Source organism: Schistosoma haematobium, chromosome 1 (genome assembly GCF_000699445.3).
Source record: "Schistosoma haematobium chromosome 1, whole genome shotgun sequence".
Classification (NCBI taxonomy): Eukaryota; Metazoa; Platyhelminthes; class Trematoda; order Strigeidida; family Schistosomatidae; genus Schistosoma; species Schistosoma haematobium.
This window is the reverse complement of record NC_067196.1, coordinates 71,111,231-71,399,588: the sequence shown is the minus strand read 5'-3', so window position 1 is coordinate 71,399,588 and position 288,358 is coordinate 71,111,231. Positions and strand designations below refer to the sequence as shown.

General features: G+C 32.1%; 5 protein-coding genes across 5 annotated transcripts in view; 1 reads left to right on the top strand and 4 right to left on the bottom strand.

Moving 5' to 3' along the window:
* Positions 1 to 72,539: 72,539 nt before the first annotated feature.
* MS3_00002030 (uncharacterized protein) lies at positions 72,540 to 87,643 on the bottom strand. The gene is made up of 5 exons (XM_051209585.1): positions 83,859 to 87,643; positions 82,575 to 82,685; positions 80,943 to 81,054; positions 75,300 to 75,601; positions 72,540 to 73,941 (listed from the first exon to the last, which is right to left on the bottom strand). Exons 4-5 carry the CDS (start codon positions 75,591 to 75,593, stop codon positions 73,696 to 73,698), a joined length of 540 nt encoding a protein of 179 aa, XP_051075042.1. The 5' UTR covers positions 75,594 to 75,601; positions 80,943 to 81,054; positions 82,575 to 82,685; positions 83,859 to 87,643; the 3' UTR covers positions 72,540 to 73,695.
* A 14,619-nt stretch (positions 87,644 to 102,262) lies between these two features.
* Positions 102,263 to 133,466, top strand: NME8 (Thioredoxin domain-containing protein 3). The gene is made up of 16 exons (XM_035732843.2): positions 102,263 to 102,533; positions 102,567 to 102,742; positions 102,775 to 102,891; positions 102,927 to 102,999; positions 103,044 to 103,123; positions 103,158 to 103,402; positions 109,585 to 109,659; positions 112,917 to 113,259; positions 114,515 to 114,909; positions 117,304 to 117,411; positions 118,196 to 118,317; positions 120,417 to 120,446; positions 123,039 to 123,071; positions 124,382 to 124,411; positions 127,159 to 127,200; positions 130,124 to 133,466. Exons 1-16 carry the CDS (start codon positions 102,443 to 102,445, stop codon positions 130,288 to 130,290), a joined length of 2,127 nt encoding a protein of 708 aa, XP_035585708.2. The 5' UTR covers positions 102,263 to 102,442; the 3' UTR covers positions 130,291 to 133,466.
* A 4,387-nt stretch (positions 133,467 to 137,853) lies between these two features.
* Positions 137,854 to 143,707, bottom strand: DCST2_2 (DC-STAMP domain containing 2; the record flags this gene model as incomplete). Its single annotated transcript, XM_035732842.2, has 4 exons — positions 137,854 to 138,424; positions 139,734 to 140,240; positions 142,376 to 143,282; positions 143,703 to 143,707. The coding sequence occupies 4 exons, from the start codon at positions 143,705 to 143,707 to the stop codon at positions 137,963 to 137,965; spliced, it is 1,881 nt and encodes a 626-aa protein (XP_035585707.2). The 3' UTR covers positions 137,854 to 137,962.
* A 4,877-nt stretch (positions 143,708 to 148,584) lies between these two features.
* On the bottom strand, positions 148,585 to 236,288 carry DCST2_1 (DC-STAMP domain containing 2). The gene is made up of 13 exons (XM_012938717.3): positions 236,154 to 236,288; positions 235,209 to 235,482; positions 223,113 to 223,187; positions 220,432 to 221,146; positions 213,770 to 213,902; positions 202,654 to 202,793; positions 196,538 to 196,948; positions 167,773 to 168,020; positions 164,922 to 165,526; positions 160,228 to 161,841; positions 155,263 to 156,956; positions 152,943 to 153,479; positions 148,585 to 149,229 (listed from the first exon to the last, which is right to left on the bottom strand). The coding sequence occupies exons 2-13, from the start codon at positions 235,478 to 235,480 to the stop codon at positions 148,693 to 148,695; spliced, it is 6,981 nt and encodes a 2,326-aa protein (XP_012794171.3). The 5' UTR covers positions 235,481 to 235,482; positions 236,154 to 236,288; the 3' UTR covers positions 148,585 to 148,692.
* Positions 236,289 to 284,048: 47,760 nt separating this feature from the next.
* MS3_00002025 (uncharacterized protein) overlaps positions 284,049 to 288,358 on the bottom strand; it is a gene marked incomplete at both ends in the record, with an annotated part of 7,998 nt that continues 3,688 nt past the window's right edge. Inside the window, one exon of the mRNA XM_035732841.2 lies at positions 284,049 to 284,159. Coding sequence (XP_035585706.1) covers positions 284,049 to 284,159 — 111 coding nt within the window. The remainder of the gene's footprint in view (positions 284,160 to 288,358) is intronic.

The following is a 288,358-nucleotide window of genomic DNA, read 5'->3' as shown; positions in this document are numbered from 1 at the left end:
TAGATGTAAATCTCGATACACTGACATTTGTGTACATTTTTTTTACTGAATGGATAATCTCGAATTGAACAAAAGTATGGAAAAACAAACAAACAAACAAAACAATCATGGTGATCTTATCAATGATATATACATGTATCTGTAATAGAGAAATAAATCATATATATATGTATATAATTGTTTACCTAGTGATAATAAATGATTTATATTTTTTATATTTAAATATATACTATTGATGTTTCGAATATGATAATGACAATAAACATAGTAGTATAAATCGTTCGTTTGTTTTTTTTTTTTCAGTGAAAAATACAGTCACCTGGATATTAAAAAAATTAAAGGATTTTGTTCAGATTAAAGTACTATGGATGTAGTTTAGTAATAATTAGAATAATTTACATGTAATAATTATTAATTACATTTTATAAAATAACAAATTAAGGATTAGGTTTTAAATATTTCAATGCCTCATTAAACCAATTTTTGTTATAAGTATAAGGAAATATATTATTGTAAGAAGATTACTTGAGAAACATGAATGTATTTAAATATTAGTACTTTTAAAAGTGTAGGTCTTCTGCAAATAAAAAGAAATTGTTGAATATGTATGTATGTAATAGGGTTTTGGAAAGGAATAATGAGCTAGTTAGTGTAATCATTATTTCGAATTGGCAAAAACAAGATTTAGTATATAATAAATTATGTACATTTAAAAGAATGTTTAACAACTAATTTAACTACACCATAATAGTTGACTAGATCAATTGGATAAAGTGAACTATAATTGAAATGGAATGTATTCAATTATAGAAAATGTTGATTGGTTACCTGAACTGATGTGTTTTGTTTACCTAGAAACAGATACAATAATTCATCAAATGCTATCATGTTAAACATATAAATTCATATGGATTTATCTGCTTTTACTTATGCCTATTATCCCTCATAGAGGAGCATAGGTCGCCCACTATGATATGAAGGTAAATGATTATTTACATTTTTATGAAATCAGAAAATAAATGGAATACGCACGTTATTGAGCTGAGTGATATTCTCGAAGTAAATGGAACTGAAAAGACTGAGAGTCAAGAAAGATAAAGTTGAGAAAGGCAAGTATATACAGAAGATAATGAGATCATAAATGTTGAGCTGATGATTAAATAAATAAAATTTAAATGCTTATTTGATTTAAGTTTAGTGTAAATTAGGAAATCAGACTACTTTATTTTGTTTATTAGTTTCAAACTTTTATATTTTACTCAGTGTTAATAATTAGGACTGAATCGACCAATATCTGTTAGTACGTGAGTTTTTCGGACAAGTTTATAGCTGCTATGTTTCAGTAACCTAGTGGATAAGGTTTTGATGTTCCAGGCAATGAGCACAAGTTTCCAACGTCAGCCTGAATGTCAGCAATAGAATTTAGATACATTTATCTAGTGTCTCAAATAATAAAAAATATGCATCGTCGATTCCACTGTTAGTTACTATCCAAGCAATTGTAAAATATATGTATATATATTTGGGAATTTTCTGGCCTACAGATTTTGATGATACTACATAAATCCAATGATCTTGAAGTTCAAACATTATGACAAATGATTCCCTGAATTTCAAAAATCAGTAATATAAAGTTTTGATGTATAACAGAGGAAGGAATTTTGTCATCAAATTACTTTGAGATATATAAAAATGTCATTTCATCGTATGCAATTCGAATTAATTATCATATAAAAATCAGACGTAAACTAATGTATAAATAGCTGTTCTTCGTGCAAGGATCTCCTCTAAATATTAGTGCTAGCTATTTCCAGAGAATGTTTTTCCATAGATTCATGAATACCTAATTTCATTCAAATTTCCCTAAATAAAGAAAATGTCACATGTTTAATAACATAAGAACGTCATGAATCCATGCATGAATGAAATACATCTATAGGTAATAACCAGTACTACAAACAATAAAGAAATATCTCGTACACTTTATATTATCGTGAAACAAAATCATATACAATATAGAGACACTCATATTAAGGATTAGATAATATATTGTATTTCAATTGGTAGAGACAGATATCTGCCTCAGTACAATGGAAGATGGTCGTGCTATTCCGTGAATTGGTTGAGGTTAGACATTAACACCATCGAATGCCGGCTAGCTCAGTGGTCTAGAGCTTAAGCGCGTGAGATCAAAGGCCCTGGGTTCAAATCCCGCGAGCAGGATTGTGGAGTCCCACACCAGGACGAAACGGCCGTTCAGTGCTTTCAGGTTTTCAATGGTGATCTAACATTAATCGACTCATGATCTTAATCAAACACTTAATAATCTCCACAACTCCATACTAATAATAAAATAAACGTCTTTTTTTGGATTTAAGAACATATTTTCCAAAGTTGTTTAAATTCTAACATTGACAAAAATTACTTATATGTTGAACAATAATAAGTATAGTTTATTTATTAAAATCTGATTAATTTGTCTGTTAAATTTTCGTTTATATTAACAGATGCTTATTATATTGGTTAATTAATTTATGTGTAAAATATTCTTAAAATGAATGAATGAATTAACATTTAATTATTATATGATCTATTTAACCGAATACATGTGTGTGTGTGTGTGGTCTTATGGCATAATGAAACTGTTTTTTTTTAATATTGTAACTTATCGAAAATGATTAAAAATGGTAACCATAAAACGTTAATTTCATACAAAGATTCATTGAATATCATGATTTGAATGATCTAGTTTGATCAATGTAGATCGACTAGACTACTCGATTGTTGTATATACTGATATTGTAATACACACTTTAAAACATTATCTATTGAAGAGTCTAATAAAGAAATGAATGAAAATTAATCCAGGATTGAAGTAATCAAACTAATATGATTTTATTGACTTATTGCGTTAATATGATCAATATTCAGATTTCTAAGATCATCGGCAATGGTTTCAGACTAAAATGATACTGAAAGGGGAATTGTGTAGATATTATTTTAAATACTTTGTAATAAGTTTATATTTAACTGACTTATTATTCATCTTATATTTGAACAACATTATATATTCTGAAGCGTTTTATTATGTTTATAAATTTTCTTTTAGACTACTGTTTTTATGTTCGATAATATTATTATCTGAAATATTTTCATGTTATTTATCTGTTCAATATACACCATTACCAGCAAATAAACGATAGAATGCCTAGTAAACGTTTACATTATTTTACGTTAACTGGATTAATCAAAACAAACCAAAGGAACAAGTCAATACGTTTTTGAATTGTAGAGTTGCTTTTATCAAAATCATTAGCCTAGATCTCCCTATAATCTTATAAGTTCAAGGAAAAATAGTTTTTGATTACATTTTGGATATTCAAAAGTTCAGTGTATACTGTTAGTTTATGAATTAGTTGATCTTTTCATTTAAGTAATTGACCAACGAGTATCAAAATGTGAATGCTGGTTTCGGCAAAAGTTAGTGTGAAAATATTTTAAAATTTGCCTCAGACACCAGTTCAATTAAACATAAAGTGGACATTAATTAACTTGATAGGTTTTTCATATTATTTAAAAAATTTAATATAATATTTAGAAAAAAACGGAAACGTCGTTTTTAGCACAGTGAGGTGTTGTCACCGAAACTAAAGATATATATATATATATATATTTATTTATTTATTTTATTTATTTATTTATTTATAGTAGACTACCATTGAAAACCTGGAAGCATTGGACAAACGTTTCGTCCCAGTATGGTGATTTTCAGCAGTGAGGAAAAGAACCCAGGACCCTAGGTCTCACCCTCGAACCACTGAGATGGCATTCAACAGTGTCAGTATCTAATTTCAACCAATCGATGATACTGAGTGATCATCTTCCATTATCTATGGTGGGTAACTTTCTACACTCAACGCGGTTGGATTTCGTTAATCACGGCTTCTCACTAGAACTCTAATAATTATCTCTCGAAGCTAGTCAATAGTGAGCACATGATAATTATCGATATAGAATTGTGGAAACTGTTGAGTTTTGATTGAGATTATTAATCGGTCAATGTTAAATAACAAAGTTACTTAACTAGGAAATATTAATAATGAATTCCCATCACACCGTTTAACGGTCATTTTTTTTCTCTTTTAAATCTAGATTAAAATGAACATATACAAATTTTTTTTCTTTCCTACTTTGTATGTGAATCTAGATCAAATTAAGTAAACAAAGATTATTTCGTGATACAGAATTTGATATTATAAAATTTGTAAATTAGTCATTATCATTTTATTAGGTTTACAATATAATATAGCAACAGTTAATTCTATACATACATTATATGAATAAAATAATTCCGATTATAAAACTGTTACTCTTGTTGTACATTCTTGAATATAGTACCAGTCAATAAGAACGTTCGTCTAAATTTGATTGAATAGTTTCACAGTATTTGGGTGCCAAGTTAATGTGAGACATCAAAGGGAAAGAATGTATTTGTAAAATCTCAGCGAAAAATTCGAAGTTCAAGCTTGGACCAGATTGCCGGGCGAAACGTTGGATTTACTTCAAATTCTTTCGCTGAGATTTTATAAATACATTCTTCCTCTTTAATAGTACCAGTCAATTTAAAATCGACACTAGATGAAGTAATAATATTAATATAGTGAATGATCTTATTTATTAGATATAATTTTTAAGAAATCTATTAGATCAGTTCAATTTAGAAGTTCATCTTTTCATCATGTAGTTGATAGTCTTAAAACAAATTCCTAGTTTAATTTTAAACGAACAAAACTTTTGATTTTAATCACACTAAAAGAAACCAGACGAATAATGATAATAAGACTTTATGAAAGTGTAGGATATGGCTAGGTGACAATATCTTTTGACTAGTATTATTTGCAATTGTTTTCTACTAAATGATAGCAGTATTAAGTAATTTTTGCCTTTGAATGGTTACATGATTCTGATCAAAACAGAAATCCGAAATTCGATACATCTAAAATTGTAATGTTTGTAAAGGCAATATTCTTCCCTTGATGACTTATCCGGAATAAACCAACAGTTCAAATCGATACTGAATATCACAGCTTTTACCATTACTAAAGTTGTGATAATCCGTAGGAAATGACGTATATTATCCACCTTATTTATTATATGATAAGAAGGAACGTAAATCTTAGGAACCACTGAACCCACTTTTAGAATCTCCTGATATACCACTGATTTAAATGAGTATCCAATTACTCAGTTATGGGCCACAAATTTTGCGCACAAGCTAATGATTCAGATATGCTACTGGAACAAAGTAGGTGGTGTTTGATTTAAACTTTAATAATTTAAGCGATTTTAAGAATAAGAAAACTTATATGAATTCAACAGTTTGCATTTATATCATTGATCTGCAGTGTGAAATACATTCAAAGGTTAGAAAACTCGACCAATCATGATGAACTCCCATTTTGAGTATTTTAGTCTACATAAGTCAAAATAATGACAAAGTAAGTTGAATTAAATCAATGTTTAATAACTGAATACAAACATGACTTACATTTAACACGGAAAAATATTTGAATCAGTCAATCAGTGAACTATATTGAAGAAATACATCCATGCAAAACTGAAATTTTTTTAGTTACCTTGTTTATAAAAAATGCATAATGAAATCTATATTTATCAGGTGGGCGGTCTAGACAAAAGAGCATGGCGCCATTCTATATTTTAGACAGTAACATACATGAGTCCTAAATTTGAATGATAGTCTGATAAAGTTACGAAGCAAAACTGAAATAAAGGGTTATACTGTATAAAAAAGTTCACACTGTGTTTTAAATTTTAATCAAAAATATAAATCATTTAGCAACTGTCTGCAACAGATAAACATTCAATTAAAATTAATAAGGGAAAAGTTTAGAAAAATTGAAATCAGTTAAATAAATAGATAAATTTAAAGACAAAAAGAAATCTGACTCAAAGATTTCAACTTTCTTTTTGTTTTTATGCAGATAAATAAATGACGTTAAGAAAGATATATAAGCATAGGAAAAATGTACATTTTGAAGCCATTAAATATGTATGTGTATCATATACTACTAATGCCTGTCGACATAAGTAGTATGTAACACCAATCAAAAGTGGAATACTTGTCGAAAGAAGATCGAAATGAAGAAAACGAAAAAAGCAAACATAAAGGAATTGAGAATTAGAAGAATTATGAAGGATGTAAAGGACAACTGATGGAAGATTTGCAAATGAAGTATTTACTGTATGATTTTCACATTTTACTAAAGAATTAAACAATAAATCGTTCACCATATACAAGACATACTGTGGTGCGTGCAACTTATATTGATATAAGTAGTATATAATGCGAGTCAGGAATGTAATGTCTGGCAGCAGAAGATGGGAAAGATCAAGAAAGGAAGAGTGGGAATAGAAAGCAATTAGTATGGAAATGCAAGAACAACGAAGTTCGAGACAATTATTGAACATTTTGCAAATTAAGTATTATAGTATGGTTTTTCTATTTTACCAAGTAACTCTATAATTTTGTGCTAAATACAATTCGGTTGTCCTCACCTGTGTTCTTCTTCACTACAATACTATTTTATGCTTCAGAAAACGGTTGTTTTACTGTGATATTCATAAATGACTTGATATACTCTGAAAGTTAATATTAAGCTAATTAAACAGTATGTAGTGTATGATTTACTATAATTACTGTTGAAGCTGTACAATCATCGTTACATTCAACAAGAAAAAGTTTATTAAAACCGGTTAAGAATAAAAAGTATCACCTTTCACTGTACATAAAAAATATTTTGTACAACTAAAGTTACAACTTTCAGTAGGTGGGTAATTTAACATGTGATTATGCAACATATGATAATTTTATTTGTTCCTGTCAAATAAAAAAGTGTACATTGGTTGAAATTTGTCTGAAGACTGTAAACATATGTTGTGCATAGATTTACTCTCATGTCAGATTTGAGGATTCAAAGTATAATGACTACTCTCTGGTAATAAATCTCACATATCGGTTGTTTTGAGTAACTAATTCGTCTAAAATAAATCCTGAACATTACAGTAGTCATTATGTTTATGTTTAACTTTCTCGTCGACTTTATTATCACTCATTGTGTAATTTAGAAACTAATTTGTTTTGTAATAGTTTATATCATATATTATCAGTAATTTGTTTTCCTTATTCAAGGAGAACAAATGAATTTAATTCTAATAGTTGAAATCATGAGTTAATTGAAGCTAGACCATCATGCAAAACCTGGAAGCACTAGATGGCCGTTTCTTCCTAGTATGGGACTCCTCAGCAGCACGCATCCACGGTCCCAACCCACGCGACATTCGAACCCAGGACCTACCATTCTCTCGCGCAAGCGCCTAACCATTGGACCACTGAGCTGGCCGGCATCCAACGGTGTTAATGTCTAACTCCAACCAATCCACCGTACACCATTGTCTTCAGTGAGCTAATATCTCACAACAAACCTGGTTAAACTCCACTGTTGCCGACCAAAAGATATCTATGAAAGTTCTTTGGAAGTGGATCATACATTTGAGAAAACATTAAACTAAAGAAGAAATGGAATTGTCTTACATTTTAAAGCTACATTCAGTAATTAGTTGGTGATATACGAAATGACATTTCGTTTGTTTGTTTTTTTCATGAAAATTCCTTTACCAAGTAACATGAATGAATTCTTTTTAAAATAACAAACAGTCTATTCCTAATCCTAAGCGTTATGTTTATATACAATACCTTATAGGATAAAACCGATGGTCATATACAACTTTCCATCATTAATTTAAAGCTTCTCTTTTATCTAGTGACTCATTCAATTGTGATATGAAGAAAATAAATGTCAAGTAAATAGGTTAGTTAAATATCATTTTATAAAATCTAAAATACATTTTATGCAGTTCCTAACCAAAAATTTTACATAAACCAACTATCAGTTTTAAAAAAAATAATTAGTCAACTTCAAAAGAATACGATTCCTTGTGGGGGGGGGGAAAGTAAACTTTAACATTAGAATAAGGCTAATTAGAAATACATTAGAATTTCATTTGAATATTAATTAATATTAGAATATGATATAGAAATAAATACCAACTAATCAACAATCTTTAACTTGTAGACTTTTATTCTTGATATACTTACATATAAAGAATTAGAAACTAAGTACAAATTGTATGATTATTTAACGACAATGACAAATTATGAGTAAAACAAAATTGTCTAATTAATAAAATACCAAATGAAAATATTTGACAAAACATTTGTATGTCAACTTTTAGATATCATTAGAATTAAATCGAAGAAACGATAAATATCATTTATAAACATCATTCATAGTAAATGATAGTTTCATATCTTTTATATCAAATTAATTATTCTAGTGACCTTTGAGTTTGTGTTTCTCTATGGTCTAGTATGTAAATATTTTGATGCTGTTGTGTGAGAGCAAATTGGTTGATAAACTGGGAAGATAATTGAGATTAACTGTGAATACATGAATCATACGGACTATATAGGTCATGAATCAACATTATTTTGAGATTAGGGATTACTGGAGACTCCTTGACAGTGGAAATATGAACAGTTGAAATCTAAATTGATGGTCTAAAATTTACAACAGAGTTGGATTTCCTGGGTTTATTACCTGGCAGGTTTGTGTATTGATGTGCCGAGATGTTCCATATACGAATAAAAAACTTGTTCTGTGGTCTATGGATTTAGATGGTTCGCAGCTGATACCAGTCATTGAAGTACATCAACTTCTCTTTTTATACGTTGAACTTTAAACGATGAGAGATATTCACTTTATGATTGAAAAATAAATAAACACAATTCAGGTTTGATAATTCATTTTTTGACGGTATCAGTCACTAACGCCATAATCTAATGTAAATTCTTATTAATATTTAATAGACTGCTACAACTGTTAAATCATTATAATTAAGATTATACTCAATTAATTAAGTTCTTTGTTTGAATGAGAATTAAACTCATTATTTTATTTGGGATCACGTACCGATTGATGTTAGACCACCATTGGAAACCTGGAAGAACTGGACGCCCGTTTCGTCCCATTATGGGACTCCTTATCAATGCGCATCCATGATCCTACTCTCAGGATTCGAACCCAGGACCTTCGGTCTCGCGAGCGATCCACTATCCCGCGAGTGGGATTGTGAATAGGCGCTGATAAGTAGTCCCACAATAGGACAAAACGGCCGTCTAGTACTTCCAGGTTTTCGATGGTGGTCTAACATCAATCGATTCATGATCTCAATCAAAAATTTAACAATCTCCACAACTCCAAATCGATCATTATTTTATTTTATGAGTATTTTACTTTGAAAAATCAATAAATTTAGCGTATTTCTCCTTAAATTGTTAATAGCTTATTTATATCTGGCTATTCCAAAATCTTTAAAATTGAACTGATTTTGATGAGTCAGTTTAACCACACCTTTTAACAGAATATCAAAGGTCACTTAAATTCAATGTCTAATATGCACTTTGTTAATAATAATTAACCTTTAAACAAAAGATTGGTAAAAAACCAAAATGAATGGGGTTAAGTCTGGGGTTCATGTGAATTTATTTAATTTAGAGAAGTCTGTCACACGAAATGACAGTTTTGAATTACTACTCATATGACATATTCAAGTTTTTTGAGTAATGAAAAAGTGTCAACTTATTCTTATTCACGCTACAACCAATAAAGTGACTGGTATACACTAAAACAAACTTGTTATATTGTTTTCTGTAAGTTCATATCGATTTACGGACTACTGAAAACAAAGGATATTAAAAAATCATTTCGTCTCACGTTAAGACAGTGTATGTACTGATGAATCAGCATAGGACCTTCAGTTCTATTCAACTAACCCGGAAACTTTAAATCTTAGTTTTTTATATTTTGAATAGACTGAATCAGAACACAAGATAGGTGATAGTGAATGAAATGCAGAACATGGTGGTTTAAGATGATGTCACAATGGGTTATATTAGTTTCTCAATATCTCGAAATACTACTATAAAATACATGTGCAATGTATTTATATACTAAATAACATATCGGGAACTTTAATAACATGTATAGATAAAAGTAACTAGTTGATATAAATCCAATATTTATGATTGTTGATTCCGATTACTTAAAGTTATCTGTTAAATGTGACAACACTTATGAAACATTCTTATCACGCAACGACTGAAATTAGAAATGCAAATCACTGGATCACAACTCAGTGGTTTAAAGGTTGAAAGCTTTCCGTAACACACGAAGGTCCTTTGTTCACCTTTCGGTAGACTCGTGGATGAATACTACCACACAAGTGTGAAATAGTTGTCCAATGCTTCTTGGTTTCAATAACTGCAGAAACAAAGTCATTCTATGAAGCAAAGCGGTAAATATTTCTCCATAAATATTGTTTTATAAAATCTGCATAGATTGAGATTAATTTTCACCATGATCTGAATTCATTTAGAGTCCGACCAAAGATTGAAGAACTTTCTGCCATAACTTGTCAATTGAATGCTACTTGTTATATCTGGTCGTCGCTAATTGTTGTGTCGGAAGCACTTATCAATTATACTCGAAACTAGGGACCTCTGCAATTCCCACAACGCGAAAGTAAGAACACAAAGACTGGTATAAGTGATGATTTATTAACCCCAAAACACGACGACGACGATTCTAGTAGAAAATACACTCATTTATATATTGATTGTACATCCGTTTTGATTAATAATTAGGATGAAATCATATATATGGAAAACACTTAAAGTCATATGCTGTCATCCTGAACATAGTTCATGTCAATTAAATACAGGAATATCGTATATTATACAGAATAAAATACCATACGAGAAAAGAAAAAAAAATACTACATTGAGTAATCATTACATTGAATCAAAACGGAAGTAATGTTGAACAAATCTCATGAGTATATCAATTGAATCTTGACTTTTCTTCTTATCATATCACTTTCGACCTTGAAAATCTGCAGCACTGTACTCTTAAAACCTCATAGTGAATCTAATTCAGTAACTTTAATTATCTCAGTGGCTACTATACTATCCAGTCAGTTCATTGCCAACTTTGGTTAACTTGTGATCTAGATCAATTTTCAATCTACGGTCATCTGTGGGTTTCTGTCCATGTCACTATTTCTATTTAGTTAACTGTACAGGTTTTCCAATTTAACTTAATTTAGTCTATTTGGAGTTAGTCAATAGCCAAAGACAACGAATATCAGATTATGATATAAATAAATTAGGCTCACATAATACATTGTTGGTTATTCACTGACAAATGTTACTCAATATGAGTTTATACAAAATCCAACTATTAATCAGTGTTAATAAAACTTAGAAAATCAAAGCATTCAGATCTACTTAAAATTGAGGAATCCAATTATGTAATTATTTCACTTGAAAATAAATTTCTATCCAACAATCACCTTGTAAGTAAAACATCTAGAAATGCTATTCCACCCAATTTTCCTTCCCGACCATCATTGTTAATTAAATCATCTTCATCTGAAGATTTCAGTAATTTCATTAGTTAAAATCATGAGTTAATTGAAGCTAGACCACCATGCAAAACGTGGAAGCACTGGGCGGCTATTCGTCCTAGTGTGGGACTCCTCAGAAGTGCGCATCCACGATCCCGCCCCCCGCGATATTCGAAATCAGGACCTATCGGTCTCGTGCGCGAGCGCTTAACCACTAAACCACTGAGCTGACCGGCATCCAACGGTGTCAATGTCTAACTTCAACTGATAGGTCCTGGGTTCGAGTCTCGTATGGGGCGGGATCGTGGATGCACACTGCTGAGCAGTCCCATGCTAGGACGAAACGCCCGTTCAGTGCTTCTAGGTTTTCCATAGTGGTCTAGCTTCAACTGACCCATGATTTCATCTTCACCTATTATATTTCAGTTCAAGTTAACTAGTCAGTTAATCCACTTATAAGTACCAACAGTGATAAATCATCACCAACGACGGATGTAGCAAGAAATTGTTTCTTTCAGATATATTAAAATGTTTTACTAATAAATAAAACATAAAAGTATTTAATAGTAAACTCAGAGAAAAGAAAAGAAACTAATAAAAGTTTCACTCATATATGTATATAACCCGAAATTTTTTATTTCCTAATGAATAATTAACATGTCATTAATGACAATCATTATTACCATTTAATGCTCATACACTCGATTGAACTAATGAATTTAAAACCATCAATGTTATGAGCAGTTGAGTTTACATTTAACACACTACAACATAAATTAAATTGTACATTTAATTATTTATTTGCTTATTCATTCAAATAATATAGAAGAAAATTTCATTTGAATCCATTGAATAACACTTCACTTTACTACTTATATATTATAATTATCAACAATAATATATAACAAAATGATTAGGATAGAATAATGTAATACCCCTTTTTGAATATTATCTCTTTTCAAATGTGTCTAAGTTTTACAATGAATAGAAATGAACCACTTAAACCTTAACATTTAATGATAAATTTGTTTTTTGTTTTTTTTCAAGTCTTAAAAACAAACAAAAAATAAAGTAGTTAAATTAAAGATATTTCAGAATAAACAAAATTTTCGAGGTAATCATATTATGAAGCAAATTTATAACTAAGTTCATGAGTTTTGTTACAGAGATAAAATGAATCTTAGAATTGATTTGCTTTACTTTAGAATAAAGTGAAATAATGAATATATATATATCTAATTCCAATACTGATAATGTTTATATCTGTAGTTATATACAAAAATTACGTTCATAGTATATAAATTGATAAGCCTACCATTGAACAAATTTAGTATTTTAAGAGTATACTGATCTCTGACGATTATACAATGTTTATACTGATTGATTATTGATTAGCAACAAGTGTTATGTTTTCCTTGTTCTCACTGGTCATTAAATTCGATTGACTAAGTTTCAATATTTCCACTAGTCTAAGTAACTCATTATTATGTGAACTGTTTTTATTGTAAATAATTAGAAGTTATTAGGAATCACTGTATTTCATGAAGGTTAGAACCTTCCATCAAGATACTTCTTAAAGAAAACTGATTCTGGCCAATATTCTTAAACGAGCCATCCTGGTTCACGCTCTCTTATGTTGTCGCTAAACTATTGGGGCTATTACCAACATCAAACATTATATACAATATGAAACCGCCCTAATTAGTGATTATAGTGAAACTTGATTGATAGAGTTTAATCAGCGCAAAACCTAAAATACAGGTGTGATGTTAGCTACTAGTCAATAGGAATGATAAATCAAACATAAGTATATGTGAAAATTATATTTGAAATATTCTCAGCGATTGAAATATAACTAATTCCAACGTTTCGTCCAGCTAACTTGTCTGGACTTCTTCAGAGTAATAATCCAGACAAGTTAGCTGGACGAAACGTTGGAATTAGTTATATTTCAATCGCTGAGAATATTTCAAATATAATTTTCACATATAATGACTTCTATATACTCGGCGCTCAATTACTGTCAAACTATTCGTTCTAATCTTGACGAATATTCGTATAAAACATAAGTGTAGTTGCCAACTAAATGGTTCGTTCGTAACGCCTCTGATTTCGATAGTGGTTAGAATAGATCCCAGTTTCATGATGACTGTTAGGAAAGTTACACTAGAACAGATTTTATATTTTTAAACGAAAAATTTAACAATTGATCTAAGTACTACTTATCCACCATTTAGAAACAAAATTAGGTAAGGTTTTCGAATTACTTGAAAATGAATTTAACGACTGGTTAATATCAGTTGAACAATCATTGAAACTGAATTGAACTAGATTTAATTCCAATCAATAACTGATATAGTACTATTATCATCCAGTGTTGTATGCGGATAAATGTTATTCTTCCAAAAGGGAAAATTCCCCAGATTATAACTTCCAGGACTTTCATCTCAAAGTTAGTTATTAGTTTAGGATTTTATTTAACTACTAAGGAAGTTCCGCTACTATCTGAAGCCAAGTAAAGAACTGTTTAAGCTTATTATGAATATATTAAACAGAGATAGATAAGTTATTTGGATAACAAACATTTAATTTTTGACGGTTTCAGATTTATTAGAAAGCAAACTTAGGCTACATTAGAACGTTAAGCGACAACAACAATGATAATAAGTGGTAACATCTTGTAGTTCTTCACTATTATGAAACGCAATTCAGTTAGAAACGTTGTACTTATAAAAACTCAAAAATCGACGGCTTCAAACATAAGACTCTGTAATGAAAGTTTCCATTCTGAGTAAATAGCTAGTCAGTAAGGAATGTGATTCATAGATGAACGAGGAGAATCCGACGCAGACATGAAGGTAAGGATTGCCAAAGCAAGAACAGTATTCCTACAGTTAAAGAATATATGGAACTCAAGACAACTTTCAACCAACTTCAAAGTCAGCATCTTCAACACCAACTTCAAGACAGTTCTACTGTACTGAGCTGAAACATGGAGAACTACTAAAACCATCATCAAAAAGCACAAGTATTTATAAATAATTGTTTGTTAATCAGATATCGTCAGCAACAGCCTACTATGGGGAGGAACAAACTGGGTTCCAGCTGAGGCGGAAATTAGGGAAAGACGTTGGAGTTTGTCGGTGGGACATATATTACGGTAATCATCAAACCGCGTCATAAGGCAAGCCACAACTTGGAATCCTGAAGGGAAACAGAAAAGAGGAACACTAAAGAACACTTCAATCCGGAAATCGAAAACAAATATGAAAACGATAAATAACAACTGGGAATAGCTGGAAAGGACTGCCCAGGACAAAGTTGGATGAAGAATGGCAGTGGGCAGCCTATGCTCCTCCATGATTAGTAATAGGTGTAAGTAAGTCAATAAGTGACATTTAGATATACTTTAAATGTTTAACAAGCGGATATTAAAAAGTTGTACTTAATCTAACATTTTTAGACTAATTATTTAAATATAATGACTATTTTTGTTTCATTACTAACCATTAAGGTTGTTATTTTCTTTATTCTAACCTACTAGACATCAATGATAACTTATTATTAACTCCAGTAAAGTTATAAATATTCCTAATTTGATTGGCCATTAAAGAGATTATTATAATTCGCAATAAATTTTTGTTAGTCGGTTTGTTCCATTCATTCTAATCATCTTAATTAAAGAAATAAATCATATAGCTAACGTATATAATTTAACCAAACTCATATTATAGCCTTACTTATACTGCCCCGTTTTAATTCATAATTCAATGTTCATAAGATGCTTCTCAAGTCAAACATTCATATTAGACTTTCAGTATTCATTATTCATTTTTTCTTGTACATAAAATCTCTTTAATTATTTATGCACCATAATAAAACAATAAATACTACTTAATAATTTATTAAAATTTATCTGAAAATTAACCAGATTTGATTGAGATCATGAATCGATCAATATTAGACCACCATAGAAAACCTGGATCGATTTATGATCCCAATCGAAATTCAACCTAAATCTCCACAACTCTATACTGAAAATTAATCACCATTAAAATTTTCCAGGATACTATATAACCATCATGATTGTATCTGTCAAGGATAAGGAAGGCAGGCCACTCACTCAAATTCAAGAACAGAGGAACAAATAGATAGAGTACTTCGAGGAACTATTAAATAGGCCGGCTCCAGTGAATCCACCGGACATCGAAGCAGCACACACAGTTCTTCCCATAGATGTCAATCCACCAACGACGGAAGAAATCAGAATGGCCATCAGACGAATCAAAAGCGGGAAAGCAACAGGACCCGACAATATACCAGCTAAAGAACTGAAGTCAGACATCGAAGTAACTACAAACATGCTTCACCTTTTATTGAAGAAGATTTGGGAGGAGGAACAAGTGCTGATGGACCGGAAAGAAGGACACCTCATCAAGATTCCAAAGAAAGGAGATCTGAGCAAATGTGAAAACTACATCACGTTACTGTCAGTACCAGGGAAAGTCTTTAACAGAGTGTTGCTGAACCGGATGAAAGACTCAATGGACATCCAGCTTCCAGATCAACAAGCTGGATTCCGTAAAACTCGATCGTGCGCAGACCAAATTGTGACATTACGGATCATCATTGAACAATCAGTTGAGTGGAACTGATTATGAAAAGGCGTTTGACCGTATAGATAGGAGAGGAATATGGAAATTTCTTCGACAATATGGAGTTCCTGAGAAGATTGTCAATATTATCCGGAACTCATACGACGGACTACAGTGTAAGGTCGTGCATGGAGGACAGCTGACAGATGCATTCCAAGTAAAGACCGGAGTCAGACAAGGCTATCTACTCTCTCCCTTCCTCTTCCTTCTGGTGGTCGACTGGATTATGAAGACCTCGACATCTGAGAGAAAACACGAAATACACTGAACAGCTCAGAATCAATTAGACGATTTGGACTTTGCAGATGACCTAGCCCTCCTATTTCATACACACGAACAAATGCAGATGAAGACAACTCGTGTAGCAGCAGCCTCTGCATCAGTAGACCTCAACATACACAAGGGCGAAAACCAAGGTCTTCAAATACAACGCGGAGAACACCAACCCAGTCAAACTTGCTGGCGAAACTCTGGAAGATGTAGAGTCCTTCACATACCTGGGAAGCATCATCAATGAACAAGGAGGTTCAGATCCAGACGTAAAGGCGAAGACTGGCAAAGCAAGGGTCGCACTCCTACAATTGAAGAACATATGGAACTCAAAACAACTTTCAACCAATATCAAATTGATAATCTTCAATACAAACGTCAAAACAGTCAGTTATACTAGGAAAAAAAGATCGAAATGGATAAGACATACATTACGGATATCACCAAACTGCATCACGAGGCAAGCCACAACTTGGAATCCTGAAGGGAAATAGAAAAGAGGAAGACCAAAGAACATAATGCGTCGGGAAATAGAAGCAAATATGAAAAAGATGAATAACAACTGGAAAGAACTTGAAAGGATTGCCCAGGTCAGGGTAGGATGCAGAATGTTTGTGGGCGCCCTATGCTCCTTCACGAGGAGTAACAAGCGTAATTAAGTAAATAAGTAACCATGATTGTATCTTGTATATAAATAAAAAAATGTCAAAAAGTTAGTCAGTTTCTCAATTTGTAAGTATAAAAAAAACGAAGGGTTTATTTAATAAATTAAACCATTTCCAAAGTAAAGAAAAACGATTCAACTTTATAAAACCTACAGTCAGAATAATGTCTATTCAGAAAACAAATCAATTGACCTTTAATTTGTTATAAAAAAGAAAAAAAGAAAGAAAAGAAATGGACATAATAATAATGTATAACATTATGAATGTCAATTCATGTAGAAATTAAATTCATCTTGAAAATCAGAAATTTTACATTGTGTTTTAGACATTTTCAATCACTTGTTTCATTGTAGAATACTATACAAAGTATTTTTACATGGTATATATGTATATAATCTATTTCTTGTTTAGCATGTAGAGGTAAGTAGTTCTTACAAAAAGTAGAATGATAATCTTGTATAGATTATACTCGATAGTCAATCATACAAAATTGAACATATATCTTATAAAATATGACACTTTGAAAAAAAATTAATTTTTGGACAGAGTAGACATTTTCTAATATATATATATATATATATATATATATATATATATATATATATATATATATATATATAATATCATATCTGGTGGGTTAATACTCTTTCACAGCAAGATACAAACATTTGATAAAGTGAATAACTACTAATAATCAATTCAATGTTTGTACTAACCGTTAAATAATGACAAATGTTTAATGTGTTAGATATTCTTGGAAAAAAATATGATAGTTTCTTCCATACTTATTTTTTTTCATGAATGAAGTTGATATTTGTTTAGTCTATATCACATTCGACGTAATCAAATAAATATGTATGTAACATGAGTACAAACCCCAATCATATACAATCTAGTATGCATTAGACAGTTAAATAAATCATTCGACAAAATAATAATTCAATAATGATAGTGAGTTTCCTTTTCTTTTTGTTTACATATTATTATGAAGTTAGTAAAATGAACACAATACAGTAAACAAATAAAGTTAAGATGTAATAGTTTGAAGGTTTCAAAATGAATTATTTTTTATTTTCTAATTATCTTGTGTATATTTTCAGTACAATTACACATACAATTGATCGCATAATTGTAACTGACCACAAAAAAATTGAACTTAATTTATTTCTTAATCCTGTTTCTATTGAATAACTAATCGAAAGTTTTTCTGAATACCACCGGAGTGCTTATCACAAAGAGTACAAACTTGACCTGAAAATAATTTTAGAAATAAAACTAATGTAACGTGATATCATGTCGAAAGAAAATTGTTATCATCGAAGTTTTCTTTTCTTTAATAAACTTTATTTAGTTAAATTGTTTAGTTGATAAAGTTTGATATCTCGACGAAAACCGGATTCTTTCTGAACAGCAACATAGATTTAGAACAGGTCATTCATGTCTCAGAAAATTATTAGTAGCCCTTGGAAGTTGGTATGGTCTTAAAGATCAAAACTTACTTATAGACGTAACTTACATCGACTTTAGCAAGGCTTTTAAAAAAGTTCCTCACAACCGACTGTCATATAAGTTAAGTAATATCGGGATCGGAGGCAATTAATGTTGATAAAGGACTACCTAGTTGGGCATCAAAAAAGAGTACGGGTGAACTCAAAGTTGTCTAGCTGAGGATCTGTGGTTAGCGGAATGCTTCAAGGTACAGTGTTGGAGCTAGTGTTTTCCTCTCGTATGTAAATGATTTTCCTAGTCTCTTATCGTAGTCGGTGTTGCTATTTGATGATGATGTCAAGATATGGAGAGCGATAAAAGGTAAATGTGATAGTTTAGAGCTTCAAAATGACCTTCAGAAATTATATGATCGGTTCAGAATTTGGCAGTTGCCGATAAATACTTCCAATTGCATTATAATTTATAATGGTCACCAAGGTACAGGTACATACACAGTAAATAACATTGATCTACCTGTTGTCTAGCCATACAATGACTTTGGAGTCTTCGTTAGTCAAGGCTCAAAAACTGCTGCCCATTGCCAAGCAACAACCACCAAACGTTTTAGAACCTTATGGTGAATACGTAGAGCCTTTAGTTATGTCTATGCTAAGGCTCTTTTGACTCTGTATACAGTACTCTTTCGTCATAAACTCGGGCACTGGATACAAGGGGTTGGTCCCTGCCTAAAAAGAGACAGTGAGCTGTTGAAGAAGGTTCAAAGGACCGCAAATAAGCTGATTCCCGGAATAGCAAAGCTCCTGTATGATCCTCGACTGTCTAAACTAAACCTATTTCCTTGTCATATAGAAGAACTAGAGGCAACTTCATCACAGTTTTCAAATTACTTAATGATCAATTCGCATGTGATATGCTCTCATTTTTCTTGTCTTCCAAAAGAGAGAATTTACGAGGACACTCCAAAAAAGTTCACAAGCCCACAACAAACTACTTGTCATTGAATTCACCGAATTCTATTGAAATTTTGAAACAGAGACACAGTACATTTAAGGAGTTGGTATTATTGAACAACAATCATTTTATAGACTCTTTATTTGATTCAATATATAACTAATTGCTAGATTCTACAATGAACTACCGAAATTCTGTCCTATATTTACTATAATTCTCTGTTAAATTACATAAATAAATGATAATAAACATACTCTATTATAAAGAATCATATTTAGTTTTATACTTGTCAAATGTATTTATCGAATTGAAATCAATCAACCTTTATTTCACATAGAAAAATATCAATTACTGGTCATCTATCTAGTTATTATCATTATGTTAAAAATTAATTAATTAATCAGGAAGAGTTAAATATTTGACTAAGAGTTAGTATAAACAACTCTAAACGCGTTAAATAAGGTCAATCTAACCTGAATAATAGAATACAGACGATAAAATATATTTTGTTCAATAAATTAGTGTTACTCTTAATAACAATAGTACTACTATTACTATTACTACTACTACCACTACTACTACTACTACTACTACTACTACTACTACTACTACTACTACTACTACTATGATGACCATTGTCATCAGGTCATTATGATAAATAAGGACAATTGACATGATTCAACTGAATATTCGATGAATTATTGTCCATTAATTTATACAAGAATAATAATAATAATAATCATAGAATTTACTAATCCTAATCTCTTTGATTATCATCATAAATAAATCTCAAGTATAGATTATCTCTTTAAATACAAAATAGGTGAGAGATAGATAATTCAAATAGTATTTTAATTAATTAATGTCGTATAAGTAGAAGAGAATTTTATGTTTTGATAATCTTCTTGCTTAGTGAAAATACATATCTATGATCACAATTGATTGATCACTGGGTGGTGATCAATGTCATGTGTGTCATGTGTGGTAACGTCTCTGACTGTGAAGCTGGGTGACACGGGATCGAATCCGCCAGGGGGCACCAGTTCCCTCAAGATTACAGGGACACCAGCTGACGAGTGCCAAGTAGCACGAAACCCGGGTCCAGGGTTTCCTGTCGACTACCTCCAACCACCATCTAATCTCAACATATCTATGATTTTTGACAATGATGTTCAAGATTATTATTCAATCGAAAATATCAAAAATAATGTGAATGAACATTAAATAAGATAAATTTCATTTTGTGTTGTCAATGACTGAAGGAATTTTAAAGATAAAAAGGATTTTGTACTAGAAAAATAATGAAGTTATATTAACTTATTCAAAAAATTGATTAATCAGAAGATCGGGTTAATCCCATGAATTGAGCAACAGTTTATTTTCATTATGAATTCGACCTTCATTAACACTAAATGTTTTAAGGTACAGCTATGAAACATCAAAACGTCTAATTTGATCGTCTCAAGTGTTAGTTTACATCTAGTATTTGTCTTCATTATTATATTCTGTGATGTAAACTAATTAGATTATTATTAACTTATTGCTAGTAATTTCATAAAATCAACTACAAAGTTTTTCTGTTCAGATCATAAACAATTCGTTATATAACTTATATTTTGCGTATATTGTAGCTCCTAAAATTAAATGTAATCACTCATCTGCATTGACTAGAGAACTGGTGAAAGTCAAACACCATGTTTTGTCATGGTTTGCAACCTGTAACTTAATCACTTATATAGTCATACGATAACAAATATGAAATATTTTGATCTGGTGGTTATCATAGGATCACTGAACAACTGAATCCATTGGTTCATAGTTTTAATTTCAATTAATCAAGTTTAATTTAAGTGACTATACAAAGCACTGTATAACAATCGTTTTAGATAACAAATAGACAGGAGGTAAACAACGAATAAAATCTTTATAGTTCCTTACTTGACAGAAGAAAAGAATATCTTGTATCCAATCCACTGTGTGATTATTAATATACGTTATAAAGTTTGGAATGAGAAGAAAAAACCTATTCGGAATTCGTACTACTTTGACAGACACAACGATATATAATGACTTTTTAGTTTCCAGAGTTCAACTGTCGTATTTTACGTCACAGCGTAACTAAAACTAAGGTAGGAAATTATAGAAATACTCTTCTCACCAGTTGTTTGTTTTTAGTAAATAAAGTCAACATGCATATAAAGCATCAATGTAAAATCCTTTCTTGGATCAACAAATAATTGATGCAGGTTGCTTTTTATGTAACATAATAATTACAGTAATCAAAGCTTAATTACCCAGTTTTGTAAAAGATAATTTGCATGTTTTATATTAGTTACGATTCAATTTTAGGACTATATCTAAAAGACAAGAGGTTTTTTCAGCAAAAGGAACAGCATTAACACATGAAATGAGGAGATTTGTTAAGAAATATGAAAATAATTTTTAGCTACAGGTGAAAATAATATATTTGCAATATCCTAATGAGTAGGAAAATTAAGTTTTTAAATTTTCCGACGTTTTGTGACTTGATGTAAGTCACTTCTTCAGAGAATAAATCAAAATAAAAGGAGAAGAATAGAAACAGTAACAACTATTTCTAATGAAAATATTGGTAAAATTGTCTAATAAATTGAAAATTAGATAAAAACTGATGTGGAAAGAGATGAGACTGCTGAAAGAAACTATTGTAATTTAGTTTACAATATAAAATAATGTGGTTGAGAAGATAGTGTATATTGTAACTGTAACAATGTGTTCACTAAGAATTCGCTATGAAGATAGAACCAAAACTTATGTACAGGCATTTAACCATTTAGAGTTTGAATTAAAGTGTTCAATAGATTAATAACAGCTTTGATTTATTTTAGTCAATTCAATATGCAAATAAATGTGAGAAATCTCAGAAATCCAATAGGAAATATAGTAAATTTTAACCGTCCAATAGATGATTTAGAAATCGTCGTGCGCGGTGGAACATATGAACTATTGTCAATAATTCTTGCAAGTTCAACTTACGAACTAAACCTATTGATAAAGTTGTTAATTTGAAGACCACATGTTAGGAATCTCCATTGCGTTTGGTATCTAACTTGATCATTGGTTCATATTCTCCGTGAAGTCCTGAGTTTAAAAATGAACTAATTTTCAAATATGGCGAAAATTAGATTTTGATTCAACAAACTGTTTGTGGTGTCGTTGATGTCATGAGTACATGTAGTGACTATCAACTTCGAAAAACTGGAGGGGGGGGTGTTAATTTATCTAAAGATTTCAAATTAGTTAGTAATAATATTTTCAGAAAAGTCACTTAAAAATGCAATAATAATTATCTACATTTTTATCTATTCATTATTTTCTCTCAGTATTATTCAATTAGACAATCAAAAGAATCCATTTTCATTTTAAATGGCTAATAAATGGCACCGAATTTCACATGAAACACAAAACAGTAATAATTCACTTATTAACGGAATAAAAAAAACAAGTATTTATTTATTTTTAGTAGCACAATAATAATGCTTCTATTTTAGGGGAATGAAGGTTAGAATTGAGAAAATATAATAGTCTTTTAGTTTTTCAGTGTGCTGGTGAGCAGCCTATGCTCCTCCACGAGGAGTAACAGGCGTAAGTCAGTAAGTGACATTTTTCAGTATCAGTGAATAATCTTAACAACAAAAGCTTTGGAATTTACGATTATAATAGAAAATAAACAACTGAAATATTTCAATAATTTTTCCTTTTCTATGTTAATACTTCCCTGATTTAAATATTTTTTTCATTTCAACTGCTGACATTGGTTCGTATTCCTTTTTTCCTTGTCAGTTATTTACGTACATAGTTGTACATTAGTTTAAAACATTGAAATAGAAACAAAGATAATATGGAACTAAAGTTAAAACACAGAAAATTACACCTACATCTTAAGGATAAAAATTCCGAATCTAGAAGAGCAACTGTCTTCATTGGAAAGTAAATTATAAAGTATCTTTGATAAATAGAATATGCGTATTTTTATTGGACAATTTCAGAAGGACAATTTTGTAAGTAAAATAAAGAATTAATAGAATCATCCTATTTATTCTACCTAGTAGAAATTATCTTTGAAGCCTAAGGTTAAAAATCAGTAAAAAGAAACTTCAAGTTACTGTGATATTCTAACTGATATTTAAATAGAGAATATAACAAGAGATATAAGATTTTGTTTTTGAAATTCGTGTTATTTTTAATATTGGAAACAGAAGTACTACATGAAAAAAAACCCAGCTTAATTTGACAAGGAAGATTTGTAGTTACACTATTTCAGTACACTTTTGTGCCATTTATATGCTTAACAAGTATACAGTAAGATTTATTAAAATAAAGCATACAATATCTAGCCACTTATAATCGTAATTTTTAAAATCTAATTACTGTTTTATCGAATACAAAGTCATAATCAACAGGCAGTAAGTAGCTGTTTTATCTTAGTTCCATACTCTTGTCAACTTTACCAAAGCGGTTTAAATTTTAACGATGTATTTTTATTTGTAAGTAAAGAAGCTTATAAGACAATATGTATGCGTACTGTTGAATTTAAACAATAAGATACCAACTCCTTAAGTCTGATTTACATTCTAAATTAAAATAATAGGGTCAAATAAAATGATTTATAAATTAATGGATAATGATATTTAGATCACACATTCCCATCCATTAAAAAATATGAAAGGATTGCAGGTCTTTTTGGGGTTGTAAAAAGTCAATGTTCTCAAATATTGTAACTTATCGAACAATATCGTCTAATACATTAAGTTACATTATCCTACTCAAATATTTGATCAATACTAACTACTTTTGTGTCCTTTATCATCATAGTCGATAAGATTTTCATTTATATTACTCGGCATATAATTGAGAAAATTCAGCCAACAAAGTTTTCCCAGAAGAGTAGATGAGAGAAAGTAATTGATTAATTATCTGTCAAGGTCCTTTTTTATCGGTATGGGGGTTGTGGAGATTGTTAAGTTTTTGGTTGAGATCATGAATTAATTGATGTTAGACCACCGTTGGAAACCTGGAAGCACTGGACGGCCGTTTCGTCCTAGTATGGGACTCCTCAGCAGTGCGCATCCACGATCCGCACCACGCGGGATTCGAACCCAGGACCTACTGGCTTCGCGCCTGAGCACTTAACCATTAGACCACAGGGCCGGCATCCAATGGTGTTAGTGTCTAACATCAACCAATCCACGAAATTGCGCGACCACCTTCCATTGTACTGAGGTAGATACCTGTCTCTACCCGACACGGATTAGCTCCACTGGTCGCGCAATTTCGTGGATTGGTTGATGTTAGACACTAACACCATTGGATGCCGGCCCTGTGGTCTAATGGTTAAGTGCTCAGGCGCGAAGCCAGTAGGTCCTGGGTTCGAATCCCGCGTGGTGCGGGATCGTGGATGCGCACTGCTGAGGAGTCCCATACTAGGACGAAACGGCCGTCCAGTGCTTCCAGGTTTCCAACGGTGGTCTAACATCAATTAATTCATGATCTCAACCAAAAAGGTCTTTTTTATCTAATTCTTAGAAAAGGCTGGAAAGGATTGTCCAGGACAGAGTTGGCTGGAGAATGCTGGTGGGTGGCCTATGCTCCTCGACATGGGGTAACAGGCGTAAGTAAGTACGTCGAAATTCCATTTAATCTGAACTATCATAATCTATTTTTTAATATGCGGTTAAGAAAGAAAACACATTATTCTTTCTTACTATACTTAAACATTAGATATGTACTGATCCTTTAGCCTTTTTCACCAGAGAAATGCATAATTTGAAAATTTAAATAACATTTAAATCGAATATCGAGTTTTGCCTAGATGACTTTGAATAATATAGAATCGCTAAGGCCTTAGTTCATACTACAGTAAGAAATTATGAATCAATTGACTTTGTTTACTACTTTATGACTGATTAATATAAAATATGCATATACCACTAAAAAGTTGAAGGTAAATGCCTTTGGAGGCTTTTGTGTCTTATCATGTAAACGTACACACTTCTACTTTGTATTTTATAAGTTGGTTTTTAAAAATCACTTTATCGTCTGACTTAAAGAATGGTCTATTATTTTACCCACTTATTTTTGTTATTCACCAGATTGTCTCCTTCACGATTCGTTGATAAAGCAGAATATTTATATAACTACGAGTGAGAACTATAATCAACAGGTAATCTCTTTATTATGCTAAAAACACAGCTTTATTGCTAAAATTTAATCGGCCAAATAAAATAAACCAACTTAATATATTCAAGGATTCTGTTACCTCAAAATATTTACGGTGAACAGTATATATGTTGTCTTGTGATATCTTTTTAGTAAACGTCCTTTGTTTCGATAAGTAATGTAAGTAACACACTATCTTACTAAACCCCTGAATTTGTGTAAACGAATTAAAACATGGCTGAATCTTAAAAAAATTTATTTCATTGATTTCATAGATTAATTCTCAACTAAATTGCACTGAAGTTAGAAACTAAGATCTCTTAACTAAGGTATGATAAACGGTCTTCAAGTAAATGTAACCATACTAATTTACGCATATTCATACTACAAAACACACTGGTTATTCAGAAATGCTGTATCATTTTTGTTATATACAAAACAAAAATCTACATCGATGAAATTGTATAAAAAATTATTGTGATGTAAGTAACTCAGCAGTAATACATTTATCTTAAATACTTAATAATAAGAATTTTATTTTACAATCAATTATGAACTTCTTAAGATTTACAATCATACTGTACCCATAAATTTCATTGAAATAAACATAACTCATTACTTCATTACTACAAGAGATTTCCTATTATTTCACTACAAGATATAACTAAAAGCTTAACAAAAAAACTAGTCAACAAAATTTATCAAAATATCTTGTAACTGATGCAAAATGTTTTTCATTACATCCAAGTAATACAAATTAATACAAAATTAATATTTTACAACTAGTTAAACACCAACCAATTCTTAAGTTTTATCACTCTACGCATAAATACTGCCATGTCGGTTATTATGTTTAGCCCATATACCTTTGTGGTGCTCGGTATTCGATATATCCCTTAAGCTTCGTATACAATTCGTCTTGATAACCGTCCTATTTAACCCCAACGGTATATTATTCAGAAGGCGAATACGAAGCGTTGATTACGTTTATTTCGAGACCACACACACAGATGTCCAAAATTACAGATGCATTAAACGAGCATTAAGAGTTGTGTCGAACGGCAAACAGGCAAGCGAGCGACTGAGCGAATGTAAGTAATCGAGTACAATCAAGCGAGCGAGAAAGCAGAGTCAGCCATATGAATAACGTGGACATATATATAGCATGTGAAATTAATGAGTAATCGAATCAAATAAGCGGTTAGTAGTGAGACTAGCAGAGTGAATAAATGCGTAGGCGTAAGCAATATTCAAGCATGCGTATTTCATACAAGCACAAAATAATAATAAGGGTACAATAAATTGTTATAGTGCGGATGGCTTTGTCCGCTAAATAAGTTAGCAAAAGGGCTTAACTGAGTTAAATGAGAATAAACCCATTTGCACGTGAGTCGCTATACCTTATTCTAGCTTTCGGATAGCCCATTCTATTTATTCTACTTGAGTTACATTCTGACCTTGTTATTTATTCGCTTATCAATCTTGACTGTTTTTATATGAGCGCTTAAACGTGTGTACATTTCTTATCCCATTACTCATCACATGTCTGTAATTTACTTTTGTGTAACTATAAATATAGATTAACGCTTGGTTCAAGGGGAGTTGGCTTACCCACCATCTCCAACGCGCGTCGTTTCTCTTCTCTCTTTTCCATTCGCTTCATATACAAAGTATATGTATTCAAAAGTCCATTCTCGTTATTCGACTTATTTAATTCGGTTATTGACTAACGCGATTTAAGTCGATGATTATATTCGAGGATAGGCGATAACAAACATTCACCACGATCTAATTAGAGTCAGATCTCGGGCCACTAAAGTGGAGAGCCCTTTCGACAGCATCGTCCGATTTAAATGACGACAAAATAAAGGGCCCCACAATACAATCACATTGATTGATACATCAACTTAAGAAAATATTATTGTGAAACTAATTTATACAGTTTATAAATGTTTACTATAGACAAATTATGATTATTTATTTCTTTATAAGGAAAAACGAGTGAAACATAAACCAGAATAAATAAGTAATGATAGTACTTATAAGTAAACTGAATCATAATGAAAATAGGTTTTCTTTGTTTGTTTGCTTTTCTTTTTTAAAATTAAAGTAAACATGAATCATCATCAGCGTCAAACATTAAACAGAACATGTTCATAATGAATAAAAATATAAAGTAGTACTAAACTGTACTGTAATACTGTGTAGACTGGATGTTGTTTTAAAAAAACAAAATTTATATTTCAGGATTCATTAGACTAATCATTCTCTTTAATTAGTTTACTGATTTATCACCATTGTGATTATCATGAAAAATTTATTAAAAATTGTATTATTTCAGAAGTTCATTGATAATTCAAAGAACTGTTGGTTCAATAGTTTGTTTAATAAGCTAATAGATTTAAAATTTCATTGAGATATCGATTTGTTTCAGTTAAAATAAAAACCATGATCTGGCACCGTACAAATAATGATCCTATATAATTATTCTGGACTTGAAATCAGGATTAAATTCAAATAAATCACTTACTTACATCAGTTACTCCTCGTGAAGGAGCATAGGCCAACCCCAGCACTCTCCATCCAACTCTATCCTGGGCAATCCTTTCCAGTTCTTTCCAGTTGTTATTCAGCCTTTTCGTATCTACTTCTGTTTCCCGACGTAATGTATTCTATGGCCTTCCTCCTTTCCGCATCCCTTCAGCATTCAAAGCTAGGGTTGCCTCATGATACAGTTTGGTGATTTCCATAATGTATGTATGAATCACGCCCATATATTATTTAATTTCTGACTAACAAATCAGGTCTGTATGTGGACATCAACAAGGAGATAATTATTACTTACTTACTTACTTACACCTGTTACCCCTCGTCGAAGAGCTTAGGACTCCAACCACTATGCTGTACCTAACTCTGTCCTGCTCAATCCTTTCCAGTTGTTTTCATATGCTATTCATTCTTCTGATGTCTGCTTCCAATTCTCGACGCAGTGTGTTCTTTGGCCTTCCTCTTTTCTGTTTACCTTCAGTATTCCAAGTTGTGGCTTGCCTCATGATGCAGTCTGATGATTACCGTAATGTATGTCCCACCCACAAACTCCGACGTCTTACAGTAATTTCCACCTCAGCTGGAACCCAGTTTGTTCTTTCCCATAGCAGGCTGCTTTTGATAGTATCCGATCAATGGAAATTCAGTATCATACGTACACAATTATTTACAAATACTTGTACTTTTTGAGCCAATTTGTTTAAAGCAATTAATGTATGAAGTTTAAAAGATACTTTTGTAATGCATACATTTAAAATATTGAACATACTATTAGTTTTTACAGCTTAATAACGAATTATGAAATGTAAGTAATCTCATTGGGAAATTTTATTTGGGATCATAGAGCTGTAAAAGAGACCAGAGTAAAATGTTCCATTTTGTATTTCATTTTCCAAATAGAATGTGATTTCTTAAAATATAATGTATTTCATGAAAAGTACCTATTTAAATAATGTAAGATGACACTACTGCATATGGTACAGGAAGTATGAGATAAAGCACTCTTCTTTTACGATAAGTCAACTGACAGGGAAATAAAGTTACTTATTGAATGATGACAAGTACATCATAAGTACGAGAGCTTACTAGTTGTAAAACTAGATTCGGTTATAAATGCAATCACGATAATTAGTTTTTTTCTTAAAGAATTGTGTGTTTTTGCATAACATCTCATAATACATATAGTCATTAGTATTTCTTGCTGAAATATTGCTTCCATCATTTCGTTAATTTTTGAGATGTTTCGTCAAAGGACCTTTTAAAAAAGGTTTTAATGACTGGATGTAATGATGTTTTTGTAACAATTAGATTAATCTTTATTCTATTCTTCAAAATGTTTTAGAAGGGACTTCTTAACAACATTTCCAGTCACATAATATAGTATTTAATATTTTGTGTACGCCTTAATTTATTATGACGTTATTATTATAGATTTAGGCTTCGTTTCATTCTCTCTTCATTTGTTTTAACTCAAATACAGTGACTTATAAATTATTCACAGTTAATTTGTGTTTCTTTGATAAGTATTACTTACAAAATACAAACACATACTATCGAAAACTTCCTTCGATTATACTGAGTTGAGAATAACTACCCGTATAAAATGTGAATGGTTCTTTTAACATTTGTGATATTAAGTGAAATTTGAATCATAATTCACAGATCATTAACAACTATCCACAACAGTCATTCAACTGGTTTTATCAACCTATAATATTTAACAGATTTTAATTAGAAATGTTTGATTTAAATAGTTTAGAAATATTCTAGGAATATTCCTCAAATTTGGACTCTTAAACCTACCGCTTGAACATAGTAGAGTCAAATTGATCAAATATATATGGTTTAAATTTATCTATGTCATTTAAGCTAAGATTCAATCACAATATTCATGTTGTATATTCATGAATCTGCTACGGTAGCAACATTGAGCTACCCAACATTACTAACCAAAGTTTAGATAATATGATATTACACTGGGATAAGAACTTAATATAATCTACATCACTAAAATTTAAATAATAATATATGGTACAATTACCTACATGATACATAGAAATTATATATCATATAAACAATGTAATTTTTACAATTAATTCATGGTAATCTATGTCAATAATGAAGTTAACTGAGCATAAATGCGTATAGTTCAATTCTCAATTAGCCCAATGATAAATAGATAATAAACGTAGAAAAAGAACATGTGAAAATTTATTCTAATTCAATTTAAGGATATATTATTATACAAGACTTCCTAAAAATCAATAACGGAAATAAACTAGTAATTTGCTATTATTTTAATCATGTTATTTATGAAAACAGTTACATAAATGATTTTCATTCATTAGGTAGATCATTCATTCACCAATTTACATTTATAGTTTGCTGACAACTTGAAACTGGTTTGTTTTTAACGAACTTATTCTTGTGAAAAATATTTTGCTATATATACTGCAATAGAAACGTAGATTTCAAAATGACAGAATCATTTCAGTGTTAAGAGTTGAATATTTTACGAAAATGAAATAAAACCGTAAGTATCTTGAAAAAATAAATTTGTTTCCGTATGGATAACTACCGGATATTTATTGTTTACACTTTGAGTTTTGAGTACCTGTCAACATGAGATCTCATATTTGTAATCAACTTTCTCAAATCTAAATATTGATACAAATCAGAATTCATAATCTTGAGTGAGTTGAAACTTTACAAGATGTGTGCCTGCATCGCATATTTCTCGTACCTTAGGAGTGGTGATGTCGCTTAAAGAAGTTGAAGAGCTCCTTTAGGTTGAGATGTCACCGTTACAATTTATTATTTGTAACATAATTACACAAAACGGGTGCTATGTCAATTTGTATAAACTTAATTACTTGACGGCTTATTTTGGACGTTGGAACAGTCGGTAACTGAGAAACACTATGACAACAAAATGTATTTATTCAACAGTATACCCAGTATTTCACTTAAAACTATCATTTGAAATTTACTAGATCATTTGTGAAATTAACTTGTTTATGCAATATGGCAATCAATTTTAAATGAAACTTTAAACACCTAATGGACATTAACAAAAAAGCATTTTTGATTGTTTCAATAACAAAAGTGTTATATTTCACAAAGGAAAAATATTAACGTGGAACATAAGTTTATACTGACATTTATCGTGTTTGTCAGTCATTAATTAATTGTCTTTTGATTAGCTTAAGGATATTATGAGAGCTAAATTTTATTTAATTTTCATCAACAACTCAATGTATTATTATGAATTTAATTTAGAGATGTATGAATCTTTTCTACATCACTTGAGTGAATACAGTTTCTTTTTATCATGTATTTACTTATTTTAGTTACTTTAAAATATTACATTCTTAAAAATTATTTCATAAATTATTCTAAATGATTAACAGTATTGGGTTGTGGAGATTATTAAGTTTTTGATTGAGATCATGAACCGATAACGGCGGCCTGCTTGAATATCTGGGCTACCTGTTTCTGCCACCTAATTATTTCAACAAGTTATCTGTTTTTTCATTTTGTTTTAACGTCTCATTATGTCCATTAATCGCATAACCTATTCAGGCGCTTTTATGAAAAGCCTACGACCTTTCGCCGCACAAGTTACAAAAAAGTACTATAAAAGACATCGTGATGGTTGTCAGTATGCGTTAAAGAGAATGAACATTAATCGTATGTCGATTCCCGAGCTGCTAAATTCTAACTGCCGATCACTAATCAACAAAGTGGACTATCTGCAATTCCTACTAAGTCGAAATGTGTCGTAATTGTGGTGTCATCACAATTCAAGAATCTTGGTTAAATGATTTACAGGAAGACTGCCTAGTAGCACTACCTGATTTCAAAATTTGTCGTCAGGATCGATCAAACAATGAAAAGAGGTGTGGTGGAGGTGTAGCTACGTTTGTAAACGTGAATTAGTGTCGATCTTCGTTAGCGTGTTTCAAGTTTTCAAATGACTTTATCGACTGTCTAACTCAAAGATGTCGTCCAAAACATCTGAATAAATACAAATATGTTTATGTTACCAATATCTACGTGACTCCAGACTGCACATCATCTGCGCTATCTGTTTTCGCTGATGAATTCACTGAGTTCGCTGTTACTGCCTTCAGTGATTCACTTTCAGTTGTATGTGGTGATTTCAATTCATGTGACTGTAGCTTCTTTACGTCACTAGCTCACCAAAATGTAGTAGATTTTCCTACTCGTTTGAATGCTCATTTAGACTTCGTCTTCATTAATGATATGGGTATATATGCGACTCGTAAACGTGCTGCATTGTCTAGCTCGGATCACTGTATAATTCGTGTTCTACCTAAAGTGTATGGAAAGCATGGGAAGAGTGCACTCTTACATCAAACCAAAAAAGTCAAATATAGGAATTACTCAGAAGAAAATATCCGAAATCTGAAAAACATGTTTCATACGACTAACTGGGAATTATTTACAGATGAATCACTGGAAATCAGTACTGGTGTTATCACTTGTTACCTTAAATTCTGTTTTGATATTTGCTGTCCCACTGAAACCATTTTTGTAGGTTTTGATCGACTTACATCTTCACAACTAAAACGACTACGGAGGATGAAAGAAAGAATGTACGAGGAGAAAAACTCAAATGAAGTTCGTAAGCTAAATGGTCTGATAAACCTAGAGATTAGACGTCTCAACCGTATGTTTACTCTATAACTCTTATCTTGCAAAAACTCTCCAAGTATGTGGAAACTCTTTAAAGAACTTACAGGTGACAGAAAGTTTAGAAGCGATAATCAGCTGAATGTTTGTGACTTAAATAAGTCTTCTGTACTTCAGTCATCTGATGTGATGCTCCCTTCATCCACAAGTTTAAATAATAGCCGTGTTCCCAGTTTCACTGAAACTGATCTCCGAAGATGTCTCCAGTCACTTAATTCATCTCGATGTTTGGGACCTGATGGTATCCCAAACCTGCTTTTTAAAAAATGTGCCGACGTCCTGTTATCCATTCACAACTATCTTTAACAGATCCTTCTCATCTAACCTCATACCGAAAATGTGGAGAAAGATGAAGATAATCCCTGTACCCAAGAAAGTATTTGGTGATAAGAATGTGAAATTTAGACCTATTGCAATAACTTCACCCTTCCTCAAAACAATGGAAAAGTTATTGATACTTCCACTTCAGCCTGCAATAAAAGAGCATATTGACCCGTATCAGTTTGCTGACAGATGCAAAAGAAGCACCTTAGATGTTGTTGCTGTTCTGCATCACAATATAGTGTTCAACTCAGAAAAGGGTAAGAAGTTTGTTCGATGCGCCTTTCCGGACTATACTTCAGCTTTCGATTCTATATCGAGACAACATTTAATTAACGAGTTAATCAGTGTCAACACTGACAGCTGGATAACCAACTGGCTATGTTCCTACCTCTCTTGGAGGGAACAATACACTGTGTTTGGAGGAAAGTGTTCAGAGTCTCTACTGTCTCATGAAGGTGTACCACAAGGAGCTGTTCTTTCACCTCTTCTATTCTCTTTTTTTCTGCATGACCTGCCATCTTCCACAGAAAACACTTTTGTGAAATATGCGGATGATCTCACCGTATGTATGCCTATCTCTTCCTCTTTACATCCCATAGAAATGAATGAGTTAATGGTCTCATACTTAATCCATCTAAATATCAAGCTGTTAACTTTAATATGAGATATGAACGGCATCTAAATACCATCTTGAGATCCCATAACGCTTGTGCCATTGGAGACTCTTTGATAAACACAGTGTCGAAGGTCAGTTATCTTGGTGTCACTTTTCCTCTGATCTCTCTTGGTCTTCCCACGTTTTATTGTTATCAAAGAAGGTTTTCCGTCTGACTTACTACATGAAGAGATTGCATGCTCTTGGGATTACTCGTCATTTACTCTTACAATTTGTCAATTCTTGCATATTACCTATTATTCTTTACTGTTCTCCATTATTCTTTCCCGGGCTTTTGAGAAAAGACTTTGCTGTATTGCGGAGAGTGCTGAAGGCAGTTAGCAAGATGTGTGGTGAATCTTTCGAGGTCATAATTAATATGGTTGTGGATAGACATCTAAAGTCATGCAAACTCCTGTCAGTTGTTATTTTATCAGATACTAACCATCCCCTTCACTCTTATCTTTCTCCTTGTTTATCTTCTGGTAGAACGAGACGTAATTACATTGAAACCCATGCACGCAAGCAAAAGTATAGAAGTTCTATAATACCCTATCTAGCAAATATACTCTGTGACGAACAGGCTGTTAGAGTTAACCTGGTCAATAACCTGCATTCTTAACATGTCTCCAATTTGAAAAAGTTGTGCAGTCTTTCAGATTTTTTGAACCTTTTTTCCCTTCTTTTTGTCGTTGTTTCTGTTTTTTGTGTAAAAAAACTTGTTGCAATACCCTGTGCCGAGAATTTCTATATTGTACCAAAATATAATATTGAATATAGCCATCAATAATAATAATAAAATAGTCCCACGAGTGGGATCGTGGATGCGCACTGCTAAAGAGTCCTATGATAGGACGAGACGGAATTCCAGTGCTTGTAGGTATTTAATGATAGTCTAACATCAATCGCTTTTTGGTCTCACTCAAAACACATAATAATTTCGACAACCCCATACTGATACTCACTGTGAGCTCACTAGTGACTAGCTTCGTGAAGGGATTCTCAGGGATTTAGAGAGAAGCCGTGACGAATGGAGCTAATCCCTGTCAGGTAGAGACAAGTATCTACATCAGTACAATAGAAGATGTTCGCGTAATTTCGTGAATAGGTTGAGGTTAGACATTAACACCGTTGGATGCCGGCCAGCTCAGTAGTCTAGAGGTTAAGCGTTTGCACACTAGACCGAAGGCCCTGGGTTCGAATTCCGCAGGGTGGGATTGTACATGTGCATTGCTGAGGAGTCTGGCAGTAGAACGAAACGGCCATTCAGTGCTTTCAAGTTCTTAATGGTGGTCTAATATCAATCGGCTCATAATCTCAATAAAAACCTAATGATAAATGAATTATTGTTTCACGATGTATAATAATAAATTGAATATTTATTATTTTATTCTTAAAAAGGTGTTATTTTTATGAGCTAATAAATAACTGATTAGAACCAATGAAATATACTATTCAAATTTAACGTTGAAATATAACAATTTAATTTAAATAATGAAAGATGAAAAACATATTTTACATTAAAATTATTTAATGTTTGTTTTATTGATCAATCACTTAAAAGTAAACTTATGAGGAAAAATAAAACAAGAACTATCAAAAGATACCCTATAGTTACTAGTAAACCAAACTAAACATAGATGTTTCAGATTGAAAATATGAAACTATATATTTCTAATCTATTTAAAATAAGCAAATAAAAAGTGTATCATAATGAGGTATACTGTAATATCACAAAATCAAAACTAGTTGTATAGTTATCAACGAACTGCTTCACGAGGCAAATCACAACTTGAAATCCTGAAGGGAAAGGCCAAAGAACACATTACATAGGGAAATAGAAGTAGATATGAAAAGGATGAATAACAACTAGAAAGAACTGGAAAGGATTGCCCAAGACTGGGTAGGATTGAGAGTGCTGGTGGATGGCCTATGCTTCTACACAAGGAGTAACAGGCGTAAGTAAGTAAGTTAAAAAAAGGAGATAAAAAGTAACTATATCAAATGAACTATTACTATTCCTTTCTATTGACCTAACAAATTCTTTTTAGATGTATTGAATTATCCCGAGAATTTTTATGTTCTATAGTAAGACTAAAGAATCTCTATTTCTATTTAATTAGTTTCCTATGATTTTGTTGAATATTAATTTGGAATTAAATACCTTTCTTTGATAAAATCGGTGTTCATTCAACTGATACCTATTATTTGATTCTTAGCAAACATTTTTGCTTTGTATTGAACTTTTTTTATTTTTATTTAATTAAATTACCCACTCTATAACACTAGTGTAGCCGATGTATAACTTTAACTATGAATTACAGCAAAGCACAGTCTTTACGGACTATCAGACACACTTCTATGAAAAGCTGTTTCTGAATATTAAACTATAACGACAATTTTGGAAGAATATGCAAAACACAATATTTTCAAATATTCCATATTCTTCAACTATATACATTGTCAACCAACATATTTATGTTCTGCTTCCGTACACTATTGTACAGAAGGTAAATTTTTTGGTGTAACACAAGTTTTCTCCCTTATTGACAGCTTGATTATTTAGAGAACGTAAATCAGCACGTTAACATTGAATTCGGTTATCTTGATTTTCCCTTATCATCAGTCCAAAATGAAACTATCTAGGCAAAGTAGTATTGATGACCTTTAAACTCCAGTATACGTTTAAGTTTATTTAGCTATTTCCTTTCAAGTTTCATACTATTAAAATATTTAGAAAATACACCCATGGTTTGTATACCTACTTTTATGAAGTCTTACTTTTGTCTAAAATAATGATATTGATGTTCATTATATCATAAAAACTGATGACTTATAGACGATTATTAGTATATCAACATCCACCGAATTATCAGAGTACTATATTCTAAATAAAATGAAGTTGGCAGGTGGATAATCTAGTAGTTCAACAGAGTGTATCTCGAGATGCATAGTCACTTAATGACAAACATTTTTAAGAAATATAAAAAATGGTTTAGTTTATTCGTTCGGCTATATCTCCTTTTTTAAATTTGTAATGTACATGTGGTAGTCCATAGTAAGATAGAAGAGTGTTACATCATCAAGCTACATTATCAAAAATAGTCAAACCTTTTCAAGTATTGAATAGATTAGTCAATTAAAGTTCAAGAAGTGTTGTACGATTTAATAAAGTAGACAAAAACTGTCGATTGTGTACAAGTATTGAATATAGTTTATATGAGTTTTAAAGAACATTAGTAGTAATCTGTAGAAAAAGTGTAGCAAGTAATCGTATAGTTCACGAAGTTGAAAATTTGAAAATTAATTAGCACTTACGACTTGTAAATTCAGAGAGATGCTAACACCACGCGAGAATTAATGATTGAACATGACTCTTGTATACTGAGATGAAGCTTCGATTATCAAATGGTTATACCTTTACACATTAATAAATTTCTATTAAAAATCATCTTCGATTTAGATCTTCTAACTTTATAGACGATCTTGAATGAAGACTCTCGTGATGCTACGTAGCTGTATTTGACCATGTGTCCAGATATTAAACTATTGCTTAACCTACATGCTCATTTAGATCAATATTGAGTAAAACTTGGATATATGTTTGAGAAATGCATTTCTTATACAAGCCTACTTCGTACGGTTAATATAATCGAGTTTACTAGAGTATGTAGAGTGATAAATGGATATCGGGTTAACTCAAAGCCACAGTTTATCCTTGACACGTCCATGAGTGGGTTTTTTTTACTGGGGAAAACAACTCAAAGCCCTGTTAGATGAAGGGACTTTCTCAGGTATTTATGTAGTTTCTTTCTCAATACCCCTGACATCTTATCTCCATTCAATTAATTGTTCCCAAATAAACTTTATTTGGACTGATGATAGTACTTTCCATTTGACGTTTTGGCCTATATATATATAAACCGTAGGAACCATGGAGATTTTCATAATACCTTATTTTAAGTCACCAATGTCTGTATCAGTGCTGGAAAATTTCCCTTAAATTCTTACTTTTTATTTTAATAGAATATCCTTTCAATAAAGCTTTAAAAAAATTAAAATCAACTTGTTTATACGACTGAACAGCCTGAATCGTTGATCACTTCTTGCCATTTTATATGATGTAAACATTTTCAGACAGATTTTGTAGTGAAAACGTACTTTATCATTTAACGCGCGCACACACACAAACACAGATATCAATATTTTATAAATAGAAATATTAATGTTGTATTATCATGCTAAATAAATTCTTTTAAATTAAATGTCTACAGAAATGTTACTGTTTGAAGATAATGTCGGACTTGTAGTCTTGTTAGAACAAAAAATGCCCACTAAATTATGTTAGGATCTCCTGCTATGCAATAATTAACATTCCTTGACATTTCAATTAATACTTTTACAACACTAGGATTTATTACTATTAACTGGAACTGAGTAATGTATATATATCTACGTCGGTGATATCAAATCGGAATATCTTAGTTACCAAGATATTGTTTTGTAAAATCTAGAGAATATTTTCATTGAACCTATGTTTTAGCAGTTTCAAAAATCTTTTGTCGCGAAAACAGGTTTGGTCTCATTCGAAACCACTTTTTAAAGATTTACGCTTATTTAAGCAACATTAAATTAATAATCAAAAAGGGGTTTTGTGGATATTATAGTAATTTAATACTTGAATTCGTGAGTAAATTTAATATCCACAAAACCCTTTTCTGATTATAGTCATCTTATGCTCACTAGTGACTTGATTCAAGAGGAATTTCCTGGAGTTATAATGAGAAGCAGTGACCAGTGGAGTTCAACAGGGTTTGTTTTGAGACAGTAACTCACTGAAGACAGTGGTGGACGGTGGCGCAACTTCGTGGATTAGGTGAATCTAAAGATTAATACAGTTGGATGCCGGCTAGCTCAGTGGTCTAGTGGTTAAGCATTCAAGCGCGAGACCAACAGGTCCTGTGTTTGAATCAGGCGGGGCGGGATAGTGAATGCACACTGCAGAGGAGTCCCACAATAAGATGAAATGGCTTTCCATGGTGGTCTAGCTATAAAGTGGCTTATGAATTCAACTATTAAATTAAATTAATAGATTGAAAAACAACAAACCTAAAAAAATGGTTGACTAATATTCTGTAAATCCATACAATTTTCATTCAATGGAATAAGATAATTGTAAAAACAGTTCAGCGGAAAGATAGTTTGTTCCATGAACTAACTTTAACTGAACAATTATTGAAAACTAGAGAACACTTAACATTGATCGTGTTCTATATATATCAGATTTCTCAATAGTCCATTCCTATGATTAAATCAAAGATCAAGATAATTTTTTTCAATTCTACCTAGTTTTCAGTGTTTGTCTAATTCATTTCAGTCTATAAAGTAAATTATCTTCACTGTTGTATTAAAATTCAATTAGATCAGAAAAATATAAGTAAATATGTGTTTGACTTTATCTGACTAAATCTATTTATCTAAACCAACATCTAACTACCTTTAAATTAAAATTCCTTCTATTATTCTATTGAGAAAAATAAAATATATACAATTTTATAGAATAAATAATTTATTACCCTGGGATAACTATACAAAATGTAAATAGGCTAGTCAGTATAATATGTTTACTTATAGAATGCATAAAACGTTTGATAGAAATATATACTCAAACACCTATTAAGAGCTATTTAAAGATTAAAATAAATTTTAAAGTTCAGACATACAATTTGCTATTCTGTAAATTAAATTTTTTGATACGAAAAATAGTAATTTGGTATCCATAAAAAAAATCGAAAATGTTGTTTGATGTTTGAAATTACAGTAGAGTAAATTTATGTATCCAATCATGTGTCTACACACTATCCAAATACTAAAAGGCAACACTATATATATCTCGATATCTGAGGGAAAACATGGAATACAATGGACAAATTAGAACAAATTAGATTATTTGGACTTCGCACATGATTTAGCCCTTCCATCCCATACACATGCACAAATGTAAATGAAGAAAACTCGTGTAGCAGCAGTCTCGACATTAGTAGACCTCAACATACACAAGGGCGAAAACCAAGGTCTTCAAATACAACACGGAGAACACCAACCCAGTCAAACTTGATAGCGAAACGATGGAAAATGTGGAGTCCTTCACGTACCCGGGAAGCATCATCAATGAACAAGGAGGAGCAAATGCCGACTTAAAGGAGAGGACTGAAAAATCAAGAGTCGCACTCCTACAATTGAAGAACATATGGAACTCAAAACACCTTTCAACCAATATCAAATTGATAATCTTCAATACGAACGTCAAAACAGTCAGTTCTACTATACGGAGCTGAAACTTGGAGAACTACTACAATCATCATCAAGAAGGTACAAATATTTATAAACAAATGTCTACGCAAGGTACTCAACATCCATTGCCGAATACCATCAGCAGCAGCCCCTACTGTGGGAGAGAACAAACCAGCTTTCATCTGAAGAGGAAATTCGGAAAAGACTCTGGAAGTGGATAGGACACACGTTGAAGAAATCACCCTATTGCATCATAAGACATGCTCTAACTTGGAATCCTGAAGGGAAGCGGAAAGAAGGAAGACAAAAGAACACATTACGTCGGGAAATAGAAAGTAGATACGAAAAGAATGAATAACAACTGGAAAAAGCTGAAAATGATTGCGCAGGACAGAGTAGATTGAGTGATGGTGAGCGGCCTATGCTCCTCAGCTAGGAGTAACAGGAGTAAATTATATATATAGTTGTATTTAATCGTACTGATCATCATTTACCTTCATTCAACATTTAAACATTTGATTCTTTCCATGACAGTCGTGTTCATAAGTCAATCATAATATTCTTAAGCTTTGTATTTCCTTTTACAAACATTAATTTCATTTATGACCGAGCGTTTTGCAAATATTCTAGATGATAAAAAAGTTTATTCATCTCACTTTCTTTTGATCTGATATAACAAGCTTTTACTTTAATTGTACTGCTTAGTATCCTTTAAATATGCTGTTTACCTATTGATCTGCTTCTGTTAACTATTGTACATATCTGGATTATTTACTGCAGTAAAACATAGCAATGATGTCTATTTTAAACCATTATTTCGTAATATGTAATTACTATCAATTTGTTTATCTATATTCATGAATATACTTTTCAGTACATGTTTATTCAGGAAGTTTTAATAACTCATCCATAAAAAAAAATTTCCATTGAACATCAACGTCATATGCGGTAACCACAATCGTTAGACCAACAATTAATTAAAATTATAGTTTATAAGAACAGCAGTAAAGTAGATAAACTAAATATAAAGAAATTTACCATCAATATAGATTAGAATTCATAAATGGATTAAAGTAACAATGCTAGGAAGAATAAAAGACATATAAACAAGATAATTAGAAGTAATTGTTCAACCTAAAAAATAATGATTTTTAAAAATTATGATGAACTTAAAAGATAAGCGCTCTTTCTCCTAACCGCATTATAATTGCCAAAAAAGAAAGAAACAAAGAATTTTGTTAAAATAAACAAAATAAGATAGAATATCTTTTATTGTTATCATTATTATTATTAGTATCTATACAAACAGACATATTGTAAATAACTACGCCCATTAAATGTATTATATTTTTAGATTACAATTACTTTACTAAATGAACATAAACAATATATATATATATTTAAAGATTATTCTAAATTTACCACTATACTCTAACCAAACAAAATACATTTGACAAATTCATTTATTCATTTGAATGAATCATCAATATATATATACGTAGGACAAACAACTCATCTGTAGTGTTTACAATTTTTTTGTAATAAATATAGAAAGAAAAATAAACTTGAGAATAATCGAAAAATAATATGAATCACTTAAAGTTAACTTATTTATAATAGAATGTAATCATGATAAAGCTAAATCAAACAGTTGTGATAATATTTATAGGAATAATGTACAAAACTTTAGAAGGTCAGTTCATTTTACAAGAATTTATTATCAGATAAAAATTTCCTTTCAATTTGGACTATTTTTATTGAAGTTAAATTAGTCAATAGATTAGACTTTATCAGTTTAGGGCTTGTGGAGATTGTTAAGTTTTTGATTGAGATCATGAACCGATTGATGTTAGACCACCATTGAGGTTAGACATTAACACCATTGAATGCCGGTCCAGTAGGTTAAGCGTTTGCGCGGGATTGAAGGCCCTAGATTCGAATCCCGCGAGCGGGATCGCTGATGGGCACTGCTGAGGAGTCCCACAATAGGACGAAACGGACCTCCATGGCTTCCAGGTTTTCAATGGCGGTCTAACATCAATCAGTTCATGATCTCAATAAAAAAAGTTTAGAATTTAATGGGAAAACTTAAATAATGGATTATATCTTTATTCAGAAGGTCTCTTTGTACAATCAGAAACTTATATATATATATATATATATATATATATATATATATATATATCAGCTATAATTCTGTAAAGTCAATCGGCTATTGAAGTAAAGAAAAACAAGTGAAGATGTATTAGGATGTAGAATCAATTCTAAGTATGCATGATCATTTCTGTTCGAAACAGTAAGAGCACTTTAAGTGTCAAGTCACAATCATGTCTTTCGATAAAAAATGACTTATTGAATTTTTCTTATTTCCTTTTTCGTATATGAAAGAGTTATATATTGCTACTTATAAAAAAAGATTTATTTTATGACAAAAAGTCAAAATAAAGATGATAAACTGAATGGAATAACTTGTTAATAATCAATCTTTTCTCCCTTGAAATTATGGAAAACACAACCATTAAAAATGAAAATAATCCATTGAATACTTGGAAAAAATTAGGGAATTTCAACAAAAATAACTTATTTCTCGATAGTCTCATCTTCTCGGGCAGTATGACCGTATCTATAGTTAATTCAAACAATTTTGGTGTGGTGTGCGCTACTTATGACGACAGATATAAGTAGTAAGTTTCAAGAATTGGAAGTGTAATGCTTATTAGCAGAAGATTAAATGAAAGGAGAAAGAAAGGAAAACAAAGAGCAAGCGGAATAATCGCATAATTAGAAGAATGATGGATTATGTAAAAGACGACTCAAGGAAAATGTGTAAATGATGTATTCAATGTATGATTTTCATATTTTACAAAAGAACTGTGTGATTTTGCATTGAATAATTAATCTCATTACTGTATCTGAGTTTCCGTTCACTACACTGGTTATCTACCGTCACTAAAATCTTTATTTAAAATGACTCATAGCTTAAGATGAACTGGCTTCTGAGGTAACTAGATAACAAAATTATTGATAGCAGGGGTTTCGATATCTATCAGTTTAGGCTTAACTGTTCTGTTTAAAAGTTTTATATTCAATCCATTAGTTCACCAAACCCCTAACAACCCGTTATTACCTTGTGAATGGTCATGGACAGGTGTTCGCTTGTATTCTTTGCCTTCTTTATGACCGCTGAATAGGCAATTATATCTCGATCATGTATATTACTTACAATCTTATTATCTTTCGAGTATTACGTAACTTAGAATGATGATTAACATTTGCTACCTCTGTTATTGATGAGATAATTCTCTATTTTTCTGCAGACTTAAATATATAGGAAATAACTATGAATGCAATTGTACTTCCTTAGTTTATAATTTTGTCGAAAAGTCTCTCCCCTAAAGATCCTTTAATTTTGTTCAGGGACACAATAATAACTTTTGTAGTATCAAAAATAAACTCTTAAATAAAGTTTATTCTTGATTTAATTAGCAAGCAGCTGACTATACATTTCTTCTAAAGATAAAAGTACTGAATGACTAAGAACATTCATCTGGCGAACATCTGTAATAAAAATCATGCAATTGTCGATAGTTTTTACCTGGATAAAAAAGTTTAAAAATTATCAGAGTTTGTCAGTAATATGGTTTTCGCGAAAAATCGTTTCTCAACCACAAACCATATCAATTCGGAACACAAATCGTGATTACACATATCTATATACATAACGTTTCTATTTGAAAGGTAGTTTTTGGATTTATCTTGTTTCTACATTTATTTAGTTGTGAACAGTACGTGGCAAGAAAGTACTTGTCATATGAATTAGTTATCATTAATACGGATTCAAAAACACTTATAATTGGCTTACTAACTGCTTGTCGCTAAAAAAATATGCAAAATTAAAATTTTTCACAAATAACATACAACTTATCTTTAATTATCTTTTAGCTTATAGAATGAATGACTAAGTAAAACAGTTGGTTAATTTTTCAAGAACGATTAGTGGTAAATTTATGTCTCATAATTGTTGACTAAGTGGTATATATATATATATATATATATATATATATATAATATATATATATATAAAACATAAATAGTTATAAAGTTCTTGTCCATTAATTTCAGTATAAATGAATTACCCTGACCATTTTCAAAACATACTTTTATATAAATATTTTCTATTATATTTTGCATACAGAAAATTGTACAACCAAAATAACACATGAGTTACAAATTAAGTAAATACATAACAAAGGTATAATATTCAAGGGGATATTTAAAAATACTTTAAATATTTCCCTAATGAAATTAACACATTTTTTGTATTTTCACTAATATATGTATATCTATTATAGAATGTTACAGATTATCACTAACATACTAAAATACTTTTTTAATGGAAATTTGTATTCAATTTATTAAATTGTTCAAATAACAATGAATTTATAAGAAATAATATAAAAAATATCAAATAAATTAAAACTAAGCAAGTGATATATACTATTGATGTTAATTTAAGTACTAAATACCTAATTCATTTGAATAAATAGCTAATATATATAATGTGTATAAATGTATAAAGTATACTTGAAACTTTGGCAAAAATATAGAATATTAGAATAAGTAACTAAACAATAAGGGAAAAATATGCAGTTAGTTTTGACAAAAATATAGGACACTTTGTATTGTGAATTTTGGTGGGTAAAAATAGAAATTTAAATTGGTAAAAAAATAAAATAATAAAATGTGGTATTAGTGAATCCGTTTTCTAGAGATTCAAACATTGTAATTAACACTAAATTACGTGATAACAAAGATATCGAGATATAACTCTCATTCCTTGTGTAAAATAAATATTCATAATTTTTTTATTTTCGACAGTTATAAATATAATGTTGATTTCTTCCGAATATAAACGTGTAACACTTAATTATAATTGACTCATGATCTCAATCAATAAAATTTCTATAACATTCACAAAAACCCTTCTGATATGAATAAACATATGCTCACTAGTGACTCGCTTCAAGAGGTATTTCCTAGAGTTCTAGTGAGAAGCAGTGACCAGTGAACTTTAACTGGGTCTGTTGTGAGATAGTAACTCACTGAAGACAAAGGTGAACGGTGGCGCGAAATTCGTGGATTAGTTGAAGTTAGAGATTAATACAGTTGGATGCCGGCTAGCTCAGTGGTCTAGACATTAAGCTTCCGCGCACGAGACCAACAGGTCGTGGGTTCGAGTCTCTCGAGGCAGGATCGTGAATGTGCACTACTGGAGAGTCTCACAATAAGACGAAATGGCTATCTAGTGCTTCCAGGTTTTTACGGTGATCTAGTTTCAATTGGCTCATGATATCAACCATTGGAATTACTATAATATCCACAAAAACTCTTCTAGAATAAATAATAATTAGACTCATGGAAATGGTTCAACACAAACAAACATTAATACAACAGTGTTTGAATAGATCTGTGTTCTGTTTATTACTGAATTTCAATTCGGAATAATCTAATATTCAATTTCATATCGATTCAACATATCATTTTATTCTAATGTGTGGTATTTTTTTAATCTTTTTTCCGTATAAACAGTCAAACATAAAAATAGAAAAAATATGGAAATTCAGCGGGTTGAATGTAGTTGAATGTAGTCAACAACTAAAAACACATGTGAGATGGGTTGACTAATGGTTTAATTATTTATTTGAAGTAAATTTATTTATGGATATGATATAAAATGATATGCTTGAATTAAAAGTATAATACTGTAAATTTCATTATATGAAAATGAAATTAATGTAGTTACATATTTAGTATTAATTTACGAAAAAATTCCTTACTATCATTATGAAATTTCTTGTAGTTTTGTTTTCCATAAATCTGTCAATTAGAGGTTAGAAAGAAACCAATAAAATTTAGGGGAATCTAAATAATTCACTTGGTATTGTCCCAGAGTGAACATCAACCCTGAGATGCAGGTACATCCAGCTCACGAGTCCCATATAGGAGGAAACGTGCGTCCTGGATTCCACTGCTAGCCACTATCCATCTTTGCTTATAAAAATCTAAATACTTTTTTAAAACATGAGAACACTTCGTAGACAAATATATTTATCCGTAAAGTAGATTTTGAATCTACTGCTCAAACAAGTGAATATGTGTATCACTATATAATCATTTAGTAATCAGTATTGATACAACACTAAAGTCTCCATTCATCATGCTGTTTAGAGAAACCCGATGTAAAGGTATTGATTTATTCGTACTTATAAAGAACAGTTGTCTACTTCCGCTTAGAACTATTCTGCGTAAATGAACAACACTAAGGTATTGTTTTTGGATGCTATCTTTTAATAAAACGCATTTACTTTGTGTACTTTCTATCCTTAAAAAATGCTGGTTTCTTTTCATACCAACGGATCTTATCGTTTGTTGAAATCTTAATGACTTATTTGAGTAATTCTACCACTACAACTATCACTACTGGAAACATTCTTCTCTATCCGTCTATCATACATGTTCACTGCAAAACATTGTTAAAAATTTTAGCGGTCTACAACAAACATCAAGACAAGAACAGTAATACAGACCGAATCGTAAATAACAATTTCATTTAAATAAAGGAATATATTTATATGGTAGTTCTATCTTGTAGGTTTTATTCCATTGATATAAACATCGAACCATTTGCTGAAAACATTCAACTTCATTTAAGTGTTAAAAAGAATGATCCATGCATATAGTAATGACATTTCTAAAGTAACCAGCAATAAACTAATATCATTTCAGTGTTCTTTTAATTTGGGTGATTAAGATTAAATCATTTAACAGTTTTGCTCGAAATTAATCAATAATCATTACATAATTAATTTATAATCGAAAATTTTACTCTCTTTGTTCTATCAAATAATTATGATTCTTTTTCTATTTTGTTAATAATTTTTCTAAGATTTATTTTCTACAGAAAGAAACTGAATTACTGGTCATAAATTCAGATGGGACATAAGTTTATAAGCAAAGACGGCCGGTGGCTGGCAGTGAAATCCAGGACGCTCTTTGTCCTATTGGGGATAACGCGATGGCGTTCGAAGCGAACGGTATTGGGTTCGAGTCCCAGACTCATATGATTTAGTAATGACTCAGAGTATGGTAAAATGTAATATTATCATGAGTATACAAAACTGACTAATTGTTGTAAAGTATACTGGAAGACAAAACAATCACCTCTGGAGATAAACTTTATGAGAACAATTATATTTTAAAATGATTGTTCAGTGTGACCAAATGCACACATTTTGTTCGCACAAAAAATTATTGAATTGGTTGTAAACCATTCCTAGGCGTAAATTTACTGGCTGAATTCAAAGAATCCTGTCTATTATTTATTGAATGCTATATTTATATTACTTTTGAAGTTAATCAGAAGACTGTCTAAGTAGTTTGATTTGTTTAGAATGATAAGTTATATCAATGCATAACGAGTAGAAGTCTCGATAGTAGTGTTAAGACTCTAAAACAGCTAAAGTTACACAAATTTTACACATATGTTGTAAACGTCAGTTTTAATTTACAAAACACATGGTAACTAACCTTTAAAAAAAGATTAACTACAGAACTTTATTCAAACTAGTATAAACAGCCATACGGTTAGATCCTGTTTAGTTAGTTAATAATGAAGAAGCAGAATTACTTTTTTAAATTAAATAAACACCAAACTGAATCCTCGAAGCCGTATACATTAAAATTCTAATTACCATATCTATAAGATATTCAAATAATTTGTATGGAAATTTCAAAGTTAAACTTGTAACTTCTATCCATAGACAGAAACATATCTTAAAATCATAAAAACTATTAGTCATTATCTTATTAATGACAGTTGAGTGAAACGTCATTATGCAACCTTGGTACTTTTACATATTACTCGTTTATCTATATTTTTTGAAAATTAACATGAAGAGTACTATAAAGGAAAATAGATTCAAATAAAATAAACGGACATATTCTTTTTACACCTTAATTGGCATGTGTAACCTTCACATCAATAATTTTACTTTACATGGTTAACATAAGGGACTTATGAAAGCTTATATGTTATACAGTTAAAATTAGAATAATTATTCAGAAATTTGTTTTTGTGAATTTTTTTACCGAAAGTTGAACAGTTTAAATCTCATGATGAAAATTTAACTGTCAGTTGGCCATTGAATCATTTATTCTAGTAGACGCAATATGTTCTACATAAAACTTGGTAGAAAAAAAGACAAAAACACCATAGAAATATTGCACTTCAATAACTGTAAAATGTTATTTAATAACAATAGTAACAATGAATTAGACATGGACTGAAGTAAAACTAGTCACTGAAGTGACACAATATGATATATATATATATATATATATATATATATATCGTACAACATGTAATAATCTGAAATGAACAGAACATATAAATTTTAAGTTAATATAAACAGGAAATTTATAGATTAAGCTCAGTCGTTAAATAATTACTAAAGAAAACTTACCTTGAAGTCCATTATAATTTCTAATCAATTCAACAAAATAATTATTATAGTGTGTTTTATCCGTTGAATTTGTATACGAACTAGACAAAATATCATCGTCATCATCATCATTATCATTCGTTGAAATATTGGATAAATTGTAAATTTTATCACTTCTCACAGTAAATACCTAAAAACAAATTATATATTTTAGTATATGATAGAACAATGAAATTAAACCATTATATGCGAAAAGGAAACGTTAGAATTATTTAAATTTCAATCACTGAGATTATTTCAAATACATATATATGGCGCACAATTTTTGTCAAACCATTCATTGTAATATTGACGGATATGAGCGTAAATGAAATCAAATACATTTAATCAATACTTGAACATGATACTTGTTTGAATTAAGAAGGAATGAATCAAGAGAAGGAATTTCTTTTCAATTAGTTATTCATCATAGCTCTAAACTAATATATATATGATTTACAATAATGAAAAAATACTCATTGAGCAGATACGAGATTGTAACTCACAGGTCAACGTAGGTGGTACAGAAAACATTTAATGCAGTCAGACTAAGTGCTATCTTCTACAACCACCCCACAATAAGAACGGCGAATAGAGACAGATTACCTGAGTTTGCCAAATCCATGTGTATTTATCGACTCAATTGCTCCTATGGAACCGGTTATATAGGATGTATAATTCGACAAGTTCGTCATCGTATAACAGAGCACTATCCGTCGTGGTTGAGCAAAGGACGGGTAAGAGTGATTAAGAGTTCTATTTTCGCTCACTTGGTTGACACAAGTAATCAAGTTGAACTGAATAAAGCTTTTAAGGTTATCTACCATATTTCATGGTTTACGAGTGCGTCTTTTGCACATTACTGGAGCCATTGCAATCCATGTTCACAAACCTAACCTTTGCATTCAGAAGAAGTTTGTACAACCACTTTCGCTACCTTGGCCATAGGTATAGGGGCTTTTGTAGCAAAACATTGATAAACTATTTTCGTACTTCTTCCATTTTGTTTTTGAACTTTGTATTTTACCTATTCTCAACATTCATCTCTTGATTCTTACACAACTACTATTCTACTGACCATTCATCAAAATATTCTGTTCCTTCTCTTCTTCATATATTATGGAACGTAGCAGCTTCTTGATTTTCGGACAATTACTTTGATTATTATTAATCCTCTTTCTTCCAATTACCCAATGTTAATTTATGATCGAAATGTCATTATGTAATTATTACGCAACGTATCTACTCGATGAGTATTATTTCATTATTGTAAATCATATATATATTAGTGTGGATCCATGATGAAAAACTAATTGAATAGAATTTTCTTCGCTCAATTCATTCCTTTGATTTAACAAATGTCAAAATGGGAATTTTTACTATATTGTTTGAATTAGTTAATAAATGTTATATAAAATCAACTGACTTTTCTTTTAAATACTTCAATTTAAATTTTCATGACAATTAAACTCATAAAAGTAGACTAAACATGAAATTTTCTTTCAAAATGATTAACCTTAACAATAGTTACAAGAATGAAACGGAATAAAGGGAGTTGTAGAATAATTACTGACATCTATTATTTATATTATAAATTGAGGTATTTTTAAAAAAATTCATTAATCCAGTGATTATTACATTGACTTTTGAAATAATGGTTGTTGGATTTCAATAAATACACTTTCTGTATCGCAAAAAACCATAGAATTCTGGATATAGCTATAAAAAAAGTCATGAAGATAGTCTAAGACTGTATCAAAACATTCAGACAAGGAAATAATTAAACTCAGAAGTTTCATCTGCTGAACTATTAATCAAAAGTCCAAAGATATCATACTAGTTTTAATAAGTATAGTTTTTTAGTCTGATTCTATATGAAATTACACATATCCACGGCTGAGTAATGTCAGAAAAAAAATCAAAATAATATTCTAGTAATTGTTAGTATTCAATTACTAAGAGAACGAATCAAGGTAAAGTGAAAACCTGAATCACCCGATTGTTTGCTGCTTACTTATGTATGTGTACATTCGTATGGAGGATATTAATAGAATTTCTCACATTAGCAGTTTGTTGACCATATATAAATAATTATGAAGGTTTGTATATTTTTCATTTTAATTTTCAAAACTAAATTCAAAGAATCGCTGAGTATTGACCACTCGAACGAGAACCTGAATGATTACTTATTTACGCTTGTTACCTCTCATGGAGAAACATAAGCTTCCCACCAGCATTCTCCATTCACCTCTGTCCTGGACAATACTTTCTATCTGTTTTTACTTGCTATTAATCTTTTTGATGTCTGCTTCCAATTCTTGATGCACTGTGTGCTTTGGTCTTCCTCTTTTTCTTTTCCCTTCAGGATTCCAAGTTAGCACTTGCCTCATGATGCAGTTTGATGATTTCCATAATGTATATCCAACCACAAACTCCAACGTCTTTTCCTAATTCCTTCCTCCGATGGAAGCTAGTTTATTCTCTCCCACAGTAGGCTGTTACTGATGGTATCTAGCCAACAGACGTTCAGTATCTTGCGAAGGTAGTTGTTTATCAATACTTGTAGATATTCGATGATGGTTGTGGTAATTCTCCAAGTTTCAGCTCCGTATAGTAGAACTGTCTTGACGTTCGCATTGAAAATTCTGACTTTGATCTTGGTTGACAGACAATTGATTTGAGTTCCAAATGTTCCTCAATTGTAGGAAATGCGACCATTGCTTTACCAATCCTCACCTTTACGTCTGCATCCGATCCCAGTACATTCATCGATGATGCTGTCCAGATAGGTACGTAAAAGATTCCACTTGTTTCAGAGTTTCCCCAAAAAGTGTGATTAGGTTGGTGTTCTTTGTAATGTATTTGAGGATTTTTCTTTTCCCTTTTGTGTATGTTGAGGCCTATTGATGCAGAGGCTTCTGATACACTAGTTGTCTTGACTCCCATTTGTCTGTGTGTATTGGATAGAACAGTTATGTCATCTGCAAAGTCCAAATCGTTCATTAGCATCCAAGCTGTCCATTGAATTCTGTGCTTCCCCTCAGATATCGAAGTCTTCATAATCTAGCCGAATACCAAAAAAAGAGAAAAGGGGAGAGTGGGCAGCCTTGTCTGGCTCAGGTCGTTACTTGAAATATGTCTGTCAGATGTCATTCGTGCACTGCTTTGCAGTGTGGTCCACCGTATGGATTCCGGATGATGTTGGCTATTTTCTCAGGTACACCATAGTATCGAAGAAGATTCCACAATGGTCTATTCACGCTTTCTAATGCTTTCTCATAATCAAGGAAGTTGCTGTATAGTGACGTATTCCACTCAACTGATTGTTCAACGATGATCAGTAATGTCAGAATTTGGTTTGTGTACGACCAATCCTTATGGAACCCGCCTTGTTAATCTGGAAGCTGGATGTCCGCTGAGTCTTTCATCCGGTTCAGTGACACTCTGTTGAAAACTTTTCCTGGTACCAATAGTAGTGTGATGCCTATACATGTGAGTACTCAAAATTGATTAGATCCCTTTTTGGTGTCTTGATAAAATATCCTTATTTTCAGTCTGTCAGTGGCACTTGTTCTTTCTCCCGAATTTACCTGAATAGAAGTTGGAGCATGTTTGCAGCTACTTTAATGTCTGACCTTGGTACTTCGGCTGGTATATTGTCAGGCTCCCATTGAAGGTTTAGTAATTTTTTTGTGGTAATGATTACTAGTCAAATCAAGAATGAATATTTTACTCAGAACTCGTCATATGGGTATTTGATCAGCTCAGTAAATATCAATTTCATTTTCAAAGCGATTAGTAGTGTAATCAGAGTTGACATGAACACTGTGAAATCGACATAAGTTACTGATAAATTCCAACCAACGTAACTTATATCTCAAATTTCACTATAAGATGATAATATTCAGAATACAATCATTTTTTTATGTTTATAAATCCACCATAAATATTGTCACGCTAACTGACATTTATCTTACAAAACTGAGAGGCATTAATTTAAGAACAATTTATAAACTGTAGTATTCCATTAGTCATTTCCAAACTGAATATTTATTACAGTAGTGAATCTTATTTTTCTGTAAAATTTCTAATTTGTTAAGAATGTTCTTAACAAAAGAATCGTGGATGCGCACTGTTGAGAAGTTTCATACTAGGAGGAAACAGCCATCCAGTGCTTCCAAGTTTTCTATAATGGTCTAGATTCAATTGACTCATGAATTCAACGATAAAATTACTAAGATCTTCACAAAACCCCTTCTGATAAAAAGAATAAAACCCAAATATCTATGATTTACACATACTACTAAGGTTTTAAAATAAACAAATAAATGAACAAAAAATATTCTTTTAAGTGAATCTCATATTAGATGTTTTATGCATTTTCTCATTTTAATAAGGTTTAGTCATTCCTTAACCGATTTATTTAAGATTAATTCTAATATTGTCAAATGAAAACTCTTTAAAAATAATCAAAGATTTACACGGAAATTTTCTATTTCGCAAAGCTGTAAATAAAAATTTAAGTCAATCATCATAAAAAACATTTACAATTCTCCTTTTGTGCACTCATCCCAAGAAATCCCATCCTATTCACATTCCTTAAATGTCTACAGTGAAAATTAATGAAGAATATCCTAGTCTAGTTAGTTAGTTCATTCCAGTAAAAAAACAATTTCGTTTGTCTGGGAATGCCTAACGAGATTAATGTTAGCTTTGATGACAAAAACCTAAAGGTCTACATTAAAAAGCTAGTCAATATCAACTAGTGTTAATGGGCTACTAAATAATTTTTGAATCTTAAATCAGATAAATTACATTGATATATTTCAACTTTGCTACAGTGATCTTGGAATTACTTAAATTTTTGTTAGTAATGTTAGTTATAGAAGAAACAGTAATTATATATATACACTTCTTCTGATTCATTTTCTTTCAGATTAGTTACCACTACTCTTAATTCAATAATTTTCTGTATCTTTAAAGACCATGATTTTAACTATTTCAAGTTGTTCTGCCTTTTCTGCTCAAATATCAAGTTTCTAGTGTACTTTGTCTATTTTTAATGTTTATTGGTAGTTGTCAGAATGTAGTGTGCCAGCTAGTCATCGAGTTCCCAATAGAACTATTTGTAACAGAATAGCTCAATTGTTCCTTACCTCGTAAGTATCATAGTTGAACCGGAAGCCCCAATAGACATAAATGTTCTTATGAAGATTTAATAAATATACAATAGTATTTCACCCTATACATCATACTAATTTATATCTTTCTAGTCAGGAAACGATCAGAAAAGTATTGTTTGATGCCATGTATTTAATATCTCGGTTTAAAGATTTAATTACATGTAAGTAGAATATTTTAAGACACCAGTTTTCAGTAAACGTAATGAAGTCTCTTAACTTATCTTTATTGAGTGACACATTATACGAAATAACTTAGGTTATATGGCTTTGTAGAGATTGAAGTATTTTTTTGAAAAATATTTCAAATATAGAATTGAATTTAGCCGGATAACTAATAGAAATTACTGTAAAAAAGTAATTGATAATGGAACAACACAATGTATCAGCTTCAAAAAGCATAATAACTGTTTTTTTATCTACTTACCAAAAATATCTTCAAAGCATTCTAATGATTATTTCACTCATTTATTGATGTAAGTTAAACAAGAAAGAACTACCTTTACAGTCGAACAGATTAGTCAATAGACTGCCAACGCAATTAAATTTATGTTGAATGGTTGAAAGATTTTAATACGTCTCCAGATATAGGTTGTTTATTTACTGAATACGATCATTATCACTCAAAATTAAAATTCCTACAGCTATGTCTATCTAAGATATAAACCAAGAATTAAAAATACCGGCAAACAACCTTTAACTGGTTTATATACATATGATACTCAGTACCTTAATGAACATTATCGGCTTCTGAAGCGAAAGGTAGTAAGTTCAAGCCATAATATAATCTCGGTGCATCCAGCCGACAAGGAAATTATAGCATGTAATATTCACCCTAGATTCCACAATCCATTTATTCTAAATTTCAAATATTGTGCTAAACTATTTTCCATAAATCAATTTTAGTTCAAGTCAGACCTATTTTTTCCCTTTACATAAAAATACATTAGACAGACAAGATCATTTCAATATTTAACATATTTCATCTCTAAAATTATTTATTAATGATTTGTCCTAAAATTATTCAAACTATGATAATTACTCTAAATTATTATGACTTCAGTGTGGACATATTGTTGTTGGACAGAAGCATTTAATGCATTAGATTTTTATTTCTGAGAAAAAAAACTAATTTTCGTTAATATGCTATCACTTTCATTTTAGAAAAACAATGTTCTTTCTAAAGAATGGTGATATTCACTGTATTTAATGTCTCGTACAGTTATGCGGTAGGCGGAACCATGCACACTACTTACCATTATATATATAAAGAGGACTGAAAGAACAATAATTTGATACACATGTTAGTAAAATAAATACTACTTAACTCATACAATGAACACTAGACAACCAATCACATGTCATTTATATTAATATTAGAATTGGCAATAACACATGTCAACTTTCGATTTATTCACATGACAATATTCGTTTTATTTCATAATATAGACTTACTACTATTTTTCAAAGGGTAACAGACAAAATTGATCAATGATTATTTTAAATGGGATACAATAATTATTCAAAATGAATTTTAAAATAGCTGGATTAAGTACTCACTGAAAAATATACATTATTGTATCATAAAAAATTACTATAATTTATGAATCAATCTGTTGACGAGATATTGTTAATTACACTGGCATTTTGTAAATTGGTTACATATAATAGGTTTTGATCAATGAGTAGTGAGTATCATTTAATTAATCTCTATTCGAAATCCGACTATTAACCATTCTAAATAAAAATTTATAAAAATCAATGAGTTAAGATTTAGTTTCTAAGTTCTTTCTAGTAATAAATAAGCTTAAATATTTCCCTCGTTATTTCAGCTAGTGTATATTTACATGAGCTTATTGGAGAAACATTGGGTTGAGATAAGTCATGGGAAACGTAATTGTTTACACAATCTGTTAGTAAGTGACAGTGATCAATCTACAAAAGTAAACATGTTTTTTTAACCTTTATTTAAAGGTATTTAGAGTCATAATTTATAGTGGTTAAAAATAAAAATGATTTTTAATATAGTATATGGTTTTGTACTTAATATACTCGATAGATAGTCAATTTTTACCGAAATAACTCACTAGTAAGGTTTTTAGTGAGGATTTAGGATGTAAAAGTACATTTTTCAAAATGGATAAAATGCTTCACCTAGGAAATTTCTCTGATTAAATATAATAAAAGTATATGATTTCAAGGCACTCAAATGTAAAACTAATCTTTAAAAAATGAGAAATGTTAATTTGACAAATTGTAGTATATTGTCTCTGGGCCGACTATTATGATTCACACTTTTTTAATGGTAATCAAAAACTAGCTTTTACGCTATGGAATCATTAAAGTAGAACCCAAATTAATACAATCCTTATTGATGGATAATCAGATCTAATGGTTTTGAAGTCACAAAGCCTGTGAATGATAGCAGTTAATAAAGTACTTTGTGTAGATGTATAATATTTTAAGTGAAGCCGCTGTATGAGAAATGATCTATCATACTTAAGTCTTCATCAATATTCTGCGTCTTTTTTATGGATACGTTTGTTAACGATTTTTGATGAAGTGAATAAATTTCACTCTGGTACCGATAAGAAACTGTTGATTATTTGACTCAATAAATTATGAGCTTTCTCAATCGAAATGTGTTTTTTATTAGTGATCCAGATGACCATTGTCAATTATTAAGATTGGGATCAATTAGCATGAATTACTTACCTATAAATTGTTTGGATAACACTTCAAATCTGCTGGGTTTTTTAATACCGTTTGTTATCTAACAAATATTTTTAGTAATCTATTCATGAAATAATACACACCAAACTTAGACATATAAAACATAGAGTCTTTTTAAATAAGAACTTTCGTCTAAATTTGAACGAATAGTTTCACAATATTTGGGCGCCGAGTTAATGTGAGTCATTAAAGAGGAATAATATATATTTGTAAAATCTCAGCGAAAGAATTTGAAGTAATTCCAACGTTTCGCCTGGCAATCTGGTCCAAGCTTTTTCAAGGAAAATATAATAAAACAACAAAATTACTTCAAATTCTTTCGCTGAGATTTTACAAATATATATTATTCCTCTTTAATAGAGTCTTTTTGATTGCAACAGTTATCAAGCACTGCACTATAATAATGTACACTTAAGGTTACTCTGTGAGAGTTTCTGTCTATTTGATTGTATCATAGTATGTGATTGAGACCCATTCCCATTCTTTAGAAGTAAAAGAACAAGCCTAATTCTGATTTGGAGCAAGAACCAATATATGAATGAAATAAATGATGAATGTTGAGATCATTTATCGATTAATTATGGAACGACGTACCTATTTCCTTCATTATTTTTCATTATTAACTAAAAATTAACTATTCTAAGATTTTTCACTTATATTCGTTACAGTGGTCTGTAAAATGAGGAAAACCGTTGCATTTTCAATTTATAACAGTAGTTTTTAGGATGGATAATGAAAAACACTGGTCAGTAAACTGTTTTAGCAACTTTAGGTTTGTAAAATCTGTCTATCGAAACTGAACTTGAAATGTATGGATAATAGTGGATTAATAGTGAATTCTATATTAAACTACCATTTAGAGTTATATTTTCTTCAACATTGAATAGTTTTGTTTCCTGCTGGGAGATTATCTGTAATAGGACCACTTTTAAAAAAAAAGGAGTAGGCTATATAATATGTAATTACTTTCGGAAAACTATTCCGAAATTTAGAAAACTTCACTAAATTCTCATTGATTGTTTTGAATTAAAAATCATAACATAGATTTTAATAAGCCTATGAAGAGATGAACCATTTTTATATTATCAGTATATTGTTTAAATATACACTAAAGATTTTTATAACCAGTACATGAATATGTAAACTTATAATCAAAGTATAAGAAATAGGAAAGTGAACTACATTGTAATATGAATGCAGTTAAGCTTCATTATTTGTTGGAAGAATTTAAATAAAATAACCAACAATGTGTTCATATTTTTCGAAAACAGTTGCTAAGAAATAATTCCGTATTGGCATATGTATACAAGAAGACTTGTTCTAAGCTATAAACTTTTACATATGATTTTAAAATACCCCAATGAGAGGCTGTAAGTTAAATAAACATGATTATTACCACTGATGAATGAAAGGAATTTAGTAACAATTAAGGCACTTCACGGTTAGATGCATTAGTAATTTGGGCATGCTAACACACTAACATCATTCATTCGTTACAATTATTTTTGTTCACAGGTTTCAAAATATGGGATATATATATATCCTACTTTTTATATACATGCATGTATATGTGTAAATTTTCAAACCATGCCAAATATAAAAGTCCTCGTATTCTGTTCACTTCATAAATCTCTATATCGATCAGTTATAACATTCTGATCATTTGATAGTAACCCTGATACACGTAATGCTATTCAAATTCGATTTTCAACAACACATTATTAATATTATTAAAAGACAACATCATAAAACGATTATCAAACGTTTATATTATCATGATCATTTGAGCTTCATGAATTCTGACTAAATATACTAATACACGGAATATTAATTTATAAATCAATGAACTAAATGGTACAAACATGTACAATATTGTGAAGGTTAACTTGTGTAAACAAACTTTGCATTGATTAGTAATTTTCGAATTAAATGATGAATAGACTAAAATTTGTAATCAAGATTTAAGTAAAAACTGCGGTATTAGTTTCGCTTTATATGTTAACATAAAAGTGTTAAATTTCTAATGACTCAAATTAAAAGGCATAATGTTTTTTTGAACATAAATGTTTTAAGTATGGACATCGTTGGATTAATAAATAAATATGGTGTGTTTCAGTCAGATTAGTTGGCAAAGCCTGCTTTGAAGAGGTCTATATAGACCCTTCTGGAGTAAATCCCATGTTTGTGGGAACCGCGGCCCCGCAGGATTTTGCGTGTATCACGGTATCGTAAAAAGAGCAACTAGAGGACTTTTGAAGATTTTACCTATCTTGAATAGGTATTGTCTACATGTATACTAGGTAATACACGGACTTTCATTAAAGTATTTCTTGGTATAAATACAGGTATACCTATCCCGTGAGCAAATATACAATACACGCATACCGGCAAAACACAGGTTTTACTCCATGCATTCCATAGCATTCACATAGGTATATTCACCCATTTAGGGAGGGTAGATGTTCACCGCTCTCTTTGAAATGTATTTTCTACAACAGACTGTCTCTCACACACTACATGCATATCATTCAGCCCATGGCTAACGCCTCAGTACCTCCTGGTACGCACTTAAGCATAAGGATTCTCTTAGGAGGGGCTGTTGGTCGCGTCTACCTAGTATTTGCAACCGTATCTTCTTATTATGTCTTCGACCTGATAGATTAGGCCGGTGATTTTATTAAACATAAGGCAGACAATATTTCAGCTAACGTTTCCATTGTATGAGACCGCACATACACTCTTCTCATATACATAAATACATGAACTACATAGGCATAAGTACTTCTGTAATTCTTATACATATGCATACACATCAGGTGACCCGGTGCAGTTAAGTGAGCCGCGAGTTAATCAAAAATACAACGGAGTGGGTTATTAGTCCGATCTCCATTGAACACTCAAGTTGGCTTGCAAGGTTACCCCTAGTATGCAGAAGCGCTGAGAGAAAGCCTTAGATAGGATTTTATTGCCAATAAATAACACCACAAAGATAATTTTTGAAACTCTAAACAGCTGCATTCAACGATCACTTTCTTGGATGTGATAAGGTACTTCGCCATTGTAAGTAATATTGATGTACTAGTTCCTATTAACATACTCTACGTATTCAGATAACTTATTGATCAAGTATGATTTCATATATTTAGTTATGAAAAATACCCACTTTTTGATAGATAATCTTACCAATTGTATATCTAGGCCAAAATTGTCAGAGCAGATCTTTGACCAAGTGGTTGAAATTTATATAATTTAGTTAAATCACAACTCTTTATCACGTAAGGATATGTAATTAACTTTACGTTTTATGTTTTATATATTAATCCACTGATAAGGATACAATATGATAGTAATGATAAGATGGTAAATAAATACTCCGATATTATGCAAACTGTTCACAGTGTTACAGCATTTACGACTGACTAACTTACGTTATTTTGAGTGATATTATTATAGATTATTGAAGCCGTGTGTATATGCTTAAAACATAGGGCCTAAGCATTAATATATCTATTTGTTAATAGTTGGTTTATTTTTCAAATGTCTTTACTTTTTAAGAAAAATCGTAAAAATGACTAATGATTATTTTCATTATCCAAATTATTTTCATTGATTTTATCAGTTAGTCATTAATAACAAGAGGTGTCTTGTCAATTAGAGATAGCTTCCATCACCAAATCGGATCCTTCGAAAAGCTTATTGTACTGTAAGAAATATGTATCATTTATTAAATCTAACCTATAACTTCTGATTTGTTATTAAAAAGCTAACTGAAAATTTATCAGTCGTTCTTCCTCTGAAACCGGAGGAGTCATAAGCATAAAGAGTAATGTTTATCAGTGAAATTCAAAAAGCATCTCATTGTAGTTTTATTTGACATAAAACACATATAGATACTTTGAGACACACTAGAGTTAAAAGCAAAAGGAATGAGTGTTGAAAAGGATTTAAAATTGTGTATTTAACAAATAAATAATGCCTCATGGGATTCTGTTATTTTTCGTTTTATGATTCTTGATGTCCGAGCAACTTATAAATAAATATAAAATAACCTTATTATTAACTCAAAACCTCCGAATAAAGGTTTCATAATTTAACTATTGTCTATACAGTCAATCTACAATCACATTTTGTTTACTCTTTTATGACTAAATTTTTTATTTTCCTTAAAATTCTGGCCATTCGCCCATCTATGAGTTTATGATTACTATCATTGATAAAATAAATAAAGAACTAATAATATACATCTGTCATGCTAATCACAACAAAATACTCAGGTAAAGAGGTTGTAGTGGAACATAAAATAAGAATGTGATTACCTTTGGTTGTTTTTGTTATCAAACTCTTTGCTTATAACTAATAACCACTAAAGAAAACTGTCAGATATTTTGATATGCCGTTAAATGACTGTCAATTTCGAAGAAGGATTAAAACATCTAGTTGGGCTACTGATACTGTTGTCAGATTGAATAGTTAGTAGCGCTTGTAAAACGAAAATGTTTTAGGTAGCCATATGTCATAGATCCATTTGTACATCATGGGTCATTGAGATAAGACTGATTTAAATTCGACAACAGCTTCAAATTTTCCAGTCAAATGAAATATACAAACATTGATTGTTTGTTAATAATTTCAGTCATCGTACAACCATAAAACGGTGTTTTTGATATTGTCTCAGTTAAATATTTACCAAATAGGAATGGTACAGCTTTAATAACCACAATCAAATAATTTACTAAAAAGTCACGGTGAGTAGATTATGTGGTTTTAAATCATTTTGGGAGAATTTTCCATAATGCAAATCCATCTAATTGCAAACTATCATACGGCAAATGGAGTCCTTGAAAATAAACTTGCTTAAATGATTCGCTTTAGGCAATGAGGAACACTATTGATGAAGTACACGCATTTTTGGTGAGACTATAATTTATGGAAAACTTCTGAGCGACGCTAAAGTGACCTGGAGAGTGTCTACCTACTTACTAGGGCTAAGTGAGGGTTATAAAGCAGTTTGAAGAATAAGGATTATGATTTATAGTTGACGGTTAGGTTTAGGAATTAGATTTAGGGTTTTCATCACGAACTGACACCAGCTATAATACCAGGATTCTGTTTAGCCAAATGGGTGAATGAATTTCGCGCCAAAATCCAAGACCTGTTATCGTAAATCTGATTGGTCCGTCCATAAATTATAGTCTCACCTCTTTTTCCTCATTTACTATTTAGACTAGATTAGCTTCTGCTGCCATTCTAACTATTCCACTCATGTATGATAACATTTGATTGGTAAGTCAAAAAAAAAACACCAGGGTGCTTGGTACCTGTGTGGTTGCACCACAGGATTGAGCTGTACAATTCAGACTTTAGCGTTAAAGCCTATACGATGTCTGGTTCTCCTGTGAAGCGATATTGTGCTGTACTGCTCGGGTTATAAAATTTAAGCCTGAGCGGTGTTTGGCTCTCCTGTTAAACAGGATTGAGTTGTACTGTTTTGGTTGTCACATGAGAGTCTGGATTGTGTCTAGTTCTCCTGAAAACCAATGTAAAATTACCCTAGCTCACAAGGGTACATTATATATTATATATTTATACTAATATACCAAATTTCAGTATAATCAATAATAAATATCTTAAAACTTAATTTGCAAGATCTGATGTGTTTCTTTTTCGATAATTTAACACAATATACTTTTGAATTAAAACTAAACAATGTACCATTCTTACAATTTCAAAAAAAAATGTTAATATTTTCAATGGCAACGTGTATTGTCAATTATTTGCCGATATTTTGTTTTAGTGTAAAAAGAACTTAATTTTTTTTATTAAAATAAAATTATTGTCACTAAGGTTATGGAATGTAACATGATTTTGTAATTTGGGAATTTCTATTAGGGTTATTTTTTATTGTTAAAAAATGTGATAATAGTCTAAATGTATTTATATTGTATATAAGACAGGTAGGTAAATTGAAGAATAGTCATCTCAAATAAGAATCATTAAATACAAGCCAATTAATCAAAACAACAAAAAAGAAGAAAATTTCCCCCTATTTTTATTGTAACATTTGAAATAAAACAATATAATATAAAGAGATATTTAATTTCAATAAACTAGGCATGAAAATAAAAACAAACGGCCTATAACAAAATGAATATGAATAAATTCACAGGAAAATTGACAAAAAGAGGAAAAGAGAATAAAATGGAAGGAAAAAAGGGGTAAATGAAATGCCGATAATTTAGATTTATCGATTATTTTTGTATAATGTGAGATAAAAATTATTCTTTTTTTAATTGGTACTATTATTTAAAATACTATCTTGATTTTACAATTTTTGATCATAGTATATTATCGATCGGTTAATTAACAATAAAATCACTGATTTTCACCAACAATTATTTATTTTTAATTGATTGGGGAAGAAATTCGAGGTTAAAGTTGTTCTCTAAGAATAAGCCTAAGGTAACTAAACAAAACTGGAATATCACTGATTGAAATCATGAGTCAATTGAAGCTAGACCACCATGGAAAACCTGAAAGCATTGAACGGCCGTTTCGTCCTAGATCCTGGGTGCGGGATCGTGGATGCGCACTGCTGATGAGCCCCATACTAGGACGAAACGGCCATTCAGTGCTTCCAGGTTTTCCATGGTGGTCTAGCCTCAATTGACTCATGATTCCAATCTGTGAAATTTTTAAAATCTTCACAAAAGCCCTTCTGACAAAACTGGAATACTTGCAAGATAATTAATGAGGAGAACTTCTGTGTATGTAAAACATATTTATGGATTTGACTTAGCTCTAAAAGGTTAGTTGACAATGAAATGTTAGTGGAAATAAAACCGATTCTGTTACTTATATCAATTTGTATGCATTGTGAAAGGTCAGATATCAGAATCTCTTAAATACTTACTTACTTACGCCTGTTACTCCTCGTGAATGAGCATAGGCCGCTCACCAGCATTCTCCATCCAACCCTGTCCTGGGCAATCCTTTCTAGCCCCGTCCAGTTGTAATTCATCGCTTTCATATCTGCTTCTATAATCCGACGCAATGTGTTCTTTGGCCTTCCTCTTTTTCGCTTCCCTTCAGGATTCCAAGTTAGGGCTTGCCTCGTGATGCAGTTTGACGATTTGCGTAATGTATGTCCTATCCATTTCCATCGTCTTTTCCTAATTTCTTCTTCAGCTGGAAGTTGGTTTGTTCTCTCCCACAGAAGGCTATTGCTGATGGTATCCGGTCAATGGATGTTGAGTATCTTGCGTAGGCAGCTATTTATAAATACTTGTACTTTCTTGATTGTGGTTGTTGTAGTTCTCCAAGTTTCAGCTCCGTACAATAGAACTGCCTTGACGTTCGTATTGAAGATCCTCACTTTGATATTGGTTGAAAGTTGTTTTAAGTCCCATATGTTCTTCAATTGTAGGAATGAGACCCTTGCTTTGCCGATCCTCGCCTTTACGTCTGCATCGGATCCTCCTTGTTCATCGATGATGCTTCCCAGGTATGTGAAGGACTCTACATCTTCCAGAGTTTTGCCATCAAGTATGATTGGATTGCTGTTCTCCGTGTTGAATTTGAGGACCTTTGTTTTCCCTTTGTGTATGCTGAGGCCTACTGATGCAGAGACTGCTGCTACACTGGCTGTCTTCATCCGCATCTGTTCGTGTGTACATGATAGGAGGGCTAGGTCATCTGCGAAGTCCAAATCGTCTAATTGTTTCTGAGCTGTCCACTGTATTCCGTGTTTTCCTTCAGATGTCGAGGTCTTCATAATCGAGTCGACCAGCAGAAGAAAGAGGAAGGGAGAGAGTAAACAGCCTTGTCTGACTCCGGTCCTTACTTGGAATGCATATGGCATCTGTCCTCCATGCACTACTTTGCACTGTAGTCCGTCGTATGAGTTCCGGATAATATTGACAATCTTCTCAGGAACTCCGTAGTGTCGAAGAAGTTTCCATAATGTCCTCCTATCTACACTAACGAATGCCTTTTCATAATCAATGAAGTTGATGTATAGTGATGAGTTCCACTCAACTGATTGTTCAATGATGATCCGTAGTGTTGCAATTTGGTCTGCGCACGACCGATCCTTACGGAATCCAGCTTGTTGATCTCGAAGTTGGGCGTCTACTGCATCCTTCATCCGGTTCAGCTGCACTCTGTTGAAGACTTTCCCTGGTATTGACAGTAGTGTAATGCCTCTGTAGTTTTCACATTTGCTCAGATCTCCTTTCTTTGGAATCTTGACGAGGTGTCCTTCTTTCCAGTCCATAGGCACTTGTTCCTCCTCCCAAATCTTTTTGAATGGAAGATAAAGCATGTTTGTGGTTGCTTCAATGTCTGGTTTCAGTGTTTCAGCTGATATGTTGTCGGGTCCTGCTGCTTTCCCGTTCTTGATTTGTCTGACGGCCATTCTAATTTCTTCCGTCGTTGGTGGATTGACATCTATAGGAAGATCTATGTGTGCTGCTTCGATGTCCGGTGGATTCATTGGAGCCGGCCTATTCAGGAGTTCCTCGAAGTATCAGAATCTCTTAAATAGTAATTTTGAAATATTATCAGTTCCAAAAATTTGGATTAGAAATATTGTTCATGAACATAGTTTATTCATGAAGATTACAGCTTTTCAATCATTGAACAATTCAAAATACTAACATTGTCGATATATAGTCAATGGTAAGGTCGAGTATATTGTCTAAGATAAAGAAGTTAATGAAGTTTATGGCATAATGTTCGGTAAAATTTTGATTTCAATTTTAATACAAAATATATAAACTACTATATAGTAGTATCACTTTTTATCAGTATGTTTCTTAAGTCCAAGCAATGCTGTCAATTAAATTGACTGTAAGTGATATATATTGTAACATAGATTTTCAAGGTTTAACAGATATCACATGTAACTTTAGGACACAAAAATTTTATTTTATTCTACTTATCACTCACTAAATAATTTGCCTCAAAGTGTGATAGGCAATATTCTAGAACTTCCTTGCATTGTTTACGAAATGTAGAGACGTACGATTTGACAGTTTCTAAGCCTGAAGGTGATCTAAGAACAAATACAAAATTATGTGTTAATTCACTCAGACTATTGATAAACTAGTGTTTTTTTAAAGATATTTTACTCTAAGAGTATAGTTAAAGTATTTCTTATTAAAATTTTAAAAAACACCACTGGTAATTGGCTAACTCTCAATCAATTGTATAACAGAATGCTCATATTGTCTCTCATGTAATCCACAACAAAACATGCCAGATGTTTATACGAATATTCGTCAAGATTAGAACGCATAGTTTGACAGAAATTGGGCGCCGAGTATAGGGAAGTCATTATATGTGAAAATTATATGTGAAATAATCTCAGCGATTGAAATTTAAATAATTCCAATATTTCGTCCAGATAACTTGTCTGGACTTCTTCAGAATCCAAATTTGATTAGTTTAACACAGTATAGTTTTGATTGGTAAAAAGCTATATATTTCTTTGGTGATTTTGATTTTGATTATTACCCTGAAGAAGTCTAGACAAGTTAGCTGGACGAAAAGTTGGAACTATTTAAATTTCAATCGCTGAGATTATTCCAAATATAGTTTTCACATATAAAGCCAGATCTTTGTTTTAGTTACTAGACCTACTGAATGTGGTATTTACTTGAACATCCTCCCATAAAGTTAACTGATTTTGTTAAAGATTTGGTAATTATGTCTAAATCTGGAAGATAGTATCCTGTTTTGACCAATGAATCTGACAGTGGTCAAAACTACTGTCATGATGTTTGTCTCGGTGGAACAAACAACTTTAGACTGTCCACATATATGGAATAGGTCTCTTGCTTTCAATGTTTTCATTCTCTGCTCATTAGAACAATATTGAATAGTTCGTCGAAACTTTAACATCTTAGGTTATTTCCAAAAGTTTCAGTATTCTCAACACATAACTCACATCTTGAAAAAGCTTGAGAGTTAGTGATTATTTCTAGTTTATTTGTAAGGTTGCAGATATATCATTATTTCTTAGAGTGAATATCTCATCTGACGAATGCTGTTAATAAAAAACCATTCACTATCGAAAAATTTTTACTACAAGAATTGTGATGCACATTATTATCATATATATAGCCAGTCTCTTCTTTTTGCTTAAACACTCTAAACTAAATGAAAAATAAGTAATGAGCACCAGAATTATTTGTTTAGGAAAACTCATTTGTCCACTCATCCATAAATTACTAACGTTAATATATATGACGGGTTTAACACCTTTTTGATATCAAATTACATCAGCTTCTAATCAACAATTAGTTTCGTTAGAATTATTTCGTATTTATGGACCACTTACGCTTGAAAATAGTAAATTAACTAACCTTTTATAAGCTAAATGAATTGGATATTTTAATAAGGTATTTGCAAGAGCCTCTGTCAAGTGTGATAATATTTGTTCTTTTGTTTTCACATCAATCTAAAATAGAAATAGATCTGACAAATAAGAAAAAATGTACAATTGGAAGAAACATCAATATACATAATCTCAGTCAGTCGTGTTCGTAAAATTATTTATTAAGTATATTCATATGTTAAATCGAATTATTCTCACTTTTCTATGTTACTGTGTTAATTTTTTCCTTGATATTGATAAGTTCAACTGATTCATTTTTATTTGTTAATCTTTGTGCATTAGCAACTGAAGATCTTGATTGAATGTGAGAAATATATATTCGTTATTTATTAATATGGCTTACGTTATGAATAAATCAGTTTCTGTTGAACTTATTTCATGGCACCAACACTACACTATTTTCGTAGAACTACAAACAGTTTCTTCGTAAATCCATTGTTGAGACTAAATTATATTGTAAAAGAGTAAAATCTTTAGACCAAATTTAACTTATTTCCTGTGTGTTATTCAATTAACTGTATGAGATTATTAATGCAACTTAAATTCTAGATATATAGCTTCAAATGAGTTTCGACTATGAAATGTTTTAAATGTCAAACAAGTAATCATTATCAGTAGTCGATAACCAATAGATTTTCTTTAAAATCAGACTAATTAAGACCCCTCTTTTTAAAGTTATTATACCAGCTAAACTTAGAAATCCCGGATTAAATTGTATGTGGATTTTGTTCTGGTTGAATGTTGAAAAATATTCTCAATGAGATACAAAAATACTGAGCAATATTTGAAATATTAAACTGAAAGGATATTCAGTAATCAGATATCATCGTGTTCAAATATTTCATATTGTGTATTCTAATCATATTTGTCGCCATACACTTTTGTATTAAAATAAATACAAATATAACTGTGTAGTTATCTATTCAGACTCTTTTGATATCATTCAATTAGAGAAATGTCAGTGAATGCTAGAAGTCAGAAAATTCAAATTCGAAAGCAGTTATCATCAAGATTCTTTTCGCTCTTTCATCAAGTTTAATATGTGAGCGTTGAATCAGATTTCCAATTCCTGAACAGGAGAATTGTGAAACGTGTGATAAACTTACACTAACTTGAGCAATAAAATTTATTAGAGTGATAAATTTGTTGTACGTATTCTTAGTGTCTTATCAAAATAATTTATAACATAAAAAGAGTCAGCTAGTTATTTCTACAGGACTTCAAGTCTGTGGATTCAATGGAGTTATAATTCCTTATTCAGTGAACATGAGATTCAGTTTGAACTCTCCGGTCGTAATTAGTAGGTACCAGAACATACTTAAAAAGTAAGTTTGGTTTCAGTTTCATAACAATCTTAGTATTACAGACTATTTCATAATTTGGTCAGTCATAAAATTTAAAGTTTATTGAATGAATGCAACTATGTCAGTTTCAGAATCTTAAATGCTCATAAATTTGCTTCTCAATGCAGGAGTGAAATCAAGAATCGATTGACTACATGAACTAAATAATAATAATAATAATAATTTATCTGAGCTAAAATAAACACCTTTGAAACCATAGTAGAAGGCTTTGTAACTGATTTCAAGAAAAAGTCTAGAAACAGACAGTTTATTTGATAGTGTTTTATCCTGGAATTTAAATAAGTTATTATTATCCATATCATTAATATGAAGTTGACTATTCCCTCAGGTTTTAATGTACATAATTCCGGTAGGAAAAAATCAATTAATATTAATAAATGATCGTTGTCGTCTATTTATTTTCGAGTAACTAGGATTTCTTGGAAAACAATATTAGATCATACAATATTATGTTAAAACCGGAAAGTAATATTCAGACAGGATATTGATCACAACGGGTCAGTTTAAAACTTTTGTAGAATAGAATGACTAGTTATTACATAATTGAGAAGTAATCTTGGAGAAATTGTCATGTTACTATATTCATATCAGTAATGTGAAACATAAATCTCCAAGCGTAGAATTGACGACTTCTCGAATTCTTTTTCAAGCTACAAAGGTTTATATGCAAGATAACCGAAAAAAATTGTGTGTATGTAATCAGATAGCATCAATCAATAGCTGGAAATAGAGAAAAAGGGTAAACTAATATGTCAAACGAAACGAACATTATCCTTAATGATGATAAAAAACAGTCATTATTTACTGTCTATGCTCAAAAAGAGAACCTATTTCGCTACAAAAATATCGTACAGTTTTAAGAAGATATTCTCAACTAGGCGGACCATTTCATAGGTTATTGTACTCAGAAAGCATAAATGATGTTATAGTGTAGACTTATCATTTGTAGTGAAGTGCCTGCAATGAGCCCAGGACAGAGTTGGTTAGCGAATCCTGGTCGGTGGCCTATGTTCCAGGAGGTGCAGCAGGCGTAAATAAGTAAAATATGAGGCTAACTGCTATGGAAAATTTATCTAAGTAGCGTTCTGGTACAAATCAGAGGATTTATTCTGTATCGATAAAAATTTCTAAGTCATACTCTTTTCTTCAAAGTATTTGGTTTATAGAAATAGAATTTTAGAAAATTTAACACATTAAATGAATTTAATAACTACATCACACAGCTAAAAAAAGTCTCAACACCAATTATTCTCAATTTTTTCTAATCATTTAACCATACACTTCTCCCGATTTCCAAATTCTTTAGTTCTTGTTGTCGTCACTTTTAAGTTTCAATTCTGTTATTATAAAATACAAATAGTATAACTATTCGTTAGTAAATATATGAGTAGCGACTTCTTCAATGTTGTCTTTGTTTGCTCAAGTAACTATATGGTTGTTTACTGCAATTTAAAACAAAACAGTATTCTCAAACAAAGATATATCCGTAGAAACGGTTACACTTATGTCCGAAAGTTTAAATAAACTAGTATAGGTATCAGTGGTAATTGACAAAACAGCCATTCAACTATATTACCTAAGATGTTTCTACCTTACTTGTCATTCGTCTAAAAAGCTGAGGACACCAACTCGCAAGTAACTACAAATTGATATTCAAATGTACACGTGCATCCTAAATACGAGAAATGATTTATTGGCTTTAAAATGAGCATACCTTAAACAAGAATTAATCACTTTATCGCAAAACAACAGAAATTTTTATACTCTGAAGCATATTCTATACAAGCCAAAATTATTTTTATATTGTAGAAAATTAAAACATTTAACAACAACATCCAGAACGTATAAAAGTCTGAAAACTCTTAGCCAGTCTCCCAAGTACAACCACTGGTGTAATAGTTTGGTGCTAAATGTTAGAACGCCACTTTGTCTAATTCAGTTGGGACACCTGTCTAGTGTCAATAGTCCTGGGATCTGGAATATAACTGAAACCCGAGAGCATAAAACTGTACTTGACAAACAGGTTTAAGTGTAATCAACTGAATAAAAACATTGCTTTTAGTATGCTTTAACGAACCAATGGACATGCACTTAACTGAATTGCTGTAATTCTACTCTGTATTGTTTCAGACAGACCAATGGAGATCACAACTACGTTCCCAGAACAACTGACACTCATTATAGGAATGATTAACTTAAGATCGTTTAAAGCCATTAGCCATCATCAGATGGGCTTGATTGAACTGTCGTTCATTCTGGAGCACATGTTTAAACTGAGATTGCGCTCTAGTTCGAGCACGTTTTACTAAACGTAGAGAAGTCACAGCAACAAAAAAACCATTTAGAGCCCAACTTAATGATAAGAAAGTTGAGAATTGACATCAGATACAACTAGAGAAGGCGCTACTCAACCGTGAAAATGATATCCACTTAGAAGCAACTAGGTATGATATCCAAAATGCTGTGGAAACATCAGTGGCACCCGCTAGTGGCTTAAACCAAAAGCCTAGAAAAATCAGTGGATTTCAAAGGCGTCTACAGGACTGGCAGATCCTCAGAAACATATAACATCTGGCTCAGAACACGGTGAGAAGCGTCGGCAGCTTAAATGTAGGCTGGTAGAAAGCCTACGTAATAATCGTCAGCAGTGGTAGGTAGCGAAATAGAATAGATGGAAGGTGCAGCAGCGATGGGTAACAGCCGACAACTGTTCAGACTTATCAAGCAAACGGGTATTAGAAACACGACTTTTAATGAAACCGTCACAGAAAATGAAGGGACTGTTATTCACTCTTAATCCAAGAGATTAGACCGACAGGCAGGACACTTTAGGGAACAGTCCAACTGGCCTTCAGCCACACTACAGTTACCCACCATCTCCCAGCAACCTGAATGGCAAACTGGTGTAAGTCCTCCAACTCTTAAAGGAGTTGAAAAGGCTGTAAGTAATCTACAGCCAGGGAGAGCAGCAGGGTCCGATGGACTAACCCTTGAGATTTTTAAGGATGATGGTCTAGTTTTAGTAGTTAACTGAAAACTGAACGTAATTCTACCTGAATGGTCTCGATCGCTGATCGTCCCAGTTTATAAGAAATGACAAAAATCCCCTTGTAATAATCACAGTCAATTGAACTAATAGTATATAAAATATTAGCTTCAACAATACTTGACATCTAACTAGGGCTCGTGAACAGTTAACACGAGAAAGTCAGGATAGTTACAGACCTGGGTGTGGATGTATAGACCAAATACTCACATTCCGGCAGATGCTAGAACACAGCCATACTTTTCGACGTCCCACCATTCTTTGATATTAAGACAGCACTCTACTCTGTTGATCGTGAGGTTCTAGGGCATTGTCTGTCAATGAAAGGCGTACCAAGAAAGTGCATTAACCATGTACAGAATCTCTACTGGAACATTACTGGTCGAGTCAGAGCATACGATGAACTGTTGTCGGAATTGGTCACTCTAAATTGTGTTCATCAGAGTTGTCCACTTTTATTTAAGTTTATTATAGACATGCTCTCAGAGATAACACTTTCATCGTCTGACTTTCTAGGGATTGATCTTCCACCAAATTCCCTTGATGACTTAGGATACACAGACGATACAGTTCTTTTCGGGGAAGATGCTGACAAAATTCAGCCTTCTGACCACCTTAGGCAACAATGCAAACATGTTTGGGATGCGGTTGTCTCCCGTCAAATGTTATTTCAGGATGGGCTTGGGTAATAGGAAGTGAAATAGTTGAACGCACCGACCACGTCACTTATTATGGAAGTCTCATCACTACTGATGTTCTGGTGTCGGATAAAATCTCGACAGGGCTTCAGAAGGATCGACTGGCTTTTGCTAACTTTTATCACTTATGCCGTAGGCGAGATATCCATCTTTCAACCAAAGGGCAGGTTTAATGTGCGGCAGTCCGCTCCGTTCTACTTTATGGATGTGAAACATGGCCATTAAGAATAGAGGATATTCGTAAGTTACCAGTATTTGATCATAAGTCTACGAAGCATTGCTCGTCTATTTTGGGACCACGGAGTAAGAAATACCTGGTCTAGGAGTAGAGTACTGGGTAAGGACGGTAAATCGACTGATGAGGTAGTAAATCGTGATCAACTGAGGTGGCTGGGATGTGTTTCGTATACCCAACCACCGCCTATCTTGACGGGCAATGTTTTCTGGTGCAGGACTAGGCTGGAAAAAAACTGAGGGCAACCAAAATAAAACAGGGCATCGGTCAATGAAAATTGGACTCGGCCATGTAAGTAGGTATGGACTATCTGGTTAGGGTCTTCGTGATTATTGTAGCCAATGGTTAGAGACTTTGAATGACATGGCTTAAAATCGTTAGGAACGGCGCAAGTGTATCCATTTATTGTCTTCCCCCGATTCCTAAGATTCTAAATTCCTCATAATTTTTTTCTGTTTTCATTTCGCTAGTTTATATTTTCTTTACGAGCAGTGTCTTCGATGCCTAATATTTCCTATTACCTCTGATACTGTTACTACCTCTACTATTCCGGGATTTGGCCTGACTTCATCCCTCTGTGCTATTGGGGTATGACAACTTGAACCGATGTACATACGTACAGGTTTTACTTTGTGGCTTACTGACTAATTTAAAACGTGATACTTCAACGAGATAAATTCATAATTCAAATCTAATTTAGGTGTTTTGCTAACAATGAAATCTAGTTAAAAAGAAATTAAACGGAAATGAAGCACAAAGTACTTTGATAAAACAAAATGTTCACTTCTAATAAAACCAATTCATTTATACTACTGTTTAGTAATATCAAAAAATGTAGTCGATTTTTCCAAGACAGTAGAGGAACTTTAAAATAAAATAAAATAAATATGTATACACTTAGGGTTGAAGGGATAAAAGAAATTTTCGGATACATAGTTTCCGTAAGGATAAGGAATAAAATGTATTTATCGTTAAAAGAAAACAAATGTAAAAAGAATATCTCTGGATCTATAAAAATAAACATGGGAAGCATTATGAGAATAGATAAAGTAAAAAAAAACATTTCAGAAAACAAGTACACAAATTACATACACTTGTAAATTTAAAAGTTTGTGAAATAGTTTGCAAAACTAAAGGTATAACATAAATAAAAAAGAGGAAAATCACCAATAAATGGAAGTATACAACGAACAATTTAGGATCATTTAAAGCTATACAACCAATGAAGAAACTAATCAAACTATTTTAACACAAACTAAACGAAGCTTATTACTCACTGAAGTATTGTCAATATTATTATGTTTAAATGACTCTGATAATCCAATATCGGTTAACTGAATAATATTATGTTTCATACTAAATGAACGTCCCAAATATTGAATAACATAATTAACAAATGCACTGGTAGATGTGAGTTGATGAAAATTCCGATGCAAAGAATTTAATTCACGAACAAAATTATCACATAGTTGATTATAAACCTTTAGACAGAATAGAAAAAAGAATGATGAAACTATTGAATTATTTTAAAACAACCACAAGATAAAAACAGAAAGAATATTTTTATAACTTAAGTCAGTCAGCTAATGTGAACTATCTTAACATTCAGCAATCAACTATATCACTAGTCACAGGTTTCAAGGAAAATCCCCAGAGTCCCATTGTGAAACAATTTAAGCGATGGGATTCAACTATGTATGATACAGGTATCACAGATAACAATGGATGATAGTTATGTAAAATTGAGAATTGACATTGTTGACACGAGTTCGTATGTATACTGCAAAGTTAATACTCTTTAGATGCTTATTAGTGGAGCAAAAGCTTATTTTACTTCATCAAAAAGTCTTATCAGATAAATTTTACATAATGGATTTTGTTTTCAGTTAATTTTCAGTTAGTAATGAGAGGATCCGCACAAAACCAACATAATACTAATGATCGTGTGTTCACTAGTGAATAGTCTAGAAACAGATTTCTAGAAATTCCAGTGACAAATCTTCACCTCCAAAACTTAGCCGATTATAAGAAGGCAGTAACTTGCTGATAATATATTAGTTATATATGAGGTGAATTATTGGAATCCACTTTAGGTATGAAGTCGTATATGTGCAGACCGCTAAGGAGTTTAAGACTAGAGTGAAATAGTTGTATAATACTCCTTATCTCTCCCAGTAGTTTCTTTCGTTCAAGTCAATTCACAATAAGTGTGCATTTAACAATTGTCCTACTTTTTGATTAATCAACGTCAAGCTAATAACCTTTTCAGTGAATTATGAATCGATAAAAAATAGCAGTAAAAAATCGGACACAAGTAATTCTCTGTAGTTATGTTACCTTATAATATTGCTGAAGGTCTATAAGAACCAAACTGAGGAAACGGAGTACTTATTGGTACATCATTACCATTCAATAAAATATGTTCGTTGTCAACTTATCGATGCATCTGGTTGCCATAATAAAGACATTTAAATATAATCTCCATATTAAACACGTGGTGTTGCCCTTCGGTGATTATATTTTACATAATGCCTAACTCAATCCTTTGCTTTTGAAAATAGAGCAGTCATAGACTTACACTAGGATCTTATATGCAAAAAATACAGAGCACTGAATCTTACAGGTGCATCACAGTAAGAGTAACTTACTTTGATGACTACTGATCTAAGACGATTTAATTTGACCGCTAAACGGTTGCTTCCAACTGATTCTTACATTTACGATGTTGTATGCCGACAATTACAGATAAGAACGTATTTCATGGACAAATAAATTGAAGGAAAATATTACACTCTGAACGTACACACATTCAAGATATAGCCCACGAAAGTTCACTTACGTTATTCCATAGTGATTCTGGCAAGAGACTGTCACGTTTAAGCATTTTTATTAAGAAATTATAATGTTTCTTTTGTTGAGTATTTCTAGATAATACAGGCAAGGATATGTTGACAGTAACACTGTTAGTGGTGTTTGCAGTAGTAGGAGCTTTCGAAAGAGGTTTTCTCCGTGTTTTACCACTTTTATCATCATTAATATGACCAAACAAGTGTTGCAACTTTTCATTTTGATATGGAGCATAATTTGTAGTTAGTAGATAGTAGGCCAAATTTTTACAATGATCTAGTGACATATTGATGACTGTATAAATGAAGAAAGTGACGATACTGATCAAGATATTTTAATAAAGGTGAAAATAACTTTAAAATATTTTTTTGAATCCATGTAAACTCTACCTTAAAACTACAGTAAACTAAGTTAAAAGAAAGCGTTGTGATACTGGATTTTTGAAATTAAGGAAAGAATACAATGAAATTCATAGTCAGTCAGTCAGCTACAACGTAAGACCAGGCACATATGTGCATCGGTCCATGTTGCCATACCGCATCAGCGCACAAGATGAACACCGGATTCATAGCAGTGGTTATGTCAAAGGTGGTAATATATAAGAGAAAGATTGCATATAGAGATATAGTACAAGAAGAAAAAATCGGTTCGTAGAAAGAAAGGTATGAAGCGATTTTAATCTCTTAGTTTAAGGGAAGATAGGGAGTGTATACACCGACGCCATTGTGATCGATTCTGAGCCATGTCACCAAGAGTCTCCAACCATTGGTTACGATAGTCACGCAGACCCCAACCAAGTAGTCTGCATCTACCAACATGGCTCAGACTAGAAGTTAGTGACTTCAAGCACCGATGCCACGTTTTGGTTTGGCCGCCCCTAACTTTCTTCCAACCATCTCCAATACCGGATAGCATTGCACGTCGTGGTAATCGGTATTCAGGCATACGTAACACGTGACCCAACCATCTCAGTCGATCAAGATTCATAACCTCATCAACTGATTTACCATCATTTCCTAATACCCTGTGTCTAACCTCACTATTACTTACCCGGTGATCCCAGCAGACGCCAGCAATATTTCTAAGATATCTGTGGTCAAATACTAGTAGCTTACGAGTGTCTTCTACTCTTAATGGCCATATTTCGCTGCCGTAAATTAAAACAGAACGGACTGCCGCGCAGTATACTCGTCCTTTTATTGATAGACGGATATCTCGCCTTCGCCACAGGTGACGTAAGTTGGTAAAAGCCAAACGAGCTTTTCGAATCCGTGCAGAGATTTCGTCAGACACCAACCCATTAGGGCTGATCAGACTTCCAAGTGAAGTTGTCAACGGGTTCGACTACTTCACTCCCTATCCTTAGTTCAGGTGTTAACGCAGACCAGTCCTGAAGCAACAACTTGCATTTAGAGAGAGAGAAGCGCATTCCAAACATCCTGGCATTGTTGCTCAGTGCTACCAGAAGACTCTGCATTTTGTCAGCGTCTTCACCAAACAGGACTATGTCATCTGCGTATTCTAAGTCGATAAGTGGACCTCCTGGATGGAGATCAATACCCGAGAACTCAGTCGACGAGAAAGTTATTTCCATCAGTAGATCTATGATGAAGTTAAACAAAAATGGGGAAAGTGGACAGCCTTGACGGACACCACTTGAGGTTGCAAAAGTAGATGACAGTTCGCCATAAGCTCTGACTCGACTAGTAGTGTTCGAGTAAAGAGCCTTTACAAGGTTTATGTACTTCTGGGGTGCGCCTTTCAATGACAGACACTGCCACAGAATCTCGCGATCTACAGAGTCAAATGCTGCTTTTAAGTCGAGAAAGACCACCATTGTCGGACGCCGATAAGTATGCCTGTGTTCTAGAACCTGACGAATGGTGAATATGTGGTCGATGCAGCCACGACCAGGTCTGAAGCCAGCTTGGTTTTCTCGTGTTTGCAGTTCACGAGTCTTAGTTAGGCGTCTGATAATTATCGAGGTTAGTATTTTAGATACTATATTAGTTAGACTAATCCCTCTGTGGTTGTCACAGGATGATTTCGACCCTTTCTTATATATTGGGACGATGAGTGATTGTGACCAGTCAGATGGGATAACGTCTAACTCCCAGATCTTAGCTAAAATATTAGTCAACCTAATCGCTAAAATTGGACCACCATCCTTAAAGACCTCTGGAGCCAATCCATTTGGACCAGCTGCTCTTCCTCGTTTCAGATTAACTATAGCCTCCTGAACTTCTGCTAGAGTTGGGGGACCTACTTCAATGTTCCATTCACGCTGTCTGGGAATGGAGGGTAGTTGTAGAGTAGCTGAAGGCCAGCTGAACTGTTCTCTGAAATGTTCCCCCCATCGTTCTAAACGTCTGGACTGGGAGCAGATGAGAGTATCGTCTTTTTCCGATATAATCTCACTTACATTTGACTTATTAATTTCAGTTTCTTTTATTAGTCTGTAAAGCTGTCTTGTGTTCCCTATAGTCGCCACCTTTCCCATCTCTTTTGCTTTCATTGCCCACCACTGCTCACGGTCGTTTCTTAGACTTTTTCTTAACCTAGATCTGATTTGTTGTCGCTCTTCTTCATGTTCGGAACCTGATGGGACGAGTTTGCAAGAATCCATCAGTGTGATAGACTTTGAAGAAATCCAATGGTTCTTTGTAACTCTGTGGTTTAAGTCGCTAATAGATGTCACTGCTGTTTCCACAGCTGCTTGCATGTCTTTCCAAGCAACATCTGGGTCAGCCTCGTCTTCAGAACTACCTAGTTGTGAACTCAGTTGTTCTTGGAACCTATTTTTGGTTTTCTCGTTACTCAACTCAGTTCTAATGGGTCTTTTTGGTGTGCCTTTTTGCGTCCAGTGAGGCGCAAGCAGATGCGTGCCCGTATTAGGGCGTGGTCGGAGTCCAAGCAGGTACTCCAGAATGAGCGACAAGCTTCTACCGACCCTCTCCAACGATGACTGATGGCAATATGGTCTATTTGAGTCCATCGTTGGTTTGGTGTAGGGGATCGCCATGTTAGACGATGTCTCTCCTTATGCTTAAAATTTGTGTTTTCTAAAAATAAGCGATTGTCTGAGCATAGTTGCAGCAGACGATCACCATTATCTGTTCGTTGTACCGGAATGCTAAAATATCCACCTAAATGCCTTTCTGTTTGGTTTAAGCTACCTATCTGAGCATTAAAGTCACCCCCTACGAGTACTATGTCTGAGCGTTTAGCTATCTGAAGAAGTTCAGAAAGCTTTCTGTAAAATTCATCTTTCACATCATCTGAGCTGCAGTTAGTGGGAGCGTAGGCAGAAACGACGAAAAGGCAACGACGTGTGTCCCTATCCTTCCGAGTTCTTACGGAGCCGTTTAGCCGAACAGCACATAGACGACTGTTGACGAGGATCCACTCTAGCAGTGCTTGTTCCGCCCTCATGCTTAGTGCTATGCCTACACCTGCCAGTCCACGAGAACTGGCCATAGGGTCACCAGATACACATAGAGTGTATCTCGTTGGCTCTCCGTTTTGCCGAGGTGAGGTCAAGTGAATAACCACACTGGAATCCTGTATGCGTGTTTCGGAGACACAGCATACATCAATGGAAAGAGACTCTAGGGTTTTAGCCAAGGAAGCCTGCTGACCGATTTGACATAGGGTGCGTACGTTGAAGGCTCCAATGTGTAGTTTGGAGTGAGGTTTCAGTAGACCTGGGACAATGTTTTGAGCACTAGAATCGTTGGCTATGGTGACACTTGAGGAGGAAGCCGAAAGAGGAAGTTTAGAGTTGAAAGTCAATGTAGGAGGAATAAAAGGAAGTGAAGAGGAAGGTTGATTATGAATACAGTGATCTTGGGTGCTGTTAGAGGTATGAGGGCGGTTATCACTTCCCGGTTGCCCACACCGAGGAAGGGTTCTTCTGGAGGTACCTGAAAAGGAAATTGGATTAGAGGTGGTCTCAGTGACCTGAGAGCGTGACCGCAGAGCCCAAGGGACAACTGCTTGAGGCCGGTCGCGCAAGGCCTTTTCGTGGGAGGTTTTTGACGTGTTAGCTCCGTTCTTCAAAAGGGCCTTACCGCCGGAGACGGAAATCCGTGAGGTAAGGTGAGGTGTGCATTTTTAGGGTCGACCTTTTCTAACCCCACCCCTCCATGTGGGAAGGCAGCATCGCTGTCATGCTGGTTGTCTGAAGGAAACACCTTACTGCTATCACACCTCTGTACAGTCAGCAGTACGACTTCGCCTTCGGACCTTGGGTTTGTTGCTTTCAGTCTTACCGCTCTTCAACCGACCTGTCTGACATGGTAGGACCTTGAGGAACGGTTGTTCCAGCCAGTATAGCTCGGTTGCTTCATCACGATAGGCAAGCCCGACCACCACGTCAAGGTAGCAACAACGGTCAGGTCATAGACAGAAGTTAACTAAATGACTGTAATTCGTAAATAAAGAAGGTACGAATCGAGCGAAGAAATTTCTTTTCAATTTGTTTTTCATCATGGATCCACACTAATATATATATGATTTACAATAATGAAATAATACTCATCGAGTAGATACGTTGCGTAATAATTACATAATGACATTTCGATCATAAATTAACATTGGGTAATTGGAAGAAAGAGGATTAATAATAATCAAAGTAATTGTCCGAAAATCAAGAAGCTGCTACGTTCCATAATATATGAAGAAGAGAAGGAACAGAATATTTTGATGAATGGTCAGTAGAATAGTAGTTGTGTAAGAATCAAGAGATGAATGTTGAGAATAGGTAAAATACAAAGTTCAAAAACAAAATGGAAGAAGTACGAAAATAGTTTATCAGTGTTCTGCTACAAACTACGTCTAAATCTTTTACTGACACTAATCAGTAAAATATGCTTACTGAAAAGAATCGGTGATAATATTTTATGTGGCCAATAGCACTGCAGCCCATAACACACCCTTGTTTTTATTTTGTATTGTTTATTTGAATCTTCCCATTGATGTTTATGACTGCAATTGGTCAGTCTGTTATTGGCATATGTGCAACCTGTGAGGATTGCCTCGATGTTGCCTTAAGTCACAAGCATTATCAGCAAAGATAGGTGGTGGGCATCAGTAGGATCCAGGACGCGCGTTTCGTCCTATTTTGGACTCGTCAGCTGGATGCACTTGCATCTGAGTTGATGTTTACTTCGGTACTCGAGTCGAGTACCGTCCGCTTAGAACGCCGTTGTCTTATTTCACTTAGCTACTGAGTCTCAATAGCCACTAGCTTATACGATGAGGAAGTGTAAATCAACTGCAGTCCTAAACATCAATGGGAAGATTCAAACAAACAAAACAAAATGAATTTAAACTTCTCCCCATTTCACAATCTAGTGGCTATCAGGATTCAGTAGCTAAGCGGATAACATGATGGCATTTGAAGTGGGCGGTACTGGGTTCGAGTCCCGGAGTGAACACCAACTCGAGTCCATGTACACACAACTGACGAGTTCAAAACAGGACGAAACGCGCGTCCTGGATTTCACTGCTACCCACCATCCATCTTTACTCACACCCTTGTTCTGTTTGAGACTAGTCACCTGAATAAACATACAATGGTAAGGTTATTCTACAATCAGAATGGGAAGTTTATGTAGATAGAAGTAAGACTTACAATCTATAAAAATTTACTGATAAGTCAATCAGTGTGTTGGAGTATTTGAACTTTTCAGCCCAAAGCAATAAAGTTCTTCCAAATTGCGGTACCGATTTTCATGCAAGACACTCTAAAATGCAACAGTGCAAATGTACAATATTTAATACTGAGTGTGTAGGAGGTTCTGTAAATAATTAACTGTAATCACCTAAGAAATACAGACTCAAATTCCCGACAGATTGAGTTTTGCAATAGGATGCGATTGACAAGAAGCCGTTAAATTAAGCTTCATGCATTTTAGCATGACTCGCATTGTTTTGACCTTAAGGGGACCTTTGGAATTCAACTTGTTTACTGTTGGAACCATGATATTAAATTCCTAATAATGGATCGGAAAATCCCTTTATTCATCGGCAATATGCTTGCATTTTATTGATATGTAAAACCCAAACGACACAAACTGTCATAATTATTAAGTGACAGAGATCAGATCACGTCAACTTTTACTTGAAGCTTGACTGGTGTTAGGTAAACATCGTAATGTTAAGCTTAATTCTATTACGAATTAAGCCTGTTAAAGGAAATAAAGGAACCTGGATTGAGCTAGATATTTCTAACGAACATCTACTTCGGTACTACCTAATTGAATGAGCTATCTAGTGAGAAGACTAGCCAATGCAACGCAAGGAGACATTAAATTCAATGCAAAACACCAAGACATTTCACATAATGATAATTCTTAGGAAGACAAAAGGAAAGAGAAATCTGAAATATGGACAGATAATTTTTGGCGAACTAGATGGTACATTTTAATGATTATTTATCAGGTAGTCATATTATGAGAATTGTATAACCTTAATTATAAGCTTTTCAGCCTACTGACTATACATTTGTTACTCAGATTAGAATTAGGAATATCTTAGTTACGTATCTATTAATATTTGTACTATGGTTGTGTTGTGGTCCTGTTTTTTATTTAACACATTGAGTTATGAATCTAAACAAATAAAGGTAATTTCGACCACTCCCTGGGGTTCTTAGTGTTCTAACTGGAAGCTTATGAATGTGGAAGTTTGCGAGAAAAGTAGTTTCCATAAATATAGAGAGTTCATCATTTGCGTGTGGGCTGTGATACTGCCCGGGTGCCCAGACCAAAGCAGGTGGTTATCTTAGGAGGCCACACCCCGAGCCTTTGACCTAAAGGTCTAACCCACAAGGCAGTGGAGCATCGTAAGGAGATATAGTCCCATGGTAGCCGGTGACCGAAAAGTGGTTCATACGCCATTTGTTCCCGCAGGATACTGGAGCCAATGTGCACCGTTGGTTTGGGATCCGGTTAAAGCGCCGGACATTCGCTTTTCGTCCTCTCATTCTCGTAAACAACGCCTCCACCACGAGAAGGCAGTGAGTAGGACTTCCCTGGCAAAGACTGTATACGCGTGGCCGTGTGAGAGTATTTCGAGAGGGAGGGCGGACCCACCCCGCTCTCGGCCATACCAGGGCATTTGGGGGATCATTGATCTCGTTAAAAAATTGGGTAACGGAGTTGGTAAGCTTACTATTAGAGGCGTAAGTAAGAACATAGGAATAATATAAAAAAGTTAAAACTACTATTAACAGTGATCAATTCTAGCAATAATAAATACTTACTAGTGAAGAAGTTCTACAAACTGCTATACAAAATTCGAATGCATCTGTAGCTAATTGTAGATGACGTTTATAGTTAGCACTAAGATTCCGAACTTTATTCCACAGGGATTTCTTAAATGTAACATAAAAGAGAAATGCAGCTTAATATTTGCCTAGTTGAAAATAAAAATCGAATCAATTCAAATTCTAAGCAAAATGAAACTCAACGACTGAAAGTCAAACGTTCTGACCACCGAGTCGACATTGATTCGTTCAGAATTAAGTGAACAGAACGCATACCATTAAGAGTCACCACCGATACCAACCTATAAGGAGATTCAAAGATAAGTCTCCATTTAGTATGCTTGTAAATTAAGACGAATTGTTCATAACATTGCAGGAAATCTTTTGGAAGAGTTTTGATGGAGTCGAAATTGAGATTTAGCAAAGTATTTATCGATAAGTAAAATGACAGTTCAAGAATATTGTTTATTAGGAATTTACGAAAATAAGAAAATGGAAAGTTAAAACTTGACACATTGAGTTGTAGTCATGATTGAATGAAAAATGTTAAAAAAGGCAAGTTAGTCACATGTCGTTTCAATCACTCCAGGGTAGTTGAATATTAACCACTGACTTTCGTTAAACGTAAGGTCTATGTTTTAGCCTTCTAGTTGTTACGGTTTCTGAGAATCTCAATATGACAGAGATATGTTTTGTACTCGTTATTTCGAGTGTTTTTACTTGCATGTCATGTTCAGGTGGTGTGCCATCAAAATACAAAAAACTGATTTTGCAGATACATGTAATATGTGTATACACATACCTCGAAACTACGATTAAGTTTTCGTGTAAATATTTCTGAGGTCAGTGGCATGTTTTGCATACTGGGTTGAGGCTCCTATTCTATTTATTGGCTTCCGATATTCAGAGCCAACCCAGAAATTTGTTAACCAAGCTCATCTTAAAGATGCAAATCCAATTCAATGGTTACGTTCCACAGAAGAGTCTACATAGAACTGTATCTTTTACGAACTATTAAAACTAAAGTTAAACAAGTTTTCTCACTATAGGGTTGTAGAGATCATTGAGTTCAAACTTACATAAATTCGATAATAACGCACATTTAGGTCGCGTCATATCTATTTTATAAGAGCTAAAGGTGACAACTAATTGTTTAAACATTGGTAGATAAAACGGGAACTGAACTAAAAACTTGTGGTTGGAGCTTCAGATGTACTTATTTACTAACATTTAAATTTTGAAAAATAGTAAAAAGTACTACAATAGCAAGCTGTAACTTACATTAATTGGATTGAGGCAGCAAGAAACACAATGTTCGTAGATAGAACAGCAGTAATTAGATTTGCATGAATGACAAAAAAAGCGCTGTGTTAAGTTTTGAAACGGGCAACAACTATTTGTCAGGAGGTTAAAATAATTACACAGATATCCTAGTTCGTCAACAACGAGTATGGGACTTTGTTTTGTATGACGACAAGTAGAGTTCGGTGATGAGGCCCTAATATCTAAAATACGAGTTAAACAGGAAAAATGAATCGACATAAAATTGAAGTAAATACGATCAAAGTGGACTATTTACTAGGACATAACTGCCTTTATTTATTCGACTAGAATATGACATTAATCTATGGAAACAGTGAATGTTAGTCCGGCCCGAGTACGAAAATGCAAGCCTGCTGGAAGCAACTGCCAAGACTGCTAAGAATGACTGAAAACCTTCCATGAATATCGCTTAAAATCTCCAACGATTACGCAAATACATTCATCTTCTACCTCTCTGTAAATCTTGAGCAAAATATCACTGCAGTTCCCATCCCACACGTTTAACAATTTTCAGGCATTTATAATTTAAGCATGTTACGGCTGCTAGTAGTTATCGTATATAAGAAATATTTGAGGATCAGAATCACGTTTCTAAGCTAGGTTTTAATTTTTCTTCTTCCCATATTAATATTATTAAGTTAACTCGGTTGTACGTTTTTTTTATTGTCAGTCAGCTACAACGTAGGGTCAGGAACATATATGCGTCGGTTCAAGTCGACACACCTTATTAGCACAACAAGATGAACACCAAATTCATAGAATTAGTTACTTCAATGATAGTAATGTATAAAAGATTGTGTATAAGGATATAATTCAGGAACAAAGAATTAGAAAGGTATAGAGTAATTGTAATCTCACGATTTAAGGGAAAACACAGAGTGTATACACCTACTCCATTGTGATCGATTCTGAGCCATGTCACTCAGTCTCCAACCATTGGTTACAATAGTCACACGGACCCCAACTAAGTAGCCAGCATCTACCAACATGGTTCAGACCAGAAGTTGGTGACCTAAAGCACTGATGCCACGTTTTGGTTTGGTCGCCCCTAACTTCCTTCCAACCATCCCCAACACTAGTCAGCATTGCGCGTCATGGTAATCGGTGTTCAGGCATACGCAACACGTGGCCCAATCATCTTAGTCGATGAAGATTCACAACTTCGTCAACTGACTTACCATCATTTCCTAATACCCTGTGTCTAACCTTACTATTACTTACTCAGTGATCCCAGTAGATGCGAGCTATATTTCCAAGATATCTGTGGTCAAATACTATTAGCTTACGAATATCTTCTACTCTTAGTGGTCACGTTTGTCAGCCGTAAAGTAGAACAAAACGAACTGCCGCGTAGTATACTCGTCCCTTAATTGGTGGACGGATATCTCGCCTTCGCCATAGGTGATGTACGTTGGCAAAAGCCAAACGAGCTTCTCGAATCCGTGCTGAGATTTCGTCAGACACCAATCCATTAGGGCTGATCAGAAGTTGTCGACGCACACAGATGCAGTTGTCGATTCAAATCCCATAGTGGTAGAGGTAGTAAAATTTTTAGCAGTAATCGGAAAAATTAGGGTTTGAATATGTTATTCAAAGAGTATAATCCAGTGAAGTAAATTTGGAAAGAGAAAAAAAAGGACATGAAGAATTCAAAAGACTAGAATTTGGGAAAACAAAGAGAGTGGATGCACCTGAGCCATTGCAAACGATTTTGAGCCATGTCATTCAAGGTCTCTAACCATCGATTGCTATCATCTCGCGGATCCCAACCAGGTAGTCTACACCTACCAACATGGCTCAGTCCACTTGTCAGCGACTTTATGGATTTGTGCCATGTTTTGGTCTGGCCGACCCTAGATTTCTTCCAACCTACCCCTACACTATGTTGATTATTTCAGTGTCTAGCACGTATGAAGTGCACCGTTTACCAATTCAAAGAGAAAATATATTAAAGGAATTCTAAACAAGCAGTGTGCCTGATGAATAAGTTGTAGACAAACAAAGAATAGAAAACAAAATACCTTTCTAAAACCTTGTAACTCTTACCGAAGTATTGCAGTTCAGAAGAAAAACCTCTACGTCTAACAATGTTCACGCTCCTTTTATGATTCTAAGGCATATGTGTTAATAAAATTTACTCACAAACATTATATATGTAGGTAGACAACAGGATACATATGACTATGACAAACGCGATGGCCAAAACACGAGAGTGAGGACGTGTCATGAACTTGCAGCGATGTGACAATGCTTATCGCTGATAAGTCGTCTTGAAGGATGGAAAATCCGGTCAGAAATCAAAACTCAATAAAGGCTACGACTAAAAACCTAACTTGATGACAAAAGAATTTGATGAAATTATGCAAACGTGTATTTAAAATTTATTGGTAAAACAGGCTAATATGGAATTAATGCATATATTGATAACAATAGCAATGAAAAATATTCTGTTGTTCTGCCTGAAATGAGGAATCGTTTGTTGACGAGAACTATCCTGTGTATATTTGCGGTTATATTGTTATGGTACTATACATTCTGGTAGGAAGCTAGAGTCCCGTTAAGATTGTTTGAAATAACTGACTCCAGTTTCTTAACCAAAATGGTTAGTACAACATTATAAGCAATTAGTTCCTTTGACAAATTCGAATAGTGTAATAAGAAGATGGAGATCATTGGAACTGTGTGATATATTAGCGCAATACGTTTCGAGCAATCTGATCACACATATACTTGTTAAGGATATATATATGTAAAGTCCAGTTTATATATGAAGGTGAACACTTGCCAGGTCGATGGGGTCAACAAAGGATTCCTCATTTCAGCCTGAACCATACTGCTGACAGAATATTTTTTCATCACTACTGTTTTCACTATATGCATTTATTCCACGACCGAGGATAAAAGTCATCTGGCTAAAGTCTTATGTACTCTACTCAGGTTGTCAATTCTGGAACTGGTGCTCTCTCTATCAACAATCTCCCAAAATTAGATACAAACATGATGAGGAAAATGCAGTCTGGAAATAGAAGGTAGAACCAAACATGATGAACATGGAGCCAAATGTGTTTACGTTGGGAGTATAGGGGTTTTAAGTTAGTGTTCAGAAGCTTTAGTGCTAAGAGTTAAATGTTAAAAGATACAAAGCTAAGATTAAGTGTCCGTACATATTGCACAACTATGAACTCTAGCTCAACTTATCGATATGTAACACTAACAACAATAAGAAAGCTCAAAAACCGAGATCAAATTGTCTACATCTGTAGTTTCGTTTCTTGCACTGAGTAGTGAACTACTGGAATTTTCTGCCAGAACACGTAATACCACATTCTTTCGATATATTCAAAACGATATTGGACCTCCACAGTGTTACAAACTTCAAGGATTAACATAGGTCGATAGACCTGTCCTTATTACTGAAAAGTGAACATTTAAAATTACTAATCTGTGATTCTATTACTTTATGTTTTAGAGCTTTCACACGAAGGCTGCATTCTGAATTGATTAACCTTACACTCACTCCCGAATTCGCCTAAGGTTGTCGACTTATCATTGTTTTACCAATAAAACTCGTCCGGCCGACCACTTTAAACGTGGAATCCCACGTATTTATGAAGAAAAAAACAATGACGGTATATAAGGCGATCACCGATTACTATGGAACAACATGAAGTTTACTAGCGTAAAATCAGATGAGACTAAGCAGCATACCTTAAGAGGGGGTCACAACACAAATCACCTGGGTGCCACATTATTTAAATAATTTGGCGCGTTAAAACGCGGCCAACGCGAAGAAAAAATTAACTTATTTCTATTATCATCAGGAGCTTCTAGAAGTCGCAACCTTATATCCCTTTGTAATATCTGAGGATTTTATGATGGTGCAGGACGGGACCACCCGTTCCATATCTGTTTTCAGTGGCATGTCTCAAGGGGGCTGTAAAAGGGTGCAAGAAAAAGAAAAGACGAGAAGCAGAGCAGACAGTGTTAACGAAGGAATAGTTAAGGTATGACTATTCAGTCAAATCCTCTCTTATTGAAGTAGTTATTAAGCAAGAGCATTCTAATACGTTAAAGGAAATGTGTTTACATGGTATAAATTGATAAACAAATGACGAATGGAGGTGGTTCAGAACGAAGCTGAGAGTATGGGATAATGTTCATTTATAAAATATAGTACTCAAAACAGTATTGTGACACACAAATTGCTGTTTTCCTTTTTTTTGTCAAAGCTATTGGAGCCCTTTTTTTAGATTTTATAAGGTCTAGAGTATGCTTCGTTTTTAGCGAATTGTCTAGTTTGTTTGTAATAAAATTACTGGGTAGGAATTGAAACCAATTCAACTTTCTAAACACGATTTAATGAGGTATTCTTCATGACAAATCAGCATCAATACCATTCGTGACATTCCTCTAGACCATAAGGAGCCGTAATTAAACAAAGTGTTCTGCCCTACAGGCATGGGTGGATTGAAGTTATTTCCACACCATCATGCTTGTTAATCAGCAAAGCCACACAAATAAAAAACATACTTATTTATTTATTCGAACACATAAATATTGGTACAAGAGGAAACCAAATATATATGCGCCACACAAACAATGAGAGTGGGAAGCGAAAAAAAGAAGGTAAGGGGCGTAAAAGAAAATAGAAAAGACAATAACGAACAGATCAGTGTAAGGTAGTGTAATAATAATGGTAATAATGGGGGAACGGAAAGGTACAATCAGAAGCAATCTTTCAGTTAAGGAAGATATAACCATTTTTTTAATGAAGAAAGTAAAAGAAGGTTACAGCAGGATCGCCACTGGCTTCTATTCTGAGCAGTATCAGATAACGTCTCTAGCCACTGTGTAGCACCGTCTCTCGGACCCCAACCAGGGAGTCGTGAAGGACCAACACAAGCCAGCCCTTTGCAGCTTTCTTTCATGCCACGACACCATGTCATACACTGACCACCTCTCCACTTTTTCCAACTAGTCCCAGAGTCGGCAAATAATGCACGACATGGAATTCTCTGGGATGACATTCGTAGAACATGTCCAAGCCACCGAAGTCGATGTTTCAGGATGGTGACACCAATTGAACTATCATCTCTGTGCCTGAACACACGATGCCGAACCTCTGCATTACTAACATGGTGTTGCCACTGGATGTCAGCAATCCTTCGGAGACAACGATGATCGAACACAGAGAGTCGTCTAACGTCCTCAACTCGGAGAGGCCAGGTTTCACAAGCATAGAGCGAAACTGCTCTCACCGACGCTTTGTATATCCGGCCTTTTACAGCCAGACTGACATCACGAAGACGCCAAAGATGGCCCAAGTTGGCATAAGGCGATCTGGCTTTCACTATACATGCATTGATCTCATCACTCACACCCCCACCAGCACTTATGCAGCTACCCAGATACACGAACTTCTCGACTACTTCTATCTGCTCACCATCCAGAGTGAGTACAGGAATAGAATCCTGCCAGTCTTGTAGAAGTACTTTGCACTTCGAAGGTGCAAAGCACATACCGTACCTACAGCCCGAAGCAGCGGGCCAGTTGAACTGCCCTTCGAAAAATTCTGCCCATTTTCCAAGACGTTGATGGACGTTAGTGATTGGCATCCCATCATCCTCGCAGATTGTTTCACTCACACCAGACGTCTTGCTGCCAGTGGCTCGGATGAGGTGGAAGAGCTTCCGGTAGTTACCAGATGCAGCTGCTGCTTCCAGCTCATTAGCACGTTTCAACCACCAGGCTTCTCGGTCCTTACGTAAGCTTTGACCGATTTCATTACATAACAACCTTCGTTTGTGATCAAACTCACGGCCACCCCAAGTAGACCGACGGACTTCAATGAGTTGTAAGGAGCCTGAAGAAACCCAGTGCTTAGAGGCGGGACGTTTCTCGAAGCCCCAACTGACTGTACCCGCCACTTTCATGGCGTCATGCGATTGCAACCAATGCTCACCTATACTTTTCGGTGGAATGGTAGCTAGCCTATAAGTTAGCTCGGTTCGATACTTACTTGCAACAGAAGTTGCAACCAACTTGCTGACATCAATCCTTTGGTGGAGGTCACTTCGTTGGCCACTCAAAAGTAAGGTAAGATTGGCGCAGACCAGGGCATGATCAGAGTCCAAATAGGTACTTCAAAAGGAGCGGCAGTCTTTTACACAACCACGCCAGCGGTAGCTGATCGTGATGTGATCAATCTGAGTCCAGGCTTGAGATGAAGAGGGAGGACGCCAGGTGGCATATCGGCGATGACTGTGCCGAAAGTTAGTGCTAGCCAGAAACAGGTTGTGGTCTGTGCACAGTTGCAGTAGACGGTCCCCGTTATCTGACCTGCGACCAACGAGTCCCTATCGGCCACCTAAACGACTCTCTTCCATGCCTAGACGCCCGACCTGAGTATTCAAGTCTCCGGCTAGTACTACAATATCTGTCGAACGCACTTTCTGGAGAAGAACAGATAACTGGTGGTAAAACTCATCCTTGATTGCATCCGGGCTACAATCTATCGGGGCATAGGCGGAGATGACGAGAAGACATCGTTTTCTACGCCGATTTCTTCTCACTTTGATGGAACTTTCTAATCTAACAGCACATAACCGACTGTTAATGGGGATCCAATCGACTAGTGCTGCCTCAGCTCTAGCGCTTAGTGCGACACCAACGCCAGCAAGACCAGACGGAGATGCCATAGGATCCCCGAATAAACGCACGTAACACAATTTTTTAGAAGCGAAAGATGGAGAGCGAATTTGTAGTACTTCACCAGAGTCTTGAATACGGGCCTCGGATAGACAACAAACGTCGATATTAAGACTTTCCAAAGACATAGCTAGCCCCATCTGTTGTCCGACTTGCACAAGGGTGCGAACGTTGAAGGCAGTTAGTTTGAATGGTGCACGTGGTTTCAGGAAAACTGCCTCATTACTCGAATTTGGTGGTAGCATACAATTTTCAAACAGGCAGTGACTCGAGAGCGTTTAGATAGAACTGAGTTTCCACCATAGGTGAGCTGCTTTATAAGTCGAAAAATAGGGATACACAAAGTGGGAATAAAAGGGAGTGAATAAATGACGTAGTAAATAATAATAATAATAATAGTAATAATAATAATGTGAATTTTTTGACTGTTAATCGAAGTGTGAACGAAATTTTCACTAAATATCGTCATTTTCATTTTGTATGTGTGTGGGATGTGATACTGCCCGGGTGCCCAGACCGAAGCAGGTGGTTTTCTTAGGGGGCCACACCCCGAGCCTTTGGCCTCAAGGTCTGACCCATATGGCAGTGGCGCATCGCGAGGAGATACAGCCCCATGGTAGACCAACGGGCTAGACTCCGTAAGGATTGATCATGCACAGACCAAATCGAGACGCTACGGATCAATGTTGAACAGTCACTTGAATGAAACCCGTCACTATACACCAACTCCACTGAATATGATAAGGCCTTTGATAAGGTGGATAAGAGAACCTTGTGGAGTTAACTTCAACACTTTGGTGCATCTGAAGATATTGTCACTATTATCCGGAATTCATATGATTGACTACACCGCAATGTCCCGCATGGAGGACAGATGATAGATGTTTAATGGCATTGGACCTGGACCACACAACTTTTGAAACGACACATCCAACAAATGACACAGAGAGAAGGTTAACTATGGAGAACGCAGAAATGTTTATTCAACTCATATTCAATATTGGTAAGCCCGACTGAAGAAACACAGCCTATTATTAATCCTTATTTTCACTTTAAATTTCTCGACTAACTTTCACTTATGTTTAAACATTATTCTATTACTCCCCTGATTATTGCTTACATGTATTATCTTATTGTAATTTTGATTAATATTCATAGCTTGCTAGTTCAATCGATACTAATAACTGATAATCTATATTCATTATTAGCTACGGTGGTTTACTGACAAGCTTTAATAGAATTTACATGCTTCAGCGAAATAAACTTGTTAAAACATCGAGCTCTAGCAAATATATGGTCTTTAAATGACGTTAATAAACATTGGCCAGCAACATGACCAAGGACTGAATGCTTATCTGGACCTAACTCTTCATATTACTTCTTCACTTAACGTTGCACTGTTTTAAACGATAGGCTATCCTGCAATATCTTTTCTTTAGAACACTGCCTACCTAATTTCCAATTTTCTAGTTCAATTGCCAAACAACAAGAATAATACTCCAGAAACATGTAATAAGTTCGAGTTATAAATTTTCTCCAATCATAGGGTCATTTTAGATGGTTCATAGAGTGACAACCAAATAATTAGCTGGACTCTTACATTTGTACTATTCGTCGTGATTGGCTTTTTTATACGTCAAATCCATCCGATAATCTAAATACTGAAAATAATCCAGGCGAGTTTTAAATATTTTTCTGGATGATTTATTGTTTTTGTACTTTATATATATGTATATATATATATATATATATATATGTTTTCAAATAGACTAGTCGTATATATTTGATACAAACCATTCCCAAAGCGTTTTTTGTATAAGACTTATGTAATAGCTTTATACTACAACATACTACGATAAAAATGTGTTGTTTACGGACGAAACATATTAGATTGTAAAGTTATTTGACATTTTTTAGTTTCAATTACCTTTGCCACAAATTTATAAATGTCACAAACTAACTTCAGTAACTTCTTATGAAATGTCTATATTGTAACAAGTCTTGTTCCTTACCGTAGTTCTACAAGTCGTCTTAACTTTTAAAAGGTTTCGGACAAGTTTATCATTTTTAAATTATTGTACTCCTCACTAACCAGTACGTTGACCTAGCCTGAACATTTATTGCGATATGTCTCTATGCCTTTTAAATTAAACAATCGTTTGAATCGCCTTTAACATTTTTTACTAAATCCACCATAGTCAGTATTGCTATTCGTATTTCGGTTTGTGAATTGGTCTATCATATTAGTTGCCTAAAAAGGTGAACACAGTTTAGACAATGAAGTCACCAAATCTAGGTACTATCTTACTGCACTAGTATAATACCTAATTTATCACGTAGTTTTTGATCAAACAAGCATTTAAAATAAAACCTTTGGAGCCTGGTATTACAATTAAGACTTTGTAGACGAATATTTTTAGATAGCATTTTATAATATAATCAGGTAGATTGGATTCGTTAACTCTACAAACTCCTACTATTTATGAATCACCTAAAACAACTATACCTACTTCCAACTGGTTAGTGCTCAATCGAAACTACAACTAGTTATTCATGATGGTTTCTGGATATCGTCAAAAAGCATTGTCATGACTTGAAAACCACGCAATATGAAGCTGATAAAACTGTTAACAAACTCGGTGGACAAACTGGCTTAGAATTACCACTAAACAGAATACTTTTCGTCGTTGTCTTTGTATATTACAGATTATTACAATATGTTTCTCTATCAGTTGCTCGTTCAGTAAATATCTTATAACCTTTTCAGTCTAATTGGAGGTTTAGCGACACAATCATACATGCAAATCATCAGCATAAACAGTCGAGCAAATCTCCTGCAAACTGAACACACTTTCGAATTCAGCCCGACATCGACTGGTTCAAACCCTTATCATAGACATGAGTAAGGAGTTGCAATCCCCTTGGCTACAACTTATGTTTTCCTGATAACCACATCGGCATCACTCACTGTTCATTATCTCGCAAAGATTTATTTAACCGGAAGCATCGTGCAATTCCACATCACATATAATCGCGGCACATTAGCCTAGTGGATTTCAACAACTTATAATCACTATATCTCGATTAAGTCGTTTTCCACCTCATGCTAAACTTCGTACTTCCAACTAACTTGTATGCACCATCAGCCGGTGGGTGTAAATATAAACAGTCTATTGCAAATCAGAGTATTGAGTCTAAGGCATGTCTTTCACGAATACACTCATGTTTATCGAGTTGCTCTTAGCCATCTGTCCGAAATTCACACAATTATTATATTACCAATAGCAAAAAAGATCATAACTCTACATACTTATACTGCCTTATTATAAGCTTCATATTGATGTATGGAATACTGTGATACGATTTACTATTCTCAAATAATACCCAGTTTATTGAGGTTGAGGAAATCTCCCTATAACTAAATAAACTGTATCAAACCTAACAAACTAACTGGAACATTTGTTGAAATTCCTCTTTCCCACGGTTATACTTTTGTTATTTCAGTTGGCCTACTAATGCAGATGCAATTGAGAATCAACTCATATGGACAGCTGACCGGCATGAATGTTGTTTGGCATCATAATACAAACAAAACTCAATGCCAATATTAACATTTCTACAATATTGATTGTTTTTAATACTTCTTGACACAAAATACTTGCACCACCTATAAATTAAGTTATTAACCAACGGCTATGACTACGCATCTTAATTGTTGTAATCCCACTTTGTTCAATTACTATATAATCTTCACGTAGATTTTTATTTTTCAAGTGTTACGAACAAAACCAAACATCTTGAAATAACCACGTGTATTCCTCGATCAGTTGTTGTTACTTTCTTTCCGAATTTTGTTTCCGCTTATGAACACTCGTAGGATTCTCGTCATTATTGGTAACCTCCGTCGTGCGACAATCCCAATCGACTTGGTAATAAACCAACGTCACGTTGATTCTTGTAGGAGGGTATTGTAGTGGCGATGGACTCGAACCACACGACTTTTGGAGCCGAGCATATAATTACTGAAACGAATTATATTCAACAACTGATATGAAGGAAAGATTAACTATGTATAACGCGGGAACACCAATTTAATTCATATTCAACAGATGCACTCCAAGTGAGAACTACGATTGGACCAGGCTGCCTACTTTCTCCCTTCCTTTTTCTTCTAACGGTTGACTAGATTATGAAGACCTCCACATCTGAGGGAAGTGCGGAATACAACGGACAGCTTGGATGCAACAAGACTATTTGGACCTCACATACACACCAACAAATGCAGGTAATGACAGTCAGTGTAGTCTACATTTTCACTGCTGAAGAACATGAAACTCAAAACAACTATCTGTTAACCGACATCGAGTTTAGAACCTTCAATACAAAGGTCAATACAGTTCTATCGTACGAAGCTAAAACTTCGAAAAATGCCATAACCGTCATCAAAACAGAACAATTATATATGAACAATCGTCTATGTAAGATGCTAAATGTCCGTTGACCGGATACCGACATCAACAGCCTACTGTGGGAGAAAACAAACCAGCTTTTAGATGGAGAGGAACTTAAGAAAAGACACTGGAAGTGGATAGGACATTACTTACTTACGCCTGTGCTACGTTTGAAGCGGTTACGAGTTCACTTGGACTGCAATTCAAAATAAAGACTCGGTGACCAAAGACCAACAAGCTAGCTATTGATGCGTCCCAGCCCCGATAACTAGAGGAAGAAGTCCAAGCTTGGAATGGGGGAGTATATTCCGAAAACAGCCAGAAACGAGCGGTTACAACAAACACAAATCAAAACTATACATACAGCACAAAACCGTCCTTGGGGAGAGTTACAAGATAGCATACTAAAAGACACAACGGACGACAGGATTTAAGATTCTCCTAAGTGGGAACTATAACATGAAGGTGAAAAGAGCGCCCATGGCGCGAAGACAAAGAAATTCGGATTTTCTAAATAAAATTACAAAATTAGGTCCTTTCTCAAGTGAGTTCTGAAGGTCTAACGTCCCCAACAGCCTGTTACCCTCTCATGAAGAAGCATAGGCTGCTCACCAGCATTCTCCATCCAAACCTTTCCTAGGCATTCCTTTACAGCTTTTTCTAGTTGTTATTCATTGTTTTCATATTTGATTCCATTAACCGACGTAATGTGTTCTTTTGCCTTCCTAGAGCTTGCCTCGTAGTGCAGCTTGATGATTTGAGTAATATATGCCCTATCCATTTCCATCGTCTTTTCTTAATTTCCTCTTCAGCTGGAAGCTGGTTTGTTCTCTCCCACAGAAGGCTATTGCTGATAGGACATACATTGTGAAAGTCATCAAACTGCATCATGAGGCCAGTATAATTTGGGATCCTGAATGTAAACGGAAAAAGGAAGATCAAAGCACACACTGCGCTGATGATTCGAAGCAAACATCTGAAGGATGAAGAACAGCTGGGAAGGATTTTCCAGGACTGAGCTGATTGCAGAGTTCTGGTCATCAGCGTATACTTCTCCATGTGAGATAACAGGCGTAAGGAAAATTAACTGCAATACCATTCTACATGATATAACGTATATAGATCTCCGAATACTTACTTCATCTAAGAAAGTAGAGCAGATGAGTTTGCTACAATTGTTAAGTCATTTACATAAAGTGAAGACGAAAGGGACCGAGGATTGCATTTTGGTGAATTCCACATTTTATATATTACTAGGTTGGTAGAACCTCATTCAACGAATCGTCTTCCACCATTAAGAAAGATATCTATCCCGTTTATTATTTCATAAAAGATTACGAATCATTTCTGTTCTGATTCTAGGCCCAGGATAGTGACCTTGTTAAAGGTTTTACTTAGATCTATAGAAATTCCGTCAACCGGGATATCTTTATGTTTCAACATAACCAAAATTTCTGTTGCTATGGGCGGATATGTCAACCATGTAAGGCCTTCCTGTGGTTTTTGTACTAACTGGTGATTATTTTGTGCTTTATTGAGAATAGCAGATATTATGCCTTACGTGGTGCTCATCTGGTTTTATCTGGCTTAAATTTCACTATGTCGAGAATTACTGTTAGTACATTAGTTTGAAGACGTTTAATTATTATGTGAGAGTTGCAAATCCATTCAAATTCCGAAGCTTTTGAGGATTATATGGAAAGATTTAAAATCTAGAGTATGACTAGGAAAGATGTTAAGTATGATAAGACTTTGGTTTTTTTCCTTATATTCTTCAAAAAGGATGTCTATAGCTTACTAAAGGCTTTTCAACTTCAGATAACCCTGTTTCATCTCCCTACGCAACACTCAATAATCTACCACTAGATAATGTAAAGCGTACTGGTTTTGAATGCCATGAAGGGGCGAAATTTTATCAAGTGTTTCGTTATAACAACCAGGTTATAGAATGTATCCTTGAGTGTCAGTTTGGTAATCAAATTCACGCGCAGCTGCGTGATCGATTGATTGCAGGAATTATCATGCCAAATCTGAACAGTGTGCTTATTATTATTATTCTTATTCACAAACATCTTATGCGTACATAAGTGTTGTGAAGAAACCATTTCGGGTTTCTTCAAAAAATGCTATAATACACAATTTTCAATAATGTTAGCATTATACTTGCCATATTTAAAAAAATTTAGAGTAATAATAGTAGAATATTAATAATAATAAATCGGGTCTGTGTAATTGAGAAGAATATTGAATTGAGTTTAAAGAAGGAAATGGAGAAAATAAGGGAATAGAAATAAGGGAGACGTGAAATACGCAATGGTTTAATTGGCGTGTTTATGAGCATAAAACAAGAACAAACGACAATGTTTATATCGTCAAATTAGTAACAAAAAATAATTAAGAAAAAACAACTTATTATTGTAGTAAGATATGACGCTAGAATAAATGTTTGTGCAGTTATAGTTTGGAGTGATGCGATGAAAGTCTCAATTGAGTGGAAAGGATAATGAAATATCAATATGTTTGAGACATATATGCATAGTGAAGATAAAACGAGTCTAATAAGTTAATTTAAGTGTAACACAAGTTATTGTCTTAATTACAAACGTCGTAATCTTAAGAATATTTATTTAGAGGGAAAGAAGAAAGAAAAGAAGTGAGCACCTAGTGAAAAGTTTCATCCATGATAAGAATAATAATTGCGCAATCAGTATCAACCTCAGAAGGAAACCAACAATTTAGAAAAATAAAATAAAAATCCTTTAATGCACTCGGATAAATACCATGTAGATTTATGTAATAGTATGCAGAGTGAAACCGGATATTAGTATAAATATTTGTGCAATAATAATTAAGAATGATGCTATGAAAGTCACAATTAATTTCAAAGGACAGTCAGGAATTAAGATAAGAAGATATAAAAGGAATATCTAATGTGTCGGGGGAACAATAATGATATTAATAACAGTAATAATTATAGATACGAACATAAGCAGACTTCATATATTAAGAAAAATAGAAATAAAATAAGATAGACGTGAGGAGATTTAAAGGTTTTATTTTGCTTTCCAGGCAATTAAATGGATGACGGACCTTGTTTGTATAAATCATTATTGAATACATTGATATTCAATAGGTGACATAATCCACTTTCGGAAAGAAAATCGTCAAGGAGACTTTTGAACCAGGTTGTAGTTTCACTGCAACGGAGGTTCACTGGCAGTCTGTTCCACATGGTTGAGTAGCGAATAAGGAAAAAATTCTGACGTAAGTTTGTGTGGGTCCTTGGAATCGCTAGAATATTCTCCTTATTGCGTAGATTGTGGGATGATATCATAAGGTATGAAGGGGTGGATACCGAAGAGTAGGAAATAGCGTTAATAAGCCGGTAGATGAAGACAAGATTTAATTTGATACGTCTGATCCAAAGAGGTTCTAAGTTGAGTTGTTGACATCTTTGGTAATAGTCTTTGTTATCGGAATACCCCAGAACAGCTTTGGTGAACTTTCTTTGAACACCTTCAATTCTAATCAGGTCATTATGTCTACAATTACTGTAAACTAAAATACCATATTCAAGAATGGGTAAGATACATTTTCTGTATAATAACAATCTCGATTCGATATTATTAAAGTTTATCATTATCAATCCGATCAGCTTTCTAGCTTTGGATACTTGAGATATAATGTGCTCAGAAAAGTTCAGACTGTTGGTATATCTTAAACCCAGGTCACGAACAGTGTTGAGAGGTTTGGGTGTATGTGTGTGTACAGTCAGATTTAAGTTAAGGCAGCGACCAATGTGAATAAATCCACTTTTGTCAACATTAAGTGGCATATTCCACGAAACAGTCCATTCGTACAACTTGTTGTTGCGATGTGGAACATGAGCGTTTAGTCATAAATCCGTGTTGAGATGGGCTGATCAGACTAGCCGAAAGTAAAAATGATAATAGCTGTTTGTGGATGATATTTTCCACGATTTTTGAGAGCACGGATGTCAAATTAATTGGCCTATAGTTAATAATATCACTACGTGGCCCTGTTTTGAATCTAGGGGTGATAAGGGATGTTTTCCATACAGATGGATAGGTCCCATATTCCATGGATAGATTGAAAAGTTTCAAACAAAATAGTGGAAATTCTCTACTTCCATATTTCACAAATGATGAAGGTATCCCGTCAGGTCCACCATCATAAGACTTTTTCAGGGCAGCTATGGCCTGTTTGGTGTTGGAGGGTGTAAAATCAATTTTCGACAGATGTCTGGATGTCAGCATTGGAAATGTAATGATGGAGTTTTCAGTTCCAGTTTTGTAGCACTGCGAGAAATGCTTGCTGAATTGTTCGCATATAGTATTCGGGTCGTTAACAATGCTTCCGTTAACTATGAAGAATTTAGTCGTGCCAAGGGAATTTGACTTTACACGGGATTTAAAAAGTCGAAGTATTGATAATTCTGGGCTTTTACTACGTAGAGCTTTATTTTCTGTATTCATAAAATACTTACGTTTAGATGAAGCATTTCTGTTGATTAATTTAAGTATACTCTGAAGTGCATACACATCATTCTGCTCGTAGTAGCGGCATCTTAATTTCCTCAGCTTCCTTTTAAAAGTATTTTGGCCCCTATTAGCATTATAAGTCACTCGGCCAATAACTGGAGCAGTGCAGTCAAGACAATATATCAGGTTGTGGTATAGATTGGAAAGCGCAATGTCAACATTATTTGTGGTAAAATAAGTTTCCTGTGGTAAACATTGAATGAGAGTTCCAGTCCGTTTCCATGTTTGTTGATCAAAATGTCTGCTTTGGTACATCAATGAAGCTTTAGAGTTCAATTGTATGGCGTTTAAAGAGTGAATAATACTCAATACAACTCTATGGTCACTCATAAAAAACTCATGACTGGTATGCACTGAGATAGAGTCTATGTTGATTGTGAACATTAAATCAAGTGTATTATTCCCCCTGGTCGGTTTTTGGGCCTGTTGAACCCATCCACAAATTTCTAATGTTTCAACTAGCTTGTTATATCGACCTGGTACCGGAGTCAAGCCCCATGTAATTTTTGGCAGATTAAAATCACCTCGGATGATTTTAAAAGTATGCGGTTGGTGCGAAGCAATGGAAAAGATGTTTGTTAGTAATCTATCAAACTTAGTATCCGCATGAGGTGGTCTATATATGCATCCCACCAGTAAATAATTTTGGGATCCACAGTTTACAGTAACCCAAGTGGAGTCGTCTATAGCATCACTTAAGTAGTCTTTTGAAAGTAATGATGATCACGGCTTATTGAACCACGCATCATTGATAGGTGCATGTAGCAGTTATGCTACATCACGTTTGTGTAATCTGTTCTTGCGAGTACGTATCTTCAGTGGTGTCACGTTTATTCCATACAATCATCAAAGTAAATAAAGCACCTAGATACCGCGAAAGAGTAATCCATGTTAAGTACTAAAAATGACGTGTAACTTCGAAATGGACAGAGCCCGTACTCCACTTCTTTCCTATGTCGTATAACAAACGATAAACACAAGCTCTTAAAGCCTCCTGGTTTCAACATCTAACGAGCTCCTCTCGTCTGTTGTGATGAACAATATCTTGACAGGTTTGCGATGACGTAGGTATAAGTTACTATTCTGTTATGCGATTCCTCTGGTTTCTATATTATTTGCTATGGGATTGTAGACATTTTCGCAGTGGTATCACTATTTGTCCAGAGTTCCGGATTTGAAGTTAATAACTTAAGTTCAGCCGTATGACAGTCATTAACCAAATATTCCTCTTCGGTCTGAAAAATAGGACTAATCATGATACCCATTCAATATTTTTTCAATTTTGATTATTTCAGATACATGTTTGACAGCATTTCTGGAGGCTCAATACTCATGTCCACCCAAGTTGTAGTGACTTTAAAATGGGTGTCATGAGGACAGTAGAACCTGTCTATTCAGAGATGTTGAAGTGGTCGTAGGACAACTCTTTCTTCAAACAAGACGGTTCGACCAGCATTACTCGTTCTATGGAACTACTGTCTGATGGCTTATTGTCAATCAAGAATCATTTATTCATATACTTCGATGAATTTTAACCTTATCAACGACTTGAATTACCATCATCAGTGGATTTCACTGAAGATGAAAATAGGGACAGTAGCATAGCATTCAGAGGAAGTGAAGAACAAGTTAATCTCAAGTGAATACAAACGTTCACCATTCACTGGATGAAATCAGGGAATGTAATACATACACAAAACCAGTTCCAAGGCTTGAAACCAAGCCTAATAAAGTTCGCCTTAAAATAGCAATTATTTAAGCTTTTGAATATGAAAGACTTAAGTGCGACCTAGTAACGGAGTACTGTATCTTAGAACCTCCTGCCACTTTGGTACTTACGTTAGTTTATTCTCATTTTAAAACTTTGGCTAGATGCCTGGAAATTAGATATTCAGAAAAGTAAGCCAGTTTGTGGGCATACAATTTACTATCTACAAACAGTCAAGTTTTAGTGGCCCGGGATCTGACACCAGCCATATCCTATATTTGATTGTTATTAAAATAAACATGTTGGCTACCACTGGGTAAAATCGTCGACTAAGACCGCGTTAGTGAATCACGGAAATAAATAGGCCGAATACGAGAATGGATTTTTAATATGTATATTTCATGCACTTATTGATTTTAACAGGCAATCAGGGAATGAAGTGAAGAGAAGAAAGCAAAGCGAGATGACGTGTAGTGGAGGATGCGTGTGAGCCAACTTATTTTAACTAAGCGTTAATCAATATTTATAGTCACACAAAACCAGGCTACAGAGATAATATGTGTAAACATGCATACGCTCATATAAAGACAGTCCATGTTGATAAGTGAATAATTGATAAAGTCAAAAAGTGAGTCAAGAAAAATGGATAAATTTGCCTGCCCGGAAGCTGAAATAAGTTATATGGGCTCAACATAGCAGCCGACACTACAAAGTATTAGAATCCCTTAGCGGTTGAAGTGGTATAAACAACTTCTCAGCAATTCTTCAACAGGAAACTTGATATATTCTTGAGAACTTAGAACAAAATGCCATGGTACTTTTGTTTGTTTTTGTTTCACATATATTCAGGCCCGCGATCGGATGGATCAACGTTCAACTGTTACCAGGTATGAAAGCTCATTAAACGTATGCTCATCTGACCAATCGAATCAGCATCAAATTTGGAAGAAAGCAACAGTTAATGAAGAGCCGTCCTACAATTGCGACTGAGAACTACCCATAGATAAATTTTACGAAAATATCATTCCACTAAATGTTTCATAGGACATTGGATTTGTTTAAAAATTTTAGTTCTATAACGACCTAGGACACAAAAGAGTGAACACTTCTAAAATGGCTAAAAAGAGAGGAGAGGTTGCATTGCAAGAAGAAATTGTAGACGAAGATAGTTGGAACGCGCTGCGTATGAAGCAAGGGCTAATAGGTATCCAGTCAAACGTTTCTTAGTTTTTTTCAGTTGTCGATGTCTATCAAGAATGGTGTGGTCCTTGTTCCGCTGTTGTTGGTCTGTTCAAGCGACTCAAAACAGAAATAAACGACGATTTATTGCATTTTGCTGTTGTAAGAGCAGATAATGTTGAAACGTTTGAACTATATCGAGGGAAATGCGAACCATATTTTCTATTTTTTGGAGTGAGTTGCCATATTTCATTCTAACGAAACAGGGTGGATGCCTTGTTGCAGCAGTAAAAGGAGTTAATCCTCCAGAGTTGGAGCAGTGTGTCTTGAGCAAGTTGAAGCAGGAACACGACGTTATAAGTGGCGAAGCTGAAAGGGTTGAGGTGCACTAAGAATTATGTTTTAAATTGTCCCATAGATCCGTGATCCTATGGTTATCGCTAGAGAACTGAAAGAGGCGGAGATTAAACAAAAAAGGGAGGAGGAGGAGGGTAAGGAACTTTATTTTTAATCTTGCTGAAAAATCTTAATCAAGAGGTTGAACAGGAACTTACCTTAGCAGTACTGAAACCTGATGTTGTGCAGTCTGGGATAGCAGAACAAATTATTAGAGAAGTTAGAAACCATTTTCAATTTGATTTTGCTCTAGCTCGAAGAAAAAGGTATTCAAATACTTGAGAGCCAAGAACATTTATTTACCACTGAAGAGGCTGAAATCTTCTATGAAAATGTTAAAGATCAGCCTTATTTTCAAGATCTTGTTGGATTTATGACATCTGGTCCAAGCAAAATTATAGTCTGTGCAATAAAAGGCAAGCAGGGCATTATTGACAAGCTAAGGGGACTAATTGGACCGTCGATTTTTGAAAAGGATTCAGAGGAAATGAATGAAACGTAAGCGATGGTCGCAAATTATTTGACGCCTCCTTTGAAAACTGACTGTTAAGACTGAACCCCATACTTTAGTTTCAGTTTGGGAAGGACAGGAGGCCTGATGGCCTGTGTTAGTCCTGGCAATGGTGGTCTCTCAGTTGATCCAACTTTCTTTTGAAAGAATCGACGGATGGAGCCTCAACCACGTGCTGAGGTAATGAGTTCCACTCGTTGATGATTCGATGGGAAAGTCGATAGTCAGCTGACAAGTAATTTGTTCTTGGCTTGCGAACTTTTTTGGAGTGTCCTCGTAAATTCTCTGTTTTGGAAGACAAGGAAAATGAGGGTATATCAGGTGCAAATTCGGCACTAAGCAACTTGAAAACTGTAATCAAGTCGCCTCTAGTTCTGCGATATGACAACGGGAAAAGGTTCAGCTTGGCCAGTCGACCTTCATACGGAAGCTTCGCTATTCCGGGAATCAGCTTAGTTGCCTTTCTCTGAACCTTTTCCAGAAGCTCACTGTTTTTTTAAGCAGGGGCTGGCCGCTTGTATGCAGTACTCAAGTTTAGGACATACGAACACTGTATATAAAGTCAAAAACGTCTTAGCGTCGACATGATTAAAAGCCCTACGTATTGACCATAACGTTCTAAAACCTTTGGCGGCTATTGCACGGCAGTGTGCAGTAGTCTTTAAGTCTTCTCTGACGATGACTCCTAGGTCATTATATGTCTGGACGACAAGTAGCTCAGTGTTATTCATCGTGTATGTATGTGTACCTTGATGACCGATATGCATCACAACACACTTGGAAGTATTAATCGGCAACTGCCAGGTTTGAGACCAGTCAGATAATTTCTTCAGGTCATTTTGGAGTTCTAAGCTATCACCCTTACATCGTATCGTTCTCCATATCTTTACATCGTCAGTATATAGCAAGACCGATGATGATAGGAGACAAGGAAGGTCACTTACATACAAGAGGAATAGCACTGGCCCCAAAACTGTGCCCTGGGGCACTCCATTAAGCACAGTTCCCCAGCTAGGTAACTTTGAGTTCACTCGTACTCTTTGTTGACGCCAAACTAAGAAGTCTTTCATCCACATAAATAGATTGCCTCCAATCCCGACATTTCTTAACTTATATAATAGCCGATTGTGCGGATCCTTGTCAAAAGCTTTGCTGAAATCAATGAAGGCTACGTCAACAGGTAACTTTTGGTCCTTAAGAGCGCACCAGCTTTCCTGAGCCACTAGTAAGTTAGTGAGACAGGAGTAACCTATTCTGAAACCGTGCTGCTTCTCCGAAAGGATACGGTTTTCATTGAGGTACTTAAACGGCTCCTTCCGAATAATCTTTTCTAAGATTTTAACAACCACACTAGTTGAGCTAATGAGTCGGTAATTCTCAGATTTATGTCTCGTACCTGTTTTGAAGACAGGACTTACTATGTCGTTCTTCCAATCTTTTGGTAAACGACCCTGCGTTACGGATAGATTAAATCATATACTTAAAGGGTTCGCAACGAAGTTAGATAATTCCTTTAGTAGCCTAGGATGTAATTCACCGGGCTCCGTGGATTTACCTATGTCAAGCTTATTTAGTAGACCAAAGACATCGGGTTCTTTAATGGTCACGCTATTCAGTGTATGTGTGGGGGGGATCTGTATGCGCTGATGGGGAGGGTGCTTCTATGGTGTATACATTGCTAAAGTAGTTCGAGAACACTTGAGCCTTACCAAAGTCGTCCTCCACTAGTGACGCGGCAGTACTGTCTACCCATAGAGCTGGAATATTTCCTCTTCTCTTTGTCCTTTGGTTTATATAAGAATACAAGCGTTTAGGACATTCTATGGATTCCTTAACAATCTTTTCTTCGTACAACTTTCTAGACGTACGGAGGGTCGAGGCACAGGTATTCAGAGCTTTTCGGTACTGGGATTTAGTTTCATCAGTTCCCAGTAACCTAAATCTATCCCACATTTTTCTTCTCGTACGGAAAAGGATGCGAACCTCCCTACTGAACCATGGTGGGGAGTTTCTCGGCCCCCTTGGTATAGTCCAAGGGATGTAGGGTGTGGTAACTTTTAAGTATGAATTTCGAAATGCGTCCCAGGCCGTTTCAACTGAGAACTCTGGGTCTATTGTTCAATCTACTAACGATGCTGAGTGCATGATACCTGGTATATTTGCTTTCCAGACGTTAGGTCTGGATTGGGCTGACGCATGCTCGTGACTGACAGTTATATGGAAGTCGAAAATTAAAACTGCGTGATCACTTTTACCTAGGGGTGGCATATAATGAAGGTTCGCAACGTCATCCACATAGTGAGTGAGTATCAGCTCAAGTAAGGATGATTCAGTGTCCGGGTCGTACGTAGTCGCTTCTTTCACATGTTGCACTATAGCACATGTGATAACCGCATCAACTAGTTCCTGCTCGAAGGAATTCTCTGACGATTCAGTTCGCAGATTTTCCCAGTCTACCATAGGTGCATTAAAGTCCCCTAGGATTAGACATCGACCACTTTGTGACCAAGTATTGAGACTGCTTAGCAGGACTTCATTTACCTCACAGCTTGGACTGCGATAGACCAAACCAATCAGCAATTCTTGTCCCTTGCATTTCAAGCGAAGGCTAACTAATTCACACGTCCCACTCTCATGGGATACACTGTCGATAATGGCAAATGGGATAGCATTCCTAATGAATAGAGCTACTCCCCCTCCTTTGCGCTTTTGTATTCTGTCGGCCCTTACTAACGTAAAACCCTCGAAAACAAGTTCCATACTATCTATAGCCTGTGTCAGCCAGGTTTCTTTAACTGCGATTATGTCTGGCTTTGTAGAGTCAATCTGTACACCTAGTTCCGATCGCTTATTAATTAAGCTTCGGGCAATAGTGTAACAGATCCGAAGCCTATTTAAGTGGCTTCGTGCTTCACCCAGAGTGGCTTCGGCATCATTCTCTGTTGAAGTCCTACAACTCAAAAATTCACAATTTTCATGTCCTTTTCGCCAGCGTCCAACCAAAGTTGTAGTTCATTTTCGGCTTTCTGTCTTTTTACACGGTCTGTCAACGGTAAGTCCTTTCGTATAAAGACTCCTGAACCCTTTAATTTGTGTCCATTCTGTAAAATTAGGTCACGTTCGTTCGAAGAGTTGAACACTACTTTAAGCAGTCTGGAGTGATTTGGTTTCAAGTCCGCTAGACTCCCTAGTCTGTACACCTTTAGCAAGGTGACCCCAGTGATATTTTGAGGCATGAGTTGATTAAGCAGCTGCTTAATCAGCACAATGTCATGCTCAAAACGAGCTTTAGGTTCAGAGCTCTCGCTCTCCTTGATTCTATGAAAAATAGCTGATCTGTCGCTATGATCAGCTTTCGATTTTACGACTACTTTCGCGGGGTAGGATTACCTTTTATATCGCTGATTTTTTCTTCCTTACAACCTGTACCCACTCGTCAATGGTGCTGGGAGAAGCAACAACAGCTGCGTCAAACCTAGTGTTGGATTCTGGAGGGTTGTCGACGACCTGAGAGTCAGGTTATGTTTACTACTTGAAACCGATCGAGCCTTGCGATTGCGGTTTCTAGGCGTTTCCTGTGGGATCCCATCTGGGAGACGGGGAACAGAAGAACCTACTTTCCTTGAGCTTTTGTTTAAGGCAGGCCCCTTTGGAGACTGCTTTTCCTTCTTTGACCGGCGTTAGTCATCTACTATCGAACTAACCTTAGTTTGCCTCATGCCGATTTGTGTGTCGACAGATCGATTGCTGTTTGACGTGTTCCGACTACGCTTGCTAAAACACTTCTTTGCAGCATCAACCAGTGAGATGGCCTCGGTTAACAGGCTGTTTGCATCCGAACAGCACTGTTGACAAAGCCATACGCAACCCTTCTTACTGAACCGTTTGAAAGCCTCAGGTGCTAAGTTCGTGCAAACTTCGTGGTACCAGCTTTTGCACTCGTCGCACTGCATGCCGCTTTCAACGGGATAACGACAACCCGGACGTTGGCAACTGCTTTTTTACACTGTCCGGTTATTTAAAAGGAGTCCTTTTCAAAAAGGAACGAGATGCGATGATACTCAGAAACAAAAAAATAATCAATGACCAAAAAGTGAAGAACTGTAGATTGTTAGGACCAAAAGTACTAACAGATACAATTGAAAATGAGGTACTCAAGAGTACCAACGACAAAACTAATTGAGAGAACGGTAAAAACGTTACTCTAGTCGAATACTTTAGCTGAAATAAATTCAGTTAAAGTGAAAAACAGTAGTCTTGATACGTAATAAACGATCAAAACAATGAAATTTACTCAGCGAGGAACAATACCACTGTCCTTCTTAAATGGCGCGCTAGGTGCTTCCTTTGAAAACTGACTGTTAAGACTAAACCCCGTACTTTAGAAACAAAAGAGATTTATCTTTTACTAATGTAATAAGTAGTATCATTGCATATAATGTTCCTAGTGGTGACTCTTAGATGAGTTCAAATTTTTTTCTAATAGTACAGCTGGACAAGTGCACAAAGATAGCAAGAATATCGTGGTCACATGTGAAAGTAATGTATTGCAATTAAGGTTATGTTCACAAAACGTTTTAGCGCACTTGTTATTTCATACGAATACCACTATTTTTTAGAGACCATCTTCCTCCTCACATTTTACTCAAAATTATTGATTTAAAGGCAATGCCTCTCTGTAAATATCCTACGGCCTTACAGTTATAGGGGCTGATTTGTATTTCGTTTTGCAAGCGTGAAATACTTTGATGCTTGCTTTTTAATCATATAGGATTTTCCGACAGAAACATTATGAATCATTTTCTTAGTTATTTTTAAGATCTATAACTGCAATTAGACAATACGTCTCTTAAAAAAATAAATAATTGGTCACGATTTTCAAGCTTTTATCAGGTTTACGTGAATATGTGCCAAAGAACCAACAAAATACAGTTTGGGGTGAGGCTTGCTTGTGTAGCACCATATGTTACTTATAGTGAGAATTTTTAACGAGGATAATACGAATAATATCTACTTGATGTTTAATCCTCAACGAAAATAATTATACAGTCTCAAGTAGTATAAATTAAAGTAATATAACAGAAAACTAATTACTTAAGCCTATTTCTGACTTCCATAGTATATGATAATGCCAAAGAACTATATATTCAGATGCTTTGATATTCCAATACAGTCCAGGTGCTCATTCACATCACAATAAATTATCCTCCATATTGTAGTGATAGTATCACCTATCAAACTTGTGCTTATTCTTAATCTAAAACGAGCTGATGGTTTTGAACTTGCGTATGACTTGTGTTTAGAAAACTAACCTCTATATTTTATTGACCAGACGCGATGTTTGAACGAATCAAATTATTGTTATTTATAACATTTAAAATATGCACAGCCTATTTAATAAATTTGGTTCTGATCACCTGGTCGTGATGATTCATTTTCAACCACTGATTAAATGTAAGTTATTACATCCTATAACAGGATTGATTTTAATTAAATATGACATGACTTAGATTGTCCTGATGTTGATTTTCTGACTTAAAATTGACTGGCAAATGAAGATTCTGTGCAGAATAACCCAATATTGTCATGGTGATACAAGTTAGTGTAAAATAGATGGTGTTTTAAGCGAACAATATTTGCCTCCAGTCTCAGAGTAAACGTCAATTCCAAGATGCGGTTACATCTAACTGAAGAGTAACAGGCAGGACTAAATATGCATCTTGGATTTCACTGTTAACCACGATCATTTTTTAATATTAAAGTTGATTTTAATGGAAGGTTAGTTTAGGATTAAAATATTTAGTTTGGATAGGCTTAATTTTATTGTATCATTTGGTTAGATAACTTCTGATCATGATTATTTTGAAGTATGTTTTACCTATCCGGTAGTTGGTTTATGTTGTATTAAGTACGGTTCTTTTTCTGTGAACCGTATCTTAATAAAGATGTTCTGTTATTTGAAATTAGATTTGTAATTGCTTTAATGAATGACTATCGTTCGGCCAAATCACATTAGTGCGGGAAGTCAATTAAAGTTCTTTAAAAACAAGATCCCATAACAAAGTCTTTTTTGAGGAACATTCCAGATGCACTGCAATTGTTACGAAGTGCTTGGTCGGAAAATGCGGCTTCATTCTTGACACTAGTGAATAACGTTTATTTTTTTTAGGATAAGGGCAAAATATGGTACTGGAATAATCAAGAATGCGATCCATGCATCAAGCTCTAAAGAAGAGGCTACAAGGTATAGTATTTAAATACTTATTATCATATATAAATGGCTGTTTTTAGATTTTAATTTTCTGGTTACGTATAGTTTATCTTTCAAGTATTTATGAACATAAACTAGATGACAATGAATCTTGAGGCTGCTTTTATGGTGATCTACGCGTTTTTGTGGGCCATTTATTAATTTTGAAATGTGCGAATTCTCATGATAGGTTTTCTGTCTGACTCAACTCAGATTTTGTAAACAGTTAAAGAGAAATTATTAACCGATTAATAAAAATCAGGTAGAAGTAAGTTGGGAAAATAGAAACTGCATTTGATTCGCCATGAACTTGGGGACGAATACAAAGTGTAAAATATTACTTCGCAGTCATTGAGTAAATGATTATCTGACAGAAAATAATTTATTGAATCCGTTAAATTGGTATATCCTTTGATTAGGTCTAGTTAGCTGTTGAAAGTTATTATACTGGCAATTTAATAACACCTTATGAAAGTTTAATAACTTCCAGTAGGAATATTTTGTTATTCCTTTATGTTAACTTGGAGTGTCTAGTACTATGTCAAGTCAATATGGGCTATTCTAACTTACAGACAGACTGATTTATTCATCTTGAGTCACACTTTGACATTGCAATTATTCGCTTACTGATCTTAATAATTTTTGTATAACCGCGCATGTGACTCGCTTATCTTATTTATTACATGTCTTTAGTTTATGTATGGTCATAAATTTTGCGTCATACTTGGTCAAAAGGGGTTGGCACACTTACCTTCTGCTATCTCCTTTTCCTCTTCATTTCTCTGATTGTCCGTTTAGATTAATGAGTGTATGAGATATATGTATCCAATAATCATCCTCGTATTTTTCTCATTTATTCCGCTATTAACTAGCGCAAATTAAGTCGATAATTATCTGCGAGGGTAGCCGGAATGTATATTTTGCTAACACCATCGTCCAAATTGCATTTCAATCAGTGGGCCACCTTCCCAATGCAATTAAAATGATGATGAGTCCGTTGCAGTAATTTTAAGACTGTCTTACAGAAGTTACGTTGTAAGACATACTAGTTTGTTAGTTAGTTGAATAGTGACTTCTGAAAAGTGCACACCGCCAATGCAAATATATGTGGTTTCTTTGAATAGTTAACTCTTGATAAAAAAAGAAATGCTTTTGTCAAAAGATATAGGTTCATTGTCGTTTATTTGCAAATTATGGGGTCAGTTTAGAATACGATTTAGGAATTGCTTAAGATAACCTCAAAAATTGATGAGAAACTTTAATTTGCTAGGATAGGCCCTAGGTTAAATTGGAAAAAAGTAGGAGTATTTTATGTAAGATTGTGAACCAATCAATGTCAGACCACCATCGAAGAAATGGAAGCGCTGGACAGCCATATCGTTCTAATACGGGACCCCCACATCCATGATCCCGGACTCGAATATGAAAGACGGTTGCACAATATGGTGGATTGGTTGTAGTTAGACATTAAAACCGTTGGACGCCGCCTCGGTGGTCCAGGAATTAGGCGTTCGCTCAAGATCAAAGGTCCTGGGTTCGGCATCGTGTATACACACTGATGAGGAGTCTCATACTAGGACAAAAATGGCCGTCCAGTGCTTACAGGTTTTTAATAGCGGTCTGACATTTTTGTTTCATGATTTCAATCAAAACTCAATAATCTCCACAACCCTGTGCCGATAAATTCATCTCCTTTAGAACTGAGTTTTGATTTCATAATTTTGGTCTACAGAAACATTTGTGAGGAATGGATTCTGTTGATCCCGTTTTCCGCTTTTCTAATCCCTGCCATATACTCTCTCCGCTTATTAAACTTGATAAGGATTGAACTCTTTGGTTTGTTGATTTAGCTGTCAACTGGATGATTACGGAAATTATATGTTTGTGTTAGACAGTTCGATATAAAGGTGGATGATTAATTATTGACGAAAGTGATAGCTATTTTCTCCTTCTAAAGTTTTCATTCCAAACCTTAGGTATTTCAGCCTGAGATTTTTTAAATCGAAGTTGGGCTTTAATGATATCTTTGATTCAACATATGATTGCTTAAAATATAAACCAAAGAGTTACTAGTTTCATGCTGCTGACTTAAGTAACTATAAGAATGACTTTATCAATTTATTTTAGCGATTTTATACAAATTAACTTGGACTATGACAATAAATAGGTTGATATTTATTGCTCATGCCTTAGTTAACAAACTTCAGGCAACATTATGGTTCACAAAATAACATAATCAGCTGTTCTGTAAGAAATATTATTGACTGCAGTTTTACTTCCTGATAAAAATATTGTCTCATTCCCTCTACATACCGTTCCTGTGATACTCAACATAAAGTGTGCATTTCCAGTTTCAAATGGTAAAATATCAATTTGTATTAGGTTCTACATTCTCATTTGGTAAATGAAAAACTACCATATGTCACTAGCGACATTAAAAACGATCACTGATATGTAATAGTGAAGGTAAAATATGATTGGTCATTGAGCATGGACAAACAGACACAGCCTACTGACCATTAAAATATGTGGTTTCACCTCATGGAATTGGTTTCGATTCTGGACTCGCTGAGAATGATTGCATGTAATCGTGTGTAACAAAGTATTGTCTAACCTGTCCTCTGATTATTTATTCTGAGTCGTGTATCCTGGTTCTGACATAATGTGACTAGTCTGATTATCGCACTAACGTATTATCGTAGTATTACTTGAATGAGAGAGGAATATTGGGAACATTCGTTATGTCATAGAGACTATTAACTAGTGCAAGAATTAGTCATGTGAATCCTGAAGTTATCCAAATAATGTGCTCAATATAGGTTTGTGCATTAATTGATTAATCCCAAAATGTAAAGCTTCTGGTGGGTGAGAGATTACAATTAGAAATCTTTTTATATTTTTATGAACAACCTACATCTGGTTGCTTATATCTATACTTTCTCACGTACGACATTATATAACTCATATCCAATAGTCTAATATAATTTATAGTTACATTTTAATTCGTTGGAACAAATTATAACAATTTTAAGCGTTTGAAACATTATTTGAGTTAGTTGGTCGTTTGCCGATCAAATTTGATGTATTCAATGTCTAGTCATAATCTAAAATGTCGTTTCAGTCTTACTTCATATCTATAAAAATAATAACGTTATTATTTAAGTTTATTCTTATTTAGTTATTTAAGTTAAACAATATGTACTTTCATCTTTCTTTACGTATTCGGCAAAACAATCGCTTAAAATAAACAGAGAACTAGCGTTTTTCTACCCAGGTTACGAGCCGCCAGTTATTACAGTGAAACGTACCCAATCAGTTGGTAAAGGATATGAAGAAACAGTTTATGACACTGGAAAACATGAAATCGAACGAACAGTTGCAGTATTACGGCCACAAGCTTATGAATTATATAAAGATGAAATAGTAAAACAAATTAAAAATGCTGGATTTACCATAGCACTGGAGAAAGTTATACAGCTGACTAAAGAACAAGTAGAAGAATATTATAAGGAACATATGGGACAACCATATTTTGGGGAATTAACTACTGTAATGTCCAGTGGTCCATGTTTGGCTTTATTATTAGCTAGAGAAGTAAGATTATTATTTTTAAGATAATCAAATGAACTCAGTCATGAGAATTTTTATAGTGCTAACAAAGGCTAATCACACAATAGTTATTAAGAATAAAACGTATGAAGTTAAGATTGAATAAAAGGGTAGTGTAAACTTACACTTGTCTAAACTATCTGACTATTCAGTCAAGTAAAATCTTATGAGCAAATAACAAATAGATACAAGAAACACTTAGAACATTTACTCCGTGGATAATTCTAGAATCACAGAATAATCTAACCCACTTGTCAAGCAGCTGGAGTCTGTCTGGAGGTTGTGAAATAAGTAAATAATGAGGTTCTGGAGAATTCTTGTTTTGTTTCTATGATCACGATATGCAGCAATTTAATATTATATCAATACCTTAGGTTGTCAACTGGTAAGAAAAGAATTTCTCTACTTACTCTATTGATTTATTCTGCTAGATAATCTGAATAATCTCACTGAATAGTTCATTTTGTTGTTGTATATCAGTTAACCATTTTAAATTTATTAAAAAAGTTTTAAAAAGTTATATTTTTACTAACTGATAACGTTTTGCAGTCAAAAACCAAATTTTATCATCTAATATCTCCATAACTCAGTAATCAATAGTATTTCTGATCCGTTTTTTGTTATTTAATGAACTCTGTTTGGTTATTATTGTAACAGTTCAGTAAGTGAAATAAGATTTTATTGTCTTATTACCATGTAATAAATGTAATCAAGGCTTAAGATGTATAATAAGCATTTCTGGAAGTTATTAAAAACACTGTATTACATATTGGTAATGATAAGTTGTTATCATCGAAGTTCAAGTTAAGTTACACTTGAATATGAATCAGTCGACTAAAATTACTCCTAACCTATCAATAATAATCTTTAAGTAGCAATTTTAAGATTTTAAAATTAATTTGGACTGTTTTTCTCTGGTCTTTATTTAATTGAATTTATCTCTTTGTAATGTCAAGTCAAAAGTTCATGAAGAATAGGCTAATAACAGATTAATTTTTAATGCAAATGTTATTCCAGATTTACTTGAGTATTAAAATAAATTACATTATAGTAAGATTTTAATTCAACTCATCATTGTTATTAACTCTTTTATCTACGATGATAAATTGGAAAGCATAGATCATTCTATTTTCTTTTGGTTTATTAACTTATATAAACATTATTATGCTTCTATTTTTCATATTTTGAATTAATCATTTTCATATCAACTTAGTCGATTTCAAATTTCATTTGTAAATAGGATGCTGTCGCTAAATGGAGAGAAATGTTAGGGCCAGCAAGTGTTAGTGAAGCCAAATCTACAGCTCCTGGATCATTACGTGCCCAGTTTACCATGAAATCGCCGACTAAAATGACCAGTGGGAAAAGTGAAGGAATCAACCTTATACATGGATCAGTTAACGATCATGAAGTGGAGAAAGATATTAATGTATTTTTCCCGGTCGAAAAAACAATTGCAGCGATTAAACCCGATGCATACGCTAATCGGGATGAAATTATTGAAAGGATTCAATCAGCTGGTTTTCACGTGGCAGCACGTAAAGAAACGACTCTTACTAAGGATATAGCTCGAAAACTATATGAAAATTGCTCTGGTCAACCATTTTACAATGATCTAGTTAATCATATGGTCAGGTGCGTCATATCATTTATCAAAAAAGTAATTTTCATTGTGAAAATTGGAAATACTGCTTGAATTTGTCACAGCCTTAGTACAATAACAGTTGTCAGTGATTAAAATTGAAATGCAGTTCACGCTTTTTTTTACCTTCTTTTAAACTTGACTAAACAGCCTATGCAAAAATCAAAAATTGATTTAGGGGAAACGAAATACCCACAATCTCACTAGGGGTCAAGCCCATGACTTTCAAGTCTCAAATGGTCTCTTATTAGAACGAAACAGCTGTCCACTTCTTCCTAGTTGTTAACGATATAAATATTGGTTGAAAGGAAAATGGAATAAAACCCCTTGACTGACATACAGAATTAGCAGATCGGTGTAATAATAATAAACTTAAAATTAGGTACTATATTGCTTAATGAGATGTTTTGTACATTTTGACCCAACTGTTTTATATTCGTTTTCAGTTGTTTCCTAAAAGCAATTGAGGGTGACTAGCGAGTCAGTCTAAATCATGTACCAAATGAAATAAGTGGTTCTCGTGGCATATTATTTGCTGCTACCTTACACAGTACTTCACCATGCTTGGATAAAACCGAATGTCAGATGTACACTTTCCATATCCTTTAATAGTATCTATATATAACCACTAGTAAGCAAGTAATTTCACGTGGTCAGAACTCTTTCGGAAGAGGTAAGGGAAGACCAAAACATGGCACAAATCCATGAAATAACCTGGTTGGGATTCACGAGACGATAGCGACCGATGGTTAGAGACCTTGAATGACATGACTCAAAATCGTTTGCAATGGCTCAGGTGCATCCACTCTTTGTGTTCTCACATATTCTAATATTTCGAACTCTTCATATCCCTTTTTTCTCTCTCCGAATTTATTTCACTGGATTATACTCGTTGAATAATATCTTCAAACCCTAATCCTTCTGATTACTGCTTATAATTTTACTACCTCTACCACTACGGGATTTGAATCGACAACTGCATCTCTGTACTAATGTGGTGTGGCAACACGAACTGATGTACGTACGTACAAAGTTCTACATTGTTCCTGACTGATCCGTTGAAGAACTTTAGGGATCTGTTTTGAAGAATGTATCATTGGTCAGATGGTGTGTATGGGGATTAAGTCCTCTTTTAAGTTTTTAGGATACAGTTGTCCCTTATACCTCAATTATCTATAATGCTGATACTAAAACAATTTATACATAACTTATTATCAAACCTTCCTTCTTTCTACTATCATCAAATTTCGTCTGTCTCTTTGGTATTCTTCTTATAATCCTTACGTAACCAATATTAGCATTCAAATTCTTATCAAAATTTTATTAGTACTCTTATTAAGTATCACGGACCTTATCAGTTTCTTAATCGTATATCACAATTCATTTATTTACTAATTTATACCTACAAATATTATGATTTCCCTATCAACTTTTTAATTACTTCGTTTATCACTCGTCATTATTTTTACATGTAACGGTTTTATCCAACACCGTGCCACGTAATCGGCATTGCTTTTATCATTACTGCTAAACATGCATATTAGTGTAGAGCTAAGATGTGAAATCAATTAAAAAGAAATATTTCTTTGGTCTGTGAATCTCTTTTTTAAAAGAAATAGACTAGGCTATCAAATTAATTCAATTTAACATATTCACTATTGGTGATAAATTAATTTACTTGTCCAGATGATCCGCCTAATACGATATAAGGAAATTAGTTTGATCCTTCTTAAGTAACTTTCTCTTACTGAATGATGAAAAGGTTACATGTAATGTCAGATGAGCTTTAACTCAGTAACCTGGAAATAAGCTCCTTGACCATTACTATATCAATTATAATAATCTACTCCATTCGTTTTGGTTCAATAAATTAGACGAAGTAGTAAGGTCCGAAGGAATACATATTATGTACAACCAAGTCAGTAAATTTACATAAGTTACCTAAGTTATTAGTAAAATTATCCAGGATGCTCATAACCTGACAATCTAGTGCTTCGCATGCCTACACAGTGACCGTACTAGCTAATGTAAATATCAGTTACAAAAAGGGTAGTAAACAGCTGTTATTTTTGCCTAATTATATCTGTAGGTTAATACGTCAATTCTTTTCTGAGAAAAGTTGAGTGATATCGAAGTATGTCACACAGAACTTGGTTAATACGTAGGATAAAACCATAGACCAAGCTTAGAATTTAATAGTTTTCATTCATTAGATTAAGCTGTTCTAAAAATAACAACAGAAGACTATGGTAGTCTCAAAGTACTGGTCAACTAACTAACGTTGCTAAGTTTACGAAAAGACTTTTAAAAGAGTTTATTAACTTGTTTTATTTTATTCTTGGTCACTTTTCTTAACCAGGCTATCTGTTGATTACTTTTAAATACAGTGGTCAAACTTTGTTCATGGTTTTGACGAGAAGTAATGCAATTTCCGGTTGGCGGCAACTGATGGGACCAACAGATCCAAACAAAGCATCTGACGAATCATCAGAAAGGTATCATTATGACTTTAATTTATTTACGGTGATTGATATATGATAATATAATCTTAAAACTTCCAGGGACAATTATTAACGGACCCATCCACTTTTCTGTGAATGAACTTATGTTATATAACTCAAAGCATTTGATCACTAATCACGGGCATCAGCCAGGATGCTCTAATGTCTGTTTATAACTCAGAGCAAAAGTTAATAATTTCATTATCTGATACAGTAACGTGATTTGGAAAATACTAACGTTATTGGATTTTGATACTACATGGACCAGAATCTCACTTTAGTAAACGGATCAATACCGTTTAGAAGTAAACTATCGACTAATAGATGTATTTTATTATCTAAATAATATAAGATGAAAGCAAAGTTGCATTTGTATTTAGCGTTGATGATCCTTTTACCAACAACTGATCCAGTTGTACATCCACTAATAAGAAGTAAGCTAACTTCTGAAATTTAGTTTCGTGAAGCTGAGAGAGATTGACTTTAGTCTAAATATATCATGAATCACTCAGAAAGTGTATAATAAATTTACTTAATATCATTTGAATTATTTTTGACTGTTAAATTTCATAGAGAGAAGATCAAAATGCTTGTATGAAATATTTTCACGTATTTTATTCCTGAAAAGAATAGTTTGTAGTTTTGCGTCTGTATTGTTCACCTGACATATGGCTAAATTTTGTAGACTTTCTATTCGAATTTCTTAGGTTTGGAAGTATTTTATTTGTCTGTTTTTAACTTCCATGAATTAAAAAATCTATGGCATTTGTCTTTCTAGTATTCGTGCAATTTATGGTAGAGATATTCTTCGTAATGCAGTTCATGGATCATCTAACAAAGACGAAGTTCAACGGATTCAGAATTTATTATTCACCGGTATCGAAGCTAATGAAGAAAACCGTAAGCAAATCATTAGAAATTTATGAAAGTGTGTGACGAGTAGTAGTATTTTTGTAATATAATTTACTCACTAGCAATATCCAAACTTGTTCAAATCGTACTCTAATAGCGATGAATGAACCGATATCCGAAGATTATGAACATACATGAATGTAATTTTATAATTAGAATTAAGCGCGCAGTAATGTACAAACCACCTACCGTTTTATACAAGCTCCATAAACTAATCAATCGTAATTAAGTGTATTCTAGGACTTACATTTGAGTTCCTACGACGTAAATTATGATCTTATTTTTATAACCCTTTAGAATTTATATTAAAACCTGCAAAACGTGACTCACTCGATTGCAATGGTCACCTTGATGGAGTTGTCCGGTCTATCTATTGTAATGACACAGTCGAGATTTACCAGCTGGTCGAACTGTTTTTTACTATCATACTGTCCCAGAAGATTCAGAATCGATGGTGATTAGATTAAAATCAGTAGATTAAAGCTTAGCGGAGAAGTTCTACTGACGACTACATTGAGATGTGGTAGCACTACGGTTTTTCCAGAAGATAGTCAGTATTTTGAATAGTATTGACTTGCACAGACAAAAAGATGAATTACGAGCAGTGGGTTTTAAACATATCCTACACTAATTTAATCGTTGAGTTCATGAGTCAACTAAAGCTAGACCACTGAACGGACGTTTCGTCCTAGTATGGGACTCCTCAATGGTGCTCACCCACGATCCTGCTTGCGGGATTCGAACTCAGAACCTTCAGTCTCGCGCGCGAGCGCTTAACCTCCAAATCACCAAGCCGGCCGGCATCCAACGGTTTTAATGTCTAACTCCAACCAATTCCACATTAGTTGCTGTATGAACGTTTTGAACCGATTGTAAGGTTTAATCAGTACAGATAGCTTGTGTTTGCAAAGTTTTATCTATGGCTTTCCTAGACTGTTCTCCAAACTATGTATTGCAGTTTTCAAGATTAAGATCCTGTATCAGATCGAATAATGGGTCTCACTAGGCGAGAATTCGAGATTCTGTGCCATGAGTTTTTTCATTACCTATATGATGGATTGAAAGTACTTACATCTGTGCCAAAACCTGTATTGTTTATGACTGACGGAATAACTTGGAAAAGTTATCATATTTCTATGGATCAGCTGAATTAATGAAGTCCTCAAAAGCATATTTGGGAAATAAGCAGAAAAATAGATGATTTATCAATCTCAAAAAGTTACTACCACCAAACTAGCCACACGTCATCCGTTTATTGACTAGATTATATTATGTAAAATGTTGACGTACCAGCCATCATTGCATGCTTAAACTTTAAAGGTCACACTAATAATTTGATGGGATCAGTTTATTGCTCGCCCTTTCAGACGAATACGTTTGACCACACAAATGATAATGACTGTTTGTAACTGTCCGTTGACTTCTCAGATATCCATTATTTGGCTACGAAGTTTGAATAATTAGTCTGCTGACTTCCATACAGTATAGTTCACTTAGAAAACCATTTCATGTGTATTTTGCTGACACTATGTATACTTGCTTGCTCACATCTGTTATCCTTTATGGAGCATAGGCCTTCAACCATAATTCTCCAACCAACTCTGTCCTGGACTCTTCTTTCCAGCTATCTTCAAGTGTTATTCATTCTTTTGATATCTGTCTCCAATTCCCGGCTCAATATGTTTTTCGGTTTGCCTCTTTTCCTTTAGCCTTGAAGATTCTAAATTAGGATATACTTTGATGTGGTTTGATGAAAGTATAAAATTAGAGTCTATAAAATAAGTTTAATTATTATGATAATCGATTTACTAGTTACGCTAGTAAAAGGATTCTTTAAAAAGACAAAGCATAATGATTCAGTAAACAAGCCATCAGAAATTCCTGCTCATTTGTGCATTGATCTCTAAAAAGTCGAATTTTAGCTTACTAATTGTTTACTGCCATGTTGATGAAATATTATAAAATTAAAGTAAATAATTAGATATGCTTCTTATTCCCTAATTATGTAAAATTACTGTTACATATTTGATTTATTCAGTTGATGTATTATTTAGACCCCTGTAATTTTCTTCCTGTCTTTCATTTAGAAACGATGTCGTCAAGGTGTAGTAGACGAGGTCAGTAAAGTGACTTTTTTATGCTAATGGATAACTAAATTTTTAATGATCTGTCCTAAGATACTTTGAAGAATCTGGTAACATGATTCCTAATGAAATATTTATCGTACATACAGCTGAATACCAAGGTTGGTTGAAAATCACATACTCTGATTTCATCCATCTTTAAACCTAACTTAAAATAGGTGATCGGAGTTCAAGTTCTTATAGTAGTGTTGCTCATCAAAGCGAATAAATCCATAAAAACAGATAGCGAAGTCGATATCAGATAAACAAAGTGATTATCAGGGATTTAGATAATCTTAAGATCAATACTAAACACCGCTACTTACTAAGATTCCTTTTTAATCACTCATTTAATTCATTAGTGGATGCTGCAAACATTCAATATTCTAATTTCTTAAAATAATCACCGTTATCAAGTAAATCACAAAGGAAGCTGAGAAATTAAGAGTTTTATGCGTTAATTAAGGCTTGAGTGAGTTAAAAAAACAAAAAGTACTTATTTTGTGATATTTTTAAAGTAGTTCGAGAGTACAAATCAGAAAGCTTACAGATGTCTATGGAGTAAACCACTAGTTTCCATACGCTTCTTTGGAGGATGTTTTTACTACACTATCTAGTATCTGTAAAGAAACAAGATTTTAATGGATATTTGTTTAAACTAAAGGTGTTTTCCACCTGCTAGAAGACTCTGAGTTCATACTCAGTGTTCTGATAGTATCACGCTCCTTTATAGACCGAAACTTGTTTGTTTTTGTTATAACTTGTGGTCTATGTGCCCTGCTAATGTATAACGTAATGATACCGCCAATTAGAGAGCAGTGGATTATCAATCGGACCAATGACGCACAAAACCCGTATGAGCAGTCTAGAGTACTTATCGGTCCTGCTTCCTGCCTAGCCCAGCCAATTAAGTCCAGAACACCAATCTCAGCCTCTGCGATATGAATCATTTATTCCAAACATACTGGGTTTATATACCAACCAGACAGACCACATCGTGCTATAAAATAGGAAACATATGTAAAAGATTTGGCCAAATGTGGCTGTGAGTGTGGGAGGTAGTAATTAATAGACAGGGCATAATTCAAGAGTGGTAAATCGTATAATAATAGTTCATAGGTCAAAATAAAGCTCACAATAAGAGGGACATGAGTATGTATAGTTTAGTTATTTAACAATTATACGATAAAAGTATACTCATAGCATTGTTCCATAAATGGATCCCAATAATTACCATTCATTATGCTTATCGGGACATAACAGTTTTAAACCCAGATGGTGTCATAAACGTACACGACTGACAAGTCCCAAAGTATAATAAAATAACTGTCTATAGCTCCCTGATTTTTAGTGGATCTCTTAATAATATTAGTTTATGTTTAAAACTACATACAGTTGGGTATCCAAATGGTATCCGAATCAAACTATGTTTTCTCTAGGTGTGATAGATAAAAATTTTATGTTCTTTTGTCATCAATGATGATTGTAGTAGTCTTATATGGACTTGAACTACGACAAGTAATAGAGTAGTCAGAGCTAATCATGAAATAACTGACAAGCTTACATTGCGAATAACTTCAGCTCTTCGTAATTTAGGTATGGATTGAGAACTCGTTTACCAGTTCACTCTTATTTCAGAAAGCAGTTGATACGTTTTGAAAGCTTTGAACGTTTTCAGCTGTTATAATTAGTAGTCATTAAAGGCAATAGAAAGCGTGTAATTATTGAATATACGTGTTATTAATTCCTATCCACTCAACTATAGATCCATTAACACTGTTTACAGTATACCCCAAAACGATCGACTACCCAAACAATGTTGTTACACACTCCCAAAACTAGTTATCCGACCACCAAGAAGCTTAATTAAGTAGTCTGTAGAATTCTGCACTGCTCGGAGTTAAAAACTCATCTGATTATAAACATAAAGTAAACGACTGACCCACAAGTAAAAAAATTGCAATATATAAAAAAGAGGACATTTATGATAATAAACGAAGTTTCAGGCTTATGCTCAATTCACTGTAATCTATGGACAGTAAGGGCGTTGCAATGGTTAATAAATAAAATAAAATAAAAGCTTGATATTAGAATGATATTAAAATTTCATAAATACACAGTAAGTATATATAAAATACGTTCCCAGGGGATGACTTCCAAAGTTTCGTGGTTTCTTGTATTCACTTCGTCTTAGCAATATGAATAAAGAATCTTTAAGCTTCATGTGAAGTAGAGGTTGGTTTATTTCGTCAATTACTAAAGTCTATCAAGAATAATAATATAATAAAACCATTCAACGTAATTAGTCTGTTACGTCAGTTTATTTCTAAGAAAGAAATGATGAAATATTAGAAGTAATACTTTAGTATAAATCACTACGAACATTAAAACGAATGCGAAATGAAAAGCGAAACAAATTTTCTTGCCTCTATTGGGTAGTTATAACCAAATGCTGTATCGTGAAGTAAATATTTTGATACTAGATATTATCGTTATAAGCTAAAACATACGTATATCTCTTAGCATAAAATAATTCTTCCCTATTGTACTGATAAACTTACAATTTCATCGGTTATTTTTCTTAAGATTCAATAAATGAAGAAATGGATATGGATAAAGGTTAGTTTGATATCAATATCTGAAATAATAATAATAACATTAAAATTTATTATAGCAGTTTCTTAAACATTATAATAATTAGTTATGGTTAGTTTCATTGTTTATTTTGTAATTTCTGAGGAAGATTATCTTTCTTAATAATGAATTCTATTAAATACATAAAGTTAGTTTCATGATCTATCGACGATTCGTTTCAATGAAGCTACTTAGAGAAAACATGAAATACAATATTGTGTTGTTTGTGTTAGTTTCAATATTTAGTTTATTGAACGTTAAATCTGGTCAGTAGTTGATCCTTGAATACTGGAACGGCTAGTGTATAGTGTATAAAACATACTTCCATCTATTATTAGCTAATAGTGTTTGATAAAAATCGCAAAACAGTGACTAATATACTATGGCTTGTATTAATACGCTGTCCTTTATACTTTCCATTACGTATATCTACAGTCTAGAAGATAATATAATACTTCCATTTAGAATGATTATATTTTGGAAATAATGTTAAATTTTAAGGTTCACAAGTTGTTATATCAATCGGTATTTGTATATTAGAACTGAAACAAGTAGTGTTGAAAATAATAAATATATTTTTTGTTATAAATAACCATAGTTGGTTATCTATTAACTTTCCACCCAATGTTCAATTTATTTGAAACCATCAAGTCCAACCTTAGCACTGATACCTAGAAGTAAAGTTGAACTAATTAATTCCAAGTGTTTCATAATGCAAGTAGAAGCGATATTATTATTTCAGAGTTAAATTATTGACTGAGATCATGAATTGAGGTTAAGCGTTTGCTCATGAGACCGAAAGTCTTGGGTTCAAATTCCTTATGAGAGATCGTGGATGTGCACTGGTGAAGAGTTCCATGCTAGTACAAAACGGCCGTCCAGGTTTTCAATGGTGGTTTAAAATCAATCAATTCATAATCTCAATCAAAAACTTAACAATCTTCAAAATAAGATTGTTATTTTTTCTCTCAATCAGATCACACATTTTGGTCAAATATATGATAGATCATTCTATATCGAGAAATATAAGTAAAATTAGTGCAGAAACTACATAAAATAATTTACAGACATTAAAACTGACATTGTCTAAACAAATCGGGCATCACTCTTCTGTACACTGTTAGATGACTTGATTACTTTCGATTAATACATATGTAAATTATGATTGTCATTACTTTATCATCACAGAAAGTCATGTTTCTTTGATCTACTTTTATCATGATATTATACTAATAGGATTACCAAGCATTTAAATCATTAATATTATTATTCGCTTAATTTTTTTAAAAATTTAGCTCACTCATATGCAGTTAAAGAAGAGCAAGGTAGGCACACCTTAGTTTATAACTTATATATTTAATGTACTTTGGATAAGTCACTTATGAAATTACATTTCAAACACTAGAATGATGTTTTTCATGTGTATACACAAAAACTTCTTTAGTAATTAGAACTATAAGTTGATCAATATTCTACAGTTATAAAGATAACAATATTGTGTGAAGGATTTTGTGAATAATTTCTAATTTCTTAAGGAAAAGACGTGACCTATGAAATAAAGCGTTTAGTATAGGTATTAGCCGTAGCACTGGATGACAGGTTGGAGATATCACAAATCGACTGATATTAAAAATGCAAATCATTGGATAATAACCCAGTGGTTTAAACGTAACAGGTTCAACATGAATCGCGAAGGTCTACTGTGGGACTAACGTTATGGTCTTCGGTGTTCACTAATGGAAATCTCATACTAAGAAGCTACCATAATCGTCTTCCGTAATTATTATTGGGTTTCTGTCTTTATTTCCGTTCTACACGCCTTTGCATTTTATAGCTTTTGAAAACTGATTAATCATCTTGAGCAAGTTGTCATCCTTATTGATTGTTAGTTGTATTTCAATTGAATTTTAGTTTGTTATTTTAAAGATTTTTTAATTTAGACTCCATTTGAATGTAAAACATTTTAGTCATATAATTTCATACTACTTAGATAAGTGATTTAACTAATTACGTGTTAATCATATACACATATATACTGATTAAAGTGAATTAAAATTAAATAAGGTCGTTAAAAGTAACCCATTCCGAAAATAAGTTTACGTAGGAAATTAATTAAAATTGTATGCAATATTCATAATTACTTACTTATGCCTGTTACTCCCAATGGAGCATAGGCCGCCGACCAGCATTCTCCAACCCACTCTGTCCTGGGCCTTCTTTTTTAGTTCCATCCAATTCTTGTTCATTTTTCTCATGTCTATTCCCATTTCTCGGCGTAATGTGTTCTTTGGTCTTCCTCTTCTCCTTTGGCCTTGAGGATCCTAAGCGAGGGCTTACCCTGTGACACAGTTGGGTGCTTTCCTCAATGTGTGTCCTATCCACTTCCAGCGCTTCTTCCTGATTTCTTCCTCCGCTGAGATCTGGTTTGTTCTCTCCCACAGTACGTTGTTGCTAATAGTGTCCGGCCAACGGATCCAAAGTATTTTTCGTAGACAACTGTTAATAAACACTAATATCATCTAGATGATGGCTTTCGTTGTTCTCCAAGTTTCCGTCCCATACAGTAGAACTGTTCCGACATTTTGTTATAACTGATGACTGCAAGATTAGACGCGCAGCGTATCTACCGATCGGATCAATGACACGTAAACACACACGAACGACGTAGAGTCCCGATTGGCCCTGCTTCCTTGTCTAGCCCAGCCAGCTGAGTCCAGGACACAAGTCTCAGCCTCTGAGATATGAATCGATATATATTTCAAACATACTCTGTTTATATACCAATCAAGCAGACCACATCGTACCATAAAATAGAAAAAACATTTGTAGAATATTTGACAAGTGAAATAAACATTGGTCAATAGGAAATGTCCACTTAAAGACCAAGGACACCATTAGACTTAACATGATAATTATTGGTATATTTTTCCGAATATCCCAACACATTTGTATTGGAAATTCTGAAGTTGGTGTTGATTGACAATTGTTTTGAGTTCGAAATGTTCTTCAGTTGTAAATATTCTGCTCTTGCTTTGTCGATCCGCGCCTTTTTTGTGGGGCTCGTTATGTTGTCATCATTTAGATCGGATGATGTTTGTTGACCGGCTCTCCACTTTAGTGGCCCGTTGATCTGACTCCCATTAGATCGTATGAATGTTTTTTTATCACCTATCCTCGTATATCATCATCGACTTAAATCGCGTTAGTCAGTAACGGAATAATTCAAATAACGAGAATGGACTTTGGAATACACATATCTTATATATAGAACGAATGGAACAGAACAACGCAAAACGACGAGCAGTGGAGATGGCGAGTAAGCCAACTCCCCTTTAGTCAAGCGTCAATTAATAATTATAGTTACACAAAAGTAAGTTACAGACATGTGATGAGTAATGGGATAGGAAGTGTACACACACCTACGCGCTCATATAAAACAGTCAAGATTGATAAGTGAATAAATAACAAGGTCAGAATGTGACTCAAGTAGAATGAATAGAATGAGCTGTTCGAAAGTGAGAGTAAGATATATGGGCTTAACATGATGACAGAAAATACACCTTCACATCTGCATCAGATCCATGCTAACCAGAAAAATATTCAAAACAAAACCTCATAATTTAAGTAGTTAAGTATATATAAGTAGTTTTCATCATAATCTACACAAATCTTATCAAATCGAATTAATAATTCTAAAGTAATCAGTTTAAGTGAACATTACGTTTTCGATTTTTACTTATGAAGATTTTAAATGGAAAATTATATTTTCTTTAAATATTTGTATACATGCATATATGTATATGTATATGTATATTTATAAAAGAACCAATACTACAATCTGATCAACGTGTAGTTATGGGTAAGACTCTGTTGTTAATAATATGTGCACAAGCCAATGTAGATTTCCATAATTATACACTTTGAAGTTTTCTACATATGTAAATGCAAATGTTTATGTGTATATTCTTAATGGTTAGATTTGTATTAGTGTTTGTGTATTTTAGAAAATTATTAGAATTTAATTATTACAATTGACAAACCCAAACTAAGTAAATTTTTTTTTGAATTTTAGAAGCTGAATCAGCTAGATCACAAGAAAATGAAGAAATAAAAGGTAATAATTATTTTAAATTTATGTGTATACTTTTATTAATTAAAATAGTGTTTTTTTAGCGAGTTAGTTTTCTATGGGATGGGGTCGCTAACCCCATGCCCAATTCTCCTCCTTTACCCAGGCTTGAGACCAGCAGTAACTCTAAAAGAGCTACAGGTGGAAAATTCGTTGACACTATGGAGTTCCTGAGAAGATTGTCAACATTATCCGGAACTCATACGACTGATTACAGTGCAAAGTCGTACATGGAAGACACCTGACAGATTAATTCCAAGTAAGGACCGGAGTCAAACAAGGCTGTCTACTCTCTCCCTTCCTCTTTTTTCTGCTGGTCGACTGGATTATGAAGACCTCAACATCTGAAGGAAAACATGGAATACAATAAACAACTTAGAACCAATTTGACGATTTGGACTTCACAGATGACCTAGCCCTCCTATCTCATACACACGAACAAATGCAGATAAAGACAACACATGTAGCAGCAGTCTCTGCATCGGGAGGCCTCAACATACAAAAGGGGAAAACCAAGATCCTCAAATACAACACAGAGAACAGCAATCCAATCACTCTTGATGTCGAAACTCTGGAAGATGTAGAATCGTTCACATACCTGAAAAGCATCATCGATGAACAAGGAGGTTCAGATGCATACGTAAATATGAGGATTGGCTGGCAAAGCAAGGACCGCACTCCTACAATTGAAGAACATATGGAACTCAAAACAACTTTCAACCAATATGGAAGTGAGGATCTTCAAGACGAATGTTAAGACAGTCAGTTCTACCATACGGAGCTGAAACTTGGAGAACTACTATTAGAATCACCAAAAATGTACAAGTATTTATCAACAATTAACTACGTAAGATACTCTATATCCGTTGGCCGGATACCATCAGCACCGGCGTTCTGTAGGAGAGAACAAACTAGCTTTCATCTGAGGAGGAAATTAGGGAAAGACGATGGAAATGGATAGGATATACATTACGCAAATCATCAAGCTGCATCACGAGGCAAGCCCTAACTTGAGTTCCTGAATGGAAGGGGAAAAGAAGAAGGCCAAAGAACACATTACATCAGGAAATAGAGTCGGATATGAAAAGGATGAATAACAAGTGGAAAGGGTTGGAAAGGATTGCTCAGGACAGGGTTGGATGGCGAATGCTGATGAGCGGTCTATGCTGTTTCACGAGGAGTAACAGGCGTAAGTAAGTAATTAAATGTATTTGATATAATTCATAATATTGTAATGATTATATTATATTTACATATGTATTACAAGATGGTAATACTTCACTTGATAGTAAGTTATTTACTATTTGAAGTGAAGTTATAAAATTTATATTAGTTTAAATATTGACATTGTTATTGCCACATATTTGAATTGATTTGTATAAAGGAATCTTTTATGTACTTTCTTTCATGTACATACATTCTGAATTCTTGATTTAAGTTTGAGGACACTCTTTACTCTTACAGATATTCATATAGATTTTTCTTTTTAACAAACAATCAATATTCACAGGGGAAGTGTAAATGAGAAATGGTTGTTCTGATTCGACTTTCTATAGAATTATAATTTGTTAATCATCATGACTCTCGTAACTATCGGTCTCCATGGGTTCTGTATCTTTTTAAATTATTTGTTTGTGAGCCGACGTTAGTTGTTTGTCCCTGGAAATTTTCAGTATTTTCACCTATCCACTACTTGTTACAGCTGTTGCTTAAACTATTGCAAAATTTCTTTTATCAAACCAAACACCTTTATCAGATGAGATTATGGTCCTGGATTTCACTGCTAGCCACCATTACTTTAGTTTATAGTGCTTGTGACTGACGGCGATATCGAGGCGATTCGTACTGAATGTACTATACAACTATCTTACAACCAATTTCTATTATGGTTCATTTTGGTTAAGCCCTTTCATTAACTTACTTAACAGACAATGCTGTTAGAATGGTAACAATTCCCATACTTTTTTGTACCGTTATGATTACTAGATCACATGACAGACTAGCTAAAATATTGATCTCTTAAGTATTACTCAGTGATTCATCCTCCTCCCCATGTATATATATATATACACAAGTCATATGATTAGTCTTTGCTTTGCTTCATCCTTGTGCATTTTGACTATAAATTTGCCTATGTAATTGCTCGTATATACTTGTTCGCCTTTCCGCTTCAAATTCGTTCCATGTCCTTATAGCTTTGTGATATGCGCTATCATCTAATAAATTGTAGCTGCCGCTTTTTATGGCCTTCTGATTTTAATCATCGTTGAGATTTATATTATAACGGTTACCGAGCTGATCGATTAACGAAGCAAAGCCACTACAGCACATATGTCAATAAGAGACTGATCAATTGTAGTCTTAAACATCAATGGAAAGTTTCAGTTAACCAATACAAAAATGAAGAAAACACGTCTTCATTCTACAAGATAACTAAGACATATTTCTAATGTCTGTTGATTAAAGAATAACCATCAGAATCAAAACAAACCAATTTAACATTGCCTGTTAAGTATCAACCATCATAATGCTGTTACATATATACATATTGATATAATTTTTTTATCCTAGGAAATTAGACTTGAGTAAACTGTTACTAAATCCATAAAATCACTCAATCTCATAGTTTTGATCTCTTAGATACCTAGTTACAAAGCAGCTAATTATTTGCAAACAATGATCATTTTCTGTTATTAACTAAATTTGATTACCACATGATTTCATTTTTCTATAGAATCTAATCATTCGAGTTGGGAACAACATTTTCTTGACCATAGTTTTAACTTGTATTGATAAATGAAAAGATAAACAATAATTCGATAATTTGATTTGATTTTATTATTTCATGGTGAACGACTCAATTTTAAAAATAAAAAAACTTGATTTTTTCCCTGGCTAATTTATTTAGATGAGGAAAATATGTTAAATACACAGAAAGTAAATGATGAAGAAAATATACAATCGGAGAGGCAACAATTTACAAACTCTGATGATAAAATACAACATGAAGAAAATGAATTAACTGAAATCACTACTGATACAATGCCAATAGGAGAAAGTGTAGAAAAAAAATGAAACAAGTAGTTCTAGTTCATCAGGTAAGAAATAAGTAAGCAATAGTTTTTGAATATAACGAACGGTAATGATTTATCTTTATCTTTATAAAAACTCAGTTAATCAAGTTATTTGATGTTATGAAATATTGAATCTTATATTTGTATTGTTTTGGATGTTAAAATTAGAGTAGAATATTAACTGTCGATATTTGTACATTTACCATTAAATGAAGGTCGAAATCTTTTCATTATTAGACTAAACTTCTGTTGGGGATGTTAGATCCTCAGAACTCACTTGGGAAAGGACCTAACTTTGTAGTTTTATTTAGAAAATCTGAATTTCTTTGTTTTCGCGCCAAAGGCGCTCTTGTCACCTTCATGTCGTATTTCCCATTGGGAAATATTGTAAATGCTATAGGTCCGTTGCGTTTTTTAGTATGCTATTTAGTAACTCTTCCCAAGGACGGTTTTGTACTGTATATATACGTTTTGAATTGTGTTTGTTGTTATCGCTCGTTTCTGGCTGTTTGCGGAATATACTTCCCCATTCCAAGCTTGGACTTCTCCCTCTAGTTAGCGGGGCTGGGACGCATCAATAGCTAGCTTGTTGGTCTTTGGTCACCGAGTCTTGTTTCTCGTTCGCAGATTAAGTGAACTCGTGATAGGTGAGGCCTTAAGTTCCTGGGTTCGGTATCCGGTAGAGTCGTGGATGTTCATTACCGAGGAGTCTCATACTAACACAAAACAGCTATTCAGTGTTGTCTGGTCTCAGTAACACTCAACATTTCCCATAAAATTCTTATACTGATAGTTAGCAGTTATTTATGGGTGGTAAGCAAGAAACTTTACATATGGTCTTTTTGATAATTGACATTAATCAATAAAGTGTGCCTGGTGCATCCCTTGAGATTCTAACTCGCGTTACAGACAAAGAAGTTACCACTGGGATATTTATGTTAAGACTAACCTACTATAATACTGAGGTGTTTATACTGAGTGGTAATTAATATTGTCTTTATTTAGTCCTCACTATGGTTTCCAGAAATGTCGAATTACTTATTTAAATAATTAGTAATGCACTCACTGCTATCTAATTTCTAGACCCACGAGGCCTAGTTATGTGAGGAATGAGAAAAATATCACCAAATGAATCAGACAACAAATTAATTCAGTGAAAGTTCAGACAAATTCACCTTGACCAAGAATAAATTGACATTAACATTATTCAGACGTATTGTGATATTGATTGTACTATTCTGCATTGTTTCCTTTGCACTATTTAAACTTGTGTTAATTGAATTCGGTTATTCATTTACTCTGAAGAAATGGCTTACATTCAGTCACAAAACACTGGCAAAAATATGTTTATTACTAACTTTCTGTAGATACATGTATAATCAAATAAATGTCAAATAAGCATAATTTAACGCGATATCATTTGAGAATATATTTACTGAAAAAAACATAATGTTTCTTGGAATGGGCATCTCCTTATTGTAATATTAGTAGAACAATATAACTTATATGGAATGGACCATTGTTGTACTGATAGATTTTCTTCTTTGAGAGATATCTTTCCGATAAACAAAAAGGGATCATTCATTAATGAATGTCTATTTTATCATATTGTGTACAAAACCTAAATCTTCTTAATTAGCAATAGAAAGTGGCAAATTGAAGGGTTGTATTGTTTTGATTCTGATCCGAAATCTATAATCCTTGTTTTTTGATACGGTTGAACTTAAAGGTTGTGTTCGCAAAACTCAGGGTAAGTGAAACTGTCAACTCATATCATTTTCTATTACAAGACCTATAAACTAACAAGTTATAAAACACTTCACAATTATATTATTCCGCTCAAACACTTGTCTGTATCACAACACTCGATTAAAGTCTTCCATTTGATATACACATTTATGTCAACATTCCTGCATGAAATATATGTTTTATACTACAAACTGGATTTTGTAATTTCATTACGAAATGTGAAAATTTTTCACAAAATTTAGTCACTGATTTTATAAACTCTTGTGATGATGTGCACCACACATTTGTTACACGTTATGCTTTCTTCAATACTTTTGTTAGATATTTCATTATTGTACTAAGATAAACAACACTGACAATTAAGTTTCTTCACTGTTGTACATTTTTTCAAGCACAATTAGTGGGTATGTAAGTATGTGATGTTTGTTTACGCATCATGAATTGAATAAATTAATGATTTGAGATTATTTTACGTGTAAGTGGTTTGGTAATCACTCGGTTTACTAAAAAAAAAATATATACCCCAAGTCTAAACTATTTGATAAATTCATTTTAAGTCTAAACCTACCAACTTTTTAACAATAACCTTGTCATTTTATTATCTGATTTCTGAAGAAAACTATTCATGGTTTGACCAATAAAAGTAGTGTAGTTACAAACAAAAAATCAGTAAAGCATTCTACAATCGCATCTCCATATTTACTGACTACTTTAATTTATAATACTCAATGTCTTTTCTGTCAAATTAGTTTATTAAGATTCGAATCTTCGAATGAACATTCCTTACCTCTTCTATTTCTATTCTATTTAAAAACGAGCTTTTACTTAATCTACAATTAAATGAAGATTGGATGTAAACCTATTGTTATATTGTTATAGGTCAAGGATAACTAATCAATTATTTAATGTTCTAAATAGTCCTGAATTTACTCAGTCAAAGGATGAAATAAACAGTGAAATGAAAGTTTGCCACCTATATGGCAAATACACTACTTACTTTTAAAATTGATAAATATGATAATATACTACCCAAATCTAGTTTTGACTGGTTAATAATTACCTGAACTCCGTCCGGTGCTGGTGAGTGGCCTATGATCCTCCACAAGGGGTAACCGGCGTAAGTAAGTAATAATCACCTGAAGTTGATACCATTCTTATCCAGTCACTAATTACTAATTGTTGAATGTATGCATGGTTGTCACAGTTTAAACTGTTGAATTCTAAAATGTAATAACTCATAAGTTAGTGCTAAGATTTCATATTTGCTAATTAGTTGTTTGTATTAAATCTTATGTTAATTTTATCTTACAGATACATAAATACTGAATCAATGGGAAAGATTAGAATGATTTTGTATACCTTTTTTATAAAAGATCAAATGTACTACAATTCAATTGTTATTTATTATAATAAAGATTTTTACAAATGATTCTAGTTTGTTTTGATGAGTTAAGCACAGAGTGCTATTATTGTTCTAGTGTTTTGCTAAAAGAAAATATTTTTAGTTTCATCGCTTAGCCCATTTGTCGTATTGTGTCTCATAAGTTTTTTACTCTTTGTAAACTACTAAGTTTTGATAGTCAATTTTCAAATATTTATTGTTCAATAAACTTCATCTTTTAAATAACGACATACAGTTTGGACCATTGTATGGAGTGGAATCATTTGTTGATTTTAATTGAGAACAGTCTATTAAATATTTTACAATCAAAGAATTTTGTGCGAATAAGTGTGTTCACTACTTACTCAAGTCCCAAACATATTTCTTACTTTACTAACTTCTGTTACTCCTATTGGAACATAGACCTCCCACTAACATGATGTATCCAATTCTATCCTGCACAATCCTTTCTAGTTGTTTTCAGTTGCTATTCATCATTTTGATATCTGCTTCGAATTCTGGACGCAGTGTGTGCTTTGATCTTCCTTTTTCCGTTTACATTCAGGATTCCAAATTAGTACTCGCCTCATGGTGCAGTTTGATGATTTTCACAATGTATGTCCTATCAGCACCAGCGTTCTGTGGGAGAGAACAAACTAGCTTTCATCTGAGGAGGAAATTAGGGAAAGACGATGGAAATTGATAGGATATACATTACGCAAATCATCAAGCTGCGTCACAAGGCAAGCCCTAACTTGAGATCCTGAATGGAAGGGGAAAAGAAGAAGGCCAAAGAACACATTACATCAGGAAATAGAGTCGGATATGAAAAGGATGAATAACAAGTGGGAAGGGTTGGAAAGGATTGCTCAGGACAGGGTTGGATGGCGAATGCTGATGAGCGGCCTATGCTGTTTCACGAGGAGTAACAGGCGTAAGTAAGTAAGCAATGTCTTATCCACTTTCAGCGTCTTTTCTTAATTTCCTCTTTATCTGAAAGCTGGTTTGTTCTCTCACAGTAGGCTGTTGCTGATGGTATCCGGTCAACGGACACTCAGCATCTTACATAGACGATTGTTCATAAATACTTGTTCTGTTTTGATGACGGTTATGGCATTTTTCGAAGTCTCAGCTTCGTACGATAGAACTGTATTGACGTTCGTATTGAAGATTCTAAATTCGATGTCGGTTGACAGACAGTTGTTTTGAGTTTCATGTTCTTCAGTAGTGAGAATGTAGACCTTGCTTCCCAGGTACATTTCAAATTTACAACCTCATCTAAATCTTCATCAAGTGTGATTAAGTTGGTGTTCCATGTGTTATATTTTTGGATCTTGCTTTTACCCAAGTGTATGTTGAGGCCCACTGCTGTAATGGCCGCTACTACACTGGTTGTCATGACTTGAACTTGTTGGTGTGTATGGGATAGAAGGACTTAATCATCTGTGAAGTTGCATCCAAATTGTCCGTTGTATTCCGTACTTTCCTCAGATGTGGAGGTCTTCATAATCCAATCAACCACCAGAAGAAAGAGGAAGAGAGAAAGTAATCAGCCTTGTCTGACTTTGGTACACACTTGGAGTGCATCTATCAGCTGTTCTCCATGCACGACATTGCAGTGTAGTCCGTCGTATGAATTCCAGATGATAATGACGATCTACTCAGATGTACCAGAGTGTTGAAGTAGACTCCACAAGATTCTCCAATCCATGCTGTCAAATGCTCTCATAGTCAGGGAAGTTGATGTGTAGTGACGAATTCCATTCAACTGATTGTCCAAAGATTATACGTAGTGTCGTGATTTGGTTTGTGCACGACCGATCATTATGGAATCTAATCTGTTTATCTCGAAGTTGGGCGTCTACTGAATCTTCATCCAGCTTGATAACACTGTTGAAAACTTTTCCTGGCACCGATAGTAGTGTGATGCCTCTGTAGTTCTCATACTTGCCAAGACCTTTCTTTATTATCTTAACGAGGTATCCTCCCTTCCAGTTTGTCGGCAGTTGATCACTCTTTTGAATCTTTCTGAATTGGATGTTGGGCATCTTTGAAGTTACTTCTATGTGTGACTTCAGTGCTTCAGTTAGTATGTTGTCTGGTGCTGCTGCTTTCCCACTCTTGATTTGTCTAATAGCCATCCTGATTTCTTCGATCGTTGGTGGAGTGACAGTAATATGAGTGTTTGTGTATACTGGCTCGGTGTCTGGTGGGTTCAATGGGGTCGATCCATTCAATAGTTCTTCAAAGTGTTCTACTAACATGTTCGTCTGTTCTTGAATCTCAGTGACTGCTTTGCCTTATTTGTCCTTGACTGGTTGCTCTGGTTCACCATATTTCCCTGCTAGTTTCTTCTTCGTGTCACACATTTGTCTCATGTTTCCTACTGCAGTTTTTTCCGCTGTCGGTGCTAGCTCGTCCACACTTTCCCACTTGTCGGCCCTAATGCTCTTCATTACTTGCTTGTTTACTTCTGTGTATTCAGCTTGAGCCTTGAATTTATCTGTTCACGTCCAACTGTTGTTCATTGCTGTCTTCTTGTTCTTCCTTTCTTGAATCTTGACCAGGGTTTCGACAGAGATCCATTCCTTATGATGATGCTTCTTATGACCCATTACCTCGTGACACGTTGAAGTTAGCGCTTCTCTGATCCATTTCCAGTTCCTTCTTCTTTGAGTAGATCTTGTAATGCTTGGAACCTGTTTTTATGAGCTATCTTGAATTCGTTGAGTTTGTTAGTATCTCGTAAGAAGGCTGTATTGAACCTTTTGTAATAACGATTTTTAATTAGCACAGGCTGTAAGCGGCTGACAAGATCCAGACGAAACAAAATGAATTCATTCATTTGGTGTCGTTTGCTTGTATCTTCCTATTAATGTTTAGGACTGCAATTGATCATTCTCTTGTTGGCATATATACATCCTTTGCGGATTGCCTCGACATTGCCTTAAATCACAAGCTTTATAAGCAAAGATGGATAGTGGCTAACAGTGGAATCCAGGACCGCGTTTCGTCTCACTTGAGACTCTTCGGCTGAATGTACCTGCATCTCGCAGTTGGTGTTCACTCTGGGACTCCAACCCGGTACCGTTCTCTTCAAACGCCACCGCATTGTCTACTTAGCTACTGACTCAAACCCATACTGATGATAATCATGTACTCACTATTGAATAGCTTTGAGATGGATTTCCTGGAGTTCTGTTGAGAAGCTGTGAGCAGTGGAGTCCAATACATGTTGACTAAAGACAGTTATCCACCTCAGATAATGGATGAATGAATTAATTGTTTAGAACATGAAAGTGTAATTCAAATGAAGTAGTTTTTATGAGTGATAACGGTTTAGGAATATTGTAGATAATTTCTTTATGCATTCAGGTAAGAATTTATGAAAACTATAGGAAGATGGAAAATATTTTGAGATGAACTCAATAAGACGTAATAATATTTAAATGAAAAATTATCAAGAGAATTAAAGATCAACCACAGAAATTTTGAAATACAAAGGTCGGGTTGTAGCCATCTATGCTTCTTTTTAATTCATGGGGAGAATCAATTATAAGAAAACACCTATTCATACCTCAGTTTTTTTGAAGAACTAAAGGTCGGTCTCATAAATAAGTTTTTTTTAATGACAGTCATAGTTGACTTCAAAAGATTCAGAGGAAAATTTGATGGCTAGTATTTTTACAAGTATAAATAAACTGTGATAATGAAATGGAGATCATGACCCATTAGATAATAAGCTGTCTGAAAAATTCGACGAATCTCTACTTCTAAAGCCTGTGGTTAAAAAGAAGCATACATTACGTAATCCAGTCGATCTAGTGATGCTAGTTTGATGTTGGTTACTATTGGGAAACTAAACATTCAGATACTTCTCTACTTTCAACCAATACATGGCTATCTCTGTTAATATGCTTTCTTGATCATATTAAATAATTTTCATAACAAACTTTTGAGCGCATAATCATCAACAATTTAATAGCTAGTTTCTATCGTGGACCTATATCATCTAGAAAATTATTGAAAACCACTGAGGATTTGTTTCACCCTAATTTATAGCTTCTCAACAACGCGTATTTTTAATCCTGTATAAATTGCGCTTGTGGGAATCAACTTCTCCAAATGATCTTAGTCTATCATTAGAACCGTTTTTGTAATAAATAAATCCCCACAAACATCAAATTTAATGGTGTTTTTATGTTTTGTTTTCTTAAAGTAGTTTCTGGATTAGTCATAAAGTTAATGCACTGATTTAAATATGCATATGGAATTAGTTATATTGATATTTATATTATTGAATACAGTATCTTTATTAGTTTCTTATTTGTCCGTTTAAACCATCTTTTAATGAAATTAGCATCTATAAAGCTCTTTAGATAATAACAGAAAAAGAATATTTTGAATTTCATTACTAATGTAATTTAGTTTCTATAATGAAACTTTACTGAAATATGCATATAGTAAAATAATCCATAACTGATATTCATCAAAATTAATAATTTACAGTTTTTACCACTGTAGATTCATTAACAAGTTAACGTCAATACTGATCATCTCTTAGTGAATACACTGAATTCATAGTTATATACTCTTCATTGGTTAAATGTTCTAATCCAATTTGTGAATATTTCAAAGATAATAATGTACGACATTTTATGCAGATATTTCCAAGATCCAGCTGACATATACTACACGCATGTAAATTTTCAGAATATTGAGAAGCATTCTCTATCGGCTTTTGTTTTTTTGATGAATAACATCCTTTACTGCACCGAAAACATGTAATACGTTTGATACTAAGTCCTGCTAAAACATGCTTCGTTTTTAGATTATTTGTAAAACAACGACCATGTTTATCAGTAGTGTCTCCCGATGTATATTTGAAGTCATTAAAAAGTTTACGATTATTTCGTATATGAGCGCGTAACCATGATGCCCGCTGATTTGATCTTTCTGGATAATACCAAATCATTATTATATGACGCAATCTCATAATATATACCTGGTACATAAAAGTAATGTATATAAATTACATAATCACAGTATGATTATAGTCAATATAATAATAATGGCTGAACATTGTAACCAATCGGCTTATTAATAATTCAGTCTGCTGGGTATGTGAATTTCATGACGAGAAACTCTGTCTCTTTCTTTTAAGTTCCACAATAATGAATAATTATGTCTTTTAGGTCTACTCATCATACATGACAAAATTGAGCTATTTAAGACATTTATTTAGAAAATCTATTATATATACAATTAAATAAATCCCTTTTAAAAATTACAACCCAGTATTTGTTTTCAATCTATCCACTACTATCAAAAACTAATTATTGTTGTCATTTGTTTAGTAGTATATAGTGATAATTCGTTAAGGTGATAGCTGAATGGTGAACTTACTTATCAGTTATCATTTAGACCCTTAAACTTTGTAAATATGGTTGGAATGTAGATTATATAGGACCTGCTTAAAGCTATATAGGAATTATCAATCAAATAAGAATAGAGCTGTCCAGCTAATTTATTCTAAAAAGTAATTTCTCCAAGTTCTAGCTATGCATAGTCTTACATAAGACTTATAACATAATAAAAAAGGATAATTAATTGTTTTCTTTTTATTTATATTTCTTACTTGCGCGGGCTATCTACAATCCGAAAATTCTGTTTAATTCTCAGCGATTTAAGTTTTTTAAACCTGATGATTATTGTCTTACTTACTTACGCCTGTTGCCCTTTTGTCGAGGAGTATGAGCAGTAATACTCCTAAAATGAAATTCACTTACACTGAACTTTATCTACTCTACAAAAGATCAGCTGTTCAATATATTTGTCAAAACTGATATAAATGAAGCGAAATCGCAAAGAATCATGTATGGAATATTATTATCAGTATTGGGTTGTAGAGCTTATTAAGTTTTCGATTAAGATCATAAACCGATTGATGTTAAACCACCATTGAAAATCTGGAAGCACCGCATAGCCGTTTCGTCCTATTGTGGGACTCCTTAGCGGTGTACATCCACGATCCTGCTCACAGGATCCAAACCTAGAACCTTCGGTCTCATGCTTAACCTCTAGACCACTGAGTTGGCCGACATCCAACGCTGTCAATATCTAACCTCAACCAATCCACAAAATTGCGCAACCGTCTTCCATTGTATTGATCTAGATACCTGTCTCTACCTGATATGGATTAGCTCCAATGGTTCACAGACTATATTTTCATTGAGAAATCTTACAATTGAATTATTACGATAAGTTAAGTCGTTACACAAACATTTACATATTTTAATGTGAATCATACTTACTTCAATTAATTGGCTTATAATTGTTAGAACTAATAATGTTATAACGATTATATAATTATTGAAATCCTGTGAACTTAATATTGGGTGACAGACTGTAACATCATTATTAATTAATGTATCTTTTGGGTGAATTAGTAAATCGAGTATATTTCTTACAATATTTGCATAAAATGTACCACTAACAATAATTGGTTGAGACGGAATTTTATTGAATATTGCAGAACTGAGATTTAAATATTCATCATTTTGAGAATATCTTGTTCTAGACTGAATGAAATCATTTGAAATTAAAGAGGTTAAAGAAAGTAAAGAATTGTGTATAATATGAATAAGTAATATGATTATAATAATTAAAATTATCCATACATTAAACAATGTGTTTGAACATTTCATTTTATTCTTTTCATTGTGACTCCAACTGAAACTAGTTAATAATTTATAATGCTTCGATTCATTATGTGTAAGTGGGAACGTTGAAGGAATTCCTTGTTGAATTGCTTGTTTCTCCTGAATATTAAAAAAAACGTATGTCATTTCATGGATAAATAGTCTTAATCTATATTCGTAAAATAGCACAAATATATATATATATGAAAACCTGACTAGTGTTTACTACTGTTTCATATATAGAAGTGAATAATGTTTGGGTTAATGTGGTTGCTTTTCTTCAGTCACCTATAATCTCTATGTGACAGATTTTATTCAGAAAGAATAAATTTTCTAACATTTAGCTATTCTAAAGCTTGAATGAATATCTTGCACTACCTATAGTTGTACTCATACGTTAAGTATAAAGTAGATTTGCAACTTATTAAGTAAACATATTTTCTTCAATGTCTAAAACTCTTTAGTAGTTTCCGGTACATCAAATAAAGTGTCTCTATTCGTCTGGAATCTATTTTAAAATAGCAGTAAATAAGAATATTATCGAAGCATAAAAAGTGGTATGACTGGAGAATTACTTTTAACATTCGAAGATTCATCACTAATGGTGAGTGACAAAAGTGATTACAAAACAGAATCGTATCAGTGAACAGTGGCACGGTTAGATTTTCTTAATATTCATGAACTCTTAACAAATTTATCTGTATTACACATTACATTCACATCACATACATTCATCTTTGTTATATTAATTGATAATCTCACTTTCTTGTTATTAAGTTAATCACCACTTGTGTGTATCAGTTTTTACACATGGATGCTAGAATTTAAAATATTTACTACATAGTTATTGGGGAACAATAATATCAATGTGGAAATGATTCAAGCAGTGTCAAGACTGAGTAAGCATATAGTACAAAAATCAAATCTCTCAATCTGCTTAGCTGAACGCAGAGTACACACAAAGTAAGTATATCTCTGGAAAAATGAATTCATTTGACTAACCAAACTTCAAAATACCACAGAATAACGAAAGGTATTAAGACGATGAATATGAACTAACTAGGATTAAATAAATGTAGACTAAAAAGATGAAAGATGTGACACATCCGAACCAATGTAATCTATTTTATTCTATGTCATCTAAAGTCCATCATCACTTGTTTTTAACAACTGGGCACCTACAAAAACTTGTATCTGTATTACTACAAAAGGACATAATTAATAACTACTTTTACACATATTAGAATCAGGTTGTCGTCTGTCTACTCTTGATTTTTCTCTCACTACTTCGTCTTGAAACCCGCTGATCAATACCACCTGCCTAGTCACCAATCAGAATCCTAATTTTAATTTGGCCTGTTATTTACTTTATGGCTTAATGTTTCTGACTTGACCAATTGCAAACCCGATCTGGATAATTTACTTTGTGTTAATGACTACGATCTTGCTGGTTCACCATTCGCTAGCTCCTCTCTATATCTAGCCTTGAGTTCAGAAGTAACAACCAGCCTTTATGATATTTATATTTTAAACAGACATAGTTTATATACAGACATACTAGACAGCATGAAATATAACAATGTTTCATGAACAAACAGGAAGTGCCTAGGAATATATATATATAGTATTCTAATTATAAAATGTTATAATTCTCTCTAATTACAGCTCCGCTGTTCTAATTGCTTAGTAATTTTAGACACCAATTCACTCGGTAAGTCCCTAAATCAGAACACGATTGAACAGGAAAGAAATTATATTCCAAATAACAAGGTTAGATGGAAGTAAGAAGAATAATGGGAAAAACGTTAGTATATTTATCGTTTTTACATAAGAAGATTCTATAGTGTTCTCCGAGTATCGACTAGCACTGATTGTTTAAGAATTCACCAATCAAAGTGCGTCAACGCAATCGTGTATTGAGCATGCTTTAATCCAATCTATGTCTCGCTAACACAAAGTGATTATACAACGAAATTATAATGAATAATAATTCGAGAAACCGGTTTCAACCTCTACAATATTTGTTCTGTTCTAACTTTTACCAGATTAATTAATACTACATGCTAAAACTGAAGTCTTAATACAATCAATCTAATGATAACAAACATCTTACTAAACAATCTTCAACACTGTGGCATAGATACCAATCATAATCACATTTATAAATTTTTTCATGAGTAAATCAATGATAAAATGATTAGTAACTAAAATCAATCTGATGCTTCTTTTGTTTTAATTATTAAATATCATATTACCTGCTGAATATATTCTGAAGTTATATAACTATTCTCAAATGTTATTTTACTCAACCATAAATTTCTAAATACAATTGCTTTTATTAATAATTGTGTCATAGTAACCAATGACCATAAAAATAAAAACCATGAAATAGATAATTTCATAACTTCAATATCATTCATAAAACTACTAATTTGTTTGGAATCAGTAATTTCATCATACATTTTATAAATCATTTGTTGAAATTCATTAGAATTCATCATTATTGTTGTTATATTCTCTTGTCCAATAGTATTGAATATCTTTTCTATTTTATCATTTAAATCCTTTTTCAATGTAATATTTAAATGATTATAATTATCACATTCATTAGTAGATATTTGCATTGAATTACATAGATTATTTTTATAAAATATTATGTAATCACATGAATTATTCATGGTATTTAATTCATTCATACATAACAAATATGCTTTATTAAAAAAATTTCGACACAAATTATAAACCTCATTAGTATTTTTACATGAATTATGTATAGATTCAATCCATATATTATTATTATTTATGATTTGAATTAATTTTAATGTAAATAAATGAATATTCAATAATATTTGACGTATATTATATAACATAGAATTATATTCATTTATTAAATGTTCAATTGAAATCTTTACTTTATCCAATAATAAATGATTTAATTTGTTTAAATTAATTACATTGAAATAAGTAATACAATGAAATAAACATTTTAATATTTCAAAATGATTTAAAATATTTAAAATGAATTCGAAAATAATTATATAAGTAGCAAACATTAATAATAACCATTTTATATAATATGTAATTGAATAAGATAATACCAATAATGTAATACATTGAACATCGAATGAAAAATTCAATATTAAAAATATGATCATATAAATACTGAATAATATTGATATATATAAATTATAATCTAATATATTAATCAATAAATAATCAATAATAATTATTATTATTATAGTCATTATTAATTGATATAAACAATGATAAAAGATTTTTAATAAATTATTATTATTGAATTTAATTAATAAATAATTATAATAATAATAATTCCATTTTTATATTTTAATAAAATACAAAATTTATTATAAATATTGAAATATAAATCAATGAAGTAATGAAATGGTATACAAAAATAAATAATTTTTGTAAATTATTTAATTGTTTATATTTATTATATTTTTGTTCATTAATATAATCAATATTTTCTATTGCAGTTAATTCCATTGGTGTTGAAGATGATACAGGAAGATTGATCAATTGATGTGTATTGTCTTGTTGTTCATTTATAATTTTAATGACTGCATTATTATTATTATTATTATTATTATTATTATTATTATTATTATTATTATTAGAATATATATTATTATATTCATATTCTGGTTTATATGTTTTATCAGATTGTAAAATTATCCTATCATATTCAATTTGTTCTTTATTTGTCAAATATGATTTTAAGGTAGTCATAATTCATTGAATCTAATTATTTGTTAGTTATGAATGTATTAAGTAAAATATATAAGTAACATTTAAAAAAATTAATGAATGTATATGTTATTGAAAATCGATTGTCGATTCAATCAATATTGGGTCACATGATCAAGCTGTTATATAGTAATAGCAATAATAAGAAGAAGAATGAAGTATTGTAATCTATAAACGGAAGAGTTATTTATATTTTTTTAGTAAACGGAATACATCCATTAAGAAATTAAATAGGAAAAGTTAGTTCAGTGAAGAGTTCTCGTTTTTCGGTGAATTCATTTTCAAAGCTGTACAATCGCAAATATATATAGTTACTTAACAGGATAATAATAATAATAATGATACTGATAATAAACTTTTTTTAGACATACTGACAGTGAGGTTAAATAAACAAAGGTATTAAAAAGGTTTTTTTATTTAACCTCACTGTCACCATGCCTAATAGAAGTTTATTATCAGCATTATTATCATCCTGTAAAAATAAGTATATATATATTTGCGATTGTACAGCTTTGAAAATGAATTCGCCGGAAAAGGAGAACTCTTCACTGAACTAATCTTTCTTGTTTATTTATTTATATAATACAATAGTATGTTTGAAATGTTAAGTTGAAAAAGAAGACCAAAGATGGTTTCAATTTCAAAAGTTGAAATTTATGAAAATGTTATCATTTTGAAATAAGAAAACTTTGTATTATTGTACATCAACGTTAAGAAGCATATAATTAAAGTAAAAATAAATTTCAAGAATGAATAGAAAATTCTTATTATAATTTTTGAGTCTAAATCGGTTACAATATACACATGCTACTTTAGATCTTTAATCTAACTAATATGGAATTGGAAAGAGTGATAGTTGTTAGAAAGGTTTGGTCCCGAAAACTGTACACACATTATACGTTTATAAATATTTTAACAATCCAGACAAAGATATGTGAGTAGAGATCTTGGCAACATGAATAATTAATTTGCATGAAGAGCAAGACTAGTTTGAGCAACTTACCTACCAGTGGCATTCAGTCGTGCGATCTCTTCGATGTTTGTGACATATGTCATATTTGTACTCATCCAGTCTATCAATGCTAGATGCGATTTTTGCGTAATTTCGAGTTCATTTACACTCTGAAACCTATGTAGCAACCCTGATTAACCTTCATATATCAGATACATAGTATATTTTATTTTTCTGCCTAACAAGATTTGTTCTTAGTCAAAACAGCTAACAGATGAATTCCAAGTAAGGACCGGAGTCAGACAAGGCTGTTTACTCTCTCCCTTCCTTTTTCTTCTGGTGGTCGACTGGATTATGAAGACCTCGACATCTGAAGGAAAACACGGGATACAGTGGACAGCTCAAAATCAATTAGACGATTTGGACTTCGCAGATCACCTAGTCCTCCTATCTCATACACGCGAACAAGTGCAGATGAAGACAACACATGTAGCAGTAGCCTCGGCATCAGTAGGTCTCAACATACAAAAGGGGAAACCAAGGTTCTCAAATACAACACAGAGAACAGCAATCCAATCACATTTTATGGCGAAATTCTGGAAGATGTAGAATCGTTCACATACCTGGGAAGCATCATCGATGAACAAGGAGGTTCAGATGCAGACGTAAATGTGAGGATTGACTGACAAAGCAAGGACCGCATTCCTACAATTGAAGAACATATGGAACTCAAAACAACAGTCAATCAATATGGAAGTGAGGATCTTCAAGACGAATGTTAAGACAGTCAGTTCTACCATACGGAGCTGAAACTTGGAGAACTACTATTAGAATCACCAAAAATGTACAAGTATTTATCAACAATTAACTACGTAAGATACTCTATATCCGTTGGCCGGATACCATCAGCACCAGCGTTCTGTGGGATAGAACAAACTAGCTTTCATCTGAGGAGGAAATTAGGGAAAGACGATGGAAATGGATAGGGTATACATTACGCAAATCATCAAGCTGCATCACGAGGCAAGCCCTAACTTGAAATCCTGAATGGAAGGGGAAAAGAGGAAGGCCAAAGAACATATTACATCGGGAAATAGAATCAGATATGAAAAGGATGAATAACAAGTGGAAAGGGTTGGAAAGGATTGCTCAGGACAGGGTTGGATGGCGAATGCTGATGAGCGGCCTATGCTGTTTCACGAGGAGTAACAGGAGTAAGTAAGCAAAACCGTTTGGTGTGCTCCGTAAACTTATTAGTCATTTAGAATTAACAGAACTGATCATCACTAATAATTATTGAACAACCAAATGATATCAAAATATTCTGCCAACGTCTGTCGTCTATAATATACGAAGTTTTAGTAAATGACGTGGGACATAAAAAATAGTGATTGATGTTACGACCACACATCTCATTGAAAAGTCAATGTACTTTATATAGGGTCCCATGGGGCATTTAATGTGTATTATGAAGCCATAGTAGTTAACAAAATCTTTCTTATTACTCTAAAGTCATTAATTGTTCAAATGATTTGTTTTTATCAGATAATGAAAAGACTAGGGGTGAATAGATAAATTAATGTTGTCTAAGAAAAAGTACTTATTTAGTCAGAAGATTTGTTTAGTTTATTCACTGCAAATATTTAATTCATCAGCGGAGACATTCTGAACACAAAAGATCCCTGAAAAGTCGTTTCTTTCAATAGCATCATGCACCCACAGTCCAGTACGAAATTGAACGCAGAACATACCTGACTCGAATAGCACATAATATCGTTGGACAACTCATTCGGTTACCAGTTGTCTGTATTTACTACTTCCTTCAATCCTTACCATTGCTCAACTTCCACTTACAATACAGACACTTTTAACTGGTCTTTCAGTCTCCATTAGTACTGAGCAAATATATCATACTCTGATAACATATCATTCTGAATATTGCTAGACTGTTAAAAAATACATCTTCCCATACGATTAAATTAATCTGTTGATTAGATGTTTATGAAAACAGTTAATTGATACACTTCAAAAATTCTAGTACATCAAAGTTTACTTATCGCAGAATCTAGTTTCAATGAAGGGATTTTTTAATTAATTCAAGAAGTCATTTTCCACATATTTTAGATTTTATATACACCAGAGAAAAATTGTTCATTGATTACAATGTCATTTTATCATAGACTTTTAATAAGCAATGAACACACTGCATGTAAGTGTTGGTCAACAAATGATAAGGATTAATTTAGATTTTCTTGGTTCACGTACACATAGTTAACAAACCCTCTTTGATGGTGGTCATCTGAGTTGGATGCACTACAATTTATAGATGTCATCTAGTTATTAATATTTATGTGTAGACATATGTGAATGTGGGCTAGTATCAATAATATGAGTGTTCATGACAACGCTTGTTCTTCAATACTCAATATGATGTACCATGTCAATGTTAGCAAGGATCTCCGTAATCTTTTTCTACAAAATATAAATGAGGCATTTATTAATTTTCATCCCTATGTATTGATTGTTTGAGTCATCGTACTGATGTTTAGAACGGATCAATTACAGTCCTAAACATCATTGAGAAGATCAAAACAACCAATATATAGGGATGAAAATTAAGATTTAGCAAATTGCATCGGTCAATGGCTATCCGGACTCAGTGGCTAAGTGGATAACATGATGGCATTTGACGCGAAAGGCATTGGGTTCGAGTCTCGGAGTGGATAGTAGCTCGGATGCTGTCAGTGCATGAAGGTATATAGGGACACCGAATACATATTTGCTACACAAGTCACTTGATTTGTGTGTGGGCTGTGATAAGACCCAGGTGCCCAGACCGAAGCAGGTGGTTTTCTTGGGGGGTCACACCCGGAACCTTCGACTTAAATATCTGATTCACAAGGCAGTGAAGCGATGTCAAGAAATGCAGTCTCATGGTAGCCCGTGGCCAATAATTTGATCGTATGCCATTTGTTCCTTCATGATCCTAGAGCCCATGTGCACGATTGGTTTGGAACCAGGGTTTTCCAACTCTCCTAGATAGATCCTGCATATCCACAGATTTGGTTAAAGCGCCGGGTATTCAGTCGACAAGTCCCAGATAGGATGTATCGCGCGTCCTTGATTCCACTGCTAGCCACTATTCATCTCTGCTTAGAAGCATTTATTAGTTGTTAATCGGTTAAAATAATTACTATTTTGTTTATTTTTTACTTAAAAGATAATGGGGTTTTGTAGTATTTATGATATATATATAGTCATAAAAGTAGGTTTACTATATGGTTTTTGCTTTTTACTAACTCTTGCTAGCCACTGTAATAGAAATTATTTACAAAGCATAGCCGTCTAATCATATTTTTCTTTTTTCACATGTACATTTATTCTATTTCGGTTGATTAACCAAACTACTTTGTTATTCATAGATCATCTGTTTTAGTTACGATACGATACTGTTAGGGAAAAGAAAATGCATATGCTCTTGTGTTTAAATCTATGAAGTATTCTTAGAGTTTGAAATTTATCAGTAGTAAATGAGATGTGTTTGGGCCTAAAATTTATTGATTGAAACTTAGTTGTTAAAACTACTTAGATATAACTTTCGAGATGAAGCATATATAGTTTAAAGACAATTCACATACTAGAATCACAACAGTATCTCAGAGATCAATCAATTTTTTTATATTCTTACAAGACAGAATAGCTTTGTTTGATAATAGAAAACATTTTATTAACGTGTTTACTGGGGTTTTTTAATATTTAACATACATATTGTAACAGATTGTTGTCATATTGTTGAAATAAATGATTTTTCGAGTATTGAAATTTTGAATATTTGGACCATTTGTAAAAACATCACATGTCTTTTTCTGTTAGTTTATCAGAAGATTTTATTGAACTATGCTTATTTATTTGTAAATAGCGTGCATTGATATACTCTTTTTCTTCATCTGTTGAATAATGTTCAAAATCTACTTCAATAGACATAGAAAACATTGGTGTACGACATAATAAACATATATGATTCAAGGCTATTTGACATGCACGACAAAAATAAGCATCACATTCTTCACAACGTGTGAAATTCTGTTTAAATTCAACTTTTTTTGATGGATTCCCATCACTACCACAAAATGTACAAATAATGCGTTGAACTCCGAATAACTTAAGAAAATATGCTACACGTGGATTACGGCATAAATATCTTCCAAATCGTGACAAATTTTGTGATCGGTGATTTGAAGCGATATCTATTGTTTTAATTTTGTGTATAATACGATTATATAAGCCACGGTTATTTCTTATATGTATACGAAGCCAGGCTGCACGTCTAGCTGCTGTCTTTGGATAGTACCATATCATGATGACATGTCGTAAACGCATAATATACACCTAAGAAAATAATAATAACAGTTTAATTAAGGTAAAAATTTGTGATGAAAGATTATATTGTGCACAAATTCTGCCTTAATTATATCATAAATGCCATTACCAAGGACAGTGACAAATCTGAGAACATGGAGTTCACTCTTTAATAACAAATGATATCTTGCGGAACATAACTCCCTACTAAAGTACACCGGTTCTCTCTGCCTACTTTATGACAAAATAAGTTATTACCAGGGGTATAAAACTGAGGAACTAGTAATCCGATGGTACGTTTTATTTACTCGTGACTTTGTATGTCAACACCATGACTTGACTTGGACATCTCTAGGATTTCTCAATTTTACAAGCACCTGCTAGAGTATTTGTATAATCCGGTTAAAACCTTTACACATCAGGACATGTTGATTCCTAATTTTTATTTGTTCCACTTTAACTAACTTAAGTAAGAATGTAGTTACTAGTACAAGTGAGTTAACATCGCGTATACTGTGTTTTAATGTTAATTTGTTGACATATATTCAGGCTAGACCGTAAATAGTTCAGGAGTGACTTCCCAGATTGTGATTCAAGGTACTCCTGCTTCCGAATCTAAGAACACAGTAGTTCCCTTCAAAGTGAAAGTAAGACTTTCTGATCAGTATCAGCTAGAACGAAACCTAACCTCATGGTTCCTTATATACTACCGGAAGGCACTAAATACCAGACACATAGTCTCTTTTTCTTCGCATGCTTTTAAAAATCAATCATGTCTTAAGAAATGAATCACAATAAAGCAGGAAATCAAGTAAAGAAGCGAAGTATGGTAAATAAAACAAGATCCACGGAACGATTAATAAATAAATTGATGTTTTGTCGATCGTTGTATTATATTCAACTCTAGACTTATGTTGACAAAATATCTTACTTACCTTTTACCCTATCTATGAAGACTCCTGAAGAAATGTCTATTATAAAATGAAAATTCAGAATTTTATTGTTTATCTAAACGATTTTATGAATACAAACTTCACACAGAAATAAGCTACAAATCACTAACAAACGAACATCTGATATTTCACAGCAGAATCATAACACAACCTGCAGAATGTAACTTCATTAAAATTTAAAGTCACTTATTCTTCTGAAAAATACTGGTTTGAACAGGTCTAATATTGTTACTTAATAGTGTAACTATAAAATAAAAATTATTCTAATTAAGCCAATGTGAACTATGAATTTTAAGGGAATATCTTAAGTTACAGTGCCCCACTCGCCATTACAATAAACTCACAACTGTGTTATTCATAAAGGTTTGTGTAAATAAGTTAAATTAAAACTTAACTACTAATTTACAATTGATTGATCAGTGTCATGTATGTCAGGCCCTTCTTAGTTCAGATCGAATCCTATCGACCAAGTTGCAATGTGACTACTAGTGTAGGCGACATGACATTGCGTGCACTATGTTGAGATAAGATGATCGTTGGAGGTAGTTGCGACCCAGATAGCTCAATGGTAACGTCTCTGACTATGAAGCTGGGTGATATGGGATCGAATTAGTCAGGGGGCATCAGTCCCTTCAACTTTACAGGTACATTTGCTGAGGAGTGTCAAGTAGAACGAAACCAAGGTCCAGGGTTTCCTTTTGACTACCACCAACCACCATCTTATTTTAACTACTATTATTTATAATTCACTTATATATTAGAGCTTTGAAGATTAGTGTTTAAACAGATGTCCCCGGTGTTTCAGATACTTTGCATTAACAACATGTTTCAGATGTTGATCACAATATGATAAAATGAGTTAGTGACTGATTAATTCGATTGCCTGGCATCATATTAAATTATAAGCTGAATATGATGACAATTAGTACATAATTAAGTAAAAAAATAAATTACTTCAAATTTCAATGGAAGAAATTTGAGGACGATCTATCAATGTATTCTACATGTTTTCTAGTGCTTTTGTTTCTAGGAAAAAATATTTTTGAAATATACTAAAAAAAGTTATCAGTAGAAAGAGGACTTTCATTCTATAGATCTTCAATAAGTATTTTTTTATTTCTTGTTATAATACAATTCAGTAACAGTGGGTTATCAATGATTTTCTTTATATGCAAATAGTATTTTCATTAGATGGCTATAGTTCCGTGTTTTAATGCCTTCTCATAATAGAACCGGATTTAAGCAGTACAAAAAACCTAACTCTGTGTTAAATGAACTTATGATGGTACAAAATTAACTAAACTAATATTGTGTTCAAGTAAAAGCAAAGATATGTTTGGATCAAATCCAAACGTACTTCTGTAAATTCTTGAAAACAATGTATCCTTCTAGTTTTTTTTTATTTGCATTTACCAATTTACATAAGATTAAGTTTACATCTTCATATGAGAATACCAGTTACCTGTACTTATCATGATGACTTAGTTCATCACGTTTGTAATTCTTAGGCTTATCATGTTCTCTCATATCATTAGCCAGTAATAGCTCCAGACTAGCAGTGGAATTAACAATAAGTGTTTCTATCTATTTTACACTCATCAAATGAGTGTGAATTGTTATCCATATACCACACTGCTTTAAACTTGATATTAACTTCCTTTAAATGGGTTAAGGTTTATTGCCTAATCACTGTAATTGGATATTCAAATATTGAATTTGATGAAAATCAGTATAAACTTGACTAAACAAAATAAATTTACATTATTTTTCTCAAACCCTTATTCGTTTATCTTTTCAACTGATCAATAAAAATCTGCTCTTTCACTACAAGATTTTCCTATTTTACTTTAGTAACTGAAAACTTGCATTCTGACATTCAGAATATGTTACACTCTCCATGAAGACATTAGAATTGCAAACTAAGTAGATTTTCACAAGGATCTTGACAAATGACTAGTTATTATTCAATGATATGAAATTTTAATTGGTAACAATATTAACCAATCTGTTCGAAGATTTGATTTACTAAGAATGATTGGTAATATGAATTTCTCTAATTAATTGTCCCGCGTGGTCTAGCGGTTATGATTCCTGGCTTTCGCCCAAGTGGCCCGGGTTCGACTCCCGGCGCGGGAGAGTTTCCACATCTAACAACACTCGTCTCTATCTGCCCCCAAATGCCCTGGTACGGCCGAGAGTGGGAGAGTCTGCTCTCCCTCTCCAAATGCTCTCACATGGCCACGCGTATACAGCCTCTTCCAGGGAAGTCCTACTCACTGCCTTCTCGTGGCGGGGGGTGTTGTTTACGAAAATGAGAGGACGAAAAGCGAATGTCTGGCGCTTCAACCGGATCCCAAACCAAATCAATGTTGCGCATGGGCTCCAGTATCCTGCGGGAACAAATGGCGTATGAACCAATCGTTGGTCACCGGCTTCCATGGGACTGCATCTTCTCACGATGCTCTACTGCCTTATGGATCAGATCTTCAGGTCGAAGGCTCGGGGTGTGGCTCCCTAAGAAAACCACCTGCTTCGGTTTGGGCACCCGGGCAGTATCACAGCCCTCACACATATCGAATGAGACTTGTGTGGCGCATATGTATTTGGTGCCTCCTTGTATCAATATCTATGTGTTAAAATAAATAAATAAATAATAAATTAAAAATGAATCATAAACTATAACAAATCAATAAACCACAGATCTATGATTGTTTTATCTTATAATACTGAACAATGAATTGCATCCAAATACTAATTATCTTTTAAATTAAACTTACACAATTTACTCACTTGAAAAACAACACTTAAATATGCTAAACTTAGTAATAAGCAAATAAAAGCATATTTATATAAATCTGGTGGAGTTAATGTTGGTCGACAAAGTGTTACATCTATGTTTAATTCAATATTTTTCAATGGATTCATTAAACTAATCAATGATTGTACAATATTTGCAAATGTTGAATCACCATCAATATATAATTCATTTGTTTCATCTTCATTTATTTGTTCATCATGTTTTCCTGTAATATTTCCAAAATCAGAATAATCATATAAAAATAAAACTGACATAATATTAAAAATTGTATACATTACATAATCAGTTATCATAACTAGAATAATTGAAGTACTCCATGTTAAAAGCATTAAAGAATTAAAAACTGCAGATTGTTTTTCTGATATAGTCCAGCTGAAACTTGATAACTTCTTGTATAATTTCTTTTCTTTACGGATTAATGGAACTGTGGGAACCAAACCTCGTTTGAAGGCTTGTATTTCCTTAAACATAAAAAATTGGTAAACGAAAAATGGATTGATTGATGATGTCTGTAAATATATGAAATTTTAAGAACAACTTTCAGTAAGACAATAAATCAAATAACTAATATTGTTCTTCAAAGCTTAGAATGTGTATTCTCTCACAAATCAGTCAGTTAATACTAACCAGTTCATAACCTCAATCTCTAATCTATAATAAAGTATATTAGTCAATAATTTTCTACATAGGTAATAAAATAAATGATGTGGAGTCTTCGTTAACTGTGTGCAATATATGATATAAAGTACCAATATTCAAAGTATATCAAATCATATTTACATTCCAAACTACTATTCGAGGTTTCAGAGATTTACTTTTTCAGTAAAATTATTAATTAATAGTATCATTACTGTTTTTCGGTTAGTTTGTAAATAAGGTTGGATCTATACAGCACAGGATCAACACGTATCACTTACTTGTGAACATCACAGACTTATTTTTGTCACTACTATTTTAGTCCTTATATGCATTACGAAAAAAAGTTGGCAAATTAGTAATTACCTGATGATATCTAATTATTTCACCAAGAACATATTCTAGTACAACCTTGTTATTGCTATTCAGGTTGACAAATCTTTAAATGATGCTATCGATATGAATTACTAGCAAATTATCCTTACTAAAGTGTTTATTTCTCATATCCAGATAATACTGTATAACCATGATCAATCTAATATGTGGGGATTTTGGTAGATAGAAGTCTATCTGAAGTTTGTGCTGATGATATCGTTCAGAAGAACGATGAAAGCTCCACGATCAAACCATCCAGCTCAGAGAACAAAACTCCACCAAAATCATCCACCTGAGCTGCAAATCTTCTCCACCATCTCAATATGTGTGGATATTCTACATTTACTTCAAATACGACCAGGATAGAAGAAAATGATCAATGTCATCAATAAAGCTTTTCTGTGTCAATTGTTCATCATATATCGATTGTGAAGTATCAGGTCGTTGAGTTTGTATTTAGAAACATTGTTAGATTTATCATTATCACATAATTTAAAAAAATTTGTCATTCAATCAAATTCATAAAGTTAATCTACAGCTCTTTATAAATTTTAATATTCTAACTTTACATTGTGTCAAGAATATTCATCTTTATCAGCTTTATTTTTAACCGCTTCATTCCTATAAAATAATAAATACATATATCTTGTCAAATAAAGAAACCTAAGTAAAAACAAGCTGGAAAACTGTCATATCCTAGTGAAGATTAAATTACGAGTAACTTCTGAGACCTATTGATGGACTAATATTATCTATATATTCTTATTGTATAACTATTCAGTAGCTAGATTATATATGTATATTCCCCTTATTATAAGCTTCATTTTCACCTACAGGTTATTATTATACAATTTACTGCCCTTAAATTATACTCAGTTATTTGATTACCGTTTCCCATATTCACAGTCACTTTTTGGCTTTATTGTGTATGAATGTTATTTCCTATCTTATGGTGTGTTGCGGTCTGTTTGTTTGGTATATAAACCTAATATGTCTGAAATAAGTTATTCGCATAGTGGAGGCTGTTGTTGGCATTCTGGACTCAGCTGGATGGGTTAGACGAGCTACGGACCAATAGGACGCTAGGCTGATCAGACTGGTCGGACGTCATTAGTTTAGTACAGTATAAGAGCGAATAATTCGTATTTTGATTGGCGGGCCATAAAGACACAACAAAAGCTATATAAGTACATGATGGTAAATTGGTGTAACTAATAAGTTGCATGATATATAGTGATGTATTTGTAAGATACTTATTATTCAATTATATTTACAACTCACTTGTTTAATAAATTCATCAGTTATATATACATTATCATATGAGTCCTTTGATAGCCAACACTTTTTAAATATAATTGCTTGTATAACTAATATCAACATGGTGAATAATGTCCATACTACTAAAATCCAAGGTAAAATCAATTTCACAACATCAATAGCTTGTACAAAATGATCCATTCTTTGTTGAAGTTTATTTGATATATAATGATCATCATTGAAAATAACTTCTATATTACTTAAATTATCATAAAGTGTTAAATTTTTACTTCCAATCAAATGGATTATTTCATGAAGTTGTTTAGTTAATTCTGTTGTTGTTGTAATGTTCAATGTCTCTTCAAGTACGGCACTTTGTTTTCGGCATAAATCTGTAAATTTTTCTGATGAAACACAAGTATCTTTAGCAAAAAATCTGATAAAACGACATAGACTACTTAAAATTTTAAAACTATTCACACAACTAAAGTAAATATTATTAAAAAAAGCTAAACATTGATTCATCAAAGAAATTTTATCTTCACATGCTATAATTAATGAATGTATCCAACTGGCTTGACTTTCCATTACATTAGTTAATTGTATAATGGAGAAATTAATTTTAAATAATAAGTTTCTTAAGGTATTTCGAATATTGTTAATACCATCAATCATATTTTCTAATTGATCTTTCAATACAATGAATGGTGATTGAGTTAACTTTTTCAATACCATCATATTTGTATTCACTTGTGCTATGATACAAACAATGGAATTGCGAAAATTACCTGAATTATGTAGAAAATTTAAACCAGGTCCATTGAATGATATACCAGTTGCATAGATTAAAATTGCCCAACGTAAACGTGTAGCAATTATATATGGAAATGTTAATAATGTGATACATTGAAAATTTCCAGAGAATGCTAAACCATATACACTTATCAACATGATGTAAGCGCTTAATAATGTGGATAAATGTGGATTTCCTGAAAACGTGATCATAAATAAGAAATATGTTATGAATCCTAGGCTTAATCCAAAAATCAAACCTAAAGTATTTTTTACACATATCTTTTCTATGTTCTGTAATGGTCTCCATTTCTGTTTGTGGCATAATGTAATTCGAATAGGATATCTACGACAAAAATTCCAACATAACTGACATAAATAATACAGTGGGATTAGTAGGCATGATGGTCTTTGCAATTCATATAAAGCTGCTTTTATTTGTTGTTCATCTAGTTTCATTGACTCAGAATATTTATTTTTGAGGGAATAATCTTGTTTATCTTTTCCACTTCCTTTATATCCCTTTTCATGAGTTCGATTTTGACAAGTATTTGATCGATTTTGAAATGCATCGTTCATTCGTCTTGCTCCATGCCAGGTTTCTTCTTCTGTAGGTTGTTCTCTTACCTCCCTATTGTTAACTGTTTCAGAGCTTACTTCTTTTTGATTCATTGTAGTTACTACTTTCAACTTTTCAGCATATTTTACCTCCTCTTTACAAGTAAATCGTTTGGTGTTCTTATCACTCTTTTCATTTGAAATTGCATTATTCGAATTCATACTCAGTGGTGTATACTGGCTAATTAAAGAATTTCTTGCGTTCTTTTGCGATTCACGATACCAATTTGAATCAGCTACATTACGCTTGGGAGATATCTTACTACCTAACTCATTTTTAATTGATATAATGTCACAATCGCTTGAATCTAATTGGTGTTCACAAAGCTTGTCGTTGATTTTCTTCAGTGAAAACATGTTAAGTTGGTTGGTCAAATTAGTGAACAACTATGAATATGCATTAAAATATTATCTTAAATTTCTGCATAACAGAGCTATTTAAAATCAGAAAATCAATAATCATATGTTAATAGAATTTAATTAAACGTTTGAAGTAAACCATTAAATTGATGAGGTGAATTATCAGTCATATTAAAAAGTAGTTCTGGCAAGCAAAAGAGAACAGGCTTCTATGATATAATTTAGAACAGCATAATATATGTTGAACGAAGCGTTTCCTGAACATATTGTGGTGTGTGCCACTGATGTTGACAGATATAAGTAGTATGTATCATCAATCAAAAGTGAAATGTCTGGCGAGAGAAGGTTAAGAAGATCAAAGCAAAAGGAACGAGAACAAAGAATGATTGGTGTGGAAACAAAAGAACATGAAGTCTAAGACGATTGACTGGTATTTACAAAAGGAAAAGTCAAGTTCTTAGACAATTGATTGACATTTTGCAAATGAAGTGTTTACTGCATGGTTCTCAGATTTTAGTAAGATGTTCTGTAATTTTGTGCTTAAATATATTCGATTGTTCCCACTTGTATTCTCGCTCACTACAATAGCGAGTGTAGTGAAAGGAATTTTTCAATTGTTAGTTTTTGAAGTTACTTTAATTGTAGAAGGGATTGAGTTTTGACGGCAAAATCCACAAATTTTTTATAAATTTTAAAATAGTCATTTATATACATTTAGAACTTGTGTAGACTAAAAACACTGGTTCGTCAGTTCAATAGACTCAATGTTCCGACTAAATCGAGAAGTCTGACTTGCTGAGAAACGTTAATCACACATAGCTTTAAGTGAACAGCTACTATAGAAACCACAATAAGATGAAAGAAATGACGAATTGTACGTAAATATCTGGGTTAGAACAAATAATTACTAATGTTACGGTTATTTAAATTTATGATAGGCTACATCAGTTAGACTGATGTGGTATCATTCTGTGGATTATTTATGAGTATTCAGATGGTGCTGGGATGAGAATTTTTCATGGACTGGACTATGGATAATTTTATCTTATACAAATATATTCTTTAATAATATGAATACACGCTAGATAGTGATACTAAGAGTTCCGTTGCATTTTTTCACGAAATAATTGATTTAATTTGTTCCTGTTGATATCATGTGTTTTTTAATCTTACTAGGTCATTTTAGGTATTTACTGGTAGCTAGTAAGAAGTCTTGATCCAGGAATTCCTGCTAATTTTCGCCCGTTGCCTAACATCTCCATACACAAACGGAGAGCAACTTTTATGAAGCTTAACCTCATTCAAAATGGAACGTTTAGGAAAAATATGAAGATAATTTATTTTATTAGACATTATGAACACGTTCTCCCTTTTTCGTGATCATATAATCTTATATTTCTGGAAAGAAATGAGGTTTCAATCAATATAACTATGACATGAACATATTAAGCCATAACAATAACAGTGGTACCTTATTATGAAACTGTAATTTGTATGAAATATTAGACAACATGTGCACTTTAAGATTTTATTTAATAATGAGTGTTATTTTATCTAATAGCTGTATGACTTAGAAACTCGTAAGTTATTTATATACATAGGTACTATTCAGCATTTACTGAATAAAGCAAAAGTTTGGAACAAATTTAACGAACTACTGTATATAAACTGTGAGAAAGTTTCTTTATAAGGTTGCATGCTTTTTAGCTTGTTACTCATTTAACTACTTCAGTAGTTAGCATTTCTTCATTTGTTCTAAAACTGACATTGAGTTACAAGAAATATTGATATCCATCACGTTTAAATCCAAGTGATATGCATAGTATAAAGAAAGGGAATTATAGAAGATATCCTTGTTTTCAAGTAGTAAACCTTGTTATTCATCTATGCACAATTTGTCGACAACAATTTCAAGCAATTGATAAACTATTATGTACTTTTAGTGAATGATGCATTATATCTCTTCTCCAAAATTCTTTTTCTTATCCATTCGATTATCATCTACCAGATGTATACTCATTTGTATATTCTTTCTGTCTAAAGAGGCTACCATAGTTAATCAAAGTCAACGTATATTTTAGTCTGACTTAACAAATTTTCCTAAATTGATTTGAACTACTTATATTTGTATCTAGTAGCAAAATAAATATGTAGACAATTAAGTCAATTTTGTTAGTGAATGAATTTATTTCAAACTGATAATAATGAAAATAACGAATTAATAATAGTAATAATAATAATAATAATAAAATTCACTAGCCATTCTGTTCTCTATTTTTTCCAACTTTATCAATATTCATATTAATAATAATAATGACAACAACTTTGATGGTTACTAATATTAATAGTAAGTACCCTGTTCTCCGTTTGAAGTTAGTTGTGATAGGAAGAAAAAAATAAGACAAACAAACAAAAAAACAAATAGACAGATAAAAACTAAAAACGTTCTCAAACAAAAATCCTTAAACCAAACAAACAAATAATGAAATTTCATTCTTATTTTCTTAATGTATCATTCAATTCAATTATAATCATTATTGTGTATTATACAATATGTCATTGAATGTTTCATTCTTCTTTTGTGACATAATTCCTGATTAAATTGTTTCATCTCATTACATTTTACTGTTTTTATAGTCAGTTGTTATCGAATATCCCAAAGAAAAATATATTTATGGAAACACATTACATAATAATGATATTATCGTAAAAAAAAGATTTTACATAATTTCTGGCAGTTATCAAATCATTTCAATTTATGTTTATACTCTGTAATTTATACTAATGATCATACAATCTAACTGAAACCAAACATATTTGTCTATCAACAACCAATTAATGTTTAGGTTTGTTTTGTTTTGTTTCTTTTTCAAAAGAACCATTTGATTTGTTTATAAAACACAATAAAAGAATAAGAATAATGAGAGAGACGTTTTCATTTGAAAGAAAAAGAGCAGTAAGTAGTGGTCATAGTAACTGTTGTTATTCAATGGATTATCATTCTTAATAAAAGTTACATATTTGTTCATATTTATGTATATATATTTAATGATTTCTGCTTCATGAAATATCAAATTTTTACTTATGTACAAACACGAAGAGGGAAGGGAAGTAAAGAAAGAGAAAATAAAATAAAAACTTGAGGAGTAAAACATGAAGAGTAAATGACTGTTTATGAATTATGATATTGAAATATAGAAGTAGATTTCGTCAATGAACCTGTTGCTGGTGATTTAAAAAATGATAAACTGCTTTTATTGTTGTCGTTACTATTATTATTATTATCACAACCGTCATCATCATTTTCTGTGCATGTATCACCGATATTGCCAGTTGGGATCGTAGTGTCATATTGTGAATGGTGATGATGATGCTGATGATGTTGATCATATTGGACTGGATAAATTGATTTAGAATTCAATGACTCTTGTATACCTAACTCTGTATGTGTATAATTCAGATTGTTCATATCATTGGGAAGATTATAAATTAATTGATGGTTAGCACTATGTAAAATTGATGACTGATCAGTATTTGTTTCTTCATTACGATTTAATAAAGCAGAACCTCGTAAACAATGCATAAACTGTTCATTTTCTAATGCTAAATGCCGATGAGAATGTCGATGATGTTGAATATCTTCATCTGATGAACCAGACAATGAATCAATATTTCCATTATCTATTTGTAATATAGAAGAATTAAAGTTTTTTAATTTATTTGTCCAACTTGAAGGAAATGTAGTATACTGATTTATAGTATTTAAATTATGTGTAAATTGATTAGTTGATATAGGGGTAATATTTGACCATTGATCAGTTAGGTAACATGGTAATTCTGTTTTTTGTTGTATAGATGGCGATAAACTATCATGTTGCTGTTGATGATGTAATGGAATCCTTGAAAATGATGTAACAGGAGTATCATTTACATCTGATGTAGAAAAATCCACTGAACGATTAAATCCGGTATTTGGCCTTCCAGTTGGATTAGTAATAATATTAGGATATGAATGAGATGTATAATTTAACTGATTTAGATTATTATTATCATTATTATTGTTATTATCTTTGTTAGTATGACTGTACCTCAGATTGTTCGGATGTACATCAAATGATAATAAATTATTTGAATTGCTTATATTATTAGATAAATAATTCGAATAATTTTGTGCTTGTGATAATAGCATTGATGAATAATTCGGCGGATAATTTGACGATGAATTCATCATCATTATAGGAACTGTTGCATCATTTTGTGATTGTATTTCATAAGAATCATTATTATTTAATGTGTTTAAATGATCCCTATCATTATTCACAGTATTGTTAGTATTATCATTATTACCATTACTACTACTAGTACTATTATTATTATTATTATTATTATTACTGTTGATTAAATCAGACTCTAATAATCTATTGGCTAATAAATTCATTTTACCATTATTAGATTCTATTGGTAAATTTTGTAGAACAGGATTAAATTCGTGGAAATTACGTTCAGATTTTACATTAATTAAGTCATTATTATTATGATTTATTTCATTTCTGAATAAATGATTATCTACTGATGTTTTATTATTGATTGATTTATTAATGACATAATTCTTATCTATTATCCCATTTCTATTATTATTATTTTGCTTTTGTTGAACACCATCTACACAGTGATCAATATCTTTCGAGGTAGAACATGTTGATGATGATGACGACGATGATATTGATGACATTAATAATGGAGTTAAACGTTTAATAACTGTTTCATCCGATTGTTTTATCGATAAATTTTCATGTATTGAATCATATTTTCCTGGTATTGTTTGTGTTAAATCTAAAAATGAGGAAATGGAATAATCCACACAAAAAAAATTTTTTTAAAGATGAAATTATTCACGAGAGAATATATCTACAATGAAATTTATTAATGGGGTTTTGTAGCTTAAGTTGATGTCTTTGGGAGTGACATAAAAACAAAAACGGCGAGACTCTAATTTATAGATGAGCCAATCAGAAGCATGTTAGAGATTTCGAGGTTACGGCGCCAACTTCAGTGCCTAATGCTGACGTACGACCGGTTTACAGGGGTTTTCATGCAAAACGTGACAACTGGTCGGCTGCAACAAACAAAACGGCGAGACTATAATTTGTGGAGGAAACAATCAGGTATAAGATAAAAGATCTCGGATTTTAGCACGAAAGTTTTTCATTTATTTGGCTAAATAGAATTTCGGCATTATAGCTGATGTCAGTTCGTGATGAAAACCCAGTATATAATTCCTAAATAGAGCGAATTACGACAATCAGTGCGAACTGGATTATTGTTGTGACTTTAAGTTGTGGTTGATTTATACCCTGTGCTAATTGTTCTGTCCTTGACTGAAGAGATTAGAGAGCAGAGTATTTATCGATCGATTCAATGACACGTAACCACTTACGAACGTAATGGACGACCTAGAGTTCCGATTGGTTCCACTTCCCTGTCTGTCCCAGCCAGTTGAGTCCAGAACGCAAGTCACAGCCTCTGAGAGATGAATCATTGTATTTCAGACACACTCTATTTATATACTAACCAAACATACCACATCGTACCATAAAAATGGAAAACAACATTTTGTACAATATTCAACAAGTGAACAGATATCGAACAATGGGAAATGCCCATTTAAAGTCCAAGGACACCATTGGACTTAACATGATAATTATTGGTCTATTCCTCCGCATCCACAACAATTATAAAAGCACCAGTAACACTGGCTGCATCCAGGTACTACAAAATATACGGATGATTGCAGAGCACACAGACTCATACATAGGCTTGGTTATGTGCATCGCGTCGTTATTCACAGGTGGCATTTTGTGTACTCAACAACCGGAGTGCACACAAACAATATTGGAGCTACGTAGTCGAGGCTGAAAGAGCTTTTGTGACCTTATCATGGTTCCAGAGACCGACTATTCTGTAGCCATATGGGTGATTTCCTCTGCTGCATGCACTACGATTTTAGAACCTCCGAACCTCTTTCTTACCTTGACAAGTTTTTGAACCACATATAAGAAGTGTATCCACTTTATTTCTTCGGTTTTGTATAATATACTTTTACTCTATAGTGACTGTTTGCTGATTGGCTGGTGTTTTTCAAGGTCACTTTAAATTCGTTCATAGGTCGTCCATAAATTAGTCTCGCCATAAAAACTTTGAAATTAAACTATCCATTATCAAATAAACATTTGTGGATATGAACAGTGTCGTCAATAAATCAACTGCTGGTCGCATATTTTACCAACTGATGATAATGTATTGCAACTAGAGTTATGAAAACAGACGACATAGTTTGAAGAAAACTTAAACTGGAGAAACAAATTTATGTGATAACTGTAATGACGCAACACGATGTTCGGATATAAATACTTTGATAATGGATAACAATATAAATAATTCACGGCACAGGTTGAAACACGTGTTCTGGGTTCTATTGCTAGCCACCATCCATCTCTGCTTATGATACTTGTGATCTAAAACAATATTGAGGCAATCCGCACAGGATGCGCATATGCTAAAGGAGACTGATTAATTACAGAAATTAACATTGAAGGGAAGATTCAAACAACCAATACAAATAAACTCATAATACTGTTTTTAAATTGTGTCTTTTTCATTAGAGTTTAATTTATCATTAGAATATCATCAGCTAAATGTCATATCAACAGATCCAAATGAGAATATTACTCCAACACTTACAGTGTATGTCATCTGAAATTTACAAAATCACTTATTTTTATTACTACTTTCAGATTAAGTGTCTTTCTTCAGCTTCAACAATTTACAGTATTCATCTCGGTTCACAGAGGAATATAACATATCCACCTTTAGTTTTTGATTTTTCAGTGTAATCTACAGTGACATGAAGTAGTGATGATGGAAATTTATGTTTCAGCTAAAACGCTTCATTGTGTAGTGCATTCGTAACTTTACACATTTTTTTCAGTTCTAATATGCGTATTTTTTACACTGACATTGGTGAGCCATCAACTGTTATTGTTTATTATTCCTAATTACACAAACATGTATATTCCGTATATGATGACCAATTCACTGATTCATATTTTCTTCTGTTCCTTCCCCATTTCCACACTCTTTTATGATAGATAAATGCGATTCTATGGCTTGGATTAACCATATTTTCCTTCACGCCTCCTTGAAAACAACTAAACACCTATATCAATAATGTACTAACAGCTGGATATTTCAACTTACTTGTTGGGATTTTTTCCCTTCAGTTGATCCTTTTTATTTGCTTTTAAACAGGAACTTCATCATTTTCCTATTGGTTTTTACGGAGGATATGAATCCATGAATAGTAATAGTTCTATATTTCTAATCATGCACTAGCCATTGATACGATTTGTTTACATTACCTAATAGAGCAGAAAAATCAGTCACATTTTGAAAATAACGAAGTTTTCTGTTCATAAAGCAACTATTTTCTGGTTGGTCGAGGCTTTTCCAAGAAAAATGAAGTGTATAGGCAGATATCTTTGTCAGCTAACTTGATCAATACATAAAGTAGTATGTGCACATTCCTTGTATTGAGTTAATCAATATTATTATCTTTTATTGATGAACAGTTGACAGGAATATATGCAATAAATGGATTCATCTCATTGTACTATAATGTTTGTTACAAATCCGTTTATGTTTGTAAAAGATAAAAATGGTGGAAAGTAAAATTAGTTCTGGTGGGTATTCTATAACATGAACTATGCAGAAACAAAGACTCTATTTGGTAATACATTTGAAATGAAAATAAAATTTATGGAAAGTTGAATAAAAAAATAGAAAAGCAATATTGACTTATTTTATGAAGACTGATTGATTATTTATAGAATATTATTAAATAGCTAGTGATTTACCTGTGCTCACTGTAGGGGTGGAGCTGAATGGATTCAAACAATGACTTGGGTTTGATGGAAATGAAGGGTTATGATTTGACAAACTTGATGAATTAGTTCCATTTTGAAGGACTTTATTGTTGCACATTTCCCTAGTATTGTCATTTATATTTGACCGAACTTTTGTCGAAGATACACCAGATTGAAGATTGAAATAAAATTTCTGTGAAGTTAGTAAATCAACTCGTGTATCTAGATTCCACAAATCAGATGAAAGCTTGCAATCAAAATTTTGATTATGTCCAGGACTTTGAGGTAGTGTGACAGATGATGAGTCATATGTTTGTGGAGTGTAAGCACATTCGGCTTGTTGCTTCGGCGTTGAACTTATTGACGTGTCACTGATTACTTCGTCTAAAGAATTAGGTCTTCCATCTGATATCCGACAGTCAGTTCGTGTTGTATTTGGATTTGCATTGACGCTGTGACTACTATTTGCAATATTAATGCCCGAATTGACTGCAGCAGTAAAATTACTGCTCCCAGAAGACACTAAACCAGCTGCTGCAGGATGTATGGCGGCTGCAGCAACCAAACTGGCTGGCCAAAATCGATTGTTTGAAGGTCTAAAACATGAAAATGCAAATAAAATATAACTATAATGGACCACTTTTGAATTATAATTCGGTTTTCTCTCGAAACAGAGTGTTTACTGAGATAACATCGACCTGATAAATTTGTTTATTTGATGGTCGTAATAAAAACAGAAATAGACTACTGGTTTTTTGTCTATTCATTCACTTCAAAACCCTAAAACGTGAAGTCAAGTCTAAAACATTTATTTGATGGGGTTAAGAATGTACCTTCACTGCACTATGAGCATCATAAACCATTAATGTTTTGCGTTTTTGTTTCCGAACATTAACAGACTGCCTAATGTTGGATCATGTTTGTAAATACAATTGAATCTAAAAAAACAAAGTAAATACCTAATAACGTGCAACAGGAGTTATACTGCTAATTAATAACTCGTTCTGCACACTAACTACTAACAACCTGTAGCGAATGACACAAAGAGCCACTTTGAACAAGAAATAGCTGTTTGTAAATTTTAAAATCCCCCGTTACAACTTACCACACACACTCATTTGTAAATCTCAACAAGATTCGACTAGGTGCTGAGGAATTCTGTAATATCTGTTTTGGGTCGATAGTCCGAGCTATTCAGTAATTGATTCTTAGAAAAAAATAAATGTGATGGTCAACAGACGGCACTGTAATTTACGTGAAGATCGACTGGGATGACATTATTTTTATCTGTCAAATGAACTACTCATTAGTAGTTTATATTTTATGAAAACTATTTGCAAAGTCAACCAATCTTTCAGGTCATTAAGTTATCAGCCTCGTTACATTTCTGATATCCTTTCTCAAAAACTATGGGTCAACGATTAAAAAAAGGCCTGTACTAATATTAAAGTATGACTCATGTATGCTGTACTGTTCAATTCCCTTCCTAACGTTTTTCTCAACTTTCCAACATCCTGAACACTGTATACTATGTCAATATTGTTAAACATATTTCATTCCCGGAAGTTAAAAATTCAGACAAATGATTTCTAGTTTTATTCAAAACTTGTTATGTATTTGTATGCACATAGGCAATCGATTATATATATATATACATATGTATACTCCACTTTCTGGTTTGAATTTTCTGATAGTGTTTGGACTTTCAATGATTATATTCATTCTCCTCTAGTTTTAATTGACTAACTAAGCGTAAATCAATAAGATTACAAGGTCATATGTAAGTAAACGTTGATTATTTATCTGTCTATTTAGTTACTTAGCTATCTGATTTGATTGCTACTTTCATAATGTTCATATTAGTCATAACAATTTATGAATGTTATCGTTATTACTATTATTATTATTATTATTATTATTATTATTATTGTCATATACATTATGTCGATGATGAACAATTATATGCTAAAAAGTAATGCACTATTATTCTTAAAATATTCATCAGTTTGTGCACCACTATGTGATAAAATATGAATAATAGGTCGTATTAGTTACGCGACTATGTTTGTGTGCTTTACAGAATGATAGATGACAAAAAATACGAGATTTTCATGAAAACCATTATTACTACTACACGAATTGTTTGTTATATTTTCATGTGAATATATAGATTTTCAAAGAAAGAACTATTAGATAATGATTTGGTCTGAATTTATCAAACATTTTATGATTGTTAACTGTGTAATTTTCGGACAACCATTTCAAAACTAATCATAAGGGGAGAAACGGTTGACAACTTGGTTCACTCATGCAGAGACTATTTCATAGATAATAGGCACGCAAGTGAAACGTTTGAAAATATGCTCTCGTAAAATAAGGAACACCCTATTCCTCATATTAAGCAGATAAACGAACGGGACAATATATAAAAGTAAACGGAGTGTTGTCTACAAACTGCAGTGCATAAATTACAAGAAACACTGTGTTAGACATATTGGATACTTGTCAAGCCTTCATCTCTGCTGATTTAGACACATGTAGTCAACAAGGTTGCAGAAACTATGCAGATCAAACAAAGCAAAAATACGGAAACAACCCTTTTAAATTACAAATGATTTCACCGTGTCGAATTCGATTAAACTTTTATTGCAGATCTTAATTTATTGTGTTTAGTAATCTCTGTTTTTGGTGAACCATGCAATTTCTCACCTACAGACCAATAAATCCATGGATCGCTACTGTGAGTGAGTACCCTGTCAGCTTGATTAATGAAAGGAATTAAAATAAAGAAAACTGACAAATATATATCTTTAATATCACTGAAAGATATTAATCAGCATACCTGCTTGTTGCAGCTTTTTTCTTCTTACTAATAACATGTGATTCATTACAACCCATGGAATTGGACAGTCTATCTGATGATCCATCTACATTATTACAATTATTTCCATGTGGTGCAAAATTTGACGAATCTAGCATTGGTTGTAGAATACGTCGTCTTGCATTGATAAACCAATTATTTACTTGCAATAACGTTAAATTTGTTTGGCCTGCTATATGTCTTTTCTCATCTTCTGTTGGATAAGGGTGCTGCAAATAAAAGGCGATAAATACATTAGAAAACCTTAATATCAAACTCACTTGGAACATTTTTACTCAGCATTATATATAGCATAATTATTACTTATGTCTTAGTATTTTTTTCTTTGAATGGGAGTTATATTTGTTTGTCAAAGCCATTGCTAAGGTTATTTACATTCATTTCTTATACCCTGTAACTACCAACTAATGGACAGTGAATGGTTGGACAGCTTAATACCCAAGTTTTACACTACTAATACTCTATCAATCCACTGTACTAAGTATAATAATCCTAGCATAATTGTGTAAAAACAATACAATAGTCAGTTAATACAGAAGTTATCTTAATGATGTAGGAAAGTATAAGGTAACAAAAGAAGAAAAAAAGTTTTGTCTGATTTGTACACATATATTCAACTATACACATACATATATATACATATATGTGTACAAATATGTACATATAGAATGGCGTACACCTGTTGATTATCTCAGGCTTAACACCTAATTGTAGAACTGAATATGGAAAAAAAAGAATAATAGAAACTGTTTTATAGAATCAGCAGGACAAAGGTGAAAAAATATTCCAGCTGTTCCTTTCACTAATATTTATTTGCCAACAATGACCTTATTGTGTGGATTATATATGGTATCTTTTTGTATTCCACATCATTAAAACTAAATTGTGGAAGTGGTGGAATTTTGTTAAAAAACAAAGTTCTTGTCAACCCTTTAATAACTGAATATAATTTTGACCAGACGAAAAACTATCATTGTGTGATTATTGAGATTGTTAAGTTTTTGATTAAGATCATGAATCCATTGCTTTCAGGTTTTCATTGTTGGTCTAACGTTAATTGATTCATGATCACAAACAAAAGAAAAATTGTTGGCAATCAACAAAGATCAGTAATTACTGATCAGTGATTACTGTCTATTTATTTTTGTCTCAGTAGTATTGAACGTCTATTATGAAATCAACCTTTTCAGACTGTATAAAGATCACTATAAATAATTGACAAGATATTGACAAATTTGATTCAAAACAAGTTTTGTACAACTGTTCACCACCCAGTGATCAATCAATTGTGAATACATCTCAGTCCTACAAGAGATCAGTTGCAGTCCGGATAACCTAGTGGTAACATCTCTCACTGTAAAGCTGGATCACACGGAATCGAATCCGTTAGAGAGCATCAGTTCCATGAATATTACAGATAGACTTTGCTGACGAGTGCCAAATAGCAAGAAATCGTGTTCTCAGGGTTTTCTATTGAATGCCTTCAACCACCAACTTATCTGAACATTTAACTTGTTGAATATTATTTCTTAGAATTATTATTTATGATTCAAATAGTATTCATGAATTCAGTCAAGAATTCATTAGAGCAAATTATCTGAAGGGGTTTTCAGGATATTTTAGTAATTTCAATTGAAGCTAGACCACAATAGGATGAAACGAACGTCCAGCGCTTCCAGGTTTTCCATGGTGATCTTCAATTGACTCATGATCTCAATTATTGAAATTAGTAAATTATCTTTCAATGTAACTTAATGACACTTAACATCCAAAATAATGAATAAAAAAACTTAATTACATTTATTGTATGTGAAAATTATATTTGAAATAATCTCAGCGATTGAAATTTAAAATAATTCCAATGTTTCGTCCAGCTAGCATGTCTTGACTTCTTCAGGGTAATAATCAAAATCCATACAAGTTAGCTAGACGAAACGTTGGAATTATTTAAACTTCAATCGCTGACATTATTTCAAATATAATTTTCACATATAATGACTTCTCTATACTTGGCTCCCAATTTCTGTCAAACTATTCGTTCTAATCATGACGAATATTCGTATAAATTAATGACATTTAGTTTTAATTATTATAACTTTGTTTTAACAAAGAAAGAAAAAAAAAGGTTTATCATAATAACCTTAAGTGGGATTATATACAATAAGATAACATAAATTCATTATTCTTCATGAATGATACTTTCTTCTAGGAAAAGTGTTTCAACACATAATAAACTTTGAATATCTTTATATATGCTTATAAGTTATTATGAATATATATGGGTATAAAGGTGTGAAATCATTTTCCATATTGTGTAAATGAACTAATAGAACAAATAATTACAAGCAATACTATTAATAAAATAATTAAACAATAAGAAATGATCATTTTCAAGTGGACAACAAAAGAGAACAATCGTGTGAATTATTAAAAATTTAATTAAAAAAGAAAGTGTTTTTTTTTTAATTTTAAGATGTAAAATCACATTAATAAAGGGGTGTATCTATACAAGTTAATCTATCATCTAGAGTTATCACAGTTACTTATTATGACATTATATTCGATTGAAAATCTGTTTTCATTCATTATATTACGAATTCAATATCAAACAGTTTATTTTATTATCAGAAGGGGTTTTGTGAAGATTTTAGAAATTTCACTGATTGAAATCATGAGTCAATTGAAGCTAGACCACCATGAATTGATCTACTAAGTATGGTTATTGGTGATAAGAGTTAAAAAAACAACTGAATATTAATGTTTATTTTTCTTAACTGGATAGCTTTGATATATTTAAACATTTCACTTGAATATTTTTTGTAAGCAATGATGGATAGTGGCTAGCAGTGGAATGCAGAACGCGCGTTTCATCCTATTTGGGACTGATCAGTTGCAGTCTTAAACCTCAATGGGAAGATACAAGCCAAACAATACCAAGTGAATTTCACATGAGTAGCTTCTTGCTTATTCAATATATCTTAGAGAATATAGATTACAGAAGTATTATATATTTTGTGAAGTAACTGAATGATTAGACAATTTAAACATAACTGAGTAAAATACACTTTTCTTTTTAAAAATAAATTAAAACCTATATGACTTAACAATTACTTGAAATCAGTGAATGTAAGTATTTATTGTGAAAACTAAAAAAACACGTTACAATCATGTTTCAACCAGAGTTGAACATTTAATGTATTGACTAGTGATTACTTTCTAGAGTTTATTCTTACAGTTCCAGTATGAAGTCATGATAGGTGGAATTCAGTCAATTTCGGGTATGAAACAATTACTCATCTATGACCATTAAAGGATAGTTTTACTATATTACTAGCTGATTAAAGTTAGAAATGTGAATTATTGAATGATGAATCAATTATTTAAAAGGTTAATCACTATCAGAGAAACAATAGGACGGTAATTTCCTTAATTTGCATTTTTCATTTAATATAGATTGGTCTGTAGTTACTGTTTCTCTTTGCCCGTTGAGGTTTATATAATAACGGCTACGAGAGTCTATGGTGATAACTATCTAAATAACGTAAAATTTATAATCAATTAATTATGATGAAAAGATATTACTTTCATATGACAAAAGCTTTATTCCGAACAATTTATTAATTTTAATTATAAATTAAGGATATATTATTTTTTGACAGATTTCATTTAGTTAGACGAACTAGCTGACCAGTGAATGAATACATGTATATCCATTGATCTCCTATAGTATGAAAATTGTTAAGAATACTCAACAAATTAGGACGAGATCATGGATGGATATACTTTCAGTAATAAACCAAACGTTTACAACCAAATTCATCGTATAAAAGTTTGTCTTTTTGTCTAACATCGTAATGATTTATTGTAGGTGAATTGTTTGGTCTTAAAAGTTTAAAGAAATAGGAAATTGTTAACATTTAGCTTGAATAATTCAGTTTGTTGAGCTTAAACACTACAAGATAAACAGAAATTTAGATCAGATTTAAAAAGATACATTCAGTACTCGCCAAGTTAAACAGGTTACCTAATAAGCATATATATTCTTTAATAAATTACCTCCATTAATGACCAGTTCTTACTCACATTACCTCTGTGAATTTTAAGTTAATTCAGTTCTGAACAAAGAGCACCTAGGTCATGGGATTGAACACACAACCATCAAGTCTCAAACAATGAAATTAGTAGTTAACAGTTTTATCTTAAGTTGTTTAATAAAAAATAAATGGAATAACCTTCATTTAATCAATCAAGTCAGAAATCATTCCAAACAACAAATTAAGTTGAAATATTAAAATGCTTTATCAAATGAACGACAAGCATATATTTTGTTCATTTGCATTCTAAATAGATTCACCATAAGGGAAAAATTCAGTTACTATTTAGAAAATGTATTCAGTTACAACACTAAAGAACTAGAATATGGATATAATCATGATGATGTGTCTTATATGTGTAGCATGGCAACATGCCATTTATCCTTTACCGTGAACAATAATAATAGTAACTATTATTATTATTATTATTAATAAATTTAGATTAGACAAATAAGACTTAATTGAGAATAAAATTTATTTTAAAATTAAAAAAACATAAACCATGAAAATAATACACAACTGATAATTATTTGTTTCATTCAGAATACAATGTGGTTTTAATGAATAAATAAATAACTAAATGAATTTACTAGTTACTAGAATACACAGTATAAAGAGAAATAGTGAATTGTTTATTAATCTACACGCATTGTTTAAAAATTATTCTTATTTTCCCATAGATTTTGCCTCCCTCCCTATCTCTCCCCCCTGTACCCCCTCTCTCTCTCAATAAGTATTGCTAATGCATGTTTATGTTGATTCATTATATATATGTCTATGTGTATATGTGTGTGTATGTATTTGTTTATGTATTTACAAATGTGCGGTTTTCTAATAAATAGATAAATAACAAACAAAGAGATAAATAAATAAAATAAAATAAAATAAATAAATAAACAGAATAGTCAATGGTCATAAGAAGAGTTAAATGTAAAATGAAAAGAAATTCATGATAGACATGTGTAGAATATTAGTAAATAAATAAATAAATAATAAACATGAATAACAATTAATTATATTAAATTGAAAGCTTAAAATATGTTGAAATTTTTGCAATTTTCCCTTGCCTTCTTATCTATATAACCAAATAATTATGATTTCTACAGTATTAACAATAAAGTATCATAGTAACTCTTATAACTTATGAAGTAAAGCTGATTTATACATATAATTAGAGTCAGATGGGGTATAATAACGGGATATTTCTAGTGAAATGTTCAAATACATTTTATTTATCATGTGAATTAAATAATTAAAGATACACGAAACATTCCAGGATCTATATAATACTTATGAATGATTATCATAAATCGATTAAATTTACTTTCTGAGAAAAATGATTTTTAAATTTACTAGTTTACTTATGAACATAAACATCATTTAGGTGGCAGTGGAATCCAGGACGCGCGTCTCGTCCTATTTGGGATTGGTCAGCTGATCAATTGCAACCCTAAATTACAATGGGAAGATACAAGTAAAAACAACACCAAGTGAATTTAAACTTCACCCCATTGCACAAGCAAGTGGCTATCAGGAATTAGTGGCTAAATGGATTACGCGATGGCGTTTGAAGCGAACGGTACTGGGTTCGAGTCCCGGGGTGGATATCAACACTGATATGCAGGTACATCCAGCTGACGCGTCCCAAATAGGACAAAACGTGTCTTGGATTCCACTGCTGACCACTATCCATCTTTGCTTGCAAAGCTTATGACTTAAGGCTATATTGAGGCATAAGCACAGTATGCACATATGCCGACATGAGACTGATCAATTGCAGTTTTCAATAATAGTGGGAAGATACAAGTAAAACAACGCCAAGTGCATCATTTTGGTATCTAGTTAAACTGGATTTAAATTATCGAGAGAATGCATGCATCAGAACAATTAAGAAATTCTCATTCACATAATGGTCAGTAAAAATACTAAATTAATGAAACAAACCTGTAGCTTTGTGTTGGATTTACAACTAATGATTAGATTTTATTAACTACTAAACTTAGTTCATTAATATATAATCTCAATGCGCATTTTATCTTAGTCAAATTTTCAAGTATAGATTTTATGATTCATAGTTGTTTTTTCACAGTTCAATTCATTAGTCGATCTAAGTTGGATCGCCATTGAAAACTAGGAAGCACTGAACGACCGTTTCGTCCTAGTATGGAACTCTCCAGCCGGTGTTTGGTGTGAGACAATTATTCATCTCAAGCAATGGATTAAGGGTTGCTCAATATCATGGATGGACTGAAAATAAACATTGACACTGCTGATTACCAGCTCAGAGGTGTAGAGGCTTTTCCAAACTGCGTTAACTGAACAATGATTTGCAACCATTTACATAGTGCGTACATTTTCCCGGATGTACCGCATAGAGTAACTGAATGACATTCAAAAATGCGAGTTTTTTAGTATGACCCTATATGCGTTGCATGATGTACATCTGCTGATGTACTTCAACAACCAATTAATTGTAAAATGAAAGTAAAATCAGTGTTACACTGATCCCCTGATAATTATAATATCAATGTTAGCTTAAAGTAAGTATGTTGATAAGTTTCAGTCACATTTTCAGTACAATTCAACCTTAATAAAACATTTGGTCTAGCTAAAATCAGTTCATGATTCACACCAGGAAAATTGTTAAAAATTACAAAATTATCATACAAGTGTTGATAATATTAGAGATCAATGCCTTCTCGTCATTGACATTCAGGATTGCCTATAAACATTTGGTACTTCAAAAGTGTGATTTTTGTTTAGTGTAAAATCGACTTTATTTCAGTATGATTTCTCTTCAGGATAATATTCTTTGTCTTAGTTTGGTTTGAATTTTATTCAGAACAACATTTGGCATTGGTTTTTGTAGTAATTCTGTGTATTTTCCCTATATGTTACATTTTTCTTTAAATTAATCACTGAATGTGAGTAGAATCGTCATAGTTTGGTAGAGACAATGAAAATATGTATCAGCTTATTCTCTCTAATGGGGTCATGTAAATTACAGCGGTACTCTTTTCAAAGTAATCAGTAATCACGATAACAACATAATATATATTATACCTACTGAACGATTGGTCGTAAGTGACTCACTAGCCTAGTGGGTAAACTGTTTGCATCGGAAGTACTGAGTATAAAATCTATAACTTACAGTGAAAAATAAGATTACCACCCCAATACATTTAGTTAATGAGTCCAAAAGAAAGCAAAACGCACTTACTGTATTTCACTGCTAACAACCATCCAGAATAATAATTATGGTGTTAATATATCGATGGATGTGTGATCACTTGTCTGTCTAGAAACTAAATCCGTAACGCAACAGACAGGCATGAAACATTTTCACTATTTACGTTACTGAAACAGGTTCAACTTGTAGCATTTAAAAAACATCGGTCAATAGATTGTACACTCTATACTTTATAATGAAGTTTTTTTCTTGATAACCTGAAGATTTTTAGTTTTTAAATTATCGAGAATGTATAATTCAAATATTGAATAGTCTAATGCTAAACAACACGCTATTTCGAAGATATCATCTAATTTTCCCACAACGTAACTATTAACTTACATAAGGTAAATAAAATTTCATGGAAGGATATGAATTATTATTTTCTAAAAAATCGAAAACATCAAAAACTGTATGTTTATTCGGCTGCCATCAAACGCAACTCGATTTCGTAGTCGTGGCAGTCTGCTTAGAGACCAAGTAGAATGAAGCGGGAATTATTATATCTACTATCCTTGTAAGCGATGGCGATCGGCTTTCTTCGTTCTGTGTTTTTCCGCTGTTTCTTTTGTGTAGCTACATAATTGTTTTGAGACTGAAGACAACAGTAATTTATTCATAAAAACATAGTTTACAACACAACCATCCTTTCTCCAGTAACATTATTCGTTGATGGTCTACTTGAGAATAAATCAACGATTCGACCAAACTTACTATGACTTAGGACATCATCCCAGCATGCAATGAATGCTCGGCGTAATGCAGTCGGATGTGGTGAATAAAAATTGTAACCAGAGCAAAAGTCAAAGCATAATCTTGTTCTTTAATAAAAAAAATACATGATAATATGACAAATTCTGTGATTGCATGAACGTAGACATGATCGTTATTACACTGAGCGATACATTAAGGTTACGTGGAAATGTTGCGTTTAAATTCATCTGTTTATTTGGTTATATGTGGTGTGGTTTTTGTGAAAACTATGAAGAAACTATCTTAGCTCTATTAATGTCATCTGTGACTCAGTTACTCCGTATACAATCGACTCTGTCTTTTTTAACCATTATTTCATGAAGGATAGTTAATAATTATTGACGTATATTCACTAAATTGTATAATCTGTGAATTTTGAGATCATTACATTGATTTAAGGGATTATCTTAAGGTAAGATAATATACACTAGAGGTTTATACATTTCATATGTACTAATAAAGTGATTGTATGTAATATGCTTCGTTTTGTAATACAGTTGACAGTAAACTTAAGCAAATTATGGCGATTATAAAACACGCATTATATAATTCTTATTAATGTTATTGACTACATTTCAAAGGTAACCCTTCAACAAATAGCTTAACCAGTTAAGTATTAACCAGGTTATTTTACCTGGTAATCGACATCGAAGTGAAAGTGGTATGTAACTGAAAGTTCAGGGTAACTGAGAAAAATACACGTTATAAAATAATATAAATTGAAGATTTCTGTATTATTAATAGGCACTGATTGGGTTATTTTATTGTAGGGACAGTTTAGTACTTCATTACACTGCTGAAATAATCTACTACTTATGAGATCATATCACTTATCATGTAGCGGTAAATAAATCCCAAAAATAAATGGTTCTGTAAGTCTTCATCATTGATGCTGACCACATTAGTTTTACTAGACATATCCTAGGTGAAGGCACTTGGTTAAGCATCACCACCAGATCTCCATTCGGTACGCCATGCTATGTATATCTCACAACCGCTAGTCAGCTCAGCTCATATAATTCTCCACATATCGACTGTCTTCCAAATATATCTTCAAACTTCCCCACTCCTGACTTCTGGTTTGACTGGGTTTCGGTTCTTCAATTACAAAGTTGTTACGGACAATCGTGTTGTCATTGTGACCTTTAAAAATTTACCAGTTCAATTTACACATTAAATCTATGAATCTCACCATTCTTTAACGACTAATAAACATCACAGCTCTGAGTCTGTGATTTAACTGTCTAACATCCGACAATTTTGTCCCAAATTTAAATGACACTATCTGTTGTAGCTTCAGTAATAAAACGGCACGATAGAAAGTCCAATAACATGTATTAACAAGTTATTTATTCACTATTAACTAACTTTGGAGATGAATTTCTTAAGTTTTACTGGGAAATTGTAACTGATCGAATTCAACCTTGGATATCAAATTGATTTCAAAATAAATGATTGTCACATTATGACGTGAATTAACCGAAGTTAAAAAGCGATTCAGTTCCAACTCATTACTACTTGTGAGTTGAAATATAAAATTTCCAGATCGAACTTTTAACAGGGTTGTAGGTGTACACTAAAAAAACCCATAAACTCGAACAATCATTCGTTTTGAGTTCTTAAGGTTTTCAATTATTCATTAAATGAAATCAATTTGTAACATAAACAACCTCGAAAAATATTAGAAAATAAATAAATAAACAAAAAGTTTTCTTTCTGAAAATTTCAATCTTTTCCAGAAGTTAACAATACTATAAACATTTCACTTTATGTACATCATTACAACATTATACTTTGTATATGATTAACAAAACTAACTATGCATGTGAATTTTAATTACATTAAAGTAAAAAGGAATTCATTGAGTCACAATAGTTCATTCTTATTTCAAATTCTCACAGCAGGTTAGCAATGTGTGTAATAGAGAAATTTGGAAATATAAATATGATCCAATGTCATATTTGTTTTATTAGTAACAAATTTTTTTTGGGGGGTTTTCTTTCTTTTTTTTATTTTCGAAAATTTACCACAGTTCCAGTTTATTACATCTTTTATTTAGTTCTTATGTATATAGATATTTACATATACATGTACTTCATTCCTACTGTGATTTCATTTCAATTACATTATACCTATATAGTTTCATACAAGTACACACGTGTCTACAATTGACTATACAAAATTCCAAAAGATCATATTCATTGAAATATGTAGTTGAGTAAGATTATACTGTATATGTCAAAATGATAAAATTATAAAAAAAACTTTTTTTCCAAATTTAATTTATGCATCCCGCTGTTGGTTGAAATAAACAAATAGAAAGTAATCAAATGAAGTCAATAGATTCTATTTAATGAATATGATACAAGAAGAACAAGGAGAAGAAGACAAAAGAAAGGAAAAAAAGATGAAATGTTATGATCCTGATCATGTAAAATTAAATAAAATGATTACTAAAAATAGATTTTAACTCGAAGATAATCAAAACTCATGAATGACAGGAGATTCATTTCTATTTTCTTCAAGTTTTAATTAAAAATAATCTTTTATAGAGAAATAAATGACATTTGTTGGTATGTAAACACAATGGATCATATGTAGATGTTGTATATTCTATTTTATTATTAAAATAACTAACTACTATGTGTAAAATTAATTTTTCATATTATTTCATTAAACTAATCAACGAAGTTTAGTAACAGATAGGTGTATTAGTTCTATACTTATAGGGTTAGGATACTGAATCATTCATTATCATTTGATTGTGTTTCAAAGCATCCATAACTAAAGTAAGGTCTCTTAATATGAGGTTATATACACTTAAGCGATCAATCATATTAGAGTGATCTCTTGAGCTTGTACGACCAATGTAAGTCTAGGTAATCGAAAGAATGTTTAATTTCAAGAATGAATTCAATATTGGAGTTGATAAATTAAATTTAGGCGGCTTTATCATGATAATTTTTGTGTCTAAATCCTAACTAAGTTTTATAAAAAGATTCGTTGGTATAACGTCATAAGATAAACCCTTTCATTACATCCGAATTGCTTTTTAGTAAATTCTAAACTTATTAAAAAGTTTTGTTAAACAGAAAATCTCTGATTTTTCACCAAACTGTTATGTTTAAAAATACTTCCATGGCAATATCGATTATATACATATAATTGATATATATATATATATATATATATATATATATATGTTTGAATTGTGTTTGTGGACTCGCTTGTTTTCTGGCGGTTTGCAGAATATACTTTCCCATTCCAAGCTTGGACTTCTCCCTCTAGTCAGCGGGGTTGGGACTCATCAAATAGCTAGCTTACTGGTCTTTGGTCACTGAGTCTTTGTTCTCGTTCACAGATTAAGTGAACTCGTGATAGCTTCAAACCTAGCACAAACTGTACATAATTTAATTGTTAATGACAAACTATTCAGTAAAGCATGATTAACCATAATGAAATCAACACCAATTAACTTTTGATGAAAAAAACGACTCTATTTACATCATGTATTTAAGAGTGTTAACAAAGAAATAATAGCGTACTATGTGTTTTATAAATGTTGATCACTATGGCTGTGACATATTATTATCAATACACTTATTTTTAGATACTTTAAAATGAACACTCTTTAGAAATGATTAAAATTCTTCTTGTGAATGACAAGTTTCAAAAGAGTGTACTTTCCTATTTCTATTTATGAATAAGTTATCTAAAAGATCGGCAAATGGTAAACAGAAGTTTTTATTGACTTAAGTGGATTCCCTTTTAAGGATAATAAAATATTTCTATTCATAGATCATTTAAAAATGATAATCATCTATAAATTGTAATTGTTTATCATTCAAACAATATCATTTTGTATCATTTCTAGCTCGAATGCTTATTTGTTTATCTTTTTAAATAAACTCTCTTATGAACCATCATTATTTCTTTTACTTAGATACAAATCATTTAATTATTCCTTTTATTTGTCGGTCTGGTAATCAAGCGAAACAATTTGTTTTTTAAAAAAAAGACTCAAGAGAAACCATCATTGTTTATTCTTTATTATTGTTATATTACTGAGAGAGGAAAAAATTGTCCCAATTTTAATACCCAGCTTATAAAACAGGGTATATTCTCCATATTTAACTTATTCACTATTCATTTATTATATTATGACATTTATCTTCACAAAATTTTTTATCAAAATATAAAACAAAGTACATGCAAAAAAATGATAAATTTTAATGATAATCTTTTTTTTCTTTGGAGAGAAAAGGTTTTACTAACTTTTAATACATTTTATTAACAAATTGTCTAATTTCAGTTGTTGAACTCATGAGTCAATTGAAGCTAGACCAACACGGAAAACCTAGAAGCACTAGACTGTCGTTTCAACCTACTATGGGACTCTTCATCAGTTCAACCAGGTCTGTGGTGAGATATCAGCTCACTAAAGACAATGGTGTACGGTGGAGCATTTCCGTGGACTAGTTGAAGTTAGACATTAACACGTTGGATGCCGGCTCAATGGTCTAATGGTTAAGCGCTCGTGTGCGAAACTGTTAGGTCCTGGGTTCAAATCTCGAAGGAGGCGGGATCGTGGATGTGCACTGCTGAGGAATCCCACGCAAAGACGAAACGGTCCTCCAGTGCTTCCAAGTTCTCCATGGTAGTCTAACTTCAATTGACTCATGATTTTAACTATTGAAATTTCTAAAATCTCCATAAAACCCCTTTTGAAAGGAATTAATTGTTTTAATTTTTTTTATTTGTTTGTTTGAATCTGTTCATTGATATTTAAGATTGTAATTGATCAGTCTCTTATTGATATATGTACATCTTGTGCAGATTCCCTCGATACTACCTCATGTCACAAGCATTATAAGCAGAGATGATAGTGGTTAATAGTGGAATCCAGGAAGAACGTTTCATTTTATTTAGGATGCAGATACATCCAGCTGACAAGTCCTAAATAGGATGAGACGCGCGTCCTGGATTCTACTGCTAGCCACTATCATCTCTACTGACAACTTAATTAGTTTATTTATTTGTCTCAAAATACTAAGAAATAATCTCTTAATTGACATTTGAAACGTATAATATTTAGCTCAATTTGAATGAACTGACTGGATGGTTTTATTCTTAAATGAAATGTATTTTAAGCAAGTTATTATAGACTAATTAACTTGGTTTCAATGATACAGACTACTGATTTACACATTAAAAGTAATATTCATCTCTCAGTTAAGTGGATTTACTTTTAATTTTTATTTATTCTGTTGAAAAACATTTTACTACAGATGAGGGCATTGGATTGTGCACATTTAAATAATGAAATATCTCTCTCAAGTAATTATTAAATCATCATGTGAAATAGACTTCCATGTTTATGCGTAAGTATTTTCATGGGTGTTTGTACTGAGAGTTGATATCAATATTGTGACCCAGTTAGATTCACGTGACAAACCCGGAATAGAATGGAAATAACACCCATGATTTCAATGTCATCTAAAATCCCGAACTTAGATTCTACAGTTTGCGACTAACAACTTCAGTTGCTCTTGATCACATGTTTCGTAAACAAAGTTGATGGATATGAGTAGAATATCCATGCATTACATGGTAAATTATTGCATAAAACCGCCGTATCACACGTTTGAAGTTCGCTTTACCAAGTGGTTGTTCAAACCGTACTGTGATTATATTAAAATACTAGGGTTTTATGAACTTATTATTTCGTTCATTTGTTTTCATAATTTATCTGCAAAATGGTTTAAAAAACAATTCATGTAGATGTAGCTTGTAATAGAGTAGTTAAAGCCTGTGAGAGACTGATCAATCACAGACGCAAACATCAATGGGAAGATTCAAACAATCACTACAAATGAATTTAAACTTCACTCCATTGCACAAGCAAGTGGCTATCAGGACTCAATAGCTAAGCAGATAACACGATAGTGTTTGGAGCGAATGGTACTGTGTTTGAGTCCCGGAGTGAACGTCGACTCGGATGCATGTACACCCAACTGACGAGTCCAAAATACGCATGTCCTGGATTTTACTCTTACCCACCATCCATCTTTACTGTTAATGCTTGTGACTTAGGGCAATATCAAGGCAGTTCGCATAGGATGCACATATGCCAACATGATACTGATCAATTACAGTCCTAAACATCAATGGGATAATACAAGCAAACATTACCAACTGAACCTGTGGGTAAATGTTTATATCAAATTTTCTACTGGCTATTTATAATTGCATCAACTAAAAACCAATTATTTTCCAATTTTTCAGGTTGAAAAATCTATTTATAGATTGATTCGGATAGCAACAAGTTATAATGTTAAAACACTAACTTATAAACCAACTTTCGTTTTTATTGACTAAATTCCCTACATTTTAATCATCAATACAGCTATCTTTCTCGGCACAGTATTTTGTAGGAACATGATTAAACTAACTAAACCTGATTGACAGATTATATTTTTAAAGAAGACCAAGAATGTGGGCAGCATATATTACCTTTATCAAGTTTAATGCCGTGTATGTGTACGTAAAACGCTATACCCCTATATACCAACTAGTCTAAAATTATGCTGAATACTTGTTGACAGGATCCAACTTATGCATACACACCCACATGTATATGTACACAAACACACAAGTTTATATATGATTATAAGGTTTCGTGTGGTAAGGGAAGTTAACCACTTCCCCAATTACAAAAATAACAAAATTCCCGAAACTTTTCTTTTAAGAAAGATCAATCATAAACGCTTGGCTTAAAATATAGAAATACCTATAATCGATGTGTTACATGCTGCTTTACTAAGGAACAAAAATAACGCCAACTGTGCCTAATCCACACATGTATGCATATTAAAAAACAACCCATTTTGTAAATTATATAAATATATACTTGTATTATCAACGTAGAGGAAGAAAAAATATGGTAAAAGAAAGTGGAAGATTATTTTTTTTAATGAACAACAGCTGGATTAGCCTCTATCCAGTTAATAGTGACTAAAGTCCCCTCCCTCATCTTCCAGACTCTCTATCTCTTACACATACATCAACACATCTCCGTTTACAAATATGCACACAATAACTTTACCATTTCCTAATTAATGCACTTCGACGCACTCTATGTGTGAACAAATTTAAAATAGAACAGAATCATTTGACTAATTATGTTAAAACACGTTTCCGAGGCTTAGTAATAAGAATTTCTAGGAGCATTTTGTCTATTATCAGTTGTTTTTTCTGCAAAATTTGTTACTGATAAACAAACATCTTATTCTGAATGAACATAGTTTTTAGCGAGAATTTTATGACGTAAATTATTGAATTGTTGCAGGATAACTGAATAAAATGTGCTATGTAGTGACAGTAATATAAATCCTTTTATTGAAAACTAGTCTGATTGTATATGGTTTTATCTTTAGAATCATGATATATGAATAAGTACCAAGTTATCATCTGAAGACACGTGTAGAACATAACTGGTTAATGAGACTGAAGGTAGTGTTTGTAACTACCGTTATTTAGATTTACCATTATGCCTCATGTTTTCCATTAGTTATCAACCCAATGGAATGACACCAGATTCTGATAGATTCACGTGAGATATTATTCGTCTTTCTGCACATTTTTCTATCGAATAACGCAGTATATTGTGTAAGCTATATGTTCATACATGCAAGATAACGGAGACGTTTCTTGTATTCTGAACTGTGATATTCGTTTTCAAAAATACATACTAAAGTGCTCATCAAGTAATTATCTTTCCTTGTCTATAAATTATTAGACTTTATACAATATGATTGAAGCTTTCTTACACGTCTTATGCTTATAAATATGTTCCACACACATGAAATGATAGTAAACATAGTTTGTATATGCAGTACCATGCTACCTGTCCAGTGCTTATTGGTTTACAATATTTCCTCAGATGACAAACGTAGCTTAAGTCTAAGTTAAGATTTATCTTATAATTCTGTCTGGATAAATTAATTTATGAAGCGAAATATTCTTTACAATTTAATCAACATTTTTCTAATAGTCTACATCTGAAAACATAATTAGATTGTTGTAAACATACAATAATAAGTGTAATCAATATCCAAGTGCTTAAAAAGAATGATGAAATTATCAAATATACCCTTAAATTACTGAAATTTTGAGATATACTTTTCATGCAATAGTTACAAATATTTCTTGACTGTCTAAATAGTAGTAAGTGAAGTAATTTACTAATCTATCATCCAGGTTATTTGAAAGTTGATTACTTCAACTTATCAGTCAACAATACGAGATAAATGTTGAATATCGGTTAGTTCAAATGAAAATCATAATAATTTCGTATATACATGTTATAACATACAAAATATAATTTTTGGAGTTACACTTAAATTCTCGTTACTATGGTGATTTAACTAAAGGAGTTTTAAATTACTTTATATTATCCGTAGGAAAATTAGGAAATTCGTAGTTAATAGAAAACAATTTTGTGTTTACTCAAAGTAATCAATTTAAAATATCTAAAATTTATGATCTCATAAAGTCAAATGTATATTTCCATATGAATAATTTTCACTGTAGGGTATCACAAACTTAGTATATACATATTTTACTATAGCTGAATGAGAGGCAACTGCTTAGATTCAATCAAATGTGGAAGATCTCATCACAATGATTGTATGTGACATGATAACTTCTAATATTCATTTAGTTCAAATTTCTATCATTTTCCATTATAGCAGAAAGTTTTATCGCCTCATCTTAACACCAAACGGCAATATGCTATTAAGAGAACAGATTCATGTTTTTTGTATTACAGGGAGATTTTAATGTATCATGAATAAAATAATTTATATTCTATTAAATTCACTTGATGTTCTTTACATGTATTTTCCCACTGTTATTTAGGACTGCAATTGACCAGTCTCTTACTGACATATGTGCATACTGTGCGGACTGTTTCGATATTACCTTAATTCGCAAGCTTTATAAGCAAAGATGAATAAATAATAATGGGACGATACGAGTAAACAATATCAATAGAATTTAAACTTCATCCCATTGCACAAGCGGGTGGTTGTCAGGAATCAGTGGCTAAGTGGATAACGCGATGACATTGGAAGCGAACGGTAGTGGGTTCGAGTCTCGGAGTGAACATCAACACTGAAATGCAGGCATACCCAGCCGACGAGTCCCAAATAGGACGAAACGCGCATTGTGGATTCCACTGTTAGCCACTATCTACCTTTAATTTAGAATCTTTCTGATTACAAATTATTTTATATTGTTATAATTAACCAATATACAGATAATTAAATAAATAGACCATTGAAACTTATTTTAAAACTGATTAAAAGAATTCAATAAGATCTATGCATTCAAAGATGGATTAACCACAGTTACATCATAAAACGGATATATTACAATCCTAGCGTTTAACAGTGAAATAAGAGAAGTTATCTATTTTAAAGTAAAATATTTTATTGATTGAACACTATTTCAATAAAGAAGCGCATATATGTCTATGAAATGAATAGAAACACAGATTTTTTTTGCCTTTACATGTTTATATATATATATATATATATATATATATATTGAAAGTTAAAAACTGAATTTGTAGCTCATTTAAGCTTGAATCTATTTAACATGGTAAGTAATTGAAGTAAACAGGATGTACACAGATTTATCTATATATATACATGCTTAATCATATACACATGAAAACGGTTCTATTTAGTAATATTTCCATTGAACCATTTTTTGTATGTGAATACTTCTTTGTGTGTTATACATAGGTATATATTTGTGTATGTTTATTTGTAAGTAGATAATCACCGGTAGAAAAAAATCCTTATACTTCCCAGGAAAATATATCTTTCCTTCTTCCCAACTTATTTATCTATCTACCTATCTCTCTATCTTTCCTAACCCTCGTTTATTATTTTTTTATCCATCTTACCTTGAAGAACTCTAGATGTCCATCATCACCATCATCGTTTATGTTGGATAATAATAATAATAATAATAATAACAATAATAATAATAATGAAAGCAATAACAATGATGAATAATTACAAGACTAGCAAAGTTGGAAGGGTGAGACAGTAAAATAGCGGCAAGGTTTGAAATGGAATGAGTGAATAAGAAATTAATAATTACTCTTGACCAAATATGGTTTATCTTTCACTAAGTCAATTGATTCCAACTTTTATTGAATGGAAACATTAAAACTCGAAAAACTTTTTTTGTTGTTGATTCATTAAGAGGAATTATGATTTCATAATTGATTCATTAAATCAAGAAATTTATTATTATTAATTTATAAATTGATTGACATAAATCTGATAATTAATTATTCTAATTCGACAGATGTCATTGGTGCCAAGTTTGAAATCATCATTCACCAATAAAGTCTAGTTAAGTAAATTATAATTGTTATTTTATTAGTAGGTAAGGGTATAACTTAGAATGTGTATGTTTCAGACTAGCTGAATCTATCTATAATCATAAACGAATTGATTCATCAATAATTATCAACAATAAGAGAGTATAAACCTTTATAATAGATCATGTTCATTATATATGTTTTTCGGATTAAATTGTGACTTTAGCTAATAATTAGTTATGCAGATAATACTATGGATATGGTTAGATACCGGACGGAAATAAAAAGAATTAAAAACAAGGAAGTATAATTGCTAAGTCTTGAATAGGATAAAATATTTGTCTTGAGTTTCATTCCCTAACCAATATATAACATATGCAAATCATTATCATAGTATGGAACTAAATAAAAAGACAAAATGTGTATTAAACGTGCTCTTGGAAGAGTATATTTCTTATTCCAGAATTTTTTAATCAGTGAGGTTATATTCAACAACCATTTAAAGAGCAGTGTGATAGATATTTTATGTTATCGAATGAAAAGTAATTACACAAATGTTATAATATTTGGGTTATGAGTGAATTTGAGTCAATCGACTTAAGTTCATTACCCAGGCAGTTTGATCAATAGATTTCCAAAATCTAATATAAAAATTAAATTTCATGCCGTAGACTAACAGCTTGTAAGAAGTTGTGGTACAAGAACTCATCTATGTGACCCCGCAACTGATAAATTTTGAAGCTGAGATGAAGTTGCAAAATTTTTTTTAGCCTTGACCACATTGATTTTGTATTGCTGATGTGGACTCCTGTTGTGGGGTCTAAAAATGTCTAGTGTCAATAAAGACACAGTGTACGTAACCGAGTCTAAATGGGCATCTATATATCCCTCAGTCGTCTGTGTATATAATGGTACTCAGTTGCATATGCCCCTACACAATTGGTATCAGGGTTGCATCCTGTCGGTTTCCGACGTACCGGAAATGACTCTCTTGGAATAATCTATCATATATATCAGAGAACTGCCTAGTATATTTGAGGGACTAATACCAACCGTGTTTTCTCTCACACTTTCTCCTCTATAGAGTTCGTATTTTCTAGCTACCGTTTTGTTGATTAGTACGATTCTCACGATTGCTCCGAACCACTGATTCAAATTCGTCATCTTTACTACACGTATACCTTCACAGTACTCGCACCAGCCAACTGCCAATAACAATTAGCATAACCTGTCTTATTTTAAATCAGGATTAGACAAAAATGTTCTCGTTCCTGAAGACTTTCTCCTCCAAAATATATCGCATAGGAATACTACATCATCATGATAGTCTAGACACTCTGTCAATCGTTTGAGCACCTTTATAATAAATAATGGAGCTTCTAAGTAATTCCGTCTGTTGTAGCCGCTCAACTATAACGTCCTTTTTGAAATCCGCTGTAAAACGATTATATGTGTGCATCACTTACTGAAATAGGCCTCATGACTCCGAAATAACTTATTCGATTTTTATAGGCTCGTCTGTAATTTATATTCTCGCCACTGGTAAATATGAGGTCAATCAGTTGTGAAGTGAAGTGAATACCCAACCACTAACGTTGAATATTAGCTATGTTACATAACCTACTGACTTGAGATTTAAGAAAAATCTACTGAATTTTAACTTTATAACTCTAGGTAATAGATGACTATTATGTAGTATTGCGAGTGTTAACTACCAAAAAGTCTTGATGTAGGTTCAAATAACTATTTGCGATAGTTTTTATTTTTTATGATTATCCATCTACCTTATTGGTTCACGATAAAGTTAGCTTCAAGTTTTCAATTTAATAGTTTCATGTGATAAACGTCATTAGTTATATACTTATCATTGGTATACAGGATAAGAATTCGATATATACATATATATAAATCAAACACTTGTTGTCAATTATTTTAGTCTATTTTATAACTTTTCATCAGTGTTCATTCTTGATACAGGATTTAACTTAAATCTTTCGTGACAAACATTGATCATAATTATTATTACAAATCATTACGGAAACAAAAGATCGGTAGTGACCTATTTAAAGTGAAAAAATTATCAACTCAATTACTAACCACGGAGGGATTTTGTGGAGATTGTAGTAATTCACTAATTGAACTCGTGAGTCAAAGCTAGACCACCATGGAAAACCATGAAGCACTGGACGACTCCTCAGCAGTGCGCATCCACGATCCTGCCCCCCCCGCGAGATTCAAACCCAGAACTTATCGATCTTACAGGGCGGGATTGTGGGTTCTCACTGTTGAGGAGTCCCATACTAGGACAAAACGGCTGTCCAGAGCTTCCAGGTTTTCCATGGTGGTCTAGCTTTAATTGACTCACGAATTCAATTAGTGAATTACTAATCTTAATTAAGAAATCTTTCGAAACTTAGACTTATTGAGAATTGAATTGTATTCCATGGATGAATTTTGTGTCATTATCTAATTTGGGAAAATGAAATCTCGAAGATGTATTTGTTTACTAATTAACACTAAGCAGAATTATGTAAAAGTAGAGATAAACAGCTGTTCCCAATTCTATTTCTTATATATATATATACGACACCAATTACCTTATTTGTAAATGAAATGTTTCACATTTTAGAATAATTATTTTTGTAGGATATTCATTTAGGATTTCATTTTACTTTCGGTTTTTATGGTCATATGCTTTTAGTTTAGAAGAAGAAAAAAGAGTCATACAGTGTCCTTAATTAAACATTGTAATACTATTTATTAAGGACATGATCAGTGAAGGGGTTAGATTCAGTTATTCGATAATAGGAAATATACAGGGTGTTATGATTGTGTCTTCACTGAATTCAAACTTAAACTATACACTAACTTGCTTGTTGTACATAGTAAAATGTAATCTTAAATTTAAAAATACCACTTACTGATTTTGGTTTCTTATACTTGTTTAAGATAATATTGTGTTACATGTAATACATATTGAAGTAGAGAATATTATATTGTTACCTCTGTTAGTTAAGTTTAGTGCAATGAAAGGTGACCAACTGAACTTATAAAACTAATCTAACCAGAGCATCTTACTTCTAGTTAGTATTCGTATGAAGGCTCTCAGTTAAGTTAACCTAACATTAACTTTTCAATGACATATCGAAGATTAAAGAACTGTGTAGGTAATTAAATTAGAAAATATATCATCAAAATCCTTGTTTCGTATAGAACTTGAAATGTTCGGTATATATTTTAGTTGTGAGAGATAAGAATAACGGTTCGCAGTGTTCAGTACTTCAGCCGAATGTGATTGCATTGAGCGTAAAGTGTTTAATATTTTCTAGTTAATTGATTATCCAAGTAACAGTATTTCACAAGAGATAGACAACTTGGTTACCATTTATTGTTCTATTTGTAACATAAATGATATGCTGTCTATTGCGTTGTCCAGAAGTTTTTATTTCTGTTCCCTAAAATGTCACTGTGACTTTAATTCCTAAATGCAGAAGTAACAATTTTGAGATATCTAGATTAGTTAATTGATTAATGTTTTATCACAGAATGAATTCTTTAGTTAGCTAAAATTGAATGAAAAATAGTACGGGGTAAATTATGATCGAAACATAATGAACTTATTATCCTTAGGCTCCTATTTTATTTGTCGACCTACAAATTGCTCCTTTCATCTATTATGTTGATGAAAAATTTGAAAAACTCCGATTAATTCACTTGGTATTGTTTTGCTTGTATCTTCCCAATGAGGTTTAAGACTGAAATTAATCAGTCTTTTATTGGCATATGTGCATACTGGGAGTATGTCTCGATATTGTCTTAATTCATAAGTTTTTGTAAGGAAAGATGGATAATGAGATGCAGGTTTATCCAGCTGACAAATCACAAATAGGACGAAACACGCGTGCTGGATTCCACTGCAAGCCATTATCCATCTTTGCTTATTAAAAACTCCGATTAATTATTTTACGTAAATTCTAGGTTGATTAATAACTTGATCAAATAACAAGTTGTGTGAGGAGTTTCATGTAATCACCATTGTCTACTAACACCAGATAAAAAACATGCCTTATATAAATGAAATAATGACCTGTCTATAACAAGTTTGTTAGAAATAATCTTCTCAGAATAGAAGACATAGAACATGCAAAGTAGATAGAATGGATAGTGCCTATCAGTGGAGTACAGGACGCACGTTTCGTCCTATTTAGGACTCGTCAGTCGAATGTACCTAGAACTTCACTCTGGAACTCAAACTTAGTACCGTTCGCTTCAAATATCATCGCGTTAACAACATAACCGCTGGATCCTGATAGCCACTTGTTTGTGCAATGCTTTCGAATTAAGACAATACGCACAGTATGCACATATGCTAATAGGAGACTGATCAATTACAGTAATAAATATTATTGGGAAGATTTATGTTAGCAATACGAAGTGAATCCAAAGTACGCACCACAATATTACTCGGTATATGATTTTGTTCAATACTTATAACTAAAGGTAAAACATTAGTCTCACGAGAAATCAATACAGAGATGGTAAATTTAATGTACTACCAATGAGGATGTTTAATAACACTTCATATTGATAGACTAACCAGTGAGTAAATCAATATTTTTCTTCTAAAAATCGATTCGCATGCATTAAGTGGAATCATGTGGATTTAAAACATTCAACTTTTTACACATTAACCTAACTTCTTCTTTTCTTAAAGAAAAAATAACAACGGTTCCTTATAATTTAAGCTGATGAAATCAATAATTCCACTTCTCGTTATATCATACCATCTTGTAAATCGTTATTTTTTAGAAAACAATCATAGTCATTCACTTGGTATTGTTTGGCTTGTATCCAGCTGACGAGTCTCAAATAAGACAAAACGCGCGTCCTGGATTCCACTGCTAGCCACTATCCATCACTGCTTACAAGAAATCATAGTCATTGTTTACAATGAGAAGATAAACTTTATGAAAAGTTTTAAACTTCATAATGTAAGCTTTTGATCTATTTTAGAACTAAGTAAAATGTAAAATACTTTTTACATTAACCAACGTAATTTAGTCTCCAGTTCAATATGATATAATTATTAAGTATAATAGTGACATGAAATTCATTAAATATTAGACCAGTTAGATTCATTTAGAAAAAAACTTGATCCATTCAATATTCGACATTAACTGACTGATAATAAATGGGATTCATAGAACGACATTCAAATGACATAAACTTTATTTAACTTTCTTTAGCTGAGCGACAATGACTGCCGTACATGGAAAACAAATGTCATGGAGATAACTGTTAAATGGAGAAAACTTGTTAATTTGTCAATTGAACATCTTTTTCATTCCTTGAGAGGCTTGTATTTACTGATTCTCTATCCCAATTTAGGGTTATGGCTGTTCTTATTTGAGATTCGCTAAACTAGAACATCATAACTTCACAGTAAGCCTGGTTTCAAACAATTCTTCAATTGATATTTACCAATTTGTGTTAAAAACTGACCTTTATTACTTTACTGATTTAGTTTAACACGATAAAAGATTTACATGAGTGATCGTGATAGTAAATGAATTTTAATTGCTTATTATTTGTAAACGATACCTGTAATGGATTGATCTTGTTCGGAGTATAAATGATCAACCAAGCAATGTTTGACAATTTTGAAGTCCTATTATGGGACTCCTCAGCGAGCGTGGAACCATGACTCCATCACTAGTTTAGCACGAAACATTTAGGTCTCTCAGTGAGCCCCTAGCTACTGAACCACTAGGTTGTCAGTTAGTTATTTCATGATATGGAGTGAAGATAGTACTTTGTTAATGGTGAAGGTTACCTCAATCCTAGATAACTGGGCGATCTCAAAATAGAACAAAATAGCTCTCGAATAATGTCTGACCTATCATTATATCTCAACTAATTTCAATTTGTAAAGAATACCACATACAAATTAAATAACCCTTCTTAAAACACTTACATCCAAATTAAGTTGTACGATGATTATTATTTCATCGACACTTATTTTGAGCCAACAAAACTCACTTTAATGTTTTAATTATTCTCTAACATTATCATTTTGATCTGATAACAATAACAACATGATAATGATAATAATCTATAATATAATTTTTCAATTATTTCTCAAGGAGTAGTATAGATAATTGACAGAAAAACAGTTAATTAATTCAATGAAGGATTAACGAAAATAGGAAGGAAAATAGAAAACCCGAGTAAATTCAACTTGTAGCAATGATTTCCCGCCCCCCCACACACACATACCCATGACACGAACACACACATGAATCTTCAGTGAAATTCACAGGGTAGAGGAGGCCCAAAAAGAATTGCACAAGATTTTCCCCTAAAAAAGTATTTCACCATTATTTTTTAATATTTTCTCTGTAAGAAAATAATTACCAAGAGTAGAAATATTTCCAAGAACATAGTTACAATCATATAGTATTATCTGCCTATTATTATGATTATTAACTAGATATGATTTTTGTACACGTGAAACATGATATTATATCGAGATTTTTCTTTATTCTTTTTCTCTAACATACAAGTAATTAGACTACTCATAATAGTAATAATTATGATTATTCTAAATTACATTCACCACAGGTGGTTGATTCATTATTCATTTAAAATTATACAATGGTGATTTTTCCCTGCATGATTGTTTGTTTTTTGTTTCTTTACTGAGTGTCTTACACTGTTTGTTTGTTTTTCAATGCATTATTGTTATTATCGTCGAGTGAAACAGTAATTAATTATATCACCCGTATTGTTTTTTTGTTATAAAATTATCTTTAATACAGGCACTTATAGTAATAGTAGAAATAGTATCATGTAAATTGATAGGTACATGATAATACTAATCATGAATATGGTCCCATTGGTTTATGTCTTACTCTATTTATAAATAATACCTATAACAGTATAATTTTAGTTAGAATGACAACCCATTAGGAATGATAGAGTCCTACTGAGATACTTACATGATCGTATGAAGATTTTTCTATCCTTCTCTCTCTCTCTCTCTATCTCTTACTGTTCGCATTTTTTGTTATTAAATCAAATCAAATCTAATTGAATGTGTATTCAACTTGGCTCGATGTGTATATGTGCCTGATCCTACGTTGTAGATGAGTGACTGATTGACTGACTAATAGTACATTTTTTTCTTAAAAATATAGAAGTTTTCATTTACTTCAAGTCTTATAACTGGTTTAAGTTTCCTTATTTTGTATTCTCTAACAAATAATACAATAAATATGGTTACATAAAAAACAATAAAAACTTGATGGCTAAATAAAATGGTATATTTTTAGTGTATCTGTTAGCTTATTAAACACATCATACAATTTCAAATCTTTAGATTCAACACTCAATCGCTCATTACAGGCGACTAACTAACATGCTGTATGCGATCAGTGAAATATTAATATGTCACCAGTTTGTAGTGAAGATTTCGTTTAGAATGTTTATGTACAAAACCATTTCAGTTAATGATAATAACCATATATTCAGTAATTATTTAAGATTGATTTCCTAAAATCTTAAGGAAAAACTGTAATCTAAGGTGTAATCCATGTAGGATACGAGATAACAACTATTCTATAGTGAAAATTGTATTGTATTAAAATTTTATCAAAGTTAAAAAACTTAAATTTATAATCTGTAATTCAGTTATTAAAAGGTTTTTTGAACAAACTAAGTGAGCTGAATATTCTTGTCTCAATCTTGTTGTTCGTTTAGGATTACACTCTACAAAAGATTCCACAAAGAGATCTTCACTATTACCTAGTTTTCAATAATTTGATCAAGTTTTATTTTATTTAAAAATTCAATAATATTTATCAAGTATTTCAAATCTCATTTATTGATTGCTAAGAAACTAACCAATTATTGAATTTCACAGGTTGAAATCATGAGTCAGTTGAAGCTAGACCACCATGGAAAACCTGGAAGCACTGGATGGTCGTTTCGTTCTAATGTTAGACTCCTCAGCCATACACATCCACGAACTCGCCTGACGAGATTCGAACCCGGGACACATCAGTCTCATGATTTATGACCTCAACTGTTAGAATCACTATAATATCTATAGAAAACTCTTCTGATACAACCTTATAAGTTTTGTAGAGAATACGCTACACCAAAATGGATTCGTACTTCAACATACATTTATATGTAGATCAATACATTTCACCAGTAACCTTTTTGATGATATACAACTTCAAAATAACCACAAATAATCAAGACAAATTATATGATATATGAAGGACAAGATTTGATTTTCCATAAATTTACGCACACAAATCTCTCATTCTAACTTCAATAAGAACCTATGTTTCCATATTGTCTGATACGTTTTCCAGATTTACAATTATAAATGTAAATTTCCCATCCCATTCAATCTTCATAAATCAATTAACGTGTGCTTCACTAGCCTTAATGTAAATAAAATTTTCATCAGAACTATTCTGTGAATTAGTTTATCAAGTTATAAATCATTTTGACCTTTTATTTCTGTGAAATACTTTGACTGACATTTCATAAACTGCATTAAGGACAATGGATATGACTGATATTCAACTGGATTACATTTATGTAATTTCGATCAGAATAATATAATTTATACAAACATTTAGAACAAAATATTGTTGCCAACTAAGTGAATATACCATCTACTATGGTTCAATTCATTTTAACCATAATAAAACCTCGCAATTGAAAATAAGATATATTATGTTGAAGAACTTTCCTCTCTACTAGATTGCTTTTTTTACCGTAAGACTCTCAAAGTTTTGCTTGACATCATCGTCAGTGCAAAACTGGGGAATAAATAGGTTATTAGAATTTTCCCATTGGTAATGAACAGTTTATTATGTTTACATAGGTTGTGATTGACTCTTATGTGTAATTTGAATTTTTTGTCAATCGTTTGAACTCCATGGATAAATTATCTTATTCAGATAAAGTATAACCATAGAAATATTAAAATCTTTCAAATGAATAAAAGTAATCAGTAAAAGGTAATGGATTTAGACATTTATTAATATTTATATACTGAATCGCATAAAGGCGAGGATCGGCAAAGTAAGGACAACATTCCTACAGTTGAAGACTATATGGAACTCAAAACAACTTCCAACCAATATCAAAGTGAGAATCTTTAATACAAACGTCAAAACAGTCAGTCCTACAGTACAGAGCTGAAACTTCAACGACTACTACAGCAAGAATAAAAAACGTACAAGTATTTATAAAGAATTGCCCATGTAATTTACTGAATGTTCCTGGACCGGATACCATCAGCAACAGCCTACTGTGGTAGAGGAAAAACCAACTTCCAGCTGAGGTGGAAATTAGGAAAAGACGTCCGAAGTGGATAGGACACACATTGATGATATCATCAAACTGCATCATGAGGCAAGCGCTAATTTGAAATCCTGAGAGGAAAAGATGAAGGCCGAAGAACACACTACGTCGGGAATTGAAGGCAGACATGAAAAGGATGAATAGCAACTGGAAAGTATTTCCCAGGACAGGGTTGGATGGAGAGTGCTGGTGGGCGGCCTATGTTCCTCCAGAAGGGGTAATAGGCGTAAGTAAGTAATTATATTATATCGAATAAAATATACCGTAATATAGAGTTGTTCAACTGTTTGAATACTGAATGAACAAAATTCATTCAACACAGTAATCAAACAATAAACTGGAAAAGTATTTTACATTTCCTTTTTATCAACAAGAGATAAATCATCACTGTTTTACTGACTGAAATATCTTTTCGAGGTTATCTTGCAATTGAAAGTTAAACTCATCGATCAATATGCACCAAGAATTTTGTTTTAGTGTTAAAGACAAGTGATTATATTAAGATAAACGATCACATTTTATGATTAGGCATTTTTAAGTTACATAGAAATTTAGGTTATCACATCGTCCAATGAATAATGTAATTAAGTAAAATAGAATGAATTTCATAATTCTTCTATCGCCTTCTCTTTCTAGCAACTTAAATCTCATTTAGATAAAACATTAGAACGTAGACGAGAAGTGATGATGACATTCTGTTGAAGAGATAATGATAACTACTCAAAGATACCGTGTAGTTTTCCCTATTAGTCAGCTACAATAAAATAGTTGGCACCAATTTTTGTTAAAATTATGATTTTTTTTCTTTTAATTTATTAAAGTGTGAAATTTAATAGTTTAGAGTTCCAAATCTAATCATTGACTTACTACAAGATGTTGAAATAGCCATTGTTTCATAATTTGAGTTGCACGTTTAGGAAGTACACCACGTTTTTGTTTTCCACCGACACATAATCCATCTAAACTAGCATGAAATGCTGCACTGTTTAAAGCAGTTGATCCATATGGTGAAAGAAATGAATGCAGCTGGGATAGTGACTCATCACATGAAACTGAACCATCTTGAACAATAGATTTATCCATAAAATAAGGTGAATTATAATTAGCCATATGAAAATTTGGTGTATAACATGATCCATTCATATCATAACCTGTGCGAATATTGGGAAGTGAATTGGAATGTAAACAATCTGAACGGAGATTTTCTACATCAGATGAACCACATAAAGATTCATCATCTAGTCGACTGGATAAATGACGTTGATATTCTGGTGGAATCTTGAAAGTTGAACAAAAGTAAAGGCTTGTCAATTATGATACATAATTACCATTATCAACATTTAACTTGATAGTTTGAAATAAATTAACGATTACGCACGGTTTATAAGGTTAAAAAAAACAATATAAAATTTTCAGATTGAAATCATGAGTCAGTTGAAGCTAGACCACCATTGAAAACCTGGAAACACTGGACGGCCGTTTCGTCCTAGTATGGGACTACTCAGCAGTGCGCATCCACGACCCCGCACCCCGCAGGATTCGACCCCAGGACCTGCTGGCTCCGCGCGCGAGCACTTAACCATTAGGCCACTGAGCCGGCATCCAACGGTGTTAATGTCTAACTTCAATCAATCCACGAAGTTGCGCCACCATATACCATTGTCTTCAGTGAGCTGATATCTCACAACAGACCTGGTTGAACTCCAGTGTTTCCAGATTTTCAATGGTGGTCTAGCTTCAACTGACTCATGATTTCAATCTGTGAAAATTTCTAAAAATCTCCACAAACCCCTTCTGATAATATAAAATTGAAAATATCCGAATGAGTAGAAAATTAAATATTTGACACTTCATCACATAGTGTAAATCATTTCTCCAAAGAAGTCCAGCAAAAATACTTTGTTTTTGGTGTTGCTTTAGTGTTTATTATTTCTTCTGGGAGCTCCTCTAGAGTTACTGACGGTTCCATAGCCAGATAAAGGAGCAGAGTAGGATTTAGAGCTAGTAATCCTACATCATAAGAAAGAACCCCATTATAAAACTCCAACTAAAGTATCTTTAAATTGCTTAAAAACGGTATATAGTTCTTGTGTGCAAATTATTATTAGTCATGTATAATTGCTGTCATGGATTCAAAATATTTCATCCCGGTGTTTAATGCGTATTTTTATAGAGAGATTGCGATTTATGATACACACAGTTTCATTCTCCGATAATAGCTGGTACTCAGTAGTTTAACATCAGGAGAATTAATGTTAAAATCTTTCGTTCTCATCTATTCTAATGATGATTAAATTATATAGTAGAGAATACTGTTTTAATACTTGGCCTTGTGCTTAATAGACATGATATAACGTGCACAAATTAAAACGGTAAATTAAATAAAGCATTCTCATGTCCCTCTAATTCAAAAAACAAATGAACAACAGACAGGATCCCTTTCTTACTAAAACTACATATGATAGGGGAAATTTTTCTAAGTTACATAATGTATTAATTTGAAGGAGTTTTCGGAAAAGGGAAAAATTCATTTTACGGGTTTGTTACCGTTGTCATAAATGCATAATGTACTCTTAGTATAGGCTATCGATAGTTGCTTAGACATTTAGATTTTTAGATACCAAAGCTAAATAAATTATTCTGGACATCCAAGTATAATATTCTATCAAAATGTCACTTAAGTGTTTAATCGGATTTCTCAGGTGGAATACGTGCCTTGTTAGTCTGTTTTTAAAAAAACTATATGTATTATATATTATCTACCATGAACAACATCGTTCTGTTATGGCATGGAAATGGTATTTATATTAACAGATTTCTATACATGCACAAAATACTTGAGTTGGTTTGTTCCTCGTAACAATGGAACTTGTGTTAACATGAAAAAGTTATTTGTTCTTCGAAGAAACGATTTATATTATGTAGTGAAGTGTCAAAAAAAAATTCAATTTTCTACTCATTCGGATATTATTGTAGATTAAAATAAACATTCATTTATAGGTAGCTTTTCTTGCTATGATGAAAGAATGAAAACTTTTGTTTTTATAGTTTCTAGTGGATAAACTATGGTACATTGGCGAAATGTTACTCACAATTAAATGAATGAAATGATATACTTTATCTTCCAATTTAGGTTTATCTATCCATAGAAGTAGCTTTTGTTTGTATATTCTTTGAAGTTCCTCGTCTGTAAAGAATGTCATGCATTCTTGATTAATTTTAGTTGTGGGGGATTGATTCCAAGATATTGGTACTAAATTTAGCAACACTTTCACCAATCAGTCAAGACAGTTTTCTTTTTCTTCAAACAATTCTGGATAGTCGGAAGGGGTTTTGTGGAGGTTTTGGAAATTTGAATAGTTGAAATCTTCAGTCAATTGAAGCTAGACCACCATGGAAGACCTGGAAGCACTGAACGGCCGTTTCGTCCTAGGATGGGACTCCTCAGCAGTGAGAACACACAGTCCCGCCCTGTGAGATTGATAGGTTCTGGGTTCGAGTCCCTCAAGACGGGATCGTAGATGCGCACTGCTGAGGAGTCCCACAATAGGATGAAACGACCGTCCAGTGCCTCCAAGTTTTCCATAATGGTCTAACTTCAATTGATTCCGGATAAGTGTATTGATTTATTAGATCAAATTGTTATAAATCACAAATAAAATATTCTATGAAAGTGTGATTAGTGACATCAGAATTTCTTTTCTTTAAATCCATCCAACTAGCAATCGCATTCATCAGCCAACTACAAAGACATTTTGATGGTTATATAGTTATGGTAGAATTAACTAATAAACTTCTTTTTCAATATATCTGTCGTTGGATGAGACAATCTCATAGAAAACTGTCATTAAATGTCTTCATAGATTAAATGCAGATTTTTAAAATGTACGTTACTTTATAACAGAATAGAAAAACCTACCATATATTCTTAACTATGTAGTTTGTTATTTGGAGTTAGTTTTATATTCAAGAATATCAGTATGCATTCATAGGCTTCTTGTAACTGAACTTCCCATGAATGCGTGCATAGATTTTGTATGTATGTAAGAAAAAAAGGAATTTGCATATTGAAATTTAAAAGTCAATGTTTGTTTATATAAATCCTCCTCTATTCAACCATATTTATTTTGTAAAATAGAAAAAAGTTAACGTATAAAGTAATAAGTAATGGAATCATATGGGAAGAACATTTACATTCTCTATGGCCACCTACTGTGTAGGAAGCGTTTTTTTTCAAATAAAAAAAACGAAATACGAGTAGCCCTAATCAGATGTGTTTTCTATTTTTGTGGAAATGAATTTGTTAAAAGTGTTATGACAAATGAACTGGATCATTTGATATGTGAATTCTAGTTACAATGACATTTATTCATCTACTTATGTACAGACATCTATGCTTCATATACTGTCAATGTATATTGTTTAATCTATTAGGTTTAAGTCTTGAATAGGAAATCAGTTGTCCGTATTTATTTTATGGACTATATTCAACTGTTTGGTATGTTGAAACTAGTATTCCTATTACAGTTACAGTCACTAATGAACGGTAGTCTTTATTCACTACTATATTACTTCTGTATTTCATAGCTTTCTGACCGAAAAAGTTGAAGCAGCTTCCGTAGGAATAATGGTTGTTGAGTATAGAATTATTGTCTAGTTAAGGTTATAATTTGTTAACTCTAATGTGGGTTTTTTAATTGAACGAGTGTTGCGAATGTTCCGATTTCAACTGTGTACCCGGTTAAACATGTCTGCATCAGAGTGGACATCTAATAGGAATTGTTGTAGTAAAGTATTCGTTGAACTTCTTACTAAAATCATATCAAATCAAGGTCTATCAACAAATTATTCAATTCTTCGCAGGTCAGTTTAATAAAACCATGGTTAGATGACTTTAGTAGTTATAAGCATAAATTTGTCAGGAAAACATCAGAAGTACATTAATTCAAACCTGCAGATTCAAAGTTACACATCATGATCTTTTTTGCAACCAATATTGTTAGTAATAAGTATTTAGCAGAATCTGGTCATCTTGGAATTGGGCTCAGTATATTTACTTATTTTCATAATTCACGTTACCGATTGATCTTAGTTGAACAACCAATGTAAATCACGTGGTACTGAACAACTATTTCACCCGAATATGAGACTTCTCAGTAGTAAGCATCCATCACATGAAATAAAATCCAAGACATTCGGTTTTGCGTGCAAACACTTAACCACTGAGCTGGAATTGAATTATGTATATGTCCAACTTCAAGATGTTCATGCATTATCACAAACTTTAAAATGGAACATATGTCCAGTACTACCTAATTTTTAACGGTTATCCAATTAAGATCAATCCTTTATCAAAGCTATGAATATTTAATGATCGCCTGTACTAATACTTACTTATTTCTGGTAAGACCGAACTATACGACAATTTAAGTTAATAATTAGAAAATATAGAACACATATCAATAGTGTTCGTAACTTAAATACTTTTATGTGTACCCATAATTTAGATGTTGGACAACATTTATAAGCATCAATCATAGGTCATTAGATAACAAATTTTAATTTTCACTCTGGATATGATATTGTATTTTGATACTTTTTTTATAAGTTTAGTGTTGATTAGGTAAACTCATATTTCCATGGACAAACTGCAAAACATTTGAAAATTTGATTAATTTTGGTCATATCTTGACGCAATTATATCCATATACATCTGACATCGAACCGTAAAGTACTAATTCTTTTTTTAGAACGCCAGAAGGAGGTTCATTCAAGACCAAGTGTGAAATATTTTGTCATTTTATTATAATCCTACTCGAGGCTGGTCAGTGACTGAACAAATCAATGGTAACATCATTTTCTGGGTGACGCTCATTCTAATCCCACAAGAAGTAGCATATTGGATATACAGCTTATTGTCTAGTAACCTAGGTTATGGACTAAATATAAGCTCAACTAATTTAACTTCTCAACTATTGACTCAATGACTTCTTAATATTTACTAGGGCTTTGAAAAAAAACGATAAGTTTATAAAGACCAAATTCTTTAGAAGTTCATGTCGGAAAAATGATCAGAGAAATTTAAAACTTTCAGAGTAACTGTTTCATATTTGCCTCGTACATGTTAAGTGTAATTAAACTGATACCGGCTGTGCTTAAAGTTCTCTGGTTTTTTAAGTAACGTTTAGCACCTATTTCAAGTAATCAATTATAAAAAGGCGCTTATATTTTGATTTTATACTGATCGATTCCATGATCGAGTAATCAACTGAAAATAGAATCTTAAAACTCCGGTTTACAATTACAATCGTTGGTATTTTGCTGAAAAATAATTAGCAGTATCAGTGAATGAACACCCAAATGTGGAAGACCAGGTTGATGATTGATACACAATCACACAGTAAGTAAAATGTGAAAATCATACATCAAATGCATCAGTTGCACATCTTTCAGTTGTCCTTTACTTCCTTCATGATTCCTCCAATTCAGTTTGTATTCCAATTCCTTTCTGTTTTCCTTCTCTTTTCTCCTTATTTTAATCTTCCACTTCTGATTGATATTTCATACTACTTATGTCGACAGACATGAGTAACATACACCACAGTAGCAGTAGCATTTGCACAGTATATATATTGTTTATAATTAATGTTTATAAGCATAAATCTAACTTGATTTATGTGAATAAACAGGAATCAATAATAGAAGTGACTCCATGCCTACTGTATGTAGCTTGAAATGTTGTCAAGTAAGCACATGCATAAACATTCCTAGCTAAGTCATGAATTCATTTACACATACAAATATACAAACAATAAATGATTGACATAAACTATCCTCTCATATAAACTTATTTGAAACTTGAAAAACCAAGTGTGAATTTGTATACAACTGTTGTTATTCTATAACAGCAGAATAATGTACATTTGAAAAAAATTGAAACTAAATTTAAATTTGAATAACCGGAAAAGACAAAACAAAATTACCATATCCGTTGGTCCAGGATGACAGGATAAATTTGGTCCTAGCATATGATGATGGTGATGATGAGGATAACGAGGATTGTAACAACCCGGTGCAACTGGAGAAACAGCTTCAGATTCTCCAGGAGAAGATGGTTGTGAATCTAATTGGTTAATATGAGAGAAAATTAAGGGTAACATTTGAAAATGTTTGACTAAAGAAATTTGATAGATTCTATAAAAATTTTTAATTGGATTCCTGACTTTTCCAAATCATCTTAACTTTCAGTATTGATTCGACACTTCCTGTTAAAGTTTTTTTGACGTATCTATAAGTTACTACAGAAGAAGATTTAATCTAATATAAAGTTTTCGAAAGAAAATTCTAAAACAATGACCTGCATATTGACTCTGAACAAATAGACTAATCTAAAAATATGGTGTAAATGAATACTTTTTCGGACATGCCATAGTAAACATATAGGGATACATTAAAGGTCCTCATTGATATATTACATGGAGTACATCTGGTCAAGTGTTGTGATAAGTTATATTTGACAATTTATGAACGGGCGTTAATTAACAATGGCTTTTAATGTTGTTTTTTCTCTCATTTGATTGTAATTTGTCGGTTCTCGGTCGATAGGGAGTAAGACTTTTTGGTAAAGAATAGATTTTTTTATATTCCAAAGTACTGAGTCTTGGAATATTCTTTATCTTATCATAGAAAATTATAGCAAATTTTAACTTTACTAAATTATTGATTGTTACGTAAGAATGTTTTCTCACTTCCAAATAAGGATTGTAATAGAGTTACTGATCACAAGTCCGGTGAAGGACTTAATCATTCATAATAAATACTAGCAATACAGAAATAAAAAATGTTTAAAAAAGGTTGTATAAATTTGCCTTATGAAGAATCAGTCCATCACTAAACACAAGATCTAAACCATTTTTTACAATTATTTCATCAGTCTCATAATAATATATACTATTTTCAAAACCATCCTTATTAATTGGTGTTTTGTCGAATTATTCATGAGTCAGTTAGACGCACCTATATCACAATGTTAATGTTCAAGATGAGACCTGTTTCAGTCATTAATAATGGCAATGAGAAAATATAAACCCTTGGAAATAATTTCATACCCAGTGAACAAGTTAGTAAATACCTAGATTCAGTAGATCAGTGGATAACACGCTAGCGTTTGAAACGACAGGTACAAGGCTCGAATTTCAGTGCGAACATCAACACTAGGATGTTGATACATTCAACTGGCATTATTAGTCACAATTCAGATTTAATATAAATTATCTGTTGCATTCATTATTCACCACAGCTAAACCTTGTTACATTTCGTGCCAATATTTTTTTTTCATTTCATTCAAATTATCGAAAAATGAATTGTACCTAGAGGGTTCCAGATCTCTTAGTTATTTCTAATGAACAATCATCAAAATATTCTATCAGAATAATCCTAGTTCCTCTACATTGTTTGACTATCATATGAAAATCCGTCTTACACAAGATCTCGTTACATCTCAGTTTCTTAACTTTGTAACACCTGTGACTGACAAACTAAGTAGTGTGGGTAAAATGATTTTTGCAAAGGCATGAACTTCATTGATTTGAAAGACACTTCCAACAAAATGAATTGCAATCAATTCAATGCATATACTAAATATGTATTTTATGACACCTAATGTCCTTTTCTCTTAATATCTACTCTGACAGTGATCCAACTAAGTCATCAGATATATCTAGATCAGGATCATTTACAATATACATTAAAATAACTATAATTTATCTTTTTTCTTCAGTTATTAACAACGAAATGATGAGATCATGTGTTTTTTTATCGAACTTCAATTTGATATAACATGGCAGTGATATTCTTATCAAATATGTTCATTCAGTAAATCCCTTGTAGATAAACAATTTTTTCTAATTTTTAGAATGATCTAATATCTGTTCCAATATTAATTTAACTTTATTGAGCTTCACCCTATCCTGTTGGTTATATTAACCTGAGATGATTGATTATAAAGATAATGATTATATTTTTTAAGTTGCCTCTATTAGATAACTACAATCTTTTAAAACAAGGCTACAAGTATTGTGGCTAGCGGCGGAATCCAGGACGCGTGTTTCGTCCTGTTTGGGACCCGTCGGCTGGATGTACCTGCGTCACATAATGTTCACCTCGGGACTCGAACCCAGTGCCGTTCATTCCAAACGCCATAGCGTTCTCAACTTAGCTACTGAGTTCTGATAACCATTTGCTTGTGCAATGGGGTGAAGTTTAAATTCATCTGGTATTGTTTACTTCAATCTTCCTATTGAAATTTGGGACTGAAATCGATCAGTCTCTTATTAGCATATGTGTAACCTGTGCATATTGCCTCGATATTGTCTTAATTCACTGAACTGATCAAATGCAGTCCTAAACATCAATGAGAAGATTCAAGTAAACAATACCAAGTGAATTTAATATTATGAGTATGTAATAATTCTCAAATTAATTGTGTATATGTATATAACAAAAAGACATGAAACTGGGGAAAGAAATGAAATTAAAAAAATAACTAATAGGAGAAAATAATTCAGTAGAGAAGAAGTAATTGCAAAATCCCATTAATAACTATCAAGTCAAATAGGTTAAGGGTAATTTATTCCTGAGGCGAAAAGAATATTATTTATATAACTTTATTCAAGGATGTCATCAGAACTGGACTTTAAAATATATTCAATATAACCCTTCCTTTAAAAATAATTGAAATATATGAAAAAGATATAAAGGCTTATTATTGTATTCTTTATAAATTAAATTATAACCAATAGAAAGAAATAAGGGCTCATACTGAGTCAGTAACTTATCATCAAGGTCACTAATATGAAAGAATAAAAGAGGGAAATGATGTGTAGAACAGTGTATACACTACTGAAACAAATACAGATGAATTTGAAACAGTTAGTAGGAATAAACTTTATCATATGCGGGTAGGATTTTGTTTGTTTGTTTTAAAAAATCATGCACGATTATTTACAAATTGATTCCATATACTCATATATTAAGATGGCACAAGTCTGAAATTACAAAAAGGAGTAAATCTATCCATTAGTTTAGTGTAATTCATCAACTGGGACCTTATCGCGTGTATTATGAATTCAAAATATATGAATTGACACAATAGCTTTGTGAAAAAAGAAATATAATATAAATATTTTGTTTATCTTTTCACTTAAAGGTCATAGCACTTATGAGGCGTGGTCACTAGAATTCTATCTCTTTATATTTATTTCTTCCTTTCTCCATTTACTAATATGATGTTACAAAGAGAAATGATTTGATTATAATGATGACGGTAAAGATTTTAAGGATGATATTGATAGGTTGTTGTTAAAAAAAAAGAAAAAATTATCAATAACCTTTCGTGTTCACTAATTCAATCTGATGTAGTCGCCATCTTTACAATAGTGCTTGTAGGTAGATACACATATTTGTCCTGTATGAATATAAGTAAAAAGACGAGAAAAATATTTCTCAAAAATAAACTCAGAAATACAGATCAATAGTCAAATTGCTGTTGTAATAAATGTATGGTACTAGGATAGACAGATGGTGATTATTTGTTTCGAAAAACATAGTAAATAATCATTTGATTGTAGTTACAGTATTTATTCAGTAAATAGCAAAACAACGATGTATCCCAATAAAACATCTGACAAACTAATAAACACCATTCAATATTATTTCATTTTTAATATTAGGATAGAATTGAATCAATATGACTAAATCATATAACAAGCATAAAACTATGAAACTATTAACATAGAAAGTCATCGACATTTCAGGGTATCATAATGCATAGTAAACTGATTGATTCTGATATTATTACATACCTGTAGTGATTAATGGTTATAATACTTTAATCACCATTTATTTTGTTGTATGTAGCGTTTTTAATGTGCTTTTACCGGTAAAATGTGTTGTTTTGTTTTTACATTAGTATTTATTCATTCAACAGTTTGGTAAGATTGATAACGTTTTATTAACACTAGTTGTTAGTTAATTTCTTAGTTTATTGAAATCACATTAAAATCCATAATTGATATGAACTTTGATAAACTTCAAATAGCATTATCATTATCTTATGTCATTAACAAACCTTTTCAACTATATGTAAATATAATTGTAGAGGATTTTTATAGATTACCGAGTGTTATTGAGATCACAAACCGGCCTAAGATATATAACGATTGAAAACCAGGAAGGATTGAATAGCTGTTTCATCTCACTATGGGATTCATCCGCAGAGTGCATTCTCAATTCAAGTAGGGATCAAACTATGTTATGATATAGTACGAACATTGTAGTCTTGATCTATTTGAGTCATAGACAATCTTTTCTGAATACCAGTAATTATTTTTAGATGATAACAGCTTTTGATGAAAATAAAGTCACAAGTAACATTGGAAAAATCGTAAGCGTAACAAATTTTTCTTAGATGCCTTTATCTCTTAATTTAAGATATATCCAACCAAAATATGAAGTTATATTAAAGATTTATGGTGATATAGGAATTAAACTATAAAGTATGATAATCTAAATTAATTTAAAAATATCCCTAAATTAATCATATGTGGGGAAAAAATACTGAGTAAATGTTAGACCATTTACTTAGATATAATTCTATTAATTGATATTAAGATTTCTCCAAAATAAACCCATTATTCTATAATTTAAAATAAGGTATTTAATTTATAAAGCAAAGCATGGTAATATATTTCATTAGTACATTGTTGTACAACGAGTAATCCTATGTACTATCTGAATTAATTAGGATGTCAATCATAATTGACTTTTTTACCCGAAAAAATTGATCATGAAATAACTACATTCACAAGCGTTTAGACTGAGTATTACTAAGGAGTGATAAACGAATACTTTTTTTAATCCACAAAATCACTATTCTGAACTTGCTAATGATAATTATTCTATTTTAATGGTTAAGATCATGAGTCAGTTGAAGCTAGACCACCATGGAAAACCTGGAAGCACTGGGCGGCCGTTCCGTCCTATGCTCATATGCTCACTAGTTACTGGCTTCAAGAGGTATATCCTAGAGTTCTAGTGAGAAGCAGTGACTAGTGGAGTTCAACCATGTCTGTGGTGAGATAGTAACTCACTGAAGACAATGGTAGATGCGTCGATCAATCCGTGGTTTAGTTGAAGTTAGAAATTAACACCGTCGGATGCCGGCTCAGTGGTCTAGTGGTTAAGTGCTCGCGCGCGAAACCAGTAGGTCCTAGGTTCGAGTCTCACAGGGGGAGAGGTCGTGGATGCGCACTACTGAGTAGACCCACACTAGAACGGAACGGCCATCCAGTGATTCCAGGTTTTCCATGATGGTCTAGCTTCAAGTGACTCATGATCTTAACCATTGAAATTACTATAATATCCACAAAATCCATCTGATATTAATTATTCTATTATTCATTTGCTTAGTATTTATACGTCTATGTTGTATGTTATAATTAGTAGGATTGAAACAGTATTTTTGTAAACAGATGATGGATTATACCTACCAACAAAGTTTATACTTTTTTAGCAGTTGGCAAAAGTAAATACAGCACCCTGATTTTAATAAAATTTATTATTGAATCAACTGATTTCTAAATTGATGAAAGTTTATTTAATATTTATTAAGATTAACTCTCTAAAATCTACTTTATTTATATCTATAAGAGATAGATGATGGTAGAGGTGTAGTGGGCAATATTCACAAAGACGTTTATAAGTAGTGTAGCTGAACGTAACCTCGAAATTGCAACAATTTTCAGATAGAGTGAAGGGTTTAAGTACACGGCGTTGACGGAGCACTTAGAGAAAACAGTTCAGATTTTGGAACACATCGAATAATGCAAATGAACCATTGAAGGTTATGTATAAGTTTTATGTACATACTTCATAACTGCATGTATTTAAATGACCTTACTTTTGCCTATTGTCATGTTGTACAGAAGTTCTATTCATTTTCAAATAACCTATAATCCAATATTAGATAGAACCTTGAAAAAATGACTGATTACTACATACATTGATAAACTGAAAGAATATTTCAAAATCAAAACTCCTTTTATTTTTTTCAATCATGATAGAAGTTTAAAATGACATGCAACATATAAGATCAGTACAGTATTTCAATGGATAGTTTTCTCAAATAAAAATGAATAATTTCTTGATTTATATTTAACCTATCTAACCTTCTGTGCTACAAAGCCAGCTCATAGATGAAAAACATTAGTGTTCATCTACTACAAGCGTTATATAATATTATAACTATTGCGCTACACAAGTAACTATGACAACGTTTACTAATTACAGTATACTTCTTTGTTTAAAAAAAGAAAACAAGAAGATGAGGACTAATAATCCAAGACTGGATTATAACAATAATGAATGTATACGCCATAAATTACTATATTTAGACAGCATTTTATTTATTTATTCAACTCAAGACAGTCTTAATGTAAATGGATATTCCAAACAACGAAAAAAGCATTAACTAATTTTCTATGATTTTTAAACCGAATAGGATTTTCTATTGAGATATATTGAAGAAAGTGAAAAGAAAAAATTTTTTTTTCGTTTTATGATTTTCTTTTGTCTGCTTATCGAAAGTTACGCGTTTTTTAAAGGAAAAATTATTTTCATGTATGTTTGTACGTGTACAAATGTACGGGTGTGTATAGTTTACCCTGTATCTAGTATACGGATTACTATTTTGTCCATTATTTGATACTTTACTTTTCTATCAGCACTTACATAAATATACAATCTATATACTTATAAACATAAGCATATACGTACTGATTTTTTTGAAAATCTACAAATGCTTACAACGACAGAATAATCATAATCGCGTGCATAAACTATATATATATGAAAGTAATTTGTCCGAAAAAAATATACACTTGAATGTCAATCATGATACTCTTTTTCATTGTCAATCATAATGATCCTAGTATTCTAGCATCGTTTTACATTTCAATCAGTCATTCAGTGATTTACTAAGCAATTCACTAGCCTTCTTATTTTTTACACTTAAAGTTGAATGCAAGACGGGTAGTGAATGAAACGAGAGTGAAAGAGGGGGTGTATATATCGCTATGTCTATATAACTATTTATTCTTGTTTTTAAAATAATATTTTTAGTGTTTTCTGTGTCGAAACGATTTACATGAACCAACTATAATTTATCTTAATTACATCATCTTTATTACTTTAATGTACATAAGATTTTCTCATTGAAATGTATCTTAGACAGAAATAAAACTGATAGCTTTCATTACATATTCAAATCTATTCAGTATAGAGGGTTTATACTGATTATCGAATTTCATGCACTACATCTTCGAATGATTATAGTAAAACAGTTACTAAAAAACTAGAAAGTAGTGGTAATATGTTTCGTCATAATGTTGGATCCCTCAGAAGTATGTATTTGCCGGGGATCGAGCCAAGGACATTCATGAATTTTAAGTGATGCTTAACATTCAAATGACTAATTAAGTTTGACCGAAAACGAAAAGACTAAATGACCTTAATTAATACATATCTGTGTTTTATAGTTCATATAAGCAACAGAACTGAAAAAATTAAATGTAGTTAACAGGCCTCAATAAAATTTAAATTTGACCATCAATCAGGTCTAGTAATAAAATTTTGAATTTTTACTTTCCTGCTTAGGATAAACCGGTAAGTCATATTCATTGTTTAAGTTCAAATAATTTGGTGAAATTTGGAGCGAATATTGATTTTCTCGAAAAGATTGACGAAGGTCGATGATTAAGAAACGAAACACCACTTCTCTAATTCCATAAACTGTTAATATTTATAGAACACTTAAGCTTGTGATTTACCTTTTCTTATTGATTATGTTATTATTGATCAGTGATTTCCTATGCATAATCGGATTTTTCATCCAGTAGTTTACAATTATGCGTTTTCGTTTTTAATAAGAATTAAGGTTTATATGCTAGATGACATATTAAAAGAAAAAAAGCCGGAAAAGAAGAATGTCATGGAAACAGGCTACTAGTTCTTATGTTGCTAATATTAGTATTTATCAGTATATTAATAATGGCAATAATAATGATGATAATAGTTTTGTCTATAGTTAAGTTCTTGTCCTCGTTGTGAAATCGGCTTCCGTTTTCTATTTTGTCCGCCCAGTCGATTTAGTACATTATATTCATCTAGTTATTCAGCTAAGCAGTCACTCAGTCAGTCAGTTAGTCAACTTCTTTCGTCCGTCCATCCATCCTTCCATATATTCAATCGTCTATTTATCTATTTTTTTCATGGCCCTCCCTCAAATCTACTATAATACCAGTGCCACCATCACGAACAACAACATCAATATGAATATAGTAAAAAACTAAAAAATATAAAATAATAATCTAATATTATACGAAAGTGATGGCGGAAATAAATACTATTTCAAACATGAAATAAAGACATTCAAAAGTGTGAGTTAAAAATTATGACACATATAGAGAGAGACATATTTAGTTAGACATATAGACGAAGAATGTAAGTGAATACGTGTCGGCGTTCGCTTCTCAGAAAAGAATAGCTATTATCATTACCATTACCATTACTATTATTATTATTATTACTACTACTACTAATAATAATAACAATAATGGTAATAGTAGTAGCTTCCACTTCACTTAAATTAATTTGGACAACTAAATTATCTATGTGTACCCACATGAAAACTTTTTTTCTTTTCTAAAAAAAATTGAGAAATTCTAAAGAATAAATGTAACTTTATTTTAAATAATAGAAATGATAATCATTTTTTGTTTTCTATATAAAACAAAACAACAGGATAATCAATCGGAATAAATTCACAATAATAATAATAGTAATAATAATAATATTACTTGTATAAATGAATCCATGATACGTATGTATCAAGTACAATTTAGTCAAAAAGAGTTGTAGGTAACTTTTATTTTGATTCCTTTCATTGTTTTTTTAATATTCAATTTGTTGAGAAAGTTGTTCACAGGAAATTATAACATGTTAATACTGTTCAGTCAATAATTTCACTCAAGTTAACATGACAGATAGAAACAAAAAGTAACCGAAAGGTGTTTGGATGAAACAATATGTGTAGTAGAAGATTTGTTTTTGTTTGTCTACTATTAGTATAATGATTAAATGACTGAAATAACATTGAGTTTATAGAATGAATATATTGTTGATAATAATTACCTATCACCAGTTAAAATCATGAGTCAATTGAAGCTAGACCACTATAGAAAACCTGGAAGCACCTGCTCATTAGTGACTGACATCAGGAGATACTCCTGGAGTTCTAGTGGAAATCCTTTACCAGTGGAGTTCAACCAGGTCTGTGGTGATATGGTAACTCACTGAAGACAATGGTGGACGGTGGTGCAATTTCGTGGATTGGTTGAAGCTAGACATTAACACATTGGATGCCGGTTCAGTGGTCCAATGGTTAAGCGCCTGGCGCGAGACTGATAGGCCCTAGGTTCGAATCTCGCAGGGGCGAGATCGTAGATGCACACTACTGAGGAGTCCCAAAATAGGACGAAACGACCGTCCAGTGCTTCCAAGTTTTCCATGGTGGTCTAGTTTCAACTAACTCATGATCTCAACTATTGCAATTACTACAATCTCCACAAAACCCATTCTGATAATAATTACTTATTATAAAAGATAATCTGATTAAAGAATTTTGTGGAGTTTACGTCTAAGCATTAAGTATGAAAACAAGCTATTATCAATCAGTCTTAAGCTTCTGGGTATATTAAAATGTAGTAAGCAGAATTTGATCATCACTTATGACTAATTATAACATTGAGTATTATTAAGTGATCAATTAGTACAGATACTTAAAATCGATTAGCTCAATGATAATGCTTTTGACCGTCATAATTGTTTATATGGATCTGAATTTCTGCTGATTATCGAGTTTCTCAATATTACTAGGAAGTCTTACTGAAAAGCCTCAACTAGCATGAAACTTGTTTTGAACTTGTAAATGATTGCATTCAACCAACTATTACAGTAAATTAACTCAAGTTATCATGTTCGCGTAAATTTCGAATGAAGTGATAATAAATATGACGGCAGTAGACTAATCGAGAATCAGGAGAGACAACACAAAAACAAAAAAAAGTAAATGAAAGGGAGTAACCAAAACTTAATTTGTTCAAAAGGAAGTTACATTATCAATATTGACTTAGAAACCTACCTACAGAATCGTTAATAATTGATTTTCAAGACTAGATATATTAATTCAGAAAGGTTATATTTATCTGCATGGCGGGAGGATAATTAGAAACTTTGTAAATCATTTCCCGGTTTCTATTATAATACGAATGTATGCGATAAATGTTCAGAACTTGTCAATCAGTACACATTTATAAAATTCGATACAGATGAACGCATTATTTAAAAAAAGGATATAGATACGATTCAATTAGATTTGTGATAAGTTTCAAGTTGATTGATTTCCAAACAATTAGGTGAATACTTGAAGGATTTTTGTAGAGATTGATATAACCTGTAGGTTATGTTCATCATAGTTGTGACTATTGGAGTTCAGATATATCGGAAGTGAAACAATAAGTATCAGTAGTCTTGGATGATCGTTATACTATATTACAGAATAGGTTGAAGTAGAAATTTTACTACTGGCGACCAACCTAATGGTTCTAGTGGTCAGCCGTTCACCTCTGAATCTTTATCTCCTGGATTTGATTCCTGGGTGAGTACTGTTGAAGTGACCAAGATAATTTGAACCTCTGCACACAGCTTAGCTCAACAATCAGTGAATCTATAAATTAATACGAATAGTGTTCCTTAGATATCTAATAACGTTGACTTGTGTTCACAATTAACAGCCTTTCAGAATAAAACGCATTACTTTTGTTAAATAATGAAACAGTTAATTTTACCTTCATAACAACAGTAGGAATTTGACAAGAATATTCGTTCAAAACTATGAAATCCTAACAGAATTGATATTTTCCACTTTTTTTATTATAACAATCAAATTGAACATTATTTATTTTATTTTAAATGTTACTTACCATGAATAAGTGGATCTGATTGAAATTTTGATTTTAAACTGTAAATATACCGGGAACAGAAATCTTTACATAATTCATTTACTTTATGTAATTCCAATAAATGTATTCGTAATACTTGTATAGCTTTGACGATCTATTAAAATGAATTAAATTGAAAAGTAAATTATATAATGAAGTATATTGTATTATTAAATATAATTTATAATTTCAGTAGTTGAGATCATGAGTTAATTGAAACTAGACCACCATGGAAAACCTGGGAGCACTGGAAGGTTGGTTTGTCCTATTGTGGGACTCCCGCACCCCGCGAGATTCAAGAGGTATTTCCTGGAGTTTTAGTGAGAATCCTTTGCCAGGGGAGTTCAACCAGGTCTGTGGTGAGATGTCAATTCACTGAAGACAATGGTGTAGGGTGGCGCAACTTCGTGGATTGGTTAAAGTTAGACATTAACACATTGGATGCCGGTTCAGTGGTCCAATGGTTAAGCGCTTGCGCGCGAGACTGATAGACCCTAGGTTCGAATATCGTTGATGCGCACTGCTGAGTAGACCCACACTAGGACGAAACGACCGTCCAGTGCTTCCAAGTTTTCCATGGTGGTCTAGTTTCAATTAACTCATGATCTCAACTATTGCAATTACTACAATCTCCACAAAACCCCTTCTGATAATAATTTATAATTAATAATATTTCAAATCACATTTATTATGAATTAGATCCTTAATGATTCATTTAAGAACTATATAGCGCTCTATTTGTTAACAAGAAAAAACACGATACAAAGAGATTTTATATAGTAAAGATTTATAAATGATTATTTTTGTTAAGTTTTAACCATGGTATGTCTCATGTTTGTAGGTCAATTTAAGTAATTTTAAGTGACTACTAATATACTACATATATTAGAACAGATTTCAATTTTTAGGTAGGATTAAATCGTTTTTTTGTCAATTAATGCACATTAATATTATCATGAATGAAGTTAACTATTACTGAGTCCCACAATGGGACGAAACGGTCGTCCAGTGCTTCCAGGTTTTCCAAGGTGGTCTAGTTTCAATTGACTCATGATTTCAACTGATGGTATCACTTTAAACTTTGATTCATTCAGTTTATGATATTTTTAAATCCATAAACAGCAGATGAGTTAGCCACTTTTATACTTGTTTACCGATATCTAATATCAATAATCAACAATTATAAGATAGATAGTAGCTAGCAGTATAATCCAGGACGTGGGTCTCATTTTACTTGAGACTTTTCAGCTGGATAAACCTTCATTCCCAAGTTTATATAAACTCCAGGACTCGAACCCGCTATTATTCGCTCCAAACACTACCGAGTTATCCACTTCGATACTGAGTTAAAACTAGTCACGAATAAGATAAAAACACGAGTTCTAGATTCCATTGCTAGCCATCATCATCTCTTCTTATAATGTTTGTGAATCAAGGCATTTTATAGAGGCCATTAATTACGGTCTTACTTAATGTAGAGTGAAAAACACATTTATACTACAATTATTACATTATCAAATTAAAGTAACCATTATTTTTTATTAGAAATACATATGTTCTCATCAATACATTTTACTTTACGTAAATCACTGTACACACTCTTAAAATATATTAGTATTGGATCAATAAACAGGAGAACTATTTATTCATTCTTAATGAAAACTTAAAGGTTCCATTAAATTATTTTGTAAATAACCTATGATCATTTAATCAATAGATGATGTAAACATACAATATGCGTTTTAATAGGAATGATTTTTTTTAAAGGTATATATATATATATATATATATATATATATATATAGTTACACTTCCATGAGATAAATGTTAGTTCATTAAAGATTCTATTATCGGATAATTCAACACTGTTATATCAAGATATTTAAAAAATGTACGGTTATATTGTGGTGTATGCTACTTATTCTGACAGATATAAGTAGTATGTAGTACTCATTAAAAGTAGAATACTTGATAGTAGAAAATTGAATTAAAGAGAACAGAAAACAATGGGAATAATGACAGAATTCAAAGAATCAAGAAGTATGTAAAGTACAATTGATAGGCTAGATGAAAATAAAGTATTTAATGTATGATTTTCATATTTTACCAAAGCACCGTATAATTTTGGATTGAATAATAATAAATCGGTTTTTCCCACTTGTGTTTTCGTTCACTACAATATGATTTCAAATATATATTTACTTAAGTCGTGTACCAAGTATACGATCGTCTAATAAGGGTTGAGTCATACTTTTATGATTAAGGGATAGTTATACTATTCGGTTGTTTGTATAGAAATATGTAGTGTATGAACCGAACTAGGAACCTTTGGTTGAGATTTAAATGATTTAACCACTAAACTAAACTTTTTAACATGGTAATTTTGTAAAGGGTTGAAGTGTGCCAAGTAGGTTAGACATATCCAGTTCATGTTATATAGTCGTGTATTATATATAAAATACAAACTGTGCAATTAGTATATTTCCTCTCAGTGATAATGTATAACCAGTCAATATAAAGTATTACCTGTACTTCCAGTTTTTTTCATAAAAACAACAGAATCCGAAATTACTGAACAACAAAACCATCTGTTTACCAACTTTCTCGAGGGTCAAACTAGTAATCCATTTAATGAATCAGTGGTTTCGCTAAGTAGGCCAACAATTAATTAGATCTACTTCATTTATGCATACACCATTTAAAAAAAAATATCAAAGATAAGATATTTGATCTTACTACTTATGTATGAAGGTTACTGAAGAAATCTTTTAGGATGAAATTTTATCGGTAGATGAACTAAAGAACGGAATTTGGTAGTTATGTGTTTATATATTCAAATTGAGTCAATAGTTTTAATGAGGGTATAACTAAACGGATATACGTGAAGGCTATTCGAGACTTCCAACTTCATGGTTGTTAGTCAAGTACTTTAACTGCTATACTACAACTCTGTAGGTGAATTGCAAGATTGCATGAATTTATTGACGAAAAAAGCCTGTGTTTTTCTAGTTTCAGTGATAACGTTTTCTAGATGGTAAACAATTTGAAAAGGAACAGTTTGATTTCATACTTTTCATGTACTTCCAGTAGTGTTAGTATTTCAAAACGAATCCTTTATTTCATATTCTCCATTAGAATATCGAAATGAAATATACATAAAAAGATATTAATTGTACTTAGTTAATTTGGTGTTTTAGTTGAATTATCAGTGGTTACATGATGTCTAAGCACTCAACAATCATGGATAACATACAGGTCATTGTCATTGAAGTCTGGATACACATTTTCCCATTTGAACGCTAACTTGACTATTTGCTATAATTTCTGCGTCATTATCATTAAGGTAAATGAATTGTGTATGGGAAAAGAAGAAAGCATAGATGAAGAAAGAAATACGAAAGCAGACAGTAGAAGCCTATATATGCTACTGTATTACCATTTCTTAGGTCAAGATTGGTTAAATATAGATAACCGATTATATCCTGAAAATAAACTAATAACATTAGATTCCTTCCGTTGGTACGTTTCTGTTGAGTAACTGTCTTAAAATATGGTTGTCACCATTTCTAGCCTTCAAGTGATTAATCATCAATTGATTGTAAATCATTTGAAAAAAAAAACATGAACTCACTAAACGACTAAATAGGATAATAATGGATACTTCAACAATTATTTAATGCAAAAAGATGAACTAAGCTGGATTTTTAATCAAAAACTATATTCTGATAGCTTATTATATTAGAACTACTCTTTGATTACGTCAGTAAACGACTGAACAGTTTGACCCTTAACTTAGGAGTACTCATTATTGGACGTAGTAACAGAATGTTCGAATTTTTTATGTAATATGTAAACTAATGATGGTTTTAAAAATCTAAAATATTTTATTATTTTCATTGACCGAAGTAAAATGATCTGACAGTGTTATATACATACTTTCTGGTTTAGATTTATATCTATCTATTCTAAGATTGTAATTTATCGTTTTAATCGCTTATAGAGTTATGTATTACATAATGCAATATTCGAACCTTATTGAGGAAATATATCTTACACTTCACATTGTAAATGGATATTTAGCAAACCAGGCAGTCAATACTTGATTAATATATATTAGAGAAGTAGTGTTCATCAAACATCATTTATTTGTTCATACAGTTGGTCTATGAAAAGTCAGTCGGACTAAGACTCATTTTCTTCTTGTACTGATAGACAGCTTGAGTGCTTCAAGGAAACAGATAGGGTTGAAATTGTCGGCAACATTCTAATGTTCACTAATTGTATCGTACTTTTGGCTATGTTTCCATTCCCATATTAGGTTAATGCTATTGGTGATTTTTATTAATGACTTCATTTCAAGTGATTGCTGTTATCTGCAACTATCTACTGTGTACATAAAGATTCTATAATGGACCAATATGGCAGGTTAAAAAAACACAAATATAGTAAAGTTTAGGGCTTGATATAAAATCTTTTGCAAAAATTACAATTTGATGTTTTAAATTTATCCATTAAATAAATGGAAAGATGATCTAAAATATTAGATACGGCACAATGAACAGAAAAACGTGGATAAATTCAGCCATCAGATAATACTATTTATTCTTGATTTAAAACTCCCCAATAATCAGCACTCCTAAGATAACCTTAGGGATTTAACCAGTGACTGGATTTTTAACAAATTACTACATAGTCAAATCCTAAATAATGATACTTCTTCATTTGAGATTTGATTATTTAGTTTCTTATACGTTATACTATTGATTGTTTTGTTAAAATTATTTACCCAAAGTATCTAGTTGGCTTTACAGTTAATAATAAATGAAACTCTGGAGTATTAACTTATCTTTTGTTCACATAGTAGAAATCAGATGAGATTTACAGTTTAAATTCATTTGATTTATTAAAACCATTGAATTAGTGTGTAGTAGATTTCATATGTGTTTAATTGTAACTCAAGTTTGATATATCTGTGATAATATTGTCATTATTTCTATGATACAACAAAACTAAATAAACATAAACCACAAACATCTGCTCTAGCCAACAATATAAATTTGAATGAAGTAATTTGAATAGAATTTCACATATTCAATATGGTTTAATTAGATACATCCTAAAAACAAGATAAACCCATTAATATCAAAAGGAGTTTTATCGATATTATAGTAATTTCAATAGTTGGGATCATGAGTCAGTTGAAGCTAGACCACCTTGGAAAACTTGGAAGCACTGGACGACCGTTCGTTCTATTGTGGGACTCCTCAGTGATAGCACCGCTTAGTATATTGACTTATTCATGCAGAAGGGATGTGTGGATTAGAAAGAACGAATCACGATTAGAGTGCTATCACGAGCTGTGAACATTCAACTTTGGTTTATTACATCACCTTAGGTTCAGATTTAAACTGTTTGTTAATTAATTTAGCTTTTACTCTTATCATAATTGTTTATATACATAATTATAAATTATATCTAAATATCTACAGTTCGGAAAATTTTACTATCTCTTGGGAAATTTTTAAATCTCATATGAGCTTGTTGTCAACATACATACATTATTATAACACCGATAAAACCAATTGTGTATATGTGCATTAGGTAGTTGTGGGAACTTGTTGAGAGAACTTGGACGCAAGTTTCATTTTACCTAGCACTTGCCAACAAGGTAACTGATACATTACATGTAAACCGAATCTTCTTCTACATAGTTATATTAGTCTCAAAGACTAGTCAACATTCAGTTCTACCTGAAGTACGTTGCACACTGTATATCTTAGTGGAAACACGTCAAACTTCTAAGCTTTTTATCGTCAGTCTAAGTCTCATATGTAATAATAGCTCTCAGTTAAACTAGTTCAGTGAAGAAATGGTCCTGGCAAGTTGTTGAAATGTTTGAATCATAAAACATGTATTGAAGAGATAAATCAGAGATTCCATATAAATCTCAATATCTTTCATTAAGGACTGAAAAAAGTTTCCCTGGAAATTTGTCGACTCATTACATTGTATAATAGCATAAAAGAAATACATAATCACTTGTATTATAACCTGACTCAATTTGAAAGCATAAGTTTCTAAGGTCTGACACGTTTAATATCATTATTGTCACTCAAATAAGTAAATTAATAAACATGAAATGATTTTTTTTTCTGATACTAATCAGCATATGCTCACTAGTAACTGGCTTCAAGAGGTATTTCCTAGAGTTCTGGTGAAAAGCCGTAACCAGTGGACTTCAACCAGGTCTGTTGTGGAATAGTAACTCACTGAAGACAGTGGTGGGTGTGTCGCTCAATTTCATGGATTAGTTGAAGTTAGACGTTAACACCATTGGATACCATCTCAATAGTCTAGTGGTTGAGCGCTTGCGCGCGAGAATGATAGATCCTGGGTTCGAATATCACCGAACGAGATAGTGGATTATGCACTGCTGAGGAGTTCCACACTAGGATGAAGCGACCATCGATTGCTTACAGGTTCTCCGAGGTGATCTAACTTTAATGAGCGCATGAATTCAACTATTGAAATGATTTTTATTGATTGATTCTCAAGTCAACTATTCAATGATTAAAACTTATAGTGGAATTAATTTAGAAAATGAAATTGAATTATACTTTAATCAAACATTGTTGATAACTTACTAATTCATTTAATTCAGTATTATTACTTAAAAATTGAAATCTTCTTTCATCATTAAATGTACAATTCAATTTTCTTAATTCATCATCAGTATCAGGATCATCAACATCATTATTTGTTACGTAACTTGAATTATTTTTATGATCCATTGATTTATCACATCTTAATGATTTACGATTTCTATTATCATTATTATTATTATATACAAAATTTGTAGATATATCATTATTTACATTATTATTATTAGATAAAAAACAATCACTAATATTTCGTACATTTGCTACTGAATTAGTTTTATTAGTAGTATTGATAGATGAGATAGCATTAGTAGTTTGTGTTATTGTATTTATTATAGTAGTTGTTGAAATTTGATTAGTTAATGAATGATTTGTATTATATTTCGAAGAAATAGTAGTTTTTACAGTATTACTATTATCATTCATATTGATTATATCTTCTGTACTTTTATATTTTTCATTATTTTTATTTAATTTTTCACGATTTAATTTTAATGAATTCGATTTTAATTCATTCATTTCATCTTCATCATTACGATCTCTTTCTGGTTGTTGTTGTTGTTGTTGTAATTCTATTCGACGTTGAATGTATGAAATTAATTCTGTATTAAAAGTATCTAATGGAGGCGGTGAATCAGGTCTAGCTGTAGCCAATTCACATTGTTGTAATAATAAAGCCAATAAAGGATAAAGTGGATGACTACAAAAAAAACAATAATAATGTCCAATATAGAAGAAAAATTAATTCAAGGAAACTGTACATTTGAACAATACGTTGTGAATATTATAAAATAATAATTTGAATTATATTTTCATTATTAATTAATATTAATTAAATAAACAATGATTTTGATACTAGAAACCAATAATTATGGTAGTAATAATAATAATAACAATAATCCCTTGTTTAATGGTGTAATTTTTAATAGAATAAGGAATTATCAAGACCAATTGTGTAATATTAGGACAGATTTCTGTCACAATTGATTGATCACTGGGTGGTGATCAATGTCATGTGTGTCAAGTCCTTATTTAGTGCAGATCGAATGCTATCAACCATGTGCCAAGTAACACGAAACCCGAGTCCAGGGTTTCCTGTCGACTACTTCCAACCACCATCTAATCTCAACAGATTTCTGTCTATCATGGATTAAATTTTGTTAAAATTATTTAAAGATAGATTTTCAAAATATTTTAACTAGTCAGTATTGTCATCCATATACAATCACAAAAGAATTACATAACGATTCAGATGTAATAACCATTTTTTTTGCCATCTACTGAACCAAAGATGAATTAATTTCATTGTATTTGTTGCTCATTTTCTTTTTAAAAGATTAGGAGCGGGGGAAGAAGATATGAGTGGGGATATATACAATTAGAGATGATAATTATTTGGTTAATGTGAATCCACAACACGAAGGTTGATTGCAATATTTATACAGCTAAAAATAGGTAACCTATAGGTTTATGCATAGTCATTTAATACAATCAAATTCTTTGAATATTAGAATTGTATTAATGAACCTTTTTCGTCTAATTGTTATTTGAAACTATTAATAAAATCCTGATGTGTTCTAGTGATGTTACGATGACAAAAGTGTTTTTCCCACACAATCTAATAGCTAATATATTAGCACCATATAAATGAATTATAACTCTAGATCAATAAATCCATAGAGAGGACTCTGTACAAAGTAATCCTGGGATCAGATCAAGGGTTTCCACAACAATTCAATATTTTTTATTCTAGAAACTAAAATTAATAATAAAATTCACAATTTAAAATTTGTTCCCCTCAAAAATAGATTATTACAATTGGGTCTATCTAGGAATCATTCATTTGTTGTCGAATAGCCCATTGATTTTTAATAATTCTTTAAAATAGGATTGTTTAATTATGTTAACCGAAGTTTAAATAAGTCATTAATTGAAATAAGTAGCTAAATGTTCAGTGAATAAATCATTTCTTTAAATAAATAATTATCTCTCTGTCTCTTGTTTCAAGTACTTCTAATCATCTTATGAAATCATGTGTCATCTTTAGAGTAAGTCGGGGCGAGATTGTAATTTATGGACGAACCAATCACGTATAAGATAACAGGTCTCGGATTTGGGCTCGAAATTCACTCATTCGTTCGAATAAATGCAGTTTTGGCAGTATAGGTGATGTCAGTTTGTAATGAAAACCCTAAATCTAATTTCTAACCTTAATCATCAACCGTAAATCATAATTTTAATTCCTCACACAGGTTTATAACCCTCATTTGGTTTTGGTTATTAGGTGGACACTTCCAAGGTCAGTCTGGCGTCGCTCAAAGGTCGTCTATAAATTGCAATCTCACCTAAGTCGGAATAATAAGGTAATTAAAAATATATCAGTGTAATTTGTAATTAAATTATCAGTGAATAGAGTAATAAACAACAAGTTATTTATAATTGAATTTGAATTGATAACAATTAGAATTTGAATGCTTTAATTACTTTTCATATTGCATTATACTAGTGTTTGTTTGTTCTTTGTCTTTTCATACAACATATGATCAAAACCATATTGACTAATAATAAATAAAAAGTTAATCCAGGCTTGTTGAGAATGGGACTAAATTTGAGAATTTTAAATTTAATGAAATAAAAAACGGACAGTAATAGGAGAATCAACTAACCTCATAATGAACTTTTTGTCAGCTTCTAGTTCTGGATCATTCTGTTGAAGTTGTAATGTGGTAACAATTGGAAAACTGGAAGTTGAAAAAAAAGAAGGAACTATGAATTTTAACTAATCTAATTAAGACATTTCGAAGAACACTTCAATGACATTTCAATAAGTTGTACAAAGTAAAGAATTTAAGTTTCATTGAAAAACGGTTATATGGTGCAATCTAGTTTCTATTGGCTCTCTAAGTGATATAAGTAAACAAGAGAAGATAGATATTTATCGAATGATCCCCACAAACTCCCCGTCTTTATAATAACCATGGGCTTACTAGTGACTCAATATGACATTAATCGTCGGAGATCCAGTGAACGAGTGTGGTCGACAGAGGTTAATGATATAAGTAGCATGATTAGTATTAATGATTTTATTTCGAGCCATACATTCACATGTTGATGGTTTTGTTATCAAGTAGGAAAAGAAATTCATTAAACATAATTTTTATACCGAGAATTGTATTTAAGAGCTATCGAATAATTTCAGTTATTGTTTTTAGTGTTAATTTACAATTTACTTCGTAACATTTCGAAATAAATGAAGGAAGAACTTTTAAATGAAAAGGTTAAGTTACTGTAATACAGTTATGTACTACTGATTACAATTTCCAATATATTTTTTTAATTCATAAATACTTATGTGATGATTTTTCGAAACAATTAAACATAGTAATATTAATAAGCGTTCTGTCAGTTTACCCTTTATCTTTGAGCAATAATAAATTAAATAACTTGTGATCTCCATGTTTTCATTTCTCCTCTTACATATCTTACAATTCCCAGTTCATATAAAAAAGAAATAATTCTTGTAAATTCCACAATTTACAATTGATTGGTCACTGGTGGTGATTAGTGTCATGTAAGCCAGGTCCTTCTTAGTGCAAATCGAATGCTATCGACTAAGTTACAATGTGGCCACTTGTCTAGGTGACTCGATATTGCGTGCACTATGTTGAGATAAGATGGTGGTTGGAAGTAGTTAACAAGAAACCCTGGACCTTAGTTCCGCACTACTTGGCACTCGCTAGCAAGGTGTACCTGTAATCTTGAGGGAACTGATGCGCCTGACGGAGTCGATCCCGTGCCACTCAGCCTCACAGTCAGAGATGTTACCGACGAGCTATCCGTGCCGCGACCGGTCCCCAGTAGGACTGAGATGTATTTACAATTGATTGATCACTGGTTGGTGATCAATGTTATGTATGTCAGGTCCTTCTTAGCGCAAATCGAGTCCTATAGACACGGGATCGAATCCATCAGGGAGCAACAGTCCTCTTAAGATTACAGGTACACCTTGCTGACGAGTGTCAAGTAACACGAAACTTAGGTTCAGGGTTTTTTGTTGACTACCTCTAACTACTATCTTATTCCATAATTTATGATTAGTTAAAAGGGAATTGGTTAAACCAGGTATTATCACTTAACTAGTTGGTAATGATTGAAGTTTTGTTTGATTAAAAAAATTTGTTGACTAATCTGATTATGACCATCTATGATATTATTCATTATCATCCATCAAGATTATGATGACGCAATTTTCCTATCCACAAATTTTCTTCACTGATAAAGCTTATCAGATAAAAGATTTTTCCTTTTAACTAATTTGAAAGGAAATGACAGACAGCATTGACCAAAGTGTTGATGATCACTTGGTGATATAATCGCTCAATAAACTATAACGTGCCATTGAAAAGTTTTCTACTACTTGATACTATTAAAAATTATGAGAAGAATTCACTGTTAGGTAGTTCACATCAAAAGATGATGCATCTTATTCGTACAAATTTTATTATCGGTAAAACATTGTCATTAAGATTTTATTGACACCAACACAGTACCTAATCGTAAAACCAGACCTGGAGAATATGTTAGGTACATTTCTTAGAATTTATGCAATTAATCATAGTAAGGGGACATCAATGATCATATGAGGAACAGATTAAGAAACAACTCTATTTGCACATACTTCGATAAGAAAGTTAATGATGAATTAATCACCTTTAGCGTTTTCCTTTGGTGTTTGTCTTAAACAGTCGGACTTCTTAGTTTTGTATGATTCATTGAAATAAATTATTTCTTCTATGGTTTATCAAAGAAAAGCTTTTCTCTTAGCTCAATCACCTGGAAAACAAGCATGCACTTCATAGAATGTATAAACTGTTAGCAGCAAAACCTAAGAGGAATGTTTCTTCCTATTTGGCACACGTCAGATACATTTATCTGCATCCTTGTATTGATGTTCACATTAGGATTCACTACAAACACCAACCCATTATTCACTGAGCTAATAAGTTCAGATATTCACCAAATTGTTCAAAGGGTATGATATTTAAATTATTATTATTATTACTAAAGTGTTTCAATCATCCTGTGGCTAATATTTAATCATATGAAACTTGTGAAATTAAGGCGATCCACATAAGATACATATATTCCAACAATAACTAGTCAAAATTCAATACTAAACATAAATAACAGGACAGTTTGAAACTCATTCTAATAATGTTACAGATAAATAAGACAAAATTAATCAATAAGATTTACAATTTCATAATTAATGTATAATTTTAAGGTAACAAATAAAAATCAAAAAAGAATCCACTGTAACACCGTTGGATGCCGGCTCATTGATCTAAAGGTTAAGCGCTCGCGTGCCAGACTGATAGGTCCTGGGTTCGAATCTCGCTGGACGAGATAGTGGATTATGCACTGCTGAGGAGTTCCATACTAAGATGAAGCGGTCATCGAGTGCTTCCAGGCTACTCAAGGTGGTCTACCTTTAATTGGCTCATGAATTCAACTATTAAATTCTTACTCTAGCTAACAGAAGGTAACATAATTGTAAAGGATACTTATTTATAGATCATCGATCAAATTCTTTTTTCACATACTTGTATTTATTTATTTACTTTCTATGTTAAATTTTAAAGTTGATTAATAATACTTACGATTAGACGTTTATCTATAAATATTTGTAATTTAAATCATAAATAGATGTACACTTTATGAGAAGTGGAATATAAATTGAATAATGATGCATAACATATTCAGTACCATCAACCATATGATTCTTTTGGTATATATTATCAATAAACTCTGTACTACTAATTGTAATAAGTATCATTATGATGAAACACCTTAAAACTAATAAATCATAAGACATATTCATATGTGAGAGTAATGACGTTATAAATAATTCCTATTTTCAGTAGCGGATTATATGGAGATTTTCGTGATTTAATGGTTGAATTCATGAGTCAATTAAAGCTAGACCACCATGAAGAACCTGGAAGCACTGGACGGCCGTTTCGTTCTGTTGTGGGACTCCTCAGCAGTACGCATCCACGGATTCCCCTCGCGAGATTTAAACCCAGAACCTATCAGTCTCGTGCGTGAACTCTTAACCTCTAAACCAGTGAGCCGGAATCCAATGTCTAAATTCAACCAATCCACGAAGTTGCGCCACCATCCACCATTGTCTTCAGTAAGTTACTATCTCAAAACAGACCCGGTTGAACTCCACTGGTCACTGCTTCCCACTAGAACTCCAGGAAATACCTCTTGAAGTCAGTCACTAGTGAGCAGATGACGATGACTGTCATAAGGGGATTTGTGGAGATTTTAGTCATTTAATAGTTGAATTGATGAGCGTTTGCGTGCAAGACCTATAAGTCCTGAGTTCAAATCTTGTGTGTTCGATCGTGGACACGCACTTCTGAGTAGTTTCATACTAGAACGAATCGGCCGTCCAGTGCTTCTATGTTCTCCATGATCGTCTAGCTTTAATTGGCTCATGAATTCAATTATTAAATTCTCATTTTATACTGAATTATACAATATTTTTACTCAAGTATATTTAAACAATTATGTCCAAATGTTATAAATAAACATTTATGAATATTCTTCAGAAAAAAAGAAATTGTAATTATGTCCTTAAATTGTTTTTTTACTATTCAGTATTTACAAGAGTTCGTAAATTGTTAAAATAGGGTACATGTTGGAAAGTTGGTTTTTAAATTGGAGGTGTTTAATGTTTTGATTAATTTTAGACATTTGATATCATTATTACTAGTCAGTTATTATTGTTGTTATTTGTGTTGTTATAACAATAGTGAAGAAAAACACTTTAGATTTTACTTATATTTGAGTTATAGTTTACTTCTTTTTAATCACTTCTTTCAATGCCTTTTCCTTATTGTTCCATTATTGTTTTTTTCACATCTTCAGTATAGATATCCATGATAAGTGATAATTTGAATATTATTCTACAATAATTAGTCTTCTGAAAACTATCTAAAGAAAATTACATCTAACATCGATCGATTCATGATCTCAATCAAAGGAATTACACCAAAAATATATTTAGAATATGATAATAAGTTATATAAACACATTGATGATGTAGCGGTAGGTTCACTACTGGTTCATCTTCTAAATAACAGTTAAATAGACAATTTAGAGAACATTTTACTTCAACCAATGATCGACAATTTCCATTTGTATATAAGATATATGGAATAATATAGACATCGTGTAACGAGAAAAGTAACTTCGTTGTCACCCTGGTTAAGTTGAATAATTATCATCAATCAATTGAATATGTAATGGAATTAAAGATTAATTCGAAAGTTCACTTCCTTAATAACTTATTGAAAAGAAGGTTAGACAGTTTCTCATAAAGATCAATGTATCGAAAACTAATTTGGAATAGTTAATATACGGATTTCAAAAGCTTTAAATAAGAGTTTAATAATGAATATAGTTGAAGAAAGTCGTCATCATTTGAAATTCGAGTTACATGGAAACAAAATTAGAATGACAAGATAAATCAACCAGGCTAACTTGAAACCATTTGAGTTTAATTGAAACATGTATAAATATATGTAACAAATGTCTTTATTCATTAAGAGTAATTGAATTGTAAAATTTTACACAATAAAAATTATATTACCATTCAATATTCATTTAGTTTTCATTAATCGTTTGACTTAAAGTGCGAAAGATACTGAAATTATTTGATTTTCTTATGTAGATTATTTTGTTCATAGTTATCGAAATCATATAATGTGAATATATTTCTTCAAAGACTACTCAATGAAATGAACGGAAATATTACAGTGAACAAGACTAATAAACCTTATAAAACTTCTGAAAACCAGAAGACACCGGAAAGCTGTTTTTTCAGGTACGGATATCTTCAGTAGTGTATATCCGCGATCCTACTGAGTATTTAACCCATAACATTCAGATTTCATAGAACGCACTTAACCTTTAGACAAATGGGTTATCACTATATTATTTACATTTCTAACTTCAGTCAGCTCGAAATACTGTTCACATATCTTCCAATTCCGTTGGTAGGTAACTGCCTCATACATATGACATCTTGGATAGGCAGTCCTGAAGATCCTTGTTCATGGATGTAGTCGCTGTCCAGTAGTTCCTGGTCATCAGTGTTTGTTTAACTTAAGTCATTCCGTAATATTAACTTCAAAATTTAACAGTCTTTACAATCGTCTTACATTTAACTTCAATAGTTTATTAACTTCTCGTTAGATGCCATATAGTATAAATGATTTGATATTATATGACATTATCATTTATGGCGGGATACACTGATATAACCTTATGATAATGACGCTTTCCATTGTATCCATTATTTACTAATTTATCAGTAAAAAAATCAAACAGTAAATCCTATTGAATTACAAATGAAAGTAATATTTTACGTATAGTGATAAGTAGCATAAATCAGAATTTGATTTTTCAAACTATCAGTGCATGTTTTTAAATTCGTTAATAATGTCAGTAAACGTTCTATTCTTTAAATTAACTTCTGTAGAATACACTGTTTTGTATGTTATTTATGTCGACAGATATAAATGGTATGCTACAAAAATCAGAAGAGAAATGCATATCAGCAGAACGTTACCAGAGTCGGCTTGAAGAAAACAAGAACAGAAATAGAAAAGAATTGTGACTTGGAAGAAACATACAGAATGTGAAAAACAGATGAAGGAATTTTGCAAAGTATTTAATGTATGGTTCTCATATTTTATCAAGAGATTCTGTAATTTTGTATTATACGATAAATTCGTCTCGTCTACAACAGCGCTACTGTACTGTAAAACGTATTCAGTCATAAATTAATAAAAAAATAGATTAGAATAGTATTAAAAAAAAGAGTTTAAAATATCTCCTGTAGACAATTTTTTACTACTGACTCACATTGTACTTCATAACGTTTGTTTGGTCATGTTTGGGGTTCTTTAGTTCTATTGATAACATTGATTTGTTTATTTAAAGTATACAAGTCCAGGTAAAATAGAGCATCAAAAAATACACTAAAAAAGTATAGTGAAAATATAGTGAGGAAATAAAGGGGGAAAGGGTAATGTAACTAATTAAATATATGAATAAGAATAGGTCTGTTGTACTGGCTTCTCATTATTATAGTTTCGGTTGAGACTAAGAAGTGATCAACTTGCAAATACAGAGAATATTCAAGAATTTATTCAGTGAGTTCACATAACACTAGTCAGTGATCAATCTAGTCCGTATATCTGTCATTCGAATGTACAGCTTTTTGCTATTAATAATATCATATTGACACTTTAAACATTTCCCGAAAGAGATAAATATTTTAATTCTAAACAGTAACAGGAAGAAATATATAAACAGTGATTCATGTGAACGATTAAATAAAAAGATATGTTATCTGTATAATATAGTAAATACTTGAACACTTAAACTTAACATATGACCAGCATGTTTATAGTGTTCAATATTCAATTGGCATAGAACTGAATATTTAAGTGTATACAAATGACATATTTCTATTTAAGGATGCTCAATTATCATAATAGATGCTTATTTAAATAACACATCATTTAATAGGTAGTTTCTAATACTGATCAATTAGACTAAACTAAATGACACTAAGATACATTTTATTTCGCTGTAAAATAGTTTATGTTACTAAGTATCAACACATTGAAATAACTGATTCATCTCCTTTTGGATTCAAAGTCATATCATCCTATGCAGCAGACAAATGCCTTATTACAGATTCGATTCAATTAACTAAACAAAATTAAAACATTGAATTGTAGAAAGAAATTTTATTTAAATGTACATTTTTTTCCATAGCTGTATACATGATATGAATATCTCGTATATTTTAAGAATATTAGATCATTCTCAGTAATTGTTAGTTAGAACTCATCCAATTACAATGGAGTAAGAGAAATGACAAGCTGTCTTCAAGTTTATATCCAAACAATCAATAGAAACGATCACCTCATAAAAACTTAGCTTATTTCCAAGTAATTTAAAGAAAAAGTTTGTTGAGCTGTTTAATAATAAGAGATATATATTTAATTATTTACTTACACTACGATATGACTAATGTAAATACAATCTGAGATGCAATAAAAGTTAAGATAACCATTGTTATTTTGTTATCCTTTTAACCGTTTTCATTAGACTCAATTATAATTATTTTACTAGGTTAAGAGAATAACCAATGTATTCTACCTACTACTACAAAGTACTATACTACCTTATTTTCAAAAATTGCACCAATTAAATAAAACCAAATTACAGATTATGTCACTAATTATTAAGCGTGTATCCCATAAATTTTATCAATGAATTGTATATTAGTCAAACATTCGTACCCTTCAGAAATGTAATCTTCCTTTTTGTGTTCATAATCATTTTCAAACATTTTTTATACTCTGGTATGCTATTAACACTTTATAAGACTACCCATGTAGGTGTTATGGTCTTCTCTTGACCAAAATTCTCGTTTCAGGTTACAAAATATACTTAGAAATGCACTTAGCAATACGAGAACAATGCTACAGTGTAATAAAATTCATATTATGATAGAATCTGTTTGTATTCTTTTATTTAAGAGATCGTTTAATTCGAAATCAGCGGTTCTAAAGTATTTACATAATATTTGACCCTGAATCTATTAATAAATTGTCTGTTTTGTAATGTAACGTATTCTTTTACTTAAATCGAAAACTGAATATTTAACGATGGCAGAAGTAATAAAGTCTATATATGAGCATATTTCAATTACATTTCTTATTAACCTTAGTATTACGACTTATACAATTCGAAAACTATTTTCAAGAACTTTAACAAAACAGTGATTTAAAAACAGCACATTTTTCACATACATAGGCTTAATAACAAATTTACATGCACATACTTTACTGATCATAACGTTAGTTTCAATGTATTAAATTGATTTGCAGTAGATAATATCATTTAGAAGTAATCGTCTCATAGTACGAAAGGTGGACAGTGAAATAGAGGTAACATAGTTGATCAACGCATTCTATGGCAAATTAAAAAAAATGTCATCTTGGTTCATTGTTTTCAGACAAAACAACTCTTATTATTATACCAATAAAGGACAGAACTGAAACCACAGATGTAAACTACATTGACTGTTTATCCGGTGATTACGATATATTAAGTGTAAGTTACTACTACTACTACTACTACTACTACTACTAATACTACTACTACTACTACTACTACTACTACTAATACTACTACTAATACTAATACTAATACTAATGAGGTTAGAGGTAAGTTAACGTTAAGTTTTCGGAACTAACGAAGTGAATGGTGATAATCCACAAGTATGTTGTAATCACAACAATACTATAAAGTAGTACTCATGACAAAATCTAGTATTCTGAAATTTTCAAATTAGACTATACTTTAATGGTTCAATTTTGCGAATATATTAAATATATAGAAAATGAAACGAGATTTATATTTTCTGGAAAATTCCCTCTTTATAATCATCATCTACTTGTACTTTGACTAATGTTAGCACTATAAAGTTTAGTAAAATCAATCAAAAATGTATATACAAATTTATAAGGTAAATTTTTGAAACCCATTAAATATAACCAAATCAATGTGGTTGTTTACTTACAAAAAGTGGCTTCAAAACAAGTAATTTAATGATTGTTCTTTTTACAGAAACCATGAGTGAAATGTGATTGATTAGCTTTTTAACAATAATGCATGATCGATCATTAATAATAATAATAGTAAAATCCTTTTTGTCTTACCAGATGTCATCTATTTTATTTATATCTATTTGCATCAATCTTTCATCCTAGTGGATTTGTAATATTGTACTAATCACTTATGTTACCGTTCTTTTTTAAGAACAAACTTCTTATTATATTTACATATACAATTTAAAAAACTATGTACTCTTGTAATCAGTACACCTAATTGTTAACATCTATTTATGATTCATGGGGAAAAGTGTCTTTTGTATTCAAGTTAAATATGTACTAATTACAAGGTTCCAGTATTTAATAGCCCTCAAACCAATTTTATGAATTTCAAGTGACTATAATAGATTGATTAACGTGAAGTATTATTGATTAATATACAACTGTTTGTATAGTTGTTAGAATCATTTCTTCCTTATAACATATGAACGTGAAAAAGTATCACCATAAATAAGTGATCTTAATAGTATGTTTATTATTTTTAAAGAATTTTCATAATATATCTCACAGCAACTTGTCTTTAGTTTTTGGTGATAACTGGGATAATTTATTCACTAAGCAGATATTTATTTAGAATCGAATTGGATCCACCATTATTGTTTGTACATTAGCTAATAATATCGTATGGCTGCTTAAATAAAAGCAGATCAAGAGAGATTTTATTCTATTATATTCGATCATGTTCAACTATACAGACACCTCACTAACTAAAATTATAATTTCCAAACTTATAATTTTATAGTTTGATAAAAAATTTATTTGTCATGTACAGATCTGTACACTTGACTTTGAATTATGCTTTAACTTTGAAGGTCAATGATACTGCTCGTTTTACCGAAGTCAAGTATTTCAAGAAGAATTTAACCATTTGATCTTATGGTGCAGTATTATTGATTGAGAAAATAAACAATACTTGAGGGAATTATTTCAATGTTGTAATCATGAATTTGACTTCATATCTGTAACAAGTGGGGATATATATGTATATACATATTCAATTGAGATTAGTCTACGATATTATTAGTATGTGAAGAAAACTAGCGGCAAATAAATATTTAATGACAATATTTATTTTCAACGGCAAACTTTCCTAACACTTCTTAATAAGAAGAGTTCTAGTAATAGGAGACTAGTATTTAGATCATGTACTTTAGATCATCTTTCTACCTTAATTCTATGCCTCTAGATAATAAAACAGACTAAGTAAACTAAGGATTTTTGAATCTGATAGATGAAACGTCAAAGTATTGTCACTATAATTAATTATATTCAATATTATAATGTTCACAAAGGTGAACATAATTTGATCATTTAACATTTGGATATTATTTAGATTTGATTATAATTTTAGATTATCTCTAATATAACTAAGTTAATAGTTCCATAATTTTAGATGAGAATAAATATATTAATTAGAGTAAACTGGTATTTTGTGCTCAAAACTATATTACAATCAGTAATCTGCAACTTTTATTAAAATTAAAAAATACATAAGTGTTTCTATTTAAATTAAATTATTATTCATATCAGAAGGGTTTTTGTGGATATTATAATGGCTTCAATCGTCCTACAATAGGACAAAACGGCCGTCCAATACTTCCAGGTTTTCCAATGGTAGTCTAGCTTCAATAGACTCATGAGCTCAATCATTGAAATTAAATTATTATTCTTTAATAATTTATTTGAATGGTCCCATAGTTTTACATATTAATGTGCATTAGTAAAAACATAAGTTCTGTTTAATAGTTAAATAGTTATTAAGATGAAATACTAAATACTCCTGATAATAATGCGTCGTATGTACAAAGTTTTGTCATGATTTAGAAATTATGAGTGGACTAATGTATTCAACTTAAATCAGTGTTTGTTCTGATGTTTTAAATACTTTTTATTTATACATTTATTGCAATATTACTTACTACTTATTTACGCCTGTTATCCCTTGTGGAGGAGCATAGGCCACCTACTAGCACTATCCATCCAACCCTGTCCTAGGAAATGCTTTTGAGTTCTTTCCGGTTGCTTTTCGTCCTACTTACAATTCCCGACGCCGTGTGTTATTCGGCCTTCTGCTTTTCCGTTTCCCTTCACGATTCTAAGTTGCCTCATGATGCAGTTTAATGAGTTGCGTAATGTATGTCCTATTCATTTCCATCTTCTTTTCCTAATTTTATCTTCAGTTGGAAGCTGATTTGTTCTCTCCCATAGTAGACTGTTGCTGATGGTACCCAGCCAACGGACATTGAGTGCCTTGCGTAGACGAATGTTTATAAATACTTGTATCTTTTCGACGACGGTTGTGGCAGTTCTCAAAGTTTCAGCTCCGTACAGTAGAACTGTCTCGACGTTCGTATTGAAAATTCTAACTTCGGTCGACAGTTGTTCTGAGTTCCATATGTTCTTCAATTGTAGGAATGCGATTTATTTGAATTATACCAATGTCTAATGTTGCCATTATAATGTTAATAGTCACTAAATGGATTTTCTGAATAGATCCACAACTATTTCAAATATTAATATAATTGAATATATATTCGTATACTGTTTGTTTTCCTAATTGAAATGACAACCACTCTATACTGTGATTTAACTTTATTTGGAAATCTGAACTTATATATTCCGATTTAGTATGTCATTTATATTTTATTAATTTGGATATTGAAAGTATTTTAGATTTATTCTGACTTCATGATACCAGTGTTTGTACATTGATGGATGATTTCAAATTAGAAAAGAAATTTTATTACTTAATACCATTTAGTGAATAATTTTAGATAATCAGAATTAATATTGAAAAGAATCTTTTCATGTGTCAAGACTTTTCTTCTTTTTGGTGTCTATTCTATCCAAGTAGCACTTTCCATTATCAATGTCAAATGATGTGGCAGTTTTATTTGGTCATACGTAATCATAATCGTCATGCATTATATATATATATGTACATTAAGTTACAATTAACCTAATACGAACAAATCAGTATGTCATATTACTTACCTTTGAATTTCTTGCATTAGATTAGTAGTTGTAGAGGATACATGACAATCTTGTGTTTCTTGTGATGTATCTAAAAGTCGATTACGACTAGGCGAAATTCGATTGTTTGTTCTTCCTCCACGATATCTTAAATTATTATGTGTTGAATGATGATGATGATGATGATTTGACGATGTATTTATTGTTCTACCATGATTATTATTACTGTGATTATTAGTAATAACATTATTAGCGGTAGTATTTATTGGTGAAGGACATCTTCTTCGTGGCATAACTAAGATGAATATTGATAATTATAATGATAATTAAATAATGATTACTATCCAAGTACAAATTATCATCAATAAAATAGTGTATATTATATATATAGAGAGAATTTTTCTAAATTAGATATAGGCTGGAATGAATGAAAATGAGTAGATCATGCTTTCTTTCTGTAAATTTTATATATATCCATGAATGATTATGAATAAGCATTACATATACACATTAGCATATTCAATGTAATAATGAAATAACAATATATACCATTTTGTAAGTGGATATACATATAAAATCCGGTCAGTTGTAAAGATTATATATTACTACTGTCCAGAAATAGTTCATTTCGATATTATTTATTTTTTAACAATGCCTATGAAGAAGAAGAAGAAGAAGGAAAAAAACCCCTAGACATTTTGTAAAATTTCCTATATTATTTGTTGTTATCGTTGTTGTTATTATTTACTACTATTTTTTTTGTTATGATTATCCCCATCTATTTCCGTTCGTTCTTTTCTATACTAACTGAATGAAGCGATTTAATAAAACACCTATCCGTCAATCATTGGATTGTTCATTGCAGAAAAAAACAACAACAATTCAAGATAGAGGGGGGCCATAAATACACACACATATGTATACTTGATTTCATGCTTGAAGATGTGATCATTGAAATTTTCTTACCTGGTTGGATTGAGTTTTAAAAATGCACAATAAAAACTTATTGTAAGCGCATTATATTAACAAGAAGTTTGATTTTATAAGCCACACCGACGCTTATATTCATTTTCATTGGTTATAAATTGGATTAAATGGTTAGAAAAATATATATCACTCTATCTATATTCTTCATTATTATTGGTTGTAAAATTGTAATTAAATATACAGTAATATTTCAATAATAATAATAATAATAATAAATCTAATTCAACTGTCAATCATAACTACAACATCATAGGTCGCCCAACTGATTTTTTCTTATAAATTATATAAATCTATAGAGTTATTCATTCATCTAGTAAACATGCACATTTTAATCAAGCATGAAAACAACCTGTCTGACATCTAGGCTAAGTATACACTAATATAATCTGTTTAACATTTTTCTATGCACCCAAATATTACTATTATTCTTATTATTATAATACATAGATGTATATATGCATACATTTGTGTATGTATTTACCAAAGTATTTTCTGCTTTCACTTAGTAGTATACTAAGATCCAAGTGGTATGTATAATCTTAACAGAAATGATTTACATTACTGTAAATTCAACGTAATTCTTTTTTTTTCCGCCCATAGTAAAGATTTTTGAGCAGAATACTTTTTTTTTTTTTAAAAAATGATCATTATTGAAATTCCATTATACAATTTCAAGTGACAAAGTAATGAATAAACATAGATTTATAATTTTGTATATTTGAGTAAATTATGCATATTATTCATGCTCATTAAAGGTTATTACATACATATTATTTAGTTACTTGAAATTATTAAATTCCTAAGGTTTGGAGCATATTTAGTATCTTAGTAAGTAAATACTGATGTTTATAGTCCAGTAATACTTAACATTTAAGTATATTTAATTGGTAACAAGAGAAATGAAATATCGTTCTTTTTGTGTCGTTACTGACGAAAATATGCTTTATTAAACTATATTATGTGTACAATAAATTCAAGATCTCTGCTTTATATCTACTGATATATCTATTGATTTGGATTTTAACTCTTTCATGTCAATCATTTATTTAAAATAATTGAGACCATGAGTTAATTGAATCTAGACCACCATGGAAAACCTGGAAGCACTGGACGGTCATTCCGTCCTTCGTGGGATTCCTCAGCTGTGAGTGTTCGCGTGCGAGATCAACAAGTCCTGGATTCGAATCTCGCAAGGCGGGATCGTGGATGCGCATTGCTGAGGAGTCCCACAATAATACAACATGGTCATCCAATGCTTCCAGATTTTCCATGGTGGTCTAGCTTCTGTTGACTCATGATTTCAACTATTGAAATTACTATAATATCCACAAAAACCCATTTTGATATTTAAAATAAAACAAACAAAGCAAGAGGTAAAAGTTAATAATATTTAAGTCTTTTTTCCTCTATAGTGACACCATGTGTACTTTTCTGAAGTTATCATATTTTTTTTACGAAATAAAACAATAAACTTGAATTATCTATGATATAATGTATGTGAGGATAAACTAGTGAAATGAAAGAATGAGACTTTGGAACATATGGAGCTTATGTAACGAAATAAATGAGTTTCATTGATAGGCGTTTGTGAAGAAAAAAATGAAAGATATGGAATCGTCATTGATTGTTTTCAAGTACGTAACTAGTTGAATAATTTTTCTATGATAGATTTTATTCCAATGGCTTATAAATAATTTTCAATTTTAAAAATTAATTTAATTTTAAGTTACATATTTATTTGAGATCATGAACCGATCAGTGTTATACCACTACTGAAAACCTGGAAGAACTGGACGGTCGTTTTGTCACAGCGTGAGACTCCTCAGCAGTGTACATCAATAATTCCCCACGAAGGACTCAAGCCCAAGACCTTCAGTCTTGTATGTGAACACTTAACCTCTAGATCACAGCCAACTTTAATGATGTTAATGTCTAAATTTAATCAATTCACATGGTTTTATAGTAGCTTTATTATCATTATTATTAATATAATGTGCAAGGAAAACGTTGTTAGTTTGTTGACTGAACTTGGAGATTTGAATTATTGTACTTCAGCAGAGTAACAGTCATATCTTACCGACATCAAAATTGCATAAATTATACGTTCAACCTCATCTAGAATTATTATTCATTTAAATTACTGAGGAATTTCAAACTAGAACGCGATATTAAAGAGGAAGAATGTATATGTAGAATCTCAGCGAATGAATTTAAAGTAAATTCAACGTTTCGCCTGGCAATCTGTTACAAGCTTTTTCAAGGAAATAGTTATACTGTAGTTATGCTGTATTTTCCGATTGACTTGAAATTACGATGAAAATTAGCTTCATGGTTGATTATTTAATAAATATGTATTAACTAAATAAAACACTTGAGAATTTGTTAACCATTACCACATATATATATATATATATATATATATCATACAACTATTTTGACCTAAAGTTGAACCCTATATAATTTTTTTTTCAAGTGAAATAGACTCTTAACGTTACTATTCACAATTTAATACAGGGTAATTTTAATGGTCATTTATTAAATGAAAACAATATTAAACTAATATATCATAATAAATTAAATGAATTCAGTAATTCCTATTTTTCGTTTATTTATATTAATGTTTCTACTCATATATTTTTTTACCATTACTACTACTATTACCACTACTATTATTATTATTATTATTATTACCAATATATTAATCTGTAAAAGTCCAATAATATTTTCTAAGCATTTGTAATATTATTTTGATTTATATGGAATTATAAATTATTTATTTATTATTATTATTACCATTACTAAACAAAAGAAATGGTTGAACACGTATCGACATGTTATAAGATATTGAAAAAATCATATTAAGTTAATAGAATATAATTTAATGAATAAATGAACTGTCTTCTTTGTGTAGACTATTTCTGATATGAATGAAACTATGAATCAGTAGTAGTAGTAGTAGTAGTAGTAATAGTAGTAGTCAAGATTTGTAGCTACAATGGTTGAAGTAGTTTGAGAGTGTATCTGATCTAGCATAAAATGGATGCTATCTTCACTTCTTAGTCGTATGTCTTCTTATTAAATTGAATACTGTTTTGTTTATGATGTTCTATAGAAATTTAACGTTTATTCTTCAGAATGTATAAATAAACATTTAGATAACTTGGATAAACAACTTGTCTAAAATAAATTTTATTTACGAAACGATTGTCAACAGAAGGATCATGCAGAATTTTTTTTAGAAATTTATGACATCACAGATCCTTTTTGAATCTGGAACTCGTAACACTTCATAACAACTGATCAACATATGACAAAAACCAGGATATTTACATATTGTGTGGACTATGGTAATTTTAGACCACTTTGTATGAAGAGCTAGTTACTAATATGCAGAAGATCATTATTTAAATGGCTATTATTCAGAAATTTAACTTAAATTTAATTTTTCTCATGGATTATGTGAAAATCGAGACGCATTAAAAATCAATAAAAGCAGGTGCCAACAGTTTGTCTAGAACTCTACATGTTACTGAACTTAAGACCTAAAAGTCCTACAGTTAGTGTGATATAAATCAGTTAATTAGTTCTAATGTTTACTGGTCCCTTATTCATAAATTTAGACAATTTATGTTTATAAATACCGTACAGATCTTGAAAAATATCTACTTTAGTCGATAAATTGCTTTCGTTTTATCTATAAAAAATAATTATGTTACGTTACTTATTTTGAATTCATGGACAGAAAAAAAAGTAACACATGTAGAAATCATAATTAAGTAAACTTTGATTGTAGTTTAACATAAATAAACAAATTTACGAATGCTGGTCGGCGGTCTATGCTCGATTGGGGGATAACAGACATAAGTAAGTTCCAGAAGTTTATTATCTAACAAGAAATGAATATTTTCAGTTTTCTGCAAATAAACCTGTTGATGATCGTTTAAATAATATATAAAGGAAACTTATGCCTCTTATCTATCATTTAAATATCTAAATTGTTAAGGTTTATTAAAGATTAAGTCTAAATCAGTCACTGAAATTCTGGTAAAAATAGCTCAATAAAGTAATTCAAATTGAACGAAAATAACCAATTAAGCCATTAAACAATGTACAGTTCAGTAAATAAAATGTTCTCATTAGGGAGATGCCAAAAGTTGATTGGACATTTCAAGTATTGAATTAAGTAACGTAATAGTAATAAGAGCAGGGATGTCAAATGGAAGATAAATGTGAAAACTGTCCACTTAATAAAGAAAAGACTAATTTTCATTAAAAATGACTTACAAATTAAGAGGTGGTTGTTAGGATCAGACTAAAATAAGAAGCTGGACAAACCACTTCTAGACACTTAGACCAGTTCTGAACTATTGAATTACCAAAGCCTCCTCTTAGAAAAAAATTTCCTATCCAGATTCCCCTAAAGCTGATTCTTCTGACTTGATGAATAATTATGAATGAAGATTCTGGTGAAGATATATGATCCAAATTTACTAGGTATACAACAAGAGATTTTTATCAGAAGAGGTTTTGTGGGGATTTTAGAAATTTCACTGATTGAAATCATGGGTCAATTGAAGCTAGACCACCATGGAAAACCTGGAAGCACCGGACGGCCGTTTTGTCCTAGAATGAGACTCCTCAGCAGTGCGCATCCACGATCCCGACCCCCAGGAGATTCGAACCCAGGACCTATCAGTCTCGTGCCATGCGCTTAACCAACTAGACCACGGGGTGAGGGATCGTGGATACGCACTGCTGAGGAGTCTCATCCTAAGACGAAACAGCCGTCCAGTGCTTCCAGGTTTTCCATGGTGGTCTAGCTTGAATTGACTCATGATTCCAATCAGTGAAACAAGAGATTTATTAAGTGATTTGCATTTAACTTTTGATAATCATGTAATGGAGCCTTCGAATATCCGTTTGGAATGAGCACGCTTTGTGTGTATTCAAAATACCGTAGATTGTTAGACACACATTATGTTCACTGTCGTGGTATATTTTTCAGTAATCCTGTTTCAATAAAATTGAAAATACCATTTTTATTATGCATCTTATACGTGAAACCGTATGATCGTAAAAGCAACAATTCTATACTAGTTGTAAATTTCTTATTTGAATAAAATACCTTACCAGAAGTGTTGTAAGCTCATCATCATTAGAAAGGCAACAAGTCATATATATATATATATATATATATATATATATATATATATATATATATATATATATATATATATATATATATATATATATATATGAGTCAATTGTTAACAGTATGGTAAATTAATGACAGGTATGGGGATTTATTATGTATGAACAAACAAACTTTACTTACATTTACTTTTTAGTTGAAAAAAGCAATAGATAAAATTGTATACAGATGATTATAGAAATATATATATATATACTGTCAGTGGTTTTCTCTCTCATTCATTCTCCTATTTTTTTCCATCAGTAAACATTGTCTTTATGTATTCCAGTCTGTTTGTTTGTTAATTTGATAGTAAGTATATGTGTATTCTCTATGATAAAATAATTCTTATATTATCAGCAACATCTTTTCTGTGTGTGTATTTTTTCATTTAAAAAAATATCTAAGCTTATTTTCCTTCCCTTATAACATTGTTTCAACTGTCAATCAAACATCGTTGACGATCTGATGTTTCTTTCCATAAATAATAACAATAACAGTATTCTAATAATAATAATAATGTCAGCTGTGTTGTGATGTTAAGAGAAAATGTAGTTAATTCTAGTAGTAATAGTAGCAGTAGGAGTATTTAAAGTTGCGGGAACACAGAACGTTGACAATAACCACAGATAATAATAATAATAATAATCAAGATAGAAAGAAAGCAATCAGATGAGTTCTACCTGCAGATGGTGAAATTTAATAAAATAATTTATTTTATTTTTAATGAAAAGAGATAGAAATTGTGTATTAAGAAATGACCTGCATTCATAAGATGTATATATCGATAAATAAAGGAACAGATCTGTTATTTGAATGAGATAACGGATGCAGTAATGTGAAATTACTTTTTGGTTATAAATGTGTATGTATGTGTATAAGCTTCAATAAGTTGATAGTTGGATCATTTATTTTGGTTCATTATATTTGGTAAATGTATAGAATAAGGTTTCCAGTTTATATTAAAAAAACAGTATTCCCATCATAACAGTCAGTTGATGAATAATGTTTTATTTCTAATTTAACTAATTATGTCTGATACATGTAGGCCATTTTTAAGGTCTAATTGTGATCACAACTTTGAAGATACTTGATCAAACTGCGCTACAGACAAAATCACTAATTATAAACGAGACATCCAATATCTATGGAAAATTATATGGACAGTGTGTCTGCGTATGTGACTTCGATCGTTTTAATTACTTGTGGCCGATTGATGGTTCCTAATGAGTTTGAATTATTGATCCGATATGTCTTGAAAAATATCAAATGATTGAATAACCAGTGAATCACTTTATCGACTGAAATAACACACTTTTATGTAAAATACTTTAAGCAAAATGCCTACAGTTAAAATCCTTTTAAACCATCAGTAATTGTTGGATATCGTTCTTGTCGGTCATTAAAACTTATGAAATTGGGATCTGATTTTTCTGCCTACTTCTCAGCGCATCACGGTGAAATTCATCGACCTAGCACTATAAGTTGAATCGATCTATTATTTTTCTGTAAAGGACTTGATAAAAAGGGTTAAACTATTACAACTCTTTAAATCGGTTCCACTTGAAAACAATGTCGACAAATGGAATATTGAGTATGAAATATTTATTCCGTTAAACAATCAAAGCACACCAGTTGATCTTGAATAAATGTTACATACAAAGAGATAAAATGAAGATTTTAACGATTATGATTCAGTTTCTATTTTGAAGAATCCAAAATAAAAGAAGAATTTTTAAACCCAACCAATAGGATAAAAGACTATAAAGAACAATCTAGTGGACTGAAGGAGAATTATGTCCTTAATCATAAATTTCTTTATTTTGTTCACCGATTACCCTGCCTTGACGTTCAAAGTGTGTGAGAGAAAACAGCAGATTATTAAACGTAGTAACTAGAAGTCATTAGGTTAAAAAAAACTCCATGATTTCTAATTATTATATGTTGTAAGTAACAATTGAGAACGTAACAAAACAAAGTGAATTTATTCCCGAATATGACGAATCGCGCGTCCTGGATTCCACCGTTAGCCACTATCCATCTTTGCTTATAATGCTTAAGAATTAAGGTAATATCGAGGCAATAAACACAGTATGCACATATGCCAATGAGAAACTGATCAATTGGAGTTCTAATCATCAACGGTAAGGTTAAAGTAAACAAGACCAGAAAATAGTGTTTATAAAGTCTGAGACATTCCTACAAATTTTCATGTTCTATATTTATTTTGGTTAATAAACTATACATTGTAGTCTTATAAGACACTCATACACTCGTATGAAAAAATTAGAATTCTGCACAGATTAAATGCTAAAAAATCCAACTTGACAAACCATTGTGTGTGATATACTTTCCTCATTTACTTTCGTAAAAACACTTACTATATATCATATAACTCTTGAGATATGGATCAATCACCATCATCATCATCATCATCATCATCATCATCATCATCATCATCATCATCATCATCATCATCATCATCATCATCATCATCATCATCATCATCATCATCATCATCATCATCATCACTATTATCAACACAAAGCAGCGGTTCACTGATCTTTGATTTTAAGTCATTCTTCAACCAGTATCAATTTATAATGAAATCTATTATCAAAAGGGGTAGTGTTTTTAAAAATTAACATCTTAATTATGTAATAGTACAATTCTAAGAAAACTATATTTTCTGATTTAATAAAACTATAGTCTTATTTCTTACAATTAATAAAGCCTTTCAACATAAAGATATTCAAGGTGAGTTTAAATATCGTCAAAAAAAAACAATTCAAGAAATATACGGTGGTTTAATTTATTACACTGGTAATGACATGGATACATATACATATACACGAATGAATGTGAAAAGAAAAGAATGTTTGGGAAAAAATTACTAGTTTTGATGAACTAACATTAATGAGCAAATGTGAACAAAGTTTGATTTACGTCGTTTATTAAAATTTTCCAGTAGTTTGTACTATTTGTATGAAACAAGTTAGATAACAATAAGAATATAATTATGTTTATAAAGTATCCCACAAATGCTAAAACAATGGGGTTATGTCAATGAAATTCAACAATCTCCCTAACACCTTACTGATATTTATCATATTCTCCCTACTGACTAGCTTTGAGAAGAAATTTTTAAAGTCCTAAAGAGAAGTCATAACCAGTGGAGCTAGACTATGTTTGGAGTTATTTAATTTCAGTAATTTTGATATCTATATATGTAACATCATTTTCAATGTCATCTATACATTCATTACTAAAATATTGTGAGAATATCAATTGGAATCAATTGGAAAAAAGGAACAAACACAGATAATGAATAAAAAGATTGAAACAATGATGAAGGAATATCTCGACTATAAGTTGTCATTGGATGAATGAAATTTCACTTTATTCTCTATGAATAAAATTATCTGTATGGTGGTTAGTGGTGGAATCCAGAACACACGCTTCGTCCCATTTGGGACTGGTCAGCCAGATGTACCTGCATCCCAGAGTTAATGTTCACTCCGAAACTCGAACTTAGTACCGTTTGCTTCAAACGCCATCTCGTTATTCACGTATCTACTGAGTCCTGATAGCTACTTCTTTTAGTTATATATATATATGTGAAGTCCAATAATTGATAGAAGAATATATACGATTAACCATGATCATAAATAATTCTAATATATTAAATGAATGTAATCTTTTTTTGTAAAAAGAAAAACAAGATCAGCAACGTACTGTAATATTTCAAATAAATATTAATGAATAGGCAAATAAAATCATACATTCTATAAATGATTGACAGAAATAATTTCTGAGAAATATTAACATACCAAAATGCCATAGTGATTATTCTTGCTTTTCTATTGTTTACTATCAACGGACCTACAGATCAATCTATTTTTATCTAACTACAGAATTAAATGGTAAAACAATTAAATAAATACATTTTCTGTTCAATTATCTGTTTTTGTACATTTCTATTGTATTCAAGAGAAGAGAATGTTAGATGTAAAAATGACCTTCTAAAACGTTCACTTATCAACTCTATATGGATAGATTTAGATATTTCAATATTTTGAAGCCTGTCAGTTGAAATAAGATGTCAAAATTCATGATGTAGAAAATGTCATTAAATATAACTCTATATTTACATTTTACACATTTTACGGAATACATATGAAGAAATCCGTCATTTTGTCATTTTCTCTCCCTCTCTTTGCATACAGGCTAAAATAGACTTGTAGTAGACTTTTATTTGATGGACCACCCGGACATTAATACTGTGTAGGTTGAGGGCGATACAGAACAATAGGAATAAACAGCACAAATTTTGAGTTTTACAGAATAATGAAACGCTGATTTTCTTTGGTGCAATGAGCTCACCTTTATTTATAAGGAAGCTTACACACTAACAAACAAATCAGTAATACTTGAAACTATATATATATATATATATATATGGAGAGAGAGAGAGGGAGATAGTACTGTCGACAAATCATGTTTTTTACACTAAGTTATCCACTTTCTGTCATGATAACAAGTGAGTAAAACAGAAAAAGAGTGCTGTTATTCTAGTTTCACATAGATTGATGTTTTCAGAATTTGATGAAATGACGTTAACAAACATCGAAATATGACGGATATTTTCGTTTGGTGTTTGCTGTTCACCCACCTTTTTTTACAAAAATGAAATACATTATTTGACAGACCTTTCATTAAAAATAATCATATTATTAGTAGCGATAGTAATGTATTCACACCCACTTGTATTTAACCGTATTTGGATAAACCATATATCTTCAATAGATAGCTTGATTGTATTAGAATACTGAAATAAAATGTTGATTGATTACTATTAACTTACATGTTCACAATTTTCTTCGCTATTTATAGTAACAACAAGGAAAATAAAACAGAACTAGACATAGATTCAAATAAAATCATCACTGTATTCTTAGTAATACAGTAAATATCTGTGTATTCAATCAAAATATGATAAAAATAAGGTACAATATTTGTTCATTTTGTTTGATAAACTAGAAAAAAATGGCATATTTGTTTCACATTTTTGATTTTGTAGCGTTTTTCTTACAAGTTATATTTTTCTGTTGTGAAATAACATGCACTGCTGAGGAGTCCCATAGTAGGACGAAAGGGCCGTCTAGTGCTCCCAGGTTTTCCATGATGATCTAGCTTTAATTAACTCATGATCTCAACTATTAAACAATTATTGTTAATATTAGGGAATTTCTTCATTCTAACTTTGAAACTTTTGAATATCTTATATTTTCTTATGATCTCAAGTTGAGATGAAATATATAATCGTTCTTTTTCAAATAACAGTTATATTATCACAATGAATGAATAACTGATCATATTATATTGAACGAGAACATAAGTGCGGACAATCGAATGTAGTTGAATACAAAATTACAGAAGGTATTAATAAAATCTGAGAACCATTCAGTCAATACTTCATTTGCAAAATGCCAATCAATCGTATCAGACTTCATTGTTCTTTCGTTTCTACACCAATTATTCTCTGTTCTCGTTATCATTTCTTCGATCATCTCAACCTTCTGCTGCCAGGTATTTCACTTATCATATTAAAATGAATCAGACAAATATTCTGTAAACTATACAGTAAATGAATATTCAACTAATAATGTTTGATGTATATTATATTGAATACATTTTAAATGATCAATTAATGTCATTTGAAGTATTAATGTAATTCAGATAGTGATAAATCAATGTTTCACTCTGCTTTGAAACTTATCAATTTTATATACCCTTAAACTCATACAAGATTGAACTAATGGATTTGGACTTTACAAATGATGTAAAACATTTTAAAACCTCACTTTTTTTTAACAATTAGGTTGATTCACAATCATCTTCCAAAGTGATCGATTAATTGCCATACCATTCTTAACTTGCACGATTTCACAGATCACAATTTCTCAAAAGAACTAAGAAAAATTATACTCAAATGTAATCATGAATCAATAAAACGATGATTTTTTTTAATATACGCTTTTATAACATTCAATTTGAAAATCATTACATTAAAAGTATGCTCATAAAATTTTTGTACTTTCAAGTATATTAATCTGCTCGTTCTAAACACTGTATATTTGTTACATCCTTTACTTGATTAACGAAGAATACGATAAACAACTAACAGCAGTGGAATGTGTAGAACCCCACAGTCACAAAAACAGAAGACAGAAGAAACAAGAGAAGTGATTATTTGATAAGAATAAAAAATATATACGGAAAAACATGTATATTTATAGTTATTAGCGTTAGCTATAACATTATTATGATTCAGTCAATCCTCAAGGAGGTATGTTATGCTACCGTCCAATCATAGTATACCACATTGATATTCTAGAAAGCTCCATCAGGTTTTGATTGAGTAGAAACTTTTTGGTTCCTTTTGGGCCTCTAGAGGATCTATTGTGCTTCTTCAAAACCACAACAACAATCATTTACAGTCAATTTTAACCAATCTAAGATATAAATGATCGTATATCAGTTAAACTTAATAAGTTATGTGATCTTTTAAAATATTTTATTTATTTTTTAAAAAAAATAATCCAAATAAATTCCATTACTTTGTATTGGAAATTTAAATCACTAATTAGTTAGTTATACATGGTATGCTTTGTTAACAAATAGAAATGGTCAAATAAATGTACTTGTATTTCAGTGTCAATCTCATTTTGATTGAAACATTCATGGAAAAAAAACTCGCATTAAAAACAAACAAACAAACAAACTTGTTTACAGTTTATGTGAAATAAGTAGTAGTAGTAGTAGTAGTAGTAGTAGTAGTAGTAGTAGTAGTAGTAGTAGTAGTAGTAGTAGTAGTAGTAGTAGTGGTAATAATAATAATAACAATAGTAATAGTAGATATATTAAGTGAATATCAAATGTTTATGTTAAATATTAACCTTGAAAGTATTTTAAATAAACTTAAATAGTTTCAACGTTTTTTTTATAACAAAAAGTGCTTTGTGAAATATCAACTATTAAATCTTATTATTTTGTTTGTAAAGAAATATTTTTAAAGAATTTTCACAATACATATAGAAGTGGTCAGATATATGTGTATACCAAATATAAACTATTCTTTAAAGTTTAAAATATAACCATATTTATATCAGAAGGGGTTTTGTGGAGATTGTAGTAATGTCAATAGTTGAGATCATGAGTTAATTGAAGCTAGACCATCATGGAAAACCAAGAAGCATTGGACGGTCGTTTCGTTCTATTGTGGGACTCCTCAGTAGTGCGCATCCACGATCCTGCCTCGCGGGGTCCGAACCTAGGACTTATCAGAATGTCGTTCGAGCGCTTAATCACTGAGCCGGCCGGCATCCAATGGTGTTGATATCTAACTTCAACTAATCCACGGAATTGGGCGACATATCCACTATTGTCTTCAATGAGTTACTATCTCACAACAAACTCGGTTGAACTCCACTAGTCACTGCTTCTCACTATAACTCCAGGATATACCTCTTGGAGACAGTCCCTAGTGAACAGCTGATGTTTATTATCAGAAGGGAGTTTTGTGGATATTATAGCAATTTCATAGTTAAATTCATGGATACTGGCTCAGTGGTCTAGAGGTTAATCACTCGCGTAAGAGATTGATAGGTCCTGGGTTTGAATCTCGCGAGGCGGGGTCGTGGATGAGCGCTGCTGAAGAGTCCCACAATAGAACGAAACGGCCATCCAGTGCTTCCACGTTTTCCGTGATGGTCTAGCTTTAATTGACTCATGATCTCAATTATTGAAATAACCATATTTAACAAAGTAAGTCTATTGTTGAATTATTTTACTTTAAGAAAGTGTTAAATTTTGTCGATCAAGGGGTTCTATGGTAGTATTTGTCTTTGAAGGTACACTAATAAATTATTTAAACTTTGCAAGGCTTTTTGATAGATCACTGTTAGTAAAGTCAGATTTTATGATGAACTGTTATCAGAACTGTCAGCCTCAATCGACATTTGTCAGGGCTATCATCTATCCCCATTTTTATTTAATTTAGTTATCGATGTCCTCCTAGAAATAATGTCCTCTCTAATTAAGTCTTTAGGAGTCAGTCTCCTATCAAGAGGGTTGCTGATCGGCTTAGAATACTCAGATGACATAGTTCTATTTGGTGAAGATGCAGACAAAACTTAGTCGTTTGATCGTTGTAAGTAATAATCCAAGGATGTTTAGAATTCTTTTTTTTCTCCTAAATGCAGAATGTTGCTTCAGAACTGGTCTGTACCAAAACTTGAACTAGTGATAGGGAGTGAAGTAACTGAATGTGTCGATCACTCCATTTACCTTCGAGGTTCGACTAGTGTTATATCTCATCCCCGTCGCCAAATGTTATAACTTGTGAACGTGCGTGCCCTGTTATTGTATAACGCAACAATACCGCCAATCAGAGAGCATCGAATTATCGATCGGACCAGTGACGCATAAAACACGTGCGAGCAGCCTAGAGTCGTGATTTGGTCTCGCTTCCTGTCTAGCCCAGCCAGTTAAGTCCAGAACACCAATCTTAGCCTCTGCAATATGAATAATTTATTTCAAACATACTCGGTTTATATATCAACCAGATAGACCACATCGTACCATAAAATATGAAACAACATTTGTACAAGAATTAGCCAAATGTGGCTGTGAATGAGGGGGATAATAATTAATAGACAGGCCATAACTAAAGAATGGTAAATCGTATGGTAATAGTCTATGGGTCAAATTAAAGCCTATAATAAGAGCGACATGAATATGGACAGTTTAGTTGCATAACAATTATACGATAAAAATATACTCATAGCATTGGTTCATAAATGGATCCAAAGGATTACCATTCATTATTCTTAACGGGATATGACAACTAGCCCCAGTGGATTGGTGTCCAACGAAATCTCGACACAAATTCAGAAACCTTGGATAACCTCTGTCAACTTATGTCACTTTTAGTGTAGACGAAATGTCCCCTGCCAAACAAAGGGCATGCATACTGCATTGATGTCCTTTTTGTTTTTCTTTGTGGTCGTGAAATATAGGACATGCCGTGGTTGGATGTTTTTTTTATCATAGGTATCTTCAAAACATTGCTAGTGTTTCGTAAAATGACTGAGTGAATAATGTTGACATTAGACATGTAGTAATACGCAGAGAGGATAAATCACCTGATTTGGCTGTGAATCTCCACATATTGAAATGATCAGGACATGTGCTATGCATGCCCAAAAACGTTCATTCTAAATTGGTGTAGTAATAATTTTAGTGAAAGTTAGTAGGGTTTGAATCAAGACGATATCAATCCACGATGTCATTGACTGTTGGTTTGAACCATGGTGGTAGATGCAAACTATCTTGTTGCGGTCCGAGTGAGGATCGCAATCAGTGGTTGGAGACTTAAGATGATATGGACTGCAATCATTTACTTTAGCGCAAGTACCTACATTCTCTATCATTCTATCTTGAATTTTAGTATTCCTCCATACATGTCTTTCCATACTGTCTTTTCAAACTTTATTTCAAGTAGTCAGTCGTTCTTACTGCCACTGCTACCATATTATTTCGATCAATTTTACAATTCATTTTAATAATCATATCTCATTGTGCCAATATTTGTTATAGGAACTCGTGATAACTCATACCTTTCCGAGTTATACATTGATAATAACGAAGAAATTTAACTTAACGTTTCAGTATCATGCAAACTGACTGCTAACTAGTATGTAATATTTCACAAAATAACTTAACTCTAAATGACATTATTCATATTATCTCAGTATAATAGTTTATAAGTTATATTTTCTCTATAAACTATTGGATTCCTGTATTCAGATTTCTCATTTCTCAGACGAAAATTAAAGACCTAATGGCTTACTTCATTTGAATTGATTGATGGTTAAGGTTTTTGAATCTAAGACGACTTTTCATTCCAATTACACTTTTTAATAACTGTGTGAGATATTTTTCCGTATAGGGTTTGTGGAGGTCGCCGAATGTTACTGAGATCACGAACCAAACTAAGTTAGACAATCATTGTGAGGTTTGTTATATAAATATAGAAAATATGATTGTATCTATATTGTCTTATATATTAATGATAAAAATGAAAATCCTTTTGACTAATTAGGTTAAAGATACCGGTTTTGATAAATGCTGAATTATTAGGAGTGATAGACAGGAAATTTTAGATTTTTCTCTTAAGGTATTTATCTGATGTAGAGAAAGCCTTTCCTTTCTCTTATACATAAATTCTAGTTGTTAGGCTGTCAACTAGCTTAAGTGATCTAGTAATGTAAATCATTAGTTGCTAGGTTAATAGTCCATACATATACTGTATCGCAAGATAACGTAACGAAATGTTGAACGAAGTAAAATTTAAGGCAGACTACGGTGTGTGTGCGAATGATACCTTGTAATTATCGAACGTAAAATATATTGCTCAACAGTTTGTCATGTGTTACTTTAAGGCTGTGAAAGATGGCTTATGAATACAGAAAAAGTACAAAATTTGCTAGTATGTGACCAGAGGTCAACCTGAAGCATCACACTCGCATAGTTCAACCTCAAGGAGTATTATATATTTTGGGCTACTATGGAACTTCTTAGAGGTAGGCACCCATAATTCTGATAGGAATCGAACTTTAAACCTTCAACATTCATAAAGGATGAGTAATTTACAGACCACTGAGCTGATATTTAACAACATATGCTTCTAAACTCGGTAAAACAATCTTTTTTTCTCCATATAAGCTTCATACTACTCCAATGAGGAAAATTTGAGTGAATTAGTTTGGTTTTTTACTCAAACTTAGTCCATTAAAACTTATTATACATAATGAATTAACATTTTCATAAACCTTTCAGGACTTTTGAAAACAAAAATTCTACAAAACGCAAATGGAAACATTAAAAAAAGATTCTCTATCTCAAAACTTTGTTAGAACATGAAGTTATGTGTACTGAACGTGAAAATATTCATTATAATCAGTATAAAATCAGGGTGGTATTATTATTTAATTAGAAGAAGAGAACATATATATGTGGATAATGAATGGGGAACCTATTTTTCTATTTATTTATTTATTTATCTATCTATCTATCTATCTATCTATTTAGTACTAATAATAATTCCTTATTTATACATTTCATCGCATTTATTTATTTCTTTTACAAAGGTCAGGGTCATCAATAAGTAAAAATGAAGTTGACATTGAGTTTCAATGAGTATTATTATTATTATTATTATTATTATATTTTCCGTTTTGATAACAATGAAAAAGGACAACAAAAGGTTTTTTCTATTCTTTACTTTTAAATAAACCAGTTATAGTTTATGGTTCACATAGCAAACAGTAAATTTATAAAAGTGCTATTCTAATCGAAAGTATCTTTGCATAGTATATATATATATATATATGTTCAGTGATGAATCAAAAATCAATGACATGGACTTTAATTATCAAGGTCTTTTAGTCTACCAATCAAAAAAATAATTTATTGTTTAATATATTTTATTTAAACGTAAAATTATTTTCAGAAAGAGGTTTTGTAGCGATTTTAATAATTTAATAGTTGAATTTATGAATTAATTAAAGCTAGACCACTATGAAGTTAGATATTAACATCGTTGGATGCCGGCCAGCAGTCAGTCAGCTACAACGTAAGACCAGGCACATATATGCATCGGTCCAAGTTGCCATACCTCATTAACACAACAAGATGAACATCGGATTCATAAAAGTAGATAATTCAAAGGTGGTAATATATAAAAGAAAGATTACATATAAGGATATAGTACAGGAAGGAAGAATTAGTTCGTAGAAAAAAAGATATGAAGCGATTTTAATCTCTTAGTTTAAGGGAAGATAGCGAGTGTATACACCGACGCCATTGTGATCGATTTTGAGCCATGTCACCAAGAGTCTCCAACCATTGGTTACGATAGGCACGCGGACCCCAACCAAGTAGTCTAAAAGTTAGCGACTTCAAGCACTGATGCCACGTTTTGGTTTGGTCGCCACTAACTTTCCTCCAACCATCTCCAACACCGGTTAGCATTGCACGTTGTGGTAATCGGTGTTCAGGCATACGTAATACGTGGCCCAACCATCTCAGTCGATGAAGATTCACAACCTCATCAACTGATTTACCATCATTTCCTGATACCTTGCGCCTGACCTCACTATTACGTACCCGGTGATCCCAGCAGACGCCAGCAATATTTCTAAGGCATATGTGGTCACATACTAGTAGCTTACGGGTAACTTCAACTCTTACTTTTCACGTTTCCCAGCCGTAAAGTAGAACAGAACGAACTGCTGGCCAGCTCAGTGGTCTATAGGTTAAGCGCTAGCGTTCGAGACTGGTAGGCCCTGGGTTTGAACCCTGCGAGTGGAATCTTGGATGTACATTGCTGAGGAGTTCCATGCTTGGACGAAACGGCCGTCTGGTGCTTCCAGGTTTTCAATGATTGTCTAGCTTTAAATGACTCATGAATTCAACTGTTAAATTATTTGTTAAATGCAGAATCTTAATTATTTCTGAGTTTTAATTGAGATTAGAAAACTATATTTACAATTTTTTAAATGAAATGTTAGTGACTTTAATGATTTTAAGGAAAAAAAGGTAAGTATTAGTCTATTGCTATGGATTATTACTATGAATTTCAGGTTAACATAATCTGTGATGATTGTAATCTATGGAAGCAAACTTTTAAATCAATAAGATGTGATATGGTTTTATCCATTGTAAATTACAACCATTTAACCAACTGAAGATTATAAAATCTTGTAGTACAAGTATGGTTTGGATAGCAATAAATACTACTGTGAGCATATTATTTTGACAGTATAAGATAATAATAATAAGCTAATTAACTTTGCGGAATATAAAAGTTAGTTTGGGAAACTTTATTAACTTGAGGATGCTTTCATTGTTTGAAGTAGTATTTAAGAGCAAAAAAAGTTCTGTAATTTTTATAGATGCTGTTACTTCTATAGACTGCCAGTCTCGGGAAGCAGCCACCAGATTTGAATGTTGCAAATGTAACAACTCAATCCCTAGACATTTATACTACTTATAAATTAATTAAGTCATGCATTATATATCTGTGTATTGTATTATTCATCAGAACGCTAACGCTCATATATCATCAAATGGTAAATTTGTTCAACTTAAATACTCTCATTAATGAAGAAAACTGTAAAGAATAGTTGATTAGCTCACCATTAAAAAAATCATGAATCTACTAATTGGAAAAGGAAATACACTCCTCTAACAAATACAATAAAAAAGTTTATCTAAGACATTATCCTTCATGGAAATTGAAACGAAAATATAGTTTAAGTATATATATATATATATATATATATATATATATATATATATATATATATATTTAATACGACTGCAATAAGGAGAGGAGAGAACTGATTTAATAATTTCCACTCATTTCAAATTCTTTCATTCAAGATTATCACTAAGGTGTTTCACAGAACGACGTATATACCATGTGACTTTATTTCGCGAAATGTAGCCACATTCAATATAGTATTGTTCTTTCTTATGTAAACTATATTATTTTTCAGATAAATTTTTTGACTTAAGTGTTAAATATTATTAATATATGATACAAGCATTTTGATCATATATTCAATTCAGGAAATACATTATAAATAACTGCTAGGAAACTAGAGAAATATAATATTAAAGGGATTACAACTATTATCATTTACTCATATATCCCTAAATTCATGATCAGTAGGAAACCTAAAACTCGTAAGAACTGCCTGGAGTCTATAAAAAAACTGATGCCGCACATTTAGGGCTGAAGCTCGTGTGACACAGTTCCACAGTCTGAGGTATTACTATAGAGCTATTAGTATTGTGACTGATTTCCTGCAACACTGAAATATTTAAATTGCCTGATAGGTGAGTACCAGAAAAAAAATCATGTTTATCTAAACATTATTGATAATCGAACTAGCACGAAATCTAGGTCTGGAGTTTTCTACCATTTGTCTCTAACCTCCTAACACCAAAACATAGTTCACGTGATGATTGGTCGAGTAACCCAGTGGGTAAACTTGATTTATAGAATTCGACCAGCACTTAGGACTAGGTGTATTTGAATTTGGTTAGCACTCGGTGGTTAATCAATGTAGGTTTAATAAAAAATTTTTGAAATTCTATTAATACGTTTCAGCAAACACTCTAAGCTGTTTAACCTCTACCTTCCGAGTTGAAGGACCTTCATTCATAAGAATTATGATGCTTCGTGACGAAAGCCGGAAATCCTCAGTCACGAGATCTATGGCCATTTTAACAACCAGAACAATAATTAACACAAGTACATGGAATTTCCGGGCAATGTGGGAGACTGGGAGGATCAATCAAATAGCTACGAAAATGAGGATATACAACTTGGTGGTAACCGAAATAAGTGAAACCTATTGTATCCAAACTGGATGGAAAAGATTAGGTTCATGAGAGGTTCTGTTGTACTCTGGTCACAAAGAAGAAAATGCTCCAAACACTCGGAGAGTTGCTCTGATGCTGTCAAAAGAAGCACGAAATGCATTTACAGGGTGGGAATCTCATAAAACCAGGATTATCAAAGCATCTTTCAAAACAAAGAAGGAGAGAATCACAATGAATTATATCCATTGTTATGTACTCACCAATGATAAACACCAGTTTTATGAGAGGCTGCAATTGATCACATCGAAGTACTCAGGAGATGACCCGATCATCCTGAGAGGAAACCTAAACCCCAAGGTTGGAATAAACAACACCGGGTATGAAGATATAATGAGACAACATGGACTGGAAAAAAGTAACGAGATTGGCGAGGGATTTGCAAATTTATGTGCACTCAACAAAATGGTTATAGGTGACAATATATTGCCCCAACAATCACATACACAAAGCTACATGTGTATCACTGGATCACACTACAGAGTGCCAGAACGATCATATTTAAATCACTGAAGAATTCGGAAGGTCAGTAGGAGACGTGAGAACCAAGAAAAGATTTGATATAGATCCAGATCACCACCTAGTGGTTGCCAAAATGAAACTGAACTAAAGAAGCACTGGACAACTAAGGAAACAGAATTACAAAAGCTTGATACAGCCTTCGATCTAGATACTGGCAAACTTAACCTGTCAGGAGGTTCTGGGCCTCAACAAGCATCATCATGAAAAATGGATCTCTATCAAAACCATGAAGAGAATCCAAGATAGAAAGAATAAGAAGACAGCAATTAACAACAGCCGAACAATAAAAAATTCAAGGCACAATCTGAGTACATAGAAATAAACAAGCAAGTGAAGAGGAACATTGGAGCTGACAAGCAGAAATACATGGAAGACCTAGCAACAACAGCAAAAAAATCTGTAAGAGAAAGAAATATGAAACAAATGTATGATACAGCAAGGAAACTAGCAGAAAAATACAGTAAACCAGAGAAACCGGTCAAGGACAAATAAGGTGAGCCAATCATCGAGATTCAGAAACAGAGGAACAGGTGGGTAGAACAATTCTAGATCAACAGGTTGGGTTTCGTAAGGATCGGTCGTGCAATCAGCTGAATGTAATTCGTAACTATGAGAAAGCATTTGATAGCATGGATAGGAGAACCTTGTGGAGTCTCCTCCAGCACTTTGGTATACCTGAGGAGATCGTCAACACATCACAGAATTCATGCGACGGACTAGACTGCAATGTCGTGCATAGAGGACAGCTGACGGATGCATTCCAAGTAAGGACCATTGTCAAACAAGGCTGTATAATCTCCCCTTCTCTCTTTATTATGGTGTTTGACTGGATTATGAAGACCTACACATCTGAGGGGAAGCATAGAATACGGTGAACAGCTTGCATGTAGCTAGGAGACTTAGACTTCAAAGGTGACCTAGCTCTTCTATCCCATATGTACGAACAAATACAGATGAAAACAACTAGTGTATCAGATACCTCTGCATCAGTAGGTCTCAACATACACAAGGGAACATCAAGATCTTTAAACACAACACAGAGAACACCAACCCAATCACGCTTGATGGAGAAACTCTGGAACAAGTGTAAACATTCATGTATCTAGGTAGCATAATTGATGAACGGGAGGATCTGGTGGAGACGTAACAGCGAGGATTGGCAAGGCAAGGACAACATTCCTACACCTGAAGAACATTTGGAACTTAAAACAACTGTCAACTAACATCAAATTTAGAATCTTCAATACGGACGTCAAGATAGTTCTGTTGTACGAAGCTGAAACTTTGAGAACTGCCACAACCGTCGTCAAAAAGATACAAGTATTTATAAATATTCGTCTACGCAAGATACTCACTGTCCGTCGGTCAGGTACCATCAGCAACAGCCTACTGTGGGAGACAACAAACCAGCTTCTAGCTGAAGAGGAAATCAGGAAAAGACGTTGAAAGTGGATAGGACATACATTATGCAAATCATCAAACTGCACCATTCATACTGTCTCTAAAGATTCATTAACTTAACAGTTTTGTATTACTAATTTTACTTTCGTAGATAATTATCATTTCACCACGGTTGATGCTAATGGATACTGATCATTATGTAATTACATCCACAACAGAGTATTTTTCTAATACAATCATACATGTGATATATATGAATTCCATTTAGCTTACTATGGGGAATAATTGTAGTTACTTTTTACAATCATATAAGACCAAGTCATAACATCACAGTCTCCCTAAGGATTATTACATTCCTCTACAACGTGATCCTACTTTTTCTGTCTTAAACAGTTAGGGAGATATTAACCCCCTAATAGTAACATTTTAAAAACTTATTTCAAAAACACAAATCAAACTGAACTATACTATGCAAGTAGTTTAACATGCTTATTCTCTAAATGTAATTGATTGATTAATCTAGTCGTTACTAAATGTGGCATAAATGAGTGTTCACTTTGAAGAACAAACTCCTTTGAAGAATAATAACCATATGATCACTAGTTTAGGGTGATTCTGGAGATTCTGGCGACAAGCCTTGGTTAATGTAGTTTGATCATGTTGGGAGTTAGGGACTTAGCTACTGATGACGCTTGATGATGGTTTCTCAATATCACGGACTGGTTAAAGTTATAAATGCAAACCACTGGATGCTGACTAAGTAGTTAAGGGTTGACCGTGGGACTGGAAGGTCCTTGTTTCGATCCAACAGAAATCACATACTAGAAGGAAATAGCTATCTTGTCTCTCCATTTCCACTTATTGCCTACATGAACTCGGTTCATTATTCAAACTATAAAACAGTGGTCCACAAAACTCTTATACCTCTAATAGATTGTATATTTTTACTAGAACTTCTGAACAAAATACTAAGTACTTTGCTCACAGTGACTGGCTTCTGACAATAACCATCAGATGCACACTAGGGACTGTCTCCAAGAGGTTTATCCTGGAGTTCTAGTTAGAAGCAGTGACTAGTGGAGTTCAACCGGGTCTGTTGTCAGATAGTAACTCACTGAAGACAATGGTGGATATGTCGCTCAATCTCGTGGATTAGTTGAAGTTGGACATTAGCACCATTGGATACCGGCCGGCTCAGTGGTCTGGTGGTTAAGCGCTCGAACGCGAGACTGATAGGTCCTGGGCACGATTCTCACTGGGCTTGATCATGTGTGTGCACTACTGAGGAGTCCCACAATAGAACGAAACGACCGTCCAGCGCTTCCTGGTTTTCCATGATGATCTAGCTTCAATTGACTGATGATCTCAACCATTGAAAATTTTAAGTGTTATATTGAACAGAATCAGTAATTATGTTTTTCTAAATAGAGTATTCATTACTTCTTTCTGTAGGGGAACTACTCACTACCTTAATCCACTAATCATGGCGTTTGATAATGATATATATATAACTAGTTTTCAAAACAGACTAGAAGTTTTTTCACAAACGAATGGTTATTATTTAGAGAAAACAGTGTGATATCATTCTTCGTGACTGACATGGGGCTATTTGCTGAGTTGAACCTTTAGGTATGGGATAACAGTTTATATCAAAAAGATTTAATCGCTAAGATAAATACCCGTAATACTTCTACTATGTAAAAAATCTGAGAATGAACAAGCATGAGATAAATAAATTAGATTTTCACGATAAATATTTTCAGAAACCTAGATGAAGCATTAAAAAATGTTTTACATAAACTTAACAATGATAATTCACTTAGTGTTGTTTTACTTGTATCTTCCCATTGTTATTTAGGACTGCAATTGTTCAGTCTCATGTTGGCATATGTGCATTCTGTGTAGATTGCCTCGATATAGCCTTAAGTCATAAGCTTTTTTAATGTTGATAAGTTTTTAGTTATGAAAATACTGACATAATCTTCATCTTACTTCGGTATATTTGTACTATTTGTTAATAATGAAACCCTGAATTACTGGATTACTGGATAACTGGATTTCCATCTAATCGAAGTTATATTTGATTAAGACTATCCTTACAATATGTTTTTTTTATTAAAAAAAAGCACAACCTACTTCAATAAAACTTAAGTTGTTTGAGTATTATTTAAGTTATACTTCAGAAAAACCGTATAAAAATAGACATATGTCTATATTCGCTTATAAACTAATACATTCCTAATGATATTTAAGTAGACGCTTGAATAAGTAAAATAGATTTATGCAAGTAAACAAAATTCTTTTTCTATTTCTTATAGATTGGCACCATTTTATTTTTAGAAAGCGTAATAATTTAGTTATATTTTGTAGATTAACTTAAGAATTTCCCTTTCAATATTCATTTTTAATATGAACAGTTAATAAGTTTTAAAATGTAATAGATAAGGGAAGTGAATCATGAGTAGAGTAATTGTATGTAGCTCATAGTGAATAATTATTGAGAATATCACTACTCTGAATAATATGTATATGTTTATATACATATCCAAATGTAAAAATGCTTCATTCTTTCATTCACTACCTCACTATTCTAAAGAACTCATATTAGGGAGGAAGATGATAGTCAGAAAACAATACACCATATATACAGATATGTAGAATGAAATTTTCATTAAGCATAGTAAATAGCTCCATTTCTTTATTGCAGATCTACATTCTCATATATATATATATATATATATATATATATATATATATATATATATATAACAAAATACTAACATTTACTGATTTAGTTAAATATTGAATAAGTTTGAGTAAAGGTATTCAGGGATTACGTTGATAAGTTGTAAAATAATAATGTAAAGAACAAATTATTGTTACTATGATTGAAATGAATAATTAGTAGTGGAATAATGTCGATACAAAAGAAATTAGGAAGTTTCATTATACTTCTTATTTGTCGGTATAATTAGAATTATTTATTCATTGTTTCTCAGTTGAACACTTTTTGTCGTCATTTATGTCGTCAGTTTTAATCTCTTGGTGTAGGCAGTAATTATAACAGATGTAACAGTGGTAGTAGTAGTAGTAGTAGTAATAGTATCAGTGTTAGTGGTGGAGGTGATATATGAACTACAAAGGATGTGTTCATAAGTGTGTGTATGTGTTTATGATGGGTGAAGAGATAAAATGAGGATGGAGATAGAAATTTATAGAATATAAGTAAGAAAATTGGGTGTGAGATTGAAAGCATTGACAGGTAATATATTCATATAACTAATTATTAATATATATATATGCCGCTAACTTCGGTTGCTACTACTACTGATAATAATAATATTCATAATGGTAATTATATTCATGAAGTCCCTAAGGACAATAAAAGACGGCTTATTTTGACTTTAAGTTTTCTACAAAGTGAATTATTATACTCATTTTAAATATGCCTCTTTAATATGACACATGTTATAGATATACGATTGTTTGGCTTGTAAAAACAAATGAGAAAATGCATATATATATATATATATATATATATATATATATATATATATATATATATATATATATATATATAGTGTATTTGTTAAACTAGACACAACCATCTGCACCTATTAAATATGCTATATCTAGTAGTTATGGTTACTGTTTAAGTCGATGCTTCAGTTTTTCACCTTAAGATAATTCACTGTATTAACTTTCTAAAATACTGTAATGATTATAAATTTCAATTAAATATGAATATACATATATTTCTAATTTTTAAGTTATCCATGTCAATTAACTACTACCTTCTAAACTTTTCGTCTGCTTCAATAGTCAATGTTTGTTTGTTTGTTTGTTTTTTATACAATAAAGCAAATTACTCTCATAACAGTGAGATTATGTTGATTTCTCTTATTTATAATATATTACTACTTGTAAGTAATATCTGTGTAACCATGAAAATATTTAGTTCATAGCTTATGGTTAAAAAATAGAAACTCACTGAAAATTCATTTACATTAATTAACATATTTCAAATTAAAACTACTATGAAATATTATTTACAGTAGATTTAGTCTTAATCTAAGTTTGGTTTATTTTTCTAAATCAAAGTCTTCTCAAAGTAACTTTATTTTATCATGCTTATAATTCAGTAGTCAGTTATTGACATTATAGTTTTATAATGTTAGTAAAGTTGTTTTATATGATAAGTTATTGGAATGGTGAATGTTATGCATTTAATGTTTCTTTAAAGTTTTATGAGTAATTAGTATAAAAATAGATTGAGATATGAATAAATAAACTGAGATAAAGTTTTTGATTGGTTCGCTTAGTGTCAGAGAAACATATGTCTCTATTCTCCTTTTCTTTTTATTTAAGTTGGGTCGTCAGTACTGATGCATGATTTATGAATAGAAAATTGTCACGGTTGTTTAGGAACAGTCTAAAATGTCATTTAACTATTACTAATCAGTATTTATTGAGTAATATCTGCCAAATCACAAATAAAAAATAAATTTTGAGATGGTGGGAAACATATATAGCTCAGGTAGATGATTCACAGCTTGTCCTATGTTTAGAGATCCGAACATTTCACTTCTACCCGAAGTTTGTGCTGATGATATTGTTCAGAAGAACCATGGAAGCTCCATCATCAAACCATCTAGCTCAGATAACAATACTCCACCAAAAAGAAATTTTTTCTTTACAATCGGATATTTTCACAGCAACATCACTTAAATTCTATGAAAATTGCTTAAAATGAAGTTTTGGTCAATTGAGTAGAAGAGACATTTTGGTTTACATAACTTCTTTCAACAGTTTATTAAATATATCACTATAAGTAATACTGGTTCACAGTTGGGAGTAAATGTTTCCACATGATTAAAAACTAACGAAGATTCAAACTGTGAGTGCCCTAGATTTATTTGAAAAACCTTATTGACTAATTACAGAGATAAAGTCCTTCTTAACGATGTCGTATAAATGATTTTTTAAAATTCTAATGTAAAGTTTATAAGAAGCTGAAAAATCTTCTTAAATGTCTAAACTATCTTTACCTTGAAGACTAATAAATGAAATATAACTCTCAAAATAATAACTCGCATTTTATTTTTAGACATTTCTCAGTAACATAGAAACACCTCTCTTAAAGCACATATCGATCACTATCTAAAATGCCATTACATACTGCAATATTTTTTATCATTACATTTGTAGAAAATGTATGTTTATAACATTTCAAGTAGTTACTGGGTAAACTCTTTTAACAATAGACAGTACTACAAGAATAATCTTCATGTATTACAAATTATTCGAAAGGTAAAACGTTATTATAAATAAAAGTCTTTTATGTATGAGCTCTACCTTGAGCACTTATATATGGGTGAGTAAAATTACATGTCCTGAAATGAGTGAATGTTGTTCAAAAGATAGTTTGTAGATAACACTTGTTTAACTACATGAAATTTTCCAGTATTCGTTCAATAAACTATGAAGTTCAATGCTAAGTTTAGAGGTTCTTACCTACAATTTCTGACCATGTAAAATTCTTAATTGTCATTTATATGGTAGTAATTTTGACTAATTTAACGTTAGATAAAATATGACTAACATTCAGATTAGCTGTACATACAAAAATAGGAATATGTGAATTAAGTGAGTAACTATAAGTGAGCCTTTGAATTAAAATGTCCTCTCAGTATTCACTTTACTAGTTTGACTCTTTTGAATCTACTTAGTTACACTTGACTCTTTGCCTTATTAAAAAATGTATTCTTTCTGGTTGTAGATGACAACAAGTTATCTGTAACGGGACTAAAATTTCCCACATATTCGTGGACATGACACCGAAGTTCTCTTAGTAAGGAAATACTAGGTCCTAACTACTAGGTCCTATGCAATATTAATCCTTTAGAAACTCACGAGACTTTGTGGCTATGCTACTTTCCTTGTGTATTTACGTTTTTCGTACACTATCTTTTGAAGACGACTATGCTTACAAGATCACTGATCAGTAGTATATAGCCTGATAATTATTCTGTATTTTAAAATACTATTATCTTCTATTATGCTTTTGCCTTCATCGTATGATTTAACTTAGGAAATTCAACAAGTTCTTATAGTTTTGTAGATTTTAACAAGAATAAAGACATTTTCTACTTATTTTACATGGTTACTCTAACCACAAAAAAAACAAAGGTCAACAAAACAGCAGGAATAATTAACATAAATAGTCAATAATTATACTGCTGTTGATCCAGTTAGTAATAAACAATAATTATTTAGAGAAAGATAATGAGAAAATGCCGGAAAAGGAAAAGAAGACAAACAAAGCGTTATTTAGTTTACTTATTTTTATTTGGAAGAAAGGTAACACAAATAGACAGATACAAAATAAAATCATTTCATCAACTAATCAAACCATCTTACCCAGTTTTATTGAGAATGTGTTCAACTGCCAAATTCTTCAAGAAGTACATATTTTTTGTTTTTCACTCAAAATAAATGTGAATTATACAGTTTTCATTGACTACCTACTACTGTTTAGCTAATTCTAATGTTGTAATTATTAAACTGTATACATTTTATTAGCGCTGTAAACAAAGTTGACCTTTTGGCAATTAAAAAAAATCAGTTTGTTTAAAGCAATTTGAATACACTTTTTAAATATCAATCACGGAAAACAAAGTGCTTTACTAATTTTCAGTATGAGGTTGTGGAGATTGTTGGATTATATTGAAATCGCTAATCGACCAAGGTTGGACCGCCATTGAAACCTGGGATCCCTGGACGGACGTTTCATTATAGTGTGGGACTCATCAGCAGCGGGCATCTACGATCCCGCATGCGAGACTCGAACCCAGAGCCGCTGGTCTTTTAACTTATAGACTACTGAGGCATCATTCAACAGTATTAATGTTTAGCTTCAACCGATCCACGATATTGCGTGACCATCTTTTATTGTATTTGGTGGACAATTGTCTCACACTCGACATGGATCAGCTCCAATAGTAATGGCTTCTCACTAGAACTCCGGAAATTTCCTTTTAAAGCTGGTTACTAATGTGCACATGATAATTTCCAGCATGGGGTCGTGGAGATGTTTAAATTCCCGATTACTAATATTTTATAGTTCTTATTAGAAGATAATGTAGCTTAATTAACAGATAGGGGACTTAGTTCCTTCCAAAAAAAACATAAAAAGAACATTTTATTCGTTTTGAAGTTCCATATGAAAAGTGGTATCGCTTAGTGGTTAATAAATTCAACTTTTGGGCATTAATTTTCAGGTTTGGACCATACTCTGCATATTTTTGTTTAGGTAGTATACTAACATCATCAACTCACATACAAATTGTGTCATTCAGATCATATTAGACGAAGCTGTATTCTCTAAATAAGGTACATTAATTTATTTAAGCAAACTGATTGAGGTATACTTATTTAACTACTATTGGTAACTTCATATCTTTGAATGAATGGTTAAAGAAGATAACTGAAATGTCTTCTGACTAGTAAAGTTGACAGGAATATAAATAGTTTGTAATTTAACAATTTTCATTTCAAAAAGACTATATTCATAACAGTAATCCAGAATTAGAAATTTATATAATAAAAGGTGTTTACAGATAACATTCAAACTCCCAGGAAATTTCAAACAAACAAATAACTTATCAAATACATGTAAAGAAGTGAATCAACTATCATCAATATACCATGGCTCCTGGAGTGAAATGAGTATTCTGTGATGAAAATAACTGCATTACTTCGTTTGTGTATTGGTTGTTTGAATCTTCCCATTGATGTTTAGGACTGCAATTGATCCGTCTCTTATTGGCACATGTACATTCTGTGCGGATTGCCTCAATACTCCCTTATGTCACGAGCATTATAAACAGAGATAATATTGGCTAGCAATAGAATCCAGAACGCGCATTTCATTCTATTTAGGACTTTCAGCTAAATGTACGTGCATCCTGGATTTGCGTTTGAAGAGAACAATGCTGGGTTCGAGTCCCGGGGTGAACATCAACCCTGAGATATAGGCATATCCAGCTGACGAGTCCCAAATAGGAAAAAACTCGTGTTCTGGATTCCACTGCTAGCCACCATCCATCTCTGCTCATAATATACATTTTAAATCAGATATATTTACTTCAAATTCAATATCCAGTCTTATTACAGAAAATATACATCGAGATGATCGTTTTCCAAGATCATTCGAAACTTACAAGAAGAACTAAAAATCTTTCAATTTCCTCTTAAACTGTAAATTTATAACATTTCACCATATAGCACTATGTTGCCTGAGAATAAATAAATGAATAACTATAATTCCTTAAATTGAAAAGTCATTCAATTTTTTGCTATTTAATTCAAGTGGATTTTATTTTTATCGGCCTCACGGTATATAGAATTAACGGAAATATCAATTTTGAGAAACGCATTCATAACTAATACGATGATTGGTGTTTATAATTTAATAGACTAAGTGATGTTTATCTTTTATAGGAAAGGAATAACTCTTAAGGGATCGCGGATGCGCACTATCAAGGAGTCCCATGCTAACAAAACGACCGTTCAATGCTTCCAGGTTTTCACTGATGATCTAACATCGATTGATTTATGATCACAACCCAAAACTTAACAATCTCCTCAACTCCATACTGAAAATCTTATATATTCTGATGAGTGAATAGATTTTACTTAAACTTTGCGATTGTGATGATTATAGTTTACTTTGTACAAGGTGATTAATATGTTGTATTTAAGTTCCGTGAATTTATACACCTAAGAAAGTGCCTTATTTGATAATATGAACAAGCGTATTTCGCTAGAATATTTATACCAAATAACAATTAGGTTGTAAATTCCGTTATTAGTTTATTCAAATACTGAATACAGTGACAATCAAACTGAGTCATGAATGATAAAAAATAAATACGAGTTTCTGCTAGAGACAATTACAGAAAATAAAACCAAGTTTAGGATGTTTTTAAGCAAAGATGGATAGTGGCTAGAAGTGGAGTCCAAGATGCGCGTTTCATCCTATTTAAGACTCGTCAGTTGGGTGCACCTGAGTACCAGAGTTGATGTTCACTCCGAGACGCGAGCCCAGTACCGTTCACTTCAATCGCCATCGTGTTATCCACTTAGTTACTGATTCCTGATAGCCCCCTGCTTGTACAATGGGGTGAAGTTTAAATTCACAGGATGCACATATGCCAACATGAGACTGATCAATTGCAGTCCTAAATAACAATGGGAAGATACAAGTTAAAGGACACCAAGTGAATTTAAGTTTAGGATGTTCGACCATTATGTTTAATCGCTCACACTTTTTAGTTAGTTAATTAATTCTATGGATTGGTAGATTATACTTAGAATTTATCGCTGATACTATAAGTGTTTCACAATTCATCTTGTTTAGCCTTCATATAGTCAAGACATTTTATGAAACAATACCGTTTTGTTTTAAATATAACAGGAAATGAAATTCATTTTCAAAAAGAATTTGTAAAACTGTTTGTTTATTTTTTTTTTAAAGTTATTGCTCATTTAGATTTAACATACTTTAATCATGAGAATAAACAGGAACGAATTCGATGAGTTTCTACAATGATCTTGAAATTGATTGAAATTTGACAGTCAATGAAAGTGAAATGAATTATTAACATAAATGACTTCTAACGAGAGTAATAAGAATTACATTATGGAATAAATAGCTATGTATTGCTAGTCAAATATAAATATTCCTAATTCAGTTAGTCACTTTAGTTTAAAGTTAAAATACTTTTTTGGCTTCAGTTATATAATTTATGTCCAATGGTAATATGTAAACTTTAATACTCATAAGTTTTAATGATGTAACTATAATTTATGGATGAATCAATCAGGTATAAGATAACAGGTCTCGAATTTTGGCACGAAATTCACTCATCCATTTGACTAAATAAAGTTTTGGAATTATAGCTGATGTCAGTTTATGATGAAAACCTGAAATCTAAGTCCTAACCTTAATCATCAACTGTAAATCATAATTCGAATTCTTTACATTAATTTGTAATCCTCATTTAGTCCTAGTTATTAAGTGGATAGTCTCAAGGTCGCCCAAAAGTCGTGCATAAATTATATTCTCATCATTTTAATAATTGTCGACTGGATTATGAAGACCTCGACATATGAGGGAAAACACGACATACAATGAATAGGTCAGAACCAGTTTGACGATTTGGCCTTCCCAGATGACTTAGCCCTCCTATCTCATACACACGAACAAATGCAGATAATGACAGATAATGTAGCATCAGTCTCTGCATCAGTAGGCCTCAACATACACAAGGGGAAAACGAAGGTCCTCAAATACAACACAGAGAACAGCAATCCAATCACACTTGATGGCGAAACCCTGGAAGATGTAGAATCCTTCACATACCTGGGAAGCATCATCGATGAACAAGGAGGCTCAGATGCAGATGTAAGGGTAAGGATTGGCAAAACAAGGGCCACATTCCTACAATTGAAGAATATATGCAACTCAAATTAAGTGTCAACCAATATCAAAGTGAGAATCTTCAATACGAATGTCAAGGTAGTTCTACTGTACGGAGCTGAAATTTGGAGAACTACAACAACCATCATCAAGAAGGTGCAACCATTTATAAATAGCTGTCTACGCAAGATACTCAACATCCATTGGCCGGATACCATCAGCAACAGCCTACTTTGGGAGAGAACAAACCAGCCTCCATCTAAAGAGGAAATTTGGAAAAGACTCTGGAAGTGGATAAGACACACATTACATCATGAGGCATGCTCTAACTTGGGATCCTGAAGGGAAGCGGAAAGGAGGAAGGCCAAGGAACACATTACGTCGGGAAATAGAATCAGATATGAAAAGAATGAATAACAACTGGAAAGAGCTGGAAATGATTGCCCAGGACAGTGTTGGATAGAGAATGCTGGTGAGCGGCCTATGCTCTTTCACGAGGAGTAACAGGCGTAAATAAGTAAGTAAGTAATTTTAATAATTATTAAACTGATATTAGATTATAAATGATATCTTACTTAGACTTAACAAAAACTCAGTAATTAAAATCTTTATATAAAATTTTACCTATACATAGTTATGATTACGTAAAATTATCGACATATTACTGCTATGACATCAGTAAGTATGATTTTCTTAAAAATGATTAATAAAACTGATATATATTATTATCCTGTTGAAAAATAAAATTTTATGGATGTCTAATGTATAGTTATTGATCACATCATATATAGTATAATATGGTAGTATAATATATTATGTAATGATGTTTATATTGACAAGAATGACATTTACGTTTTAGTACCAATATATATATTGAATGTTATTTTCATTTAAATGACAACCGTTATAGTGATGATAATTGCAATAAAGTGGTTTTAACAACAATTCTAATTTCAATGTTTAGAAACCATACTGTGAAATATATGCACTTTTAAAGATAATGAATAAGTAATGTCTTGGTTTTTTTAAGAAACTGGAGAGAATTTGTATCATGGCAAATATAACTTCTCTGGCTGAAATCATGAGTCAACTGAAGCTAGACCACCATGGAAAACCTGGAAGCACTGGACGGCCGTTTCGTCCTAGTATGGGACTCCTCAGCAGTGCGCATCCACGACCTCGTAACCTGCGAGATTCGAACCCAAGACATACTGGATGCCGGCTCAGTGGTCTAGTGGTCAAGAGCGAAACCAGTAGGTCCTGGGTTCGAATCTCGCAGGTGGCGAGGTCGTGGATGCGCATTGCTGTGGAGTCCCATACAAGGACGAAACAGCCGTCCAGTGCTTCCAAGTTTTCCATGGTGGTCTAGCTTCAACTGACTCATGATTTCAACCAGTGAAATTTCTAAAATCTCCACAAAACCCCTTCTGAAAATAAATCTATCAATTAATGCGTAAGGCTAATTAAATGATTCTTGGTCAAAAGTTCAATTTATAGTATAATTTAAAATATTCCTACTTAACTATTGTTGGAGATGATTGGAAGAAAGTTAGGGGCGGCCAAACCAAAACGTGGCATCAGTGCTTAAAGTCACAAACTTCTAGTCTGAGACATTTTGGTAGATGCAGACTACTTAGTTGGGGTTCATGTGACTATTGTCACCAATGGTTGTAGACTCTGGATGATATGGTTCAGAATCGATCACAATGATGTAGGTATATACACTTTTTGTCTTCTCATAAACCGTGAGATGAAACTTGCCGAATACCTCTATTTCTACGAACTAATTCTTTCTTCTTGTAATATATCCTTATACACAATCTTTCTTTTATATATTACTACCATTGAAGTGATTACCTCTATAAATTTGGTGATCTTGTTGTGCTAATGAAGTGTGGCAACTTGGACCGATGCATATATGTGCCTGGTTCTACGTTGTAGTTGACTGACTGACTGATTTCTATTTAACATCCTCCATTATTTTAGTAATTCATTTAATGTTTATTAAATCGATAGTCTTTTAATTATGACTAATAATGAGATACTTAAAATAGGGTCATTTTGTTTATTCTTGAAGAACATAATTTATCCAGAAAAATTATATCATGAGGTTTTCAAGTCACACTATAACAAGATGTTATAAATGGTTAAGGTCTTTGTTTAGTAAGTAAATAGAATGGAAGAGACAGTGACCTGGGTTTTATAATATTTGCCGACTCATTTACAGTTCGGGTAGTTCAGCGCTAGTGTATATCTAACTAAATAGAATCTCTGGAGAAGACTCAGTTAGATGTACAGTTATGATTCTGGAGTTTCTATTGACCACCACTGATCAACTAACACAAAAAAGTCCACATTGTTATTAAGAGACTTAGCTTAATGCACCTCTGACTTAACAACAGGGCAGTGTATAATATTTAGCAACTGATTGGTGTGATCAGAATAATGCCACTAGATTCAGACGAATGATCGAGCGTGCTCATTAAACTTGCCTACCTAAAAAATATTTTATACTTACACCGTCCCTGGGAAACATAATGAATTCAAATAATATTTATCCCAAACAGTAGATTATAAAAAAGCCTGGCATATGTATAACGGTAGACCTATCATAGTAATTATTGATGTTTTTGTCCTTTGCTCTCTGTTTCCGTTCTATTTTCTCTAGTTGTAGATGATTATAAACATTACATTATGAGACTGAAGATGACCTTAAATGTACTGTTCATACATCAACAGGATGTCCACTTAAAAAGGATTAATGGTCCCCAACTTATGCTTCCGATTGTTGTCATCTATGTGTAAAATGTACTACCTAAACAGTTTTTGAATTAGAATACTTCAAACAATCTAATGTCATATACCTGTCCTTTATTTATTCATTTACATATTTTAACTTAATGATTGTTTTATACTCATTAAATACTAAGTTTATGATAGATTTCTCCTAATTATATTGAGAGGCTAAAGTTAATAAAAATCACTACGTTACAAGTGAAACGTTTATCCACTGGTTGAAATGAATGCGTTTAAAATATGATCTATTGAATTAATACTCATTGATTAAGTGGTATTAGTTTCTTAAAAAAATTTTGGTTTTATGTATCCGATAGCTTTTGTAGTTGTTGCTGGACAATCTTATGAATAACTTCCTAACTTTGATAGTTCTTCGGTAAACTTCAGTTCTATCAGAACATAAACTTCAAATTATAATCCCGTAACAATCACTAGACTAATCTCCTATCAACGAATTCCACTATATTAAGTCTTTTGTGAATTATGAAGTTAAAATACACAAATAAGATAGAGTGAAATAATATGGTAAAATTTATTGTTTATATGGATTCAATTATATGTCGAAGGTCGGATCACAAATATGAAACTTATAAATGAACGAGTTGGATGTTTTACTGAACATCATCTATGTACACATCAACTTTGAGATGTGAACGAAGTTTGTGAAAAAGAATTAACCCCCTTTCCCTTAACTACACTAACAGAAAAACCGAACATTCCAGTTTCTGTATTCTTAGTTATGAATTGAACGAACATTTACATGTAAATGATATATACAATGACTACTATTAATTTTGTCTAAAGAAAAACCGCTTTATTAGATATCATTTGAAAATAAATTTGAAAATAAACGTTGATGTAAATTTACTGTATGATGAATTCTCGATTAACATTAAACTAATCTATTCATTAGTTTTATTTAATAGTGTCAATAATTATTTTATGATAGATTGCCTAGTGAGCAAATATATGAATGTCTACATCAAATGCAGATTGATTGATAGTAGTTCCATCAACATAACTAGAAAGAAGAGTGTGAAATTCATTTGTTTTAAATTGTATAGATGTAAATATATGAGTGTAATGCGAGTGACAGATTACAAGAGAAGACAGTGTGATTGCAAGACGACATGTTTAGACAAGTTTGAATTTACTCACTAACATACCTGTTACAAATCAAGTTTATATACAAATATATAAATCAAAACATATTCAAAAGGGTTTTGGTTGTGTGACTAAGGGGCATCAATATTGTAACAGAACAGCCGTATTTCAGTCTGGCTTCTATATAATCAAAGGATACTGACATCAAGCTTCTCATTAGATCGTTCCTCAATATCTAGCGTATATCTAGAAGTACATTTAAAATTATTTCCACAGACGTAATAAATAATAGACGTAGTGAGTTTGATTTTATAACAAAGATTATATTGTATATAAGTGATCTCTGTAGGCGATATGATTGTTTAATATCTGGTTCAGATTTTTAATAGAAACCATGAACCATCTGATTATACTATAAAATTGATTAATTAAAACCACGTTGACTTCTACTTGAAGTTTGTTTGAATGATGTCGTTCAGAAGAACGATGAAAACTCCACGACTAAATCATCCAGCTCAGGGAACAAAACTCCATCAAAAAACTACATCGACCTGTTATCAATTATAATTAAAAATTCATATTTCATATTTTAGAGTCAATAACACCAACAGAAATAATGTTAAAATGTTTCACTACTACATAGTGCCTGCAGTGTCGAGTCACCTAGACTGGTGGTCACATTGCGACATGATCGATAGCATTCTATCTGCACTAATAAGGACTAGACAAGCATGACATTGATCACCACCCAGTGATCAATCAATTGTGACTACTAAATCTATTCTATCTACCAGACTTTTATCGTTTCAATAAGATTGCTGAAGAAAACGAATTGATCTAACAAAAAGAAAAAAAAGTTAGAATAATAAGGGGAATAATGTAACTCCATTGATCGATTTTCTGATCTAATTACTTTATTTATTCAACTACATATTAATACTATTCAAGAAAATATTAACGAGAAAATCTATACTCTTCTAAAGCAATGAAGCTAATAGTCAGTTATTGCATAAATTATTCTCTATTGATTGATTGTTTTATCCGCTGAAAATTTATATCTTTTAATCCGATTAATATTATTAATTTTAGTACATTTGGCCACAGTTAATCAGTTATCAGTTGACAGGGATTTATTGCATTATGATGTAATCATCAGACAAGTGTATGTGTAAAGAATTCTTTAAACATTGTTTACATTGACTGATTACTCTTTAGTGGTCAATATCTTGGTTATTTAATGTTTAGTGAAAATCAAATTCTACTGAGGAAATTACAGTATGGCCAACAGTCAAAATACTTGACAATAAGTACATTATGTTTGGATGTTAGATGGTTAAAGAAGTAAACACATAGTACCAAATTTTCAAAGAAAAAATATGAATGATTATTTAAGAAGTTAGTAAATTACTTTGTAAAATATCTTAAAGAATGAATATTTTAAGAAATAGACCATACTGAATAAACTAACGTTCAGAAGTTAAGAGATAAGCTTTTAAAAGTTATAACAACTAGATGGTGCATCACTAGTACAGGAGTTTATTAAACTTGGAGTTTTGACGATGAAAATAACAAAAAATTACATTCTAAGACAATCAAAGTATGTACAAATAGAAAAAGCCCACATAACATAACATCAAATCGTTTTTCTTGTTATTCTTACCAATGATTGAAAAGGTTCACTTAACTTCACGATAATGTATAATAGTCAGATACTTTCAACACAATATTTTATCGGTTGACAGCGAGTCAGATTTAAATTAAGTTTTACCATAGCATATAAGATTGAATATGCTGTAAAACCAAAATAGATTGCCAAGTTAGTAACGAGTTAATTTAGTCCATTTCACTACTTTTATAATTGAATTCATTATTTGATCTAGGCTAGACTAGATAGCCGTTTCGTCCCAGCATGAGACTCCTCTAAAGTGCGCATTCACAATCTCACATGTGGGACTGGAGCCCAGGACCTTCTATCTCATGCATGAAACCCTAACTTTTAGGCTACTGAGCCGGCATCCGACGATGCTAATGTCTAACTGAAGGTTCTGGGTTCGAGTCCGCACTTTCGTGTTGTCCCATGCTGTGACGAAGCGGCCGTCCGATGTTTCTAGGTTTTAAATGATGGTCTATCTTAGATCGACTCGTGAATTCAATTATTAAAAATAGTTTAAACATCTCACGATATTCTGGCAGATTTCTGTTAAAAATAGTCAATAATTTACCTGAAAATATACAGATATTTCTAAAAGACAGACACTGATTTTTATTTTACTAGCTTTTTAGATTACTCTATGGATTACAGTGAACGTAAAATTAAAAATAATCCATCTTAATAGCATATGGTTAGCTTCAGATCTTCCATAAAAGGGACTCGAAATTCAGGACATTCTGTCTCATGCACGAAATCTGAACCTCTAAACCAATGAACCAGCATCCGACAGTAATAATGTCTAATTTCAATATACTCAAGATCTTGTGCAATCTTTCATCCACTGTCTGAAGTGGATAACTGTCTCCACCCGACACGAATCGGACTCCACTGATCACAACTTTTCACTAGAACTCCAGGAAAACCATCTTGTAGTTAGTTACTAGTGAGCACTTGGTTAGCATCAGAATATAGATTTATATCTAACAAATAGAAATGGAGCGTTTGAGTGGATAATATCTAACAACTATTTACTACATTTAATTGTATCTAACGATATGTAAAATTCATCGAGTATATAAATATGTTTGTAATTCTACATTATATTAACTGAATTCAAATTCTTAATCTGAATACATGTTATAGTAAACTATCAAACAAAATACTTATATCATTATATGATAAAACTTACTTTTGTATATGATCAATAACATTTAAAATTAAAAAAACCGGTTCAATGTTTAACTTTATTATCATTTATCAATATTCAATGATAAATTACAATTTTGTAGACATAGTTACAATAATTTATGTAATGTGTTATATATTCCTCATTTTTATTTGAAAATTTAATATTTTTCTTTTAGATTTCTTCTTGAATTTAGTATCCTGTTAGATTCATGAGCAGATGATCAAGTAAATATACCGGTATATATATATATATATATATATATATATATATATATATATATATATATATCCTTGTTTACAATGCTGTTAAATTCTTTATAATATGATCTCTTTATTCACAATAGCCTTATTGGTAATAATAATAATAATGATGTTGTTGTTGTTGCTGATGATGATGATAACAATAGTGAACATCATATATATTTAATTGCATTAATATAATGTTGACTAATATGATATTTAAAGAAATGATACACAGAAATATATGCGTGAATTTATTATGTGTACATGAATGTAATTGAATAATTTTTCAACCTATCAATAAATGAATAGTTATGATTTTTGTAAAACCACTTTTGTTTAAGTAACAATACTACTACTACTACTACTACTACTACTACTAATAATAATAATAATAATAATAATAATGGTAATAGTAATAGTAATAATGGTAATAATAATAATAATAAACGGAGTTTATATAGTAAAAATATAACCAATATGGTAGTTGTCTTTTGTTTATTAATTCTTTTTTTTTTCAAAAATGTATTATTGGTGGTAAATATTTGTATGTGCATAAATATATTTAATTATGTAAACATACATCTATACATTAACAGGTAGATATAGGTGTAGACTTATGTATAATTTTGTTTATATGTACATTATGTCATTGATATTAGTTTCTTCATTCGTTTCAAGTATGATAAACTTCATTTGAACTTTTATTTAATAGTCATAACTGATGATGATGACGATGGTGATGATGATGATGATGATGACACGATGAATACATAATATTCATTACTATTATTAAAGTAAGTAATACTGTTTAGTAAACTTCCGGACATTATAGAAAAAAATTTTTTTTACAAATAAATAAAGGTATAAATAAATTGAATAATATAAAAATGATAAATTAAGATGATTTAATAATTCACATGAAATGTAATAATAGTTTAAATAAACTATGATGAATACAATACATTCAATAAATTAGAATATTAAATCACGATAAAAGATTGTGAAGTGAATAAGAAAAAAATTCCGTGAGCGAGATCGTGAATGTGCATTGATTAGGAGTCCCACAATAGGACGAAACGGCTATACAGTGCTTCCAAGTTTTCAATGGTGATTTAACATCTATCGGTTCATCATTTCAATCAAAAGCATAATGATCTCCACAACCCCATATTGATGCTTACCATTTGCTCACTAGTGACTGGCTACATGAGGGAATTCTCGGAGTTCCAGTGGGAAATCGTGACCCGTGGAGCTAATGTGTGTCAGGTAGAAACAGGTATCTACCTCAGTAATGAAAGATGGTCGCGTAATTTCGTGGATTGGTTGAAGTTAGATATTAATACCGTTGGATGCCGGCCAGCTCAGTGGTCTGGAGGTCAGGCATTCGCTCACGAGACTGAAGGCCCTTGGTTCGAATCCAACGAGTGTGATCGTGGATGCGCATTGCTGAAGAGCCCTGCAATAGGACGAAACAGCTGTCCAGTGCTTCCGGGTTTTTAATGGGGACCCAACATCAATAGGTTCATGTCCTCAATCAAAAATAAGAAAGAAGTTGATATCAATGAATACTGAAATATGAAATAGTGCATTATTATTTGAAAACTTGCTATTTTAATTATTTTTAGTTAATTGTTTAACTAAATTAAATCTAGTAGTTATTGTAGGTAATCATTGATGTATATTAATACAAAGGCTTACAGAAATAGACACAATTGACAAATATTACTTAATTCCATTGTTTATAGCTTCGTTTTTGTTAGCTTTAAGAGCATCTAGTTAATTAATGAATATTGGTAGAAAGAAAGTCAAGAACCAAGTTGTTATACTTCGTAGTACTCTTCAGTAATCCACATTTTGAATATCTCGGAATGCCATATTTATATAAACTATAAAGCACTTAGGTCATAACCAATAAATTTGAGGTATATATTTCGTGAATAATCCTTCGTATACAGTACTGGTTTTTGTAATGAATTATAACAATGAATATTATAGAGTGAAGTACCCAAATTGATGTCTTATTTACTGAAGAAGATCACCCTCATATATAGACCGATTTAATGTTCTTTATCAATCATGCTTACAGTCAACTTACATAAAATAGTGTAGTTAAGATTAAGTAATATTTTACTGTACATTCCCATCATTTGTTTTTTTTATATGATTTAATATAATTTATGTTGGTCGTTTCCACACATAAGGTCTACTAACGAATTTACTGCATCATCAGCACCATCATGATGAATTCATCACGAATATTACCTCATCGAATTCAGTATCATACACTGCATTGTAAAGATCTAAAGCAATAACTCTATATAAGATCCAGTTAATCTTTCACTAGTGCAACTGAAGGTATACATCAAACAATATAGAATTCATAACTTCATTAACAAAAAATTTGACCTTTTCGAAAGACAACCAATGTTGTCATTTTTTTTCTTTATAAATTGAGTAATATGTAAATGCCATGTGAAATCATACTGGATTAATATTACTTGCACACGGAGATTTCAAACGTTCGAAGTGAATACCCATCTATTCGTGATTTGCAAAACATATAACACACTTAAATTGTTATCTAAACTTCTAAGTGGTCAAAAATTTGAAATCATTTAATACAAGAACAAAAACATCATATGTTTAAAGCGAACGGTACTGGGTTCTAGTCCCGGAGTGAACATCAACTCCGCGATGCGAGTACATCCAGCTGACGAGTCCCAGATAGGGCGAAACGCGCTTCCTGGACCCCACTGCTAGCCACTATCCATCTTTGCTTAAGGAGCTTGGGACGTAAGTCTATATCGAGGCAATCCGCACAGGATGCACATATGCCAACATGAAACTGATCAGTTGCAGTCCTAAATAACAATGGGAAGATACAAGTAAAACAACGTCAAGTCACACAATTGTTTAGATGAAATATACATGCTGAAAAAGTTCTTTTTACATTAAAAAACTACTCCTCTTCTTCAGAGTTACAGTAAACAGTAGTAAGAGAAACTCGTTTAACATAACTCTAGGCTACTAAATGTTTTATTTCTCTCAGCCTAACTAGTACACTTCGATTACTAGAACTATTTTAATTTGTCAAGGAACAATGTTTCAGTTTAAAACCGTATTTCTTCTTAAATAGGAGTTATTTCCTCTATATGATTAGTATTAAATAGAAATTGGACTATTCTTCATTGATATTGTTATTTATATTTTCTAAGTCAGTTCAGTAGTGCAGTTAATACACATGAAGTAAGAGAATGGGAGACTTTTCTTAATAAATTTCCGTCAAGTTTTCGAGTACATACCATGAACAATCAATTAAAAAAAGAAATGAAGTAAAAAAGAACAGGCGAATGTTGAAATTTGGATGAAATTCTATGATATGATATATGGTGGTGTAGTGGCTGATCCTATGTCGAGCCCACCTAGCTTATCCTAACTTTTGAACAAACCATTCATTCATTCATCTTAAACCACATTTCAACCCTATTACTTATTTATTTTGACTTTTTATGTAAGCAGTGTGTGCGCATTTCCTATCTAACTCATCACATGTCTTTAACTTATTTTTATCTGACTGTAAACATCGATTCACGCTTGATTAGACCGAGTCGGTTCACACGCTTTCTCCACTACACATCATTTCGCTTCGCTCTTTTCTCTTCGCTCCCTTCGCTTCATCCCTCTGATTGTCTGCCCAGATCAACGAGTGTCCCATTTCTCTTAGGCCTAAAAAATATGAACATTTTGTAGGACATATTATTTTATTCTAGAACCACCATCAGCGGCGAAAATTCTCCGGAAGAATAATAGCTTTTGGTTCATATGGTGTTTAACACCTCCTACTGTTGTTTTTTTTTTTATACAAGGCGAATAATTTATGCAAGTCCATTGCTAATCATTAAACCCATGGCAAAGTTCACATGTTTCTTTTACGTTTTCAATAGCCTTAACGTTTATTTAAATGAAGAATATGCTATTCCATCATTCCATCTCGCTTACCTCTTTTTTCATCGGCATGTTTAAGGTTTGGTCATGACGAAAATGTGGTCTTAGAACATTACTCTGTAGTTTTCATGAAAATGCGTAAATCCGCTATTGAATAAAATAAACATAATATAGTTAGTAACAATACTCTCATAACTGTATTCCTTCCTTTTCAAATATACAAAGTTGTCTATAGTTTAAAATTAAATTGTACACTAGTAAAAAGAGAAATAAGTAGACTGATCTGAATTTACTGAAACAAAAATATGTTCTTGTCAATATCTCAAACCTATCATGGAGTTACTTTGTCAACCCTTAAGCCCTAATATACTGACATTTAATACTGTCAGACCGATTTTGTTTTTACCAGTTAGAAACCAGCTGCTCTATCATTATTACTACCAAGTGAACAAATAGTAGGGTGACAATTTAATGGTAAAATACAAATAACACCTGCAGAAGGATACAAAATAAGAATATAAAGTGCACATAGAATTCAACACAATCCCAAACTTAATAAAATGAAGTGTACGTGAAAGTTTATATCCGTCATGCAAATCACTTACAAATCAAAGACAGTATTTCTTTAAAAAACGAACATTAAAAACACACTACTTAGTATTATTGAGTAGTGTGACATGTAGTTAAAAAGTTATTAATGGGAGAATAATGTTTAGAAATAAGCGATGAATTTTATAACATGGTTCTGAAGAGTTCCTCATTAATTAAACATCTAGGGTTTCAAACTTATGCATTTCTCTATGAAATATGCTACCAGTTACTAAGACTTGCTAGAATGTTAGGTGAATGAGAGGAATTATTAAATTTTCATTAATTTAACTTCGAGCATTAACACAAAATTCAAACAAACCTAATCTTATGGAAATTGAAATAATGTTCACTTTTATAGAGGATTATGAAGTTTGTAAAATATTAGTTGCCCTATACCTGACGTTTTATATCTTCAATATAAACTTCAAAACAGTTCTACTGTATGGAGCTGAGACTTCGAGAACTACTACAACCATGATCAAAAAAGTATAAGCATTTAGAAGCAATTGTCTACAATAGATACTCAATGATTGTTGGTAGGATGTCATAAGCAACAACCTACTGTGCGAGCGAACAAGTCAACTTCTAAAGGGAGAAGAAGTCAGGAAGAGATGTTGGAGGTGGATATGACACACATTTAGGAAATCATCAACCTACATCACGAGGCAAGCCCTAACTTGGAATCCTGAAGGGAAAGGAAAAATAGGTAGGCCAAAGAACACATTACGTCGGGAATCGGAAGCAGGCATGAAAAGAATAAATAGGAACTGGAAAGAATTTTCCAGGACAGGGTTGGATGGAGAGTGCTGGTGGGCGGCTTATGCTCCTCCACAACGGGTGACAGACCTGAGTAAATAGATAAGTATGCCTGACGTTTCATATTGATTGTGTATCCTGCATCATATAACCCATTGATCAAAATATAAATTTATTAATCAATATAGTAAATGTATTAATTTTTATCTCAAAATTCGTTTTTCTCTATTGACAAGTTAGTGGTGCATCAATAAATGGACGGAATATATCAAACGTTTTACAGGCTATATAATTTACATCAAACATTTCTAAGTCAGTGTTATTATTTCCTCAAACAAATAAGAACTCACAAAGAATTATTTCTTAAATTGCTGTAAAAGTGATATAGGTTTTCATCCCTATTAGTTTTTATGAAACATGCCTTATTGTCTCTGATCTTTAGAGCCTCATATCTCACTTGGCAAATGTGATCACGCTAAAATAGACTGAATAAATATTTCTATTCAGAGTAGCTTCTTAAGGTTTCCAGCGGAGAGTTTGAAGTGTTTCCCAAGTAGTTTCAACCTATAATGTGAAAACATGTAAAAAGAGTTATGATAGCGCTTAGCTTAAAGTAGTCGTTTATTAGATTTGAACTATTGCAGATTAGTTTTACAATTGATATACAGTTTAATGTCTCATAGAACGGTGAGTTTTATCATATAATCCTATCATTATACAGGAGTATAATACTGATAACTACAGAAACTTTGACGGAATTATTTTATAAATTGTTCCGATTAGATGTGAGTATTCAGATTTTTAACACTGAATAAATTGATTATATCATGCTTGAATATTTCTATCAGCATTAACTAATTTTTTTTCTTTTATTTTTGTATACTATTTCGATAGACCGTAGAAATGAAGTCGAAAATAGTAAACAAGATGAATTTATTGCATATATTTTTCTATTTTTAGTTATTTATCAATCGCAAAGTTAAAAATTTTATTTGCTTGGTGAATACTGTTAATAACTGAAAATCTTATTTTCTGAAGACTGATATTTCTCGTAGATGTCTACTTGAAGTAAATTCAAACCTAAAAAAGAGTGTGATAACACAAATATTCTTATAATTGCTACTAACTCATCTTGGTTTAAATAATTTTTTCTGGTTAGCTCTTTTTTAGCGAGTTAGTTTTCTTCGGGATGGGATCGCTAAGCCCATACCCAACCCTCCTCCTTTATCAGGGCTTGGGACCGGCAGTAGCTCCCGGAGGGACTCCAGGCGGAGAAGGCCCAGGACAGAGTGGGTTGGAGAATGCTGGTCGGCGGCCTATGCTCCACTGGGAGTAACAGGCGTAAGTAAGTAAGTAACTCATCTTGGTGATTATGAAATTAAGATCAATGATTCCATGTCAGATTCATTCAAACATATGATATCGAATAAAATACATTCTAAGGGCAAATTGCTTGGTATTTTGACCATACTTGTGAGGATGGTCCACGGGTGAACTCGAGGAATCTATAAGAAGCTCAGAAAGAGCCGAAGATATTCTATCCAATCATCTTTTGCAGGAATGTACTAGAATCTCTACGTGTAGCTTCTCGATTGGATAATGCTAATAACCCCCTGTGTTATACGCAGTATATCAAGAATATAAGTTCTAGATATAAAAATACTACAATGAATTGCATAAAACTAAACTAAGTAATAATGTGAAAATTATATTTGAAATATTCTCAGCGATTTCAAATATAATTTTCACATATAATGATTTCTCTATACTCGGCGCTCAGTTACTGTCAAACTATTCGTTCTAATCTTGACGAATATTCATATATGTAATAATGTACCTGATTTTTCCAATAAAGTTCCTTTTTACAAATTAGTTTTGAAGTAGAACATTTTCAATGAGGTAATTTATGTTTAATCTTTTATCATTATTTAAAACATTGTAACCACAAATTGTCTCTTACTGAAGTCGACATGACCTTTAACCTTATATATATATATATAAAGAGAGTATAGGCATTCACGTAGATCAATTGACGTTGATTCTTCATTAGTTTTTTTTCTTTCATTATCACACGAAACACTTAAATCAGTATATACCAATAATTTTAATTCTGATTAATAAGATTTGTTTCAGTTACTGTGATTCAACTTGAAATAAAGTGTACTAACTATAGATCTTTTAACTTTTATCAGTAATCAAAGCAACCAGCTATTATTTTTACTTCCGCTTAGAAACAATTTTTATTACATCATTAAAAACATAATGATTACAACCTCTTAATATAAAGTTTAATATGATTTACTATCATGAGTTTATTTATTTATATATACCAGTTTTTATGCTTAGATCAGTTAATATAGTACATATGATAAACAGTTAATTGACTGTTCTATTTTAGTTAATTCTGAATTGTAAACACTGATAAATATGCATGAAATATCATGTAAGTAGTATAAATAAAATGTACAAAACACTTAATATACAGTAATGAATCAATATATACAAGCGAAGCAAATAGAAGCTTAGTTTTAGAATAGAAAAAGCAAGGATTTGACCAATGAATTAGAAATAGTTTACTTAATAATTGTACTCAACTCGAACAACATATTTATTTAGCATAAATAAATCTACTCGAACCAAATTCGGAGTACCGTATGACTTAGATTAATAAATATGTTATGTATTAATTTTGAGGAAATATTTACCTTCATACATTACTAAGTAATTGTTGGCAATGAGTGATACTTCGAAAATACTAATCGTTATTTTTATTCAGGAAACACTGTCAGAATAATAATGATGATGAGATAAACAAATGGGCTTCTTTTTTTAAAGAATTGAACGGATGTATTTATTCATTTTGGCAAAAAGTTAAATGATACATGAACAAAAGGTAGATGTTTCATAAAATATTCTTTACTACTCATCATTTCCAGTAATGTTAGGGGTGGCCAAACCAAAATATAACATCAGTGCTTGAAGTCACTAACTTCTAGTGTGAGCCATGTTGATAGATGCAGACTACTTGGTTCTGGTCCACGTGACTATCGTAACCAATGATTGGAGACTCTTGGTGACATGGCTCAGAATCGACCACAATAGTGTAAGTGTATACACTCTCTGTCTTCCCTTAAATGATGAGAATAAAATCGCTTCATATCTTTCTTTCTACCAACTAATTCTTTCTTCTTATACTATATCCTTACATGCTATCTTTCTTCCTTGTTGTGCTAATGAGGTGTGGCAATTTGGACCGATGTATATATTTGCCTTGTCCTACGTTGTAGCTGACTGACTGATTTCCAGTAATCTCCACTTGATATTTTCTACTAACTGAAATTAATAAAACTAATAAGAAAACTTATGAATAAAAACTTTATTTCTAATAAATTTTTTTCATATTTTGTTTAAATAAATTAAAATATCAAATTATATATACAAATAATAGTAATCGTTCTAAATAATTAAATAAAAAGTATTGAGAACATGTCATGAATAATCGATTTTTGCAATAGAATTCATTGATGAATTATCAGAATCATAATTTATTCCAGGTTTGCGTTTTTCTCTCATTCGTCTATTTTGAAACCATGTTCTAATCTGAAATAAAATTATACAAAATTATATGAATATATATATATATATATATATATATATATATATATATATATATATTTTTCCTGGAGTTCTAATGAGAAGTCGTGACCGGTGGGGTTCAACCGGGTCTGTTGCGAAATGGTAACTCATTGATGACCATTTTTGTAGGTTTTGATCGACGTACATCTACACAACTGAAACGACTATGGAGGATGAAAGAATGTACAAGGAGAAAAACTCTAAAGAAGTTCGTAAGCTAAATGGTCTGATAAACCTAGAGATTAGACGTCTGAACTGTATGTTTACTCAAAAACTCTTGTCTTGCAAAAACTCTCCAAGTATGTGGAAACTCTTTAAAGAACTTACAGGTGACAGACAGTTTAGAAGCGATAACCAGCTGAATGTTTGTGACTTAAATAAGTCTTTTGTACGTCAGTCATTTGATGTGATGCTCCCTCTATCCACGGGTTTAAATAATGGCTGTGTTCCCACTTTCACTGAAACTGATGTACGAAGATGTCTCCAGTCGCTTAATTCATCTCGATGTTTGGGACCTGATGGTATCCCAAACATCCTTTTTAAAAAGTGTGCTGACGTCCTATGTTATCCGTTCACAGCTATCTTTAACAGATCCTTCTCATCTAACCTTATACCGAAAATGTGGAGAAAGATGAAGATAATTCCTGTACCCAAGAAAGCATTTAGTGATAAGAATGTAAAATTTAGACCTATTGCAATAACTTCACCCTTCCTCAAAACCATGGAAAAATTATTAATACTTCCACTTCAGCCTGCGATAAAAGAGCATACTGACCCATACCAGTTTGCATACAGGCGCAAAAGAAGAACTTTAGATGCTGTTGCAGTTCTGCATCACAACATAGTGTTCAACTTAGAAAAGGGTAAGAAGTATGTTCGATGTGCTTTTCTGGACTATACTTCAGCTTTTGATTCTATACCAAGACAACGTTTACTTAACAAGTTAATCAGCGTCAACACTGACAGCTGGATAACCAACTGGCTATGTTCCTACCTCTCTGGAAGGGAACAATACACTGTGTTTGGAGGAAAGTGTTCAGAGTCTCTACTGTCTCATGAAGGTGTACCACAAGGAGCTGTTCTTTCACCTCTTCTATTCTCTTTTTTTCCGCATGACCTGCCATCTTCCACAGAAAACACTTTTGTGAAATATGCGGATGATCTCACTGTATGTATGCCTATCTCTTCCTCTTTACATCCCATAGAAATGAATGAGTTTTTGTCTCGTATTGATTGTTGGTCTGTTGGTAATGGTCTGATACTTAATCCGTCCAAATGTAAAGCTGTTAACTTTAGCATGAGACATGAACAGAAACTAAACACCATTTTGAGATCCCATAATGCTTGTGCCATCGGAGACTCTTTGATAAACACAGTGTCGAAGGTCAATTATCTTGATGTCACCTTTTCCTCTGATCTCTCTTGGTCTTCCCACGTTTTATTGTTATCAAAGAAGGTTTTCCGTTTGACCTACTACATAAAGAGATTGCATGCTCATGGGATTACTCGTCATTTACTCTTACAATTTGTCAATTCTTGCATATTACCTATTATTCTTTACTGTTCTCCATTATTCTTTCCCGGGCTTTTGAGGAAAGACTTTGCTGTATTGCGGAGAGTGTTGAAGGCAGTTAGCAAGATGTGTGGTGAATCTTTCGAGGTCATAATTAATACGGTTGTGGATAGACATTTAAAATCATGCAAACTCCTGGCAGGTGTTATTTTATCAGATACTAGCCATCCCCTTCACTCTTATCTTTCTCCTTGTATATCTTCTGGTAGAACGAGACGTAATTACATTAAAATCCATGCACGCAAGGAAAAGTATAAAAGTTCTATAATACCTTACCTAGCAAATATACTCTGTGACGAACAGGTTGTTAGAGTTAACCTAGTCAATTACCTGCATTCTTAACATGTCTTTAATTTTAAAAAGTATGTACAGTTTTTCGATTTTTTTTTCTTTTTTAAAAAAAGCATTTCTCTTTTGTTGTATTCGTTACTGTGTTTTTTTTTGTTGCGTAACTTGTTGAAATAACCTGTGCTGAGAATTCTATATTGTACCAAAACTATAATATTGAATAAAGCCATTAATAATAATGATAATAATAATAATAACAATAATAATAATAGTAATAATAGTAGACGGTGGCGTAATTTCATAGATCAGTTGAAGTTAGACATTAACACCGTTGAATACCGACCGGCTCAGTGGTCTAGAGGTTAAGAATTCGCGCACGAGACTGATAGGTCTTGGGTTCGATTCTCACGGGTCTTGGTCGTAGATGCCAGGACGAAACTGTCATATAGTGCCCCTAGGTTTCCCATGATGGTCTAGCTTCAATTAACTCATGAATTTAACTATTAACTTACTATAATATCCACAAAACCCTTCTCTGATTATAATACCGACTTTATTCAATATTATACGTTTGGTTACAGTACAGAAATCTCACCATAAATTAGGAAAAAATTGTAACAAAATTTCCGCTGTATTTAATATTTAACCTAAGAATATTTGAAATAATATGTATTAATGGTTTTTAAAGGGCGATTAGCTACCGTTCATATTCATTAATTCTTGTTCGTACTGTAGTGTATGCTACATATGTTGACAGATATAAATAGTACGTACCACTTATCAGAAGTGGAAGGCCTGGCAGCAAAAGGATTATAGCAACTCACGTGCAATTGAGTTGGTTCACATTTAATTCGGTCAAGTCATTTTGTTAACTTATTAACGAACTGAGTCATCAGTACAACAACAACTTATCTATATCATTGTATCTTTATTACTGTTGCGAATGTATGAACATATATGCTTGAGCATCGCTTACTGCCTACGCATTTATTCACGCTGTAGCCTTACTACTAACCCCTTAATTGATTCGATGATTCATTCATTTCATTATGTATATATATGTATATATATGTCCATGTAATTCATGTTCAGTGCTCTCTCTCTCTCTCTCGTTTATCTGTACTCGTTTACTCGTACCCCCATATTCGCTGACTCACTCGCTCGATTGTCTGCATGCTTTTCAGCACAATTTTTCATGCTTGCTTAACGCGCCTGTAATTTTGAATATCTGTTTTTGTGGCCCAATAATAAACGTAATCAACACTTCGTATTCGCCTTCTGATTAATATACCGTTGGAGCGTTATCTAGTGATGGTTATCAAGACGAACTGTATACGAAGTTTAAGGATTATATGGAATACTGACCACCACAGGTTGTAAAGATTAAATTGAAGAGAATAGGAATATAAACGGAAAGTAATTTTAATAACAACTGGATTGAAAGAACAATGAAGATTGTAAAAGACAAATGATGGAAGATGTGTGAATAAGGTTTTCATATTTTATGAAGACACTCTATAACTTAGACTAAACAATAAATTGACTTTCCTTATCTCTGTCCGTTTACTAACGTTCATATTTATCTGTAAATATTTACATGACACTTTTTCCCCATCTTCGGACATACTTGATATATGAATTCAATAATAATTACCCCTCGTTTTACCAAGGTACAAAGAACGAGGAAAATTGTATCACCTCAGTTTATCGTAAATTATACACATGGCGAATTGTCTGATTTACTGGCTTTAGATTTAAGTTAACATCAAAAGGTTAATCATCATAATTGTTGAGGAAAGTAATCCTTGAAGAGCTATGTAAACACTAGGTAGATAGCAATGATGAATTATTAACAATAATGATACAAATAATCTTCAATAAAAGTATTTTAATTTAGTTTTCATCTCAGAATCACTTCAAAGAGAGAACAATCAAAAAACAGTATCCAACATATAGTAATCCCGTTTTAGTATGGGGATCTTGAGTGGGTTGGTGATGACCAAATAAAAGACTTAATTATTTTTTGTAAAATAGGGAGCACTTAAAGATTAATCAGTCACTAGTACATTCATTCACAATCAAATAGATTTTTCCCAAATTTTTAGTTCTTTTAGAAGTAAATAGTATCAAGAATATTTCAACATAGCCAAAATATAATATCTTAATTCTATGGTTTTGATCCCGAAGTGTACAGTTACTTCAAACTTAAACAGTTACTCTGTTTTCCATGACTTTTATAGGCCGATTGAACTAATAATAATAAGTTGATCATTTTATGATATGAATTGAAAATGAATAAACT

Excerpts from the sequence above, each read along its gene's own strand:
- MS3_00002030 (XM_051209585.1), bottom strand. The coding sequence starts at position 75,593 with ATGTCACTAGATCATTGTAAAAATTTGGCCTACTATCTACTAACTACA. Across the intron at positions 73,942-75,299 it reads CAGAATCACTATGGAATAAC|GTTTATAATCAACTATGTGA; the intron begins GTAAGTGAACTT and ends TTCTGTCTAAAG.
- NME8 (XM_035732843.2), top strand. The coding sequence starts at position 102,443 with ATGGCTAAAAAGAGAGGAGAGGTTGCATTGCAAGAAGAAATTGTAGAC. Across the intron at positions 102,743-102,774 it reads CATATTTTCTATTTTTTGGA|GGTGGATGCCTTGTTGCAGC; the intron begins GTGAGTTGCCAT and ends CTAACGAAACAG. Across the intron at positions 127,201-130,123 it reads AGAAAATGAAGAAATAAAAG|ATGAGGAAAATATGTTAAAT; the intron begins GTAATAATTATT and ends TAATTTATTTAG.
- DCST2_1 (XM_012938717.3), bottom strand. The coding sequence starts at position 235,480 with ATGCCACGAAGAAGATGTCCTTCACCAATAAATACTACCGCTAATAAT. Across the intron at positions 202,794-213,769 it reads ATCAGATCCACTTATTCATG|ATTCACAACCATCTTCTCCT; the intron begins GTAAGTAACATT and ends TTAACCAATTAG. Across the intron at positions 153,480-155,262 it reads CTGATGAATTTATTAAACAA|ACATCATCAATCAATCCATT; the intron begins GTGAGTTGTAAA and ends ATATATTTACAG.